The sequence below is a fragment of the Esox lucius genome, chromosome 8, assembly GCF_011004845.1.
Source record: "Esox lucius isolate fEsoLuc1 chromosome 8, fEsoLuc1.pri, whole genome shotgun sequence".
NCBI lineage: Eukaryota > Metazoa > Chordata > Actinopteri > Esociformes > Esocidae > Esox > Esox lucius.
The window spans coordinates 15,817,974-16,106,331 of record NC_047576.1 but is presented as its reverse complement, the minus strand read 5'-3'; the positions used below and the strand labels follow the sequence as shown (position 1 = coordinate 16,106,331).

General features: G+C 40.4%; 9 protein-coding genes across 28 annotated transcripts in view; 4 read left to right on the top strand and 5 right to left on the bottom strand.

Annotated features, from left to right (window-relative positions):
• The window catches only part of LOC105011678 (importin-13), a 40,058-nt gene extending 4,483 nt beyond the window's left edge, over nucleotides 1-35,575 (bottom strand). The window contains exons 1-18 of one of the 2 annotated variants that reach the window (XR_004576046.1): nucleotides 35,430-35,575; nucleotides 35,021-35,104; nucleotides 19,992-20,117; nucleotides 19,771-19,914; nucleotides 19,430-19,642; nucleotides 18,949-19,202; nucleotides 14,101-14,241; nucleotides 13,240-13,381; nucleotides 12,701-12,867; nucleotides 11,719-11,839; nucleotides 11,494-11,641; nucleotides 9,137-9,318; nucleotides 9,006-9,032; nucleotides 8,479-8,613; nucleotides 2,208-2,360; nucleotides 1,268-1,348; nucleotides 957-1,094; nucleotides 710-806 (exon numbers count right to left, since the gene is read on the bottom strand). Coding sequence is in view for 1 of the 2 variants with exons in the window: in XM_010871891.4 (XP_010870193.1) it covers nucleotides 710-806; nucleotides 957-1,094; nucleotides 1,268-1,348; nucleotides 2,208-2,360; nucleotides 8,479-8,613; nucleotides 9,006-9,032; nucleotides 9,137-9,318; nucleotides 11,494-11,641; nucleotides 11,719-11,839; nucleotides 12,701-12,867; nucleotides 13,240-13,381; nucleotides 14,101-14,241; nucleotides 18,949-19,202; nucleotides 19,430-19,642; nucleotides 19,771-19,914; nucleotides 19,992-20,117; nucleotides 35,021-35,104; nucleotides 35,430-35,450 (2,374 nt within the window). In the remaining variant the exon portion in view is untranslated. The remainder of the gene's footprint in view (nucleotides 1-709; nucleotides 807-956; nucleotides 1,095-1,267; nucleotides 1,349-2,207; nucleotides 2,361-8,478; nucleotides 8,614-9,005; nucleotides 9,033-9,136; nucleotides 9,319-11,493; nucleotides 11,642-11,718; nucleotides 11,840-12,700; nucleotides 12,868-13,239; nucleotides 13,382-14,100; nucleotides 14,242-18,948; nucleotides 19,203-19,429; nucleotides 19,643-19,770; nucleotides 19,915-19,991; nucleotides 20,118-35,020; nucleotides 35,105-35,429) is intronic. The other variant, XM_010871891.4, reaches the window with a different exon arrangement.
• A 1,182-nt stretch (nucleotides 35,576-36,757) lies between these two features.
• On the top strand, nucleotides 36,758-51,783 carry LOC105011681 (integumentary mucin A.1). 2 transcript variants are annotated; one of them, XM_010871897.4, is made up of 5 exons: nucleotides 36,758-37,206; nucleotides 43,684-43,851; nucleotides 45,792-46,322; nucleotides 49,191-49,357; nucleotides 49,917-51,783. In XM_010871897.4, the coding sequence occupies exons 1-5, from the start codon at nucleotides 37,140-37,142 to the stop codon at nucleotides 49,959-49,961; spliced, it is 978 nt and encodes a 325-aa protein (XP_010870199.2). In that variant the 5' UTR covers nucleotides 36,758-37,139; the 3' UTR covers nucleotides 49,962-51,783. The 2 variants fall into 2 exon arrangements, with proteins under 2 accessions (XP_010870199.2, XP_010870200.2); XM_010871898.4 differs by having other exon boundaries at nucleotides 36,762-37,206; nucleotides 49,194-49,357.
• On the bottom strand, nucleotides 41,908-59,383 carry LOC105011680. Of its 4 annotated transcripts, none has more exons than XM_010871896.3 (12): nucleotides 59,301-59,383; nucleotides 57,642-57,717; nucleotides 57,382-57,424; nucleotides 57,115-57,281; nucleotides 55,383-55,464; nucleotides 55,108-55,273; nucleotides 54,910-54,983; nucleotides 54,674-54,750; nucleotides 54,496-54,596; nucleotides 54,186-54,274; nucleotides 53,134-53,274; nucleotides 41,908-42,424 (listed from the first exon to the last, which is right to left on the bottom strand). In XM_010871896.3, the coding sequence occupies exons 2-12, from the start codon at nucleotides 57,705-57,707 to the stop codon at nucleotides 42,417-42,419; spliced, it is 1,014 nt and encodes a 337-aa protein (XP_010870198.2). In that variant the 5' UTR covers nucleotides 57,708-57,717; nucleotides 59,301-59,383; the 3' UTR covers nucleotides 41,908-42,416. The 4 variants fall into 4 exon arrangements, with proteins under 4 accessions (XP_010870198.2, XP_010870196.2, XP_019904746.2 ...); XM_010871894.3 differs by lacking the exon at nucleotides 41,908-42,424 and adding an exon at nucleotides 51,856-52,750; XM_020049187.2 differs by lacking the exon at nucleotides 41,908-42,424 and adding an exon at nucleotides 51,856-52,750 and having other exon boundaries at nucleotides 57,115-57,278.
• Nucleotides 59,384-59,465: 82 nt separating this feature from the next.
• Nucleotides 59,466-67,245, top strand: mmachc (metabolism of cobalamin associated C). 2 transcript variants are annotated; one of them, XM_020049189.2, is made up of 5 exons: nucleotides 59,466-59,573; nucleotides 60,223-60,363; nucleotides 61,423-61,575; nucleotides 62,539-62,715; nucleotides 65,180-67,245. In XM_020049189.2, exons 1-5 carry the CDS (start codon nucleotides 59,484-59,486, stop codon nucleotides 65,342-65,344), a joined length of 726 nt encoding a protein of 241 aa, XP_019904748.2. In that variant the 5' UTR covers nucleotides 59,466-59,483; the 3' UTR covers nucleotides 65,345-67,245. The 2 variants fall into 2 exon arrangements, with proteins under 2 accessions (XP_019904748.2, XP_010870195.2); XM_010871893.4 differs by having other exon boundaries at nucleotides 60,223-60,423.
• Nucleotides 67,246-68,083: 838 nt separating this feature from the next.
• On the top strand, nucleotides 68,084-79,057 carry si:ch211-198n5.11 (methylcrotonoyl-coenzyme A carboxylase 2). 2 transcript variants are annotated; one of them, XM_010871902.4, is made up of 13 exons: nucleotides 68,128-68,307; nucleotides 68,484-68,792; nucleotides 68,908-69,104; nucleotides 69,283-69,461; nucleotides 69,563-69,643; nucleotides 69,924-70,102; nucleotides 70,223-70,412; nucleotides 72,241-72,332; nucleotides 72,896-73,052; nucleotides 73,533-73,655; nucleotides 73,785-73,909; nucleotides 76,861-76,942; nucleotides 78,813-79,057. In XM_010871902.4, exons 1-13 carry the CDS (start codon nucleotides 68,288-68,290, stop codon nucleotides 78,897-78,899), a joined length of 1,821 nt encoding a protein of 606 aa, XP_010870204.1. In that variant the 5' UTR covers nucleotides 68,128-68,287; the 3' UTR covers nucleotides 78,900-79,057. The 2 variants fall into 2 exon arrangements, with proteins under 2 accessions (XP_019904264.1, XP_010870204.1); XM_020048705.3 differs by lacking the exons at nucleotides 76,861-76,942; nucleotides 78,813-79,057 and having other exon boundaries at nucleotides 68,084-68,307; nucleotides 73,837-73,915.
• A 2,509-nt stretch (nucleotides 79,058-81,566) lies between these two features.
• Nucleotides 81,567-94,588, bottom strand: LOC105011682 (retinoid isomerohydrolase RPE65). 2 transcript variants are annotated; one of them, XM_020048706.2, is made up of 14 exons: nucleotides 94,501-94,588; nucleotides 94,065-94,147; nucleotides 93,816-93,966; nucleotides 90,860-90,967; nucleotides 90,613-90,754; nucleotides 90,378-90,525; nucleotides 87,383-87,464; nucleotides 86,986-87,118; nucleotides 84,842-84,981; nucleotides 84,617-84,746; nucleotides 84,410-84,524; nucleotides 84,018-84,112; nucleotides 83,436-83,547; nucleotides 81,567-83,302 (listed from the first exon to the last, which is right to left on the bottom strand). In XM_020048706.2, exons 3-14 carry the CDS (start codon nucleotides 93,914-93,916, stop codon nucleotides 83,154-83,156), a joined length of 1,455 nt encoding a protein of 484 aa, XP_019904265.1. In that variant the 5' UTR covers nucleotides 93,917-93,966; nucleotides 94,065-94,147; nucleotides 94,501-94,588; the 3' UTR covers nucleotides 81,567-83,153. The 2 variants fall into 2 exon arrangements, with proteins under 2 accessions (XP_019904265.1, XP_010870202.1); XM_010871900.4 differs by having other exon boundaries at nucleotides 94,493-94,584.
• Nucleotides 94,589-98,805: 4,217 nt separating this feature from the next.
• Nucleotides 98,806-110,506, bottom strand: depdc1a (DEP domain containing 1a). Its single transcript, XM_010871903.4, has 12 exons — nucleotides 110,301-110,506; nucleotides 108,842-109,107; nucleotides 108,501-108,642; nucleotides 108,293-108,411; nucleotides 107,930-108,060; nucleotides 107,795-107,842; nucleotides 106,685-106,822; nucleotides 104,436-105,422; nucleotides 103,914-104,086; nucleotides 103,535-103,711; nucleotides 102,366-102,554; nucleotides 98,806-99,761 (listed from the first exon to the last, which is right to left on the bottom strand). The coding sequence occupies exons 1-12, from the start codon at nucleotides 110,346-110,348 to the stop codon at nucleotides 99,618-99,620; spliced, it is 2,562 nt and encodes an 853-aa protein (XP_010870205.2). The 5' UTR covers nucleotides 110,349-110,506; the 3' UTR covers nucleotides 98,806-99,617.
• Nucleotides 110,507-164,238: 53,732 nt separating this feature from the next.
• On the top strand, nucleotides 164,239-265,114 carry lrrc7 (leucine rich repeat containing 7). 12 transcript variants are annotated; one of them, XM_020049317.2, is made up of 28 exons: nucleotides 164,239-164,424; nucleotides 219,017-219,219; nucleotides 224,332-224,449; nucleotides 224,847-224,925; nucleotides 225,738-225,827; nucleotides 226,530-226,586; nucleotides 228,362-228,425; nucleotides 235,699-235,773; nucleotides 236,131-236,275; nucleotides 236,880-236,952; nucleotides 237,886-237,903; nucleotides 240,568-240,697; nucleotides 240,850-240,965; nucleotides 243,280-243,349; nucleotides 243,479-243,578; nucleotides 244,796-244,920; nucleotides 245,035-245,223; nucleotides 245,583-245,717; nucleotides 247,044-247,130; nucleotides 248,446-248,557; nucleotides 249,771-249,954; nucleotides 250,995-252,798; nucleotides 256,163-256,315; nucleotides 257,316-257,435; nucleotides 258,098-258,373; nucleotides 258,535-258,627; nucleotides 261,261-261,335; nucleotides 262,721-265,114. In XM_020049317.2, the coding sequence occupies exons 2-28, from the start codon at nucleotides 219,031-219,033 to the stop codon at nucleotides 262,826-262,828; spliced, it is 4,785 nt and encodes a 1,594-aa protein (XP_019904876.1). In that variant the 5' UTR covers nucleotides 164,239-164,424; nucleotides 219,017-219,030; the 3' UTR covers nucleotides 262,829-265,114. The 12 variants fall into 12 exon arrangements, with proteins under 12 accessions (XP_019904876.1, XP_019904872.1, XP_019904870.1 ...); XM_020049313.2 differs by lacking the exon at nucleotides 164,239-164,424 and adding an exon at nucleotides 182,860-183,595 and having other exon boundaries at nucleotides 258,137-258,373; XM_020049311.2 differs by lacking the exon at nucleotides 164,239-164,424 and adding an exon at nucleotides 182,860-183,595.
• A 931-nt stretch (nucleotides 265,115-266,045) lies between these two features.
• Nucleotides 266,046-280,012, bottom strand: lrrc40 (leucine rich repeat containing 40). The gene is made up of 15 exons (XM_010871915.3): nucleotides 279,721-280,012; nucleotides 273,905-274,086; nucleotides 273,728-273,801; nucleotides 272,008-272,137; nucleotides 271,794-271,917; nucleotides 271,549-271,688; nucleotides 271,250-271,422; nucleotides 270,920-271,010; nucleotides 269,783-269,828; nucleotides 269,508-269,613; nucleotides 269,046-269,153; nucleotides 268,758-268,868; nucleotides 267,403-267,480; nucleotides 267,138-267,323; nucleotides 266,046-266,836 (listed from the first exon to the last, which is right to left on the bottom strand). Exons 1-15 carry the CDS (start codon nucleotides 279,863-279,865, stop codon nucleotides 266,731-266,733), a joined length of 1,800 nt encoding a protein of 599 aa, XP_010870217.1. The 5' UTR covers nucleotides 279,866-280,012; the 3' UTR covers nucleotides 266,046-266,730.
• Nucleotides 280,013-288,358: the final 8,346 nt, after the last annotated feature.

Genomic DNA, 288,358 nt, shown 5'->3' with positions numbered 1-288,358 from the left:
GGCAATGTTCTGAACTGTTTCGCAACGCAGCACTGTACTGCGTGTCATAGAAGGACACCTGCTCAGAAAGAAAGGGTTAAAAAGGAGAGGAGAGGCAGCCATTATCAAACACGGTCAAAGCAGGGGAGGAGGGGATGAGGGGAAAACGTAAAGGGGGGAGGGAGAGAGACAGAGAGAGACAGACAAACAGTATTCAGACCCACTGAAAATGGTGAGTCTGAAAACGTCCTTCTGAGTCTTTTCCAGCCCAGTTCTCCATGGCAGCAGGGGAATGACGGAGGATGCCACCCCAATAAGATAACGTGTTTTCCACTCATATTCTGCCCGTCACTGGGGGGGCGGATACATTCTGCCAGACAACATTTTGAAATCACATTTCTCCTTTGACGAATTCCCTACCCACTCTGTTGGACAAGGCTTTTTGGCAGCTTTCATGAAATGCAATGCATTAGTTGTTTTAAACTAACGATTAGGTGTTAGGTGCTCCCGTCCAGGACTTTTATTTAGACTATTAAGATGCAGCGGTCTTGCATTCCCCTCCTGCTATGCAGAGATCAGACAACACAGCATTTGTCACTCCACCTCGGAGAACTCACTCCACCTTGCACGTTGATTCTCCTCAAAGCTGGAGTGTGTGTAAGAATGCCTGTCAATCGAAATGACCAAACAAACTACAACAGCCACCCCCCTCCCGTGCTGGACCCCCTACCTTGCTGGAAGATGGAGAGTGTTACCGAGGTAACCAGCTCGAACAGTGCCTTGATGGGAGGGAAGTGTTCCGTCTCGCTGGCAAATATATGGACCATCTGTTGAACACAACCGCAGAGGGTTTCACATTCAGGCCAAGCGGTTGTGTGTGAGTGTGAGCACCTCCGGATGTATTTGTAGAAGCGCGTACCGAGTAGGTACGTTGAGGGGCGTGCGTACCGAGTAGGTACGTTCAGGGGCGTGCGTACCTGTCGTGTGAGGTCCAGGGCAGAGGCCTGTGGTATGGTGCTGTACATCTGACCTAGCATCTCGCTGAGCTGAGAGACCATGGGGGCAAAGTCATGGAGCAGAGTCTTTACCGACTTCTCAAAGATAGCACACACTGCCTGGGAGGAGAAAGGAAGGGAGACAGAAAGACAAAGTGAGAGATGGAGAGAAGAGAAGGGGGAGGGCAGTGCAATTTGGAACTCTTTTTTTTGTCAGTTGAGCTCTGAATTTGTGTATTAAAACGGCGGCGTCAGTGCCTCACTATAAAGGCGGTTAAGTGCTTGTTTCTCACCTCCACCACCTGTGAGTCGTTGAGCCATTTACTGAGGACCGTCTGAATAAGAGCAAACACCTGCTGCAGGACCACAACCACCTAGAAAACATACAGTTTATTTAAAAGTAATAGACAATGCTAAACAGTCACTTTGAAAGTGCTGGGGCCACTCGACCAAGACTATTCGCCTCTATGTAGCAGAAGCTCTTTGCAATGCCCTAGTGTCGCCTCTGTCCTCAACCTCCTAGATCTAACCACTGCCTTCAACACTGACCCATCAGATCCAACTCCACCCATGTTGTGGCATATCTTTGCATGCCGTATCTGCTTGGATGTCAGCCCACCACCTCAAGCTTAACCTAGACTAGTTGGAGCTGCTCTTCTAGTACACTTCTAGCGTAAATGTCAGGCACAGGTACTAATCCAGGCAACTGTCATCTCAAGGGTAGATTACTGTTACTCACCATTGGTAGGGTTTTGCAGTGTGTGCCACCAAACATCTGCAACTTATACAGAACGACACAGCCGACCATTTATTCAACCTCCCCAAGTGCTCGTATGTCACACGCTCCTCTGCTCACTCCACTGACTTCCAGGGTGCATCCACTACAAGACCATGTTCCCTATGTAGCTGGGCTTATAAATGATAGACTTCCCATCCCTACATGAAGGGAGCTCAAGGTACACCCAGTGTCTGTCCTTGCTTCCTTTGAACCCCGCCTTTTCAAATAGTACATCAAATAATTTACATTTGTGAACTGACACTTGCCATGCTGTATTAGCTGATAACCAATTCACTGAATAGAATGCACCTGCTATTACTAAGTTGAGTGGTTGTCCAGGTTTGCTGTCTTAAACTCTAAATGAAAGTCACTCTGGATAAAAGCATCTGCTAAATTACTAAAATGCAAAAAATAAATAAAGGAGCTGGTGTGTGTGACTGATTAAGGTGACTAACCGGATTGGGCCCAGGCGGGGGCGGCGCTGTTTTGATGGGCGGCGCCGTGCTCTCTCCTGATTCGTCCTCCTGCTTGCTGATGTCCAGCGTAGTGAAAAGATTGGACAGCAGTCCCAGGATGTGGATGATCGCTAGTTTATTGGACGGGTTGGGCTGGAGAGATGGATGGATGGAAAAAAGGAAACAAAGAATAAAAAGAGAAAAAGGAGAGTTAATCAACAACTTCATCAGAAAATATGAGATGGAAAATCATGTTACAATATTTATCTTGTTTATTTGTCAATAACATTAGATTTTTTTTTTTTAAGAATATAAGGGTGAGGAAAATAAGAGAGCGACAGAAACAGAGACAAACAGAAAGACAATAGAGAGAGATGAAGTGAAAAGAAGTGAAATGCATTTATTAATTATTATAATTGTACTCTTAATATTACACCCGGCACAGCCAGAAGAGGACTGGTCACCCCTCTGAGCCTGGGTCCTCTCTAGGTTTCTTCCTACATTTCAGCCTTCTTAGGGAGTTTTACCTAGCCACTGAATTTCAACGCAACTGTTGTTTGCTCATTGGGTTTAAGGCCAGGTGTTTTGTAAAAGCACTTTGCGACAACTGCTGATGTAAAAAGGGCTTTATAAAATAAATTAGACTGATTGATAGAAATACTCAGAGCCAAGGAGAGATAACATGTATTGGGATTTTGGATGTGTTGGTCATTTGATGGTTTCATCTCTTTGCAGATCTTATAACACTCACACAAACACACACACACACACATACTCCCGAGAGTGACAACACTAATTAAAGCTTAGTTAGTAACCATTTAATCACTGTTCTGTATCCATGACAACGGAACTATGGTGTACAGGGGAGGAGTAATGAGACTTGGCGGAGAACCCATCTGTTAAAGAGCAATACGTTACAATGCTACTAAACAAGGTGGGTAAGGGTTAAGGTTGTAGTGTCAAAGTGAAGACCAGCAATTTAGCCATAGCTATACATAGAACAATATACTAATAATATTAATATAAAAATAAAATACCCTTGAATGATTAGGCGCCTCCAAACTTGTGACTGGTACTGCATACACACTACCAATCAAATGTTTAAGAACACCCAAAAGCCAAGGTGTCAGTGAGTACAGCTTCCTACACCATCAAACGACACCTGGAAACAGGAGGAAACTCTGACGGTCTGGCAGACCCAAAGCCACAACACTTTGCCTGATAGCCCTCACCCGACAACAGCTTCAAGCACAGCTTAACACTGGTCGAAGTAAGCTTCAGGTCTGACAGGTTTCCTGGCAGTAAGAAATCCACTGCTAAGATGGAAGGAGGTCTTATGGATAGTTCTTCATGCAGGATATGTTGTACACCATCAAGTAGGCTAAAGAACAGTTCCTGAATGTTACACCAACTGTGAAACATGGAGAAGGAAGCATGATGGGTCTGGGGCTCTTTTGCTGGATCCAGGGTCGGCGACTTTCACAGAACAAGTGGCTCCCAGAACCAAAACAGCTACCACAGCATTTGGCAGCGCTATGCAATACCCTCTAGTGTACACCTAGTTGTTCACGGGTGCAACCTACAGCAAGGATGACCCAACAGAACAAGATTAGAAGAAAATATAACAGTAGGCTTCAAATCATGGAACAGCCAGCACATTCTCCAGAACCCACTGAGCAATTCTGGGATGAACTGGGCATACTGCTTTAATTTCAGAGCAAATTAAGACATGAAACTCTTATCTTTTCAATTAAAACTAGAAAAATTGAAGTGTTGTAAAACTGTTGACTGGTAGTATAAAGATATAAAAACATTCAATAACCCTAAATCTAACCTCAATAAACTAACCCTTTATGCCTTAAACTAACCCTTAATGTCAAAACGTACCTCTAACCCAAAGTATAACTTCAGCACGAAACTCAACACACCTAAAAAAGCTTCTTTCAAAAGTGAGGACCAGCCACATGACTTCACATTGCAGGATTTAATTGTGCCTCATTCATCAATATCAAAGCAGTTTCAATGGGTGAAGAGTCAGCTGATGAAAACCAGTCAAAATTAATCTTACCTAAAGGCATACAGACAATGGATGCACAGTCATGTGAAAATGTACACACTTCCAAAAAAAAGTATTTGGACACATATCTAAATGTACTCTGGGTAAATAAGCCAAAAGGTGGAGTTGTTTGGCCGCAATTCCAGAGGCCAGGCAAAATTAAACACTACCTTTCAACAGGAGAACCTCATACCATGTAAGGAGTGGTATTACGGTTTGGGGCTGCTTTGCTGGTTGACCTATTTGCCATCAGAGTCAACCATGAATTCCATGAATATGGATCTTGTAACTAGACAACAATCCAAACACAATAAAATGGAAGATTATGGAATTGCTGATTCAAAGCCAAGATCTCAATCCTATCGAAAAGCTGTTGGTGGACTTGAAGTGGACCATGCATGCAAGAAACCCTCAAACATGTTAGAGTTGAGGCAGTATTTTAAAGAGCGTTCAAAAATTCCTCCCAGGCGATACTGAGACAAACAGAAGTAACTGCTACATGACATTATCAAAAAAGGTGTCAACATCAGCTATTGAAAAGTATTTACTTTTTCCACTCCATTGCATTTCTGTTGATATTTGAGAAATACATTATCATGGAGTATAATCCTTTAGTGTCATTTGTTATATTAGGTTATCTTAATCTATTAATATTTCGGACAAAAAGGTAAAACCAAAAATATCTTTCATGGGGACGTACTTTCTTTTTCACTAACAAATTGTGTAGTGTAGGGGCAGTTCTAGGCCTTACCTTACCAGTATTTGTAAGCCTGAAAACAGTCCATAGGTTCCCAACCATTTTTCCCTAGGAGCACTTTTTTCACATAAAAACCTTGGCTCATTCCTAATTTCTTCTTTTACAGTTTACCATCAAATGTAACAATTTTTGGTAGGCTATTAAATAATGATAAACCTGCTTTCTAAAAATGTAATTATTGTACAAAATATGTTAGGGTAATGTATATGACACCTCAATTAATTCAATTTTAGTGAAAGTAATTTGATCAATTGTTAGGAAATCACCCACTGTATAAAAAAAACAAGTGACATCCAAAACAGTGATATTTTCTATCTTCAGTTTTGCTTCTGAATGTCATATAAACAAACTAAATAATATTGTCTGCTGTCTTTTCAAGGCTTATTCATAGCCCAAATTATTGTAGATTTGTGCCAGTATAGGTTGGTAGAATATACAGAAAAGGTAATAATTTGGGGCACGACCACTAGGTCGTAAAACCAAAAGAGAGCAAAAGATGCACAGAGATAGAGAAAAGGCAGAGAAAGAGGCAGAAATAGAAAGTGCATGAGAGAGGTGAAAGTATGCATCTAAACTGACATCTTAACTGTTTCTAGAACAGAATAGATGAGGAAATGGACTTTATTTTTCGATACTGACAATGTCACATTTATTTTTAGAAAATAACAACTAGTATTTTTAGCTGCAGTATGAAGGCCCAGATTCCTTAGAACTGTCTTTTAATGAAGTAAGAATCGTCTCTGTTTCTCTACTGTCAGGTGATGTGTAAGTACAGCGCCATTGTAACCTTTTGTACATTATCCAGAGCCAGAATTATTTTTCCTCAATTCCTCCCCACCTAATGCAAGGCTTTGATGGCCTCGCCTGTCACAACAACTCCAAAGCAGGTGCGACAGAGTTGAAGACGGAGACATTCTCTGATGCACATCTCAGCAAGTCATTCTTCTTATCCCAATACTCACACAACAAGGAGTTCTCAGGCTTACGTGTTGCAGACAAATGCATTCCATGGCCAAAAACCTAATCTACAGCAAGGAGTTTCTAGAAGACAGCCTGAATTTTAAATTGAGATTGTGTTTTAATTTACAAGCTATATCCTATAAAGTCCAAAATGTATATTTTAGCACTACAAATTAATTAATGCAATAATTAATAAATAAATATTCAACTGTTATGGCAAGCCTAAACATGTTCAACTGCAAGCACTTGTTTAACAAATAATTGCTGTTTCATGTACAATGTGCAATGATAAGTGGTTGACATTATTATTTTTTATGACTATCCAATCTCTGTTCCTTAGTGCTAAACCTTGCAAAATAATAATTCACTGAATGGTAGATACAGTGGGGAGAGTATTTAATACACTGCTGATTTGGCAGGTTTTCCCACTTACAAAGCATGTAGAAGTCTGTAATTTTTATCAGAGGTACTCTTCAACTGTGAGAGACGGAATCAAAAACAAAAATCCAGAAAATCACATTGTATGATTTTGAAGTAATTAATTTGCAGTTTATTGCATGACATAAGTATTTGATACATCAGAAAAGCAGAACTTAATATTTGGTACAGAAACCTTTGTTTGCAATTACAGAGATCATACGTTTCCTGTAGTTCTTGACCAGGTTTGCACACACTGCAGCAGGGATTTTGGTCCACTCCTCCATACAGACCTTCTCCAGATCCTTCAGGTTTCGGGGCTGTCGCTGGGCAATACGGACTTTCAGCTCCCTCCAAAGATTTTCTATTGGGTTCAGGTCTGGAGACTGGCTAGGCCACTCCAGGACCTTGAGATGCTTCTTACGGAGCCACTCCTTAGTTGCCCTGGCTGTGGGTTTCGGGTCATTGTCATGCTGGAAGACCCAGCCACGACCCATCTTCAATGCTCTTACTGAGGGAAGGAGGTTGTTGGCCAAGATCTCGCGATACATGGCCCCATCCATCCTCCCCTCAATACAATGCAGTCGTCCTGTCCCCTTTACAGAAAAGCATCCCCGAAGATGGGGGACCTTGCGTGCACTGCAGGATTTTAATCCACGACGGCGTGGTGTGTTACTAATGGTTTTCTTTGAGACTGTGGTATCAGCTCTATTCATGTCATTGACCAGGTCCTGCCGTGTAGTTCTGGGCTGATCCCTCACCTTCCTTGATTATTGATGCCCCACGAGGTGAGATCTTGCATGGAGCCCTAGATCGAGGGAGATTGACCGTCATCTTGAACTTCTTCCATTTTCTAATAAATGCGCCAACATTTGTTGCCTTCTCACCAAGCTGCTTGCCTATTGTCCTGTAGCCCATCCCAGCCTTGTGCAGGTCTACAATTTTATACCTTATGTCCTTACACAGCTCTCTGGTCTTGGCCATTGAGGAGAGGTTGGAGTCGTTTTGATTGAGTGTGTGGACAGGTGACTTTTATACAGGTAACAAGTTCAAACAGGTGCAGTTAATACAGGTAATGAGTGGAGAACAGGAGGGCTTCTTAAAGACAAATTAACAGGTCTGTGAGAGCTGGAATTCTTACTGGTTGGTAGGTGATCAAATACTTATGTCATGCAATAAAATGCAAATTAATTATTTAAAAATCATACAATGTGATTTTCTGGATTTTTGTTTTAGATTCCGTATAAAATAATATTAGGGAGCTTTAGAGTGGACCTCCTCTCTAATCTCCTTAGCTAGCCAAATTTAAAAAAATGGTGTTTTGGTCAAATTATGAGTTCTCTTTTCAGACCAGCCTACTGTGTCTGGCATATTTTTGATATGTTGTTTGATAAGTTGTTTTAAAACACCAACATATATATCAACATATATATCTCCTTATAATAACAGATTTTTTGTGTCAGTTTTATGATAAAATATCAAAAACCACCAAATGAATTTGTAATTCAGTAAAATAAGAGAATTGGTTAGGGGTTTGGCAAGGCGATGTATTTCTGGCACACCCTACAACTTTTCACTGTATCTGGCTTATTAAAATAGAGCCTACAGATTGTAATGAGAGAACTGAAGACAGCAAAAACATCTTAGTGACCGCACAATACAGACCTAATTTGTAAGGTAAGATCATAGACCAATTCAATCCACCTTTTTCAATGCAATAAAATATGGAAAAACAACAACATTCAGAACATGTAAATTACTTGTTCTGAAGGCACTGTGTCTTTGTGTTTTGTCTTTGTGTGCATGTTACGGTCCTATGATTCAGTAACCCATGGCGTAATGATGAAGCCAATCTGGTCCCACAGAGAAATGTTCAAGTAAATTGGAGCCAAAGAGATACAAAGCCTGTTCATTTGGACACAGTCCAATGTGTGAGCCTGTGTGTGTGGTTTGAAACGTTAGTGTGTGTTGTGCATCCATGCAGACCCACGATCTGTTCAGATGGCTCAAGTCCAACGGGGAAAGGACAGCATGACTCAAAAACTGTAAAATGTTGTGTGTGTGTGAGTGTGTGTGCGTACCGTTTCATCGGCTAGTTTTTCCAGTTGCTGTATGTACGGTGTAATCAGAGAGTGCAGGTTCCTCAGTATTTCCTCCACAGGCAGTGCTGACAGCAGGAAGCCCAGAGCCTGCATCAGCCACATACACTGACTGGTCTAAAGGGACAGTAAAGAACATTGTTACTTAAAATCTACTTTTTCATACATACAAGATATACTTCACGTATAAGCGAGGTTTTTAATTTGACTGTCTGTGTCTCAGTGCTTTTTCCAAGAGACCATCCCTGTCACATGATTGACCCTTGACTGTTGTTTTCAAGACTGACGCCGATTAATTCTGTGGTCTGATGTCCTCCCCGTGCTTCATTTCAATTAACTGAATAGGCTCATTGTTGCATTTCACGAATGCCATGGACAAAGCCATTTGAATTCTAACTCCCTGACTTTCACTAAAATGAAAGGATGTTGAACATAGCAAGTCCACTGAGTGAGGACATTGGGGTAATAGGCTATGGCTTGCATTTTATGCAAATGGGACTGGTACAAACCTTGTGGATCTGCTTGATCAGCACCTCCTGTGACAAAAAGAGAGGATAGTACAGTCATCAGCAAAATAATATTTTGACTCAAATATAATGAAGTTACAAAAAAAACATCTCCAACATGAATACAAACAAACCTGCGAAACGGCCACTATATTGGAAGCGTAGGGCGGCAGGTCGTATTTACACTCTCTGCAGATCTTCTTAAGAGTGGAGACTGAAGAGACAGAAAGGTCTGGGTTCCCTAATGCCTGGAGTACCAGAGGTAGAACACTACTCAGCATAACCGGGTGGTCGGCCAACCACTCTGCTAGCGCTCCTTTAGAGAAAGAACAAAGAATATGGTGAAGGACTTAAAGGACAATGAAGGAAGACGTCACTGTACCCCCACGCAGTGGCGTCGTTAGCCCTGGGCATCCGGGGCTATAGCCCTGGATCTTTTATGAATAGCCCCGGATCTCAAACTGATCACAAAAAACTGATCTATTCATCTGTAATTCCGATCGCGTATGACAATGTAGACACGTAGGCTGCTAGCATGTACATTGAAATGTTCAGCATGTACATTCAAAACCCTGCACTTTCTGTCCCGGGAGGGGCGGGAGGGTGTGCTAAGCTCCGAATGTACTGTTCTCCTAGCGACGCCTCTGCCCCCAAGAAATAAAAATCACATCAAATTGATACCCATAGTGAACAGGACGGTGCTGACACCTACAGTGAACAGGACGGTGCTGACACCTACAGTGAACAGGACGGTGCTGACACCTACAGTGAACAGGACGGTGCTGACACCTACAGTGAACAGGACGGTGCTGACACCTACAGTGAACAGGACGGTGCTGACACCTACAGTGAACAGGACGGTGCTGACACCTACAGTGAACTTTAATTTGAGGGTATTCAATTCCAAATTGAAGGAAGGGTTTAGGAATTACAGCTTTTTAATATGTAGCCACCTCTTTTCAATTGACCAAAAGTAATTGGACAATTGACTCAAATGATGTTTCAATGATAGGTGTGGGCTATTTATTTATTCATTAATCAATTAAGCAGGTTAAAGGTCTGGAGATTCCAGGTGTGGCATTCAGATAGCAGGAACATTAGGAGTGGCCAAATCAACAGTTCAAAAAGAATGCACTGGTGAGCTCTGCAACAACAGAAAGGCCTGGACGACCACAGAAGACAACAGTGGTGGATGATCATAGGATCCTCTCCATGGTAGAAAGAAAATCCCCTTGACAACATCCAGCCAAGTGAACACTCTCCAGGAGGTAGGCATCTCATTATCCAAGTCTACCATAAATAGACTTCATAAGAGCAAATACAGAGGGGTCACCACAAGGATGCAAACCATTCATAAGCCTCAAGAATTGAAAGGCCAGAATAGACTTTGCCAAAAAACATATAAAAAAAAGCCAGCCCAGTTCTGGAACAGCATTCTTTGGACTGACGAAACTGAGATTAGCCTGTACAAGAATGATGGGAAGAAAAAAGTATGGAGAAAGCTTAGAACAGCTCATGATTCGAAGCATACCACATCATCTGTAAAACATGGTGGAGGCAGTGTGATGGAATGGGCATGCATGGCTTCCAATGGCACTGGGTCACTAGTGTTTATTGATGATGTGACAGAAGACAGAAGTAGCCAGATTAATTCTGAAGTGTACAGGGATATATTGTGTTCTCAGATTCAGCCAAATTCAGCGAAGTTGATTGGATGGCGCTTCACTTTACAGATGGACAATGACCCAAAACACACTGCAAAAGCAACCCATGAGTTTTTTCAGGCAAAGAAGTGCAATTTTCTGCAATGGCAGAGTCAATCATCTGATCTCAACCCGATCAAGCATGGATTTCACTTGCTGAAGACAAAACCTAAGGTAAAAAGACCCCCGAACAAACAACTGAAGACAGCTGCAGTAAAGACCTGGCAAAGTATCACAGGTGTTGACACCTATAGCAAACATGACGGCGTTGACATCTATAGCAAACATGACGGCGTTGACACCTATAGCAAACATGACGGCGTTGACACCTATAGCAAACATGACGGCGTTGACACCTATAGCAAACATGACGGCGTTGACACCTATAGTAAACACGACGGTACTGACTCCTATAGCAAACACGACGGTACTGACTCCTATAGCAAACATGACGGCGTTGACACCTATAGCAAACATGACGGCGTTGACATCTATAGCAAACATGACGGCGTTGACACCTATAGCAAACATGACGGTGTTGACACCTATAGCAAACATGACGGTGTTGACACCTATAGCAAACATGACGGTACTGACTCCTATAGTAAACACGACGGTACTGACTCCAATAGCAAACATGACGGTACTGACTCCTATAGCAAACATGACGGTGTCGACACCTATAGTAAACATGACGGTGTCGACACCTATAGTAAACATGACGGTGTCGATACCTATAGTAAACATGACGGTGTTGATACCTATAGTAAACATGACGGTGTTGATACCTATAGTAAACATGACGGTGTCTGCCAGCTGGACGTTGTTAATGTTGATTCTGGGGATTAGTCCGATCAAACCTGGGATGACATCAGAGTAGTTTACGTCTATCGTCTCTGCTATCGACTGGAACCCATACAGCAATGCTTCTGTATGCTGGAGAAGAGAATAAACAGCAGTGTTGAGTATGCCTGGAAAGGTCCGGTACATGTTTGTGTGAGTCTGGACCATACCTGCCACGACGAGGCTGGTTCTGTGTTGGTGAGTATCCGTCCAAGTTTCTCATACAGGTTACTAAGTAGCTCGGCTCCTAACATCTCATATACATACATCAGAGTGTCGGAGATGTCCACCCTGGAACAAACGTGTTAACATTTATTAGACAGACATCAATGTGATGACATCTGATGTGGAGCTGTAACTATATTATAATAATAATGATTGACACTGACCACTTAACGCAGGCTTTTTGCTGATATTTTGTGATTTGATAAGTAGCCTATACTAAAGAGTTAAAAGGAAATCAGTTTGATAATATAGGTAACTGTCAATTGATGGCAACAACAGTTTATCAAGTAGATGTAGATGTTTAAGGTTATTCATCTAGCCAATGAATTCAGGCAGTTAAACACAATAAGGATTTTTGTCTCTCAGTCAGCTTTAGTTTGACACAAAAACAACAACAGTGTTGGTTGTTTGCAGTGATATTTTTGTTGTTGTAATTTTGCAAAAAAGCAGCTTTCATTTGTGAAAACAGTTTGTTTATGTTTAAAATCAAGTGAAGTAGAAGGCATCATTCAACTGTGCCAAGAAAAACAACAGGACCTCATTTTAAGCAGTTATTAATGTGCTTCTGGGCATCTGATGATCCATGACTCAACACTGTCATGACAAACGTTGTCATCAATCTGAGATTTGTGCCCCATCAGCTGCACCTTCCCAGCCTGTTACAATATCACACACACACTCAAACATACACACTCAAACACACACACACACACACTCAAACACACCAAGACCAATAGATCTGTCAGCAAATCACTCTCCCACACAACTCACACACGTTTTCACATTTGAATAATTTAACAAATGCTGTCATCCCAAGCGACATAAAGAGTGGCGAGCGTATACACATTCACACTAAACTCCGAACCAACACACACAGTCCATTACAAACGCATCAAGAAACCCATGTACACATCCACCCTCTCCTACCTATAGATCCTAAACTGTTCCTTCTCGTCTGAAGACCATGTTGCATACTCCTGGTCGGAGGGGAACTGGGCTTTATGCAGCAGAACGTCCACCAGCTGGAAATACACTGGCCGATACACCTGCAGATACACTGCCTGTCTCTCAGAGTCAAACGACATGATGTCATCCTGGAGAGAAAGAGAGGGAGCGGGAGAAAGGAATGTGTGCTGTTAAGTCCTGGCTACCATAACAGTCACTAGAACATGATGACCCTGTGAAGGCCCTGAGCTTGCAGGAACCCTACATACCATAACAGTCACTAGAACGTGATGACACTGTGAAGGCCCTGAGCTTGCAGGAACCCTACATACCATAACAGTCACTAGAACGTGATGACACTGTGAAGGCCCTGAGCTTGCAGGAACCCTAAATACCATAACAGTCACTAGAACGTGATGACACTGTGAAGGCCCTGACAGCCTTGGTCTATGGTGCCCCTCGGGAGGCCCGGCTTTCTGAACATGGTGTTGGGCTTCCAGCCTAGGGCTCAGGGGGCATACCTGTAGTGTGTACCAGAAGGTGAGCGTGAGGGAGCTGGTGGTCTCGTTGACTGGGTAGTGTCCGGGTATCCCAGTGCAGAACATGATCATGTTGACCAGCGCCAGGAAACCCTGCCAGTGTTCAACCTGCTCCAACAGAGCCCTGACAGACAGACAGAGAGGGTTGCAGCCTGAACACTCTTTTAACAGAAATAAGAAAAACTCAGAGACAGAGCATTAAACTCTATTAAACTGTGACAAGAGAAATAAGCTTTCTTTCCCAAAATGATCAGTCATTACAAAGAATTGGGAACCATAAAAAGAAAAATGTATTGAAAAAATAAATAACTCAATATAAATGCAATAAAAACGAGAAAAGCTATTTGCCATTTTCTTTTCATGCTGCACCTTCACAGTCATGTCCAGACTGGCGTATCAGTATTACCATATCATTCACACTGTCTTTATGGCCGGGCCACTGTTACCCCGTCAACATATACATAAAGTAAGCAACCTAACTTTCCATTAGAATTTAAAGAGAGGAAGAGAGATAGACAAAAGATCCAATAGAGGAAGAGAGCGAAAGACAGGTGACACCATGTGAAACAGAGGACAGCTAGAGGAAGAAGTCCCCACAGAGCAAGGTAAACTAGGTCAGTAGTCAGGGAGAGGCCTGAGCCGGGACAGGCAGAACAGTCTAACTGGAGAGGGACAGCCTCAGGACAAACACTTACAACAGGGAAACATTACACCAGCGGTGGACAGAAACAATAGAAAACTGCAGTGTGAACAGGGCGGGACTGCAAAACAACACATCATCTGATTGGATCTTGATTACTTTGAAGGGAGAATGAACACACACACACACACACACACACACACCTGGAGTGGTTCTCTCCTAGTGCCACAGCGATACGACAGATGCCATGTGACGTCTCCATGTCCCCGCTCTGGACCGCCTCTCTCAGCTGGTCTTGCAGGGACAGGACCTGGGGAACCAACTTCAGCAGCGTGTTCACATACCTACACACACAGGCAGGGCGGGGCGGGCAGAGACAGATATGGGAGACATACAAAAGGAGAGAGATTGACAAGACCATCAGAGAGGTTCGTTCAGTTGATATACTAGAGAAAAAGCTTGAAGGAACATTTTATTTTGAACCACAAATCTCCTCCAGGATTGCCAGAGCACACACACAGACATGCACAGAAACACACATCTCAGTCACTCTGTGGCGTTGCTCCATTTTCTCCAGTTATGTTGGAAGGCATTTCCATTGGGTTCTTCCTGCTGTCTCAGCCCTTTCTAACACACCACCATCTCCCTATGGCTCACACACACATTAAATACACCCACTTCTATAGACACAGGCACATATATGCAGTCTCCTAAACAACATTGAGACATAAGACCCATGCAATGGTAGTGGACCCAAGGCTGAGAGACATTAGAAAGCCTGATGGCAATTTGCCCAAAACAAATACAAACATAGCACAGTCCATTTGGGACAATCTCCTGTGGACAGATAAGATCAAATGACAGCAGGATCACTGGAGAGGCAACATTAAGACAACCCCAAAAAGGGAATGGTTTTGCAGGTGGTGGCTACAGATAATTGCTCCCCCCTTATGCTTCCCGACTGATTCTTCTCTAGTTTTGCGTTTTGCTAGTGTCCTTGTCACTACTGGTAGCATGAGGCTGTACCTGCAGCCCATTCAGGTGGCACAGGTAGTCCAGCTCCTCCAAGAAGGCACATCCATACGTGCTGTCACAAGGTTTGCTGTGTCTCCCAGGACAGTCTCAAGAGCATGGAGGAGATACCTGGAAACGGGCTGTTACACAAGGAGAGCTGGACAGGGCTGTAGAACAGCATCAACCCAGCAGCAGGACCGGTATCTGCTCCGTTGTGCAAGGAGGAACAGGAGGAATACTGCCAGAGCCCTACAAAATTACCTCCAGTGGGCTACGCATATGCATGTTTCTGACCAAACAGACTCCATGAGGGTGGCATGAGGGTCCTCTGGTGGGACCTGTGCTCACAGCCCAGCACTGTGCAGCCCAATTGGCATTTGCCAGAGAACACCAGAATTGGCAGGTCCATCAATGGTGCCCCGTTCTCTTCACAGATGAGAGCAGGTTCACACTGAGCATGTGACAGACGTGAAAGAGTCTGGAGACGCCGTGGTGAACGTTACGCTGCCTGCAACATCATCCAGCATGACTGGTTTGACTGTGGGTCAGTGATGGTCTGGGGAGGCATATGCTTGGAGGGTCACACAGAGCTCCATGTGTTATCAAATGGTACCCTGACTGGTCTTAGGTACCGGGATGAAATCCTCAGACCCATGGTCAGACCTTACGCTGGTGCAGTGGGCCCAGGGTTCCACCTCGTGCAGGACAATGCCCGGCCTCATGTGGCCAGAGTGTGTAGGCAGTTCATGGATGACGAAGACATTCATGCCATTGAATGGCCCTCACTTTCCCCAGACCTGAATCCAGTTGAGGACCTCTGAGACGTTATGTACCGGTGCATCCAACGCCACCAAGAAACGCCACAATCTGATGCTCTGATCCAGGTCTGGGAGGAGATTCCCCAGGACACCATCCGCCGTACCATCAGGAGCATGCCCAGATGTTGTCGAGAGTGCAAACAGGCACATGGGGGCCAGACACACTACTGAGTCACATTATGAGTTGCCATGATAAAATTCACACAAGTTGGAACAGTCTGTGATTTCAATTGTTTACTTTGATTTTCGGTGTGAGTTTGAATCCAGCCCTCAACTGGTTGGGGACTTTGACTTCCACTGACCGTTGTTAAGTCATTTTGTTTTCAGTGAATTACACAATGTACAGTAAAGATTTTGATCTTTAATATAATTCCTTCATCGAGACCCGATGCGTGATTTAAATGTTTGCTCAAAGAAATGAAGGGCTGTATGTAGGGGAGGACTGGAAGAGTTGGCACCAGAAAAGTAGGCCAATCTGCCAGTATAGAATTCCAGGACACTCATTCATGTCTAAAGGCACTTGATTTTAGTTATTTTGGCAAAGGCAGTGCTACAAAATATTGAGTCAAGGGTGTCAATAACTTTGCCAATGCCATTTCTGTTCATTTTCTGATTTGATATTCATAATTTTAGAGATCATTGTAAGTAATCTGAAATAAGATCAAGAGTGCCATTTCTTCTGACTACAACTGTATTTGTTTAAAACTGTTTGTCCGTTTTCTTTTCATCTTCATTACTTATGTTCACACTACTAATCATTTAATTTATTGGCCTTTTTGTCCTTCTGAAGTATTTTCCAAGGTGTTTCAGCAGGAAATTGGAATAGTGAGTTCCATAAAAATATTGTGTGTATATTTTCACCCTGTAAGTGGGGAATAAATCAGCTCCAGGCTGGACACAAAGTGAACAGATATGTCCCTCCATGTGCGCCCAAGCACACACACAGAAACACACACACAACCTGTTCTGCTGCTCTCATTAAGCTTAAACAACCCACTGTCATCTGCACTTACAACAACCTCTATGAGTGGTGTGTGTGTGTGTGTGTGTGTGGAGTTCACAGATCTCGACAACATTGCAATGTCATTAGTTCAGGTTTCTGTGAACGTACCAACAAATCATCAAGGCTGCTGTACCACCTGCATGACAACACACAGACAGACACAGACAGAAACACGCAAAGACAGACAGAAACACGCAAAGACAGACAGAAACACGCAAAGACAGACAGAAACACGCAAAGACAGACAGAAACACGCAAAGACAGACAGAAACACGCAAAGACAGACAGAAACACGCAAAGACACAAGCATAGACAGAAACACAGACAGAAAAGGTGCCTTCCCCCCCAGACCATCATCTTCCAAACCCCCTAACCCTTATCAGACACACACACGAAGCCCTCCCCCGGCCAAGGGTGCACCACCAGCATTTCCAAAGGGCTCCATTAAAAATGAATGAACACTGAGTTTAGTCTGCCCCTGCTGTGTACATACCAAGACACACTCAACTGAGTGCCATCTCCTATTATGAGATCTTATTGAGCAACACAGACAGACAGAACACCCAGCAGGAACAGAGAGAGAGGGAGATAGGGAGAGCGCAAGATGGGGGCAAAGAAAGAGTGTGCAAGATCTGGGGAGAGAGAGCGAGCGAGTGAGACGGAGGGAGAGAGAGAGCGACCGAGACGTGGGGAGAGAGAGAGCGACCGAGACGTGGGGAGAGAGCGAGCGAGATGGGGGGAGAGAGTGACCGAGACGGGGGGAGAGAGCGAGCGAGATGGGGGGAGAGAGCGAGCGAGATGGGGGGAGAGAGCGAGCTGGGGGGAGAGAGCGAGATGGGGGGAGAGAGCGAGATGGGGGGAGAGAGCGAGATGGGGGGAAAGAGGGAGCGAGTGAGATGGGGAGAGATAAAGGTAGAAACAAAGAGACTCCTATGTCTGTTTGACATCTGCCTAGTTAAAGTGACTAAACCACCCCGGGTGGATTGGGATTTAATACATTAGTCTGTCTGCGACTGTACATTCTCCTGTACATGCATGTTATTCAAAGGACAGTATTTTGCTTTGACTGAGACTGTGTACAAATGTCCATGGTATGAAATCTGGCATGGCACAGATCCCACAGAGATGGTCTGCCGCAGCACCTCCCTTTTCCCATCTCCCACTCTCTCCCATCTCCTTTCCTCCCTGTAATTAATCTTAAAGGCCACTCTCTTCATTTCCCCTCCTTCCAACACTGTTTAACCACATTACAGTCAAGTCATCCGGGAGGACGCTATTGGTCCAACTGCATCCTGTTGCCAGGCAACTCATTTCCCCTGTCTCAGAGTGTCACTGTAATTAAAGTGAGAGGAAAGGGGAGAAAAGGGGAAGAGTGGGGAAAAACGGAGACCAGGGAGAGAAGAAAAGAACTGTGTGAAAGAAAAGGGAGGAGGAAAGACACACACACACACACGCACGCACGCACGCCCACCAGAGGAATCACACACCCAGCAGGGACTTGGGAAGTTGAACAGAGCAGTAGGTAAATCAGGGTGTCTGTGTTAGTGTGAACAGGCATGTCTGCAATGTTATCACAACTCCAAACTGCTGCCTTTAGGTGGATGTTACAACCATCTCCCCCGCTCCCCACTTCCTTCCCTCTCCCCCCGCTTCCCTGGGTGTCTGCCATCAGAGCCAATCGGAGCATGATGACATCACTCCCCAGCCTTGTAACCACGGTAACGCCAGCCAGCCGATGAATCCCCCCCCCACATCTGATTTGATCTCTCCTTACCAGTCCCTCTCTCTCCTCCACGTTATCTTTCTTGTCAAAATGTGTTGCTCTACTGGGCCCCCACCCCCTTCTCCTCCATAATGGACAGTGACTCCCTGCACCACCTCCTCCATACTGGACAGTGACTCCCTGCACCACCTCCTCCATACTGGACAGTGACTCCCTGCACCACCTCCTCCATACTGGACAGTGACTCCCTGTACCACCATCACCATACTGAACACAATTACTCCCCAAACCACCTCCTCTGTAATGCTGAAAATGACTGTCCCCACCTCCTCCAGAAGGGACACGGTGATTGTCCCCACCTCCCCCATAACGTATACAGTGCCTGTGCCCACCCCTTCCCCCATAATGATAACAGTGAATCCCGACACCTCCTCCGAACTGTGTGTCAGTCTAGGGTGCCGTCGCTGGGCTGACACAGACACTCCACACCCACCTCTGGGAGTCAGGCTGGGATATTGCATTGACGATGGCCTCCACGGCAGTGTCAAACAGCTCGGGGTCGGGCAGAGCGGTGAAGCAGTCCTCCACCAGGCCTTCGCTCTCACTGAGCGGGACGTCTAGCAGCACCCAGGACGACAGGCAGCGCAGGACCCGAGCCTTCACCGCCCCGGGACTGTCCCCACGGCGGAGCAGCTGCTGGAGGAGTGGGCACACTGACCCCCACTCACGTCCCAGGGCCCCGCGGACCTGCAGCCAGAGAGACCTTACAGTCAATCAATCAGATATTTTTATAAAGCCCTTTTCACATCAGCAGTTGTCACACAGTGCTTTAAGAGATATATCAATGCCTGTCTCTCTCCCTCTGCCTGCCTCCCCTTCTCTCTCCCTCTGCCTGCCTCCCCCTCTCTCTCCCTCCCTGCCTGCCTGCCTGCCCCCCCCCCCCTGCCTCTTTCCGTCTGCTCGTCAGCTCTCACCTGTCCCTTGCGGTACTGCGGCAGGCGGCTGGTCTGGAACTCCTCTGGCAGGACGGTGAGCAGCTCCAACAGGGCCAGACACCTGGCCCGGCCGTCCACCCCTCCGCCCTCCTCCTGAAACACGCGCACCATCTCTGGCACAGCCCCCGGCCACGCCTCTGGCATGGTGTTTAGAGCCAGGGAGGCCAGCGCTACACACAGACGTGTCAGCACCTTGGAAACAAGCCACAATGAGAGTCATCCATGATGCTGCAATTCAGTCTACGCTTGTTACACATATCACCTGGTAAATCTATTTGAAATAATCATTTACCACAACAAATAATCCTTCATCTACCCACCATCTTGGACCCAGAGGAGAAGCAGGCGATCTGGGAGAAGAGTTGGGTCTTCAGGGTCTCATACTGGTCTGAGGGGATGTCTGACCAGTAGCGGGATATCTTAGTGTGGAGGGCACTGGCCCCAAAGTACTGGATCTCAGGAACCTCAGAAGAGAGAGTAGGGTAAGGTGTGTGTGTGTGTGTGAAATTCATTTACACATCTGCATGTGTGAGTATAATACCTTGTCTGGGCTGAGCAGAGCCCAGCTGAACTGCCAGGCCTGAGGAGAAACCTGAGCCTGCATCAGCCACTTTTGTGCCAGGTTCTTATTCTCTATGTTAGGGTCATAGTACAACTGGTGGAGTGCCTGGAGAAAGAGAGACAAGGGAGGGTGGGAGACAGGGAGGGAGACAGGGAGGGAGGGAGAGAGACAGGGAGGGAGACAGGGAGGGAGAGAGGGAGGGAGACAGGGAGGGAGAGAGGAAGGGAGGGAGGGAGCGAGGGAGGGAGAGAGGAAGGGAGGGAGGGAGCGAGGAAGGGAGATTGGGGAGGGAGAGAGTCAGTACAAACACAATGCAATTTAAGTAAGTTAAATAAGGATTAAGGGTCATTAGAGCGTTTCCAGTTGTTTAGCCACATTAGAGTTCAGCCACTACAGGAAACACTGAGGATCAGACTGCTGGTTTTCTTCCACCATCAATTCTTTCCTTCCTCTCTGTCCCTGCACCCTCCCCCTTACTCACTCACCCTTCTAGCCTCCTCCCCCACATTCATCCTTCAAGCATCCTACTCCATACTCACTCATCTCCCTCACTTCCAACTCCAGGATCACTCATCCTTGTATCCTCCCCAAGGCTCGCTCATCCTTCTATCCTCCCCTAGGCTCACTCATCCTTGTATCCTCCCCAAGGCTCACTCATCCTTCAATCCTCCACTAGGTACACTCATCCTTCTATCCTCACCCAGGCTCAATCATCATTCTAATGTAGAATCATGAATATTGCACATCGTCAATGAAAGTATGGCAGCCTGTAGCCTGCTGAACGCCTAACCTTCAAGAGTATGAATGTATTTCTATGCATCTCAATAACACACTATGCTTGTTTCTTGAGTGCAGAGCACCTGTTCAGGCAGTGTGACTGGCAAAACAATATGCTAATCGGTATCGTGAGTAGCGGAAAATACAAAGCTAAAGGTGACTTTCAGAATCTCATCGGGGGTACTGACTGAGACTATAAAAGAGAAGGCTGAAGAAACCTCTCCTCCCGTGACTAGGGGCTCTTTCACAGGTGCAGTTTGGTTCCAAAGGTTCACACCAAGGGGCCATTCCAAAAGACTGCCATTTGTGAAAGACCTGCCATTACCTGCTGTCATGAGAGCTTTAATAAAAAGTTTCGGTAATAGCCATTATATTCTTAAAGATGATGCAACAATGATAAATCATCTAGGCTAAACAACTGAGAATATGCTTTTACAATATAATGAAATTAAAGCACAACCTGGGGTTATTATTGAGTCTAGATATGCAGGCTATTGCAGGAAACTCCCTGAATAGGTAAACCCACACACAGCCCTATAATCATTAGACAGTTAATCAGAGACTAGTCAGCTCCAATAGGAAATATTTACCCATTCCTTAAAATATGCAACCCCATTTCCCAAAAATGTGCGACGCTGTGTAAAATGTAAAGAAAAACAGTATGCAATGATGTGCAGATCATTTAAACCCTATATTCAGTAGAAAATAGTACCAAGACAACATGTAGAAATGTTATGGTTTCGTGAAAACAATATACCCACTTTGAATATGATGCCAGCAACACATTTCAAAAAACAGCTGCATTCCTATATCAAGCAAGGATGGGAGTACATTTCACTCCCAAAACTACAGTAACTGGTCATCTCAGTTTCCAAACGCTTACAGAGTAATGTTAAAAGAAGAGGTGATGTAACACAGTGGTAAACATGCCCCTGTCCCAACTTTTTAGCAACGTCCCAACTTTTTAGCAACATATAACATAGAGAATGTATTTTTCCAAAAACAATAACATTTCTCAGTTTCAAAATTTGATATGTTGTCTGTATACTATTTCAATGAAATATAGAGAAATTATTTGCACATCTCTGCATTCTGTTTATATTTGCATTTTACACAGCATCTCAACTTTTTGGGAATTGTGGTTGCATAAATATACAACAAAAATGCAATCTTTTATTTTATATTTTTAAATAGACTACATTGCAAGATAGACTTGATACAGATGACGGGAAAGACAATTAAGTTGGAATTGATAACTACTTCAATATAAATAAATACATGCAGCTTGTTCATATTATATAGATCCGGGTTGATTAGTGTATTAAAAAGGAAATATCCATGACAGGTTGGAGGATTACAAGGCACTTTTATCTATTTGACATGATCAACCTCAACGTGTGTCAATTACATTTGAGTAATTAACAAATAGGCAGCAACGGAAATCTTTTAAAAAGAATACCTAGAGTATTTATTTAGGACTACAAGGACTGAGAGCAAGCAAGCAGGGAATTAATTGAACTCAGTTGACCTGCTTCAAAGATTCTGGCTTCTTCCTCTGTGTACTTCTGCCCACCTTAGTGCTGCAAATCAAAGCCAGTTCAGAAGAATAGAAGACAGTTTGTAAAGCAGTAATAAGCAAAAAAAAGTGTTATAGCCAATACTAAAACTCCTATATTTCATATCTATGTAAAAAGGTTTCTTTGGGGGAAAAAATGTCAACGGTTTTGGCAGTTAATTATGTTCATGACGGTCTAATTGCCACCATAGCCCTAGCTGTAAGCAGCTGTGCTGTAATACATTGCATTACGGCCTGTCCCAGCCTATATAACTGAACAATATGCAGTTGTGGACCAGATTTCATCTGGCTGAAGGTTTAGTTGGTAGCAGTTGTCTGTCCGAAGGTTTAGTTGGTAGCAGTTGTCTGTCTACCTGTCTGAAGGTTTAGTTGGTAGCAGTTGTCTGTCTGAAGGTTTAGTTGGTAGCAGTTGTCTGTCTGAAGGTTTACTTGGTAGCAGTTGTCTGTCTACCTGTCTGAAGGTTTAGTAGGTAGCAGTTGTCGGTCTACCTGTCTGAAGGTTTAGTTGGTAGCTGTTGTCGGTCTACCTGTCTGAAGGTTTAGTAGGTAGCAGTTGTCGCTCTACCTGTCTGAAGGTTTAGTAGGTAGCAGTTGTCGGTCTACCGGTCTGAAGGTTTAGTAGGTAGCAGTTGTCGGTCTACCTGTCTGAAGGTTTAGTAGGTAGCAGTTGTCGGTCTACCTGTCTGAAGGTTTAGTAGGTAGCAGTTGTCGGTCTACCTGTCTGAAGGTTTAGTAGGTAGCAGTTGTCGGTCTACCTGTCTGAAGGTTTAGTTGGTAGCAGTTTTCTGTCTACCTGTCTGAAGGTTTAGTTGGTAGCAGTTGTCTGTCTGAAGGTTTAGTAGGTAGCAGTTGTCTGTCTACCTGTCTGAAGGTTTAGTTGGTAGCAGTTGTCTGTCTACCTGTCTGAAGGTTTAGTTGGTAGCAGTTGTCTGTCTGAAGGTTTAGTTGGTAGCAGTTGTCTGTCTACCTGTCTGAAGGTTTAGATGGTAGCAGTTGTCGGTCTGAAGGTTTATTTGGTAGCAGTTGTCTGTCTACCTGTCTGAAGGTTTAGTAGGTAGCAGTTGTCGCTCTACCTGTCTGAAGGTTTAGTAGGTAGCAGTTGTCGCTCTACCTGTCTGAAGGTTTAGTAGGTAGCAGTTGTCGGTCTACCTGTCTGAAGGTTTAGTAGGTAGCAGTTGTCGGTCTACCTGTCTGAAGGTTTAGTAGGTAGCAGTTGTCGGTCTACCTGTCTGAAGGTTTAGTTGGTAGCAGTTGTCGGTCTACCTGTCTGAAGGTTTAGTTGGTAGCAGTTGTCGGTCTACCTGTCTGAAGGTTTAGTAGGTAGCAGTTGTCGGTCTACCGGTCTGAAGGTTTAGTTGGTAGCAGTTGTCGGTCTACCTGTCTGAAGGTTTAGTTAAAAGCAGCTTTTTGCAAGTTAGAACGTGAAGCAGCTTCAAAAGAACAATGACTACAAGTTGTTCCTGTCTAGAAAGCTTGAAACCTCAACTGCAGTATGAAACGTATCTATTAAAAATTAAACAATTACGTTTTCAATAACTAATACTGATTGCTGGGTCTGGCCCTGAGGTCTCTTTTTTAGTGACTCAAGCCTAAGCAGTGAAAATAAAAATGACACCAGTGTTGAGGGTGCCATAATAATCCAGGAATACACAGTGCAGTCTGTAGACATTAGGGATTCATCACTGATAATCAAGGGTAATTGCTATTGATTAATAAGTGTTATTTTGTATAGTGTGACTTAAAGGCTAATGCAAATTCTTGTACTCTCAATTATTCTTGGGGAGACTTTACACTGTAGACTCATAAATATGTGTAAAATACACCAGAGTAGAGCAATTTGTTGCTTAATTATTCATGTCCCCCCTGGACTCACATACCTCCTCCACCATGTGCTATGTGGTTATTCACATGGATGTGTGCTGCTCTACCGCATTTCGACACCAAAACTGATGACTGGTTATTATAGGGGCAACTATCAAAATTAAATAAAGAAATTACAGCAAAAGTGCTGATTGTTCAATAAGTATCATTATTTTTTTTTATAAATAAGATAATTAATAAGTTATCAGCTTTTTTGGAGTGCATATAATCGGTATTGGCCTTGATAAATCATAACCCGTCAATCTCTAGTTTGGTTGACAGCAGCCTGCCTGTCTGTCTGAAGTCCTCGTTCACAGCAGGTGTCTGTCTAAAGGCTTGTTGGATACCAGCTGTCTGTCTGAAATATTGGTTGACAGCAGCAGTCTGTCTACCTGTCTGAAGGGATGCTTAATATCAGCCTTCAGCCTAATAGCAGCTGCAGTCAGGGATCTGATCATCCCCTTCTCAAGCAGAAACAGAGAGGGTAGGCAGGAGGTGACAAGCAGCCCTGTCTGTTTGCAGCAGATAGCACCCTCCCTCACTACTTTGGCTCCAAAAGAACTAGCAACCAGACTATTACTTCCACTCAGTTGACGGTGTGTGTTGAATTGGAGTGAGAGGGAACATTCATAGCAGAGTGTGGAATGGGCCAGGAGGCCTCCAGGCAGCACAGGTAGAATAACATCTGCGCTGCAGTAAATCGGTAAATATGCTCCTCCTCAGCCATCAGTCAAAGAAGTAACGGGCCTTTAGACGGGAGGAGGGTAATAGCAACCCTACAGACACCAAACACATTACACTTAAAAAATACAAGGGCTATCAAAAAGCATAGTAAATAGAATCTAGCAAAAACTGTCTTCAATGTACCCAAGCCCAGGTGGTTGGCCCTATAACAGAGACAACACCTGCTATTTTCAGAGTAATAAAATAAACATGAGCCTGTCTCCTTCAGGACTGTACATGCAGGCTGACCTCTACTTAACTATTCCTTCCTGGAAGCCTACCTTCTTCATGTATTCCCTATTAGAAGTGAATGATGGTGTTAACAAGCATGTTAAGAATAAAACAATCCTTATTTCTGGGGTGACAAGGCTTTGGTGCAGTTTATTCAGCATCTGCTGTAACACACTACACCACAATGAAACACCTAGGTCAGTGTTTCTCGACCCTGCTCCTGGACGTCCCCCTGCCCTGCATGTTTTAGATCTCTCCCTGCCCCAACATACCTGATGTAGCTCATGAAGGACTTGATAACGAACTGATCATTTGAATCATGTGTGACAGAGCAGGAAGAGATCTAAAACATGCAGGGTAGGGGGACGCCCAGGAGCAGGGTCTAGAAACACTGGTGTAGCTGTATCTCCCGGATCAGGCAATCAGGCCTTAACTCAGCGGGCCTCGTGGTTTTGATTGGCCAGAAGAGATGGGTTTGATGTCCAGTCAAGATACTGTAACAAAATGTCAGTGTCCTTTTGTCCTTGGAGACAGACGTGCACACATACCCTCCTCAAGGCAGAAGCTATTGATCCACATCCGAATGAACATTAGAATTACAGATGAGATCAATTTAACATGACCATCATCATCATATACATTGTCATAATTAGAACTGGTTGTTAATATTCATGATGTGAAATGGCAATCAATTAGCCTGCAGAACGAGGAAGAGAATTGATGAATGAAGGGAGCAGGGACAGTATGTGTCTGTGTTGGGCCGTGGGCGGTTGTTGACGGTGTCTGCTGTCTGTGCATAACAATTCAAATAAGCAACAAAATGTATTCCTTTTGCGAAAAATTATTAAGAGAAATGTAGTGACGCTTCACACTTGGTTCAGCAAGACTAAGACAAATCAGACGTGATTGGAACAGAGCCAACTGACGAGATTTATTTCAGATCCTAGATCTGGAACTGTCATGATGGGGGGTGAAGAGGACCACAGGCCGCCATGCTTCATTCAGTCAACTGGAAGTGATCCACCTCGCTCATATCAGTCATGCATTAAAATAGCCTCTAGGATCTCAACCCAGTACCCATCCCTCCCCTAAAAGCACTGTCGTCTCAGTGTCATTGTTCACCCCCTCTAGCTCCCCCCATCCCTCCCTGGCATGGTGTGTCATTTGGAAGTCAGTACCTCAGCCTCTCTGTGTGAGTATCCCACTCTGTCTTCATTGTTCTCAGAGAGTTAGCTTTATAGCTGGCATAAGATCCACCTAGCCAGCCATCCAACAGGATCTAGACCAGACCAGACCCAGGGTAAGCTTAACTATTAAGCCAACCAAAACGTTTTGACATTTCAAATATGTATATTAGAAAACCTTTTTAAAACAAAGTGGAGAAAAAAATAAAAGTTTTCAGCTAAACATGTTCTTATAAAATACATGAAAAGTCTTGCCTTGGCTAAATGGATAGCAAATGTACCCTTTAAGCCCATGTGTGTCCTAAATATGCCCATTTCCAGATTTGTTTGTTAGAAATGTGCTCAAATGGTTATTCAAATGATGAAATCACATTTTATTTTTAAGTTAACAATCTAAATACATTAATTGTTAGCGCAAATTCTTTTTTTTAATGTAATTTGTTTTACTTTTTCAATATAATCTATTCTCATACTTTAGACAACTTGGGTTGTACACAACTATCCACAGGTGTAGTAGCATCACCTAATAAAACGTTTTATAATCATTGCAATTAAATAGTTGTTGCAGCCTTTAAACAAACTGAAGGTTACGTTAACACCAAAACGTTAAGATAAGTGATTTGGCAGTGGGCCTCCAACGAAAAATAATTACATTATGTGGTAAGTTAACATTTAGCTCACTAAACAGATGAGTTGCAATTATGCTTAGCCACAGATTATGTAGTGCACTAGATTTTATTTATTTTAAGTTATAATTATATCGCTAATTTGTTATAAAATCTGAAAAACCAGAAAAGAAACCAGGCAAGCCTAGCTCTGCCAGCCGGCAATTTAGAAGGGATTGGGATTGTTGCCAGAGTTGGAGTCGATCTGTGGTTTACTATGTGACAGACTGCGTTCTTTAACCTCTACGCCATTTAAACAGTGGGAATGGGTGCACGTGTACGTGCGTAGAGATGTGGTGTCTGTTTACTTGTACCTGTCAAATCAATTAGTCTAAACGCCACGGTTCCCTACATTAGTTAACATCCAAACCAACAACAGGTATTACAGGATCGCTACACTACATTCAACATATTAAATTAGATAAAAGATGACTGTATGTGGCTACCTGATATCTATACAGTACCTAGAATGAAAACAATAATTCAAAACACTCCATAGCTGGTTTGTTTCTTTAGAAAACAAATAGAAAGTTGAATAGCTAACCCCTACACCATGTGAACTATGCTATGTAAATCGAACACGAAAGCAATATAAATAATTTATACTGTTTTTGCAATGGATTGAAGGGGGTAGCGAGAAATTTTATTACTCAAAGAGTACCCTTTACTATTCCAAAACTATTCAGTTACTCTGTTGTATTGTGGTGTTCTGTGTGTAGATTTATGTCATTATGTAATTTGTTATACATTTAGTCTATAACACAACATGTGGAGAAAGTAAAGGGGTCTGAATACTTTCCACCACTCTGTGTTTCTGTCTGTGGGTATACTCTCGGCACAGTACCCAACTAACGATTATCATCTCACACACAGCTGGGACAAAGGCTAAATTGTACTGCTGGAACCGAGACAGAGCCAGGAACCAACATCTCCAACACATGCGCAAGCAGACACGCACATACTCTTATCAGATTGCAAAATTCCAGAAATGTATAATGAATGGCTCACATTTCATAAAAAATTCCAGAATCAGGAAGGATATTCAAAGAAAGTTCATAAGATTTTAGAAATCTAGAGAACATATTGAAAGATCCCCCAATTATTTCTGATCCCACTCCTGCATCTGTTTTGGTCTCTTTTTTGGTTCCAGTTTTAGAAAGCATAATTCAGCTTTGCCGATTTGCTGAAGTACAGTACCGTGTGCTGAACACTACCATTCAAGTTACCTATGGGACTAACTCTGTATATTACAATAATCTAATGGGGTCTCTTCTCACTCCTCTTTTCAACTAATCGATCGGAAATTAGCAGGACATATGGTTGGACTCGTTCCAGCTAACCACTTTACGTTCCCCGGACTAGCAGAGGAGTTTTCACTGTTCAGCAGAGAGGAAGATACACTAGCTAGGTAGACTCCGCAAAATAATTCAGCTCTGGAAAAAATTAAGAGACCACACCAAATTAAGAGACAGAACAACAACAGCAAAATCCTGAAAAATGCATGTCAAAAATGATAAAGTTATAAATTGATTTGCATTTTAAATGAGTTAAATATGTATTTGACCCCTCTGCAAAACAAGACTTAGTACTTGCTGGCAAAATCCTTGTTGTCAACCATAGGTCAGATGTTTCTTGTAGTTGGCCACCAAGTCTGCACACATCTCAGGAGGGATGTTGTCCCACTGCTCTTTCCAGATCTTCTCCAAGTCCTCTCCAAGTCAAGGTTGAGGCTGACGTTTTGGCAACTCAAACCTTCAGCTCCCTCCACAGATTTTCTATGGGATAAAGGTCAGGAGACTGGCTAGGCCACTCCAGGACCTTCATGTGCTTTTTCTTGAGCCACTCCTTTGTTGCCTTGGCTGTGTGTTTTGGGTCATTGTCATGCTGGAATACACATCCACAACCCATTTTCAATGCCCTGGCTGAGGGAAGGAGGTTCTCACCCAAGATTTGATGGTACATGGCCCCCGTCCATTGTCCCTTTGATACAGTGAAGTTGTCCTGTCCCCTTAGCAGAAAAACACCCCCAAAGCATAATGTTTCCACCTCCAGGTTTGACAGTGGGGATGGTGTTCTTGGGGTCATAGGCAGAATTCCTCCTCCTCCAAACACGGCGAGTTGAGTTGAGCTCAATTTTGGTCTCATCTGACCACAACACTTTCATCCAGTTCTCCTGAATCATTCAGATGTTCATTGGCAAACTTCAGACGGGCCTGTACATGTGCTTTCTTGAGCAGGGGGAAATTGCGGGGGCGGCTGGATTTCAGTACTTCACAGCATAGTGTGTTACCAATTGTTTTCTTGGCGACTATGCTCCCAGCTGCCTTGAGATCATTGACAAGATCCTCCTGTGTAGTTCTGGGATGATTCCGCACCATTCTCATGATCATTGCAACTCCACAAGGTGAGATCTTGCATGGAGCCCCAGACTGAGGGAGATTGACAGTTCTTTTGTGTTTCTTCCAATCGCGAAATAATCGCACCAACTGTTGTCACCTTCTCACCAAGCTGCTTGGCGATGGTCTTGTAGCCCATTCCAGCCTTGTGTAGGTCGACAATCTTATCCCTGACATCCTTGGACAGCTCTTTGGTCTTGGCCATGGTGGAGAGTTTGGAATCTGATTGATTGATTGTTTCTGTAGACAGGTGTCTTTTATACAGGTAACAAGCTGAGATTAGGAGCACTCCCTTTAAGAGTGAGCTCCTAATCTCAGCTCGTTACCTGTATAAAAGACACCTGGGAGCCAGAAATCTCTCTGATTGAGAGGGGATCAAATACTTATTTCACTCATTAAAATGCAAATCAAATTTATAACATTTTTGACATGCATTTTTCTGGATTTTATTGTTGTTATTCTGTCTCTTACTGTTCAAATAAACCTACCATTAAAATTATAGATTGATAATTCCTTTGTCAGTGGGCAAACTCAGCAGGGGATCAAATACATTTTTCCCTAACTAAGGATTGGACCGTAGAGGAATCGAGTGAAGTTATCTTCTCTGATGAGTCAAATCTTCAGCTTTGCCCAACACCTGGTCGTCTAGTGGTAAGACGGAGACCTGGAGAGGCCTATAAACCAGTGTCTCGCACCCACTGTGAAATTTGGTGGAGAATCGGTGATGATCTGGGGACACTTCAGCAAGGCTGGAATCGGGGCAGATTTTACTTTGCGAAGGACGCATGAATCAAGCCAAGTACAAGGTTATCCTGGAAGAACAACTGTTTCCTTCTGCTCTGACAATGTTCCCCAACTCTGAGAATTGTCTTTGCCAGCAGGACAACGTTCCATGCCACACAGCCAGGTCAATCAAGGTGTGAATGGAGGACCACCAGATCAAGACCCTGTCAAGGCCAGCCCAATCTCCTGACTTGAACCCCATTGAAAACCTCTAGAATTTTTATCAAGAGGAAGGTGGATGGTCAAAAGCCATCAAACAAAGCCGAGCTTCTTGAATTTTTGTGCCAGGAGTGGCATAAAGTCACCCAACAGCATTGTGACAGACTGGTGTAGAGTATGCCAAGATGCATGAAAGCTGTGTTTAGAAATCTGGGTATTACACCCAATATTGATTTCTGAACTCTTCCTAAGTTAAAACAGTAGTATTTTGTTGTTGAAAAATGTATATGTTTTTTTTATATGCATTATTAGAGGTCTGAACACAATTCATCTTTATGGGGGGCATTTTGACCAGTTGTTATTTTCTACAAATAAATACTCTAAATGACAATATTTGTATTTGGAATTAGGGAGTAATGTTGTCAGCAGTTTAAAGAATAAAACAAAAATTTTCATTTTACTCAAACACATACCTATCAAAAGTAAAACCAGAGAAACTGAATTTTGCAGTGGTCTCTTCATTTTTCCCAGAGCAGTATTTCCATGAGCAGGACTCAAGTCAGAAATAAGCAAGATCAAACTGTGTCTGGGCAGAGATTTGACTTATGTTTTCGCATCTACTTCATATCACTAAGTCTACCTTTAAATTGTATAATAAACATTGTTTTAAAAATGTTAACAGTTAATTTAATGAATCCTAGCACTACAGCACGTTTGGTCTGTTTAGGTGGACAATGGATCAGCCATTAGCAGCTCAGACAGCTTGAGTAAGGGCTGATAAGTGTCAAGGTTGAGAGTTTTTGCAGTTCATTCCAGTCATTGGCAGTAGACAACTGAAAGAATGAAGGCTGAAGGTGGTGTTGTCCAGAGTGAGGTATTTACCAGAATGCAGCATGTTGGTAGGTAGAGTGACATTGAAGAGTGAACTGAGGTACGGCACAGATTTTTCTAAGAGGAACTTATATATCAGCGATTCTGGCGTTCTGTGTGCAGCTGGAAACAATTTACCAGAGTTTAAACATCACAATGATGGGTGTTGATGGGGGGCATTTGTGTCCAATGGATAGTATTGTGACAAACTATGTTTACGTTCTTAAAACAAATGCTAGCGCGAACCTGTAAACAGCATCGCCCAAGTCCAGGACTGAATAGGGCTGGCCAATATGGCCCAAAACTTACCTCATGATATATTCAAGATTTTTCATCAATACAGTATTAATGACAATATTAATTTCTATGTCGTCATTATGATCTTAAAATATGCTGCTTAAGCTTTAAATTAAAGGCAAGAGATCAACAAAAAAAAGTTTGTTTTGTACAACTTTTAATAACAGTATTCTCGAAAACAAGATACACATTTTAATAGTACAAATAAAATAATACTGGTGTGGAGAATTATAACTACTGTACATCCCAAATTAAATTTCCTTGCTTATTCTGAATCAATTAGAAAATTGCGATAAACATTTTCATTATTTAAAATACATAACAATATGTATTGAATTATGGCCCCACCCAAGAACTAAAAGGATGGTAATATATTTATATACTCATGTTTTGCAGTGTGGGTAAAGGATGATTTATTGTGGAATAAGAGACAATAAGAGAAATAAAATTCTGTATTTGATTTCAGAATGGAGATGGCTAGTGTGAGTCTGGAAAAGGACTGAACAATATATACAGAGGCACATATAGGTATCAACCAAATCTAACAGCATGCATTTTATTTCACTGGAGTTGAGGGGTAGTTGGAGATCAAGAAAAGTGTTGATGCTAAGGTGAAGGATGGTCAAAGCAGAGTTCAATGTAAGGCTCGATTCATAAACAATAGCGTTACCTGCATAGAGTTGAAAAAGCAGCAGCAAATGAGACATTAGTTCTTCATCCCCCTCCCCCATATACATCACAGTGCAAAATGTAAGGGCTTGTTTACATTATGCTACATTTTCCAAGACATATCAAAGAATACTTGTGACGCTATATGCGGATGCATACTTCGAAAATCCATCAGAAATAGTCGCAATAAAACAGTGAAAAGTTTTATTTTAGGCTTACTATAACGCAGCTACTGAAGGTTGTAGCCAGCAAAGATTTTATCTAACCGGAAACAAATCCTAATGTATAATTTGCTTTGACGGTGACCAGATTCGAACATGGGACCTATTGGTTGCAGGTCTGAGTCTCTGACCACTACGCTATTTAACAAGGGGTAGTCACTCACTCAGTAAGAGACATTCGCACTTCTTGGCCGGCTACGCTTACGCTGTCCGGCAAAAAGAAGTGAAGAAAAAGAGAAGAAAGGAAGAGAAGATCAGGAAGAACTTAAACTGGGCAACCTTGTTTCGCATGCCCCAATAATTACAAAAATTGTTGATTGTAACTTAATTGGCGGAACACCAAATACTGTATGTCTGTGGTCGCTTGTCCAATGTCTAGCTGTTGGGAATGCTATTGAGAATGATAGATGGAAAAGATCCAGAAGTTCTCCATTTTATGTTAACCACATCAGTCTATACATTTTTTGTTGTACAGATTTTATAAACATGCACCTGTAAATACTGAAACACAGGCAGCCACACCCTACTCTAACTCCCACTACATCGTCATCTGTGTTCTATAGGGACAAAGCCATGTCCTTAGCACTCTTACTCCCCAGCTCTACCTATCGTGCTCAATCCCACAATATTGACTGTTGCACCAGCCTCTTTTCCCCTCCCTCACTCATCCTTTCTTTGTACTCTCTGACCCTCCCAAAGGCTTTAATCAAGGCGGTCACATCGGCCCTCTCACTTCCCACCCTTGCTTCTTTCATTACAGCACCCCCCCCCCCCTCACTCCTCTGAGCTTTTATGCAGTAACATATTTTGCTTCTCTGCTCCTCTCTGCACCCCCACTCTCTCCATGGACACAGACCACCCAGCAACAAGGAGTGTTATCGCAGAAATGCACAAGCCTGCCAACACACACACTTTAGACAGAGATGGAGAGCGTTAGCTCGTGGCTATAATGACCTCCAGAACCTGAACTTGCCTCTCCCTCAGACAGCTTCACACTCAGCCGATGGGTCATTAGCTGAGAGCTCCACTGCGCGACAGTATGGGGACCCAATTAGCCAGACCGGTTCAAAGACTAATAGACTAATGCGCGCGCACTCTCTCACACACATATACACACACACCTTCAGACTTTCGCTTTAGTAGTTTAAACCAGACATACTGAGATACAGACAACCCGACAGAAGTGCAGACAAGGTCAGACAGGCATACTGGGGATAGAATTGGGTTCAGCAACAGGAAAATGCCCTTAGGCCAGGCGTTGCAAAAATACAGTCTGAGTAAAAAAAAATGTATACAGTATTTTTACTAAAGCAAAAAATGTCATCTTGCAAAAATGATCCAACCAGACAGTGGAAGTACAGCAATTCAGATTCTCTCTCAACTTTAGCTTTTCCCTCTGTTTTGGTAGCCAGACAAACGTTTCAGCTACCTACCTAGCTATGATAATGTTGCTACTTGTATATATAGAATGCAGCTACATGGTCAATGATAGATTGCCATCCATCAATACAGCCAAGAAACAATAAGTCACTATCCCTGATCTTAAATTAGGTAAAAGGGTAGCGTGTCATTCACTAACATAGGCTAGCACAATATGGTTATACGTAAGCAATAATACACAAGGATATATATTGTATATAGCCAGTATACCACATCTAAGAGCTGTGCATAGGCGCAACGCATCGTGGCTCACAGACAGAAAGACGAGCCCTTTAGTTGGAAGGGTGTGCGCACACTTAATCAAAGTCTGTATTCTCCATATTAAAAGTACATCTGCAGTTACAGTATGCACCTTAACAGGGACGCTTTTAATGGCAATATGCAAAGTTAAATCATTAAACACGTTTAGATGTTTTATTCTGATGATAAACCCTAACACTTGACATTTGACATAATGGCAGCATTTGCCATTAACTGTTTGCCGTAATTGGGGGTTAATAGTTTTGTACAGGGTCAAAACAAGGGATTTTGCACCTAGTCGGTTCAGGTCAACAGCTAGGTTGAAGTACATTAAACCCAGTGATAGTTTCCCATGATACACAAAGAAAGAACCTGACAAAACACCTAATGTCACAAAAATATAGGCATTTAAAACTCTGATATGCACTGATATGAAGTGCGCCTTGCCATGATAGTACTCTAAACAAAAAAAAAAAGTAATAGTACTTTTCTTTTAATATTCTGTCATGTATCTACAAAGCAAGCACATTCTAGCCAGTTCCTTTTCAAATGTATATTCGTTCACAACCATTTTTATTTGACTAACTCGTTTGGATGATTGTGTGTTGGCTTGCATACAGGGTGATATGAGGACAGATCCACCAAGTCCATGATATAGCCAGAAAGCCCTTCAGTCATACTGGTTACGAAAAATACACTGACAACGGACAGACTTGGAAACTTACTAATAACTTACTCTCATTAAATACAACAAAAACGCAAAAGTTATCCAATTTATGTTGCCCCCACCAACCCACAGAAAAAACATTGGTCATTATTTCAGAAACCCACATGGGCGACACACATCTGATAACTAGTGTTTTTTGTATGGTTCTAGATGTCTAAATTGTGAATTGTATCCATACTAACAATCTTACCTTCTCAACGTTGTCCACTGTGAAGTCGAGGGCGTCTGGCGTGGTTGCTATTCTCCCCGATGTTTCCATGTTAGCCCAACCGGCCTGTTTGTCAATAAATGGTGATGGAGCAGTTTCTTTACAAGTTAGCTTACTGGCTAGCTAGCTAATATTAGAGAATTCGGCACTAGTTACTTTTCTGTAACCACGACGTGGAAGATTGTCTCTTCTATGGTGGCTAACTAATGTTAGCTTCAGTAGCTAAACCCTAGCTGACCGACCTCTTTGGGCCCCGATTTTTTAGTCCGGGGACGGGGTCACAATGTATGGTTTAATGACATTAGCTAGCTAGTTGGCTAAAACGCTAGCTAACATCTCGCTATCCTAATAACAATTTGCCTGTAAAGACAATCTAGCTAGCTAAACCTACCGTTAACTGACTGATTACCATCCAAAATGCGTTGGTATTAGAAACTGGTTGTATATGTGGCTTAATATCCAGTACTGTATATTGTAGCTGTATCTCTGCTACGACGGTCGAAATGATGCTGCCAGCAGCCAACTACCAACTACCGCCTCTTCAGCGTCTGAAACGTCACTACACCCACAACCAATCCCAATCGGTTATACCGCATGTCTTTCCAGAGATAATTTTATAAGGACCAATTTAAAATGTCAAGACATACATGTTTTACGTAGGTAACAGGCTTGGATTTGAAGGCATATGGTGGTGAAAAAAACGAAATGTTTTGAACGTCATGGGTATTTTGTGCTCATTTCCACAAATTACCATAAGCAAACTAGTCAACCACAATGATTAAAATGTGACAGCAATTCAGTCTATCCTGACAAAGCTACTAAGGGCTGTTTGGATTAGTCGTCCTAGGAAGACTAGTTGCCTCTTACAATGTATCAATCCAAAGGAAAACGACACTGTAAAAGTGAATGCATTCTCATGATGGGATTGTTGTCGGTTTGTAGATTGGTGTACAGCGCAAAAGTGCCTCCATGTGGTTGTTTAAAAGATTGCATACACGTATCATAGTAACGCCCTGTTTTATCATACTGTGGCTATTGATGACAAGACATGACAAGACAAGACCGTGAAGACATGCCTTTCTTGGGATAAACCATTAAGTTGATCCATTCATACCGTTCACCATAAATGTCATTTATATGTCTGTATTTATTGTCAGGCAGAGAAGGATACACTATGACTTGTCGTCTGTCATGTTCTCCCAATTCATGTACCTCTCAGCAACGCGATAGGATATAACTGCATAAATCTGAATTATGAGTTTAATTTTACACCTCCCTGCTTCTCATACAGCACGTCTCTGTCGATCACGCCCCTTCTAATGTCAATGTCACTGGCATTAATAAGGGAGTTATTTTATCTGATCCTCGCGCCCATTGTAAACAGGTTTTGCACCGGGTAAATTTGTTTTGAATTGGTTTTCTGGCGTGAGACGGGTTTTCTTTTGTGGCCGAATGGCGGAAGAAAATGCACGTAATTAGCACGTGGAGTAATGAGTAATCTATATTTTAACACGACTAACTTATTGCATTTAATGAAAACACGTCACCTGCGTACCTAAATGAAAATAAAAATAGAAAAATAATATTTCTGGACGACACATACACATTGCTTTGTGGACAACATGATTAGGCGAAGCAAATCACTGTTCGGTTTGAGAAGGGCGCTCCTCCCAACCCCCATAACCCGGTTCATCCTGGGCTAGCCTATACAGCTGTGATCGTTCATCAATGACAGCCCTCTTTCCGACCGAATACATATAGGAAAACCCGTCTACTTGACTCTGTATCTTTTTGCGTTGGTGTTAGTCAGTCTGCTGTCGCACTATAGCTATAACTATTGAGTCAGCTGGGAAGAAGACCCACCAAAAACGGGTTAAACACGTGGCACTGTATTTGCTAGGAGGAGAGAGACAGCGCACTTCGGAGAATCATCACGCTCCTCCTCCCTCCGCTGGTCGGCGGCGCATACAGTTATTTATAGTTGATAGGGCACATCGAACTAAGTAAAACAGACCCCTGTTGCTGCAAGGAACAGTGGAGAGAACAGAGACTGCGACAGTATTTCAATAGTTATTGATAGGCTATAGCATAGGAGAGAGCCATGGAAACTAAAATCTACGTCTCCGTATTCGCTCTAGTCTCCATGAGCCTGTGTTTGAATGTAAAAGGTAAGACATCCCATGATTCGCACTTCTGTGTTTTCTTTCGCAGTTTGAAATGATGTTAGAATAGGCGACATATCATAATGATTTAGAGTTTTGTTTGATCCTATTTTTCTGGGTTAAAGAGGAACTGAACATAAGACCGCGATATAAACATTTGTGCACTGTTTGGATAACACGGAAAGATGTGTGATTTATATTGATCGAAGTGTTGTTGTGTCTTTCAGATGATATTTTCGGCCTTTTGTTTTTCTTCCCACTACCCCATTAGCACCCTGGCTCCTGCTGCTTACCTGTTCAGTGGAAATACTCAAATGTTAAATCTACCGTTATATGTTATTTGTCATTCTCTTTTTCCATGTCTTCATCTGTCTCTAAATATCGGTGTTTTTTTTCTGGCATCTCTGCTAATCTAATTCTGTTCGGGTTGTGTTTAGTCTGTTTGTCTGCCTTGTCGCTCTCTGTCGGTGAACATTTCACAGACCTGATAGATTTAGTGTTTGCGATACGCAGATAGTATATGACTATGTTATGACATTGTGGTAAGCCTACAGGGCCACAGTAGCATATACCAAGGCTGACTTGTTGGTCTACTGAAATTACCATTATATTTATATTCATAGAAAGCCCACCATATAGTTTACAAACACATGCACACACACAAACATACAGATTACTGATCAATTTTAACAGTCTGAATAACTGACTTTTTGTTATCAGTCTAACGTTTCTCTCATGCACACACATTTATACACATGCAAACACGTTGACACTAACATATTTGTCTTTTCATTGTTTTGGGACCTGAGCCCTAACCCTGACCCAGAAATCCATAATGCGTACACTCTTGCTAACCTTATTTTGCAGTACACCCCCTGGAAAGTTGTATTTTTTTCCAATTTGGACCTATTTGGAAAGAATAAGTACAGCCATAGCTTCAATAGTTGGTGTTGCATTTTTTGTTTAAAATAACTTAATTTAGCTGTTTCTAGTCACTGTCTATACATTTTTTACACCTCCCACAGCATATAGATATTATTTAACTTTTATTCTGTCATTCCATAACTCCCTGTTTTTTCTTTTTGAGCCATTCTGTTGTAGCTTTGTTTGTGTGTTTTGGATCATTGTCCTGTTGCAATATCCCTGTTCGGTTCAGCTTCAGCTATTTGACAGATGGCCTCACATTCTCTTCAAAAATGATCTGGTATACTATGGAATTCATTGTTGTCTCAGTGACGGCATGTTGGCCAGGGCCTGAGACAACAAAGCAGTCCCAAACCATAAGGCCACCACCTCCATCATTTATAGTTGGTATGAGGTTATTCTGTTCAAAGGCAGTGTTTAATTTTCGCCTAATTTGGTGTCTCGTATTGCAGCCAAGCAACTTCATGTTTGACCCATCTGGTAAGAGTACATTGTTCCAGTAGTTATGGTCTTTTCCCAGGTGTTGTGTGGCAAATGTCAGTCATGTCTGACATTTCTTCCAGATAGCAGAGGTTTCTTCTTTCCTGACCTCGCTCTTAAGCCAAGTTTGTGCTGTCTCTTTCTGACAGTTGACTCATGCACTTCGACATAAATTGTGGCAAGAGAGGACTTTAAATCCATGTATGTTACCCTGGGGTTCTTGGAGACATTCCTCCCAGACCCATGGGCATCAATAATCTTTCTTCTGAGGGCCTCATGGCCTCTAATAGGTATTTTGATCTTGGCATGATGTTACCACACATCCAAATGGTTAAAACCAACCAGACCAAGTTTCTAACCTTCATGGAAGGCTGGACCCTCCCAAGTGCAATACTTGCATTACATTACATTTCAATTACAAGTCGTTTTTTGTGAGTTGTTATATTGGGTTACCTTTATCAATGAATGTGATTGGAATTTACCTCAAATATCCATGTGTCTCAGTATATAAAAATTTATTAACATACACACATACTCATATTCTGGACACAAGCATTAGGGTGAGGCCTTGGTTACCCTGGTGATATAATATATAAATGTGTGCACATCATGGATAAGGTAACAGTTGTGCTATCTTTAGTGTGCAGATGAAGGAAAGGAACACCCACAGGGTTGACCGTTTCTCTTCTAGCTCAGCAATTCAACAGATCAAGGGCAATCCATTGTTCTAGTGCTTGGATAGAACAAAAGTGAGTGATCACTGTCGATTCTAATCATAACTGCACAGCAGGACAAATCCCAGTGAAAAAAGATTGTGAATTCTGGCCCTAATCAGAGCTTGACCACAGCGCAAATCCAGTTACCATATTGTTCAATAGGTTTTGTGGACTGGGATACTACCTGGTTGGTTTAATGCCATGAAGGAGAAATCTAAGCTATGTACAGTTTGGATTTAGGGGTGATGATGAGAACCGACAGCACTTTTATTGTGCTTGACACAATGATGTAAGATTAAGCATGGTTTAAATAAAGCAAGAACAGAGCCCAGAACTACTCTGGAGTAAAGACAACGGTACCCCACAATGGCCATTCAGAAAATAGTGTTCTGGGCTGCAGAAATAGTCTCTAAAAGCTTTGACAAGATACATTGCCCTTCAGTTATTGGTACACAGGTAAATATAGACAAAACATGCTGTGAACATTTTTCATTAAGAAATAATTATTTCAGTCAAAAACATATGTTCCATAATCATTGGCACCCCTAGAGGACCATAATCAAGCCTGTACATAGTTGTCGGAAGTATGTTTCTGAGCCAAGTTTAGATGAATTGTGTCAAGAGATGACATTTTTTTATTGTGTGTGTGTTTTAGTGTGCGTGTCCTCAGCAGTAGTGTGACTGAGTGGGCTTTTGAACAATCGGTTACTTATAGTTCATTTATGTCACTGCCACACTCTTAGCAGTGTTTTGTTCAGCATCCATACTGTCTTTCTCTCCTTCCTTTCTTCTCTTTTTATTTACATTTGACTAATTTAGCATCTCTTCATCCAGAGTAACTTAGTAATACCCCTCTGCTAAAAAAAGGCCAGCCCAGAGTTACCTGCGTATTTCTCATCATCACAGCGACAGCATGTGCCTTAGTGTTTTGTGATGCTGCAGATCTGTTTGAGAAGTCATATGCTCCTTCTCCATTTCCTCTTCTGTCGACGGCTTGTTGTTTCTCTGTCACTCCCATCACCTCTCTGAGATCTCACCTCAGTCACATTCCATTTCCTCTTTCAGATCCCCTTCTCTCACGCCCCTCTTTCAGATCCCCTTCTCTCACACCCCTCTTTCACCTAAAACACTCCTCACTGTCCGTCACATTTCCCATCTCTCCCTTCCTCAGCCTTCCATCCTTCCTCTTACCATCTGGCATTATATCGCAGTTCATTTTCTCGTTGACTTCTCCATCTCTCTCTCTGAACTCGACTTGGCCGAGGGTGTTATCCTTCGGTGGTAAGAACACGGGACCCAAGTTTGACATTTAAATATGTTTTTATTGGAGCCCAATGCCGTCAGAGGCTCTTAAAGCTGCAATCCAAATGATGTAGGAAGTAGTGCAGTCCGGTGGTGGCATTTGCTGCTCTTAACGGAGTGAGGAAACCATGGGATTTGAATGGCAATGCCTTGGGCTGCAAATACTCTCAAAAAGGTTTAGCCACAGTCACTGAAGTTACCTCCAGTTGTTTTCTATGTATGGTGATCTTGTCAACTGAAATGTTTCTTCCAGGAGGACACCTCAAATGAAAAGCTCTGAAAAGGCCACGGTTGCACAATATTTTTCTTTTGATATTTTCTAGCTTATCTTTTTTATATTATAATGTGCAGATATACAGCAAAACAATATTTTTATATTATAATCTGCAGATATAGAACAAAACAATCGTTTTCAGATTCTTAGGAGTGTTTGGAAAAGCGGTGTCTTATTTTAGTGAGCAGCAAATTAGTATTATTGTTATTGTCGCAAGCTTAGACTAAATATGGGTCTAAAACCAGCTTTAACATTGCTTACACACTGACAGTCAATCCTATGCTGAAATGAATACAGTCCAGCTGCTTGCAGAGAAATGGCAGGCTGTTCTTTCAGACATAAGGGTCAAGTTATTTCCCCAGGTAAATACAGTATCACCCTGAGTGCGTGTGTTAGACCTGCAACATGGACATAGAGGAAAGTGTTTCTTGATGGTAAACAGTGATTCCTTTTATAACTCCCTAGCTCATTACACACACACACACACACACACACACACGCACGCACACACACGCACACACACGCACACACAGCATGACCTTAGGAGCACTAACAGAGCTAAGGCAAAGGAACAGGTCCAGTATTGTACGCCAACTCACTTTCTACATACTTGTGTGTGTGTTTCTCTGTGCATGCAGTTTTATGTATATAACTATGTAAAATATTTGCAACATGGGCTGTACTACTATCCCCCTGTTTTCTTTCTGTCTGTGTGTGTGTTGATAAGCTGTGTGAGTAATGGAGGGAGGAATGAGAGGGTCAATGACACTATGTCACTGACTAGTAACAACATTAAACTGGTACTCTGGACTCCATCAAATAGAGAAGGGGAGAGGAGAGGCTGGAGAGAGATGAGATTGATAAAGGGTAAGGAGAAGAGGAATAGATAGACACATTGAGTAGATAGACCCAGCAGATTAGATAGATAGATAGATACATAGATACATAGATGGGTGGGTGTGGATGAATGAGGTACCGACAGAGGAGAAGCAGTCAGACCAATGGCACATGTGACCTTTCTGGCAGCAATAAAACTCTTTTAACCATTTACACAGTATGAAACAGGCGTCACAAAGCTACACACATCTACGTTAGCACCAGACTACAGTTCCTGAGGAACTAATTGCATGGGCATGTTGTTAGAGTCAGGCAGGACAAGATCAGTCCAACAAGAACAGATTCTTGAATAAAAAAATATCTAACTTAAGAAGTGTCAGCTCACTTTGGATGACAGTTTCTTTAATTAAAGGAGGACTTGTGTTGTTTAACTTCAGATGTCCAGTCAATCTCCAGTCAATTTAAGGTGTTTGATGATGCATATTTTCTGTGATAATCCTCCATTTAAAGTCCGATGTAATCTGATTCACAGCAGGTCCTCTTTAGCAGACATAGACTAGTGTTGAATATTGCATGTTCCATCTGCATTCTCCCTCACCAGTTACGACAGTAGACCATCCATCGTCTTCGTTTTCTTTAAAAATAGAGCAGTCTCCTCAGCACGAGTTGGAGGAAATGATCTCTCAGTCTTCTGGGAAATGAGGACCAATTGACATTAGAAATAGGACTTTCTGACATTCAGAAATGCATAATTCACAGGGCTCATTTTAGAGATAATAAAAAGAAAATTCACATCTTGTTTTACATTGAACACAGAGATAAAACATTACACATGGAATGCTAGATAAATGAGATGTGTGCTTTATTTAATTACCTTTTTAAAAAATTTGAATACAAATATTCTCTGAAAACCAGTTAGAGATTTTTCTGAAAAAACTAATGTAAAGGAAACTTGTGTTTGCCAATTGGTGAATCTTTCTTTGTTACAGGAACTTTATTATGGTATATATGTACTTAAAATCAAACTATATATAACTAGTTGTTGTTGGACCTTGTTCGACATTCAAAAAGTTTCCAAAATTATCAGAATATCAGTAGCAAGTCCGGGTCTATCGGAAAAGTAGTTGTGCAGGTTATAATATAATAATTAGGTGGGTCCTTATTTATTTTCTATTTCAAACATTGGGTATTATACACATATGTGAATTGGAAATGTGATTTCTTTTTATGTATCCCTCAGCCAGGGGATCAGCCTACCACAAAGACCTTGGAGCAATTGCAGAATGAGGACAGAATGAAAGATTGTTCCCTTATCGGCTCAGGGATTTGATCTAGTGACCTTTGTTTATGGTGCAGTACGTAGGACAAAGCTGTGCAGTAAAATGTCTGCAGTTTGACATTTGCTGCACATGGGAGAGGTATCAGGGAAAATTGTACAACCCCATTTCCAAAAAAGTTGGGACGCTGCGTAAAATGTAAATAAAAACAGCAATGATGTGCAAATAATTTAACCCTGTATTCAACAGAAAATAGTACAAAAACAACATATTAAATGATGAAACTTGGACATTATTGTTTCTTGAGAAATATATGTCAACATTTTTTAAACGTGTTGCTGACATCAAATTCAAAATAGACATGTATTTTTCCAAAAGTCATAACATTTCTCAGTTTCAACATTTGATATGTCTTTGCATTATTTTCAATAAATATAAATACATGATTTGCACATCATTGCATTTTATTTTTATTAGCATTTTACACAGCGTCCCAACTTCTTTGCAAATGGTGTTGTAGTTTGGTTTTTGATTAGGGTCTACATAAAAAAATATATAACATTTTATTGTTTTCACATCTTTAATGGGTAGCGTTTGATCCTTTGATCAAGAACACTCTTTCTCATACTATAACAAAAAGGAAAACATCACCCTGATTGTCTTTTTCTTCTAGGCCTGGACATGAAGCAGACCCTCCCCAGCCAGGCCTCACCCAAGCCAATCAGAGGTGATGTCCCCAACAACAGCAGCAGCATCAGAGACATCATCGGAACAGAGGCGGTGATGGACCCAACCATTAGCCAAACTCCACCCTCTCACACAGAAACACCTGCTCCCTTAAGTAAATTTACTATTGATGAAAATACAGTGAATCAAATTCTATTGCACTCTTAGACCCAAGTGTTCATTTGAAAAAATGACTTGTTCTTATGACAATCTGTAAAGGCTTGTTGTTTTAGGTCACCGTACAAGAGCGCTGTTTTTGTGTGGTAGGCTTTTACCATATACTGTTTTTTCCCCTCTCTTGGTTTTTACATGAGCAGCAACTTTCACTTTTCGGTTTCACAGTGCTTCACGTCAGGTGCGGAAAGTGTTTTTTTAGAAGCCACCTCTCTTCAACAGTGCAACATGTGCAAGAACACATGCATGCACACACACGCAGACAGACAGACACACACACACACAGACACACACACACGCACTACAACAACACAAAACATAGCCCTCAAAGGGAAGTAACTCTTAGGTTTCCTATTGCACAGAGAGGCAGACACACTTGGAAAAAATGGAGGGGAGCACAAACAAGATTACCATGAGAGAATTCACAGCATGGAAAGTGTTGCCACAGGAAAGGAAAGAATATAGTATAGAAAGAAAGATGGGGGATGGGAGAAGAGAAGCGTGGTGATTAAATGCAGTAGAGAGGTGAGAACTTTTGGAGCACACACACACACACAAGCAAGCCTTGTAGTGGATTCCCAATTAAGACATTATGGGGCGTAGAAATTGTGTGATCTTGAAAATCCAATTTCACCCAACCCTTAACCCTGAAATCCCTAACCCTGAGCTTGAATTTAACGTAAACTCATACACATAATGGTAAGAAGTGAGGACTTCTGAGGAAGGCCGGTCCTGGCATTATTAGTAATAGTCTTAGTCATGTATTACAAAGATACACATAAACAAACAGACAGACTTACATACAGACCAGGACACACGCAGCTGAGATCAGAGGCATCATGCATCCAAAAACAAGAGGGAGCACAATCCAAGTGAATGTGGACAGAGTAGGTCCCGACCACAGGATGTATCAATCAGGGCCCATAATGACCGTGCCTAATTCCAAGTCAACCTTACAAATGAGATAAAACATTTTCTGTAGGAAATGTTATGCTTTTAGTTAGGTTCAACCACCACACTGGTATGTAGTATCCGACAGCTAAGGGATATGCAGAAACATATCATTTAATCTTTGGCATCTCTGATAATACCTCTTTCCTGTATCCTCCTGACTGGTTGATGTTTGTGTTGAAAACACTAAGTATGCTTATCTGCATCTTTGCTAAAATCTGGGTGTTTGAAAAATATGCATTACCATTTAGAAAGATAGACAGCCTAGCTCAAACAACATTAGTATTTTGTTGCATTCATTAATTTAGGACTCAATAGGCTACAGAACCAAGTCCTGCCTGTTGCATAAACCAGGAGCTAAAATAAAATCAATGAATCTTACAAAGTACACGTGTCACTAAACTACCCCAAAGATGGTAAAACTCTGTAACGATAGTCAACCTAGTTTCAATCCAGTTACTTAGCTAATTGACGTTCTATGAAACAGAATAAATGAAGGACCTGGAGGTCTCGTATCCTCTTCTGTCTCTGCTCTACGCTCCTTCTTTGCCTTTTCCATTCAGTGTGCCCCCTCAAAGTATTGCTGACAGATCCTCTTATAAACAATTATAATAAAACACAGGCCTAAATTGTGTTTGTTCATTTAATGTTTTTAAAACAAGAAGACTAAGGGGGTGCACAATGCTCTCTCACACTCTCCATCTCCAATAGGGTTTTCCAGGTGTTTATTGCCTCTAGCTGGGATTTTAGAAGTAACACATTTGATTGGTGTGTGTCTATTTTTGGTTAATGAGTTTGTTTTAACGACATGGTAACTTTTGTTTTTGTTGTGTTATCATAGAGACATCTACACTGTACTGAACTATATTTGTATCTTCCTGTAGTCCATTTCAATGAAAACCTCCCAACATCACCCTGTCTGTCTTCTAGCCAGCAGTGTTCGGGTCTCCACACAATATGTCCCTGAGAAGAACTCCACCCAAGGGAACGACACTGAAAAGACCCCCGAAAACGTTTCCGTCCACCACATGAACCCTTCTAACACCACCGCTGGCCCTACCACACCACACACGCCTGTCTCTCCGAGCACTCTGCCCAGCCATGTCTCCAGTCCCTCCACCCATCAACCGAAACTCAATACCACCAAAACCAACACCACCTCCCCAGACAAATCATCCCCCCTTAGGCCTGAGACCATCCCGACCACCTCCTCAACCACCCAGCCCCACTCAAATGAAAGCAGTAACCTAGAGAACTCTACCCTTACCCAGCCTACACAGACCCCCAGTCCCAAATCTACCACCACGACCAGCATCACTCCCTCAGCTGTACCTCAGTCTGTCCCCCAGCCACGGACTTCCAGCAGTACCCAGTCTCCCCTGGCCACCACCCTAACCAGCAGCCCTCCACCCCAGGCTAAAACACACACGAACACCCCCTCTCAGCTCAACGTGGTGGATGGTGAGTAGATGCTTTCTTTGTGTGTGCCCATGTGTGTGTTTTGTTGTTACGGGGAGTGTTTTGTCACGTGTTATCAAACAGCAGAAAGCCCAGCCCTGGTCTAATAAAACCCCACATGGTCTAGTAGTCAGTCCCATGACTGTCTCTGTCTCTTACCGGACAGAGAGCAGATTGTGGGGTAGGGGTGCTGATTGTACCTATAGCTGTTCAGGAGAGCAATTTAGTGTGTGTGTGTGTGTGTGTCTCTGTTTGTGTAGGAGCAGGGACAGACTTGTGCAGGGGAACAAAGAACAGCATAGCTTTTGTTGGGATGCCAGTTCAGTACTGGGCATGTCAATATAGTCCTCTGCCCAGAAAGCCTCAGGCTTGATCGCTTTCACTAACCTACAGTCAACTATGTCTGAGCATTTTTTGCTTGTTCCTTTTGTAATGCATTTTTTAAAAAGGTTGTTTTCAATAATTGTCATATGCAAAGTTGTATTCAGTGTTAATATGTATAGGGTATACAAATCTGAACCTCAAAGCCAGTTCCATTCCATTTTGTTCATTTCAACCTTCTAATCAGGGACCTATTTAGTCCTGGGACTAGGGCTGTCCCAATAATTACAGAATTGCCGGATCGAGATTATTTGAGCAAGATCGTAGTTATTTTTATGACGTCGAACATTTAAATTCCCAAATCATGTTTTCAATCTGCATAAGGGGCTTTTAAGCCGATGTTAGAAACATCTCAACAAATAGCATGCGGATTATGTCCTTTTCACTCGGTTAGGATGTCAAGACCAAGGTTGCAGCAGAGAAGTTGTTTGCGCAGATTATTTCTTCTTAATTTCAGTATAGTTAAATCCAGTTTAGAATTGTTTTGCAATGCAATTTTAATTTTGCAACATTTGTTAATGGAAAAACACGTTTCAGTCGCCTATTTGTCTTATCAACTCGATAAAAGAAAAAGAAAAAACAAGCTTGTGTAAAATATTTGTACTAATATTGTAAGTAGAATTTTCCATCCATGCTTTCTAATTAGATAATGTGCATAAAAATGCATATATAGAAATACACTCACCTAAAGGATTATTAGGAACACCTGTTCAATTTCTCATTAATGCAATTATCTAATCAACCAATCACATGGCAGTTGCTTCAATGCATTTAAGGGTGTGGTCCTGGTCAAGACAATCTCCTGAACTCCAAACTGAATGTCAGAATGGGAAAGAAAGCAATTTTGAGCGTGGCATGGTTGTCGGTGCCAGACGGGCCGATCTGAGTATTTCACAATCTGCTCAGTTACTGGGATTTTCATGCACAACCATTTCTAGGGTTTACAAAGAATGGTGTGAAAAGGGAAAAACATCCAGTATGCGGCAGTCCTGTGGGCGAAAATGCCTTGTTGATGCTAGAGGTCAGAGGAGAATGGGCCGACTGATTCAAGCTGATAGAAGAGCAACTTTGACTGAAATAACCACTCGTTACAACCAAGGTATGCAGCAAGCATTTGTGAAGCCACAACACGCACAACCTTGAGGCGGATGGGCTACAACAGCAGAAGACCCCACTGGGTACCACTTATCTCCACTACAAATAGGAAAAAGAGGCTACAATTTGCACGAGCTCACCAAAATTGGACAGTTGAAGACTGGAAGAATGTTGCCTGGTCTGATGAGTCTCGATTTCTGTTGAGACATTCAGATGGTAGAGTCAGAATTTGGCGTAAACAGAATGAGAACATGGATCCATCATGCCTTGTTACCACTGTGCAGGCTGCTGGTGGTGGTGTAATGGTGTGGGGGATGTTTTCTTGGCACACTTTAGGCCCCTTAGTGCCAATTGGGCATCGTTTAAATGCCACGGCCTACCTGAGCATTGTTTCTGACCATGTCCATCCCTTTATGACCACCATGGACTCATCCTCTGATGGCTACTTCCAGCAGGATAATGCACCATGTCACAAAGCTTGAATCATTTCAAATTGGTTTCTTGAACATGACAATGAGTTCACTGTACTGAAATGGCCCCCACAGTCACCAGATCTCAACCCAATAGAGCATCTTTGGGATGTGGTGGAACGGGAGCTTCGTGCCCTGGATGTGCATCCCACAAATCTCCATCAACTGCAAGATGCTATCCTATCAATATGGGCCAACATTTCTAAAGAATGCTGTCAGCACCTTGTTGAATCAATGCCACGTAGAATTAAGGCAGTTCTGAAGGCGAAAGGGGGTCAAACACAGTATTAGTATGGTGTTCCTAATAATCCTTTAGGTGAGTGTATGTTGTCCCATTGTATATTTACGGTTGCGTTTGAAAATAAAATGAATTGTCATTGTACGTGTTTAACTGAATTAATCAACGTGAGCGTTGAAAAATGTTCAGTTGAAGGCCTACACAATAGTTTTAGAATTAGCTATTGCAAATAACTAGCATAATAATGTGCAGCAGAGAGGTGAAATGCTACGATGTGATTCCGTTACGATGCTTTGCGGTTGCATTTTGTGAACCGTTAACACTGATTTAGTAGTAGTTCAAAGCCGAACACAACTGCACCGCTTTTGGCGCATTTTGGATTTAAGCCAAATTAAGCAATTATTTGATGGAGCCGAATAGTTGGATTACGGTCAAAAGCGCGAAAATCACAAAGAACCATCTCCGGTTACACCATGTGTATTCTGAGAACATTATTACGCTTACACTATAATTATTGTGTAAGCCTTATAATTATCTCAATTATGTGTGACAATTAGTCGTCAACTAAAACTGGACACCAGGTTGGCGCAAATAATGATGTAGTAAAACAGAAAGCGGGCTCCGGGCCTTGTAGGGTAAGAGTTGAATCTCCCTGATGTGTAGTGTAATATGTTCCATTCATCCAAGCAGGGCAGCCGGTGTTCCACAGTGGCACTCCCGCCTTAGACCCACTCCTGGCTGGACTGGTGTCAGCCTTCATTGTCACTGCAGCGCTCATTACCCTCCTGCTTTTCATCAAAATGCGAAGACAGAACCAGCGGCCTGAGTTTCGCAGGCTCCAAGACCTGCCTATGGTAAGAGAGAGGCACACCAGTGGTTACCTCAAAAGACAGCGTAATGCTTAAAGAGACTGAACCTGATTTGAAGCACAGAAATATGTTTTTTTTTAAATGTATTTTACATTTATTAATTGTAAGTATTGCAGAATATGCAGCAATATCCCTTCGGGTCAGGGATATTAAATTACGGTCCTTGAGGGCTGAAACATTACTGTCTTTATGCTCTACTAATAATATGGGAATGATTCAGACCGGAGATGCCAGGTGAAGGCAATCTACTAGCAAGTAGAACCAAAAACCAGAAGTGTTTCGGCCCTCTGGGACTGGATTTGAATAGCCCTGCCTTAGGTTTTTGCTGGACCTAACATGTGCAGAATGTTTGGCTATACTACCACGTTTGTACTAAACTCCTGGCAGACATTATACAAAAACCTTTCTAACTAATTTCTTAACAGTAACAAGACGATAAAGACTGATAGGTTGTGCATTTACTTCACCCATAGCTTGTCATTCGGACCACTCACTGCCAACTGGTGTTCCTGCTGACATCCTGTTGTCTTTCTCCCCTGCTTAGGATGACATGATGGAGGATACTCCCCTGTCTATGTACAGCTACTGATGGAGACAGAGGGGAGACAGACTGGCCTAATGGAACAGCCCCCCCTCCCCAGACCCTCTGTCTCTGACCAGGTGGAACAGCCCAACCAGCATTCGAACTGGGGTGGCATCTCTATAGTCTAACCTGGCCTACAGTCCTAGTCTCGTCTCCTTCATCTGAACTAACATGAGACTTGGACTAGGGAATGCCCTAAATAGGCGTCTCTACATTACTTTCATTGAGCACATTGTTTTTCTTGGCAGTTTAGATTGGGGAGATATGACAGTGAGCCATGTTTGACTGTTGAGAAGAACCCCCCAGGGTTCCCTCACTACATTGCTGTCTCTGTGAGCACCAGTGGGGTTTTGAGTGTGAACAGCTCTCCTCCTGGTCTGTGTGGAGGTCCATAGGTTGCTTTGGCTGCATTCCCACTTCACTGTACATTCTAGTGATCACTCTGTCAGATGTTTTGGTTGAGTCGTGGGCAGTGAGGGATCCTCTCCTTTCATCAACAGTTTGAGCCTGGTAGGCTCCGGTTCCTGGCTACAGTGGGATACAGTACAGTTGCACTTTACATTAAAGAGAGGCTGTTTGTGTGTGTGTGTGTGCAGGAATGGGAGTTCAAGGTGAGTGTGGTTTTGAGTATTTAAGTTGTGTTTTATGGAAACTAGTTCCTCTCTAAAAGTTTGTGCTTATCATTGTTCTCTTCTTCTGTTTCTTCCTTGGCAAGCTTGTCTGGTGGCTTGATTCAGCCTCGCAGCAAGCGAGCAACCTGGATTCAAACTTGATTGGGGGGGTCTTTTATAGTTATCTCAACTACCGTTTATAGACTCTTCATCCCCTTCCAGAGCTATAGACAGTTTACTCTGCATTTTACTCCATCTTCTATTTCAGCTAAGTACATTCCATGTCTTCTGAACTCTGAGGCTGGTTTGTCTGCCAATCTAGTTCTCTCCGCCAGACAGACAGGCTCTGATCTTTGCTGTAACATGTTTGAGTTTAACCCTGGGGCAGATTTCAGCAGCAGAGATGTGAGTGGACATGACCATTTCCAGCTGAAATCGCCCAGTCTTTTAATACAACTGACTCATTGTTCCAATCGTGTTACAGCACAACTTGTTGCCAGTCAGTGCTTGTGCCATTAGAAGTCCATCAACTGTCACACAGGAAGGGAACTTGGAGATATCAGCCACGGTCACATACATGGTAAATGTATAGCACAAGACCATAGAGAAACTGTTGAATGAGCTTGATGCTGTATTGATGCAAGGTGAATTCAGGCTGTGAGCCGTATGTGGGTGTTTCAAATGACCTTTGCCTCCCCCGTTCCTAGCCCACATCTTCCGGGCAAGGCTTGTCAATAAGCCATGTTTGAATTAGTATTTATGGTTATTGTTCTAACCCAGGGATAGAAACAGACCATTGTCCAGCAGAGTGAGCTGCTTCCTGCTATGCACCTGACACCACCGCGGGGAGGGGGGTACTTGAAGTCAATGGACATTGTATCACTGACTCAACACTGCATGTTCAGGTTTAGAAAAAGCAATAGTTTCTCTTTCTATTCGAAAGATTGCCATCTTAGTGTTACTGCTTGGGATGTCCCCCTCTGGTTGCCGGATTTGTTTGTTGCTGAAACTTCAGATGTTTGTTGCCATGCCATTTGTGGTTCTACTTGACTCCATATGGAGGGGGATGGTAATTTATCTCCACCTCGGTTTAAGTAGTTTCTTAAATGAAGTGCCACAAAATAAACAGGTTGTATTAAAGGTTACAATGTTTCACTGTTTGATGTGCAGTCTGGATTGATGTTGATGTTTTTTTTATTAAAGAAATTAAAACCAGCCATCATTGGTTCTGTCGCATTACAGATCTCTGTTGTTTGGCCTCGTACTAGGCCAACACAAACCAACACTTATTACAGCTTTTTATAAAGACTTTTATTGCAAAAGCCTAAACACAGCACATTTGTTTCACAAGCTGTACAGTGACCTAAACAAGTAGAGATCTGGTACTCGGCTGTGTGATAGAACTGTGACAGAAAGACCTGATTCATCCAGAATAAAATGGGGTTATCACTATGGCCAGCCCTCTTTCCCAGCTTCCCCCTCTCCCCAGCCCATTTGCATGGACCATGGCTAAACGGTCTCTAACCCGTGGTGGCATTGAATGGGCTGGCTCCTGTTAGATAGCAGGACATGTCTTGCGGCCCGAGAGGGGAGGGATAAGAGGTCTTAGAGCTGAATCTTAATGACGTGACAGGAAAGAGAAGTTATCAGTACCAAAGAAAAAAGATTCCATCTGACCGACTTGCATAATAAGCCTTTAGGTTTGTCAAAGTAAACATTACCATATTCAGTTATTATGGTTGTGCTCATGGTCTCTACACTTAAAAGCATCTGTGATTGTCATCGCTGTGAAACAAGTCAAAACGTCCTACGGATGGAACTGCTTAAGGAGAAAACAAAACAGACAATTATATAGTGTATAGAATATAGTGTTTTCCTCAAGTGGAGTTCAGATTTACCGTCTACTCGAGAGTTTGATAAAGTTTTTGGACATAAACATCAGTCTCCACTACTCAGTAACCACTGTCCTTTCAAAAAGAAAATGCTTGTCATCGAATGGACCGGTCAGCGTGCCAGAGCCTGTGAAAGGTCAAAGGTCATTTAGGCTCAGACCAGAGGGGCTGTCTGATCCCAACCCAAGGTTATCTTCGTCAAGACCATCGTCGTCGTCGTCATCGTCCAGACCACTTCCTGATTCTTTGAGATCATTTACTTTGGAGCTGGTGTTCTGGCGTACCCGGGATACTGGGAGACGAGGAACAGAGAGAACAGTCCACGTGTGTGTGGGCGTGTATACCAGTCCCAGGGGCTAGAGCAGTAGGCTACAGTTTCCGTAAGAGAGATTAGGATCAAACTTTGAAATGTTTCCCAGAGACATGCAGCCAGGATAAGTAAATGATACACACACACACACACACATATACACATGCATTTCGCAAACTGCTGACCAGCGATCCTTGTGGAAAGGAAATTAGGGATTCTCTGTCCTAAGGAAAGCACAGCTATAGTCAGATACCATACTCGCAGTGGGAGTCACTGGTGTGTGCGTGTCTTGTATGACAAGTCCAGTACAAATAAATCCATTTTTCATCACATTTCCGAAAATGTGTGGTATTGTGTGAGCGTACCTCTGTCTTTGTCGTCCAGCCAGGATAGGTCATCAGAGCTGATCTCAGCCAGACTAGGGGTGGGGCTAAAGTCATCAGAGTCTGATTCTGGCTTCTCCCTTTGACCCTTGAACTCTCTATGGAGGGAGATGGCAGCTAACTCTGGAAATGGATGACAGAACTAATAATGAAATATGTTAGCGGTGTGGCTGTTTAGCCATATTCCTATCAAAGTGACCACCAGTTTGAGTTTGCCACTATTTCAGTACAAGGACATTTTGTGCAAGCGATGACGTTTTGACCAGACCTTACAAAATAAGTTTATTTTTATGCTTGGGTTTTGGGAATATCCTGAATATTCTCCCACCTAGTGGACACTCGCTGAATTACAGTAATAACTGTCTTGCTTTACTTTCACTTTTGGTAAGCAGTTTACAAAAGTTTTGAAAAAATATTTTGGGATATATAAAAAAGAAAAAAGATTTAGATGGCACAATGATTCACAATACTATTCAGTACTTGTTTTTTCACTGTGCAGAATGCTGCACCTAACATTTGCAAGACAGAAATGTAAAGACTTTTTCTTAATGAAAGAGACCGGCATATTAGCAACTCCACATGGAAAATGAGTGAGTTTAGTGTGGGTGGACTGTACTGGGAGTGTCTTTAACAAGTATGAGGAGACTACAAGTCAATGCAAATTGACAGACGGACCAACGAGAAAGTTTAAATGGGGAATATCTCAGGCATTTGAGATTATTTTGTAGAAAACAATATTCAAAACATTAGCTCAAAGCATACCCTCCAGATGTCTTCTGGTCATTAATGCCAGTAGTAGAATTAAAATCAAACAAATGGCCCCTTTTACAGAAATAGAGTGAACTGTGTCGAATTTTAGCAACCAGGAAATGACGGAGTGATTTCGCTTGCGGCTGTCTGCCCATGCTTGTTGGAGAAGTGGGTGGGGATTCATTTTAGGGTTAGGGGAAAACTTTTTTATCTGCCGAAACTTGATAGGATTGGAAGGACTATCTTATGATAGCAATTTGAGCTTGTTTGTGTGTTCATCCTACCTGCCATGCATGGTGTGACTGTAGGTGTGTGTTGTCTCTGCCTCAGAATCAGACTCCTGACCTCATCCTTCAGCTCTGAAACAGTTGCCCTACGGGACACAGAAAAAGCATCACACACACACACACACACACACACACACACACACACACACACACACACACACACACACACACACACACACACACACACACACACACACACACACACACACACACACACACACACACACACACACACACACACACACACACACACACACACACACACACACACACACACACACACACACACACACACACACACACCTACCTAATATGTCGTATCTCCTGCACTGTGTGTGAGTATTGAGAAACGGTCTTAGCTAGTTCAAAGCTGTGGTTTCTGTAGCTTTCTGTTAGTTCTTCTAGGGTCTGGGGAATCAAAAAGTCTAAGAAGTCAGGAGTCAAAACAAGCCTGGAAGCAGTTCTATGGTTCATTAATACTGTACCTTACAGCTGCGCTCATACTGTCTCCTTGTCTCTCTGGCCTCTGACTGCTGCAGAAACATGTTCTCCTCCTGCCTCCCTGTCACAAACACACACAATGAAAGAAAAGGAGCAAGCGAGACGGTGCTTGCCCGTCAATAGAGACCAGTTCTGAGTATAAGACATGCACAGTCCTGCATAATCTATATGACAATAGTATGCATGTACTGTATGCAGGTTGTGTGTGTGTGTCACTCACTGAACTGGGTTTTGAGCGTGTCCACCTCTCTCCTCAGATGATCCAACTCCTCCCTTCTCAGCTTTGAGCTGAAACTGAAAAAGACAAAGCTCTTCTAAAAAATTTAAAACAACAGTTGACTTGGCAGTGACCATAACGTATATGAGATGAAGGGCACCCAAAGCCCACAAGCGAGGTAAGTACACCCCGCCCCCTCACCCCTCCTCTAGGTTGCCTAGCGATGTGGCCTTGGTGACGTGGCCCCTCAGAGAGGTGAGCTCACGGCCCACCTCCCTCCTCCACTGCTCCAACCTTCTCTCCGCTCCGGGGCTTGCCGCCCCCAACCTCTGCTCCGCCTCCCGCTCACGCAGCCGGCGAACCTCATCTTTGAGGAATGGAAGAATAACTGTGATGTTCGGTCAAACCAACGGATGCTGTCATGTCTCCAAGAGCAATGGATGTTAATATTGTGCGTTACCGACGGGTGTAGGTACCTTGTAGGGCCTCTACGTGACGCTGCTGAGTGTGTCGCTCTCTGTCCATTTCACAGAGACTCCGGGTCAGGGACTCTATGGCCTGACAACCATTAGAAAATGTAGAGGAAAAATTCAAATGGAGGTCTATTTATGTAACAAAAAGGATTATTATACAGTATCTCACAAAAGTGAGTACACCCCTAAATATATTTGATTATATCTGTTCATGTGACAACATTGAAGAAATGACACTTTGCTACAATGTAAAGTAGTGAGTGTACAGCTTGCATAACAGTGTAAATTTGCTGTCCCCTCAAAATTACTCAACACACAGCCATTAATGTCTAAACCGCTGGCAACAAATGTACACCCCTAAGTGAAAATGTCCAAATTGGGCCCAAAGTGTCAATATTTTGTGTGGCCACCATCATTTTCCAGCAATGCCTTAACCATTTTGGGCATGTAGTACACCAGAGCTTCACAGGTTGCCACTGGAGTCCTCGTCCACTCCTCCATGATGACATCATGGAGCTGGTGGATGTTAGAGACCTTGCGCTCCTCCACCTTCCGTTTGAGGATGCCCCATAGATGCTCAATAGGGTTTAGGTCTGGAGACATGCTTGGCCAGTCCATCAACTTTACCCTCAGCTTCTTCAGCAAGGTCGTCTTGGAGGTGTGTTTGGGGTCGTTATGATGTTGGAATACTGCCCTGCGGCCCAGTCTCAGAAGGGAGGGGATCATGCTCTGCTTCAGTATGTCACAGTACATGTTGGCATTCATGGTTCCCTCAATAAACTGTAGCTCCCCAGTGCCGGCAGCACTCATGCAGCCCCAGACCATGTCACTCCCACCACCATGCTTGACTGTAGTCAAGACAACTCCTCACCTGGTTGCTGTCACACACGCTTGGTTCCAGTAATCCATGTCCTTAGTCTGCTTGTCTTCAGCAAACTGTTTGCGGTCTTTCTTGTGCATCATCTTTAGGACAGGCTTCCTTCTGGGACGACAGCCATGCAGACCAATTTAATGCAGTGTGCTGCGTATGGTCTGAGCACTGACAGGCTGACCTCCCATCCCTTCAACCTCTGCAGCAATGCTGGCAGCACTCATACGTCTATTTCCCAAAGACAACCTCTTGATATGGCGCTGAGCACATGCACTCAACTTCTTTGGTCGACTATGGCGAGGCCTGTTCTGAGTGGAACCTGTCCTGTTAAACTGCTGTATGGTCTTGGCCACCATGCTGCAGCTTAGTTTCAGGGTCTTGGAAATCTTCTTATTGCCTAGCCCATCTTTATGTAGAGCAACAATTCTTTTTTTCAGATCCTCAGACTTCTTTGCCATGAGGTGCCATGTAGAACTTCCAGTGACCAGTACAAAGGAGTGTGAGAGCGATGACACCCAATTTAACACACCTTCTCCCCATTCACACCTGAGACCTTATAACACTAACTAGTCACATGACACCGGGGAGGGAAAATGGCTAATTGGGCCCAATTTGGACATTTTCACTTAGGGGTATATTCACTTTTGTTGCCAGCGGTTTAGACATTAATGGCTGTGTGTAGTTATTTTGAGGGACAGCAAATGTACTCTGTTATACAAGCTGTACACTAACTACTTTCCATTGTAGCAAAGTGTCATTTCTTCAGTGTTGTCACATGAAAAGATATACTCAAATATTTACAGAAATGTGAGGGGTGTACTCACTTTTGTGAGATACTGTACATGAACACTCACGCACACAGACCTGACTCTGAATCTGCAGTTGTGATTGGACAGCTGCCAGGTCTGCCCACTGCACAGCAGAGGAGGATGGAGGTGGGAGGAGAGAGCTGAAGGGATGGGTCAGAGCAGGGAGGCAAGGTGGTTCCAAACCTGACACACCAGCCACCTCCCTCATCAGGTAGAGATCTACTGATAGAGTAAACCAGAGAGGAGAAAATGAGAGGGAAATCACAAAAACACAAGTTGATTCCAGTCTGACATCTTATAGACCACCAAGATCTCCTCTCACCTTCTCTACCTTTAGGGTACTTTCCTGGCGTGGTCAGTCTTTCCTGGGAAAACACAAACACTGTCACAAATCACACACACACAGTAGGAAAGTGCATACCAAGCAGGGAATGTATGAACTTCAAGGCTTCAATCATATACCATAAAATGATCTGGGCTGAATGCAAAGAATGAGAATGGTCTTTGGATGTAGCCTTTGGTAATGCACTGCCACATACTGTAAGTGTAACAATTTTACAGAGCCATCTAGTGGCTACTCACCTTCATCTTGGCAACACTGCCATCAGCTGCTGACAGGATGGAGCTCAGCTGGTTTTCCCAGTTCATCTCAGGACTGCTATACACAAACCATAGAACAGGGATACCATGAGGTCTGAACCTGTATGGCACTGACTTAAGTTAGTACAAAAATCCTCTAGCTTCAGGATCTCTGATTCATGTTCTGTTCAAACTATTCCTCTATTGTACTATGCAGTGTGCATTCCTGAATTTGTTTCTCAGACTCTTCAACACATGCCCCATACACATAGATGGAGCTGAAGTGGAGTGTCTCTGAATTCAGGTTTCTCAGTGTGTTCATCAAGGATGACCTCATGTGGTCCAGGCAAGCGAACTCGGCAGTGAAAACTGCCCAAAAACCTGAGGAGACTCAAGATTTTTGGCATGTCTGCATAAACTCTCACCAACTTCTACAGATGCACCATTGAAAAGCATCCTCTCAGGCTGCATTACTGCCTGGTACAGCAGCTGCTCCGCTGCAGATAGCAAGTCCCTCCAGAAAACTCTCCTCCGTGCAAGGCATCTACCATACATAATGCCTGAGGAAAGCACAGAGTATCATGGCATATTTGCCCTTTCTACAATACTACTACCAAAATTGCTGCTAATCTACAGTACTCTTTTTAAACTGCTATGTAGTGTTATACATATGATCACATTATCCTCTTGATATATTTTAAGATATATTTTCTTCTTCTTAATTCTCACTATGTAGTTGTAGTGTGCAATGCCACCATACATAAGCTTACTGCACTCATAGGTAACTAATATTTAAATAACTAGGTATTGCTGCTAGGTCACACTGTTATGTATATTATTGCCATACTGGCCATATCTAAATGTTCAATAGTACTACCCAGACTGCTGCTAGTTTACAGTACTCTTGTTTTAAATTGCTGCTAGTGTACAGTGTTTATGTATAATGTTGCTTTATTTTATTATTATTTTGTGTCTAGATACATTTTTGCTTATATACTCTTTCTCTTAACTCTAACTACATAGGTTGTCGGGTCCCACGTCATAAGAATTTCATGGTACAGGATCACGCTATCTTGCATTGCAAAACGAAAAAGTTAGCTTCATTAGTGATGCTGTAACTTTAGATACTTAATGCACGTTGGTGGCTGGCTGATGAATACACTACCACAGATCAGTGACACTTCATGACAGATGGAAGTTACACAGCCACTAGCTCCTGTTACACGTACAGTACAGTTGTGTTTGGGATTGTTAGCACCACTGACCCAGAATGTGGCATAAACACGGATACGATCAGGACTAGCAAGCAAGTTAGCTAGCTAGCTAATATTCACACCCAAGTGATGTTTGAAAATGTAACGCATTACTGTTTTTACCCTGGCGCCCATTATCAGTCAAAAGTCTAAATCAAAATATATAGTTGTCAGGCAGTCAACTGTAATGTCTAATGTCAACAAAGCCTGGGATAAAACAACGAACTATAAACAATCACTGGCTAACGCGTTGAAATAATTGCAGGTACAGAAAAGTAAATGGTCGAATCGTTGGATGAAACAATAACCTTCTTGGTTAACATTACATACATTCACCTCGTCGTATGTAAATGAATATGAAACTTAGCTAGTCGTAACAATTGGAAAATGAATACGATAAGCTACTTACAGGGTGTTCTGCCCCAATTTTAAATCCTGGAGCCCATAACAACGACGTGATTGCGTCAGAGACGTAACCGTAAGGACTTGTGCATGTTGTAGTTGATTACAACAATTCCCCACAAGTACTTCCGATAATCACGTCATATAGAACTTCATATCCCATACGCCAACACAATTTGGAAATTCAGTAATGGCGCTGCCCAGGGTCAGTGTTGATGATGTGAGAGGAGCTCTGAGTAGTTCGCTATCAAAGTTGGGATTTGAAGTTTATCCATTAAAGGTAACATTAGGCCACTTTTCCTTTCGAACCTTTTGTCTAAAGGTGTTTGAGTCGAAAAAGTTTCTGTTCCGTTTTGCTGGCCTAGAGTCTACTCAAACTCATTGGCCAAATGCTACGCCCACGCAACGGACACGGATTGAGCCTAGTCATGTTCAATAGAAAACTCCATTGAGCTTGTTTTTTTTTTTTTGTCCTAGGCTTAAGTTGTGTCTGCAAAACAAGCCCTAAATCCACAAGGAGTCTGGATTGTGATATTTCCATAGAAATTGGGATGTTGAATGAAATACTAAATGTCTACAGAAAAACGTATTGTTGACCGACTCTTTAGAGTCCCAGAAGTCTTTACACTCCGTAGGGAAAACTCTCTTGTCTTATACCTAGTTTGAACTCACAGATGTGAAGTAGTTACAAGGAGTTGAGTGGGACTAGGCAAGGCAATCTTATTCATTTACTAATACCCCAAACCAGGATAGCGCTGGTTTTCTTTCTGATTTCCTTGATATACTTATTCAACCCAACAAAACATTTGAGGAAATTCATTGCAGATAATCAGATGGGTATTTTTTATGGCACTGAGACTATACCTATCCTGTAAACTCATGGTTGCTGAAATGTGCGTGTATGTGCGTGCGCGCATGCTCCCTTTCAGATTGGCTGGTACAATGCAGTCCTGTCTCCCCCTCTCCACCTATCCTACCCTGATGACACCCTGGCAGCTGTGGTGCTTAGCACGCCAACCATGTTTGAACAGGCCTTCCTGCCCTTCTTGGAGAACAGGGGCTGGAAGGAGGTGATTACAGACCCCATAGACCAGTGTGTCCGACACTACGTCAACTACATTGTCTCTGAGGTACTTCGTGTGTGTTGTTCCAGACTGGTCTCAGGGGGCTTGTGTGAATCTTTGACAGTTAGATAACATTAGAGTACAGACTGGTCTCTAGTGGCAGTGGATTTTTTGAAAGGGAGTTGTGGATGGTGGATGGGCAGAAACATTCCACCCGACCATCACTACAGTGGTACAGAGTTCAAATCCAATCATAGGTGATCTGTTTTTATTCTGACCATAACCCAAACCTTAACTCTAACCTTAACCCCAGTACTGTGATATATAACCTTCTTCCTAAACTTAAATTACATTGTACCATAAAGTGAGGGAAAAAAATTATTTGATCCCCTGCTGATTTTGTAAGTTTGCCCACAGACAAAGAAATGATCAGTCTATAATTTTAATGGTAGGTTTATTTGAACGGTGAAAGACAGAATAACAAAAAGAATCCTGAAAAACGCATGTCAAAGATGTTATAAATTGATTTGCATTTTAATGAGTGAAATAAGCATTTGATCCCCTCTCAATCAGAAAGATTTTTGGCTCCTAGGTGTCTTTTATACATGTGGGGTTGAATACTTATTTCACTCATTAAAATGCAAATCAATTTCTAACATTTTTGACATGCATTTTTCTGTTTTTTTTTGTTGTTATTCTGTCTCTCACTGTTCAAATACAATTATAGACTGATCATTTCTTTGTCAGTGGGCAAATGTACAAAATCAGCAGGGGATCAAATACTTTTTCCCCCTCACTGTCTAATTCTTTTAAATTCATAAGCTATGATACATGTACACATACAGTAGCTTTTTGTAACATGTGATATGTTTTAACAAAGTTGTGACTTACTATTTGTTTTGTAATGTCACCTAATGTAACAAACACAACCATTAGGTGTCAAAGAGGTACGCATGTTACATACTCCCCTGAGACAGCGTTGGTTAGTCTGAGTGCATCTGTCTGTGTCAAATGCGTCGATACCTGTGCCATACAGACTCTGTCCATATACCTCTGTCCCTGTAGTGTTTTCCTGGTGTCAAGGTAGACGTGAGTTATGACTATGAGATGCTGCCCAGCAGGAAGCCCAAGTTCCTGGCCCAGACTGCCGCCCATGTAGCAGGAGCGGTGTACTACTACCAGCACGCTGATGTACCTGACCAGCCCTGGGGGAACAAGGTGTGGGACTGGACCACAGAGATTTATTTAATTGATTTTTTAATATAAAATGTATATACACTAACGTTCAAAAGTTTGGGCTCACTTTGAAATGTCCTTGTTTTTGAAAGAAAAGTAGATTTTTTTTCTCTATGTCAACAGCAAAGAGGTGACTCTGGGATGCTGGTCTACAAGGCAGAGTTCTTCCTCTGTCCAGTGTCTGTGTTCCTGGATATGGCCTTTTCTTTGCAACTCTGCCTAGAAAGCCAGCATCCTGGAGACGTCTCTTATGTTTAGACTGGTGTTTGCGGGTACTATTTAATAAAACTGGCAGTTGAGTACCAGTTAGACATCTGTTTCTCAAACTACACACTCTAATGTTGTATGAGCTCTTGAGTTTCTTGGCAATTTCTCACATGGCATAGCTTTCGTTTCTCAGAATAAGAATAGACTGACTAGTTTCAGAACAAAGTTCATAGTTTCTGGACATTTTGAGCCTGTAATCGAATCCACAAACACTGACGCTGAAGATACTGAACTAGTCTAAAGGCCAGTTTTATTGCTTCTTTAATCAGCACAACAGTTTTCAGTGGTGTTAACATAATTGCAAAAGGGTTTTATAATGATCAATTAGCCTTTTAAAATGATAAACTTAGCAAACACAATGTGCCATTGGAACACAGGAGTGATGGTTGCTGATAATAGGCATCTGTACGCCAACAGTATGTACATATTCCATTGAAAATCAGCCGTTTCCAGCTACAATAGTAATTTACAACATTAACATTGTCTACAATGTATTTCTGATCAATTTGATGTAATTTAAATGGACAAAAACAAGGACATTTCTAACTAACACCAAAACAGTAGTTTTGAACAGTAGTGTATATGCTGTATGTTCTTCTCTTCACAGATTTATTGCTGCTAAAATTCACTACTTACTCTTTTCCATGCCCCCCCACCACCTGTTTTTGTATTTTACAGAAGATGTTTGGCGTGTGCATACACCCACAACTTGGGGGCTGGTTTGCCATCCGAGCTCTGTTAGTGTTTGTTGGGACAGAAGTAGGCTCTGAACTGCAGCAGACTGCTCCTCCAGACTCTGTTCCAAGAAGGGAGGACAGGATTCAGCTGCTGGAGAACTTCAACTTTCGATGGCGGGTAGGACTCACACAATGTATTATGGTAATATTAATAGATCAATAACATGCATGGCAGGTACTGTAGGCCCTTTCTGAATCTAAGACTCCAACACTTTAATTCTTGGCACAGACTAAGTGTCTTCACCTGTTGTCCATTGTAGAATTTTTTCCAAATTCTGTGAAATCCATTTAATTTTTTGTGATTACATTTTTCATATCACATTCATATAAACACCTGAGGCAGTAGTCAAATCAGTTGTTCATTTTTGTTGTAGCATACAGTTTGTGTAGCAAACCAATCGGCTGACCGAGTGTGGTCTAGACATTCTATGAAAAGAACGTATTTTTCTCTATCCAGAGCAACTTACAATAGTAAGGGTATACATTTCCGCCCTGGTCTCCGGTGGGAATTGGTCCCACTCCCTCTGCCATTGCAAGCGCTATGCCCACCAACTCTGCTAAACAGGACCCATGTGTAATCATTTGCTTTTTCCATTAATAACTTCACACGCTACATTTTGATTGGGGGCTGGTGTAGTTGCAAGCTAATGTCAGTGGACCTCTTTGATGTTGTGCCTTGACTATCATTTGCACCCAACCTTGCGTTCCGTGCAGTTCTTGAAGGATGTGCGTTCTAACCCCACACTTTTTGTTTGGGAGATTACCATATTCTAATAGTTTTTTTCATTTTGAAATGTAATAGGCTTATTCTAAAATAGATTTTAAATACACAGTTCCCCATAATGACAAACATTATTTGATATACTGCCAATTTTGCAGAGTTTCCCACTTACAAAGCATGTAGAAGTCTGTAATTTTTATCATAGGTACTCTTCAACTGTGAGTGACTCTAAAACAAAAATCCAGAGAACTATAGTATGATTTGAGTAATTAATTTGCATTTTCTGGCATGACATACGTATTTGATACATCAGAAAAGCAGAATTTAATATTTGGTACAGAAACCTTTGTTTGCAATTACAGAGATCATACGTTTCCTGTAGTTCTTGACCAGGTTTGCACACACTGCAACAGGGATTTTGGCCCACTCCTCCATACAGACCTTCTCCAGATCCTTCAGGTTTTGGGGCTGTCGCTGGGCAATACGGACTTTCAGCTCCCTCCAAAGATTTTTTATTGGGTTCAGGTCTGGAGACTGGCTAGGCCACTCCAGGACCTTGAGATGTTTCTTACGGAGCCACTCCTTAGTTGCCCTGGCTGTGTGTTTCGGGTCGTTGTCATGCTGGAAGACCCAGCCACGACCCATCTTCAATGCTCTTACTGAGGGAAGGAGGTTGTTGGCAAAGATCTTGTGATACATGGCCCCATCCATCCTCCCCTCAATGCGGTGCAGTCGTCCTGTCCCCTTTGCAGAAAAGCATCCCCAAATAATGATCTTTCCACATCCATGCTTCACGGTTGGGATGGTGTTCTTGGGGTTGTTCTCATCTTTCTTCTTCCTCCAAACACGGCGAGTGGAGTTTAGACCAAAAAGCTCTATTTTTGTCTCATCAGACCACATGACCTTCTCCCATTCCTCCTCTGGATCATCCAGATGGTTATTGGCAAACTTCAGACGGGCCTGGACATGCGCTGGCTTGAGCAGGGGCACCTTGCGTGCGTGGCAGGATTTTAATCCATGATGGCATAGTGTGTTATTAATGGTTTTCTTTGAGACTGTGGTCCCAGCTCTCTTCAGGTCATTGACCAGGTCCTGCCATGTAGTTCTGGGCTGATCCCTCACCTTCCTCATGATCATTGATGCCCCACGAGGTGAGATCTTGCATGGAGCCCCAGACCGAGGGACATTGACTGTCATCTTGAACTTCTTCCATTTTCTAATAATTGCGCCAATAGTTGTTGCTTTCTCACCAAGCTGCTTGCCTATTGTCCTGTAGCCCATCCCAGCTTTGTGCAGGTCTACAATTTTATCCCTGATGTCCTTACACAGCTCTCTGGTCTTGGCCACTGTGGGGTGGTTGGAGTCTGTTTGATTGAATGTGGGGACAGGTGTCTTTTATACTGGTAACGAGTTCAAACAGGTGCAGTTAATACAGGTAATGAGTGGAGAACAGGAGGGCTTCTTAAAGAAAAATGAACAGATCTGTGAGAAATGGAATTCTTACTGGTTGGTAGGTGATCAAATACTTATGTCATGCAATAAAATGCTTATTTATATTTATTAAAAATCATACAATGTGATTTTTCTCTCACAGTTGAAGTGTACCTATGATAAAAATTACAGACTTCTACATGCTTTGTAAGTAGGAAAACCTGCAAAATCGGCAGTGTATCAAATACTTGTTCTCCCCACCGTATCCATGTCCAAATAGTATGTTTAAAAAAAAAAAGATCTGTGTGTACTTTTTCACATGACTGTACTTGTAGTTCTGGATGATTCCTTCATTAATAATAAAGACAATGTTTGTACAGTACTGTACCTTCTCTAATTGTACCTTCTCTAACCTTCTCTGCGTTGTCAGGACTGGAGTTACAGAGATATCATCCCTGTGGCCCAGACATACTCTCAGAGACAGAGAGAATACTTCTCCACCTCACCTGGTCAGCGACAATACCTGCTACGAGACTGGGGCTATCTGACAAGGGGAGAGGAAGAGGACAAGCAGGAGAGCTTGCACAGAAAATAACAGTGAGAAGAGACAATGGAGTTTGACTTGAGCGGCTCTGTGGCCAATGGACAATTGGAGGCCATTTTAGACATTCAACACTATATGGTTATTTGCACTTTGCATCTTTCTGCATTATCATACATTCCTACACTTTGACAGATACTGTACTTCATCTGCCTTTATCTTTGGCCTAATGCAGCTGTCATTTTTAGAGTTGGAGGGTAGAGTGGAAAGTTATGTCTTTCATGGAAAAGCAACCATAGTATGTTTCCATTTGGTAAAGAAGTTATGAATTGGGGAAAAAAGTGTTATTGAAACAATCCATGGTGAAGATGTGGAAAGCACATTTAGTGGGTTTAAATGCATATTATTCATTATTCATGAAAAGACACCATATGAATTCTACACACCCTAGTGAGTATTTCTCTATGCCTATGTTGTGGCAGTGGTCATCGTCTTGTGGCTACGGTCTTCTCATGGCAGATGCCCGGAATTCTCTTTATCAACAAGAAGCAGGAGACTAATGCCATGGCCTGCTGACTGTCGGGATGGCCAACGGTATTGTGCAGATGCACTGCATGACAGGCTGTGATGCCAACTCAGGTTCTACGGCAAGCGGTAAGGAGTTGGTGTATGACCAAGTGGTGAAGAGCCCTGTAGCTCGATGGCAGCTCTCGCGGTGCGGAGATAGCCTTGACCTTTAGAAAGAGATGTTAGAGGAGCTCTTCCAGATCACATGACTTGTCATCTATGGCGTAGGACCATGGCTGAGGCCCTTGCAGCGGAGTGGAAGACATGGAATAACAAATGATTAATTCGACTCCCTCCAGATGCAGATAGCATATGCTAACACTGCCTCCATGCAAACTACTTGCCGTATCGTGTATGTGACTGGGAACTGGTGGGTGGTCGCTGTCTCCCATTCTGCCACAGTCGACCTGCTGTCCCGACACACCTACCTGCACTAAGACCAGCTGAAGAGAGGAAGGACGATGATAGCAAAGAGGGGGGCGAGGAAGGAGATGATGGATTCATTGGAATCTGATGATTCAGAATCTAGTGAGGCAGTATGCTCTGATTCGGAATGATCATATCTATCAAGGTCATATTAATTCATCAGTTACAATGTCATAACAATGTGAAGTATGACACAAAAGCATACTTGGTGACATCTGAATGTCTATCATATGTGTTGTGGTGACCTTCGTCTACAGAAAATAACCAAAAGGTTAGTCTCCCACTTTTTAATGGCGGCTCCCGTTACGCCTACAAATTATAAACAATATCCCGGAAATCTTTTTTTTTTTTTTTTTTGAGAGTGAGAGAGAGTTATGGGCCGAATCTCAAATCGCATACTGCATACTACAAGTACGTTCTTCATGGGTGATGGTGAGCATGAAGGGCAGTAGCCTGCGAAGCCACCTCCCTGAAAATAATTTTAGCTTTTTGAAAATCGTGTTGCTTTGTTCCTCATTTGAGCATTTAAGCAATACGCAAATCAGTACCTCATTGGTTTTGTAATTATTTTCCTCAGAAGTTGTAGCTATACCAGAAAAATAAGTAAAAAAAATTTGGTTTACTAGTTGCAGACTCCCTTACTAAACTTGAAGATTGTCAGCGTATTCACTGCTCATAACTCTCAAAGGTTGTGTTTCCAATCATCTGAGGTGTTGTGAAATCATTTACGCATGCTGCTTACTGTGGAGGAGCTGTCTTATTCTGCTCTGGGGAAGAAAGTTGGGATCAACTAGCTGCACAGTGTTTCCCAACCAGGGGTACTATGACCCCTGGGGAACTTGGCCTGTCAACAGGGGATACTTGAGAACACTCATGACGCCGTAGGCGTAAAGGAAAATTACAACGAGGGGGTATTTGCGGAAGAGGATTAGTGCCAAGCAATAATAAAATAAATAAAACCATCACGACATTAAAGTCATTATAATGCGAGATTAAACTCGTTACATTTCGAGAAAGAAAGTCGAAATACAATCTTAAGAATAAACTCATTAAATATCGAGAATAAATTCGTTGTGTTTCGAGAAAAAACTCGTTATAATTTGAAATAAAACGACTCCCTTGAGAAAACACCACCAATACAACTCAAAAGCTCCATTCCCTCACCTTAATGAGTTTATTCTCAAGATTGTATTTCGACTTTTTTCTCAAAATGTAACGAGTTTAATCTCGCATTATAATGACTTTAATCTCGAGATGGTTTAATTATTTTTTATTATTGCTTGGCACTAATCCTTTTCCGTAGGTATTTCAGGGATACAGAGCAAAGCAAAATTATATTGGTGGTATAGTAACTGAAAAATGTTGGTATGAGCTAGCACAGAGACGAAAGGTTCAGTTTAATCTATAAGATATCCAGTGATTTTTTTTGTGTTTTTGTTTCACATCATTGAAAAAAAATTTACTAAATAAATGTTAAAAATAGTTGTAGGTCATGTAATAAGCATATTAACGAAATGAGGTATTCTAAAACTAAGAACTATAAGACCTATTCTGTTGTTTGAAATACGCACGTTTGTTGGGAAGACTTTTTCTGAATAAAATGTATCCATTTATTTCGTTGAAATAATTAGAATATAAAACCCTTGATTAGTTGTGATGAAAAGGTACTGTGGATGATTGGTTTGCAATCCCCACCCCTCCTCAAACATGCACAAAATTCATGAAGATTACTGTTGAATGAAAACTTCGAAAATATGCATTTATTGCGGAATATGACACGCTTTTAAAGCCGGTTCTGCTATTGCGTGACATGGATCATCTTTTTTCTGTTAGCATATAGTGCCCTCAAGTGGTGTACATGGGATTTGGTCCAACTAGGGAATTAAAAGCTCACTTTTGTTTCCGTCCAGACGTCAATACATGTAACACCTACCTAGAACCAGTGTGAACGAATGTAAATGAGTGAAGTTTATTTAGTAAAATATATTACAAATCTAAACCGTCATGTACGGTTGCCTTTTAAGGTAAGTACTTTAGTGCATTTTGCCCGCGGTAGTTCAGTTACTTTGAGATTCTGTTAATGTGTATGTAAATGTCTGGTATAAAACCGGGGTGCTGTGACCTATATATTCAAGAAACGTTGAGTGGAAGATTGATATTGCCTTTAAACAACTATAAAATATGTACTTTGGATTTTCAGGGGTTTGCGGACCAAAGGCAGACTATGTCCTGGTGGTTATGACGTTGACCCTTGCACACCAACCACGTACAGGTTTCTAAAACGCTGTTTACACTCAATAATATTAGGCGTCAACACATGCAGGCGACCTTTGATACACATTCTCTCAGACGGAGTTTGGCAGCAGCCGGTGTCAGCCTGTTTGATGAGCACCAGATCGCAGAGAAAGCGATTACCAAGTGCCTTTCCAGTTTTAGATGAATCCCTCAAGCCTATTCACAACAGTGTTTTCGAGGCTAACCTAAAAAACAGCCAGGCATGCCAACAGAGGTAAATAGAAATGTAATACACATAATCAATGTCAGTTGATCAATCATGTTTACATTTCTGATAAATACGAAGTTGCCGGACCTATATAGTATTCTAATTGTGGTGGCCCTTCCAGGTATTCTGAGTTAATGAAAAAAGTAAAAATGGGAGGTGGAGAGAATGCAGTAAAGAGGCACACCCAGAGAAACAAGAAGATGTTGGTGACTGACCGTCTGTGCATGCTGTTTGATGATGGCTACTACCTTGAGCTCTCTCCTTTTGCTGGAATGGGCCTTCCCTATGGAGACATTCCCTCAGCAGGCTGTATAACTGGTAGGAAATGGTGCTAGATTCTGTTGTGACGAATACTTCTACAATTTTAATACACAACTATGTGACTTTAGTTTTTGTCTGCAACTCTCACTCTAAAGCGACTTACATGCTATTAATTTATTTTCACTACAATAAGAGGAAAATAAAAACCTTATTTGGGTAATCTGCACTGTTGCAGGCATAGGTCAAATCAATGGGCTATGGTGTGTGTTTATTGCTAATGATGCCACTGTGAGTGCTGGTACTGCCTACCCCATCACTGTGAAGAAGCAGCTCAGAGCCCAGGATGTGGCCATCCAGAACAGGCTGCCTTGTGTTTATCTGGTGGATAGTGGAGGTGCTTTTCTTCCTCTCCAGGTACGAAATCAACTCTGTAATCATTGGGAAACCTGCGAAAGTGCAATCAAACAAAAATAGATTTAACCAAATAAATACTTTCATGTTTACTCAACTCACAGTCTGAGATCTTTCCTGATAAAAACCAAGGTGGACGTACTTTCTACAATGAAGCCATCATGTCGGCCTTGAAGATCCCCCAAGTGAGAAAATATGTGCAAAGCTTACATAATCTTTAGGCAACATATTTGTGACATTAAAATTAAGTTTTTGCTACAGCCAATTGAAATGATTGACATAGTTTTCATTTACTTATTGAAATGCCATTGGTTTGAAACCATCCACCGTGTATCATTTTAACACCTAACACTTCAAGAATTTTAGTTGCCTGATGCTTAACTTAAAATTCAAATGAACATTTACTAGTATGGCCCCAGTAAATTCAACCCATTCAACACATGTTATAATATTTATTTCCTCTAGGTGTCAGTGGTATGTGGTTCGTGTACAGCTGGTGGTGCATACATCCCCACCATGGCAGAAGAGACCGTGATGGTGCACCGGATAGGGACAATTTTTCTGGGAGGACCGCCACTAGTGAAAGCTGCCACAGGGGAAGAAGTCTCCCCAGAGAATCTGGGTGGGGCCACACTCCATGCAGAGTGAGTGAATGGAAAGCCTGAGAAGCTTCTGGTCCAAGTTCTCACTAAAGAAACGTCTGTTTTAGTGAAGTTTCTCAGCTGCTTCACGAACAGCCTCAATCCTCCCCTCTGTTGTTTCAGAGTCAGTGGCTGTGTGGACCACTTCGCCTTGTTGGAAAAGGAGGCCTATGAAACCACCCGCAACATTATCTCCACCCTCAACTTTGAGTTGCCAGAGGAGGTGGAAGAGGTGGAGGAGCCTTTACACAGTGTTGAGGAGTTGATGGGCCTGGCCCCCTGTGACTACGACCACAGCCTGGATGTTAAACTGGTCAGCTCAACACACACGCACTGACTTAAAGTTGCATTGTGGTCACGTGATCAACGCAGTTGAAATTGTCATGAAATTGGTTACACCTAAAAGTCCTTCTAAACGTTTCAAGCACAAAAATATGCCTCCATAACTCCTATGACTTTGTTGGATCTTTTTCTGTTGTCCTAGTCAGGGAAGTGCTGTAATTAGAGAGGAAACTGTTTCCTGAAAGGTGAGATTTTGAGGATTATAGTTGTTGAAGATTGTAACTGAAAGAGTGGTAGATCAAATCCTTGAACAAAAAAGATGAGACATCTGTTCTGTTTCTGAGCAAGGCGGTTAACTCTTATTGCTCCCAGGTTGTTGCTGAAAATGCTAATGTGTTCACAGTCAACCTACCTGATAAAAATAAATTGATCTCATAGAAACATATGCCAGTGTAAAATGCACTTCACATTCCAAGATTTAAAACTGTACCTTATTTACATTACATTTACATTCATAGTTTGGAATCACTAAGTTTGATAAACAGTAACAACATGATGATAAGCTGTCTCACTGGCGCAATGTGTCCTTGCCGTATGACTGCTTCTTGTAGCCATCCATTAAGACCTTGTAGAATGGGATGCTGTTGGTTTTGCATCTATCCACTTACTCAGGATAATGATGGCAGGCCACTCATAACTTTCAGTAAGCCTAATGAAATTATGGAATCTGAACATGGAAATGCCAAAAGAACAAATAATTGGCTGTTTTAACATTGCTTGCTGGCAATCTTCAAATGCTGATTAACCATGAATTCTGGGCTGAAAACAAATACTTATCTTCTGGACTAATCTATACACCATTGGCAACTGAAAATGTAATGTAAAAAGATTAAAAGAAAGATGCTTTTAAATGATTAATCCTGTACAATATTTATAGAGCTCTCTGCCTAGGCAGCCTTACGGCGCTATGGCTACCCCAGAACAATGGCGCCATTGTCCTTAACAGGATGAGCCTCTGTTTGTCATGTAATGAACAAAGTATATTGCTACAATCTGTTCATCTTAAGTGTATTGTGCACAACATTTTTAACTTAGCTAGTTGTGTTGGCAAATGTTGCTCATTTGAACGAGATTGTCTTTTATAGTACGATTTTGCATAGTCAACACAGCAACATTTTGTGTGGGTGGGAAGGCAGGGCAATGCTGCATACAGAATGTAGAATTGTGCTTGATTCGGTTCTTCAAAAGCACTTTTTAAAGTTGACCAACCAAGCTCAAAAAGTGCCTGAGAAATCAGATGATTATGAGGATATACAGTTGGACTGGATGTCACATTCAATTTAGACTAAGTCAACTATTTACATGTACTACATTTTCTATAGATCTTGAGTAGGACCCTTATAAAATGGCCTTACATTTCTAGTGCAACTGTAACATCAAATTCATTTCAATGAAGCAAGTATGACAGCCTTTAACAAATACATTTTTAATGCTCTTTCCAGGCAGACTGGACTACTTTATTAATAGTTTCCTATCGTAAATGTGCATTTCGAGAGCAAAATATGAACTGTCACTCAAAGCATTCTATTTGTTTTTTCCTTCTGTTGTAGTTCCCCCTAAACATGTTACTAAACCAGAGGAAATTCTTACTCATATTCTAATGTCTAGTACAGTATAATGCACATGAAACCAATACATTTTTTTTTGTTGTTGGTCTTTTCAGGTGAACTGTTGTCTTCATCTTTTGGAGATTGAGGAAATGATCAGACCAAAGTGTTAAAATGTCTACCATCATATCTAAATGTGATTTTCTTTGGGCTAATTTCCATAAAAGAAAGTTGTAATTTCTTCCGTTACAGATACTGAGTCGGTTGACTGATGGGAGTAAGTTCCAGGAATTCAAGGCTCGATATGGAACAACCCTTGTTACTGGTTTTGCCAGAATTTATGGGTAACAGTCATTAATTCTGAACTATTTACTCATCATCTTACAATGTTTAGATTAAGATTCAAGCTAACCGTTTTACAATTTATTTATGCATACAAGTTTAAATGTTTTCTTGCTTCAAACAATTGCTTCATCAAATACAAGTGTATTGAAACCTCTTAAAATCTCGATGTTCATATAACAGTAATTGCCTGAAATATTTCTGAAGGAGACATTTAAACCAAAGAGCCCCATGAGATTAACAGTTAACCCTGTTAATTCGCATATCAGATTAGTGTGATTCTCTGTTCTCACTATTCATATCTTTCCCTAAAAAAGAGCTGGATTAAGATGGGCAACCCATTTGAATGAGAATAGAGAACACAAGGCAAAATAAATCTCTTCAGCCAGCTTTCATTTGCTTTACAAAAGCTTCTATGAGAGCATTTCGTTGCCATGGCAGCAAAATGTTGTAGATGCAGAGGGTACTGTGATCTTCATCAAGTGATGGCCATCAAACAATTGGACAGGGCAACAAATAATTTAATGGAAAAACTTGAATGCCTGTTTTGTAAATTTTTCTTCAGGCATCAGGTTGGCATCGTGGCGAGCAATGGGGAGCTTACGCACAACGCGTCACTAAAAGGCAGCCATTTTGTCCAACTCTGTGATCAGCGAGATATTCCTCTGATATTTCTACAGAACACCGTCCCAGCACCAGAGCAGACCCTCTCCCATTCACAGGTAAGGCACTGCAGGCAACTCTTAGCGATCAACCCAGAATACAAGAACCCTTTTTTATGAAGCACAAAGACTGGTGCCGAAGAGCATGGAGAGGCCCCTTCTTTTGTAAAGAAACACTCCTCAGGAATTTAGCCAGCTTTGGATACAATACATGTCATCAGTGTTTCATCAGCTATTATACTCCCAGTTCTCAGACTCAATTCCGAACATGGTTGTGGAATTTACTGCCAGTGTCAACAAGGTTAGGCAGGTGTTACACTTGGGCAAGAGATGGCTAGATAGCCAGTGGTCAGACCATTGTGCCAGTAATTGAAAGGTTGCTGGTTTGAATTGCCAAGCTCATAAGGTGAAACATCTGTGTCATTGAGCAAGTCCCTCTAACCCTATGTCCTCCATCATGTTAGTTGCTCTGGATAAATGCACCATGGAAATGTAACAGAACCGTTAACTGTGAGCGTGCATCCTTTCTCGTTTCTGTAGTCCGAGCTCAACGCCAACAGACTGAAGGCTCAGGCTTCCATGATGACTGCGGTGGCATGCGCCTCTGTTCCTAAAATCACTCTTGTGATTGGGGGATGCCATGGCTCTGATAGTTATGCTATGGTTTGTACAATTGTCTAATCTGCATAGTGCATACACATTCTCATAATATATTGAAATAAACGCATTCTCATAATATATTGAAACATACTGAAAATACTAAAACTCTGCTCTATGGTTTACTTAATGTAGTGTGGTAGGTCCTTTGACCCAAACTTTCTATTCTTATGGCCTAATGCCAAAGTGTCCCTGATGGCCCCTGGTCACTCTGCAGCTTTGGCACAAGAGGACGATGATGTTGAAAAAATCAATAAGAGGTAAGATATCTAAAGCATCAGGGTTGGGGAGTTGCTGAATGAAAAACCCTTTTCATATTTGATCTGGTTTTGAACGTAGGCCTATGTTATGACAGTAAAATATTCTTAAAGATATGTCTGTACATTTGGTGGTTGTGCATATCGTAATTAGTGACTAAAAAGCATCAGCCTATTTGTGAACATTTTCATAAAAAAAAGAAATGTACTAATCGACTACAGACACATATTTGCCTGAAGAATATTATACTATACCTGGAGTTTTCATCGTTCATGGCCATGTGCAACGTGTCTTAAGATGGCTGTAATATTGCAGTGTTTGATATTACGGGATGAATTTATTTGGGTTTTTGAGGAGAGGAAGGTCTTGGCAAAGGTCTTGGACTATATTATTCCATCCTGGACCTCGAAGATGCTGACCAGACTGCCTGAAGGGTGCATCTTTAAAGTAATTGACTCACAGTTACCTACGACATTGTGACCAGGGTTTGAATCCTGCTTGCGGGTTAGTCCAAAGATTCTGTAAATCGACGCACAAGGAGATTGGGGGTTCGTAATCAAATATGGCTGACTTGCCTTGTTGTGCTCTAGTAAGTCCTTGTGGTGGCTTAGGCACTTGTGAGCTCAGTTAAGGTTGAGGGCTGGATAGCATGTTCCTGTCTGCAGGTTTAGATTCCGAACAACACTTCCTGGTTGAAAGAGCAGCATGATAAGAATGAAAACAGCATCGGATGTGCTTCAGAAGGCATACCCCCCAAAAGGTACACACTTTCCAGCATCGACTGTCCCTGGTTCGCTGGTAGTTGCTGCAATGAAGCAGGCCTTAATCATGAATTGAGGTGTAAAACCGTTTGTGCCCTCTGAAAGTATTCAGACTCCTTACCTTTCTCTACATTTTGTGTTTTTGAGTTAATTTATAATTGATTAAACATTTTTTGCAACCAATCTACTTATTACCCCATAATAGAAATGTGCCAATTTATTGACAATAAAAACTTAAATATCTCATGTACATAAGTATTCACACCCTTTGCCATACCACTCTATGTTGAGATGTGATGCATCTGGTGTCCTTTAATCATCCTGGATGTCTTTAAAACCTGTAGCTGATTGAACATGATTTCGAAAAGTTCACACCCACACTTCATAGTGCAAGTCAGAGTAAAAACAAATCATGAAGTCTAAGGAACTCACCATTGACCTCCAAGATGAAATCTTTGAGGCATAGATCTGGGGAAAGTGACAAATAAAATTGGTGAAGCGAAATTTCCGAGGACCACAGGGAGATCCGTTATTGTGAAATGGAAGAAGTTTGGAACCACCTAGACTTTTCCCAGAGCTGATTGTCCAGCAAACTAAGAAACTGGGGGAGAAGGCCTTGGTCAGGGAGGTGACCAAGATCTCAGTGTCCACTCTAACAGAGCTTCAGAGTTAATCTGCAGATGGGTAGACCCGTCTCTGCAGCACTCCATCAATCAGGCCTTTATGGTAGAGTGGCTAGTCTGAAGCCAGTCCTGAGGTAAAGGCATATGACATGCCACCTGAAGGACTGAAGGAAAAAGGTTCTTTATGTTCACCACCACTGTATGATTGACTGGGGGTCCCCAGGAAAGTTTTGAGAACCACTGGTTTGGGTGACACTAAGAATTTCACTTGGCCTGTTATATATTACATTAGTGATTCTGAATGGCTGTGCACAGATGTGTAAATGTAGCTTATTTACTGGTTAAACAGAAGAAGTAGTCAGAGATCACTATACTGATCATTCTTTTTGCAACCTGCGGACAACTTGTAGCAAAATATAGCAAGAGCACATTTTTCATCCCAGTCCAAATGGCATATAAGTTTGAGCTAATCGCTACTGTCTAAAATCTCCAGGATCCAAAACATTTGTAACTTTTGAGGACCACAAATGGTTATTAGTATAGTCCCGTATAGCTGACTAGGCGTCTCTTAGTTGTGGGTTGGATTGCAGAGGCCAGTACAGGAAAGTACACTGAACAAAATTATAAACTCAACACACTTGTTTTTGCTCCCATTTATCATGAGCTGAACTCAAAGAATGTCCACCAGAGCTGTTGCCTGTGAATTGAATGTTCATTTCTCTACCATAAGCTGTCTCCAAAGGCGTTTCAGAGAATTTGGCAGTACATCCAACCAGCCTCACAACCGTTGATCAAGTTGTTGATTGTAGCCTGTGGAATGTTGGTCCACTCTCTTCAATGGCTGTGCAAAGTTGCTGCATATTGGCAGGACCTGGAACATGCTGTTGTATACGCAGATCCAGAGCATCCAAAACATGCTCAATGCTGGCCATGCAAGATTTATGAACGATATTTGAGAGAGATAGGCCTTTTGTGTACATAGAGAAAGTCTTAGACCTCTGAGTTCAGCTCATGATAAATGGGGGCAAAAACAAAAGTGTTGCGTTTATAATTTTGTTCAGTGTATGAACTCATTAATGTATGTCACTCTGGATGAGTGCATCTGCTGAATTAGTTGTATGTAACAAGAATAAATTATCTGTCCTATGTGACATTAAAAAACGAATCACAACATAGGCTAATATGCCCTTAGTTTTGTGTTTAGGAAAAGTCTTTTTGTGCAAGACAGTGTTGAAGATCAAGGAGGAATTTAATTGGAATTCTGTATAATGTATGGATATAGCCCAACTGACTTATCTATATGGAAGAAAGCAATGGGTTATAAACATATTTAAGTCTCAAAGTAAAATGCAATATCCATTTATGGCGAACTATGTCATTGATTGTTCATGCTTTATTTTTTGTGTTCTTTTAAAGCCTTTTTTTTAATGAATGTCATCATATTACCTTAAAAAAATCATCATCCCAATCTTGCATAACTGTCATTCACACAGGAATGTTATTAATATGTTGTTTGTCATAGTAGACCATCTGAGGATTTTTGTTAACAACAGGATTTCATCCTTTTAGGTTAGAGAAGGAGAGCTCTGCATTTTTCTCATCTGGCAGGCTGTGGGATGATGGGGTAATTCTTCCTCAGGACACAAGGAAGGTAAATCTCTTTGAGCATCACAGCAGCCCGCCACTTACAGTATCTCACAAAAGTGAGTACACCCCTCACATTTTTGTAAATATTTTATCTTTTCATGTGAAAACACTGAAGAAATGACACTTTGCTACAATGTAAAGTAGTGAGTGTACAGCTTGTATAACAGTGTGCATTTGCTGTCCCCTCAAAATAACATAACACAGCCATTACTGTCTAAACCGAAAGTGAGTAAACCCCTAAGTGAAAATGTCCAAATTGGGCCCAATTAGCCATTTTCCCTCCCCGGTGTCATGTGACTCGTTAGTGTTACAAGGTCTCTGGTGTGAATGGGGAGCAGGTGTGTTAAATTTGGTGTTATCGCTCTCACACTCCCTCATACTGGTCACTGGAAGTTCCACATGGAACCTCATGGCAAAGAACTCTTTGAGGATCTGAAAAAAAGAATTGTTGCTCTACATAAAGATGGCCTAGGCTTTAAGAACATTGCCAAGATCCTGAAACTGAGCTGCAGCATGGTGGCCAATACCATACAGCGGTTTAACAGGACAGGTTCCACTCAGAACAGGCCTCGCTATAGTCGACCAAAGAAGTGGAGTGCACGTGCTCAGCGTCATATCCAGAGGGTGTCTTTGGGAAATAGACGTATGAGTGCTGCCAGTGTCACTGCAGAGGTTTAAGAGGTGGGGGGTCAGCCTGTCAGTGCTCAGACCATACGCCACACACTGCATCAAATTGGTCTGCGTGGCTGTCGTCCCAGAAGGAAGCGTCTTCTAAAGATGATGCACAAGAAAGCCTGCAAAAAGTTTGCTGAAGACAAGCAGACTAAGGACATGAATTACTTGAACCATGTCCTGTGGTCTGATGAGACCAAGATAAACGTATTTGGTTCAGATGGTGTCAAGCGTGTGGCGGCAACCAGGTGAGGAGTACAAAGACAAGTGTGTCTGGTCTACAGTCAAGCATGGTGATGGGAGTGTCATGGTCTGGGGCCGCATGAGTGCTGCAGGCACTGGGGAGCTACATTTCATTGAGGGAACCATGAATGCCAACATGTACTGTGACATACTGAATCAGAGCATGATTTCCTCCCTTCGGAGACTGGGCAGTATTCCAACATGATAACGACCCCAAACGCACCTCCAAAACGACCACTGCCTTGCTAAAGAAGCTGATGAGGTTATGGACTGGCCAACCATGTCTCCAGACCTAAACACTATTGAGCATCTATGGGGCATCCTCAAACGGAAGGTGGAGGAGCGCAGGGTCTCTAACATCCACCAGCTCTGTGATCTCGTCATGGAAGAGGACTCCAGTGGCAACCTGTGAAGCTCTGGTGAACTCCATGCCCAAGAGAGTTAAGGCAGTGCTGGAAAATATTGACACTGGGCCCAATTTCGAAATTTTCACTTAGGGGTATACTCACTTTTGTTGCCAGCGGTAGACATGAATGGCTGTGTGTTGTGTTATTTTGAGGGGACAGCAAATTTACACTTATACAAGCTGTACACTCACTACTTTACATTGTAGCAAAGTGTCATTTCTTCAGTGTTGTCACAATAAAAGATATTATCAAATATTTACAAAAATGTGAGGGGTGTACTCACTTTTGTGAGATACTGTATGTATAGGTCAGAGTTTTTGCTGTTACTCATTGAATGGAAGCAGCTGCTGAGGTTTCCATGGAAAATGTGAATCCCTGAAAGGCTTATGCAACTGAACATTTTAGTTATGTTTTGTGGTTTTCTTGGAAATTTTTAAAGGATACGGGTTTAATGAACACTGTAAAGTGTTGCACCTTATTTTATTGTGACAATATTAGTGAGTTTACACATATGTTCCTACTTATATGTATATTTGTTTGATATTTCATTAGGTTTTAAGTGATTGTCTGAAAATCATGAAGCAACAAGAATACCAACTCTCCAAAAAGAGACTAAGGACTCCATTACTTCGATTCTAACACTGCCTCACTGTTTGTTTTTTAAATGGATTCATCTCAATACTTTTTTTAAATGCTGATCACAGAAAATTTGCAGTATCTCACAAACAACATTTTTGTAAATATTTGATTATATTTTTTCATGTGACAACACTGAAGAAAGGACACTTTGCCTCAATGTAAAGTATTGAGTGTACAGCTTGTATAACAGTGTAAATTTGCTGTCCCCTCAAAATAAAACAACCCACAGCCATTAATGTCTAAACCGCTTGCAACAAAAGTGAGTTTATCCCTAAGGGGTGTACTCACTTTTGTGAGATACTGTATATAATAGTATAATCCGGTTGCCAGGAAAATAAAATGTCCTAAGTTGATAATTATTGAAATGTAAATTCTAAAAGATTTAATTAAGAGCATGTGTGATTAACCTTAAAAACACAAACATATGGTAAAAGAAATGGCTTTATATGCATTTTGAACACTAATTGTGTATGTAGGTTATTTTACTAACCAACTTCTCTGAGAAGTCTAAGGAATTGATTATTAACTAATTATTTTGTAGTACTAGTTAAAATCTCTCATCAAAAATGGTTTTCCCATGAATATTGTATTTTTTTATTATTTTTCACCGGTTTGATTGTTCTTCCTGTCCTTCAATTAACAAACCCCTTGCTACAATGACAACAGTTGAGAGGGGAAAGCGACAACGTTTCATGATGTTAATCCATATGTCTAACTCACTCCACCTTGTTAGGCAAAATTTCTTGCAGAAATTCAACAATTCTAAAATATGTTTTATAGAGAAGTTCCTGTGTGTACGTGTGTACATACAGGTGCTGGTCATAAAATTTGAATATCATCAAAAAGTTGATTTATTTCCGTAATTCCATTAAAAAAGGAAAACTTGTATAATTTATACATTCATTCCACACAGACTGATATATTTCAAGTGTTTATTTCTTTTAATTTTGATGATTATAACTGACAACTAATGAACCCCAAATTCAGTATCTCCAAACATTTGAATATTGTGAAAAGGTTCAATATTGATGACACCTGCTGCCACACTCTAATCAGCTAATTAACCCAAAACACCTGCAAACGCATTTAAATGGTCTCTCAGTCTAGTTCTGTAGGCAACACAATCATGGGGAAGACTGCTGACTTGACAGCTGTCCAAAAGACGACCATTGACCCCTTGCACAAGGAGGGCAAGACACGCAAGGTCATAGCTAAAGAGGATGGCTGTTCACAGAGCTCTGTGTCCAAGCACATTAATAGAGAGGCGAAGGGAAGGAAAAGATGTGGTAGAAAAAAGTGTACAAGCAATAGGGATAACCAGACCCTGGAGAGGATTGTGAAACAAAACCCATTGAAAAATGTGGGGGAGATTCACAAAGAGTGGACTGCAGCTGGAGTCAGTGCTTCAAGAACCACCACGCAAAGACGTATGCAAGACATGGGTTTCAGCTGTCGCATTCCTTGTGTCAAGACACTCTTGAACAAGACACAGTGTCAAAAGCTTCTCGCCTTGGCTAAAGACAAAAAGAACTGGACTGCTGCTGAGTTATGTTCTCTGATGAAAGTAAATTTAGCATTTCCTTTGGAAATCAAGGTCCCAGAGTCTGGAGGAAGAGAGGTGAGACACAGAATCCACGTTGCTTGAAGTCCAGTGTAAAGTGTCCACCGTCAGGGATGGTTTGGGATGCCATGTCATCTGCTGGCATTGGTCCACTGTGTTTTCTGAGGTCCAAGGTCAATGCAGTCGTCTACCAGAAAGTTTTGGAGCACTTCTTGCTTTCTGCTGCTGACCAACTTTATGGAGATGAAGATTTCATTTTCCAACAGGACTTGGCACCTGCACACAGTGCCAAAGTTACCAGTACCTGGTTTAAGGACCATGGTATCCCTGTTCTTAATTGGCCAGCAAACTCGCCTGTCCTTAACCCTATAGAAAATCTATGCGGTATTGTGAAAAGGAAGATGCGATACTCCAGACCCAACAATGCAGAAGAGCTGAAGGCCACTATCAGAGCAATCTGGGCTCTCATAACACCTGAGCAGTGCAACAGACTGATCGTCTCCATGCCACGCCACATTGCTGCAGTAATTCGGGCGAAAGGAGCCCCAACTAAGTATAGAGTGCTGTACATGCTCATACTTTTCAGTTGGCCAACATTTAAAAAATTGTATTGGTCTTAAGTAATATTCAAATTTTCAGAGATACTGAATTTGGGATTTTCATTAGTTGTCAGTTATAATCATCACAATTAAATGAAATAAACATTTGAAATATATCAGTCTGTATGTAATGAATGAATATAATATACAAGTTTCAAATTTTGAATGGAATTACTGACATAAATCAACTTTTTGATGATATTCTAATTTTATGACCAGTACCTGTATATATGAATGAATGACAACTGTCAGCATGTATTGCTTTTCACCTTGTTATGCTTCATTCCACCCTGTTAGGTTGAACATATTTTAATTATAATTTAATGCATTGCATTTATATTTTTGTTAACTTATAGTTTGAATGGTTCAACTAAACATGTAAAAATGTTGACCGAATTTTGTCATTCACACTTATTTGGAAAATATGATGGAAATGAAGTGCTGGTTCTAATATTCTAAATAGCACACATTTTGCTCATAGTTATTTGAAAATAAAAAGATAAAACAGAAAGAATGACATTGTATTTTTACAGTACATTGTTAACGCTTTCAGATTGTTCAGGGGGCATTCATTACTTTAACATGACTTGCTGATAACAAGAATAGCAGCATTTGGGATTTCTAATATATAAGTAAAACTAAATGCAATTAATGTTTTTATTATTTGTACAAAAGTAACAGAATACATTTGTTCAATAAGTCTAAAATGAAAAATTAGATTCTAACTAAGTAATCTTTCAATTGCTGTTTAGCTAATGAGTGCTAGGCATCTATTTTAGAGAATGCAGTATAGTTTGAGGGTCAATGTTTAGACATGCAGTACCACATGGATTTAGAAATTATGCACACAAACAGACAAATGTCATGATCACCTAGTTCATATACATGCAACACCAACAAATACATACAGTAGCAGTCAAAAGTGTGGAAACGCCTTCTCATTCTTTAGTATTTTCCACAGTTTAAAATAAAAGGAAAGACATCAAAACTATGAAATAACACACAGAATCATGTAGTAACCAGTAAGTGTTAAACAAATCAAAATACATTTCATATTGTAGATTCTTCAAAGAAGCTTTGCACACTTTGCATTCTCTCAACCATCGTAATGAGGTAGTCACCAGGAATATATTTCAGTTAACAGGTGTGCCTTGTTAAAAGTTAATTTGTAGAATTTCTTTCCTTTTTAATGTGTTTGGGCAAATTAGTTATGTCAAATATGCAAAGAGAAACAACAGTCCATCATTACTTTAAGACATGAAGGTCAGCCAATCCTGAAAATTTCAAGAAATGTAAATGTTTCTTCAAGTGCAGTTGCAAAAACCATCATGTGCTATGTTGAAACTAGCTCTCATGAGGACCACCAGAGGAAACACCAGTACGAAGACTTGCGTGGGCCAAGACACACAATAAATGGACATTAGACTGGTGGGAATCAGTCATTTGGTCTGATCATTGGTCTGAGTCCAAATTAGATTTATGTTCCAACCACTGTCAAAGTTGGTGAACGGATGATCTCTACATGTGTGGTTCCCACTGTGAAGCATGGAGGAGGAGGTGTGATGGTTTCGGGGTGCTTTGCTGGTGACACCTGATTTATTTAGAATTCAAGGCACACTCAACAAGCATGGCTACCACAGTATTCTGCAATGATATGCCATCCCATTTGTTTTGTGCTTAGTGGGACTATCATTTTCTTTCAACAGGACAATAATCCAAAACACACCTACATGCTGTGTAACAACTATTTGACCAAGAAGGAACATGATGATTCTGCATCAGATGACATGTCCTCCACAACCACCCTACCTCAATCAAATTGAGATGGTTTGGGATGAGCTGGAACGTAAAATTAAGGAAAAGCAGCCAACAGCATTCATGGGAACTCCTTCAAGACATCCACTTTTGGTTGCTACTGGATTCCATATGTGCTATTTCAAAGTTTGGTTGTCTTCAGTATTCTAACAATGTGGAAAATATAAAAAATATCATTAAAATTACATCACAAGATATCTAAATAAAATATATTCCTAACAAAATTATTATTGTTCCTTTCGCTGTGTGAAGTGGTACTGTGATGCTATAAATATAGCCTTAAGGCTTGTACATCCCATGAAAGGTGACTGGGATGATGACCTCCACCTCAGCACGTGCGACCTCTGTCAGGTCCCTGGCGTTGAGGATAAGGAGGAACCCAGGCCTCTGGTCGGCCCCGGGGTTCACCACGATGCTGAGCAACACCCCTAGCAGGATGTAAAATAAGCTGGATCAAAACCACAAAAAACCTGACGGTATGGAAAGGAATGCTCCAAACGGTCATATCACATCGCAACTCGTATGCTGTGGGTTTGTCATGATGTTGAAATCACTGATTACCGTCATCTTCCTCCACAGAATTTGGGGTCTGCACAAAGATTGGTTCTGAGGGATAAGAGTCCTGCTCCTGCCACACCCACGTCTCCTTGGTCTTCACGTTCAGTTTGCAGATCTGGAGATGAACAGTTAACACACTCCCTGAAGGACAGTCCCAGCAGGTTTTTGCCAGTCAAATCAAAAACACATTTTGTCACGTTTAGTTAAAAACAGGTAATTCTCCAAAAATAAACATAGGAGCAATACACAAAATATGTACCCAGTTCTGTGAATAACAAGGAACATAAAAATAAAAAAAAACACAACCTGGCTATTTAAAGATACTAATAGTAGATTGATGTCCCGGGGTATGAGGTAATTTAGGTTTGTTTGTGTGTGTGCGTGCAGATAATACCAACACTGGATAGCTGGGAAGCGCTTTGGTAATTACTTACCAGTTGAGTTTGAGTCTCATGGCTTACAGGTAGAAGCTGTGTAGGGTCTTGTTGGTTATATACTTGAGACTCTGATACCACGTGCCACGCCTGCACTCATCCCCACAATCAGACATGGGTAGTGTACCATTAGTGTCTGCACACTACTCACCCTATCAGGGATGAAATGGTTCAGGCCCAGTCCATAGGCATAGCTGTAGTTCTTTCCAGAGAATTTACTGTAGTTGATCTGAGGAAACTCAAAAGCTGCAATGGTAAAGGAGTTTAAATGGCTGATTTAATCAGGAAAAACATTACACATGAAAAGATTGAATATGACTGGTTTGAAGCCCTGAACCAGCAGTGTTCTGTCGTTAGGCAAGGAGATTAACCCTAACTACTCCCAGGTCATTGTTGAAAAAGCTTCAAATGTGTCTTTAACATTTTAGAATAACATTTTGACCTTTAAAGTTTGAAAATACTATGCTTTTAGTGTTTATCTGCACTGCACTAAAGTTTGAAAATACTATGCTTATAGTGTTTATCTGCACCGCTGATTCTCACCTTGTCGTGGTCCAGAGAAAAGAACCTCAGGCTCAAGCCAGATTGTTCCATCACTTCGCATCACGGCAGTGGCTGTGGTATACTGAAGGGAAATCAGATTTTTCCCCTGTGCTTCCTGTAAGTACCAAAGGGAAACACCACTCACTGATATGGTCCTATATTTTCATATGACAGCAGGACTTACTATGTTGACAGCACCAAGCTTACCCTGTGGACGTCCATGGGAAGAACATATCTCCTCACCTCTGGCTGAGGTGCCCTCATAGCTGCTGCCTTTACTTCCTCCCAGTTCTCCCGCAAGTTGGCCAGATAAAGGTAGTTGTATACAAATTCGTGACTGTACCAAAACAACATATACACTGGACTATTATCTTGGACACACGTTTAATGCTAAATTCACTAAACTATTACACTAACCAGGACAGTACCTACCCTTTCCAAGTGCACAGGTCAACCACGATGAAACCATCATCCTCATAGCTGTTGATGTGATGGAAAAGATTGAAAGCGGATGTCCTAAATTTGTGCTCGATGTATACTGCAGGGTCCTTGGTAGCCAGATGGAACCATGTCTAGCCAAAAAAAAAAAATGGTGATGAAGACATTTGTAATAGCAAGATGACTATAATAATAATCATTAATATAAAATGTAATTACAATTGTATAGTGTTTATTATAGAATCCCAAAGCAAACTAGCAATATATCATGATAGGTGAGCCAACTAATGCCAAATCTTGCTGCATCCACGAGAGTGTAGAAGCGTCAAGTTACATTGTTAAGGCAATTCCTCTAATAATGTTCTTAAAACATCAGGAACTGACAGTTAGTTGAAACAAAACTGGCACTGATGTATTCTTCTTCTTAAAAAAATAAATCTATATAAGAGACAGACAGAACGAGCCACGCAACCGTTTAAGTGCTCAGCCAATCTGTAAAATCTGTCTCAGAAACCCCAGAAATACAACTTAATCTTGAACTTAGAAACAAGTTTATAAAAGAAAAGATGGCATCACTGCGACTATACAGTATAGTACTATTATAAATATACACTCAGTAGCCACTTCAATAGATACACGTGAAGCAAATTGGTTACTCCTACAGTGTCATGTGGCAGTGGATTGCTATATACAACAGGCATACCAGCAAGTTTGGACAAAACTTGTGACCTTAGACCCTTTCAGTGTAGTATGATAGTCAGTGTTACGCACACCAGTTTCAGGATCTCAGAATCTACTGAGGAAAATAATTAGCCTCTTGGTTCCATTGGAAAGCGGTGCAATTATCCAACTCTGTCCAGTTTTAGGAGGTTAGTAATACATTTTGGTGGCCTTGCATCGTCGGCAACTCCTTGTGGTGATGTGGCATCTGTGAGCTTAATCAAGGTAGAAGGCAGAGTGCGTTCCTTCCAGCACATAAGGATTCTGGTGGGACTTCTTGGTTGCGTGAGAAGCGTGTTAGAAGCAGAATGGCATGGCATGTGCTTTGAAAGTCATAGTGTACCTCAACATTTACTGTCCCGTCTGCAGGGAGTTACAATGAAGCAGGCCCTTAATCATGAATTGGATATCAAATAATTAGGAAAATAAAAAAGTATATTTTCAGTTACTTTTCAACCAAAACGATTTATTTTAACCAGACATCAACCATGACAGTCTGGGGTTTATCAAGAATCTGTTAATACTGTGGATTAACAAACCACTTGTTGACCCTTGGAAGTGAATGGAAGTGGTATTTCAGCACACAACCATCCTGAATTACACTGATTGGCAAAAAAACTATTCCCAACACACAATCCCCTGCACAATTGAGGACTGGAACAACATTGCTAGGCCAGAGGTTAGTTGAGTAGCCTGTGTTGTCCCTAGACCCTCAATCCTACAGATCATGTTTGGGTTGAGATGGAACAAGCTGTTCACAGCATAAACATACTGCTGCCCAATCTACTGCAACATTATGATGCCATTGTGTCCGCATGGAATAACAGCCATGTAGAACGTTTCTGAATTAAGGCTGTTCTTGAGGCAAAGGGGTTGACCCAGTACTAGATAGATGTCCCTATTAAACTGGCCATTAAGTGTATATTTAAGCAGTGGTGAATAAGGGGGTGTGGCATATGGCCATTATACCATAGCTGAGGGCTGTTCTTTGGCACAGGTTGCTATTATAAAGTGGTAGTAAGATTAATTAAAATGAATTATTTGTAATGCCCATGGTATATAGCAGAGGTCTCAAACCGGTTCCACGGAGGGCCGAGTGTCTGCAGATTTTCGCTCTCACCTTGTACTTAACTGACTAATTAGGTCACTAACTGGTTCGTTTCTACCCTCACCTGGTTGTTTAGGTCTGAACTGGGAACCAATTTAAAGGAAAACCCAAAAACCTGCAGACACATGGCCTTCCGTGGAACCGGTTTGAGACCTCTGGTATATATGGTCATATACCACAGCTTTGCCAAACAACATTCAGAGCATAACTTGTTTGTAATATAAATACAAAATGTATTCAATATTATCATTGAAATAATTGCCAGCCTTGAATACAGTTTGAGAAAAGTAATTGAGTTTCATTCACTTACACCTATGGTTTCATTTGACTGAAAACAATCCATGTAATTTGTGCCCCAGATGCTCCAAGCAGTCAAGAATTTTAGAAGGTTGATCTTCACCGGAGTCTCAACAAAGACAAAGTAGTTTTCCGTCATTCCAAAGCTAATTGAGGACACAGAAAACATATTTAAATAAATGTAAAGGAGAACTTCACTTTGTTTCAATTTGATGTAAAAGGGTTCCTATTGCTTGAAGTAGAAGATAGTCCAAGAGAAACCATAATCCATGGTTCAGTTTTCTTTGACAATCATAACTAGCTCCAGGGTAAGGACCCATCTAACATGAACTTAATGAAAAGTGAAATTCTCCTTTAATGTGAATGTTCAAAGCAAGAATGTGCAGACAATCATCAATATTGTCACTAACCTGTGAACATAGGAGGGCTTGAATCTCTCGCTGCTGGGGAGCTGCACAAGAACCTCAGACTTTGCAATAGGATCTGACTTGTCTGAAAACAAAAACATTCCTTGAGCAAGATGCTGAGCCCCAACTGTTCATGTAAGTCACTCTGAAAGAGTGCATCTGCTAAATAACTAAGAAGGAAATAACAGAATTGTTAACTGTGTCCTCTCAATAGACATTTGGTTCAGGGTCTGCGATTTGACTTACACTGATGAGCCAAACCATTATGGCCACCTGCCTAATATGCTGTTGGTCCTCCGCATGCCGCCAAAACAGCGCCGACCGGCTGAGGCATGGACTCTACAAGACCCATGAAGTTGTCCTGTGGTATCTGGCACCAAGACATTAACATCAGATCCTCCAAGTCCTGTAAGTTGCAAGGTGGAGCCACTGTGGATCGGACTTGTTGGTCCAGCATATCCCACAGATCCACTATCGGATTGAGATCTGGGGAATTTGGAGGCCTCTTCATGTTCCTCAAACCATTCCTGAAGAATGTGTGGCAGGGTGCATTATCCTGCTGAATGGGGACACTGCCATTAGGGAATACCGTTGCCATGAAGGGGTGTACCTGTTTCACAACAATGTTTAGGTAGGTTGCATGTGTCAAACTGACGTCCACATCAATGCCCGGACCCAGGGTTTCCAAGCAGAATATTGGCCAGAGCATCACAGTCCCTTCACCGGCTTGTCTTCCCAGAGGACGTCCTGGTGCCATCACCTCCCCAGGTAAATGGCGCACATGTACATGGCCCATGTGATGTAAAAGGAAACGAGACTCATTGGGTCAGGCAACCTTTTACCATTCCAATGTCCAGTTCTGATGCTCGTGTGCGCATCGTAGGTGCTTTGAACAGTGGACCGGGTCATCATGGGCACTCCGACCGGGCTGCGTCTACACAGCTCCATACGCAGGGTGTGATGTATTGTGTTTTGTGACACCTTCCTCCCATGACCATTAATAACATTTTCTGTGACTTTTGCCTCAGTAGACCTGTCGTTTCTGACCAGACGGGATAGCCTTCGTTGCCCTTGCACATCCATGAGCCTTGGGCGCCCAACACCCTGTAGCCTGTTTGTGGTTTGTCCCTCCTCGGACCACTGTCGGTAGGTACTCACGTCTGCTGAACAGAAGCACCCCACAAGCCTTGTCATTTCAAAGGTACCCTGACCCAGTCGTCGGGCCGCAACCACTCGGCCTGTGTCAAATTCACTCAGGTCTTTACTCCCAATGTCTCCTGCAACCAATACGTTATCAACGAGAAATGATTGATTGCATACCATCTAAATCTACCTAGACCTTGACGTGTGCCCTTGTTAGATGATCAATGTTATTTGCTTTACCTGTAAGTTGTCATAATGTTTTGGCTCATCGGTGTACACTCACCTAAAGTATTATTAGGAACACCATACTAATACTGTGTTTGACCCCCTTTCGCCTTCAGAACTGCCTTAATTCTACATGGCATTGATTCAACAAGGTGCTGAAAGCATTCTTTAGAAATGTTGGCCCATATTGATAGGATAGCATCTTGCAGTTGATGGAGATTTGTGGGATGCACATCCAGGGCACGAAGCTCCCGTTCCATCACATCCTAAAGATGCTCTATTGGGTTGAGATCTGGTGACTGTGGGGGCTATTTCAGTACAGTGAACTCATTGTCATGTTCAAGAAACCAATTTGAAATGATTCGAGCTTTGTGACATGGTGCATTATTCTGCTGGAAGTAGCCATCAGAGGATGGGTACATGGTGGTCATAAAGGGATGGTCAGAAACAATGCTCAGGTAGGCCGTGGCATTTAAACGATGCCCAATTGGCACTAAGGGGCCTAAAGTGTGCCAAGAAAACATCCCCCACACCATTACACCACCACCAGCAGCCTGCACAGTGGTACCAAGGCATGATGGATCCATGTTCTCATTCTGTTTACGCCAAATTCTGACTCTACCATCTGAATGTCTCAACAGAAATCGAGACTCATCAGACCAGGCAACATTCTTCCAGTCTTCAACTGTCCAATTTTGGTGAGCTTGTGCAAATTGTAGCCTCTTTTTCCTATTTGTAGTGGAGATGAGTGGTACCCAGTGGGGTCTTCTGCTGTTGTAGCCCATCCGCCTCAAGGTTGTGCGTGTTGTGGCTTCACAAATGCTTTGCTACATACCTCGGTTGTAACGAGTGGTTATTTCAGTCAAAGTTGCTCTTCTATCAGCTTGAATCAGTCGGCCCATTCTTCTCTGACCTCTAGCATCAACAAGGCATTTCCGCCCACAGGACTGCCACATACTGGATGTTTTTCCCTTTTCACACCATTCTTTGTAAACCCTAGAAATGGTTGTGCATGAAAATCCCAGTAACTGAGCAGATTGTGAAATACTCAGACCGGCCCGTCTGGCATCAACAACCATGCCACGCTCAAAATTGCTTAAATCACCTTTCTTTCCCATTCTGACATTCAGTTTGGAGTTCAGGAGATTGTCTTGACCAGGACCACACCCCTAAATGCATTGAAGCAACTGCCATGTGATTGGTTGATTAGATAATTGCATTAATGAGAAATTGAACAGGTGTTCCTAATAATCCTTTAGGTGAGTGTATATTGTGCCGTGTCAGACCAACGCCCCAGAGAGAACCACCTGAATGTAGCCCAGTTGCTGTAAGTAAATGCAGCTCAGCTGCCCCCCCTTAACAAGGCACACCTGCCCCAATCAGGCCTGGTCAGGAGGAGCTAAAAGAGCCCCTAAGAAAGCAGCTCCGGGTATCAGAAAGTGGAAGTAGTAAGGAGCGGGATGCTGGTCCCCACACCTGGGTTTTTAAGCTCACTTCTGTTTTTGATTTCATCCACTTTGAGTTAATAAATGCCCTCCAGGGCCCAGAACACTGTGTCTCGCCCCATTACAATATGTACAACTGTAAATTACTTTGAGAACATATTTTCAGCACATAATCCAGAACCAACCTTTCTGTGTGGAGGGAATTTTAACAATGTTGTAGGCTAGTGACATGTTCTTCCCAAAACAGTTCCCAATGTTGTACACTGTTCCATCACTTTCAATGTGTGGATGAGCTGTCACTCCATTGATTGAAAGATAGTCACAAAGATCCACCTGGAGAAACAACATTCTCTTAGACTTTATGTTTGTGATCATTCTTATTTTCAATACATTTGAAATAGTACATCATGCTACACATACCCTTTTCACAGTCTCCAGTGTGTCTGGGTCCACTTTGGTAATGTAGTTGGTTTCTGTGCAGGCATAGAAATCCTCACCAACTGGGTACACGTTCACTAAGCAATTATCTGTCACCTCAATCCCTTTAAAGTAGGTGAAAAACCTTCAAAGAAAACAATGTAGAAAACAAATATTATTGAATGATGACATTTTCATCAGACAATTCATCATGGTGACTTGATTATCGTAAAATTAGAAGAAATCAGACCGTGAGAAGATATTTTTGCAGGGGTCTGGGTAGGCTGCTGTTCCAAACTCAGTTATGACCACCCTTTTCTCTGTCATTGCTCTCACATAGGCATCTGTTTTGATAAATCTGCAGAGGAGAATGTTAAAACCAATATAATTGAAACAACATGTAGCTTGGAACATTCCGGATAAGGAATGCCTTAACCCTCTTCAGTCTGAGTTATTTTAGAACCGGGCTACCCAAACCTGTTCCTGGAGATCTACTGTCCTCTAGGTTCTCTCCAACTCTAATTTAGCACACCTCATTCTAATAATTAGCTGGATGAAAAGCTTAATCATGTTAGTCACAAATGGGGTTGAAGAGAGAACCTACAGGACAGAAGATCTCCAGGAACAGGGCTGGGCAGCCCTGTTTTATAAGCTTTTGAAAACAACAGCAGCAGGATCAGACACTTCGTTTTGGTAGCTACTGACTGTTTTAATGAGAAACATCCCTCCCTGAGGTTATCAAAACATTCCGGTGAAAGTTTTGAGCCAAGGGAACCATTTTGTTTTAAGCATGGAATTATTTTTCATGGCAAGTTAGACTGTCTGTTTTAATTTGAGTTTGAACCATACATAGTCCCCCTCCATTAAAGGGTACTAAATGTTTTTGGAAAGATTATGTACATTTGTCATGTCTAATACTAGGCTGCATATCATGTGCATGCAATAAATGCCTGAAGTCTGCCACCCAAACACATCACCAGACACTGGATATATTGACTGACGAAGTACTGAAGCCTTCAGTTCCTGCTTGTTTTTCTTTCAGTCTTGTTTTCAGCATTTGAAAAGCATGCTTAATTGGATTTAGATCGGGTGATTGATTTGGCCAGCCAACAACTTTTCCTTGCAGTGTGTTTGGGCCGTCCAGTGGGTTTAGGGCACAGGTGTCAAACTGGTTCCATGGAGGGCCGAGTGTCATCAGGATTGCGCTTTTACCTTGTGCTTGACTGACCAATAAGGTCACTAATTAGTTGGGATTTACCCCTGATCTGGTTGCTAAGGTCTGAACGGGGCACCAATCTAAAGGGGAAAAAAAACTAAAACCAGCATACACTAGGCCCTCTGTGGAATTGGTTTGAGACCTGTGGTGACCATGTGTTTCTGTATACTTCAGAATTCATTCTGCTGCCGCAATCATCAATAAAGACAAGTGAGCCATTTCCTCTGGCAACCAAAATTCTGCCTTTGGAAAATGTGTATTCAACCCCCTTCACTTTCTCCACATTTTGTTGCATTACAGACTTAATTTATAATTGATTACTTTTTTTGTTTGTATATTTCTGCCAATTTATTGAAAATAAGTGTAACTCATGTTCATAAGTATTCTGACATGTTGACATCCTTAATGTCTTTATAACTTGACTAGAGTCCACCTGTGGCAATCTGAATTGATTGGACATGATTTGGAAAGGTACATGTGTTTGTATAAGGTACCAAACTTCATTGCATGTCAGAGTGAAATCCAAGGAACTCTCTGTAGACCTCCAGTAGAATTGTCAAAGCAAAAATCTTGGGAAGGTTACAAAAATATTGATAAAGCATTACATGGAACTCAGTGGGCTCTGTCATTTTTAAATTGAAGTGTTTGAATCACCAAGACTCTTCCTAGAGCAAGCTGTCCGGACAAACTAACTACTCGTGCGAAAAGTCAGGTCTGCTGCACTCTGTCAATCAGGGCTTTGTGGTAGAGTGGCTAAATCTGAGTAAAAGGCCTATTACATGCCACCTGAAGGTCTCTGGGAGCATGAGGAAAAAGGAAGGGAAGAATGAACTAACAAAATACAGAGCGCACAAGACCTCAGACTGAAGATTAATCTCTAAGTACAAAGCCAAGACTTGTCTCAAAGCTACTGGAGTGGCTTTGAGACAAGTCTGTGAATGTCTTTGAGTGGCCCGGCCAAAGCTTGGACTTGAATCCCATTAAACATCTGTAGGGAGACCTGAAGATACCAGTTTATTCAATCTGGCAGACCCTAAGAGGATCTACAGTACCAGGAATAATGGGAGAAACTGCCCAAATCCGGGAATGCAAAGGTGGTAGAGGCATACAGAAGAAGTCTTGAAGCCGTGGTCATTGCCAAAGGTACTTCCACCAAGCACTGAATAATGGGTCTGAATACCTATGTACATTTATTTATTTTTGAATAAATTGGTAGAAAAACATGTTTTTGCTTCGGCATTATGGCACAGTGTGATGGCTAAAACATTTAATCAATTATAAATTAAGTATATAACACAACGTGTTAACAATTAAGGGTTCTGAATACTATCTGAAAGCAGTGTACAACACCCCCTCTGCCATATTTCATAGACGAGGTGCAATGTCAGTTCTTGTTTTTTCTCTACACTTTTCTCTTGCCATCACTCTGGTATGTGTTCATGTTTGTCTCATCTGTCTGCATGACCTTTTTCCAGTGCACAATAGTCCCTTTTGGTCTATTTGTAGTTTGGCTTAGAGGAATGTTGTGCAGATGGTAGTGTATGTCCAAAACATTCAAGTGGCTAATCCGATATGGATAAAACCACCCTCAAATTAAAGCCGGCAGTCTGCAATGCCATGGAATCCTTTTAAATCAGAAGTGTAGGAACGTGTCACTGTCAGTATATTCACTGTATGTTCAGCCATCTGGGATAAAGTACAGTTCACAAATTGAAGCTTTGGCAAATGAACCAAATAGTAAATAAAGTCCAGCTCCGGAAATAAAATTTGACCACTGCACCTTTTTCTTTTCTTTACAAAAATGTTGAAAAGGAAAGTTTTGAGTGAGGAACTGAAGCGTTCAATTTGCGGTGGTCTCTTAATTTGAAGATTGATGACAGTGGTCATTGTGTTCGGGGGATCACTGGTTCGAGCCCCGTGTTCAGCCGTTGAAGCAAGAATGTTACAGTTAGCATCACCTAAGTCAACATAAACATGCAGACGAACTTACTTGCGATGGTAGGTCACATGGCCATTCTTTAGGTCAAACTTGTGCATCAGGGCCTGGCCATCAAAAAGGTGGTAGAAAGGTTCAGCCCCCACCTCGAACATGCCGGGTCCCAGACGCAACAAACTACCACTTAGCCATGCTGGTATCACACCTGAAAATGCAATGTGATGATCCTTAGCCTTAGCCTTCATAAAACCCCAAACCCTTATAAACCAAATAGGAGTCGTTTAACATCCGTTCCTCACATACCTACAACCACAGCAGAAATGGGTTCATTCAATTCTTCACATGTCTCAAATAGTTTCTTGTAACCACCAGCCGGATGCTCAATTCTGAAAATAAAACAAAGACATTTCTCTATCATAAATGCATTTTGATAGAAATATATATTCAAATAAAAGAATAGGCTGCTGATCTAATATCCGTTCAGCCCTGAATGAAAAGCACTATTAGGTAACTTATTATTCATGGCAAAAATTAAGTTATACAATAAAAACTCAAATACAATCTGAGACACCAGTATGTAAAAAAAAGCTTAACAAATTTGAACAAGGATACAGTTACTAAAGAGTTGAATTGCTCTCAACGTCTTGTAACACAAAGTCTGCAAAATAAGGATGTTGAATAGGTAAAATGCGAAGCTACAGCAAGTAAACTTTAGAAAAGACGTTACTCACCTACTAACCATTTTACTGTAGATTATGAAAACATCGCTTGTGTGCAGGAAGCCTATGAATCAGCAGCCTTTATAGACACAGTTGAAATACTCAGGCAGAGCGCAGTCTCCACCCCCAAACCAATCACTAGTCTCTGAAACAAGAATCCCTTTGTATTCAAACCATTCACATTTCCCATTGACGTTTAGCCCACCGCAGCCACACAATATCCCCCTTCTAGGAATTTCCCAGCCTAATTAAGACTAGAACCAGCACCATAATTGCCAACCTGTGAGACAAAAAGATTATGAAAGGTTTTTGATATATATTTTTTAAATGAACTAAAAGTTCAATTGAAGACTCCAATGAGTGTTTTTTAGTCCTAGACTAGGCTTAATCTGTGTCTACGAAACCTGTCCAATATGTTTTAAGTGTTCCTTTTGTTTTATGTTTATTCTACATCACTAGTGTCAAATTAATCTGTCTCTGAGGCCACTTTTGGTTTTACAGTTTTTCTGAATAAAACACTAAACCCCATTCTCTGAACCAAATTCTCAGTGGCCTAAACCCATTTCTTGAAACATTCACTCTTTTGGCAATACCTAAAACAAATTTAGGTAGTTTGCAAATTGCATTCAGTCTATTCGCAAATCTCTAAAAACATTCTCATTCACTAAATCGCATTTCGCACTCTGAGGCTACAAAATGGTAAACACGGGCGGCAAAAGTTAAACACAACTACCACACAGTTGTCATCGTTTACATACACTGACTCAAAATAGTTCACACTTGTTTCTAATGATGTGATCAAACCAGTTGTTCAGAATATAACTCAGTTCAGTGTACACAGGTGGCATAGGTCTGAGGCAGAGGAGAAGAGTATGTCTGAGGTGGTGGATGAGGAGGAAGAGTAGGTGTAAAAGGTGGTGGATGAGGAGGAAGAGTAGGTGTAAAAGGTGGTGGATGAGGAGGAAGAGTAGGTGTAAAAGGTGGTGGATGAGGAGGAAGAGTAGGTGTAAAAGGTGGTGGATGAGGAGGAAGAGTAGGTGTAAAAGGTGGTGGATGAGGAGGAAGAGTAGGTGTAAAAGGTGGTGGATGAGGAGGAAGAGTAGGTGTAAAAGGTGGTGGATGAGGAGGAAGAGTAGGTGTAAAAGGTGGTGGATGAGGAGGAAGAGTAGGTGTAAAAGGTGGTGGATGAGGAAGAATAGGTGTAAAAGGTGGTGGATGAGGAGGAAGAGTAGGTGTAAAAGGTGGTGGATGAGGAGGAAGAGTAGGTGTAAAAGGTGGTGGATGAGGAGGAAGAGTAGGTGTAAAAGGTGGTGGATGAGGAGGAAGAGTAGGTGTAAAAGGTGGTGGACGAGTATGTGTAAGAAGTAGTGGACGAGAACTCAGCACACTCCTCTGGCCGGATTCGGCACGAACACATGATGCTGAGGCAGAATGAATCTCTCACTGAATTTGATTTAGCAGTTGCACAACATTTGTGAGTTTACTGAAATGTGCTTTTCATTTAGAGAATTAAAATATATATATATAATTGGGCTTTTACAGTGGACTACTGTATTCTCATGCCACTGCTGAATATACAGACATTCAATACTGTATTAATTGCAGTACTTACAGTATTAAGTATATTCCCTGAAATTAGTTGTGATTATTATAGCTTTTTACCGCAAAGTATTTTATTTAAATCTGTAACAATATGCCCTGGATGCTGTTTTCAGTTTTTTATGTAGTGTCTAATTAATGCTCTGTAGTATTTATATATTGACTGTCTGCAAGTATGATCTGAAAGCATTGTTTGATTTTGACAGAAGAGTCAGGGGTTTCGTGAATCTAGTTAGAAGATTTGGATCGGTGTTTACAATTTTTAGAAAATGGGTGAAGTTTTCAAGAAGTCTTAGCAATTGTGAAAAACTGTAAAAAGAGTATTATTTCCTCTCCGTCAAAAAATAGTAATATTTCCATTGTGATTTTGTTACATTTTGTCACATTCCCTGATTCTATAGCTTTTGTTTTATTTCTACATAGTTTTGGATTTGTTTTAGTAATTCTATATTTGGGGGTTCTTACATTAACCTTAAACATTTCTTGTTTTTTCATGTACTCAACACATCTTTTTCACATGTTAATTTGTCAGAGAAAGATGTTCCATGCTAGTTATAACTCATTTGATGGACATAATGATTAAATATTAAACATTTAAAATAATCTTTATAACAGAGATTTCTATAGTCTCTGTGGTCACCAACAGTTTGTTTTGGAAATAAATGATTAAAGGTGTCTTCCTTTTCTTCATGCTGATTTAGATAAATGCAATTGTCAGTTGAGGTCAGACTCAGAGGACGTGATTCATCATCTTTGGTCACAAGGCATCTTTAACAGCCAATTACTCTTTCACATCCACCGGGGAAGTGCAATGGTACATGGAATGAGTACCTTAAAACAAGACGTATGGCAGTGGTTCTGTCTCGGGTGGCTTGCGCTTAGCTCCCCCTTCTGGTGCAAAATAGTGTAAGGACACTTAATAAATCTAGATGGCCCTGTATTGCAAGGTCAAAATGTTTTACACTGGAGTGTAACAGATGTGCCAGTTCAAGTACAAAACTAACCCTGTTTAAGTGTATGGCTGGAATTCACTCAAACTTGCCATAACAATAGCAGTGTCTATATGTATCTAATGCTGTCTTTTAGTGAATTTTAACATAATTAAAGAGACTTGAAACATGTTTTGTGATCTGAACCCTTACAATAAATAACTATTTAATGCAGTGACCTAAATAAAGGAAATACTTAATTAAATGAGGGACATACTGTATATTCAAAGTATTATCCTGGCAACCCTCTTAAGGCAGGATAAATTACACAGCCATTTTGAGTGACCACCTTTAAAATATGACTAAGTATAATGTATCTTCCAGAATGACAAGGCACTCATCCACAGGTAACTTGCAGTCAGGAACTGGTTTGATGAAAAAATGCAAACCATATGCAATTGCCTTTTCAGGCACCATGTTGATCCAATTGATCACTTGCGCAAGCTTCTGGAACAGTGTCTAAAAAAACCCACAATTAACAAAGCAACAGTTGGTTTAACTGTTGGAAAACATCTTTATCTACTAGATACATTTACATTTTTATTGTATTACATGATTTTTGTTCCTCATGGCACATTGAATAATTTGGTTGTTTTTGTGATGTGATGAACCTGCAATTTGGGCACATACTATTTAGCCTCTTTGGAACTTTTTTTTTGTTGCCTCATGTCACTTTGAAAATCTATAATATCAAAGTGCTAATTACAAAACCTCTTTTGTAGCTGACATACACTACCTGCTGTCACTCAACATCTCCTTTCCTCAAGTTCAGATTTGTGTTTGTAACCTGCAATTCCATTAAATGCCTATGACTAATTCATCCTACTTCTGAATACACTCCCGTTCAAAAGTTTGGGGTCACTTAGAAATGTCCTTTAAAATAACATCAAATTGATCAGAAATAGTGTAGACATTGTTAATGTTGGAAATAATTGTAGCTGGAAATGGCTGATTCTTTATGGAATACAGAGACCCATTATCAGCAACCATCAGTCCTGTATTTCAATGGCTCCTTGTTTGCTAATCCAAGGTAATCATTTTAAAAGTCTAATTAAGCATTAGAAAAACCTTTTGCAATTATGTGAGCATAGCTGAAAACACTTGTGTTGATTAAAGAAGCAATAAACTGGCCTTTAGACTAGAGCATCAGAAATTGGGGATTCGATTACAGGCCGAAAATGGCCAGAAACAAAAAAACGTGTCCATTCTTCCAAATGTAGCTGTGGTGGGCCTAGACACGCAGGAATTTAGGGCTCACCCATTCAGTTCAGACCATCACAGAGGTTTTCAGACTCATCTGGAAAATCAAACAGGACCTTTTCATTACCATGGGTCAATCGCAGCTTGGTGAGGTAGAGGAGGAAGGCCTTCCTGGTGTTTGAAGTTCTGCCGGCGTCATCTGAAAACACCAGTAGTATCTAGCTTCAATGTGTCAAAGGAACTGGCCACTCTGTAGGCATGAAAACCAAGAGGGTATAGCATTCCGGTTTTAAGGTGGAGAAGGTCCAATGAGTCGGCTAAATATTACTCCTGACTTCTTATCAATTTTGATTATACACATTCCATGCATCATCAAATATTGTATCTCAAGAGTGACAAGACATTTGTCTTGGACTAGCAAAATTACTTCCACTTCTGTTGCAAGACAAAATGACTATGGGATAAACTATTTATTTGACTTTAAACCCATTGAAAACTTAAGGCAAGATTTGTATAAAAATGTCTGCATTATTAAGCTCATTTTACATTTTGACTTTATTTTCCAGGTTGTTGCATAGCAAACAGATTTTGCATAGACATAACACATCCAAAGGTCATAACATGTTATAGGTAGCTCTTTAGAGGTCAGAAAATCTAAAAAAGGTATCGAGAAAACCGCATCAAACTGAATCAAAAAGTCCCCAATAAAGAAGGTTAAATGCTTTAAAGATCACAGTAGATGTATATTTTTCAAGCATGTATTGCTCCTTGTACTGACAGGTGCAGCTGCAGGTTGATGTAAAATGACAGAAAAAAAAAAAAATCCTTTACCTAACTGTTTGAGCTCAACATTCAAAGAATGTTATTGTAATAATAATTAAAAAAAATAAAAATAAAAAAATAAAAGGACTACAGAAAAGTGCAATACCAAAACACAGACAAATTACATGAACCATTGACATCACACAAAGAAATTACAAGCACTTCATATACTCCTACAAGGTACTGTACTTTGTAAATGTGGATCCATATAAAAATGTATTTCACTCCCAAATAGTAAGTAACCCTAACCCTTATCCAGTATACACCCATAATGGTTATGAATACTAATACAAAACGTTTCATTTACCAAAGACAATTATTGAAGTATTTAAAAATGACAAACTAAAACTTTAATGACAAAAACAAATATATATATATTGCATAATTTAAACAAAGACATGTTACATAGTCTAAACAGAGGTCGTCTCCCATGTCGTTCTCCCATCTTCCTTCATTGATCTGCCACGCCTAGTTTGAGGCAGTAACACAACATTCGACACACAAACAGTTGCATCCCAATTGTACCTTCAGTTTCTAATACCAAACGCTTTTGGTTTCTTCATACTAATCATCATTGGTGGCTTGATCTTTGGTTTACCTTCAAAAAGCTGTGCCTCACTCTCCGTGGTTGGAAACCGGCGAGCATAAATGTTGGGATAGAGCTTCTGAAACTGAGCAAAGAAAAGAAATTGCTTTTAATTACACTTTCAAATAATACTGCATTTCTGAAATTGTGCATTGGGATGATTTGAGAAAGTTAATAATAAAAAATAATTATATTAAAAGTAATCCACACAATAAACAGCTTAACCCTTTAATACATTTAAGTTTGATTGTCAAAATTAATAAATTTTCATTATTGAAGAACATGCATAAACACTATGGTTATGACAACATTATAAATTGCCCATTAAAGGTAAACTTGTCATAATAACATCATGGCATGTGTTCTACAGTTTGCTGTAGTTAAGCTTTGGGGTTTGCAAGCAGTGAAGTTAAATAAAGGAAAAACATACGTTGTTTTTTGATTTGTCAATCTGGCAATTCTATGCTCACAACAGCTAACACAACCCAATTATTCAATGAATGGAAGATCTTGAAAGGGGATAAAACATTTAGCCATATCTGACACCTCGAGCTGCTTTGTGCTCTCCACCCTTTCCATAATCCACACATTCGCTTGAACTACATTAATAGTCAAACTACCAAGTGTTAAATGTAGGCTATTGCAAATAGAGAAAAGGCTGTTTTAATTGTTGGCTCACAGCACGAGGCAAGTTCTAAAATGACCAAAGAATTGCATTTGACATTGTAAAAATATTTTTAAAAGGGTTGTGTAATATCTCCACTCTACTTATATTTTAACAACAAAGTGGTGAAATAAAGACTACATGCAGTATACCCACTTGTTTTCGGTGGGCATTGTGCATACTTCACTTCATCACTACTAATCCTACATATTAAAGTAATTTATATATTTAAATATTAGTTCAGTATGCTGAAGATGCAACAACTATCATGGGTTGTTAATATGACTAGGATTAATGAGTTTGGCTGCTAGACAAATAGTTACTTTGAAAATCATTAGAATAAGTGTGCACATGATGTACTAACTACCTTCAACATTTATGGCAGGATTAAGGTTTGGCTACTTGGTCAAGTAAAATGTCTAGTTAATAGTTACAAAGTAGCATATGTCCGCCTGTCAGAACAAATATTTTGGACAAACCAGTTGCCTTTTGTTCATCCAACAGATTTTGCTATGTATTTTTACCAAAACCACCAGATGCAAGGAACTGCTATGATAAGTTTGCATACCCTGGCCGAAATTGCTACATTTTGGCATTGATTTTTGAATCCAAAAAAATTAAGGATAGTGATCATATGAAGCCATTAATTCACAATTGTTTGGCTCCTTTTTTTTTATAACAACAAATCAACCAAATTGCCCGGATCAAAAGTGTACATACCCTTAAATGGTTGGCCGTGTTACAGACAAGGTGACGCAGGTGAAAATGGCAATTAAAGGTGAATTTCCCACATCTGTGGCTTTTTAAATTGCAACTAGTGTGTGTATAAATAGTCAATGAGTTTGTTACTGAGCCATAGGGAGCAGAACAAGGTACCTCTATAAAGATGGAATAGGATATAAGATATCCAAAGCCTTGCAAATGCCAGTCAGTACTGTTCAATCAAGTGGAAAATTCAGGGATCTCTTGATACCAAGCCAAGGTCAAGTAGACCAAGAAAGATTTCAGCCAAAATTACCAGAAGAATTATTCAGGATACAAAGAAAAAAAACACACAGGTTACCTTAGGAGAAATACAGGCTGCTCTGGAAGACTGTGTGGTTATTTCAAGGAGCAAAATATGACGACAAAAAAGAGCTGCATGGTTGAGTTGCCAGAGAGAAGCCTTTACTGTGCCAATGCCACAAAAAGCCTGGTTACAATATGCTCAACAACACCTTGACACGCCTCACAGCTTCTGGCACACTAATTTGGAGTGACGAGACCAAAATAGAGCTTTATGGTCACAACTATAAGCACAACTACAGGCACTATGTTTGGAGAGGGGTCAACAAAGCCAATAGTGAACAGAATACCATCCCCACTGTGAAGTAATGGTGGTGGCTCACTGATGTTTTTTGGGGGGGGGCGGCATGAGCTCTAAAGGCACGGGGAATCTTGTGAAAATGTATGGCAAGATGAATGCAGCATGTTATCAGAAAATACTGGCAGACAATTTGCATTCTACTGCATGAAAGCTGGGCATGGGATGATCTTGGACTTTCCAGCACGATAATGACCCTAAGCACAAGGCCACGTTGACCCTCCAGTGGTTACAGCAGAAAAAGGTGAAGGTTCTGGAGTGGCCATCACAGTCTCCTGACCTTAATATCAATCGAGACACTCTGGAGAGATCTCAAATGTGCGGTTCATGCAAGATGACCAAAGAATTTGCATGACCTGGAGGCATTTTGCCAAGACGAATGGGCAACTATATCACCTGCAAGAATTCAGGGCCTCGTTGACAACTACTAGAAAAGACTGCACGCTGTCATTGACGCTAAAGGGGCAACACAGGATTAAGAACTATGGGTATGCTGACTCCAGGTTTATCAGGTATTTGAGCACAACTGTAACTTCCTGACATGGCCAGCTCTCAATCCAGTAACCCTTCAGTTCCTGGTAAGATGCTTTAACTGCTTCATCATAAGAACTACCCCCCGGCCACAGCATTTTTCCAGAAGAAACACTGATCTAACTCCTTACCTGCTTAAGCTTCTTCTTTCTATCCTTCACAGACATGTTCTTGTCTTTCACCAGGTTCTCCAGCAGGTCAGCGATGGCAGCCTGGGACACTGTCATCTTCTGCTCCTCAAACTCCTTGGTGCTGACCTGTCTGCAGTAGGAATAGATGGGCATTGGTACTCCTGCACCACCACTACCTGGATAGTTAATCTAGAGAAAAGTACAAAAAAATTTGAGATTTCAGGAAAGTTAGACAAACTGAAGGAAACCATTTTGATGTCTTTGCATGCAGTTTGAAGAAAGTTCAGGTGTAGCATATAATTAGCTTAGTGCAATTGCTAGTCATTAATGAGTAAATATTCCAATTATGAACATCTGGGAAATTCCTCAGTACACAACTCGGACAACTTTCCAAGTTGGGTTTACAAAAAACTAGCTTGCTCACAATGAGAAATAATTATCTTACTTTACCCATAGTTCGGTATACAAATCCACAAAAACATTTTGCATGAAGAGAATGCAGACAATCAAAAGTAACCCACAGTCCCTAAATGAGGTTTATGGAATGTATTTGTTACAATTATCAATTTTCATTTTGACTTGAAGAGTTACTATGCATTAGGAATGCATAGATACCGATTCTCTATTGATTCCTGAGCTAGCTCAGCCGGGCCTTAGCTAGCTCAAGCGACTCTACGGTTATCCCTTGAAAAACTTGTTTTGCAAAGTTTGCTACTGCTAGTTTAACTAGTGGTACTAAGACATAACCTGCATGTTTCTGGTCTGCCTATTATCAAGAACTTGTGTTCACAGCACATTGGTATGAGAATCTGTTTTGTGGCATTAGCTCATTACATAGACACACTGTTGCCAAAACCCAATCCCACATTTTTCAGACACATTCCTGATGCCAGTATTGGATCAGTGCATCCCTACTACATATAGCCATGTAATAACTAACAAGCCAGCTTTGGGGTGGTTAAGTAGATTTCCTGCTTTTGAGAAGAGCTGGCTAGAACTTACTTGACCAGCAGCAACCTCAACATTCTTCGAAGTGTAAGAAGAGAAAAAAAATATCGGTCTAACCCAACCCCAAATATCACATTCCCAAAGGATACCTTTATTTTCAAACCTGCCAGAATTTAAAAGTATGCCATACTAGAAAAAAAAAAAGGAATTACATACTACACCTGTACTTTCCTGAGGTAGGCAATGTGGTCCTGGACAGCAGCCTGCAAATAGACAGGCACTTGAAGAATCTCATTGTGATGGTCAATTAGGAATGAGACCAGTCTGGTGGCCAGCAGCTCATCCAGGTCCATCTCCTCTTCACAGCCCAGCACACAACGAGAAAATGTATGTACCATCTGGAAACAATGGGATTGAAGTGTAATTATTACAGTCGGTTTTCATAATCGCCCCCATTCAGCAAGTACATTTACATATACTCACAATTTTACTTGACGTCAAGGTGCAATATACACAATATTTTGTCAAGAATTTTGTACTTCATTAAATATTTTGTCAAGTTTGTTGTATAGAACAGCAAAAACCTGCATTTCTCCTCACCAGTGTGCGTGTTCCTATTGCATCATGAAGCCGAGGCATATCCACGTTTTGACTCATCCGGGATATCATCCTCATCAACAGCTGGAGCTTCCTCCTGCTGGCAGGGGGCAGAAGGAGGGTGCAGAGCTGCAGCGCCTCGATGGCCACCCGCTCCAACTCAGGCTGGAGGAGACCTTTACAGACACACACGCACAACACTATACTACTGGAAGTGGAAGGCTGTGTATTAAGCACGCTTTGGGCTATTGGATATTAAAAGCATTGAAGCAAGTTAAGAGTGTGATTTCAACTAGATTAAATCAATGTCATATCCCAATGGTAAAATAAATTCACTACAGCTAGAACTCCATTACTAATATTACATCATACTGGAAGTGCATAATACAATTGTACATAGCAATACACTTAAGACAAATTCAATTTTCACCTTATATTAGTGCAAGTTCAGTAAGTAATGTTTGATCAGGTGTTACACATGCAGCATAACCACAAAACAACACAAGCATGCAGACGTAGGCTTACTTTGCTCAGGACTCAGATGGCGTGCATAAGTGGAGACAAACGGCAAAGCAAGGGTTGGCCTGTACAGGTCCAGAGAGCTTTGACAGCGCCTGCTAACAGAGGGCCCTGCTCTCAGGTCTGTGCTGCTGGCCCTCAGGTTGCACAAACTGGGGCCTCTCAGGTCAATAACAGAGGAGAAGTCTGGCTTCATGGTGATCTCTGCCACCGGAGTGTTAATACTAAGACAACTAGCAGACATCTCTCTGCACTCAATTAGATCCAAATAGGTACCAATACTCCTTGGGCGCATGGGCCTGAGTTTCTGACTGACTGAAAGGTTGTCCATTGGTAGTGAGATGTTACTTCTGGCACTTTCACTTTTGGAGCGGTGATGAATGTCCTTTTGAGAAATGATACCTGAAATGGTTTCAGAACTAGAAGTTTCTGTGACAAAGACTTGGGGTGCAGGATTAGGGCAGACATCTGGCAGAGAGTCTGTTGTATTCTGAGGCGGGGTACTGTACATCCTGCTATTGTTACTAGATGCCAGACTCTCGGCAGACTGGAAAAACTTGGACTGGGAGCATGAGTCAGACTCTGACTCGTCGAGGATTCTCGAGAGAGAGCAGCTCCTGGGTCTTCCGAGCCTGACTGTCGCAGCTCCACTGCTCTCTGACTTGGTTAGGTTCAGACTGCTGCCTTCCAGGATGTCCCCAGAACTTGCCCGTCGGCCTGGCAAGTTCATCTGGGGGATTTTCCTGGCACAATCTGAATTCGGAGCAGTAAACGTAGACTGGACCCTTGAGCTGAACACATCCCTCATTGGCGAATCACCCTCTTCAAAAGCCTCTTTCCGAATTAAGCTTAACAGCAGGCATTCAGTAGATTTGAACTGGTTAACGGAACCATTCATATGCGGATTTTTTGCAGGCTGGGGATAGGTTGGCTCCTCTTGGTTTTTCCGCTTTCCTCTCTGGGTTTTAGGAACCACAATGTAGCCACATAAAACTAGCAAGGAATAAGATAAAACAATGCAACGGTAAACATGTAATCCCCACGAATGACGCCACCCTGGGCCAGTGCAATTGTGCCAAATATCTGTAACAAGACATTTCTAACAAAGGTTTATCACATATTGCTTGTGGTATCACATGGGTTAACAAGATGAATATCCCTGAGCATGCTTGCCCAATTTCAACATGGGGAGCCAATTTGACTAAGATGTTATAGCAATACCATGTACTTGATGTGAATGTTCTAGCATACATTCAGTCTTGACAGATGTGCCGGACCCCACACACACCTGTTAATATTTATTGGTCAATAGCAGCCATTAATCTAACATTGCGTCAAGCTACCCTTGTCCATAGATCTGGCATATCAAGTTGTGCAGATAGTAATTCAGTGCCAGAATAAATGTACAAACATTTCTCACAAAAAGGAGTGGAGCAAATTAGGTCTTCCTCCACTCACACGTCAAGGGCAAATGCCATTTACAGGGGTGGATCCCAATACAAAGTAATCAAAACAAGTTAGCTTAGGGCAAAAACTAATATTGCACCATCATACCACTAAATAAAAATATTGAGATATAGGCTATGAAAACAATTTCTTACAGAGTTCTACAGCTTTCACCTAAATAAATTATCCTGTAAAAATGACTGCCAGATCACGTAAGCAAAGCCTGCCATGGAGGCAGCATATTCACCAAAATCATTGCGGGGGACTACAACTTGTGATGCCAGCAGGACATAAACAAGCAAGTGGGCACATTGAGGGTGAAAGAGGAAGTGCTAATTAGACAAACTTGAGTTAGTTACAACAGTCACAGCCACATAGAGCAGTGGAGGTCACATCATCTCATATAAAACATAACCAGTAGCAGTTTCATGCCTGCTTGTATAAAGTCTTATGCATCTTAATAAATTAGAGAAGTCAGTGAAGATATGTCTCAAAGAAAGTGTCATTCACAATCTGAATATGTGTTGATAATGTATAACCCCCTTCACAATAGTCAATGTAAATACAGCAAACTTCAAAAGATTTGCCTGAGTCCAATAAACATAAGAGTTGAGCTCGCAACTTGAACATTTACAAATGAATGCAACGTTCATTAAGTTTTAACAGAGGACAAATGGTATGAAAGGTCAAATGAATCCTGGTTTTAAAAACACCTCAGGTTAGGGTTGAAAAGAGAATGCATTAAAACCATTCCTTCAAACCATTTAACAACACTATTCAGTTAAATAGTTTGTTAAAAACATACATACCCAAGACGTTGACAAACAACTCATAGTATTGAAATGTGAGAAGAGGCTGAGGGAGGCTGTAGAAGTAGTCAGAGACTGTTTTAAACACATCCCGCTCAAAACCAGGATAGGATGGATGACTGGAGTCATACTTTGGCCCTAGAAGTGGATGAGTGGCTGAGTGAATGGTCAAATCTTTCCAGCAAAAGTTCACACATACTGAGAGCCTGTTTTTTTTTTTTTAAATAAGGTAACATCTACTGATGGGTGACAAATTAAAAGGAAAAACCTGAATAAACGAGTAGAGAAACGTTCATACAGGTGTACTGCATGACACAAAGCAACACTCTGTGGCGTATATAAAAAAGCCCAATTGACCACAATTATGGACCAAGACTGCAAGAGGCAAGGATAGCAGAAGCTTCAGTAAAAAGGACTGCTGAGTTGACAAGTGTTTTAACAGGAACATTAACTAGTTACACTTGCATTTAGATCTATAGGAAAGACATCAGTAAATGGGGTCAGAAACTGCGGTCAGAGGCGCACATCCTATGACCATGATACGCATGTATTAATGGGAAATGTAAGGAAAAACAGAAGAGCAGCTCTTTCCCAGGTGACAGAATGCCAATGCAGGAAGTGATCAGGCGGTCAGCAACAACAGTCTGTTGAGAACTACACAGAGAGGGATATTTTAGTAGGGTTGCAGTACATAAACCCTCATTATAAAGACAAATGTACATTTGAGAATTAAAAACTATAGGCACTGGTCTACAGAAATGTGGAAAAAGTAATTTGGTCACTGCGCCATTCTCGACAAGTGGGCGAATGCATGGGTCGAATACACCAACAGAACAGTTTGGACCAATGTGTTAGACCAGGCTCACCACCACCACCATCAATACCAAATGAGAGAACATCTTTTGGAAGAACGGTGTTCCAGCCTTGCAGCAGAGTATAAGAGACTTGTTGAATCTATGCTAAGGCACACTGAAGCCGTTCTGGCAGCTTGTGGTGGCCCATTACCTTACTGAGACTTTGTTGATTTTTCCTTTAATGTGTCACCGATCAGTATATCTCGATACAGAAATGCCATAAAAAACAGTTACAATAAATACTGTAAAAGCTTACAGTTTGCAAGGCATTTCATTGCAGACAAAACCCAGTGTGGGAGATCATCTGTGGAGACAAGGCTAACAAATTAGAATAAGTCTTACATAGTGCACATTTATACAGAAGGACAAATAAAGCAGAGAAAGAATATACCAGTCTTGTCATCAAGCGTAACAACACCATGCTTGTTCACTTTGGTCATGTTGTTCACAATATTTTGAGGATTGACGAGTCTTGGGTCCAAAACATCCTCAAGTGCGGTCAATCCCAATGTTTTCTGTAAGCTAAAAACAGAAAATGGCTTAAGAATGGAGTAATTCTACCTACATTTAATTAGATGTCATTTAGCAGATATTCTTGTACACAGCAACTCTCGTCATACCATTCTACCCTATACTGGCCACCCGTGGGAATTGAACCTACAATCCTGCCATTGTAAACAGCATGCTTTTCCAGCTGAGCGATACAAGAACAACTTCAGAGAATGATTTAAATTAAGTAAGTGGGGATCCTTACTGTGTGAGAGTGATGCTTCGCCACACATTCTGGATATCTTCCTCTGTTAGTTCTTTGGGCTGGATCACTTCAATCAAAGGCTCCGTCTCAATATCTTGTACTGAAGGATCAACATTTTCCTGTAAAAAACAATGGATTTCTGTCAATTATGTAGCAAAGTTATACCATAGGCATAATAAAGGTACATGTTGAACATAAAGTCACTTACTAAAGTCTCTCTGTCAGGTTTTTTGGAATTCCTGAATTTTAAGAAGCCTTCCTTTTCTTTCAACGAGAACTTATTTATTGATCCTGGCCTTGATGCAGGAGGATGGTGGGGAATGGGCTTCAAAGGAGAGGTTGAAGCAAACCTAGGACATTCAAGTAAGTACAAAGATTTTAATGAAAAACAATTCAACAACACACACAGCAGGCAATAAGTAGTTAACAGATACAAATGTTAAGTCTACGTTTTGCTTTGATCTTATTTGTTTAGAAGTTCATTGGATCTGTAGCAACCACTTCAAATAAAATTAATAAATAAATTAGTAAATAAAGATAAATATTTACTTGAAGAGATGGCTGTTGTCCTCTAAATCTTCTGTACCCCATCTACCCTTCACATCCTCGATCACATGATTCTTCAGGAACTTCTTCAGCAGCTGGACAGTCTGTTGCCTAGTGACATCTGGCCCGAAGTTACTATTGCTTTTGAGCAGTTCATGCAACCAGTCGACAGCTGCCACGGCAGTAAAACAGTTCCCATACACTCTGAAGTGTTGCCGATGTTTCCGCAGAGGCATCCCGGCTCGAAATAGCTTTGTGACTTCATTCCACTGCAAAGGTTAATTAATCAACGTTAGTTTCAGCAGATACGACGGTATAAAGCAGTGATCCTCAACGATTTTCCTCCAAGTGTATTTGTAAAGCTTAAAATATATGTTTATAATCCTAGAGCAATAATGTTGTAAAATGTTAGTTTGCAATACTGTTGCGAGGTACTAGCTAACATTCTTTCATGCAAACTAAACTCGCCGTGCACGTGGATCCGCGAGCGCAAATCATTGTTGTCATCCCCACCCGACATGCCGGCCAAATAGCGAAATCAAATGGTAATCAGATATAAAATGTAGGGAATGGTCGAAACAGTCACAGACATTGGGGTTGATCGCTCTTTAGCACATTTGACTGCGCCGCGTTTTGTTTGAAATACATATTAGAACGCTAACTCCGAGTCATACAAAATCATGCATTTCCCTACTCCAAGGATAAACCAGGTTCTTTGATAAATCCTCATATCAATCCAATAACATTAAGTGTTTAAAAATGTCGGTCAACAAGCGTTTTAGTATTTACTAACATTTTAGTATTTTAATGATATATCTAACAATTACATTACAAATAATTCGGTAACAGAATAATTTGTCAGTGGTTTTTGGTATGTGGATTATGTATTTAGTACAATAGTTGCAGCTATGAGGCCCCTTACATTTCCAGTTGCTTGTCAGTTTTATTATTGTTAGTTTAAGTACAGTACATTCCGTGTAGCAGTGCTACAGTGTACATCCCCTGGTTGCTCCAATAGAAACGTAATATTTTGTCTCGTACCCAACTGTATTTTCACAATATAACGTTCGTAAACAGACTAAATTCGGAATGGAGTGGTAGTTATAGTAGCGCTGACCCACAGCAACAAGTCATAAAACTTCTCTCATCTACCCGAGTTACAGTAGGTCGTTACGTTGTTCCTATTACTACTACTACTGTACAAGACAGCGTTTGTTCGCGTTTCATGACTGATCTGCAAAGAAAACAAACATCAAATATTTCTCTACATAGCCAGCCAACGTGCGTAAGAGGCTGCACATTGGTAACATGAATTAATTAGATACGTTATTTTACCAAATTGTATTGTAACGTTATTAAGCTGCCAAGTTAGCCAACGTCACAATAGCATGCAGTGTACTAGCTCCACAACAAGAAATCGAGTACTGCTAACTTATCCACAAAAAAAAACGTTAATGCTTACCAGTTTGGTTGCCCTGTATGGACCGGGAGTGACAATCTGAGAACTCATCTTCTTGAGTTAAAAACGAGGAAAACCAACTTTTAAAAATAGCACAATGTTCAAAGCTTTTTGTTTTCAAAGCAGTGACATAAATTAGACATTTTCTACGGCTAAACAGCCACTAGCCCCTACTTGCATTCCACTCCGTTTAAAAATTACGTGCCTTGTTTCCGAGGCAGCTCATTGGACACCCATTCTTTCACGTGACTGTAAGTGGGCTGGTGAATAAAAGACGTCCGTACGTCTTTAAACGAATTAAACATATCTTCCGCGAAACACTCGATGAACCCAGGCCACCATGTGTCAGATCTTATAAGGAATAATCAAGTTTATCCTTAAACTGAAATTGTAATTTCGAGAAGCATAACCTTTTCATTAAATGATCACTGCCACGTGGGGCACGCTGTATGATCACTCTGACCAGTTGGCTACATTTTGTTCTGTTAATTACTGTACAGGCTTGTTTTATTAAAAACCAGTGTTGGGGGACGCTATACTGAAACATAGCTTACCAATTTTTTCCCACTAGAGGAACTTTAACTACACTAATGTTCCTAGTTTTTTGATATTCCTAGTACTTCATTAAAGTTAGTTAAAAAGCAGTATGTTACATTCAAACCACATTCAACAATAAAACAAAACCAAAAACTAACAACGATTTCAGGACCGTAAAAATACGTTCCCTTAAGACTCTCATAACTAAAATGTTAATTAGCTATACAATTAAATACAATTCTAGCCATTAAATTCCATTAGCCATTCACGATGACAGTTGAGAGTTTCTGTGTTTATGTGATTGGCATTCATTTTGGGACAAAATAAAATGCTAATTAAATTGTTAAAAAGGCACTGTGTAGAATCCTGCCTTCATCAAGACTGAATTTAAACATAACACAAATGTTCTCCTTCTCTTCCCTTATGGAAGAGCCCTGAATATTATTAACTAGTCCTGGGTGATTAAAGGTTGGGTGGTTTGTACCTTGAGTGTCTAAAGTTAGTATGAGGAGATGTCAATGCAAACAGATAAATGGGAATATCTCCAGCACTGAAACAATATTTGGAACTTTAACTGTAGATGTTTTCCAGTCATTTATGCTTGTATTTATTCTAGTAGTAAGGTATAAATCTTACATATGGCCCCTTTAAATTGTGCAGAGGGTCAAACATAAAAGTCATATAGACTTCATTTTGAAAGAAGGGGGAAAATGTTTTGCCAAGAACATGTTTTTGCGTTTTTGAGTAGAGATCGTTTGAGTTGGCTTAACGGAGCAAAATACTGCGTAGTTATCTCTGATCAGAACTTCAGAATAAGCAGTGCCAGCAATTGTCTTTCCCATTGAGCAATGCAGCACAGGAAGCTCCAACACTTGTTTCTTCACCTCAACTATCCAGGGCCTTTCGTGAATGCCTAGGCCAGTACCATTTCTCCACATACACTCATCCAATGAATCCATCAAGAAGATGAACCATTTCCATGAGTTGTAGATACTGAACCTTTCCTCATTCACCAATGGTAATATTATTCTATAACAGAACTCTGGATCCTGATATGAAGTATTCAGCAATATTACATTATTTATACAACTTTCCACTGAACATGGGATAGGTGCTTCTGTAGCAGGAAGCTGTCTCGTTAGAAAATTTTATTAATATTATTATCACATTTTCAGGTGGCAGGTAGAAAAGCGATGTTATTAATATTATTATCACATTTTCAGGTGGCAGGTAGAAAAGCAATGTTATTAATATTATTATCACATTTTCAGGTGGTAGGTAGAAAAACTGATAGAAAAGCGTTTTGAGCTACTGACCAAGACCTGAAAGTTGCAAGATCGGTATGGTAGATCCCTAAATTGGCAAGGTTAAGAGTCTGTTTATCTGTCCTAAGCAAAGCAGTTTATTTACCTGGCAAAATAAAAATAGAATATCCATACCAATGTGCCATATTAAGGATGTAATTAGGGTATTATGGTAATGTTTTGTTGCAGCATAGAGTTTTGAAAACCTTAGAAAACAAATATACTGTAAACATAACCATAGCACCTGCCTGCTGATGCCCCAGGAATGTCCTAATGACTCCTTTTTGCTTGCTGGGTATGATGAAGGTTCATGTTGAGGATGGGTAGGGTTTGACAGATGTGTGTGAAAGCAAAGCAAGGGGCTCAACTTTGTATGACAAAAGGCTTTGCTGTGTTGAATTACAATGGAACACAGCTGGATAGCAGCGTGCTGTGTATATCATCTTATAAAGCCTTCTACTTTTGTCTATTTTATTGGTTTCAGACAGGGCTTGTGTTTTTTTTGTTCTGAAAATTCCTGTAAAAGACAATTAGGATAATTTTGTGAAGGTTTCCTGCTCTTTACTCATTCACCATTTTGATAAACTGACAATGTATATAACCATTTTGTACTCAATAGCAGAGAGAAGTAGGATGAAGAAAACAATGATATTATTCTCTGAGCTCTTAACACCACCTGCTGTGTGTTATCCAGTTAGACATTGCTGTGAAACAAAAGATTAAACCGAAAAGGAAGGAGCTATAATACACATAATCAGAAAAGGTTTAGGGTATTGCTTTTTGATATGCTAAAGTCTGGACTGATTGATGGGATTGCAAATGAGGGTTGTATTGTCTGACAGTAGTAAGAAAACAAAAAACGGCCCCTAGTTCCCGTGTCTTATACTTCAAATCTCAAAACTTCTAAGATTTGCAGTACTTCAGACATTTATATCTAAAAGCTACACTGTCCCAGATGCAAAGACCTACTGCTTTCTATTGGTGTATAATTAATGGAAAACCCTCAGGATGCTTTATGCTTTGGTTTCCTACCCATGTGTTTGTTGTTCTGCTATGCTCTGCAGCTAATATTTTAGAATATATTACTCACTGCAACCATCCCCCACAAGCCAATGATTTAGATATTGCAGAGAACCGCCTATTGCAATAAAGAGGTAAATGTCATACATGAACACCGACATTAAGGTGATATAAAGGGAGAGAAGCAAAAGTGTTGAGGCTGTGATAAAGATACTTTGAATGAGGATCACTTCTCAATTGCTCTTGGCCAGCAGTGAATAATTCCTGTCTCATAACCTGGAAATTTGACCAAAAGGTGTTGGATTGAAGGCGTCACAGTTTTTTGGGTCTGTGATGAGTGAATAGAAGCATGTGAAGTACAAGCACACATATGATACAGTAGTATAACTGACTTCACTCTGTAGCTACTCCATGCAGCTTTCCTTAACAGTTAATATAGATGTTAGAGCTAGTCCATATTCTGATTAGGATAAAAAACATTTCTGAGGTTTAAAACATTCCAAACCAACCTGGAGTCAAGGACTTGATAACTAAAGACCATCAGCTCTTAACAGCTACTGTATTTTCACATCCCTTCGCTGCTGCACTTTCCACAGATCAGTCTGTTGCTAAGCAACTGTAAAATAAAGCAGAAAACCTCTGAAGTCAGATAACCTCCTACCAATCACCCTCCACTTCATATTCACAGCATAGATGTGGGCCTTCTCGATTATTACATAGGAGAGGGACTGATTGTGATTTTTTTAATGACAAATGACATACATTTTAATTCAGAAGAACCATACACACTTGATGGAATTCTTTGAATAAAAGTTTGATCAATTTCTAACTGTGTCACCGGTCTTGTCTTTGTATGTCAATGAGATTCCTAGCCAGCTGATCTCATGTTTGTGGAATGAAAAGATGTCACGTTATCTTATGTAACTATGCAAAAACGATATTTATATTACATTTATGTGACATGGTACTGTTATGAATAGTAGTTAATTATAATTAGGTGAGTGCTAATATTTCTCCCATTTCACACGTGTTGCTGTGAACAACCTATACAGTTAAGCATTCAGCCCTTAGTTTTGGTATATTGTCCATTTACCACAAACCCCTGAGGTACCTTACTGCTATTATATACTGGTTACCAATGTAACCTGTCATACCTGTTATATACTGTTTTATGTATACTTTTAGTATGCTGTCGACATTTCTGACACAGTGGGTTGCTGTAAGACGTCAGCAATCATTTTGCCTGCACGCTTCCTTACCCTGTAGTCATGTATAACCATGATTTAGGGCAAGTGGCAACCTTACTGCTTACCATAGAATGAGCCACAGTTAACCTGTTCAGCGGGCAGACCCAAACCAGAAGGTCATGTAGGAGGTGAAGACAAGCTCTTCAACTGAATCCAGATCTGAACTGACAGGGAGATTGTTTTTGGCTGCCGCAAGTTGCACATTCGCTGGTGTGCTTTTTTAGTAATGACTAATCGCCATCAGTGATGAAACTGGCCAGAGTTTTATAATCTGCAAACTTAAGTTGTTTGATAGATGTATTGTTGGCGGTACAGCTGTTAATGTAAAGTCAGTAGACGAGGCATTTATTGTTTAGGGATAATGAGTCAGAAATGTGCAGGCCTATCTTTATATGTTGAATCCTGTTGGTTCGGAAGTCACTGATCCACTGACAATGGACTTGGACCCACTCAGCTGGTAGAGTGTGTCTTGTAGTAGTTCCGAAATGACAGTGTTGAATGCAGAGGTAAAGTCCACAAACTGTATCCTTGCACAGGTCTTTAGGTTGTCAAGGTGTGGGTGGATGTAGTGGAGGCCCGAGTAAATATCGTCATCCACAGACCTGTTGGCTAAGTCGGCCAACTGCAGTTGGTTGACGGAGGCGTCAGTGATGGTTTTGAAAATGGGACACGTAAGTGCTAAAACATTTTCATGCTGACCAAAGTGAGTACCAAAGGCCTGGAGTCCTTCAGGCAAGGACACCTGTTTTTTTAGACCACGGATGGAGGATTCAAGAATGGCTTATCCTAACTCAGTGTTTAATTGACAATACAATAAAAACAAAGAAATAATACCCAATGTAAATACATTTAATTAGAATGCACAATGAAGACTGTGATTAACTCACAACAGACATATGTAAATCCGGAGTACTGTATATTGAACTCAATCAATTTATATTTGTAAGCTTGAATCGCACAAAAAATTCCGATGTGCATTGCTCAGAAATGTCTGCATTAATTGAGAATAGATTTCATAAATAGAGAATGTAACCATCTGTATCAACAGACTGCACCATGTGAGTTCACAATCTGGCTTCCAGTTTGGGAGCATTGGTGCAGTTATGTGAAAATGTACGTCAATCAACCATAACGAGCCAATCTACGCTGCACAGGAGGGTGGGATCTCCATTTGTCAACTAAACCGGTGTGATTGACGTTGAAAGTCTGTAGCGCAGCGCACTAGGTGCCTATCGCAGCAAGTAGGCTATTTCACAGCAGAGTATGTAGATAGATAAATGATTCAGAATTCTAGAAATCATGCGAGGAAGTATCTATAGCACATTTCAACATTTACTACGACGGGCAGCGTCTGAAAGGAGACGTTTAGTCAAACTGATTAATTCTTAAAATAGAGAATTTGACTGAAGGAAAAGTACTGCATTTATTGTCAGCATCTAATGACCTTGTGAGGTTTTATTGAAATGTATGACTTCAATACGGTAGGTATTTTTTTTTAAACACAAGTGTTTATGCATGTGCATGTTGTATGCTGTGCTGCAGGCGTTACATCATGTAACCGTGCGGGTCGCGTGTGCGTGCTAGTCTTTACTTTATCTGCATTGTGGAGGAGAAACTACGCCTACCGAGTTAGGCAGATAATGTATATTTAGTGTGTACTAAAGAGAGCCCCTTGGCTCTGTTATTTATAAAAAACGTCCATTTGCTGTTCAGTACAAGGATATCCAACTTTCAAGGAATAGCACTAGCTTTATTAAAAGCTCGAGCAACTTAAGTTGCCAATGAGGGCTGTTATCTATCGGGACAGTTTATGCAAATTGTTGCGTGTCAACATTCCACCAGCAGCTCCTAAACAGCTTTGGTTGTTTAATGAGCTGTGAATCATATATAAATTGGCTAACACTGGACTCTCTCTGGCGAGATGCATTCACTCATGTTTTTGTCAGAATCTGACATTTCTTGTGTAAGCAAGATTCGCTTCCCTAAGCATGTCTGCCAAATTCAGTTAAACAGATAAAAAGTAAACATGCTCGTTATAGCACTATCATGTGGTTATGAATGTTTTTGCTTTTGTTGAGTCTTTAATGTATGTTAGTCAATAGTGGACATGTTAAATTGTTTTATAAAAAAAAAATGTGGGGAGATATTTTTCCAAAATTGCAGTAAAGTTTTGTGTACCATTGTATGTGTTTTTCACAAAATTCCAGATGGGGAGATTATTTGGGAGTAGAGGGACCTGTACTGAATTGCATGACTTTCAGTCAAACATGTTGAGCGGCATCACCTTGCAAAGTTTACACGTTCAATCACTTGTTATAGCGATACTGTGTGGCCATTAAGTCTGTCTTGTATGAGATTACGTTATTTGGTTTGTTCTCAATTAATGATGACAGTCCACAAAAAGCATTGGAGTCAGACTGAATGATGAACTAATTAAGATACTACCAGCTCACCATCAATTGCTGTCTTCCTGTTTAGACCGCAAGTTAAATCACCAAATATATGAACAAGGTGGTGTAGCTATGCTGTCCAAATCAAAACACGCTAACTGTTAGTGTAAGCTTACTAACATTGTTAGCTATAGTGTCTCTCAAATGTATTCACCCCCTTTTGACTGTGTTACAATATAAGTTTTTACCATTGATAAAAAAGAAAAAATACAATAATGTCAAAATGAAATAGAACATTTGCAAAGTGTTCTAAATTAGTTACAAATATGAAACCGAAAATAATTGATTGCATAAGTATTGACTTCCTTTGCTATGACACACCTGAATGAGCGGTGATGCAACCAGTTACATCATGAAGATGAAGGAACATCCAAAGCAAATCCGCAATAAAGTTCTTCAACAGCAACAATCAGGGGTAGGATATAAAAAAATTGCCAAGGCACTGAATATCTCTCAGAGCACAGTAAAGTACAGTATTCAAAAATTTAGAGAATATGGCACAACTGTGCCATCCTAAAAACTGAGTATCCGGGCGAGAAGGGCACTAGTTAGAGAGGGCATGAAGAGGCCTATTCCAACTCTAAAGGAGTTAAAGTCTTTCACAGCTGAGCTGGGAGACTGTCCATTCTGCAATTATAGCCCGGATGCTTCATGGAAATGGCCTTAATGGGAGAGTGGCAACAAGAAAGAAAACCCATATCAAATCTTGGCTATCGTTTGCCAGAAGGCATGTGGGAGACACTGAGACCAATTGTAAGAAGATTCTTCTGGTCTGATGAGACCAATATAGAGGTTTTTGGCCTCAACACTATCCTGGAAGAAAACCGTTTGAAGTCTGCAAGAGACCAGATACTTGGGAGCAGATTTCTCTTTCAGCAGGACAATGACCTCAAACATACAGCCAAAGGCACACTGGAGTGGCTTCAAAACAAAAAGGCACTGAATATCCCTCAGAGCACAGTAAAGTACAGTATTCAAAAATTGAGAGAATATGGCACAACTGTGCCGTCATAAAACCTGAGTATCTGGGCGAGAAGGGCACTAGTTAGAGAGGGCATGAAGAGGCCTATGGCAACTCTAAAGGAGTTAAAGTCTTTCACAGCTGAGCTGGGAGACTGTCCATTCTGCAATTATAGCCCGGATGCTTCATGGAAGTGGCCATAATGGGAGAGTGGCAACAAGAAAGAAAACCCATATCAAATCTTGGCTATCGTTTGCCAGAAGGCATGTGGGAGACTCTGAGACCAATTGTAAGAAGATTCTTCTGGTCTGATGAGACCAAAATAGAGCTTTTTGGCCTCAACACTATCCTGGAAGAAAACCGTTTGAAGTCTGCAAGAGACCAGATACTTGGGAGCAGATTTCTCTTCCAGCAGTCGAAGCCCGAACTTCAATTCAATTGAGAATATGCAGAAAGAGTTTAGAATTGCTGTTCACCAAAGGTTCCCATCTAACTTGACAGTGCATGAGCAATAAGGAAAGAAGAATGAACAAAAATCCCTATGTCCAGATGTGCCGAGCTGGTAGAGACCTAACACATGACAAATTAACTCATGGCTTTAATTGCCCCCAGGTGTCTCTCCAAATATTGAATGAGGGTGTGTATACTTATGCAATCAAGTATTTCTGTTTTATATTTGTAATTGATTTAGAAGAATTTGTAGATATTATTTTTGACTTGGACATTATATGGACTTGTTTGCATTGATCAATAGAAAAAACTCCTTAATTAAATAAATGTTGTTGTAACACAATAAAATGTGGAAAGGTCCAAAGGGGTGAATGCTTTTGAGAGCTAATGTGTTAGAACAGGTGATTTAACAGACTAGCAGGAAGAAAATTACATAGAATTGACATTTTTCAGTTCCTTCAGAAACAATTAGTAATCCGGACCTAATCTATACTCATGTAGCTATTCAAAGCCAAAAATAAAATAAAAAAGCATAAGCCAATAAAAACAAGAAAAAAATTAAATATTTACAAAATCATGGTCTCTCTGCCTAGGCTGCATCATGGTGCCATGGCAACTATAGAACTATATGCCAGCTCTGTAGCACGATGTATCATATACCAGCCCTGAGTGAAAATCTGGCTAGTAGTGCCTGACATCAAATGACGCATGCATGGAAACCAATTTCATTGTGTGGATCAGATTGCTGAAATCGCTGAATGCTGACTCTCTAAAACACTATTCACAGTGCTGTGTAAAGTTGCTGATGCCTTACATCAAAGAGACTGTCTAATAATGAAGTTTCAAAAGCAGGGAGTAACCAAAAATTATTCATCAGGCTGTGTTCAAGGACTGATTTCAAATATCGAGGACTGATTTGATCGTACCAAATATCAGTTTTGTTTTGTGTAGAGTCACTTTTGAATGCCGCTATTTCTTTGATACTTGTATAATCAGAGCATATCATACTGTACTTTTTGGACTTCATGCCTCATAAACTCACATTGATGAGCTTTCGTTTAACACTCTATTATGTTGATTACTAACAAAATATTTGGTATGGAATACCCAGGCCAAGCTCCCAGCCAAATACCAAATATAATGATCCTGTCAACAGTTTTCTGTAGCTTCTTTTACCATTGTAAGAAATAAATGTTTCACAGAACAGAATTACCATGTCTTGCTTGCTTTTTAGGGAGGAGAGTGGCCTTTCGTGTCCTTGCCAACTCAGCTGATTTCTATCAGTTATTAACAGAGACTGATACATCACTTTCAGGTAAGAGAAGACATCAACAGGTAATAGATAAAATGGTTACCAGTGAAACAATATCCATTAATACAGGTTGCTTTCCTTATTCATTTGGCAGTACTTGGTCGCAAGACCTGAAATGGAATCTCCTTAGAGCATAGAAACAGGACTTTATTCGGAAAATATAGCTTGTATATCAGATTGCACTTCATGCCTCTCAGGTAGAGTAAGTAAGGTGTTGAGACCATAGGTGTTCTTCTCAGAGGGGTGTAAAATATCATCAGACATGAAATCAGATACAACATTTTCATGTGCTTTAGGTGAGCAGGATCCAAGAGTTGGTACATAACATCAATTAACACTGACAGAACCCTGGATCTTCCAAATAACTCATATCCATCTAAATAGCCAATTCACTGAAACTACAATTATGTAATTGGGTTTCATAAATAGTCTTAAGATTTCCTTGTGCATCTAACTTTAGCAGAGACATCAAACTACATGCCACCTGAGTACATTCTGAAAGATGTCGGCTGAACTGGCAAGTTTGCTTTAATGTTCGCAGTGTTGCGTGAGAGTTCATACTATTTGTTCCTCAGCAGCTTTTGAGGTACTTTTGCTCTTTTAAAACAATGCCCCGACGAAAAGCTCATGCAACACAAACCAGTTCAAAATGCACCTAGAAATGTATTTCTTAAATTTATGTTAATATCTCAAAGTATTGAATTATTTAAATGTAAATGCCTGTTGGCTAGGGGAGTCCAGAGGTCTGAGCTGCTGCTTCTGGTTCACTTGTACTGCTGCAGTGTGGGTTTGAAAATAACCAAACTCTTCTGCATTTTATTCCACATTCCTTTTATAAAAAAGCATGAGAAATCTCTGAGAAAAATGTATCTTTATATCCATGACATGTACACAACACATTATGTACATTTCAAATTACTTGTATCAGGACAACAAATAGAGACATTTTCAAAACACCCCTCAATGTAAAACATTGTAATTGCTGACTTCTCTAACTCAACTGAATACACAGTGTTGAGTAGTCCTGCAGGTTGGTGATGCTGTATAGCCTAACTTTAAACAATGTTAACATAGTTACTTGCACATATATTGTAATAAGAATACAATGCTTGGGGACAGTGCTTGGGGTCCCATGTAGCTCATTAGGTTCTTGTGTAACTCAGTTGGTATGGCACTTACACCGCCAGGGTTGTGTTTGATTCCCATTGTGAGTCTGGATTTTTTTGAAATCACTCACGACTGTAAGTGGTTCTGGGTAAGAGCAGTTACAAACTTATTAATTAATTAAAATCTATTAATTTCATGCAAAGATAACGCTTCAGTAACAGGAATAATTTTGTAATCGTAAACTTTTTTGGGTGCAATTTGTGAAAAGAACAGGGATTTATGTCAAGAGTCTCATGTGATCTATGGCGAGACAGGCCCTCTCCAGTGTGCATGACTTTTGGAAGAGGAAAGACTGGCTTCAAATCCTTCCTTTTCATAAAAGAACCCGAAGCTTCTGCCCATGTGCAGATCACATTCTGTGCATTTGTTTTTTTCATAGAGTCTTTATTGAGTAGGCTAATAACCCCTGAACCTTCAGGCCAGCTGTTCAAAGAAGTGTTCTTACACAGTCAATACAGTAGGCTACTGTCATTTCTAGCATCAATATGCTAGATGGGGAGTAAAAAGATGCATAAAACCACCCTAAATGCATAAACTGCTTCAGGTGGGAGAAGATATTTGAATGGGAATGTGCATTGTCAAAGTCATTGTCAAAGTCAACTGGCTATGGAGTGGCTGGCACTGTCTGCCCAAAGGTGGAACTCAAATTCCATGTCAAACATCCGTCCACCCCACATGGGCTTTAGATTATATTCTTAATTTCTTTAATGTTTGCTTAAATAGCCGTAAATGTGTTTTTTTTTTTGGCCATTTTATTTTGGATATTTCTGCTGTTCTGAAATGTGTAGCAGAGAGATGGGGTGCATTAGAAAATTGAACAAATTTGAGCAGCGTCAAATAAACATGAAGCGATTCTGAAATTCAGAAGATAAGTAGGACTGCGTAACGTGTATTGGAAAAATATGGACAAAAAGCTATCCGCACATGCGCAGAAGCTACCATACCTTTGGGGAATTTGAGACTTGTTTTCTATACAGGTCAGAAAAAAGACTGCTGCCATTGCCTTTGTTATATTCAGACTGTTGTAATAGGTTTGGGATGTATTACCCATGCAAAATCGGTAATGACATTCCTAATTACATTGCAAAGCCTGTTCAGCTACTTCCAATCAAATCAAATGAACCTTTCTCTAATGCACTGACAAATCATGTTATAAAATAGGGCCAATTATTCTGTGTGGTTACAAAACCAATATAATCTTCAATAGGCAAGCAGTGCAGGTCAATGATATGACACATCTACTAGTAATGGATGTCCATTCTTAATTTCATATATTAAACATGTTTTGATATTAGCCTTATGAAATGTACAATTATTAATGTTCCTCAGTGCCGCAAGGATTGTACAGTTTTAGAAAGGCCTGTTGAGGTCTCTGTGGTCCAAATTATTTGAAATCCATTGATGCGGTTACGCTTGTTATGCTCATTGCTGTCACATTACTGCCTTGTCGTTAATGACTTGATGACAGGGAGCTCCTGCCCTTGAACATTTCGTCTTATGGCACTATTAGTTTACACTGCTTGTTACCCAACCACAATATTGGGATCAAACAAAAAGACAACAACATAATAATTATGTTTGTGTCTTGGAAAAGGGTATTTACACAGTTTTTCATGAGAAACTACATTCTCTGGTTTCTGCTTTGATCCAATTGGCTTGGGTTCTATAGAAATGAAGCTACGTTCTCTTGTTCAGAAATATACGGTTACTCTTCCTGCTGACATTTCCTCCAATGTTGGTTGGAATTAGAGTTTATTGCTGAGGAGATGGGGAGTAAATCAAAGATTTGTTCTAGCGAGACCCAGTGTTAAATTTGCTATCCCTCTTAGAACTATGCATTTCTGTTTGATTAGTGTAATACAGTAAGAGCTGTTAGTTATCTGTGATGTTTATCAATCAATTACATTTATTTTTATAAAGCCCTTTTTACATACAGATACTGTACCTAGCCTCAAACACAAAGAGTATGTTTATGCTTTTATCTTCACCATGAAGAAATGAACAGTGAGCCCCAAATGTATTTGTTTTAGTTTTGTTTCTTGGCTCCAGCGCTTTTTGAAATGATACCAGCAGACATTTTAGGTGACGAAAGTATCGGGACACATGAATGTAATGGATTTGTATTTTAGCTGATCCCATATATGCAGCCCAAATGGATGCATGAAGCTAATGACTACCTACTGGATTTGCTGTTTGTTTTGTATTTGTTTCAGATTATTTTGCTGTAATATTCTTCTACCCACACAGAAAACTGGACACATGATTTGTCTTTCAAGGTCCCAGAATGTTAATATGTAATATTCTGACCACATCTTTTGAGTGTGCCAGTAACATTTAGTTTTTCTTTGAATTAATGTCTGTTGTCTAAAAAGTGAATTACTTCTGAAGGCACATAATGTGATGCTTTACTTGCTGAAAAAAATCTGCATTATTATTGTTTGTTTTATTTACTACTTTTTCAATTTGGTCATTTTCCAAACCTCATTAAAATCACAGTTTGTCATTGAGTGGGTGTGTGTGTGTCATCATTATTCATTTTAGGCCTTTGTATCTTGCCATCTTTGTTTGCACAAGACAGTAAATATATGAAATTCTATTTCCTAGGAAAGGCCAATTAGCCTAAGTGCTGTTACTGTATATTGTATAGCTGTTGTAACCAATGTCAGAGTTGCCTTATTGTGGAAATTGGAGTGGAACTAGCTGGAAAATGAATAATTTCAAGCAAACAAGCAGATTAAATTAGGTTTTAACTATGATAATTGATTATAATAATTTTTTTGTGTAATATTTTCCTTGGATCCTGCTGTACTGGAAGTAACTGAATGTGGGTATTACTGCGTATTATTGTATGGCTCTTGTGGGTTTAGTTCTGTCAACTAGTTTGAGGGTACAAGATTATTTCTTATAATCAAATAACAATCTTTTCATACTAAAGCAGTTATAAAAGCATAATACAACACAAATTAAGTTATTACACAAATGGATTAGTAATCACATCTCTATGGGCCTACCTTTTGGGGTAGAACAAAAAGGTCACAACAAAATCCCTTCATGAGTACAGCAAATCCTACATAATGCAAAATACTTTTGATTTAACCCAAAATAATTTCCAATATACCTTTGAGTATAAACCCAGTATTAGCTATTCAGATAACACAACCAGATAAGTTTTAGCTAAGTTTGCTAAAATATATAATATTTATACAACATTGTAAAAATATGTGCCAAAAGCCATTCATGCTGTATTTTGGTCAGTATTTGCATTCTTAATTTCTTTATCTTATTTGCAAACAATTGTAAATGTGCTGTATCCACACCATGTCATCTTTGAAGTGATCATAATGTAGTGAATAAAACACAGGTTTTGGAGTGGGGTGTCAAGTTAGAGTATCTGAAAAAATATATATATCACTTGACGTGGTAACACTTGACACGGTAACAATGAGAGAAATCAACTAATCTACTGGTTAATCCTTGTAGCTTTACATTGCAATTAAGCTTAGTTTTTCCTGCGGGTACATGTAGAAATCCAGTGGTAGGCATAACTTAATTCACACTATACTCACTGAAAAAGAAGCAGTATAAATTCTGGTTGTTTACCAAATTAAGTTCAGTGAGTGGACAATTAATACCAACTTTTCTGATTGAACCTACAGTAAGTTTGCAGTACACATTGTGGTACTCCTTCCTGACCCCTGCATTATTCAGTTTGGATATCTCTTAACCATGAGGTGGATGACAACAACTATTAAGTCACTCTCTTTATGTTGTGTGATTATTACACACAATACTTCTACAGAGATTAATAAAGTGATGACATGCATTCCTTAGAAATCAAATCATAAAGCAAGAGTGAAGGAATCTGATATATTTCTATTTAATTTAAATGTTTTTTACAGTGCATTCAGGAAGAATTTCGAGCCCTTCACTTTTTCCGTGTTTTGTTACATTACAGCCCAATTCTAAACTGGATTACATAAATGTATTTCCTCACCACAATACCCAAAGAGGAATAAGCATTTTTTTTGAAATTGTTGTTTATGTATTAAAGCTCCAGGGAATCTTTTTGCATTGATCATCTTTGAGATATTTCTTCAACCTGGATTGAGTCCATCTGTGGTAAATTGAAGTTAATGGACATGATTTGGAAAGGCAAACATCTGTCTATATCATGTCCCACAGTTGACAGTGCATATCAGAGCAAAAACCAAGCCAGGTTGGAATTAGGTTGAAGGAATTGTCCATAGAGCTCCAAGAGAGGGTTGTATCGAGGCACTGATCTGAGGAAGGGTACCAGCATTTCTGCAGTGTTGAATGCACCCAGGGCCATAGCTAACGTGGGGAGAGGTGGATATGATTCATGGGGTCCATGGCATGGCAGGGCCCACTGGTCACAATAATGTACATTTCTGGGGACCCAGACATCTTTTCAGGGGGCCCATGTCTCCTGACCACAGACCTGAATACACCCAAGAGCACAATTGCCTCCATCATTCTTAAATGGAGGAAGTTTGGAATCACCAACATTTATCCTAGAGCTGCCTGGCAAGCCAAACTGAGCAATAGGAGAGAAGGGCCTGGATTATGGATGTGTCCAAGAACACAGTGCTCCAGAGTTCCTGTATGAATATGTGAGAACCTTTCAGAAGGTTAACCATCTCTGAAGCACTGCAAAAATGAGGCCTTTATTGGTAGACACCCCAACAACCTAAATGTCAGTACACTTGGAGCTTGCCAAAAGGCACATGAATGCCTCTCAGACCATGAGAAAGAAGATTGTTTGGTCTAACGTAACCAAGAAATCTTTGGCCTGAATGCCAAGCAGGGAAACTAGTCACCACTCATCGTCTGGCCAATACTATCCCAATGTTGAAGCATGGCGGAGGCACATAATCCGGTGGGGAGGTTTTTCAGAGGCAGGAACTGGAATACCAGTCAGGATCGAGGAAAAGATCAATGGAGTGAAGTACAGATACAATGAAAACCTACTCCAGAGCACTCAGGACTTCAGACTGTAGCAAAGCTTCACCTTCTAACAGGAAAACTACTCAAACACATCCAAGACAATGGAGGAGTGTCTTTGTGTCTGTGAATTTCCTTGAGTTGCCCAGACTTGAATTTAACCTCTCTGGAGAGACCTCAAAATGGCTGTGTAGTAACATTCCTCAAACAACCTGACAGAGATTGAGTGGCAGTGCAGAGAAAAATGTTACACTCCCCAGATACGTGTGCCAAGCTTATAGCATCGTATCAAAGAGAACTCACTGCTGTAATAGTTACCTTTTACAAAGTACTGATGTAATTGGTCTGAATATTTATGTAAGAGATATTTCTGTTATTTCTTTTTTAATATATTTGCTACATTAAAAAAACAAAACTGTCTTTACTTAGTTACTGTAGGGTATTGTGTGCACATTGGACAGAAAAGTAGTGAGTGAGGAGAGTTTTTGCTGAAATAGCAACATGTCAGATTCAAACCCACAGCGCATGCAGCATTACTTGTACCGGATACAGCTACTTAGACCGCTGGACGACTCTAGACTACCAAATCTCATTTTCAATGATAACCTGGCCAAAGGCATTGAATTGCAAGCACAATACATACAAAATGAACAAACAAAAAACCCACCATATTCATATGCTTAAACAAATAAACATTGAAGATGTCATGTACTAATTCATTATGTTTAAGGGCATTCTATTCTGTGACATGCCTACTCTGTGACATGTCACATTCAAGCTGTGTTATTCAGGGAATCAGGAGGATCAGGCTGTGTGATAGGGCTGGTTTGGATCAGGCCAGAACACCTTGGGTGGTTTGCTTTGATAAAGGCAATCAGATGAAACTAGGTCCTGTGTCATCCAGGTCACTATGGCCTACATTTACTTGTTCATGGAAAAGGTATGATTTTCACATTCTTTTTATCTGAAAGTCATGTGTAAGGCTTTTGAATTCAGTGTTTGTTTAATTATTTACATGCTGTAATACGGTCAATCTTTGCCAATAATTCCACTGTCACATTTTCAGAACTGCATCTTTGATTGTTTAGCTAGTTTGGAAATTGCTTCATGTCTTCTCTTAGTTTTGGCTGAAGATTTTAAGAATTACAAAGACCGTTCTCGTAATATTTTTATGAACATGGTCATATACATTTCTTATTCTGATTATACCCATATGGAGCCAGGTGTCAGCCAATTAATGGCACCCGGTTGACTAATTTAAAATAGTGCTGCCTGTCTTCTCACAGATGCAATAATTGGAAATATATAGGGATGTGTCATGTATTCTCTATGGTCTCTCCTCGTCTTGTCTTTTTTGTCCTGGTTACTTACAACAAGCACCACCTGCTGGTTACAGCAGTGAACAACAGAAAAACACATGTACATGAGTAGATAAAAAGCTACAAACGTCAGGGAAGCAGAAATAATCTTTACATGAACTTGTGCACAATTGTTTATTGTGCGACTATTGTATTTAAAACAAATACATCCGGAAAGCTGCATATACACTTCCGTTCAAAAGTTTGGGGCAGACACACATTTCCTTGTAAAAAATAAATAAAATAATTCCCATTAAAATAACATCAAATTGATCAGAAATACAGTGTGGACATTGTTGATGTTGTAAATTAATATTGTACCTGGAAATGGTTGATTTGTAAAGGAATATCTACATAGGCGTACAGAGGCCCATTATCAGCAACCATCAATCCTGTGTTTCAATGGGACGTTGTGTTTGCTCATCCAGGTTTATAATTTTAAAAGGCTAATTGATCATTGGAAAATGCTTTTGCAGTTATTTTAGTACTGCTGAAAATGGTTGTGCTGATTAAAGAAGCAATACAATTGGCCTTTGTTAGACTAGTGGAGTATCAGCAATTGTAGGTTCGATTACAGTCTCAAAATGGCCAGTTTTAGATACTCTAATGGGCTTCATTAAATAGTCCCAGCAAAACACCAGTCTCAACATCAACAGTGACAAGGCGACTCCGGGATGATGGCCTTCTAGGCAGAGTTGCAACAAAAAGACGTATCTCAGAATGGACAATTAAAAGAAAAGATTAAGATGGGCAAAAGAACACAGACACTGGACAGAGGAAGATTGGAAAAAAGTGTTATGGAAGAACATTTGTGAGACGCAGACCAAATGAAGAGATGCTGGAGGAGTGCTTGACGTGATCTGTCAAGCATGGTGGAGGCAATGTGATAGTCTGGGGGTGCTTTGGTGGTGGTAAAGTAGGAGATTTGTACAGGCAAAAAGGGATTTTGACTATTACTTATTTTGAAACACCATGCCATACCCTGTGGATGGTGCTTGACTGGAGCCAATTTCCTTCTACAACAGGCAATGACCCAAAGCACACTTCCAGCAGTCTGTTTCTGTCACTGAAGATACATATTTAAAAGATTCAGTTCATTAAGTAGGCTATACAGTGTTCGTACATGTTTATTGTTCTCTATGGTCCAATATTCAACAAGCTATTTAACCATAGAAACATTTCTTAGAACAATAGCAGTTGTCAAACCCTCTTGCATCTTGTATTGAAGATTCTTTCCACTCAAGAGTAATGATATTAAAAGTTGACTGACATAGAAGTGTCTCTATTCTTGGGAAATATCTATTTTGAGCTTCCGTTCATTGTAAAGCTATTGGCAAGGCCCAATAAACACTATGTGAATTCAAGCCAGTAAATCACTTCCCTTCAGAAAGGGCTTTGCACAACTAACTTACCAGTGAGCTGGCCACCTCTTCCTGTCACCATAGCAACAATGTACCGGATGAACACTGCATAAAAGTGTAAATCCCTCAAATTGTATTTTAGCATGTATGTACTCTGAGCATTTTTCATTGCATTGAAGGTATTTACAATAAGGAAACAGGTTTTACAAGTTGACACATGCCTTGTTGTACTCTACTGTCAGAGATTAAGAAGACAATTGGAGAGAGGGAAGCAATGGAAAGGAGCCCTAGGCTGACTGAGCTGGCATCTTAATACCATAGTACTTTTTCAGTCTCATATCTGTCGGCTGGTTGCATAATTAGCTGCAGATATCTGCACAGGTTTCCATGGTGCTGCATCATCAGTTAGAGCGAGAGAGAGAGAGAGAGAGAAAGAGAGAGGAGAAGCCAGCCCACACAGCCCATCTCAGAGAGAGAGAAAAATCCACTCCCGTAGTGCTCTTCAACACCTTGTCATCATTACCCTTTTGTTCTATGTCGTCACACAGTTTCGTCCCAGCATCCACACTGGCTCACTGAGCTATACAGCATTTCATGCAGACTGTATACCCACTCACCCCTAGTGTATGGATGATGCTGATATCTGTGCATATTTCAATGGAGAGGGAAGGCCACAAGCATTTTATTTATTCCAGAGAACAGGCTGAGAAAACATGCCCTGTTATGGTGGGATCTGCCGTTTTGCAGTAGTGAGGGCAGTGTGGAATGTGTAGTTGGTCTTGTGGGCTCATTAACGTCCATGTGGATGTGTCATGCTGGGGTTCCCGTGCCTTGACTGGCTTCGACTGGGGAGGTCATGAATATGCATAGCCCATCTCCGATCCGCTCCGCCAGAACATGGCTATAGCTCGGCAGCTCTTACGGCTTGTCCACCCACAGCTTCTGCTTGTAACAGAGCGTGGGTGTCTGAACTCTGAACAGTTACTAACGCAGCAGCCGAGCAGGGGCCCCAAGTGGCAACTAGTGTGTGTGTGTGTGTGTGTGTGTATGTGTGTGTGTGATTGGAAAGTGTACTTGCATGTGTGTGTGTATGTGTAAGAGAGAGAGGTGACTTGGCTGCGTACAAGTGAGTGTTTCTGTGAGAGAAGTATTCTTTACTGCCGACAAGTTGTGTGTTTGTGTGTGTGTGTGTGTAAAAGAGGAAAAGAGAGGGAGTGAGGGAGAGAGAGAAAGAAGGAGAATGAGGTATTCTGAATATAGCATCAGTTCCTGTTCCACTGTGCTCTGGGCTTGTGGTGCAACCAACCACTGCAGAGGGCACATAGTTGCAGTCTCCCACAGCACGAGGCTCGCTCTCCCAGTCTCCCAGTGTCTCTCTCCCAGGCTCTCTCTCCCAGTCTCTCTCTCCCAGTGTCTCTCTCCCAGGCTCTCTCTCCCAGTCTCTCTCTCCCAGGCTCTCTCTCCCAGTGTCTCTCTCCCAGGCTCTCTCTCCCAGGCTTTCTCTCCCAGTCTCTCTCTCCCAGTCTCTCTCCCAGTCTCTCTCTCCCAGGCTCTCTCTCCCAGGCTCTCTCTCCCAGTCTCTCTCTCCCAGTGTCTCTCTCCCAGTGTCTCTCTCCCAGGCTCTCTCTCCCAGTCTCTCTCTCCCAGGCTCTCTCTCCCAGTGTCTCTCTCCCAGTCTCTCTCCCAGGCTATCTCTCCCAGGCTCTCTCTCCCAGTGTCTCTCTCCCAGTGTCTCTCTCCCAGGCTCTCTCTCCCAGGCTCTCTCTCCCAGTGTATCTCTCCCAGGCTCTCTCTCCCAGGCTTGTGCCTGAAAGCTGCATTTAGGAGAATTGGAAATAACACCAAAGATAGAAAGCAGTGTTATCTATGAAGTATACTTTGTATGGTTTCTGAAACGTGACATAACCAGATAACGGTCTGGGTTAATCCTTATGATGAGTCTTTATCGTTTTGATTTGTACTTAATATAAACTGTTGTTTTACATTCATAATTATGGATATTTTTGCAATTTTAATTGGTATTTGAAAATAACTGAAGATATGAAGTGTATCATAATTATCAAGGCGGTGAAGGGGGTTATATACATCAGAGGTATTAAAAAAAGAAGTACTTCTTGAACCATATTTGATAATTTTCCTATTTCCATGCATTTATCAGTAAAACCCCTTATTCATTGAAAAATGAACAAGACATGATTACCTTCAAAAAGTGCCTGTGAAGCTTGTGTGCATCACAGAGGATAAGTGCCTCTGTGTTCCTAAGAGTCACTGAGTGTAACAATATGTTTGTAGCCCAGGTGGTTACGTCGTTACAGCCAGATTTGTAAGACAATATATTTGGAAGGACATTCCTTGGATTTAATCTGATCTCATGAAAAGAGGGGAATCTTGTAGCCTCGACATCCTCCTTTCATTTGTTGAGTCACACCTGTTTCAAACATGCATGTTTGGGGTATAACAAACAATTTAGTTAGACTGTCAAACTTTTCTCTTAAGTTCTTAACGGAACTTCTCACTCAAATATAAAACTTCTATTCCATCGCAGATTTAATCACCCTTCAATGCAATATGCAAATGTCTTACATCAGCAGATTATTTTGTGTGAGATGGCCTGTGCAAAAACTGGAAGTCTCATCAACATGTAGTCTAGAAGGGCCCGCTTGATGGTGCAGTGGTTAAGCAACTGCCTCAAAGGGTTTGAATCCTGCTCACGGATTATTCCAGGGGTCCCATGCAATTCGCCAGCACCATCCTAGTTAATTATTGAATTTGGTCTTGCTGTGTTGCACTCTAATGATTCCTTGTGATATATATTTTTGTCAGGGTGGTTTTTGGCTCAAATCCACCCAAGTCGAAAAAATGATACATTTTTAATTCCTAAATTGATAGTGCAGTTTGTTTAAATGATTTCTTCAAAGTAACCACCCTTTGCCTTGATGACAGCTTTGCACACTCTTGTCATTCTCTCAACCAACATTCACTGTTCTCATATGCAGCTGCAGAGGTTAAACGCAGATGCAGAGGTCACATTACTTTGATTACCAATTAGTACTACATATCTGCCAGCTATAAAAGAGGTCTGAAAATGAACATTTTGATATCTGCATTTCCAAACAACGAGGCATCTAACAGAGTTTCATAGATCCAAAATGGTCAGTACTCGAATTGCTGATGCATGACACAAAAACTATGAAATAATTGTCAATGGAAACAGTCTCCAAAATCACAAAATATCCCAAACATCAAGAAATTACATAGGCAAAGAGGAACAGTGGTTGAAGCTGACCGACAGGGTTAGATGGACAGTAGGGCTGGATGCTCAATGCCCTAAATGCACAGCATAAAAAATTACCACATAATTTAATCATTTAATCAAACTGGACGTTGTATGCTTCCCAAAGCTGGAATTTATGTCAGGGCTGCCATTCTGAAACCGCTTGTATCCAGGGTCAACGCACGTGGTGTAAGGAGCATAAAACCTGGACCCTGAGCAATGGAAACAAGTAATACTGTAGGATGAGTCATCTTTTCCCCTATTTCCAACATCCAGACAGGTTTACATTTGGAGAAAGCCAAAGGATTCCTTCAGCCCACAATGTCTGCTGCCAAGTGTTTAATGCAGTGGGGGATCTGTAATGGTATGGGCCATCTCGTGGGAGTCATTGGGTGCGAGATAGATTTCCACCTCTCCCATCCCTTAAAGAACTAGCAGATTTTCTTCTTGAAGAATAGTGCAATGTCCGACTAAACACAGTTCAGGATTCCATTAAGGATTGTTGCTGTTCTGAATGCGAAGGGTGGCTCTACTCATTATTAGGTCCTCTATATTAATATATAGTTAGCTGTTTCCATAGTTTCTTTCCACCCCTTATATGTATAATGAATGTGTCGATTGTGTGATTGTGTACCCCTTTAACACAACTTCTTAATGTTCCAGGGATGTCCTATCGACTCATTTGTTTTTGCAGGGAAATACCCAAATTTGTCACATCACCCTCATATCCTTCAAGGTTGAACAGGTTTAACTGAGGAGCTGAAGGCATTAATACAATCCATAGTAATTATTTTGTTGCCTTTTTGGAGGTTTTCGGATTGGTGTATACCTACCTGCCATAACTAAGTGATGGTCTCATGTAGGCCATTGTACCTTGTAGCTGTAGATTTATATACTGCATGTCAAGCCTCAATGATACTCAGCAGAGTAAAGCAGGACTCCATCTTCCACTTTCACAGTGCCTGGCCTGCTATGTGTGGTGATGAGAGGAATGACACTAGAATAATACACACCAGAGCTCAAGTCCCTTGTTTTATCCTCTCCTTTTCCTTCTATTACACTCTTTGTGTATCTTTCCCAACAGCCTTTCTCTCACTCTTTCTCTCCATTTCCACTCTCTGTTCCTCTCATTCTTTCTGTCATTTTCTTTCATTGATATGCAGACTGAGTATCATTGCCTCCATCGCAAAGTTGCTGAAACAACTGGACTGGTGTAAATTCCTTATCAGAGGCTCAGTACTTAGAGGTCCTTCAAATATTCACACTACAGCAGAATGTGCATGGATCACTGCAAGCTCAGACTGCCCTACAGTGTCTTTCAATATATATATATATATATATATATATATTTTATTGTTGGAATATGTGAGCATATCTTTTTTGTGTAACCTTGTTTTTAACTAATGGATATTTTAAATTGATGTCACAATTGGGTATCAAACCTTTACAGACCCATATACTGTATTTCATATTTGCAAGGTCACAACAATAAGTTGTTTTGTGCATTTACTAATACTGGGAAAAGTTAACAAAAATGTGCTTTTATTAAAAGACATGTTGCCTGTAATTCTGCATTGCTGTATCATGTGAAGCTAGAATTATATAATTATTAAGTGGGTGCTTACTCGTCCCAGGGTGTGTTATCACTGTGTGAATTGTTACTGTGTTGTTTTCCTATCCCACACCTTCCAAGAGTGGGGTCACTGTTAAAGCCTTTGTTGACACAATCATTGGTTGATTTTGGTAGAGATTACATTCTGAGTTTTGGTCAATTGTTTATGATAACCACTTTTTAAAATACCTGATCTGTGCTGTAACCACATCCCTTCAGTATTCATACCACCTTGTCAGGTTCATAAGGTGTTTATTGTGTATAATCCCAATAGAGCAGGGCCATATGATGTGCTCCTTATCACAGATCACTTGGGGTGAACCATTCCTGGTAAAGGTCACATTGTAACCTACAGACTCTCAGACGCTTTCTAATCAACAGCAGGCATTTCATGTAATTGTCTCCTGGGGACCAGTGCTGCTGTTTTGCCATGAATGCAGTCACTGATCAGCTCAACTGTTGCTCCACTCATCTGAAAGTGATACAGTGCCTATTTGTGTGAAGGATGCTAAAGGAATTTGCTTGTTTATTTTCCATACCATTAAACAATCTGACTGCAAAGTATATGTTTTGTACCTATGAATGTTCCCTTGACAAAATATGAGATGCATAATAGCAATTTCATCCAAATGCAAGTAGACACACAAAAATGGTATACACAAATTAATCTGCCTCTTTAAAAATAGATAAAGGGCCTCATTGCTAAAATCCAAAAATATCCCTTTATATCTGGTTTTAATGAAATACAGTCCTGGTGTATAGGGTTATTGGTCCTGTTTTCTTGCAACTTGGTCCTGGAATAACATTTATAATTTAATATAATCATATTCTGTTAGAATATGTGACAATTGAGACTTGAAAACATGCTGCAGGGGGTGTAGCGGCTTAATAAATGGATAGATGATGCAAGCTGAATCTCCACCTCTTCAAAAGTTATGATAATGTTGTGAATGCCTAGCAGGATAAGGCCCGTTTAAATTTAGTTATGGAAACATTCATTCTCAAAACCGTAAAGTCTACTCCTTGCTGAGGGGCCATATCCAGGAGTTCCCTGCAGATAGGGGCAGTGTAATGATGAATGCCCCTCCTTCTAATACCCAGGAAAGAAAGAGCATTCATGTAATTGATACTCTCATAATGAATATATTAGTTATAGAGATATTAGATCTTGCTAAAGTGATAACAATTGATGTTTTAAATGTCAGTGCTGTAATATACAGTACATTGTACTTAATGAGTTAGTTATCAGCAAAGCTTAGTGCTGGAGACACAACGTTCTAAATAATAGACCTAAAACATAGCAAAGGTTCATGGAGGCCCCAGAGTTGTTTTAGGGACTCCTTGAAAAGGTAGATTTCCAGATGGTTCCACCATTAGGCTGCAAATACAGACCAGGACGGCCAAGAGTACAGAAGTGACAGAAAAAACTGCCTGTGTGGGGATGAAGGGTTTGAGAATTGTCTGAACTTATGGAGGGGAAGGTCCCCTTGCTGCTCCATAGGCAAGAACTATGGTCTTGAAGCAGATGCAAGCTTTATCTGGAAGCCAGTAGAGTGAACAAAAGAGTGGTGTCCAGGGGTTTGGTGGCCCTTCCAACAGTGAAAAGACTTGTGAAACAGGGACAAACTGCTTGTATTTTAGATGTGCGGACATTTTGGTTAATAATTTTTGCTACTTATCATCATTTAAGTTAGAAATAACACTAGCCTACCGCTATCTGTTGCATTTGAGTTAAAGAACTCCAAACGACCGTCTCCTTCAGCAGAAAAAGCTGGATATTTTTGTAATGGTTCTCAAATGACCACAGAAATTTTTATTTATCATTTTAGTCTCAGATATTTGGAAATATAATGCAGAGATTTGAGCTAGATTACTAGGGAACGAGCCATATCTAGTCTACTCCAGTAAAAGCGGATTAAAAATAAATATATGTGCAGTATGTGATCCACACACAAAAAAAGCTTTTTCATTGGCTATATTATTACAAATAAATAGTTGTGCAGCATGTGATCCACACAACAAAAAAGCTTTTTCTAGGCTATATTATTAAAAATAAATAGATGTGCAGCATGTGATCCACATAACAAAAAAATTGCTTTTTCATTGGCTATATTGCAGTCCTGTCTTCCTTCCTTTGATATTCTTTCTTGTTTATATATATATATATATATATATATATATATATATATTCATTAGCATATATAATTCTGACCTTATCTCAATGCACAACATAATTTAGGACATTTACTTTATTTTTAATATAAGCTGTATACATACACAGATACAACCTTCAATTCCCAAGTCACATGTCCCTGTTGAAACTCTTCCTGAATAATACCGGGAGCCATAGAATGGTGCAGTACTACGCAAATAAATTACAAGGCTCACTTCAGACTGATCTGTCGTCTATGATTTTATGAATATTCTAAATACAATGTCTATGGTGAGTCAGCACACTGGCTAAGGAATGCCAAACAATGTCCCACAATGCCCAAACCATATTGGCCAAACTATTTAGCAGTCTTAAGGCTTGGGGGTAGAAGCTGTTGAGAGAGAACAGTCCATGTATTTGGTGGCTGGAGCCTTTTAAAATATTTTGGACCTTCTACTGACATTGCCTGGTATTGAGACCCTGAATGGCTGGGAGCTCTGCCCAGTAATTACTGGGCCACACACACTGCCCTCCATAGCGCCTTGCTGTTGCAAGCCTTTCGCAGCAGCCTTACCATGCAGAGCAAAAGTCTTCTGTTTCTGTTGTGGGATTTACAAGTACTCCTGGACAGGACGCATTTATATCAAAGTGTGGATCACACCAACAGCGACGGTACATTGATTTCCTATGGCACACAGTGTTTGCCTTGCAGCATTGCAGCAGTTGCAGTGTGGTGCATACGGTATGTTGGATTCCTCCTACATATGCTTGTAATTATTTCCGCAGACTGCTAGGCAGAGATTTTCTCTAAGGGTGATCTTTAAAGTTTTGTTGCATACATATCTGGTTTTGGTTTCTTAAACTTTTTTGTGCCAGGGATTGGCAAAGCATGGGCTTCTCACTCCGTGGATCGCATACTGACCAACACATTGAATTGTTTAACATAGTCACGATATGGCCCAACAAGCAACTTAATTCTCTATTTAAGGACACATTTGAGCTATTGAAAACAACTATGTAATAAAACAAAAAAACAACAACACTGTCCTCAACAAAATGCCATTGCATTGGCTCCTGGTACCTGGCTCTGTTACACAACGAATGGACATGGGTTAACTTTTCGTTGTCATCAGTCCAGGCAATGTTGGTCTGTAACAGGAAGTTACAAACCACAGTATGAGGTAATAAATAGTAATGTTGAATAATACGACATTGGATGTCAAGAGATATTCTATTACTTTATTGTTTTTTGGCTCTATGTACACTCAGTTGCCAGATTTTTGGTTTCACCAATCTAGTCCAGGGTTGGACCCCTTTGCCACCAGAAAAGCCTGAGTTCTCCCTACAGCCTGTAGGGATGTTGGTTCATGCTGATTGTATCATGGAGTTTCGGAGACGGTCAAGTCTGAATACAGGCAATGTGTGGTTGACTGCGATGTTGTCGGCTGCAATAGCCCATCTATGGCAAGGGCCAATGGGGTCTGCACTCCGTGATGCTGGTCTACACCCAACTGATGCAATTTGCCGTTACTTGTATGAGCCCCGCCTTTTTGCTTGCACGTTGCTTCGCATTCTACTTCGACCTCTCTGACCAATGTGCTGTTTCACCCACAGAACTGCTGCTGACTGGATGTGGTTTTGTTTGCTTGATTCTTAAACAGCCTTAGGCACAGTGAAAATTCCCAGGTGTGTGGTTGTTTCGGACATCATTGGAATCAGAACGTGTAACTAATTGCTCCAACCGCCCTTCGCAGGGCTCGAACCAGTGAACCTCTGAACCAAAAGAAGACTAGTGGCCACTAAGTGTAGTTCCCATCGCACCACAAAAAAAAAGACCATTGCAGAGCCAGGGAAAAATAACTACTTTAACAGTGAGTGACTTAACTGACTATCTGACTAGCCATTTCACACCTGTTTCACACACAAAGCACCGTCAATAATTCCATGCTAAATGCTGCTTAGGTCACTTGAATGCCTCAATGTCTATCTTCCTGTTTTATATAGAAAGCCACAGAGTAATCTATTTTACAGTGATGTAACTAATATACTGACCAGTAAGAGTATGTCTAAATGTTTGATTAGTGGTTCAAAAATCCTGTAAGTCTTATAAAAATATAAATGGTATGAATTAACCTCTAATTGTAATTCTAAAAATGAACTTGAAATTGTGGTGACGGTTGTGAATTTACGGTCCAGAATCTCCAACCAGTATCGATATTAAAGACCTGCCTAAAATGACACACAGACTATGGAATCTATTGCTATTGTTTACTGATTTATTGATGAACAATATGTAAAAACTAATTTTCTTTGTCAATTACACTGTTTTCAGTTTCTGCTGAGGTTAATACTCTTTAAAACATTCCTGAATTGAAATAAGCAATTACTTTAACCTATTATTCCTCTTGATGGTTCTTCATTTAACCGCAGGACAAGTACAGTCTCTGCATTCCCTGCATGACATGGAGACAGCTCCAAACTTTCATACAGGCCACAAGATAAGAACTTTGAACTGTATCACATGGGTTGTAGGGAAAATAGGGCAGCACTGTGCTTTTAAAAAAAAGTCTATTAACAGGAAATATCATATTAAATTAAAGCATTACCAATGCCTTTCTGAAACAACTAGAGCAGAGTGCCTCAGAACTAAAAACAACATCTTATAGTTATAGTACTTTGAAATCTTGTAATAAAACTTTTCGAAAGTTCTAGTTGACATTCAAGAAGTTTAGTCAGCCACGTTACATATATAAAGAGTAAAAGGATATTACTCTTAACTCTGGTTGACTGTACTTCTTTTGTACGGGCCATGGCTAATCCTTTTAAGTTGGGAAAAAAACTGCTTTTAATTGAAGTAGAAGCTACTCTGATCGGGCAAACGAATCCAATTTCCAATTAATGAGTCATGGGGAAGGAAGGACTTGTGGAAAGACTTTGTGTACTGCATGAAGGTGTTCTCTGTATCTCACCCTAAAATATAGTGCTTCATTTAATAATACCAATGAAATCCCTATCCTATCCCTTCCCTCTGGTATGACCTACTTTCTCGTATGGCTGGCAGATAAAACACTGGATGTATACAACAGATTGACACTGATAGAGTTTCTAAAGGTCCTTTTTGCTGCTTCTCTCTGTTCAGCAGGTGGAGCCCTGGTGCAGCTTTGGAACGGCTGGAAAAAGAATATGCTAATTGTGCTCTTAAATCATCAATATTTGGTGTTGGCTTCAGGCCATGTGATAACCTGCCAGGCACCTCATGATTAGGCAAAAAGAATAGTACAATCAGAACAATGTTTCATGTGAAAATCAGACAAACTACTCTGTAGCACACCACACTGGTTCAGGAAAGAGCTAAAGAAGAAATTTACCTCAGGCTACACAGAGGTCAGACGTCGCACAGTTGACATTCTAGGTGAAAATGACAGAACTTCCACTCTCATCCCCTGTCTTCCACTTTTCTCCTTGCCTTTCCGGCAGTTTCCATGGCAACTCCGTGTTGCATGACTGGTTGTCAGCCCACTCAAGCAGTGCAGTACTGCGCAGCCTTCTCTGTGTGAAGTCACAAATAAAACATTCTCTCTCATAATTTCATCATCTCACCATCTCACCAACACCAGCACAGCAAGACAGGCCCAGGCAACTTCTACCAGCCCTTTTTGCCCCCTTTCACTGCTAGGACCACCATTTACTTTGGTAGTTTGAGCGTTGGGCTTGACACTACCCGAAAACTTGCTAGTTTGAATCCCCTCACGTAAGAAATCGGTAGTTGCTTTGAACGATGGCTGAGCTGCTGGCCTTGACCCCGCTTTTCATCATACACCCTGTGCATGTGTGAGATAGGAATGGTACCCACCCTGTGATTAGAGCAAATGTGGCCTTATTTTTAGAAATAATTTCTGTATAGATGGTTTGAGGGTGGGAGCTTAACCTAAATTAAAAGGATAACACAAAGGTTTTAGAGCATGTCATGCACCAGGGCTACTGTAAAAAGACCCAATAGAGGGTGGTTGAGTTTAAAACAATGGATGGATAAAGGACTTGGCAGTAACATGGTCTTCAGTGGCACTTCCTGTGCTATCACTGATGCAGTAATGACACAGCCACAGAGTTGTGATGTCTATTCCGTTCTATGGTGTGACCCTATATTTGAGGTTTATGGAGCGTCTTGTCTCCTTAGCCATGATAATCGAAAAAGACTACACTAGTGTTACCCTGTTACCGTAGGAACATAAAGTTTTACAAGGGTAGGATCACTCAGCCAGTCAGTGCACTGGAATTTAGAGCCTCCCATTTGACAAAGCAAGAAATATCACAAGCCCTCGCTTGGCAATAAGACACTGGGTAGATGAGACGACGTGTCTCAGCTGTTTCCCCTCAGACCTAGACCTGATGCAAACGTGTGTTCAGCACATTGATTCAGTATTATAAAGCCATTCACACGCTGTGAGGCGAGATTAATGGTCTCAATAATAGTGAAACACACTGGCAATAAAAGCAATTGAGGCTCTCTGCTTTGATGGGATGTTGCCCCTAAACCCATATCACATGACAAATTAGCATTCGGGGAGGGGGGGCGAAGAGAACAATGCCTTACTACTCAGCAGAGAGATGAAATTTACTTGGTTCACAATGTTCTAATTGCTCTTCTATTGTAGATGTATTATCAGACATTAAATGCTTAGTTTTTTATCTCCATATAGGGCAGATCACATAGTATATACTTACAGATTTAGTGAAAGAGCTTTATTGCTCACTATGATGCAGTGACAAAATGCAGGAACAGAAATACCAAAGTAGGCCAGTGTGAAGCATTCTGGGATGCCAGGACACCCCCTGGGCATCTACAAAAGAAGACAGCCATTTAATATAGAGTAGCTTCCCCACCTTCCTCAAAAGGGAAGTTCTCTAAATGAAGGCTTGTTTAAGTTCTGCCAGTGCTTCAGTTTCATTTTGTGATGGTATCTTAGAAGAGAGATGATGCATTTCCAATTTAATAAATGTTGTGCTTTGATAAAATGTAAGCGCCTTTTAAGATTTCTTTGTCAAATGCTTCCTTGGCTGTAATCTCTAAGACCGGTATGCTTTAGATACCAAATTGTAATCTATGAGGCATAATATCCCTATCCTTTTACCCTAATGATGGAGAGACATGATACATGTGTGTGACAGTTAGCCTAGTGGTTAGAGCGTCTGATCAGTAACCCACAGGTTGCTAGATTGAATCCATGTACACAAAAGCTGCAGCTTTATGGGTCAGATGACCACATGTGATATGTTACAGTAGGAATTTTTTCTCACTGACAGAAATAGATACACACTTGTTTTCTCTACGATAAAGGTGGTTCATACTCTGATGATTATCTGAAGCTATTCTTAGGCACAGATATACCAGAGTGCCAGAACACAGAGCTTAGTTACGTATATTGACAATATATTACAAACCCCTGAAATGCCTTATTGCTCTTATAAACCCGTTAGATGAGATCCCAAACCATGGGTATGAAATAGAAATCTTACTGTTCTAATTGATTTTTTAACAAGTTGATAATAACCATAAGGAACCTCAGGGTTTTATGTTATATTGCCAATACAAGATGATACATTTCCTATTTAATCATCTGTATGTTTCCAATATACCAGGCTAAGGGTTATATCCAGGACCAGGGTGTTATGTCATGCCTATAGCTGTTGTTTCAACCCTAATGCCTTGATGCTTAAATGTAGCATAGCCTTGAATGTATTGCAAATACATAATTATCCATACAGTAGAAAGTACTTTAAGGTACTTTAGGGCAGGGTTTTGTAGGTCCACTACCTGTGTGTTTTACCTCAGAAGCCAGAGACACTACAGGCCGGTGAAGGAATGAGTGGCCATACGCTTTGCAGGAAATGCCTGCAGGTGCACTTGTTTACAACACACTGTGATCTTCACTCTCACGTGGCAACAACTCTATATCCCTCCATTCATCCTCCGCTTTTGTTCCCTCCACCTTGGGGCTGACTGTGACGAACAGAGGCTGTATGAATGGGATATATGGATTGCACTCTGCCTTGCTCTCCCTCTAATCTCTGTTATAATAGGTGCGGAGCAGGGGTCTGTCCATTTGCAGCCCTTCCATATGAATGACGTTGATGCTCTTCAGAAATTAGAGACATACTAGATTTCTGCTCCACTTCCCCCTCCCTCCCTCCGTTTATTAATTTAGCACTCTTCTATCTGTGCCATGCCTGTCTGGACTTAAAGATGCACGGCAGGGTCTTAAGCATACCAAATCTGTATAACATGTTTCAAATTGTTTGCGTAAAATGCAAATTGTACACTAACAAAAGGTTGTGAAATGAGAACACAATTGGATATCATAGTATTAAAAACTTCAGACCAGTTTGATGAGCACCACTTTCAAGGCAAGGCAAGTTTATTTCTATAGCACATTTCAAACACAAGGGCAATTCAAAAAAGAAGAAAAAAACATCTGTCATTCCAGAAATAAATTCAGCATAAAAGACAAAGCACAATTAAAAACAACGCATGCAAATAAAACATCACATTTAAAAGGACTAAAAGATTATTAAAAGATTCTGGGATGCTAAGAGGCGACTCTGGGATGCTGGCCTTCTAGGCAGAGTTGCAGAGAAAAAGACATATCTCAGACTGGCCAATATAAAGAAAAGATTAAGATGGGCAAAAGAACACAGACACTGGACCAAGTAAGACAGGAAAAAAGGCCAGCATCCCAGAGTTGGCTCTTCACTGTTGATGTTGAGACTGGTGTTTTGTGGGTACTATTTAATGAATCTGCCAGTTGATGTATCAGGCTTCTGTTTCTTAAACTAGATGCTCTAATCTATTCATCCTCTTGCTCAATTGTGTACTGGGGCCTCCCACTCCTTGTTCTATTCTGGTTAGAGCTAGTTTGCGCTGTTCTGTGAATGGAGTAGTACTCATCGTTGTACAAGATCTTCTGCTTCTTGGCAATTTCTTGCATGGAATAACCTTCATTTCTCAGAACAAGAATAGACTGATGAGTTTCGGAAGAAAGTTATTTGTTTCTGGACAATTTGACCATGTAATTGAACCCAGAATTGCTGATGCTGAAGATACTCAACTAGTCTAAAGAAGCCCAATTTTATTGCTTCTTTAATCAGCACAACAGTTTTTAGCGGTGCTAACATAACTGCAAATAGCCTTTTAACATGATAAACATGAATTAGCAAACGCAGCGTGCCACTGGAACACAGGATTGATGGTCGCTGATAATGGGCCTCTGTACACCTATGTAAATATTCCATTAAAAACTGCTTTTTCCACCTACAATAGTAATTTACAACATTAACAATGTCTACAGTGTATTTCCGATCAATTTGATGTTATTTTAATGGACAGAAAATTAGATTTCAGTGGTGTATTTCCCCACTAACAACACTTCTTGAACTAATGCTTTTTGTATGAAATGTAATATTCTTTTCAAAGTCTTATATCCTTTTCAATTTAGTTTTTTACCTGCATAATACAATATATTTTTTGGGGGTGGCAGGTAGAGATAAAGCATCTGACAAGTTACCAAAAGATGGTTAAAAAAAATCCCCTGGCTGGCAATGTGAAAAATCTGTAATTCTTTCCCCCAAGCAATGCAGTTTATCCTAGGCTGTTCCAGTGGATGAGAATGTGTTGTTAGTCTACCCTGTAAAATAAGAGTAAAAAACAGAATAAAAATGTGCCATATGATATACAGTTCCAGGAATCAAATTCAGCGTTGGTTGCAGTTGGGATGTTTTTCAGTTTACACACAAGGTCCAAACAGTTTCCACATTTAACATACCCAATCCAAAGTGAACTGGAGTGGGGAGCTTCCACAATGAGTGTCCTCTGAGCAATTTTGGTTAAGTGTCATGCTCATGAACAGAACAACATATTTTTTATTAAAGGATTCAATCCAGCTACCTTCGTTTACATTTGTAATGCTCTGATCGCTAGGCAAAATTCCACCACACTTTTAATAGAATATATTTTTCAGTATTGTTTATATAACTCATAAGACCATTGAAACAAAGGTAGCTTGTTAGCGGCATGTTCAACAAGGTTCTCTCAAATTTGGGATGAAAATATTCCCTTGCTGATACTGAATGGTTTCTCACTGAGATATAATTAATGACCTCATACTGTGTTAAGTCAATGAAAGTATTGCTGTTCTTCCAAAATCATCCCGGCTCACTGTTCATTTGAGCTTATAAACAGAGAATAATTCCTTGGCCTGACGCCTGATGCCCTACCGTGAGACAGTGAGACGTCTCATTCTGGGGCACCCCTCCGCATGATTGGGACAACAAGCAGACCATAGAAAAAATGTCAGACACACAAATGTCCTCAAAAGCACCTCTGTTCCTGGCAACTCGCCAGTCGCCACTTGCAACTCTGTTCTAGAGAGATAAACTCCTAAACAAACAAGTACTTAAAAAACAATATGCTTCAAACAGATATGATCAATCCCCTTGTATTTAATGTGGCGCAGGATGTAAATCACCAAACCAAACATAAAAGTCTATAGGGGCTCACTGGCTGAACTGACCATGCTTGCAATACAATGAGTCTTTCTTAGGTGTCAGGTAGGAAAGATGGCTAGATTGAATCTCAAAGGCACCAAGGTAAAAATCTTCTATCCCAGTGCAAGGCAGTTAACCCAAATTGCTCCCATGTTGTTGTAAATGAGAATGTGTTCTCACTCAACTTATCTGATTAAGTGTAAATATACAAACCCGATTCCAAAACAGTTGTGACACTGTACAAATTGTGAGTAAAAAAGGAATGGAATAATTTATAAATCTCATAAACTTATATTTAATTCACAATAGAATGTAGATAACATATCGAATGTTGAAAGTGAGACATTTTGTAATGTCATGCCAAATATTGGCTCATTTTGGATTTCATGAGAGCTACACATTCTAAAAAAGTTGGGACAGGTAGCAATAAGAGGCCGGAAAAGTTAAATGTACAGATAAGGAACAGCTGGAGGACCAATTTGCAACTTATCATGTCAATTGGCAACATGATTGGGTATAAAAAGAGCCTCTCAGAGTGGCAGTGTCTCTCAGAAGTCAAGATGGGCAGAGGATCACCAATTCCCCCAACGCTGCGGCGAAAAATAGTGGAGCAATATCAGAAAGGAGTTTCTCAGAGAAAAATTGCAAAGAGTTTAAAGTCATCATCATCTACAGTGCATAATATCACCCAAAGATTCAGAGTATCTGGAACAATCTCTGTGCGTAAGGGTCAAGGCCGGAAAACCATACTGGATGCCTGTGATCTTCGGGCCCTCAGAAGGCACTGCATCACATACAGGAATGATACTGTAATGGAAATCACAACATGGGCTCAGGAATACTTCTAGAAAACATTGTCGGTGAACACAATCCACCGTGCCATTCGCCGTTGCCGACTAAAACTCTATAGGCCAAAAAAGAAGCCGTATCTAAACAGGATCCAGAAGCGCAGGCGTTTTCTCTGGGCCAAGGACCATTTAAAATGGACTGTGGCAAAGTGGAAAAGTGTTCTGTGGTCAGACGAATCAAAATTTTAAGTTCATTTTGGAAAACTTGGACCCAATGTCATCCGGACTAAAGAGGACAAGGACAACCAAGGACAGTTATATCCAAGTTCTAGAACAACATATGCTCCCATCCAGACGTCGTCTCTCTGCATTTTCCAACATGACAATGCCAGACCACATACTGCATCAATTACAATGTCATGGCTGCATAGAAGAAGGATCCGGGTACTGAAATGGCCAGCCTGCAGTCCAGATCTTTCACCCATAGAAAACATTTGGCGCATCATAAAGAGGAAGGTGCGACAAAGAAGACCTAAGAAAGTTGAGCAACTAGAAGCCTGTATTAGACTAGAATGGGACAACATTCCTATTCATAAACTTGAGCAACTTGTCTCCTCAGTCCCCAGACGTTTGCAGTCTGTTATAAAAAGAAGAGGGGATGCCACACAGTGGTAAATATGGCCTTGTGTTGATGCCATGAAATTTAAAATCAACAAATTTTTCCCTTAAAGTGATACATTTTCTCAGTTTAAACATTTGATATGTCATCTATGTTGTATTCTGAATAAAATATTGAAATTTGAAACTTCCACATCATTGCATTCTGTTTTAATTCACAATTGTACAGTGTCCCAACTTTTTTGGAATCGGTTTGTATACTGTTAAGCCCAGAAATATTATAAGTTTATATAAGTTTGTCTGTGCACTACCACAATGGATTTGAAAAGAAACAACCAAGATCCAATTCAAATTCAAGGGGTTGAACAAATACATTGTATGAAACGTTTATGAATTGCAAAAATTTTCATACACAGTCCCCTTATTTCAGGGGCTCAAATGTAATTGGACAACTTAACACAATCATAAATAAAATTTTCTTTTTTAACACTCGAGAATCCTTTGCAGGCAATGACTAAAACACATGGACATCACCAAACGCTGGGTTTCCTCCTTTGAAATGCTTTGCCAGGCCTTTACTGCAGCTGTCTTCAGCTGTTGTTTGTTCGTGGGTCTTTCTGCCTTAAGTTTTGTCTTCAGCAAGTGAAATGCATGCTCGATCGGATTTAGATCAGGTGATGGACTCGACCATTGCAGAATATTCCACTTCTTTGTCTTAAAAAACTCCTGGGTTGCTTTCGCAGTATGTTTTGTGTCATTGTCCATCTGTAAAGTGAAGTGCCGTCCAATCAACTTCGCTGAATTTGGCTGAATCTGAGCAGACAATATATCCCTATACACTTCAGAACTAATCCGGCTGCTTCTGTCTTCTGTCACATCATCTATAAATGCTAGTGACCCAGTGCCATTGGAAGCCATGCATAGCCATGCCATCACACTGCCTCCACTGTGTTTTACAGATGATGTGGTATGCTTCAGATCATGAGCCGTTCCAAGTCTTCGCCATACTTTTTCTTCCCATCATTCTGGTGCAAGTTGATCTTAGTTTAATCTGTCCAAAGAATGCTGTTCCAGAACTGGGCTGGCTTTTTTAGATGTTTTTTTGGCAAAGTCTATTCTGGCCTTTCTATTTTCGAGGCTTATGAATGGTTTGCACCTTGTGGTGAACCCTCTGTATTTGCTCTCGTGAAGTCTTCTCTTCATGGTCGACTTAGATAATGATATGCCTAACTCCTGGAGAGTGTTCTTCACTTGGCTGGATGTTGTAAAGCGGTTTTTCTTTACCATGGAAAGGATTCTATGACCATCCACCGCTGTTGTCTTCCATGGACGTCCAGGCCTTTTTGTGTTACAGTGCTCACCAGTGCATTCTTTTTTTCTCAGAATGTACTAAACTGTTGATTTGGCCACTCCTAATGTTCCTGCTATCTCTCTGATGGATTTTGTTTTGCAGCCTAAGGATGGCCTGTAGTTGGGTAGGATAGTAGGGTAACTTCGGGGAAACCGCTCCCATTAAGGGAATCTGTATTTTCTGTCTCAAATAAGCAATGATTGGTCAGATTTCTATATGAATATATTGACTATAGTCAGACAAATACATTTAGAAAAGAAATATTGGGCAGATTTATTCTATTTGATTGCAACTTAGTCAAATGCCAAGCTATGTTTGGTGTTTCCCACCAAATTAAGAGTTATTCCCTACTGAGGTGTCAAAATCATTCTATCAATGTAATCCTTACCATTGAAAATAATTCAATCTTTATAGCAATAGTTAAATGAGTTAACAAAACCAATTTTAACCGTGATATTGCACATTCCAATATCCAAAGGCATAAAGCTATGTAGAACATTTATTACAATTTCAAATAACTTTTTGATGTTAACCCTGTGAAAGTATTAAGTTAAAAACATTAAATCAATAATATTGAGCAATTCATTCAATATCCATGCCAATTGATAGGCCTTTTATAATAGATGTTAACTGACTTTAATGCGTGACAAAGTGATCTAATGAGACAATTTCATGACAAGATAGTGTGTCACAATCGGTCCCACTACTCACTAGATTTCTATATACTAAACAGTACGTACTTCACCAGCACCCATGAAGTATGTACTTGCAGTATGTAGAATGTGATTTGTGATTGAGCCACAACCTATTGGATTGATGAAAAATATTCTTTCCTGGGAAATCAGTGTTTTAAAATTTGAAAATCAAGAAAGCATCTCCAGGTTGCTGAACAATTCCAGTGATTTTGTCATTTATACAATGCTGGTAGTCGTCTCTATAAAAACCAAGACATGGGGAATTCACGGGATGAAATTGCTGCAAAGCTGGGATTGAAAGTTAAACTTAATATCGAGTTTTACAAACTCTTGTTTGTAAAACAAAAGTCTTGCCAGTTCAATCTCTTTGTGTACAAGCTGGTACAAGCAACTAGTTCTTTCCCTATTCCTGGTTTTGGTTGCCATCATTTCCACATTTTGGCCTGAGATTATGGCACTCATTATGGATACTTGCCACCTTCTAATGTCCCGGGGTAGTAGAAACATACTTTTCCCATCCCCCCTTCTCTTTTTTTCAACTGGAGAAATTTGGAGCACACACTCATAACGTTGGCATGTGAATGAGAAATTGTTCATTATATTCCAGCCGTTAAGTATATTACATTCATAAGAAGAAAAGGTGCTACTATCTTTCTTTCCTGCGGTTCCTGCATCTGATTGGAGGTAACATTTTAGGGTAAGCTATTGGTCAAATCTCAGAGCTGGAAAACAAACAAGTCAGAGGTTATAAATAGAGCAACGATTCAATTGCTCTTTCTCTTTTGCTCCTATCCTGCTGGGTTGAGGTATATCTTCAGTCTTCTCTCATTAGCTAATAGGACCATGGCCTTTCCGGCTATGGATTTTTTTCTCTCTCTCACTTTTATCATGTCTGGATTAAGAATGCTTGGCATTGTCAGAACTATCTTGTAATTTTAACTATGCGTTGTATAATGTAATAATTTATTTAAAAATATAATGACATCTCAGTTCATTTCTTACCGCAATTACATTTTTGTCATTTTGACTGGTAGTTATTTGTAGTATATGTAAATCTGATGAGGTTTCTGGTCTCTGATCCCATAGCATTTCCTTACCATTTTGCTCTTGAGGCACCAAGTACAATAACTGTTACATTAAGCTACTGTATAAAACACATATCAGCCCCTCTTACCTGGAGTGCGGCTGGGTGGGCAGGCATTTGATCCAACACTGAATCATTCCTAAACTTTTCCTTTGATGTTTTGGGTGAAAGGTTTTTAGAATGGGTCTCATTAAGGGTCCTGTAAACAGTAGCTCTCCACAACCAAACACTATGTATACCCAAATTCAACAAGATGCATTTGGCGGGCTACTTGAATAGGCAAAAGCATAAGGTGTGTATAGACCACATTGCATGTGTATAGAGATTGTTATCAAAAAAGAGTAATCAGAGGAGATGATGTTTGTTGATTCCACTATTAGAATATGTTTTGGGGGAAATACAACATGCGACGATATGCCCGGTACAAGGTTGTGTCTCCTGGGGGGGGCGCAGTGGTTAGACATGCCACCTCATTTAAACAAAATGCTCCCACACTCATTTCATCCTGGTGCCGGCCCTGGACGATATTAATGCTTAACTTAGGCTAGAATAAATGTGTAATAATGGGAAATATACATGTTCCAAATAAAAATGACATCCAAATGAACGGCTGAAGTCCTGCCTTTGGGAAACTACTCTGGTTCTTACGACAAACATACAAGCATCTCATCAGTAGGACTATATAAAGACAGATCTGTTTCCCAGCCTGCCCCTTTACAGAGCGAGTGTGTGTAGTTAGCTACTTACAGTTACTTTATACACTCACCTAAAGGATTATTAGGAACACCATACTTATACTGTGTTTGACCCCCTTTCGCCTTCAGAACTGCCTTAATTCTACATGGCATTGATTCAACAAGGTGCTGAAAGCATTCTTTAGAAATGTTGGCCCATATTGATAGGATAGCATCTTGCAGTTGATGGAGATTTGTGGGATACACATCCAGGGCACGAAGCTCCCGTTCCACCACATCCCAAAGAGGCTCTATTGGGTTGAGATCTGGTGACTGTGGGGGCCATTTCAGTACAGTGAACTCATTGTCATGTTCAAGAAACCAATTTGAAATGATTCGAGCTTTGTGACATGGTGCATTATCCTGCTGGAAGTAGCCATCAGAGGATGGGTACATGGTGGTCATAAAGGGATGGACATGGTCAGAAACAATGCTCAGGTAGGCCGTGGCATTTAAACGATGCCCAATTGGCACTAAGGGGCCTAAAGTGTGCCAAGAAAACATCCCCCACACCATTACACCACCACCAGCAGCCTGCACAGTGGTACCAAGGCATGATGGATCCATGTTCTCATTCTGTTTACGCCAAATTCTGACTCTACCATCTGAATGTCTCAACAGAAATCGAGACTCATCAGACCAGGCAACATTCTTCCAGTCTTCAACTGTCCAATTTTGGTGAGCTTGTGCAAATTGTAGCCTCTTTTTCCTATTTGTAGTGGAGATGAGTGGTACCTGGTGGGGTCTTCTGCTGTTGTAGCCCATCCGCCTGAAGGTTGTGCGTGTTGTGGCTTCACAAATGCTTTGCTGCATACCTCGGTTGTAAAGAGTGGTTATTTCAGTCAAAGTTGCTCTTCTATCAGCTTGAATCAGTCGGCCCATTCTCCTCTGACCTCTAGCATCAACAAGGCATTTTCGCCCACAGGACTGCCGCATACTGGATGTTTTTCCCTTTTCACACCATTCTTTGTAAACCCTAGAAATGGTTGTGCGTGAAAATCCCAGTAACTGAGCAGATTGTGAAATACTCAGACCGGCCCGTCTGGCACCAACAACCATGCCACGCTCAAAATTGCTTAAATCACCTTTCTTTCCCATTCTGACATTCAGTTTGGAGTTCAGGAGATAGTCTTGACCAGGACCACACCCCTAAATGCATTGAAGCAACTGCCATGTGATTGGTTGATTAGATAATTGCATTAATGAGAAATTGAACATGTGTTCCTAATAATCCTTTAGGTGAGTGTATATCAACGTGCTAAACAAATCAAAAAAGACAAAAGTGGAACTAAGTCCCTTTGTCTACTGGGTTTTGTAGCTAATTGTTGAATGCAATGCAGACAAGGACTCTGTAGTGATTATTAATCTTGGACAAAACTCTCAAGTGTGGCTGTGTATAGCGATTATAGCGCAATGATGGCAACTTATCTACACTAACATGTTATGTAACAGAATTTAAATGAATAATCACTTGATAGCTTCGTGGAGTTATTCATCATTGGGAAAGACCATAACCAGCATGTTTTTGTCTAATGTTAATGTCTAATGCTACAGAAATCATTGGCGTGCGATGTCTGTGAACCAATTTTCGTGAAATGAGAGTAAATGCTTGTTGATTCTCACACATCAGCACACATCATTGTTCTCTCTATCAGAAAGTAGTCTGGCTGTCTTTAAAGTCACGTAGAACTATGCATTTCACTCTTTTTGTTTATAAAGCACTCCTGGATAAATTAACACCATACATTAGTTCTCTGCTGACATTCAGAAGTATAAATTGTCATTCTACTCTGAGTTATAAAATAAATTAATTTGGATTGTGTTTAGCCCAGCTTTTTTTTGAGTGCCCAAATATCTTTGAGTGTCAAAGACTAGACAGGTTCTACCCCAAAGTCATAAGGCTGCTAAAAAACAAGTCAAAAGGCTACCTCTACCCACAGTTTTTTGTTTTACCTTTTAGCACTTACTCTGTTCACACACACTAACCAACACTCTTATTCAATTCACACACACTAACCCACACTCTTACTCTATTCACACACACACACTAACCCACACTCTTAATCCATTCACACACACACACACCAACCCACACTCTTACTCTGTTCACACACACTAACCAACACTCTTATTCAATTCACACACACTAACCCATACTCTTACTCTATTCACACACACACACACTAACCCACACTCTTACTCTATTCACACACACACACTAACCCACACTCTTACTCTATTCACACACACACACTAACCCACACTCTTACTCTATTCACATGCACACACTAACCAACACTCTTACTCATGTCATTGTTGTTATTGTTTGTGTCAGTGTATTGTCATTTATTGTGTATCCGTGTGAAATATTTTGTAATGGAATGTTTCTGAAAAGCTGTTGATCTCGGATTTACATTTTGAGTTCTCTACTGTTCATTGTATGTAACCCCTTGGTAGTATTATTCAGAACATGTGTACATTTTCACAGCTAACTTGATGATAAATGGCTCTATACCTTTCTAACCCAAAATCATTTTACACCCTGAATTTTTTAGTTTGTATTTGGGCCAGGATTCTAACAAGAGCTACTGTACAGTACTTTAATCTGGGTACCATCGTGACTGAGTTAGTCTGTGAGGGGTGTAATTCAATCAGACTGATTTCTGAGTCACATGTGTTATGTGGGAAAGACACAGTAGATGTGGATGCTCACTAAATCAACCATTTAAACCATCTATGTGGGTTATAAATTGCTCAGTGACCATGCTTGTGATTTTGACTCACTCAAAGGGGAAACATTTAGCAACAGTTGGCATGCATTTAAAAAATAACATTGAAACATACCATGTCTGCTGCGTTGTAATTGTCATAAACACTAAAGAATATGATACACATTGTCTTCTTTACTATACCGTCTGAGAAGTACATTACCATTTTATAATTTCTAAAATATATTGCTAAATGACACTCATTAGACAGTGGCACAGACAAAGCCCCGACCTTGAATTTGGTGGACAACTCGGCACAACACTGTTTTGTGATGAGGCTTTCCATTTCTCCCCTGGCTCCTGTTTATACGTCCCTAAAATGAATCAGTCCCATAAAGTAGTGATTTAGTCTGAGCTGGACGTGTTTAAATGCTGCCCACTGGGAAACTAAGGGAGATTCTTTCTTTCCATTGATCCACCAGCATGGTGCTTCTCAGGAGCTGTGACTTAAACACATTTAATCTGTGCATGACTCCCTAACCAGCAGCCTTATTTCAACAGGTCACCCCCTGGTCTGCCATGGAATCCACTAACCCCACTCCCAGTACCAAAGCTGCCCCAGCCCGAGAATGGAAGGCATCTAAATTAGTATCATAAACCCAACACTTGGGTTTATTTCATGGTTCTGGTTTAACAAATTGTTCCAAGGTGGGCCATCTTCAGACAACTCTCCCCAAAAATCATCTTGCACGAAAGGTTGATTCGAAGTGCGGGTATAACTGTTGCAGTGGTTTAGTGAAGGTAGTTGATGCAAACTAGCCACTTGTGAAATTCAAGTATTCAAAAAAGCGGTAGAGATGGGGGTGAAAGGTGACATATTACTCACCAGGGCAAAGTGGTGGGTATGAGCGGTAGTCTTGTGCTTACCTGGCTTGTGTACAGCTACAAAGGAGATTACTCATCCTCATTGTTACCTGATGAACACGTGGGAGGGTTACACATGGTATGTAATACAGTGGGGTATGGTTGATTAACATATTGTATGGTTGCTTTAGGTCATTGATGCATCATAGAAAAAGTTTTTCGTTAAGATGACATTCCTTCTGTGCTTGTTTGTTTGCATTCCCCTGTTCAGACACTGCATGCAAGAAGTTACCTTCCAATGAAACATCTGTAAAGTCAAAACAAGTTGATTTACAAACTAATGTGACAAAATGGAAATAATGCTCTTATAAACGTGACATTTTTGCTGTTTTGCTGTGCCTTGTGCCATTCACAAGCCACAAGGTTGTAAAAATAGGGGGTATGCCAAAAGCTGTAAAATGATTTAGGTATTTACATATTATCGCTTCTTTTAAAAACAAAAAAAGTTCAGTATGTTTTGCTATGTAATTCATGCAACTGTGTTACCGAATACGTTTCTATAGGCTAAGTCAAATGTGATGGTTTTAGAGGCGTTAGTATCACCCATTCATTTTCATGTTAGGAACACCAGAGCTCATTGATTTTCAGTGAAGGGAGGTGAAGTGGATTGTGAACAGGGTGGGACCAACGTTGGGGAAACCTAATCTTTATGCATATACTCTCTAAAATTGTTTCCCCATTGACAAATTAAAGCTCACAATAGTTTTCCCCCTATACCAATGGATTATGATACGTAGCTCTATCTAGCATGCTTGCTAGCTGCAAGACCAACATCGGGGAAATCAGAACTCTATGAGAATATTCTGCAACATCAATCACTATTGATTAATAAAGGTCACTTTAACTTTTAGAGCCCGTTCAAAATTAACCATGCATACAATCAATTTTTGACTACTGTTTCCAAAGAAGTTGGGACGCTATGTAAAATGTAAAGAATAACATAATGTAATATTCATTTGAACCCTATATTCAATAGAAAATAGTATAAAGACAACCTATCAAATGTTGAAACTGAGAAATGTTATTGTTTCTTGAAAAATATATGCCCACTTTGAATTTGATGCCAGCAACACATTTCAAAAAACCTGGGACAGGGGCATGTTTACCACAAAAGACTGGAAAAGTTGTGTAATGAAAACAAAAACCTGGTGGAACATCTCACAGCTAATTAGATTAATTGTCAACAGGTCAGTCAGTCTTAAGAAGTAAAGATGGGGAGGGGTTCACCACTCTAAAAGACTGCTTAGGCAAATGGTGCAACAATTTAAGAATAAAGTTTCTTCAACATAAAATTGCAGAGTTTGGGGATCTCATCCCCAAAACTAATATCATTAAAAGATTCAGAGAATCCGGAGAAATCACTGTACGCAAGGGACAAGGCTGAACACCAATGTTGGATGGCCGTGATCTTTGGGCCCTCAGATGACACTGCATTAAAAACAGACATGATTCTGTCGTGGAAATCACTGCATGGGCTCAGGAACACTTCTGAAAACTATTGTTTGTGAACAGAGTGCGTCGCTGCATTCACAAATGCAAGTTAAATCTCTACCATGCAAAGAACAAACCATAAACAAGATTCAGAAACGCTGCCACTTTCTCTGGGCCCATGCACATTTAAGACAGATTGAGGTGAAGTAAAAAACGATCCTGTGGTCTGACAAGCAGGGAGACACTTAACTCTTCTAGGTTTTTGGAAAAATATTTCCTATAGTTCATCTCATTGATTGGGGGGGGGGGGCAGTTGAGGGAGAGGCACATGCAGGTAGCTAGAAGCCCCCTCCTTTTGCTTCATCTCTTTTTCCTTTCTTCCTATTCCCTCCTCTCCATCTCTTCTTTTACTTTCTTCCTCTCTCCTCTATTCTTCTTCCATTCTCTCCATATCTTTTCCCTATTTTCTCCCCTCCTCTCTGCTCTCTCTTCTCTGTTCCACTCTGTTTTACTCTGCTCTTCCATGTGCCCTGCTGGCTTTCACCTCTGTACCATTGTCTCTTAATTTCAAGACTCCTGTCTCCAAGACTCTTGTCTCCTCTTGTCTCCTCCCTGCCTAATAAAGTACACTTCTTATGAAAAACCAGAGCATAACCTTTAAAAGATGGTACTAATAATTTTCTCCTAATTAATAAGGTTCTTTAGGTTCAAGTAAATACATCATTTCATTTATACTTTCATCAGACTGGCTAGTTACCTGACATTATTGTTCCTGCTCCCCCTTCCTGTTCTGCCTCAACGGATTAAAAATATACTTAAAAAAGAAAAATCGCATCAAATCCACTGACGTCGCATGTTGGATGAACAACTAGCTAGCATTGCAAAACAGTACGGTTAGCTAGCGTTGAGAAACAACGTATTTGGTCACGGTAAAATGAATGCGATGGCATCACTGACCATCCAAAACGTTTGTTCTAGCGCCTGCTTTACCTGTTTTGAGGCAGATGTTAATCTATCTGCCTCGCCTGTAAAACACTTTGTGTCAACTACTGTTGTTTAAATGTGCTATATAAATAAAAGTGACTTTACTTTCCACCAAGTGGGATATTGGTTACATTTCTCTCACACATAGACACACAGCTAGTGCGTGCGGAGGGTCGTATCTTCTTCTTACAGAACTGTCAATTTATCTGGGAGAACCCCACTGCTGATGTTACCGTGCGTCTGAGTCTCCGTAACCAGGGCAACGATGACGTTCAGTGACAGACAACTCGCCTGTCATTCTGATTAAATACTTCTCCGCTATGTTTCATGTAACTATTTTGGTTTTATAATTTTTCGTGGCTATCTAAGCTTAACGTAGAAAAAAATCACACCCCGTATTGATTCTGTAAGGACAGCGCATTATTTTTCAATTCGGGACGGTGTCAGGGAAATTTCTTACAATGATGTATTCTTACTGATTAAAGGACTGAGTTTCCATGTTTAGATAAGTAAAGGAATGTAGGTAGAGTGGGGTCTGGTGTTTGTCTGGGGAGGCATCCTTGACCAGCACCAGTGGATTAGTTACTCGTAAATTAGTATATCTGTATAACCCTTTTAGGGTCTATCCTTGGGTGTCCAGACATTGTGGCTCCTAAAAGGTTGAAAAGGTTTACCATGTGAATGTGTTTTATTGACACACATCTTACCACATCCCTTTTGTCCTTCCTTTAAATGATGATGGTTGTCCTGTGAGATTATTCATTGTTACTTTGTAACCTGTGTATTCTCTCCTTGCAAGAGTAAACTGTTTATTGTGCATTTGAGTTTTCCTCTGTCTTACCTACCATTTTAGTAAATTGTTTGGATTTTAGAAATTGCCATCACAACGGGTGGCAACCCTAGGTTAGATACCTTCATTACTTTAGTAGCCTACTAGCTGGCTAGCTAGCCAACCAGATGAAGGCTGACATAACTGTGCTTAAGTTAGCTGCCTGAAAGTCGAAAACACGTTCGGCGTTGTATTACCCATTGGTGATGCAGTCAAATAATGTCACACAAACGTTATACTCACATTTCAGGAAAAATTTGTCCTAACTACCAATGGACTTCAATCTAATAGGATGCAGTCCAGATTTTTTAAGTCCCACCAAGCGAGCCCTCTGAAACCACGCACACGAGAACTTGTCGACCGAAGGAAAATGGCTCTCAAAAATGTGTAAATATAAAATCTGTAAATAACACACATCTAACTCAATAGACAACCTCTTTACTACAGTTCAGATTAATGTTTGCTGCCTGCGATTCCATTTAATTCCTATGACTCAATCATCCTCCTTCTGAATATCCAACCTGGTCTCAGGAACCTACGTAGACTATTTTACGAAAATCCATGGCACCCGATTTCGTATGATATGTGACGTTACGTTAGGTTACATTACAATGCGCCACCAAAACGTATTATACATTACGAAATTATTCAAACGTAACATATCTTACGAACGCTATTACAACGTATCAAATGTTACGACCACTATTAAAACGTAAAATAGAATACGAACGTCAGACAAACGTATGATATTTTACGAACGCTATGAAAGAGGATTTTTTGACAAAATGTTAGACCTGCATTTCGAATAGGCAACGTTTGGATTACAAGGTAGTTGCCTTACAACTCTGACGTTATATTACTGCACGTAATATATCTTACAAAATCTCCTGCCTAAAAAGTACGTAAAGTAGTCTACGTCATCATTCTGAGACCAAGTTGCAACCTCTGAGTATGGTTAGTTCTTCTCCCCCGTAGTTTAAAAACTGGGATGTGCTATTTTAGTTGCCCCTTAGTCAAGTTTAGCTCTGACTAAACACAACCACTTCAATGGAATATGCTAGCTTGTTGAAATATTTAGTCAGCTGCTAAACTGAAGGTACTAATAAAACATATTTCCCTTCACACTACGCCAGAAAAAATATATAGAAATAATTTACAAATTGTAGTTTTGAAGATGGAAAAGTAGGTCTTGTTTAGTTTTACAAGGATTATACTGTTTGCATTCAGGTTGTTCTACTAACTATAAAAGGTCTCAGTCTAGTGAACATTTTGACTCATGCTCACCATGGCTACAGATTTAAAATACTGTATAGCTTTTAGTATTGACACAATATGAACAGAGGGTTGATTTGAGCACCATGACAGGTGACCATGCTACATCACAGAAATAACCTTCAGAATTTACATAAACCCAATCTATCTCCAGGTGCATTCTCCCCTTGAGGGGTGATGATGTAAGGTCTACTTTGTTCTGATCTGGGAGAAACAAAGAGATTTTGCCTTTGAAGTGTATTGATGGGAACATTGAATGCTGTATTTGTACTTGCTTTTTGAAGGGCTAAAAGATTATTAATAAAACTGGTGGGGACGGGACGGGATCCAAAATAGGAGAGTATGGATTTGTATTGGTCACAGGGGATGGTCCTGCCCCCCCCAGTTTATATTAATGCGTTCTTCCATCCTAGCCAATTGTACCTGTCCGCTTGGATGTGCCTGCATTCTCTAAATGTTTAGTTACTTTCTAGCCAAAGTCGCATGTAATCGATTGGCTCCCTGCTCCTCATTACCTCTCTAAGAGAAACAAAACTGTTATTTTTTGCCAAAAATTAGCCCCATAGTAATTCAGATTTAAATAATTTACATCAAGTTACTTGTATTGCTGAAATATAAAGCGACTTCTGAAATTAATTATTTCAATAATGCAATATTGTATCCTAAAAAAGAAACAACACAATTATAAAATTGCTTAGCTTAACACCTGGCAGTCATTTTTCTAGAGCACCTTGGAATCACCTTGGGAGTGATGGCAGACCATTTCTAGAACACCTTGGAAACACCTTGGGAGTGATGGTAGACCATTTCTAGAACACCTTGGGAGTGATGGCAGACCATTTCTAGAACACCTTGGAAACACCTTGGGAGTGATGGCAGACCATTTCTAGAACACCTTGGGAGTGATGGCAGACCATTTCTAGAACACCTTGGAAACACCTTGGGAGTGATGGCAGACCATTTCTAGAACACCTTGGAATCACCTTGGGAGTGATGGCAGACCATTTCTAGAACACCTTGGAATCACCTTGGGAGTGATGGCAGACCATTTCTAGAACACCTTGGAAACACCTTGGGAGTGATGGCAGACCATTTCTAGAACACCTTGGAAACACCTTGGGAGTGATTGTAGACCATTTCTCCATACAAACAGAGAACCTTATTTTTATTGGTCCACACTTATTGACCACAGTTTTCAGTGTCTTTTTTACAGAAGTCTGGTGATTGATTATGGCAACTGAAACAGTTTCGGTTTTGTGGAAAATTAACAGTTTTGTTGTGAATTATGGACATTTTCTGGTTTATTGTTTTACTGGAGTGTTGACCCTATGACCAGTGGAAGCAAAAGTTCAAATGTAGGGGTGTCAGTGTCGCCTAGTGGTTAGAAGACCTTATCAGACCTAAACAAAAGGTGGCTAGATCAAGCTGGCAAGTCAGTTCCTGACCAAGGCAGATAACCTGACCTTTCACAGGCTGTCACTGAAAATAAGAATGTGTATGCAGTTATACTTACTGGTAAAATAAGGGTAAAATTATTTACTTTATGCTGATAACACTTTGCTGTTTACAACTGGCTTCTCATTGAATATTGTGCTGTCCTCCCTACATCATAGCTTTACAAACATCCGCCTTACCTTATTTTACCTCCATTGACTCTTTAATATCGAAAATACAAAATGTATGCTCTGCAACTGGAGCTAATCTCAACCTACTTGCTCCTAAAACATCTCTTTCCTGAATGGGTTGGACTTAAAAGTATGTGAACACCTACACACTCATTCAATATCCATATCATCCACCTTCAGTCCAAAGTTAAGTCCAGTGTTTCCTGTTCTGCAAAAAGGCATCCTTTATCCATGCCACCAAAAATACCTTTGTATAAACTATTATCATGCCAATACTCAACTATTGCAACATAAAATACAAGCTTGCTTCTGAAATGCTCCTCAATAAATGTTATGTAATTGTCACTGTAAGGTGAGCAGCAGCGCCACCGTTCCGTGCACCTTCAGTTCCAATCATCACACGAACGCATCCCAAACTTGTTTTGTGTCGCGTCTTAATCATGCACACCAGGTCCCCATCATCTCATTTGTATGTGTTTAAATGTTTCCCCTCTGCTCCCCACATTCATTGATCATTGTTGTTCCATGTCTTCTTGTGTTCTGCAGGTGGTGAGTGCTGTGTTGCTGCATTGCCAGCCCTTTTGTTTCATTTTCATGCATTAAGTGCTCAATGTTGCTTTTGAGTAAAGTTAGAACATTGACTGCCATACTGCCTGCAAGTGGTTCCTTTGTCTTCACCACACACACTTGTGACTGTAATTTACCACTTTTGGAACCAGTGCCTCTCTTTAACACTCATCTCTGTAACCTTAAAATTTTGGTGAACAGCCCCATGCTACATAAACAATGCCAGACTCACTGGTACAAACATATTTAAGTTATTTTTAGGCAAATCCTCAGCATCTGCTATTCTAATAGTAAGCTGAACTGTGGTAGATATCTCACACTGGACACTTTACAGTTTTTGAAAGTTGGTCCACCAGAAGTGAAAGTGCTAGTGCCAGATTTGGTTTAAATGCCAACTGTTGTTAGTGTAAATTCCACATGGTTGTAGCAAATTAGGGATATCTCTTTAATAATATCCGGTTTTATATCCACTCATCCATGGTAATTTCCCCAATGGTGTACATTGCCACATATGTCTATTTTCATAAAACAATGCTTGTTGTAGTCCAATGAAATTCATTATAAACATTATTATTGTATATTTTCATTTTAAAACATTAATTTCAGTGTATTCTGAGAATAAACACAAATTCCAAAGCAGTGCAGGTCCTCTTTTTGATGTGGAGACAAGATTTCCCCCCCCAAAAAAGGTTTTATAGAATCTCTGAGTTACTTGAACATATCGGTCACCGAGCGTTTTCAGCTTTTCTCACTCTGTTGTGTAATTCAGTTTTAAGAAGTGAAGAGTCAACATGATAACTACAAACAGCCTGATAACAAACCTTTTTTTCTCTCTTTTTGTGGAGACCTAAAAACAAGCCACTCTGAATGTACCAGACTTTCACTCATGTGTATACCTTCTCCATTTTCTCATTTGCGTTGTAATGTGCTTTCATGTTACTAAATTTGTTTTTAAGGTCTTGTCCTGCAACAACCCCTTCATTTAAGTGCCTCAAAAGGACCTCTGACATGATGTCCAAAGCTCATTCACAATGAAATCTAAAGAATCATGAACAAAATATCTTCCTGCAAAGAGCACAATGCATTCCCTCCCATCCCAGTATTTTCCGTATCAAGGCAAAAGGCTTTCCACCTTTAAAGATTGATGGGATTTCTAAAGAGCGTCATGACACTCTGGATTCTGTGAACAAGATGGCAAATGTAACTTGCCATTACATTTTAAACAAGGGGCTTTAACATTAAGTAAGGTACCAAAGTATTGTTTTAACCAAGGTATTGTTGACCCAATGTCTTTTTGATCCGCATTATTATTATGTGCTAAAATCTCTTGTCTCATGTCTTTCTATGACTGGAACAGTAATTAGTGAATGGCCAGCCACCTGGACCTAAAGTGGTTTAGGAACAAGATTTCTGCATCAGAACACCATCTTTTTGCACTTAATCCACTCAAACCTCACCAAACTCACCTGCATATACAATATTGGATCTTAGTTTCTTTACAATATAGTGTCAATTGTAGAGGCCACATTTTGTTGCAAAAGCTATAAAAACTCACTGTTTTTGGGATTCCCAATGAAGTATAATTTAATGTGGTTTACTGTAATTTGGTCCAGACATAAACATCTCAGACAGATCAAACAGTGTGACAAACAATGAACAGGAGATCCTTAACACTAGAGTTTCTACAGTTTTCTGTTTCAAATATTGCTCATTAGACATTTAGAATGTTGCCATATTGTCAAAATAAGTAAGTTTTAAATACAGATTATTCATTTTACCGAATTCTGTAGGAATATAGAATATTTCCCTATTTGTTTCATGATTGTTCTTAATGTAAGGGAATCTTTTTCTGACTATTAGGTTAAGAGATAATTGTCAGTCAGTCTTCTCCAAGGCTCTAAGACCCCAAGATTATTCTAGACCAGAAGCTGCACAGTTTGGATTGTAGGACAAAGCTGTAGAGTTATGTGCCCTCAGAAGCTTTGTCACTCACAGAAGAGTTGTCAGGAAATACAATATTGAACACAATCATTGTGTAGTGAATCTTAAATTGTAACAAACTGCTTTCCAGTGCTTTCCAAGCTATCATCCCTATCTGACATAGGTATCCAACAAATGTAATATGTTAGATTATATTTCCAATCCTATAAATAGGATTTGACCCATCTTTAAAACCCTTGAACATTTTCTTAGTAAAAACTCAAATATTTGGGAAGAGTAGCTTGTGTAATTGTGTAATTAGGGCGACTACAAAACTCATGGGAAACATGAAGTTTGAAAATATCCTGGATGAGCACCCATTCTGTTGCATTGCCAATAACTAACCAAACATTTCACAATTTAAAGGGAAATAATCACTGACAACCAAATGGGGTTGGGTTCATGTGCAGAGAGGATTCTGTGAGGCATCCACTGAAAGTTTACTTGCAACTAGTAGATGTGTCTAAAATATACTCACCATGAATGCCCACAAGTGTTGCCTTTGGAAAGTCAAACCAAAAATAAATCCCTCTTTGATAGGGAGAATTTAGTCTGAAAAGAAGTGGGTAGATCTCAAACACCACTATGCTGTGGATCATGTGCACAGGAGGCAGAGTGACAGACCGTCCTTGGTCACGAAACTGTATATTTTAAATAATAATATTAATTCCTCGACTAAGAACCCCATTTAAAAGGGATGTTTAGTGCTTGGAGTGGAAATGCTCTTTGAGCGAGACAGATTTCTGACCGCACTGTACTGGTCACGTACTCTGGTTACGGCTTGTCACTAAGGGGTACAAGCTGCTCTGTTAGCCAAGTCATTACAGTTTAATCACAAATTCAATATGGACAGCTTGATACATTTCTAACCATGAGCTTCAGTTTTGAAATAATAAATGTATTTTAGGCTTGGTTACGGCTAGCTGTAACACCCATTATTGAAAGAATCACACCTTACTGAACCCTGTTAAAAAATACCTGTTTTGGTTACATAAATTGAGGAAAGTGTAGCTAAAACATGGACAAAGATATTATTCATTTGTTTGTTGTGAAATGCTGAAGCATACAGCAATTCTAATAAATTATTGTTAGGTTAACATAATCTGGTTTGTAATGGCTTGTGTGCATTAAGTGTCTGTAGCATGAACATATGTTGATATGTATAATTTCTGCCCACCCAAATTTCTGCAGCCCCAACCACCAACAAATGTCTGACTGTCTCTAGGATGTACCTTCTGTGGCTACCTTCTGTTGCTAAAATAGCTACAGTCCAATTTCTGACTCTGTCAGTCATCCTGATGGGCTCTAGACCCAATCTTCCTCAAGTCGAACTCCATTGCCCTCACCAATTTCCTGATATCCAATTACCAATTATGGTCTGGCTTTGTCTAAATACCTTTACAGCCATTAAAGATGACGATGGATAAATTTTTCCTCCAAAAACATCTTGCCACCCAAAACCATCACAGTGCTCACTCAGGTTTTTGCTGGTTACCACGAGCTGAGAAGACGCATCCCCCAACAAACAAGGTCGATTTGGTTTAGAGGCCTACAACACAGAGTCGCTAGAACGCGACATGACAAGGCGGCTCTGTCCAACATCTGAGCCAAATTGTGCAATCCATTACTGGTATGCTGTAACCAGGATCCAAACACCTGGCAGCAATGACAGTGACATAGCTTTACCTCAAGGCAGAACTTTGACTACTATGCCACTCGGAGGACTGGCTTCCAGCTTATTTTCACAGCACCAGGGCACCACAGGTTAATATCTCCATGGAGTCATCGTCACTAGGGTTGAGACCAACCAGATTACAGTCACCTGCCAAGTTGAAACACATGACCGATGCATTGTTGACGGTACAGTTGTTGGTATATGTTGAGAGCTCACATCCTGACGGTCTGGGAATCTTTAATTGATGAGTAAATTAAGTCAGTGATAGACTGACAAATGGAGCTTGACACATTTTGAGCTTGGAAAGTTTGTCTTGTAGTAGATCTGGGAAGATGGTGTTTATGATGACCGTGGTTAGTACTACAGGTCTGTAGTCAATCAGGCAAGAGAGCTTCTATTTTTTTGGCCCTGGAACCATGTTAGACGATTTGGAAAATGCTGTGAATATATAAGTATATAAACATTAAAATGGGAAGATTAAACATTATTTAGATACCACCACCATACTGTCACAGCACTTTCATGTCCACTCCTAGTATTTCAAGGCTTAATTATTCTCCACAGCTTTTTAAGTTTTCAAACATTCTTACCTGAAAACATGAATAGGGTGGTCCACCCACTCCTCACTAAAATGCTCTGGGCGTTTTGTAATAATTGTGTGGTATATAAAGTTCAAAATGGGGTTTCTCTCGTGCTGCAACCGACTGTGATTCAAGATTAAAATAAAACCATTTTAATGTGTATATGCTTGGAAATTGGTAACAAATTAAAAGGCAATAATATAGCAAACTGTGAAAAAGATCTAAAGTTATTTTCTTTCCCTTCATTTTTTTTTTAGGAATCATTGCTGCTTAAGAAGTAACAAGCATTCGTCATCACATTGGATGTAAAAGCAGGAGAGAAAGTGGCAGGAGTGCCCACTGAATATAACATGGATGATGTAACGAGAGACTTCCCCGGAGCCTAGTGCCCTGCAGGAACTGCATGGACAGGGAGGCAAAGATGCAACAGGACAACAAGAACAAATGCAGGTCAATGCAATGGGCAAGTGTGTCCTTCCACCACCAGTGATATCCAGGGGACTTCCACTATCCCTGGCCAAAACATCTCCGACATAGGCAACACAAACCCAAAGCCATCCCCCGTCTGCCCAGGTGAGAAATCCGTTTGACCTTTTATGATGTAATCAATGAATATGCTGTTCTTCAGATTTTTCCTGCTATGCATTCGGGTATTCCTCCAGTCAGTGTTTGTTATGGAAATTGTTTCAGTTTTGCAGCTTCTTTTGGGAGGGATGTAACTTCCCGGCATTCTAGACGGACTGGCTCGATAGCTGGGTTTGGAAGGCTCTCTCAATATGAGTGATGACCAAGTTCTTGTGAAAGGGTGAAAGAACTGATGTAATGGACTCACTGAGGTGCCCTTCAGACAGTATGTAGGTCCAATTATACAGTCATTTAACTTCTGGCCTTCTATTCCAGGAAAAAGATTGGCAACAGCTGGATAAAAAGGGCAGCGATTAATGATCCGTGGACACTTTTCTGAGGGCCTTTCCGAATATGGCAGATTGGATTTTTGACTCACTCATTCTGCCAAAAGGTTGTAACATTAAAAGTCTCAAATTGTAACATTTTTATTTATTTATATTTCACTAGACTAAAATGCCACTCTTTATGCTAAATAAATTCACATCTTAATGCTGCTTTGTTGAAATGGTGAAAGAGAAGAGTTGAGTCATTAGGAGAAAAGAGTGGTGTCATCAGGCTGTGTGAGGATATGCTTATACCTCTTCATGCTCCACATTCAGCAATGGAAACAGAACAATTTTAAGTGGAACAAATGATTGTTATAGCGAAAATGTGATTTTTACCAGTCAGTGTTACTTGAGGTCAATAATAAGCATGGATCTCAGAAGAGATCAGTTCAAGGTTCTTGATATTTATGAAATAATAGTGATAGCCAAAAAAAAATCTGTATCTCAAGTTTTATACATTTTGGTTGGAGAGAACATTATTAGATTTCATTGAATTTGTTAAATCTGTGGTTTCTGAGTTTGCTCATTTTTAATACAGATAATATAGCTGGATCTATCTTAATTCAAGTGAGATGTTCTTCCTTGTGATTAGAAATTGGAAATTTCACTAATTGATGCTGTAAACATAATTTACTCAGGCTTTACTCTGCTGTTCAGGCTTTACAGCAAAATGAGGAAGACAGACTGACGGAGTCCTGCAGAGCATCTTGCAGAGTGTCTCAGGAACATTTCTCGCCTTCGGCAGTTTGACCAGGTGTTCTCATTAGCACCTTCTCCTCGACCCTCAGGGAGCGATGAGGGTGGCACATTTATTGTCCTCTCGCTTTGCTGCCATTAAACTATAAGAACCTGGGTGATTCGGCCCTGTAATCCGCCCTGTGAGTTTCTGCCCTATTTCAGCCACTATAATACAGGGCCATTCAATGTAATCAACACGTAAATTCATTAACTGAATAACAAGCCTCAAAGAATGACACTAACCACATGATCAAAATAGGGCTAGATTTTGACTCTGTAAATATTTGTAATTATTTATTTATTAATTGATACAGTGTTTGATGAGATGGGTGCTATAATAATAAACATGATACAACAAATGGAATGTCATGAATAGAGGAGAAAGATTTGTTTAATCATGAGATTAAGTAATGATTGGGTTGGTGGTGCATACATTGCATACAGGAGGTCAACTCATCCCTCTATTTTATTGGGTTCTTCTTGGTGCTTTGTCTTTAGCATACCATCATATCAGGGCCCAGTTTTTACATTCGGAATAGACAAAACACAGAGAAATAGAATATATAGGACATAGGCTGATTGACTAAAATTAGGATTATGGTACTTCTATGCATTTAAAGTGCTTAGCTGAAAATCTGGATAGATCCCTTGAAAATAATAAGGTCCTGCAGAACAGGTTTTAACTGTCAGACATTTTAACTGTCACGGTGAGCCTATCTCCACTTTACAGTAAGATATAAAAGAGAGATTGACAGCCACTAGGGAGCCATAGTAATACTGGATGCCATTCACTACTCCGTAGGCAGGACTCAGTATTGCTGAATGCAGGAATGTTCAGCTTTAATCACCACAGGGATTTCATCTCTGGCTGGATTTGATTTCAAGAAAAAATAAGGTTCTGATTGAAGAGCTTATAGAGGTTCAGGATCACTTCAACAGATCTATTAGCTTAATCAGGAGATTAACCACTACCTCCCAGAACTGGATAAAAAAAAAATCAGGAACCACAATTACTACCTAGATTCTGTTGGTAGAGTAATAGGGCGCCTTTTGTCCTGTCTGTATATAGTGATATTCACAACACATAAAGACACTGGCAAGTGTTACACTGTTGCTCAGGAGTGCTTTCTTGTATTCTTTAAGAACTCCCACATACAGCATGCTTTGGAAAAGTGTGTTTGTCTCAGTGGCCATGCTTCATGCTACAACAGGGACAGAGCTTCTGGGAATGCTTTTGTGCTTTCAACAGCCCTGTTGGGCTGTGATGGTCAGCACAGTCAACCAGCCGTGAATATTATGACATTTGAAAAATGCCAGTTAGGTTTTATTTCCATGCCTATTGCTAAAGCTCCTTTAAAAAGTTAATGCTACAAATTTGAAATGAGGACATAGCCTCTATCTCTCATATTAAACCTCAGTGTGGCTGCAAATACTTTTTATAGTTAGTTGAAAATGTATTCTCAATGTATACAGCATGATCCACTATACACACATCTTGCAATACTTACATTTACTGGTACATGTGATTTGGATAGTGGTTTTTCGATCGTAAGTTATTTAATCAATATGGAAACCTATGAAAGATGTATCTGTCGTACACAATCATGAGATCAATATTTCACAACATGTTCTTAATCTGTTTAAATTGCAGTGGTGAATCATCGTCTCTGCCCCATTTTTCTCCTTGATATAATATCCTAAGGTCACTGAACCATGATGAGAACACTAAGAATGATGTGATTTCCCATTTACAATATCCACTAAACAAAATAGAAAAAATAATGAGCACTAATCATGTCTTGTGACCAAGCAGAATAAAATTCAAGGGAAAAAATATAGGTACATCTGCCAAACATACTCACAGTATGCAGTGCACTCCCCTAAGTATTCGGACACCAAAGATGTATTTCTTCTTTTGGTTTGACACTCCAAAGTTTGGATTTGACATCTCACAAAGTATAGATAAAGTACATATTCTCAGCTTTTATTTGAAGATTTTGTGTACATACAGTGGGGAGAACATGTTTGATACACTGCTGATTTTGCAGGTTTTCCCACTTACAAAGCATGTAGAAGTCTGTAATTTTTATCATAGGTACTCTTCAACTGTGAGTGGAATCTAAAAACAAAAATCCAGAAAATCCCATTGTATGAAATAATTTGCAAGTATTTGATACATAAGAAAAGCAGAACTTAATATTTCGGTACAGAAACTTTTGTTTCCAATTACAGAGATCATACGTTTCCTGTAGTTCTTGACCAGGTTTGCACACACTACAGCAGGGATTTTAGCCCACTCCTCCATACAGACCTTCTCCAGATCCTTCAGGTTTCGGGGCTGTCGCTGGGCAATACGGACTCCCTCCAAAGATTTTCTATTGGGTTCAGGTCTGGAGACTGGCTAGGCCACTCCAGGACCTTAAGATGCTTCTTACGGAGCCATTCCTTAGTTGCCCTGGCTGTGTGTTTCGGGTCGTTGTCATGCTGGAAGACCCTGCCACGACCCATCTTCAATGCTCTTACTGAGGGAAGGAGGTTGTTGGCCGAGATCTCGTGATACATGGCCCCATCCATCCTCCCCTCAATACGGTGCAGTCGTCCTGTCCCCTTTGCAGAAAAGCATCCCCAAAGAATGATGTGTCCACATCCATGCTTCACGGTTGGGATGGTGTTCTTGGGGTTGTTCTCATCCTTCTTCTTCCTCCAAACATGGCGAGTGGAGTTTAGACCAAAAAGCTCTTTTTTTTTCTCATCAGACCACATGACCTTCTCTCATTCCTCCTCTGGATCATCCAGATGGTCACTGGCAAACTTCAGACTGGCCTGGACATGCGCTGGCTTGAGCAGGGGGACCTTGCGTGCGCTGCAGGACTTTAATCCATGACGGTGTAGTGTGTTACTAATGGTTTTCTTTGAGACTGTTGTCCCAGCTCTCTTCAGGTCATTGACCAGGTCCTGCCGTGTAGTTCTGGGCTGATCCCTCACCTTCCTCATGATCATTGATGCCCCACGAGGTGAGATCTTGCATGGAGCCCCAGACCGAGGGAGATTGACCGTCATCTTGAACTTCTTCCATTTTCTAATAAATGCGCCAACAGTTGTTGCCTTCTCACCAAGCTGCTTGCCTATTGTCCTGTAGCCCATCCCAGCCTTGAGCAGGTCTACAATTTTATCCCTGATGTCCTTACACAGCTCTCTGGTCTTGGCCATTGTGGAGAGGTTTGAGTGTGTGGACAGGTGTCTTTTATACAGGTAACGAGTTCAAACAGGTGCAGTTAATACAGGTAATGAGTGGAGAACAGGAGGGCTTCTTAAAGAAAAACTAACAGGTCTGTGAGAGCCGGAATTCTTACTGGTTGGTAGGTGATCAAATACTTATGTCATGCAATAAAATTAAAATTAATTATTTAAAAATCATACAATGTGATTTTCTGGATTTTTGTTTTAGATTCCGTCTCTCACAGTTGATGTGTACCTATGATAAAAAGAACCCAGACCTCTACATGCTTTGTAAGTAGGAAAACCTGCAAAATCGGCAGTGTATCAAATACTTGTTCTCCCCACTCTGTCACCATTTACAAATGAAAACACTTTTTATACAACACTTTTTGATCCACTATTTCTGGGCTCTAAAATTATTGGGACAACTAGCTTGACAGATGTTTTGGGTTAGTCAGGTGTGTTTTGTCACTTGTGTCCAGGTATGAGTCCGCTGTCTATGTATAGTTTTGATTCTAGGCTTTGCGTTTGCCTTTGGTGTCAACAAGATAATCAAAGCTATGTCAATGGTTGTCAAGGAAGCCTACAGGAGGCTGACAAAGAAAATCTAAAAAATTATGCAAAACATAGCCAAGTCCTTAAGCTTCCCAAAAACAACTGTTTGGAAAGATTGAAGGCACTGGCTAGGTCAGCAATTGCAAACGGCCTGGTAGGCCAAGTTAACCTTTACAATGGATGACTGAAGAAGGTTTACCATAATAAAAAAACATTATCAGGAAAACTGTTCAGGAAGTAGGTGTAGGTGTGTCAGCCAAAATCTCAGGTTGGAACTCAAACTGACTAATACTAATTTACCTGCCTTATGAAATGAGACACATGAATATGGAGAAATCCACAATTCTCTCCAATAACATACTGAAAATGATACCTCCGATGTAGAATGTGAAGTGTTTGATAATTGTTATTGTCTTGCATATGTATTTACAAAACCTAAATTCTAAAGTCCCATATCCAGTACTGCCATGCATCAACATTATTCTGTGACATCATTGGCGGTCTTACCAAGGTGTGCGGGCTGACTCGGGAGATAGTTGGCTGGTTGGCAGAGCCTATGATGCTGCTTGCGGTTGAGTCATGCTAATAGGAACAGCCCTAGCAGATTTTCCCCAACAGCCTCCTATTTAGATCAGTGGGACTGGTCTCCATGGCAACATCGGCTGATGGAACCATACCTATACCCTTAGCAGAGAGCAGAGAGCGGCTGGGGTCCTTAGTAAAGTGAGTGGATGTGCTCGCTGCTGTTTGCTTTCCGTGTCTCTTCTCTACCACCACCCACACTGGAGGCAGGCAAGCCAAACAGGGCCACTATTTTATTCATCTTGCTCTCAGGAATTTAAGGAGATAGATACTGCTCTCTGTGCACAGTTGTGCTCTGGTTTTGCTTAAGATTAAGGAAGCTGACAGCTGCCATATGATACTTTACACTGTAGTAAACCATGAATCAAGGGGAAAATAAGTTAACTAAAAAACAAGCTCTCTTCTGGGATCTGGATTGGTCTTTGGTGGGAATAAATCTAGCTTGGTGTCTGCTTGAAAGATGTACTCACCATGGTAGTAATCTGTGTCTTGCTTGTTCGTTTACCTCTGGGCTTTGGTATAATAAAACAATGAAACCTGAACAGAATAGTGCTGAAACACTAGGCTCATAGACGGCCATATGGAAACTGACTGACTTTGAAGACTCCATGGCCTCTCCTCCAGTGTATGGACATTAAGTAATGCTGAACGCCCAGGACTGGGGACTATAACTTCCTGTCAAAACCCAGCCAAGGCATGTCACTCAAACTCTGGCATGAGCTGACACGCAAGTGGAATTCAGACACAGGCAGCTCACGCAGAAAAATGCCGTTCTCAATCGTCTTAATGCTCATGTTTTGGACTTCATGAGATTTTCCCGCTGTATGACATACAAACCTTTATAAATACTGTATCCAGTCCTTTACTTGCAAAGAATTAAGATACAGGAAACAAAACACACTATAGTGAAATAAGTGATAGAATGGATGCAGTCATGAGTCATGACCGTTTCACAAAACTGTAAGTTGCCTCATTAACCGTGTCCTGGTAACACCGCCAGAGTTGGATCTGGCTTCATATTGCACCATTCCCTCATTGTCTTAACATGTTCCCTAGTTGTGTGCCAGACCTGTCCAACTGGTAGTGCGGTAGCAGGCACACTGAGTGCCACTGAGACCCTTTCCCTATCAGTCGGGCCTGGTTTAACGATGCCAGAATGGCATGCTCCGATGCATCCTGTGCCCAGTATCACGCTGCGTCCGAAAGGAGGGCACCTCTAAGACCCATTTCCAGCATCATGCATACTAAGTGCGTAACCAATTCTATCCTTTTGGAAACCAACCTGACGTGTTTTGGTCTTCTCTTCAGTGATGCTAGTCACTGTGTTTTCAGTCAAAGAGGAAACATGGTGTTTGACGGCTGTGTAGCCTGGTATCCTCTATCATCTAAAGTGATGTTCTTCAGGCGGCATGGCTTTCTGCTATAAAGCCACCCACACATCCTGTCATAGGCTGCCTGAGTTATTGTATGAGGCTCTGGGGGCGGACACAGACACACACACATGCACGCGCACAAGCACACGCATTCCTGTTGAAAATGACTAAAATCCTCTGCATACACAAACAGACATATAGGTGACTGAGGGGGGAGGGAAGTGGGGTCGGGAAGAGGTAGTTTTCTTCCTTTTTTTTTTTGCAATATTTTATATTTTCATTTATTTCAATCTTGACCATCTTAGTTGAAATTCCCTTGTCTTAGCAGTAGGTGCAAAAGTTTCTCACAATATGTAACAAAAACTTTAATTTGGATTTATGGTTTCCAATAAAACACATGAAAGCAAACAGATATTACAAAGGAGTGGACTGTGACTATTTTGAGGGGCAAAGGCTGGTTTGGGAATTAACGTGAGAGCTTCTGGTAGACACTCTAGGTGGGTAGTGACAGTAAGCTCAACCAACATGTTCTAGCCTGTCATTTATTCCTTCCTTCCCAGAATTGCTCACTGAATGTTGTATGTCCTTTCCATGTAATTCTCAATTACTTTACATTCTTAGGAAAAATGGGCTTATCCCCTTAAGAAAACCTGTTATGGTTCCCTGAAAATGTTTGTGCAGAGGACAACCCTTTTGGATTACACGTAGAATCCTTTGTAGAAAGGGTTGTATATTGAACCAAAAAGGGTTATAAATAAAAGCAAAAAAATTGTATTTCAGAGTTCTCATTCACGGACAATCGAAGAACAGTTTCAGGTTCTAGTTTGCTCCATAAATAATATTACTGAGACCCTCACATGCCATTAGATAGCTGTTTGCGCACGTCTGTAATGTACTATTTCTGTAGATGTCATAATAAAGTTACTATTCCAGCATGTGTCTGTTCTTCCCTGAGTGATGATCATAAAACATTGCTGCTGCTATTCATTTCAGTTCTGTTTTATTCCTTGTGAATGAGAAAGTGGAATAAACTATAACTGCCCATTCCGATATAAATACTTTACATGGCACACACACTGAGCCTTAATCATGGTAAATGTTGCACTTAGCAGACTCTGCTATCCAGATTAATTTACAGGAGCAATTACGGCAGAGTGCCTTGGTCTAGGGCACATGAAATGGGGGCAGCCCAGAAATTCAAATCATCAACCTTTTGGTAACTGTCCCAACACTTTAACCACTAGGCTATCTGCCACAATTGTATTTGAACAGAATGAATCATGCCTGAGCATTAAACAATAGCGACAGTCCACTAAGAGTGGGACTGAATACTCCAGAGATGGATTTGGAATACTTAAAAGGTTTGCTTGCCAAAAGGAATTGTTATGCCAGACAGACAATGAGATTAATAAGAAAACTGTCTCAAACAACAGAGATTAGTGAAAAAGAGGCATGCTAATATATGACCATTTATTCACAACCATTTAGCCCTGGGATTTCAAGAGCTGCCAGGAATTAATAATGAGCACCATAGAATCAAATTGTCCTTCCAAAACATAAAACCTCACCTATTACCCAAAAGGCATAAAGTATATTCTTGTTAATATTTACGATTTTAGGGAATATCTTTCTACTTTCTAGCTCCTTGTTTCGCTTTCCTGCCCATAATAAATCTGTTCTAACTAGTTTAGACAGAGGAGAAACCTTTATACCATGAAAATTATCTGCTATTATTTGTCTTACATGGGCCATCCAGCCAGGCCTGTCTGCTAATCCACTTCCACTTCAGGTATTTTATCCATTTCCACTTCTCTTAGATGGAAAAGAATTGGCTTGCTATAGGACAGGGTTTCCATGGAAACAGAGAGCCCAAAGGGAAGCCAGTTGGTGAGCATGTGCAAGCTGAGATTTCTCTAGTGCAGATGTAAAATTGATGTGCAGTACCGGAAAGAATAATCATTATTGCGAAGTGTGGAAGATTATGAAGTGGGTTGTTTTGTTGATTTAATATCATATTTTACTTCCCACAGACACCTATACCATCTTACTATGTAGAAGCTGATGTGTATTTGTGTGTTACATGATATTTACTCATTCATTTGTAATCAAGGTTGCCCTGTATAGTACACATTTACTTTTAATGGACTCACTTTGTTTTCCTTATCTTCCAAATAAAAAGCCTCTTTCCTATGTGGCAAGTACAGTAGGCAACACTGACCTGGTCAATAATGTATTTTATTTCAATGGAACCAGCTAGCAAATTACATGCCTTACCAGGGCTGCAACTACTACACATTCACTTGTTCCAGACAGTGTGGCTGATTCCAGTCCCCATCGTTTGCGCTGTATGGAATCTTTAAGTCCAGGCAGGGGGACTTGGTGGAAGTTGTGTTTAAGGTTAGGGAACCCAATGATGAGGGATCATGTGTGATAGGTGGCCTCAGGCCTTTCCACACTCTCTGTCCTGCTCATTTCATCCCTGGCCCTGTTTATGTCTTAGCTTCATCCAAATGTACCTTATGAAACATGTTTATCTGCCTTCTGATCCACTAAACTACCTGACCGAAGGCACAATTAAAGATTTAGATCTTAGGAACTCATTATGTTAGCCTGTCATTGCACACACCCCTAGGGGGCACAGGGGTGTGTTCGTGTTGTAGTAGTTGTAGTCGTTGTAGTAGTAGTAGTAGTTGTAGTAGTAGTAGTAGTGATGTGTTGCTTAGAGCAAGATTCCCCCAGTACCATTGCAATTAGGATTCTATAAAGCTGAATACTACTGTATACTGCACAGAAAATATTAGTAGATTAGTTGATAGCGAGAACAATAACTAGGCTAGTTGAGATTCTGATTCACACAACTTGTTTGGAGAAATGAGAGAGAATATTTTTAAACACAAGTAACCATAAACATATGGAGGTTATTAAAATGTTAATCTAACAATCCCTCATTCAACATTGTTGCCAAGGTTAGCATGCTAGTTAGATGACTGTAGTATTTCTATTCATATTTTAGAAAACTGATGGCTGAAGCTAAACATGAGCCAGCTGGTTAGTCAAGCTAATTATGATTACACATTTGAAAACAATTAATGACTAGTTAATTTTCAGACATTATGTTCATGGCTTGAACTGACCACCATATGATGAACTGTAAATGAAACAAGTGTTGAACTAACATTTGGGAGCATCATTCTAGCATTATGACCATAGTACAGAAAAGGATAATAATCAATTGAGTTATTACTTTGCATTATGGTGAAATTGCAGTACAGCTTGCACTTTTTCAAAGTGGTCTTTCATTGATTGCACAGTCCAAAATCCAAAGTCCCCTAAATAAATTATTTGCTTTTTTGTCTCCTAACTGCCAGCTAAACAGTTCAAGTTGATAATCAATTTGCTTCAACGATCTTCCAGCCCAGTGTTGCTGTATTCTATGTTACAGTAGGTTTGGCTAAATATTTTGCTAATAGTTAACATTTACAGTTTTCCCAAGTATATTTTTGTGATTGTTATGGGCATATTGCTTTCCTCATGTCCTCTGTAATGTGATGCTTTGACTTTTTCATGTACATATAGTGTTGATCTTGTCAAATTTCTCTTTCTAGCCCTGTGGCACCACCATGATGACAGTGATCATGTGTCTATATTTCTTGCTATTTGTGTCCTTTACGCAATACCTGATATAGAGAAATATGTTCAAGAATACACAGAGACCCAGTGGTTCATTTGAATGCCCCAAAGTGGTCCATTAACACTGTGCTGTGCAATTCTTTTGATGAAATCCCTGGTATCTCATTGGTGCAGCCCTCCCACATAGGCAAGCAACCAATGAGCAATCCGAGTGCTGGGGGTTTCCAATCAGAGTGCTAGGGGTTTCCAATTCGAATGCTAGGGGTTTCTAATCCGAGTGCTAGTGCTATTTTCTTTTCAATCTGATGCCAAGTAATACCACGACTAGTAACTGATACTTTTCTTGCTGTTTCATGTTGCTGATTTTCAAGTGTTTTAGCCAGTTTGCGACATTATATATTTTTTCCATCATTCAGCATCTGATGTTCATTCAATTTTATACAAAATAAATATAACAATAAATGGTTAAAGGAAGTACCTTGTATCGATATTTTTGTGTGAGGATTGATTCTCAAAAAGGAAAGTGAGGAACAAACGTTTCAATACTTATTGATCAGCTATCCCTACTGGGGCGACTGGCTCAATGAGCAGAACTGCTGTTAACAGAGTTGTATGTAATTAAAATGCTTGTTTATTACAATATATATTGTCTAAAGTTCAATGTAGCCATATCTACCCCACGTTTATGAGAATTTGTAACATAATCCCTAATTATAACATATATATATAACAAAATATATTTAAAAAAATTGTAGGGCACCGTTCAACATGCCTAATGGGAGGACAACCACAGCTTCTATGTATCCTCACGCATCTAAAGCATAAAACATATTTGGAGTCCTTTTACAGGGAATGCTTTGTAAGTCTATAAACTGAAGCTCCACGATTTACCTTATAGCTTTACTATACAGTATATTTGAACCCCATAAGATAATTCCCATCAATAGGGTAATTTTCTTAAACTGAAAATAAAGAACAGGCTTTTACACATTTACACATTTATGTGTCTCATGGCAAAACATTTGGTCTTGTTACTTTTTAAATAGTCTTGTCATCAGGCACTCATTTACCAGTAGAACGCAATACATATACAATCAAATTAAACATTGGAGAATTCATGTTCATTCATTTATGGGACCCATGTAAAAAGTCAAAACAACAATCTAATTAAACCAACCTGCAATTTAATTATGTTCTTTGTTGATTTGTCTTCACACAGGCATTTGCTCCATTACATTCTGAGCAGGTTGGGCTACATTGACCCCTCACCTTGCATATCTGCTCCACTGAGGAAGGGGCAGACGGTTCAATGATGTTTGTGAATATAATACACATTACAGGCCTGGTTCGATGTACCAGAACCCTCTTCACACTCACATCTCTATTCCATTACAAGAACAATCTCTATGATATTATTTTATGGTTTTATTAAGGAGGGGCAAATGTGGCAACCTAATGATTTACTTTGTTTAAATGCCGCTAAACATTTCATGGATGAGTGATTTCGTCATTGTTGAAAATGTGTGCACTAGAAATATAGAAACCCTGTATTGATGACATTGATTTGCAAAGGCAGACTTTCAGAGGTTGTTGTGAAATGATCATAATTAATGAGGGTATTAGCATCAGAGCCTCTGCATTTTGTTTTGTATTAATGGTCCTTGGGAGTGTTTCTTGACTGAGCATTGACAAGATTGCACCAATGTTAATTAGATGGGCTTGGGGAGCCTTCATGGGCTGCTGCAGCCATACCATAGTGAGCTGAAAAGACACACATTGACTTCTCCTTCCCCAAGGTGAAGGGCTGAAATGCTGATGAAAGGGCCTGTGGAAAATAATCTCATTCATTTATTCATCTCCAAGCAGAAGTGCTGACACTTGCACTGAACCACAGAGAAAGTTTGGGACTTTTGAGAGATGGGAAGGAATGTAAGGGGCAGTACGAGAAATATTTGTATGTGTCTAGCAATAGTGTGTCCATATTGATATTTTTTATGTTGAGGTTGATTCATAATTTCAAGTATGTATTCCATTAACTTTTACCTCAAATGCAGAAAACATTTCATTTCAGCTGCAGTATATTTGTATTGCGTAGTATATGGACCTTCATCTAAATGTTTACATTTGTGGTAGGATTACAAGCATTCAGGTCAATTTTTCTTGAGGTTATATACAGACAATCTAATTTGTATTACTTTCACAGATTGAAAATGAATGACAAAGAATCATTCAGTCATTCATTTTAATGGTCTCTAAAGCCTGGGGTAGCCAATAACAATGCTGTCAGTAAGATGGAAGGAATGATTTCAAAGTTATAGGTGAGTTCTGAGTAATTCAGAGTATGCAGTCCCAGTGCAATTTGATACTTTTAAATGAATGGTTGTAGGTGGAAAATGTACTGTATTATCTGTTTATTTAAGGATTGTGTGCATGTTAATATTAACAATGAGATAATGGTGGGACCAATGAGACTAATTGTAGGCTGCTCTTTAAAGAAAGAATCAATGATATACTGCTAACGGTACAGTTTACACCAACTCTTATCTGGTACATCACTGTTTGTCCAGGCATAAATCATCTGTTCCACTGTCAACTCTCATAGATGTACCTCTGCTAGAAGCAGCCAGAGGAGGATTTTCATAAAACCGTGAAAACGATGAACTGGTTTCCTGACATTGACAGTGTTGCTAATTTTCCATAATCGATTATGGGCATGACAAAGATACTGAGTGCCGTTAGAACGGAAAGCAATATTAAAATAAAGTCTATGTTATACTTTTAAGCTCTTTGATGTTCTAGAGTGTAGTTCCTGCATAGGGATATTACATCATAATTAAGTTATGATGTAATAATGAGTGGCATAACTGCTGCATGAACCCTTTGTAATGAGATGCTCTAAAATGCCTTGTCTTAGAAACCAAATCTCTTCATCACAGACCGAATTCCCCAGGTGGAACCCCAGGTGGAACCCCAGGTGGAGCTCCAAAATGCACTGCGGTAGGAGTGGGTTGGTTTCAGCCCCAGCTTCAGAAGTTTCGCATTCAATTAGTCAGGCTGACAGTGAGCGCAGCATAACTGGAGAGATCCTCTTAGTTGGGACTCAGAGAGAGAGTTAACATTTGAAAATGTGGTCCACCATCAGCCCCTGCTCTCAACATCAAAGACCAGACCTGGACATATCTTTAACAAAACAGGCAGGGCCTGACCAAACACACTGAGATGGTTGCTAACGAACCAAGCAAATGAAGTCAGTCTGAACATTCTTTGTTTCCAAGGCCCAAAAAATTTGTTTATACCATGTGTACTACCTGGGTGTTTTCAATAAGAGCGTAAAGCTTTTAGCAAGACCTGGATAACAGTATCTGAGCGTTTTCTTGATTAGATCATCAATGATTTAACGTTGGGGTAATTTGTTTTTATTCTTGTTTTAACAGCCAACTGTGCAATGACTGTCTGTCTCCTGCTGACTGCGCAGCATTGTGGGCATCTTGCATGGAGTAGACCGCTGTCAGAGTGGGAGTGTAATGGTGATAAATGAGGATCTGGGGAAGTATTGAATCCATCTGTGAAGTCCACTGCACTATAGACGTCTCTAGGACTTCAATGGATGGTACCATACAAAGGCTTTTAGGTCCACATGCTAATTACCAATGTTGTGTTGACCTAATCTTTGAGGTCTACACATTATGAGATGAGATAAATACTAGTGAATGGGGCCAGTCCACCCACCGTAAAAAAGCAAACTTAACCAATTGATTAATCAGCATTACTCTGTCAGATGGGTGGCCAAGGCCAACAGATTGAGTTTGTGTGTTAGTTTGCCCACTCAGCCTTTGGTCATAATGAGCTGAATGTATGACATTTTTTGAGTTTAAATACTAATTCATGTTCGTCTACCCTAAATCTGCTTCCCTGTTTCTTAATAATCAGCATTATTCTGAACTCAGTGGATTTCAGAAGGTTTTGATGTGTGACAGTCATTGTTGAATGTTTGTGAATGTTTATTCCCACAAAATACTCTGCATGAAGTGAGCTGGATGTATAATTTTATTTTATTTTAAGCAATTCAAATAATTAATCGTGATTAATCGCTAAGCATTTTGTAAGAAAGCAGCAATATTAATGGCATTAAGCATTTTAAATTAACTACACATGTTAACGTGTAAAGTTTGACAGCCATAATTGAAAAAGTGTCAAATCAAAATTGTAATTTATTTGGACCCTGAATGTCACAGTGGTAATTTTACTGCCCTACAGTTAGCTGCATCACTGCGCAACTTGGATTCAAAGCCTGCTCGCACATTAGCCCCAGGGTCCCACTGAAGGTGGTGCAATTGGCCAGAAATGTCTGGGATTGGGGGGTTAGTCATCAAATAGGGTTGCCTTGCTTTGTCCAGCTCTAGCGACTCCTTGTGGTGACTGTATCTAGTGAGCTTAATCAAAGTAGAAGACCAGGGAATATGTTCCCTCCGACACAAAAAAATGGCTAGTCTTGACTTCCTGGTTAGGTGAGAAGCATGGAAAATAACTAAAATGACAGCAGATAAGCTTTAAAGGACACATAACGTATCTCATCATTGACTGTCTCGAGTCCCCTGGGAGTAGCTGAATCAAAATTGGATATAACAAAATTGGTAAGAAAAACAGGGTAAAAATGAATCACTCCCACAACCCTGGCATTGCAGTTGTCGTTATAAGTTCAAATTGTTTGATTTGTTCACTCTGGCTACATTCCAATAGAAATTCCATAATTGGCAATCCAGCATTTAAGGTTGATTCAGTGTAAAACTGAAGAATCCACAAACCTTGTGGTTTGCTCGACCAAATGTCATGATGAGCTTGATCAAATCCACAACCCTTACAAAGCCTAGTACAAGTGGCACCCTGATCTTTTTCTTATGCATTATCATCAAGCATAATCAATCAATACTATCATTCTATAATGATGATAATGGTCCAATTGATTAAATTGCTATATTTATATGTATACACAAATGTTCAAAACTTGTCCATGTTTTCTAAAGTAAAGCACCATTTTTTGTTTATTAAAATAAGATCAAATTGATCAGAAATACAGTGTAGACATTGTTGTAAATTACTATTATTATTATTTTTTTAAGATGGAAACAGCTGATTTTAAATGGAATGTCTACATATATTGGCATACAGAGGCTCATTATCAGCAATAATCAGTCCTGTGTTCCAATGGTACCTTGTGTTTGCTAATCCAAGTTTATCATTTTAAAAGGCTAATTGATCATTAGAAAACCCTTTCACAATTATTCTAGATAGCTGTAAACTGTTGTGCTGATTGAAGAAGCAATACAACTGGACTTCTTTAGGCTAGTTGAGTATCTGGAACATCAGCAATTGTGGATTAGATTTCTGGCTCAAAATGTCCCGAAACAAAGAACTTTCTTCTGTAACTCGTCAGACTATTCTTGTTCTGAAAAATGAAAGCGATTTTATGTAAGAAATTGCCATGAAACTGAAGAGCTTGTACAACGCTGTGTACTACCCTCTTCACGGAACAGCGCAAACTGGCTCTGGGGGTGCTTTGGTGGTGGTAAAGTGGGAGATTCTGTACAGGGGAAAAGGGATCTTGAAGAAGGAAGGCTATCACTCCATTTCGCAACATTATGCCATACCCTGTGGACAGCGCTTGATTGGAGCCAATTTCCTCCTACAGCAGGACAATGACACAAAATGCAGCTCAAAACTATGCAAGAAAATTTTTGGGAAGAAGGAGTCAGGAGAAATACAGGCTGCTCTGGAAAAAGACGGTGTGGTTGTTTCAAGGAGCACAATACAACGATACTTGAACAAAAATGTGTTGTATGGTCGAGTTGCCAGAAAGAAGCCTTTACTGTGCTAATGCCACAAAAAAGCATGGTTATAATATGCCCGACAACACCATGACACGCCTCACAGCTTCTGGCACAATTTAATTTGGAGTGGCAAGACCAAAATAGAGCTTTATGGTCACAACCATAAGCGCTATGTTTGAAGAGGGGTCAACAAGGGCTATTGTGAACAGAATACCATCCCCACTGTGAAGCATAGTGGCTCACTGATGTTTACCACCTGCAAGAACTTGGGGCCTTATAGACAAATATTACAAACAACTTCACGCTGTCATTGATGCTAAAGGGAGCAATACACTTTATTAAGAACTAAGGGTATGCAGACTTTTGAACAGGGGTAATTTTTTTCTTTGTTTCTATGTTTTGTGTTATGATTGTGTCATTATGTTTTGACCTACAGTTGAATGTGAATCCCATAAAAAATAAAAGACATGTGTTTTGCCTGCTCACACATGTTTTCTTTACAAATGGTAAATATAATACCAATTCAAGTGTATGCAAACTTTTGAGCACAACTGTATACACACATATATACATACACTACCATATATATGGTAGTGATTGAATAAGTGGATTTTGCTGCAGATATCCCATTCCCCTTCAATTAGGCCATATGGATTTTGTGAATCAATGTTGCTAGGTTACGATTGTTTCCAACTGACATTTTGTACTCTCAGAGAGTCTTAGATTAAACTAGTGTAGCTGTGTGTTGATTGAACAATATTTTGAACTGACTAAATTGTGACTTAGTTTGTAATATGATTCATATTCACACACTGCCATAAATAATAATACAAACTGTGTCACAAATTAGGTGTGTAGGACAACATTTAGTGAAAAATTTTGCATAATCAGATATTTTGAGGTGAAAAAAGGTGGGTCAACTAGGATTGCATGATATAACATTTCATGAGGAAACTCAGTGCTGATAAACTAGAAAAGGCATTTGCCCTAATTCCTTGGATTACCAGGATGCTTTTCAGAATGTTTCCATAGTGACCAAGGAAAGCAGGAATTCATATTTGAATGCAACCCTATAATATTTGTTGTGTCTACATGAGTCTCAGACACAGAGAGCATAAAAATGACTTGAAATGTCTTGGCAGTATGTATTTTTTATCACAAAATGGCAGTGTATAAATGGATTTGATTCTGTCGTCTAAAAAGAACAACACATACATGTCAAGCATTCTCCTTTGGTTGAGAAAAACTGTTCTTACACCATGGCCAATGTTAATGTGGACTGCCTGAAGGTAGAAATGAAGTCATGTAGCCATTTAGATGTCTAGTATTCGGAAGCCAATAATAGCGTAATATGGGCTACTATTACTGGAACATATCCTGTATATCCTGAAACATCCCAATATCCATCTGAGGGTGTAATCCATTTAGTAATTCCATGCCACTGTCCCCATTCCAGCACTTTATCCCATATACCGTGGCCTTCTAGCTGGTCAACCTCGGAAGGGAGTAACTCAAATAATTGTCCTTCAAATGTATGGAGGGAGATCTAATTAAAAGTCTAAAGAGATTTAGTCATCTTTGGAGAGTGCCTTATAGGAAACACCCACGTGGGCATGTAGCCATGTGTAGTTTGGGCTATCAGTTTCAAATGAAGCCTATGGCTTTGCATTTTTGTATTTTCCTTGAGTAACCTCAGCAACGTTTTCTGCCTTCTTAGTAATATAACATAATGCCTAAAGATGCAGCCGCTTTCCAAGGAAGCCGAACATGCTGTCATCATTCAGATCTGCCTGACTGCTACACAGTGCTAAGATTGTACGCTCGTATTTCTTCTAGGAAGATGAATGATGTAAACAACATGTAATAGAAGGTTGATGAACACTATAAAAATACTGGACGTTTACTTAATTGAAAGTGGGCAATAGTTTTGATTCACACAGACATTGAAAGGTTTTATTCAAATTGAATACTGGGGGCTCTAGGGATCTATGGAAGGCAATTTCTAGAGATTTTAGGTGGCGGCAGAGTCTTGAATCAGTCAGAGTGGAGTGCTGTTTCTACTTTTATGAACGATTTTAGCAGGTCTTATCTGATCTCTGTTTTCCCTGCCGCACACTTTGTTCACGCGCTCCTATGCATTCAGACCACTCCTTTTGCGTCCCTGTTGGTTCCATCTTCATCCGTTTCTCATTTTCTCCCCACCTCTCTTCTGCCTACGCGCTCGTATTGATGCGAGGGGAGGAAAGTCAGGAAACGCTTTATTTGATTTCATTCGTAAGAAGGACATCGAATTTTTCGTGGAGAACAGAGGAACTGGTGGCTGCCGCGAAATTTGATGACGGAATCACTCAATGAGAGCAATCTAACAAACCCTATGTAATCGCGTTTATTTATTTTTTCTGGTGTAACACGTCCGTGACACATCCGTAACCGGCATTGTATGCGTAAGGAAGATAACGGTCTGATAGCATTTTAAACTTGAACACCCTGATAAAAGTATGGGAAGCAATGGCTCGGTGTTCATCTTTCAGCTTACAATGACATGAAGCGGACACCCGCATCATTGCTCAATATCCTCTTACCGCCTGAAATGTACTCTTAGAAAAGGAATACCGTTTATGATTTGCTTACAGTCTAGCCTAGGCCTACATGGTCAGCATGTGGATGCTAATTTGTTCTGTATTGAAAAAGACCCGTTTATTCCAAACCACTGGAAGGCAAACCACACCATGGTTTGATACTCCTTGAATAGCCTACTCATCCCTGCACAGACCTGCTACAGAAGGATACGGCCTGGTGTTGGAATTAATTGGATTGATAGAAAATTGACAGAACAACCCAATGGACAATTATTCACATCTACAATGTAAGTGGCAATGATATTTTAAATACTATATTCAACTGAATTGTGTCTAACACAGTGAGCAAGTGCATAATTAACAAATGATTGCAGGTCATCTCAAATGATCTCAATGGATACCAGTTAGGTGATTTTTATGTTTTCTAAACATTATGTACATATACATATGCTGGCTGTGGGTTCTGCATCCACTTCTGCATCCAATGTGATACATTGAGTAAAATAATGTCTTTACATTGTGCAGTATCCTAGTATCCTACGCTGATGTCGCCTGTCTTCATTTCAAACCAGGGCTCATTAAGTCCTGGTTTCTAATACCTCCCACAGAGCACTGGAATGTATTAGAAATTATCATAGTATAATTTAGTTGGGAGGGTGGGACTGAAGTTCTATTTATGTTATACTAAATTATCGTCCATTCGTCTTTCCGTAGCATACAATAGGCTTACAGGCTTGTTGCTGATGTTGAAACATGAGTCCGTTTGTGTTTGCACTTGACACTAATATAAATTATGAACATGATTAATAGTGTCATGGTATGAGGATGGTATGATAGCTTATTTTTTTTTACTGTTATAGTCTTTTAATATCTTGTTATTTTACAAGACATTATTTGAGAGGTGAAATACAAGCATTTCAGTACACCCATAATAACTTTAAGGTGTGAAATTTAAGGTGAACCTTTCTCAATGTTGACCAGTGTGTGGGTCTGTCAAAACTCTATGTAAAGACTTAATTGCAGGCAATCCATGCTTAATTCAGTTTCTTTACATGATCAATTTATTAGGTAATGAATTGCCTGCAATTTATACCTTATGACTGATCTGGTAAGTGGGTACTGGAGTGCCTTGATACATGTTAGCTTTATGTAATTTTGCAACCTGAAATAATATATAGGTCCATTAATGGAGACATCTTTTTTTTGGCATTGACAGGTCTCTGTTTTCTTAAGTTATTTAATTTTTCATTTGGTTTATATTTGTTTTGCCTGCTCTTTTAAGCAGATACTGTTAACATTTGATGGAAGCAAATGAAAGCCTGAACCTGTCAGTGAGGGGTCAGCCAACTGTAAGGAGAGGCTGAAATTAGCTAGCCATCAAAGTTGGCAACAGGTCTTCCATGGTATTTGTCTCTTGCCATTATAGTAGGTTTTTAGTGACTTAAGGTTCAAAATGGTACCTTTGGCTGTTCATCAAATTTAAACTGTTAAACCTTAAATAAAAAAATGTGGAAACCCTAAAAATACATAAATGTACCAAAAGTTTCTTAGAGAAATCGTTACAATTTTTTGTTTGGAAAACCCTTTTAAATAGCCTAACATAAGAGGGTGTTTCCTGTACAACACACACACACACACACACTCTCAACAGTCCCACCAAATGAGTCAAGGAACTACCTTCCGAGGATGCCTTCCTCACTCTGGGCGATGTTTATTTCTTGGCTACAAATTTGCCCTTTCAGTGTTCCTAAAACAACTTCTGTAGAAATTATCTTCAACTTGGTTGCTGGTTTAATCAGTTAACATGAATGCTTTTTACTTGTAGGTATTCACAAATTGTGATTTGGGACTGTTGCTGTTTGTTTAACAACTGCTAATGCATTTCAGTTTTTTAAGTCGGAATAATGTCCTGAATATTAGAGGACTATAAACTATTCTAATATTTGGATGGGAATTTTGTCTGACCCCTCACTGATCTGTAAACACAGTGGAAAATGTGTTCTGTGTTGTGGCATCTTCCCAAAGCACTGTTGTATGTGCTTCCTTACATATCATATTCATCACATTTCAATGATTAGTCCATCTATCAGCCTGAACATTTTAGTCATCTCTTTTTACAAATAAATATTTCTTTACTAATAGCATTCTTATCAGGTATTGTGTGTGAAATATCTAAATACAAATTTAGCAGAAGAACAAACAAGGCATGACAAAAGAAAATGCAGCTCTGAAGTCAAATTGATGAGAAAATCCATATGATAGAAAGTATGTAGGTTTAGGCCTATTGTGCCTTTAGTATCACATCTCAATTAGTAATCATTTGCTACTTTACCATTATCTTGGTGAGGCCAGTAGGAGTAACTTTTGTCACTTGGTGTATAGTGTCCACACTGCAGTAGATTTTTTTGGTTTACTGATGGAAGTGGCTAAGCCTAAACTGGAGTCTGTAAGTCATATGGGTTGTGGTGGTTGTGCAGGGAGGAGATAACCTGAAAGTTCTAAGGCGATTTGGTTTGGCTTTGGTGGTGTCTCCCATAAGCACTGCCATGGGAATGTATCAGACGTGACTGCGGTACCTATACAGAGTGACAGTGTGACGTTTGAATGATGGGCCACGGTGCTGTCAGAGTAATGGGCCTCTCTCTGGTAGCAGAGAGGAGAGGAGCCAGGCAGGGCTGGCCGGCTTGATTCCCCTGGATCCCTGCCAGGCGCTCTGGGAGGGACATGGAGCCTGTCGCCAGGGGCGTCCCATCCACATGGCCCCAATCTATAGGACCCGGACAGCATGTTATCTGAAAGTTTTGAGAAGTCTTCCTAAAAATGTCTTTTTAGCCACTCCCACTAACCCTTAAAGACAAATGGCAGATTCTGCAAAACGTGCTGCTCCTTCCAAATTACCTTATGGTGTTGTCTGCTTGGAAATGCCAAGGGGACCCCACATTTGGCTTGAAGACGTTGCCGTGCAGAATTCATGCCAAATCCTTATCTCCCTTAACCCAATGTTGAGCTCATCAGATGTTCTCTGGAAATAAAGCTTCCTGTGTCTGGCTTGCAATGGAGGGGTTTACCAGGGGGTATAACTAATGCATTACAGATCTACCACAGCAATAAGCTTGAGCTAATATCTTTCCTGCTGATGATTTTAGTGTCACCATTAGGAAGAGTGGAACCATGTATGTTTTAGTTGTTTCTTTCATATACAGTAGAATAATATATTGCTAATTCCATTTAATCAACTCGGGTTTGTTTTGTAACTAAGACACATGTAGTAAGTTGCATTAAGTTGCCATGTAAGTTTGATTCAGACATTTCAATGACAATATTCTGACTGAGATGTCTATATGCTATAATTACTTGAATAAATAGCCTATATGTACTCATTGTGAGTGGAATAGCTCCTTTGTTTTAATTTATTACTGCATGCCTATCACAGTTGTTCACACAATTATGTTGAATAATATGGAGGCGTTTTGATATTAGTCACCAGGGACGATTAGTGCCAGCAAGTGACAAAATGCACGTCATGGGCTTTACAAGCCTTGTGCCAGATTCTACCACAACTTCCTTATATCCACTGACAGCAAACCACTATTAAAGCCCTCTATTAACGTATTTCTACCTGCTGAGTATTCTAAGGGGTGTTAATTCTGTTAGAAGACTTATATGGATAACTTAGAGGTTGTAAGAGAAGAGAGTCAGTGATTACAATGTGAATCCCTTTGCCACCTGTGCTGGCTGCAGCAGTACTGCATATTTCTCACAGCATAATCTCAATTAATTATCCAAGTGCCTTTTCTTGCTTAAAGTGGTGAGGAGCTGTTGTTAGCATGATAAACAGCCCTGTCAGCCAGCGTTGTGGATCATGGTACCAGCCAGCCATGTCTAATTGCATTCGTTCATATGCAGTGTGTGTGAAAGAGTTTGAGAAAAAGGGGGGAGGGGGGAGAGAGGTGTAGAATGATAGACAGAAAGAGAAAGAAGTGAGAGAAGTGGGTAAATCGTTGCAGTGAGCAGTATTAAATGTACCTTCATTGCAAGGTGTCACCTCACATTTGCGTTACCTGTACAGTATCTCACAGAAGTGAGTACACCCCTCACATTTTTGCAAATATTTGATTATATCTTTTCATGTGACAATACTGAAGAAATGATACTTTGCTACAATGTACAGCTTGTATAACAGTGTAAATTTGCTGTCCCCTCAAAATAACTCAACACACAGCCATTAATGTCTAAACCGCTGGCAACAAAAGTGAGTACACCCCTAAGTGAAAATGTCCAAATTGGGCCTAATTAGCCATTTTCCCTCCCCAGTGGCATGTGACTCATTAGTGTTACAATGTCTCAGGTGTGAATGGGGAGCAGGTGTGTTAGATTTGGTGTTATCGCTATCACAAACCCTCATACCGGTCACTGGAAGTTCAACATGGCACCTCATGGCAAAGAACTCTCTGAGGATCTGAGAAACAGAATTATTGCTCTACATAAAGATGGCCCAGGCTATAAGAAGATTGCCAAGACCCTGAAAATGAGCTGCAGCACAGTGGCCAAGACCATACAGCGGTTTAACAGGACAGGTTCCACTCAGAACCTGCCTCGCCATGGTCAACCAAAGAAGTTGAAGGCACATGCTCAGCGTCATATCCAGAGGTTGTCTTTGGGAAATAGACGTATGAGTGCTGCCAGCATTGCTGCAGAGGTTGAAGGGGTGGGTGTCAGCCTGTCAGTGCTCAGACCATACGCAGCACACTGCATCAAATTGGTCTGTATGGCTGTCGTCCCAGAAGGAAGTCTCTTCTAAAGATGATGCACAAGAAAGCCTGCAAACAGTTTGCTGAAGACAAAGAGACTAAGGACATGGATTACTGGAACCATGTCATGTTGTCTGATGAGACCAAGATAAACTTATTTGGTGCAGATGGTGTCAAGCGTGTGTGGCGGCAACCAGGTGAGGAGTACAAAGACAAGTGTGTCTTGCCTACAGTCAAGCATGGTGGTCATGGAGTGTCATGGTCTGGGGCTGCATGAGTGCTGCTGGCACTGGGGAGCTACAGTTAATTGAGGGAACCATGAATGCCAACATGTACTGTGACATACTGAAGCAGAGCATGATCCCCTCCCTTCGGAGACTGGGCCGCAGGGCAGTATTCCAATATGATACTGACCGCAAACACAACTCCAAGATGACCACTGCTTTGCTAAAGAAGCTGAGGGTAAAACTGATGGACTGGCCAAGCATGTTTCCAGACCTAAACCCTATTGAGCATCTGTGGGGCATCCTCAAACGGAAGGTGGAGGAGCGCATGGTCTCTTATATACACCAGCTCCGTGATATCGTCATGGAGGAGTGGAAGAGGACTCCAGTGGCAACCTGTGAAGCTCTGGTGAACTCCATGCCCAAGTGGGTTAAGGCAGTGCTGGAAAATAATGGTAGCTAGACAAATTATTGACACTTTGGGCCCAATTTGGATACCAAAAATATTTATACAACATAATAAAGTAGACATATTTAGTACACTGTCACCAGACGGTGGCCATCTTCCTTGCTCTGCCAGGCCTGAATTTTGCAGCCATCTAAAAAAAATTCTGGGCCTTTCCGCCTTCATTGCTGTCTTTTGGAATGTGGATGGTATGCACATTTGGATTCAGATCAGGTGATTAACTTGAACAGTCAAGAACCTTTCACTAGTTGGCGCTGAAAACCTCCTTTAGGTATGGATGTGTTTGGTGCTATTGTCCTGCTGCCTGATTAGGCACCTTCCAGTGAGTTTAGAGGCATTTAGTTTTATCTGAGCAGACAAGATGTATCAGCACACTTCACAATTCATCCTTTTGCTGCTGTCAGCTGTCATATCATGAACAAAGACAATGGAGCCAGTTCTGGTGGCAGCCATACTGTACGTACCCAAAACATAACCTCTTCCACAATAATTCCCAGTTTTGGTGGTATGCCAGTTCCTATTTTCTTGCCATCACTCTAGTACATGTTCGTCTCTTGCTCATATGTCCACAAGGCCTGTTCTGCGAATGGTAGGCGCTAAAACAAGCTGGAGACTGTTTCTGATCTTTTGGAGCATTTTGGTCATTCTTGAGCATTCTTTGGTCACCCTTTCTTGGTTTAGCAGGTAATTGCCCATTGCTAAGCTCACTAGTTTTTTTTTCTCCTTAATGTTTCGAACAGTTGATTCTGACACACTAATGTTTTGGCAAAGTCTTTGTTATCTTCCTAATAATCTACCTCAGCATGACTTGCATTGGTGCGCCTTTGATCCTCATGTTGTCAGACACCAGCAAATGTAAATGAAAATCCTAGAATCAAGAGTTTGACTGCAGCCTTGTGCGTGTACTTACCATGCAAACACACACACCAGCCTATCAAAAAACTGCTTGAAACCCAACTGTCCATATCAACTCTACTTTCATCGAGACAAGTGACTGTATGTACAGTACCATTCAAAAGTTTGGACACACCTAGTCATTCAAGGGTATTTTTTATTTTTACTATTTACATCAAAACTGTGAAAATTACACATATAGAATCATGTATCAACCAAAAATACATCTCATGTTATAGATTGTTCAAAGCATCCTCCCTTTGTCATGATGACAGCTTTGCACACTCTTTGCATTCTCTCAACCACCTTCATGAGGTAGTCACCTGGAATGCATTTCAGTTTAGAGGTGTGCCTTGTTAAAGGTTTTATTGTTAAAGTCGTATCTGACCATGTACTGGCTGATAAAGAATGAGTGCTCACAATGAAGAGTAAAGGTTCTATAATATATTATTTAGAAATTAAGTATAAGCAACATAAGTGGTTGCTTAGGGCACCCAGATAATTTTTTAGGTAACTGTAAGTAAGAATAGTAGTATCCAGCTGGAGCCATGTACTTTTTTATTAGTAGGGAATCTAGCCAACTATCTAAACTGGTAGTAATCATGGCTGAAGTATGACCAGGCATGCAGGACAAGTGCTCTGACCTCCAATGAACCCCAATTGATTTTGAGTCATTCTCAGTGAGGTATCATATTAACACAGTACTGTCTATGGGAAAATCTGTCTATGAGTCTATGGGAAAATCTGTACAGCAGTAGCTGTAAAACTGCAAATTTATCTCCTAGCCCCAATTACAAAATAGTTAGAATTGCGCTGCATTTGTAACAGAACTTGTATTAAATATTATTTTTTTTAAAGTCTGGTCCATGGCAAAAAGTGTGGAATAAAAAATAAACTTTTAAACTGCAAACATTTTCCTTTTAAACTGCAAAAATGTTCCACTCATGACAAAATGGGAAGAATTGTCAGATATTAGCTGTAAAACTGAGAAAGGAAATATATTTCTTCCCCATACAAGTGTTTGTAGGACTGTATGAAATGTACTGTATGTTCTAGGAAGCTGACTGGAGTGTATACTCTGACAGAGTGTATGAGCGGGCAGACAGGGAAATCTGTCTTTTTTCTGAGCAGCAGTCGGCTTAGCACTTAATGCTTCATTTCTGGAATATACTGTCTGGTTGAGCCAGCAATGTGATAAGAAAACAGAATGGTTTGCTTATCACTGGTCATATAATTAGAATATCATCAAAAAGTTGATTTATGTCAGTAATTCCATTCCAATAGTGAAACCTGTATATTATATTCATTCATTACACACAGACTGATATATTTAAAATATTTATTTATTTTAATTGTGATGATAATAACTGACAACTAATAAAAACCCAAAATTCAGTATCTCAGAAAATTAGAATATTACTTAAGACCAATACAAAAAAAAATATTTTTAGAAATGTTGGCCAACTGAAAAGTATGAACATGAAAAGTATGAGCATGTATAGCACTCAATACTTAGTTGGGGCTCCTTTTGCCTGAATTACTGCAGCATTGCGGCGTGGCATGGAGTCGATCAGTCTGTGGCACTGCTCAGGTGTTATGAGAGCCCAGGTTGCTCTGATAGTGGCCTTCAGCTCTTCTGCATTGTTGGGTCTGGAGTATAGCATCTTCGTCTTCACAATACCGCATAGATTTTCTATAGGGTTAAGGTCAGGCAAGTTTGCTGGCCAATTAAGAACAGGGATACAATGGTCCTTAAACCAGGTACTGGTAGCTTTGGCACAGTGTGCAGGTGCCAAGTCCTGTTGGAAAATGAAATCTTCATCTCCATAAAGTTGGTCAGCAGCAGGAAGCATGAAGTGCTCTAAAACTTCCTGGTAGACGGCTGCGTTGACCTTGGACCTCACAAAACACAGTGGACCAACACCAGCAGATGAGACGGCACCCCAAACCATCATTGACTTGTGGAAATTTTACACTGGACTTCAAGCAACGTGGATTATGTGCCTCTCCTCTCTTCCTCTAGACTCTGGGACCTTGATTTCCAAAGGAAATGCTAAATTTACTTTTATCAGAGAACATAACTTTGGACCACTTAGCAGCAGTCCAGTCCTTTTTGTCTTTAGCCCAGGCGAGACGCTTCTGACGCTGTGTCTTGTTCAGGAGTGGCTTGACACAAGGAATGCGACAGCTGAAACCCATGTCTTGCATACGTCTGTGCGTGGTGGTTCTTGAAGCACTGACTCCAGCTGCAGTCCACTCTTTGTGAATCTCCCCCACATTTTTGAATGGGTTTTGTTTCACAATCCTCTCCAGGGTGCGGTTATCCCTATTTCTTGTACACTTTTTTCTACCACATCTTTTCCTTCCCATCACCTCTCTATTAATGTGCTTGGACACAGAGCTCTGTGAACAGCCAGCCTCTTTAGCTATGACCTTTTGTGTCTTGCCCTCCTTGTGCAAGGTGTCAATGGTCGTCTTTTGGACAGCTGTCAAGTCAGCAGTCTTCCCCATGATTGTGTAGCCTACAGAACTAGACTGAGAGACCATTTAAAGGCATTTGCAGGTGTTTTGAGTTAATTAGCTGATTAGAGTGTGGCACCAGGTGTCTTCAATATTGAACATTTTCACAATATTCAAATTTTCTGAGATACTGAATTTGGGGTTTTCATTAGTTGTGAGTTTTAATCATCAAAATGAAAAGAAATAAACACTTGAAATATGTTAGTCTGTGTGGAATGAAAGAATACATTATACAAGTTTCACTTTTTGATTGGAATTACTGAAATCAATCAACTTTTTGATGATATTCTAATTATATGACTAGCACCTGTATCTATGAGGACACATATCTTGATCTTGGAATCTCCCAAATCCACTGGGTGTTTCCATTATGAGGAAGACCATGATTGCAAACTGGACATCATGAAACTGGGATTGATGAAACAGGTAGAATAACTTTAAAAACGTTACATTAGACCAGGGATGGGCAACTTGGATGGTGGTGGGGGTCACAGAATTGATGTACTGCTCATCAGGGGGCTGCAGAGAACTTGTAACACACACACGTCCATGTACTTTATGTAATAAAAATAATGCATTAAAAGTACACTAGGTCTGATGCTTGTTAATGTATATCTCAGCAATTTTTTAATATTGATCAATGTGCTTTTTCCCCATAATGGTACTGTCTCTATTAAACTAATAAATATATTAAAATATGTTATTCTGTCCCTGAAACAGTAAAGTCAAATAAATACATCAAAATAATGTATATACCAATACCATCCCAAATTCAGCATTTATCAATATAATTGGTTTGAAACCTGCCTAATTAAATAATAACAGGCATATTTAAATAGACTGTTCAAGTGGTGCAATTGGTTGCACTATAAGGCGTGGTGAGACTGAAATGCTCCTGCATGGTAACTATAGGGCAAACAACTTTAGGTTTCTGGCTCTTTTTCACTTATTTTTAAGAACTAGTTACAATACTGCATTAGAAACCAAATCTAAGTTCTATAATGTACCCTTTTAGAGAGATAGAACTAATTTAATTGAATTCCAGCTGATAGAGGTTCATAGAAAATTAACTGCTCATGTCACAAAGGAATGGGCTAATGCAATATTGACAGAGCTCACAATTGAATCTGGTCCTATTGTGCACGTTTCATTGACCTTTATTGCCAGCTGTTCTTTTTTTTTCCAAAGTATGGAATAGTTATGAACTCCACTCTGAGATAATACTATATACACCCCTTACAACCCAATCTGTCCTATACTCCGTAATGCTGCTGTATCATACCATAACACCAATTAAAATAACCTAGGAATGGTATACTGCATGTGTTATCTACTTCTTTACTATACATAGATACATACCTTGGAATTAAGAGTAGTTGCTTCTCTATGTTGGTTTTAGAATGTTTGTAGGGTTTTAAGTGTATGTTGATAGTCTTTCTGTTTGATTCCATGTGTGGTATATCCCAATGGTTGCATGAATGGTTCTATTATTTGAAGAAATTACTTTTATTCACATGCCATCATGTGCAGCTAAAGTACTTTGTGTTCCAAGTATTGAGATGTTTCTCTGACGGCAGTGCAACCTCGATGCCCTTTGGAAGGTTCTGTTCAGCTCTGTATGTGTTTGGCTTACCAATGGTGGCGAAGGTTATTAATTGCTCTCTCTCTCTCTCGCACTCTAATTTTCCTCCTCTTTCTTTCTCTCTCCTCACTCAAAGTGACACACAGGACTGTGGATTTATTTAGTAATATGTGAATAGGAGGGGTGAAAAAGTATGACCGAGGTTGGTGTTGAGTAAGCAAAATTTGAAATTTGTGTTATTATCTGAAAATACACCATGGGTATGAAACCAAAATGATTATTACTGTTGTAATTATGTTGATAACCAGTTTATAATGGCAAATATTGCCAATATACCACAGCTACGGATGGTATCCTAGAACTCCACGTTGGCTCAGAACAACCCTTAGCCTGGGTATAGTGGCTTTACACCCCCTCATGACAAATATGATAAATTCCTTTTCGCCATTCAATATCTTTTCCACATGAATGCATAGCCGATGACCTTCAACATACAGGGTTGTAATAATCTCCTGTTTCTGGTTAACAGTTCTCTGGCTGGTTGGTGCTCTAGTTTGTGTGTGTTTGTGGGTAGGGTTGGACCGGCAGACTGCAGTAATGGTCCTTGACCAGGCTGGATTTGTAAAGAATGCTGACAGGGCGGATCCATTCAGAGAACGTTTTACATTCCTGCTGTGGAATTCCACTATTCTCCCAGATGACAGCGCACCTTTGGCCATGCCTGTACTCATCAGCAGGGCCATCAGAACGAAGATTTCACGCTCCACCCAGACCTTAGGGAATGGAGTAACATGCTGGAATAACTACTGATATGAAAAGGTTAGAGAAATACAGTGGATAAGCTTAGTAGAACCAGCATGATTTGAACATGGAATTGGCTCTTTCTAACCTCTTTTAGTTAATGCAACAAACCATGACATAGAAAAATGTCTCTAATGTTTTGAGTCACGGCCAATGAGTCATTTCTGTTCATAAGATGTAATATTCGGGGGGATAACTTCATAATACCCCCTTTAATCGGTTCTCTTCTGAGAAATTAATGGAGCAGAATGAAGGAAAGAACCAACAAATAATATTGACATTGTAAAAAACAAATTTAAAGTCAATTTCAAGTTTTTTGAAGAAATTCCTAGGGTGCCAATACTTTTGTAATAAAAAAAATATATATTTTGGACCTCTTATACTTCTTTTTAGTTTCCAAAGTCTGCCAGCGTGTTATTACTAAGTGCTCAATTAGAAGTAGTACAATACTAGTAGCACTGCATGCTAAAAGCCGACAATTCCTAAGGACAGGCTGGCATAAATATTGAAACAGCAAACTATTAAAGAAACACATGGATGTGCACTTGGCCTACAGCAGAGCCTGGATGGAACAGTACTGCCTGGCTTCAAACCTGGAGACAAACATTTAGATTTTCCAGAGAAATTCCAAATTTCATGATATCACTCAGTGGACCAAGCACCCCACTGAAACGCTACATGTACGGTTGTGTAGGTTTTACTGTTTGAGTAAAAGTGCCTTTAGTTGGTTATTAAGGAATGCAACAAAAAGGAGACTCATTTAGGATGTTGCCTTCTATGAATATGATAGATGCTGGGATAGTGTTATGAAGTAGAGTTTGATTATTTCAATCATTGTAGGTGTCATAGTCATCACAATTTGTAAGGTTTGTTATTGAATTTTAGCTTCTAATAAAGCCTCCCACTTTCCTTGCCCACCTGAACATTTTAATAATTTGATGAAATTAATGCTTTTGTCTACATCTACATGTTGCTAATTGACATATACTATGCCTTAATTCAACTATGATGAAGCAAAGACGTTTAGGAACTGTTGCAATAAAGGGAATTATCTGACAGTAAATATGAAGGCTGTATGTAAGCATCAACAATCAACATCACAAACAGCTTCAGGATATATTTGTTTTTATTTGATTAGCCTCATGAACATTATAATTATCTTGTTTCAATTTGTATAGCCTACCAACTTAGATGGGCGCGGCCACCCTAATTTACTGGTGTGATGAGTACATTGTTTTGGTGACGGAATCAAGTCCGGCTATTCAAAACCATCAATACATTTTCATCTTCCTTGGAATAATCAGTTTGCATCTTTTTTTAAGGAAAAGCAGGTGGACGTTTAGAGTAGCTCACAGTAGTTTTCATCCCCCTTGGACTTCTACACATTTTAGTGTTCAATATGGATTTAATCAAGTGCTTTTGCCAATGATCAAAACCATAATGTCAAAGTTTATAATAAAACCTGAAAATTGTTCTAAATGAATTACAAATACATATAAAAAAAGTATTTACGCCCTTTGCTATGACAAGTTGTGGTGAAAGTCACATAATTAGTTGAATTTGCACAGTTAAGATGTTTCATGTTTTAATGAACCTGTCTCTGAAAATTGTTCTAAATGAATTACAAATACATATAAAAAAGTATTTACGCCCTTTGCTATGACAAGTTGTGGTGAAAGTCACATAATTAGTTGAATTTGCACAGTTAAGATGTTTCATGTTTTAATGAACCTGTCTCTGAAAATTGTTCTAAATGAATTACAAATACATATAAAAAAGTATTTACGCCCTTTGCTATGACAAGTTGTGGTGAAAGTCACATAATTAGTTGAATTTGCACAGTTAAGATGTTTCATGTTTTAATGAACCTGTCTCTGAGAGGTTCCACTATTGTTATTAATAACAACTACACCATAAAGACGAAGGAACATTCAAAGCTTCTTTAAAAGCAGCAATCAGGGCTACCCCTGATATAAGAACATTTCCAAAGCATTGAAAATCCCCCAGAGCACAGTAAAGTCCATTATTAAGAAATGGAGTGAATACGGCCCAATTGTGAATCTGTCTAGAACAGGCCGTACTCAAAAACAGTGTATCCAGGCAAGAAGGGGATTTGTCAGGGAGGCCACCAGGAGGCCTGTGACAACTGTAATGGAGTTCCAGTCTTCCACAGCTGAGCTGGGAAACACTGTGCATACTGCAAGAACAGCCTGGGTGCTTCAGAAAAGTGACATTAATGGGAGAGTGGGCAAATAGAAAGCATTGTTGAAAAAAGAACATGTCAAATCTTAGCTAGTGTTTGCCAGAAGGCATGTGGGAGAAGATTCTATTGTCACCATTCTGAACACCATTTCTACTGTGAAGCGTGGTGGTGGGAGAATCATGCTATCTGGATGCTTCTGTGTCAGGGCCTGGAAAGCTTGTGAATATAGAGGGCAAAGTGGATGCAGCAAAGTACAGATAAATCCTGGAAGAAAACCTGCTGATGTCTACAAAAGATCTGGGACTTGGGGGAATATTCATATTCCAGCAGGACAATGATGCCAAACAGAGCCAAAACCACACAGGGGTGGCTTAAAAACAAAAAGGACAATGTCGTGGAATGGCCCAGTTGAAGCCCAGACCTCAATCCAATTGAGAAAATACAGAAAGAGTTGCACATTTCTGTTAACCAAAAGTCCCCATCCAACTTCAGGGAACTTGCAGTTTTGCAAAGAATGGGTTAAAATCGCTGTGTCCAGATAAGCAAAGCTGGTAGAGACTGTTGTTGTTGCCAAAGTACCAGATATTGACTAAAGAATGTGAATACTGTGAATGCTTTTTATATTTAATTTAGATTAATTAGCAGATTAAATCAGCAGATTTAATGCTTTGTGCTGTTAAATTGCAGAAAAATGTATTTCATGTTGATACACAAAATCTGGAAAAGTCCAAAGGGGTGAATACATTTGAGAGCCCCTGTATTTTACTCAGAGTGGATTGCCCTGTCCCAAAAATAGTTGGCCAAAATCTGGTTACTGCTCTCCCGGAAGTGTTATATAGGGCAAAGTGTATATGTTTACAACACTTTATCTTATCAGAGTTCCAATAATGAAACAGTTGAAGTTGAAGCAAGCTTACAAGTTGGTCTCACAGGTACACAGGAAAAACTTCTGAAAATGTTTAAGACAGTTTAAGAACTCCCTTCATTGAAGGGTTTCTACCATTGTTAGTGAACAAGATCTCCCTATAAATAAAGCTTAAATCCTTGCAAATGAGTTTGTGTTAACACATACACTTTACAAAGTACTAATGCCTACACAATATATATATATATATTTTTTATCTTCCTAATCAAAAGACACTCAGAAAAACTGGTTCATCATTACTCCTGTAAGAAACTTTGTTTCTTTGTGTCTGACCTTAAAAGAGGAACATGAGAGACATTTGTTAGGTTGAGAGTGATTTATGTCCCAAACAGGAGTTTGGATCACATCTTAGATGGGTTTGTGTCCCAGAATATTGATGTTGCTAAACAGCCTGTGAATACATTGTGTGACACTGATGCAGTCCTGCATGAAGGGGTTTTTGGCATTTTCTGACACTTCAGCAACAGGTGACAGCATGTTAGTGCAACACATGGCACTGTTTGAAGTCAGCAGCTTGTGAGTCACCTGTATTAGTGCCCTTGTAGTCAGGATGTCTGTCACCTGTGCTGGGACATCTAATATTGAAGGGCCCCTACCACAGAGTACTTCAGTTGGAGTGAGACATGAAATAAATGCAACTCTTGAATATGTGTCTCTTATTAAGATTACACAAGCCTGAGATTTGCAACTGAGAATTCCCTTGTGGATGCCTTTTCAGAACGTTTATTTGTTGGGGTCTGTCTGTGGGGGTTGGCAAATACGTTTTTGTTGGTTCCATTTTTGTGTTGGTCATTAAGGGCCTAACAAAATAAAACTACAAACAATTAATATAAGACAGAATTAAGTGAATATCCACAGTCTTGCTATTATGCATTTACATTTGGAAACATCTAAAACAGTGGCCTCCTCTCATATCACTTCAAAGCCCTGGAATACTAACAGCTGAGCAATGACAATAGTTCCTTGATTCAGTTGGTTCTCAAGCTGACCTCCCAAACTTTGTCTACTATGGCAAGGAATTCTTAAGGACCAGGAAATCCAATTAATCAGAATAAACCAAATTACAACACAGTCAACATAAAATGCCATTAATTGCAGGGAAATTCTAACACACACGCAGAGCTAAATTATCTTGCTCACTGGATGAGCACAACTTTGCTATTGAGAATGGTAGAAAGGCTTGACAGTACCTGTACTACAATAGAACCTTAGATGGAGCAGAATTTTCTGACAAAATAACAATTACTAATTTCCTCAAACTTAAAACAGGAATTGACATTTCAAATACCTCTTTAATCAGAATAGACTACCCATTTTTTTGGACAGAGGAATCAGATCTGTGGTTTGGAAGCAATTTACGTTGTTGCCTGCCATAAAATGAGGGACAGTGTCTGACAGGCCAAATAACCAGGACTTTGTTTTGTCATGCCAATAAGCTGAATTGAATAAAACTGATTGAGAGTGAGAAAGTGTGAAAGAGAAACTTTAAAAAAAATGTATCTAGTCTTTGTGGCCTACCCATTTCCACTTCCATTCTGGTGGAACTTGATGCTGGCTTCTGGTTGGTTCTCGGTCTGCTCAGGCTACCAATTGCACAATATTTGAAATCTAACCTATTTAGACATTTAGTAAAAAAATAAATAATATTTTCATGAAATGTTTAAATGTTTGTCAGTAACGGCCAGAGCACGTTAGATCTCCTACGGGCGAACGATAAATTGTTCATCCTTCAAATAAACGATTAAATTCAACGGCTCAATTTAAGCGTAAAGCTGTGTCTATCATATAATTAATAATCAAAACGTGGGACTAACTACATCCTGCGTCCATTTATCAGTCCTAAACCCGTTATTGTCTTCTATATTTATTCTCTACAAAATTATAAAAATTTTCTCAGCCCAAGCGAGGCAAAGTTGTTGGTTGATAAGGAGCTGAGGTGGAGGACGCCGAATGAATCATGTTAGTGAAATCGTCTAAAACTCACATTCCAATTAGCAAAAACATTGAACGAGTCAGTCATCATCGAGTCAAAAATATCTTGGTGTATATTTTTATTCTATCAATCTGTGTCTATCATGACTATTAATAATGAACGACCTACATTGATTGTTGTACTTTGTGTCCGATTAACAGTTGTCAAAAGGTATTTATAACGCTGCTACTGCTTGATCTATTTTTCTCTGTGAAAGTATAGCCATTGGTTGAATCATTGAGCTGGAAGAGCGCGTATGAAACCAGTGATCATGTCGTGGAAATCCGGTACTGTTCACTTAACAAGGACTCAATACTCTCGAGTCAGTAAAAGGCATTTTCCAAAAATAATGAATTGTTTGCGGACTGAACATCACTGGAATCCTGCTAGTGATGTAGAATTCTTCTGCCAGCAGGACAGCGTATCAATTCTACGCTGTAGAACTGCAGCTAGAGGCTCAAACTAACGGAACAGTCGTTCAAATGAATGATAAAATTGAACGAGTCAGTCGTTCTCAGTCTTTTTAACTTAGCCAAAGCTTCTGTATGTTCGAAGTGTCATATTCAGGGGGAAAGTGATTTTGTGGGGGTTGGAGAAAGACTTGTCCTCCCTGCTCCTACGTCCTTTATCACATCTCTATCATGCATGGTAGGGGAACAAAGTGGAGTACCTGTGTCTGGCTGATGATTGGTTGGTTCTGTTTTTGTATAGTCTCTAAATGTAGTTTGCAGTCAATCTTTGTGCGACATCCTAAATATATTTTGGAGACGGTTGTGTCAAGTACAGTTCAAATAGTATTCTGATCGTAGCAGGGCCTTGCTACTTGGAAAACAGCTTGCTCCTTTTGTAACCTGGAGTTACAGTGGCTTTAATTAGTTGGTGCATTTACCAAACAGAATTATTGACACTGTAGGTGTCCAAAAAAGGCTGCAAGTCATTGATGTTCAATTCAATGTCATTTTTGTTTATCGGCTTGTTAAAAAAAAAAATGCCAGTAGTTTTCATCCAAAATTCCATGGCTGTCACATCTTTACATCTTAATCATTTCAGTCAACCTGGGGAATACCTTGCAATGTAAGGTTAGGGAATTAACCTCAAGTTCTGCCCATCACCCTTTTTAAGGTAGCTTTTGGTATACTTTCCTCCATTTATTCTTCAGCTTATTCCTCACTTTCTCATATTTTGTTAAAGAGGTCAGACATTGTATAGGCTTCTGCGCTGCCTTCACAGCGTCCACTGGGATGTTGTCTGGACTAGAAGCTTTCTCATTCTTGGCTTGTCTGGTGGTATATACCTTAATGGGTTATTGTAGGTGGATATCTATTTATGGTTTGTCCTGCATTGTGGGTGTGATCTTGACCTGTGAAAAGGCAGCTGAAATGGTTATTCCTTCTTACTGATCTACTGGTTTTCCTAGGATTTTCCAGTGTATTGCCTGTTTGTAGGGGAATCACCCGCCCAAAAATTGGAGAGGCATGAAGTACAAACTAACGGGATTGTTAGCATCTCTAACATGATTGATAGCATTAAATTGTTACTTTGTAAGAAGTTGTTTGATTGGGAAACAGTCTGGTCTAGCTAATGCCAACTTGTTTAAACTGCCATTTTATATCTTTGTTTCATTTATTCATCAAGAAAGAAACACTACTGTAGGTTTCATCAACTGCCTTCCTTGTATTATGTAGGAGGATGATATTCCAAATACAAATCCATGAAACAATGTGTCGTGGGATTGAGGATCTCACCCTGATTGTTGCCTCTCATCCATTTGTTGCATTCTGTAGTGTAGGTAACAACCTAATCTGCCTTCTACCCTTTCACAGCTCCAACTTGGTTGCTCCTAGGCACCCTCTGGCTTAGCTCTTATGATCATTGGAGTAAGCACGTTTCTACTTCATTAGAGTTGGTAGTCCAGGAAAGCTTTGCATTTAGCTTAATGAAATAATTATGTCATGATGTATACAAAATTTGAAAACACATGCTCTTATGGATATGGTGGGATGCACAGATGTGGTGGACAATGAACTTTAGTTAATATACTTGATAATACAAGACTTAACTTCAACAAGACACATCACATGAAACATTGATTGACAAAAAAACAGGGAAACAAAACAGACATGATTAGGGGCAAACGAGACACAGCTGAAATCAATACATTTGAGGGCTTGAAACAGAACACTGACTAGACCAGAGGTGTCAAACCGGTTCCACGGAGGGCCGAGTGTCTGCAGGTTTTTGCTCTCTCCTTGTACTTGATTGGTTAATTAGGTCACTGATTGGTTAGTTTCTACCCTCACCTGGTTGTGTAGGTATGAACTAGGAACCAATTTATAGGAAAAACCAAAGACCTGCAGACACTCGGCCCTTTGTGGAACCGGTTTGACACCTGTGGACTAGACCTAAACTACATTGGCTGTGTCTGGCCATTGCAGGTATCAAGGACTTGGGTTTCCTGAATTACTAATAAAATGATTTTTTAAATAGTTTGCACATTGTTACTGTCGAAATGATTTTAGGGCAGCCAATTGGTTCGCACTTCTGGTAGAGTGGGATCAAAAACATTTTTGGGATACCTTTTAGAGTGAAATTTAAAGATATAGTTAATAAATTCTTGGGCATTTGTAAAAAGTGTTTTAATGCTTCATATACATTTTTAAATGCATTTGGCATAAGTCAATTTCTACAATAAATGTTTTTTGACATCAATTGCTGTATTTTTTGCAACATTGTTTTGAGTGCTGCATACTGAACTGGGTCTGTAAAACCTGGTGAACATATTTTTCCACCCTCTACACAAATCTAACACCACATGTGTGGACGACTGCAAGCCACATCCCACCAGGTGGAAGAGTCTCCTCTAACTTTACTGAGAGATTTTTCTAATTTAATCCTTTCCCCGCCTTATTTGACAGCCTGTTGTGGCACCACTGGAATCCTAATTAGACCATTCTGGATGATTATTATTTGCATCATTACCCAGAATGCTCACTAGTGACCATCATAGTCTTTCATCACTTTAGGTTCACTCAAGGGGAAACATGAAATCACCACAATTTTCTGATGTAAGGCAAGAAAGAAAACATTGTCTTTATTCCAGCCAATTCAAGCTGTCGAATCGCTCCTCTGTTGGACGTGGTGATTTAAGGACTGTAATTCAGCAGGAGTTTACTCAAGTCAGTCCCAAACCATGGAGGCATCAGTGGAAAACTTCCTTGATTTGAGTAGGACAAGATTCCGTCTATTTTGTGAATAACCAGTCAATCTCTGGTTGAAGTTGATGAGAAGAGGTTATGTTCTCCAACCGTGCCCTTTTTAACTTAATTCATTATCTCCTAAAATGTTTAAAGCCACAAAGGAGAAGGAACTTTCATGTGGTGCAGCCTGAGTTTGCAGGCTCTACCACATTACTGAAAAGTAGTTGATAAACAACATTATCTGTTTCATTCTTTGTAACTGAGGCTTTTAAGACTTAAGTTTTGATGTTTGTGAAGTAATTCATTATTTCTTCTTAACTGCTGCTGGATAGCAAATAAGTCCGAGTGTGGCAGCTGTGTTGGTTCCAGCCATATCTTGCACCGGCATAGATCACTGTGCTGGTAAAACCGATTTACAGAGTCTTGTTGACAACATGTTCTGAAGCCTCAAGCGGCAGCTACTGTTGTGTCGCTTATCAGGCCTGGGCCTGTGGTACAGCGACTCAGTCTGGTGCCAGGCCTTTCAGACCTGTTGTTGGTCTAATTACTGCTGCCTGACTAAGATTACAGGAGGCTGTTTCAGCCTGCTCCATCAACTTCATCATGTCTCCTCACAACCCACCCACATGGGGAAAGGCTTTGGCTCTCAGACAGACCAGGATGTAAGGGATAAAAGCTTACTACTTTAAGATATGACATAAGACCAACTCTTTTCTATTATATTCTCTATACTCTGCAGTTATTGAGATGACATTTGATAAACATGCCTTAATTGTTATTTCATATTTTAAGTGGTAGTTTAGCGCAGTTGACACGCTTCATGTGCTAAGACTAAATGCTTAATTAGCCCCCAATTTAGTGATGTACTGGAGTGTTGAAAAAGGGAGGGAAAGGGGCTTGAGTTTGGCCAGAGAACTTAATGGTGTCTTTCCAGAGGAGGCTAATTTAGAAGTGAAGTACTGTGAGCAGGCGTGAGAGACATATTTGTAAATTATTGGGGTTGTATTACTCATAAAGGGACACAGAAGATGGAGTTGGAGATGCTCACAGAGCAATTGCTTGCCAGAGACTACAAAGAGATTAAATTAGTGCTAGTAAAGGCAAGGGGAGTCCGTCCCAGAATAATACATCAATGGAGAAATCCAGAAACGTAGCCGTTCTGTTTGAAGGTAAAATGCGTTCTGCATGTGAAGGTCACTGGTCACTCGCCAGTGTTCATTAACCTTGGACCTTAATGGGATAACAATGGGTGGAGTGGACAGTCCTGTGGTATGACTACCGCTATTATCAAGAGGAATGGCATGGAAAGGAATACCTTGAATAGGATGAGAAGTTCATCTTTAAAAAACCTTTAATTTAATTTTTCCATTTTAAATTTTGTTATAAATACGTTATCATAAATCAACCAACATCTTTGGCAAAAGAAGAGTCTTGGCCTACACAAAAAGACCAATGAAAATGCTTGTATGGAATAAGTGGAAAGGGATCCTCTTCCTTTTGGGGAAATTGTTCAATTGGCACTGCGGACAGATTTTCTTACATCAGACTATAGAGGCATAAGTTCAGGGTCAAACAGTGTTTCATGGGCCAAGTGTCGGATCACACAGAGGTGTACGTGTTGCAGAGGCATCCGGTTTAAGAAGATTCATTGCATCAAATGGATTGTTACCGATAATAGAAGTGCCATTTTAGGTATTTACCGGTTAAGCTCAGCTAGCGGCCTTTTTCCTCTTAATGAAGACATATAATTCTCCTTATCCTTCTCGTCCTTAATGTGACCAGGACCGTTTTTTTTTTGTTGTGAAAGGGTCACATGATTCAATTACTCTGCTGCAGTTGTTTGTCGCCCCTGTGGTTGCCTTACGCTGTTCACAAATCCAGGGAGCAGATGTGGAACTGGGGACAAGGGCTCGTCACCATCACTGACTGTAAAAGACAGCCACAAAGGGCTCTTTGCAACCACATTTGACTCACCCAGCACAAATTCCCGGTGCCAGGTGTTTGCTTCGTGAGGGGTCATGAAAAGACAATGGCTAAGTAAACATACATATGTGTATCAAGGGCAAGCCCACTGGTTATAGTAACTGAGCAGTAACTCCGTTTTGAATTATGGATCTGTAAATGTACCCCCCTAAAAACTGTCAATGTGTCCTTGAGCAAGGCGCTTAACTCTAACTGTCCCTCTAGATTACAACATTTCTACGTCATGAGGGATTTTGGGTAAGAAATGCTGAAACATAATATACCAGTGGTAGCATGACAGACAGTCCTAAAACTCAGGGCCGTGCCCAGATTTTGGCAAGGTGAGTTACCAGTTTTAGTTCTCCTTCGCCTTCTCTAAAAAGGCCTGTTCCGCTTTGTGTCCTGGATCTGTCTCCATTATCTTGAGCGCCCCCGGCTCCCCTGGCCCTGAGGACCAGCTCCTTACAGCTGGGAGTCCCTTCTGTCAAGGTGACCTAAAACACAGCACCAATCACCACCATCCTCAGTCCTAACTTTAACACTCAGCATTGCACTCACAGAGATTTAGGGCTTTATTCAATCAAACCCCGCATTGCAGTATTTGCGCAGTAGCTCTTTCTCCATCGGACAAATTGACTTGGGTACCGTATAAAAACATACAGCTACTATTACAAGTTTGTGTGTAATGGGGTGGGATGTTGATTTAGTTTTTAATGAATCCCTGCTGTATTTGTATTAAGCAGTATTACAGTTGTCCAAACACAAGCTTCTTTTTTAAAAGGCACTATTTGTCGAAGGGGGAAAGGGTTCTATCAATATGCATTTGCGGTGCCAGGCCGGGGCAAGACGGGGCTAATGGACCCTTGAGAATATACATAGAACCCCCATTGGCACCCCCCAACAGTGTTTCAGGAACGCGCCATTGCGCATCAGTTGAGCCGATGGTTATCCGTTTAGCAACTGCCAGTGAAGGAGACGCCATGCGTCAAGTGATAGGTCACTCGAGTCCTGACCCGGAAATGAAGGCTTTTTCTGTTGTAGGTAATACACTTCCTGGAAACAAAGAGTGACACATCATTGTGCTCCTGTTCCCGCCCACTCTCATACTCCAGAAGGACCTGTGACAGCCAGAACTGGGCCATGGATCACAGGCTTTTTTATTTTTTTATTTTTTTAAGAGAAAAAACTAAACAGTGGAGAGATTGGCCTCAAAAGAGGCATGCTAAAACTAAACTAAATCTCTCAAAGTACTTTTGTACCAGGCTTTGCAGTGTTGACTATTTTACCCCTTACTGAATTCAGGAAGATTCAAAGAAAATAGTAACAGATCTTTTTTTTTTTTCTTGGAACCACCTAGAGCTAAAAAAGAGAGTGGGCGGGCAGGCGGGCACGGACAAGAGAACTAGTGGAACATGAGGTTGTGCATACATCTGTTCAGTGTGGCAGTTAAGCTAAAACTATGACGTATTTACTGAGGCTAATTACAAAACGTAATGTTTGAAATGAAATAATTGAATATAATGAAAACACACAGTTATTTAGTTAGTAATATCTTCAGCAGTGCTGTGCTTCTGTCAGTTCCAATGAATGGAAGCCAAGGGCCATCGGCCAACCTGTCCAACACATAAGAGCATTTTGTTTCCAAACCAATCCAGCCTCTATGTGTGAATCTTGCTTTTGCCGTTCTGCATCCCTTGCCTTCCTCTATAATAGAGGGGCAAGTTGCGGCAGAACAAGATGTTTATTGCTTTAACCTCCTATGCGCTCTTCGACGTGCTTCCACTATGAGCCTGATTGGAATGTGGAGCAGAGGAGATGGAAAAAATAATCCACCATTTTCCTTGCTTCCATGACAAGAACAACTGCTGTTCAGCTGAAGAGGCCTGTTGTTAAGTGTTAACTTTAACTTTCCGTGGGATTTATCCAACATGCCTGTATGATTAATTGAGCAGGTGTTACTTTGTTAAGAAAACAATGACTCACTGTAAACAATATTGCAGGATTTCCCTGGTTCAATCCAGACAATTGTTAAATCATTGCATTATAACACCCAACAAAGAAGTTATTCTACTCAGAGTAATTTGAAAGTAAGGTCAAACGTTTTAGAAATAAACTGCCTTTGAGGTTGACCTGGATTCTAGGATTAGAATAGCTCAGTCAGAAACCCCAGTTCTGTTATGCAGCGTATGTCGTTATTATCTAGCTTCTAGATCTACTCTAGTTTGAATTACCTTTCAATACCCCAGTCAAAACTTTCTGGCCGTGCCTTCCCGCCCCTTCATCTACAACACAGGCCTTTATTTTTGTATCAGGGGTGTAGTCTGTTTTTCAGGAAGGCTCCATGAAGGAATTGTTAGATATTATCCATTTTGATTTTGGAAAAAAATAACCTGAAAATCAGATGAGACATTTTTTAATAGCATGAGCACTTACTTTATGTAGATTTTATAGTATTCTTCTCATTGAGAGAACACTGTCTTTTCTGCCAGAATAGAGAGGAGGTGGTCAGGACATTCGCCATGACCCAACAACAGGGCAAATGTGTGTGTGTGTGTGTTTGTGTGTGTGTGTGTGTGTGTGTATGTGTCAACACCTCACACGCCCCTGAGAGGAGTCTTTTGTGTCCCACTACAGGACTGTTTTCAAATTACCTCCACTGTGTAACCTCCTAACTTTGGGATTAGCTGATCTCTTAGGCCTTCTCTCAGACTCTGTAGGTTTCAGTTAGTACTCTTATGCATTTGATGATGGTAATATCACAGAATGGAAAGGAAAGGTGCATATAGAAAATTCTCTGTAAACCGTTCAACTTTTCTACACAGATGTTCTCTCCACACTTGTTCAGGAAACTGTAGGCAGGTTTTGATTTTGATCTTGCTATCAATGTTCTACATGGACAGATGCCATCAGGTATTTGCTCCAGAACAATGAAGTATCTCTGTATCTCTATCTCTATGTATACTAACAGTGGGGAGAACAAGATACACTGCAGATTTTGCAGGTTTTCCCACTTATAAAGCATGTAAAAGTCTGTAATTTTCATCATAGGTACTCTTCAACTGTGAGTGGCGGAATCTAAAACAAAAATCCAGAAAATCACATTGTATGATTTTTAAGTAATTAATTTGCATTTTATTGCATGATATAAGTATTTGATACATCAGAAAAGCAAAACTTAATATTTGGTACAGAAACCTTTGTTTGCAATTACAGAGATCACACGTTTCCTGTAGTTCTTAACCAGGTTTGCACATACTGCAGCAGGGATTTTGGCCCACTCCTCCATACAGACCTTCTCCAGATCCTTCAGGTTTCGGTGCTGTCGCTGGGCAAAACGGGCTTTCAACTCCCTCCAAAGATTTTCTATTGGGTTCAGGTCTGGAGACTGGCTAGGCCACTCCAGGACCTTGAGATGCTTCTAACGGAGCCACTCCTTAGTTGCCCTGGCTGTATGTTTTGGGTCGTTGTCATGCTGGAAGACCCTGCCATGACCCATCTTCAATGCTCTTACTGAGGGAAGGAGGTTGTTGGCCAAGATCACGCGATACATGGCCCCATCCATCCTCCCCTCAATACGGTGCAGTCGTCCTGTCCCCTTTGCAGAAAAGCATCCCCAAAGAATGATGTGTCCACATCCATGCTTCATGGTTGGGATGGTGTTCTTGGGGTTGTACTCATCCTTCTTCTTCCTCCAAACACGGCAAGTGGAGTTTAGACCAGAAAGCTCTATTTTTGTCTCATCAGACCACATGACCTTCTCCCATTCCTCCTCTGGATCATCCAGATGGTCATTGGCAAACTTCAGACAGGCCTGGACATGTGCTAGCTTGAGCAGGGGGACCATACTTATGTCATGCAATAAAATGCAAATTAATTATTGAAAAATCATCCAATGTGCTTTTCTGGATTTTTGATTCTGTCTCTCATAGTTGAAGTGTACCTATGATTAAAATGACAGACCTCTACTTGCTTTGTTAGTAGGAAAACCTGCAAAATCGGCAGGGTGTCAAATACTTGTTCTCCCCACTGTACTTGTAGTATAGTGTGTTTGAATCAACATTCCACAATCCACATTGTGATGATGGTGTTGTGATGATGGTGTTGTGATGATGGTGTTATGATGATGGTGCTGTGATGATGGTGTTATGATGATGGGGTTGTGATGATGGTGTTATGATGATGGTGCTGTGATGATGGTGTTATGATGATAGTGTTATGATGATAGTGTTATGATGATGGGGTTGTGATGATGTTGTTATGACTGACCCATGATGGGAATTGGTGCTGCTGTGATGATCTCATTCTGAAGACATCTAGTCCCGCTCCTCTGTCTGTATGTGTGTGTGTGTGTGTGTGTGTGTGTGTAAGTGAGTGAATTTGTGTGTGTGGCGTGTGTGATTATTTTCAGTGATAGACTAGACCCCTGGGCCCCTTGTTTCAATGGAGAGTCTCCGTTCTCATGATCTATGGCTCTCTAAGGCTGTTGTGTTGAGTCATTTCACCAATTATGGGCTTATGTGCCTGAGTCTGAATTAGAACTGCACAATATGGGCAAAACAATAAAAGAAAATCTCCAAATATTGAAATTTTTGTCAAATTGTTTGGATGAGTGGCGGGAATCATAGAACAACTTGGTTGACTCCATTTGACCTAGTTGAACAGTATGCGAGCATATAGTAAAACTAACAGCAAGGAGGAGCAGAGCTTCTTGAGTGACAGTAGGCAGGGCTGGTTGTTTGCTGGAAGGAGATGCAAGAGGAGAAACTATTCTCCCCTCTGGAAGAAAGTAATCGGGCATTGTGTATTTCAAGTTGCTTCACTCTAAGTGGACTGTAATTTGAAAGATCATTTTACAACTGTTGGATACACATTTAACCTAAACGTTAATCCTTTTTGAGGGTGTTTATCAAGTAGATAATGTTGTTAGATGATTTTACTCCATTTCCTTTTGAAGACATCCTGGGGTGAATAAGACCTGTCACAGCTTATCCAAAAATCAAAGTTAAAGTCAAAGATAGAAGGTTAAATCAAAGTCCTGTTTTCGATTAGTACCTGTCTGATATAATTTGCCTCTCCTTTAATTAATCTGTGTCCTTACCAGCTCTGTCTAACTTCTGGAACTGCAGAGACCTCAGGCTTTGTAACTTTACCTGAGTCTGCTTCCATTCATCTGCTCTCTCCCTCCTATGGCCAGTAAGAGGTATATTCACTTGCTCTGTCGTCTGACACATCCTCTTTCTCAACCTTGTGACGTGCCCTTGCCTTCACATCCTGGCCTTGTTAACTTTTTGGCTGTGTAGAATTCTTTCTATCACCCTAGGCTTGCTGTATGTAGCGTGCCTTTGCACCAGCCTCAAAGTACCAAGACTATTGAAGCTGCGTTCTGACAAACTGTGTTAGTGGGAATGACTGGGGTCTGCACCCGGGTCTTCCACTCGCCACAAGAGTTGTTATGCCCTTCTCGCTAAAGCTGAAACTTTGTGTGTCATTTTTACATTTTGGACTGAAAGTAGTAGATATTAGTAGTGATATACTTAGAGAAATAGTGTGTCTCAAACGCGTGGGTGATTCATTCACGCCCATTGTATTCGTTTTTTTTTTTTCGAACAACAGAAAATCAAACAAGACTGTTTCGAGTGACTTTGTGTGCCCTTCATTGCATCATAGGGTATGAAAGCTTTTGTAATCCTCTGTTGGCGGATGTCCAGCTGGATGTCCAGACTTTTTGTGTTGTGTGAGGGGCCGCACATTGTGACAGTCGTGCAGACCTGACTCTTGCTGGGCTGGTTGTTACCTTCTCAGCCCAACACAGGGGCCTCGGAGGAGGTAGAGGACCAGTCTTATGACTCAAATAGGCCAAAGCTGATTCAGAGCAATGTCCTGCTCACTGTTAAAAAGTGTCATTTCCTCTGACATGGCATCAGGCACTGGGAGGGGGGACTACAAATGTAGTAGTGCAGATGGATCAGAGTTGCTTTGTCTGTAGTTACAAATTGCGGTGTTTATACCCTGGATGCTGATTTGCTCAAATACGGGTATCCTGGGATAGAGCACTAAGCTTTAAGAGACCACTGCACCTTTTTCTTTCCTTCCCAAAAAAGTTGGAAAGGAAGGTTTTGAGTGAGGAACAAAAGCGTTCAATTTGCAGTGATCTCTTAATTTTACTCAAAACCTTTCTTTCTAACTTTTTTAGAAAGGAAAGAAAAAGGTGCTGTGATGTGATGTCAAACTTGTGGTTGATGGTCTCAGCTAATCAGCATTTAGGATTTTAATCAGCCTGTTTTATGATTAACAAATAACCACGAGGGGGTGGGGCATATGGCCAGTATACCACGGCAAACCTTTGTTCTTGGGCCCAACACATTGTGAAGTGTATAAACATTTATATTGAACCTTTATTTAAATAGAGAACTCAAACTTAGACCACGTTCTTTCTTACAGTTGAGCCCTGTATCCTGGAAAGAAAAAAAAGAAAACAAGGAAACACATGGATAGGAAGCACACAAATTAAGCAGTTGATGGCACAATGCTGTGATAAGAGCTGTCTGCTAAATGTCAGTCTATTTGTATTGAGTATTATGTGTACTGAGTATTATTGTAATGAGCCCGAAACAATGCCAGTGACAATACCTAATTTGCTTTGCAGTAGTCAATTTTCACACATTGTAGCCGCTTAACAGGTGCTTTTTTCAGTGTCAGTACATTCAAGAATGTAGGTAAACAATAACATACAAAATAACAGTCATAGAAAGGAAGATGCTGAGATTGTTGGCAGTGCGGCTGGCTACTTGCAAATATTGATTTGTAATTTAAAATACAAAACATATTTTATTTAAATACAGTACTTTCCAAAATTATCTTTAGGGTATTTTGTAATCATATTTTGAATCTATGTTCATCCCTGGCTATGTGAAAAGTTTAAATCCAAGCATCTGCCAAAGAAAATACCTTCCTCATGATAGCCCTATGCTAACATTAACAGATGGCAGTGATTATTTCCTGTAAAAATGTCTCATTGTTAAAAATCTAAAATTTTCTCCACAAACCAATGGCATTTCCTTTAAATTGGTGTACTTTGTCAGCAGAGGGCTAAATGCAAATCTGCAAATGTGAAATGTCACTATATTTCTCTGTGTCCTAGTGTTTCTGTGTCCTGTGTCCTAGGCTGGTCCAGCAATCTACCCAGCGGCCTCTGGTACACATGTACTGCTCCACCAGTCTCTTTCAGCAAAAAAAGATCTTTAATCTTTCTCCATTACAGCATAAAATACCTCAGAAAAATCATCTTAAAATGTATGTATTTCTCTGCCGGCCAATAAATCTTAATAATAAGACGTTGGTTTTTGGATGTGTTGGACAGTGCTGCTAGAAACCGTGACACAAACAAGTTAGTGTGCCCAACCCATCCACAACTTAGTATCCCCCCACACCACTCTTGCTGACCTCCATTGGTCTACTGTCTCAAAAAGCATTGACTTGTCATCTACAAATTCCTAAATGGCGTTGGACCTGTCTACCTGTCTGATCTACTGTCCAGTCTCCACCATGAATTTCCACGAACCCTACAGTCGAGCTCCAACAAAGTGCATCATGGACCAAGGACTTGCCTCCAAACAATAAGGGACTATGTCTTTCCCTCCCATACCTCTATCTCCCTTCCTGACAATCTCAGGGCTGTTTACATGGTTAGCGTTTTTTTAAAGCCCTTAAGACTTAACTGGATAAACCAGCGTACCTCACAGGTTTAAATTATAGTCTGTTTTTATATACAGTGGTTTAGATTAACATTGTGTATACAAAAAGTTGGCATGCTTAGGACTTGTTCGCTTGCTTTCAATGATTGCTTAAGGTCTCCAACCCATTGACATCACCAGTCGTTAGGTATTGCTCTGCCAGAGCTGTACTGCAGCCATCTTCAGTTCCTGCTTGTTCGAGTGCCTTTCTGCTTCCTGTCATTCCACTATGAATAAGAGAACCTTTTATGGCCACAATATAAATGTGAATATATGTGTAAAGGAACAACCTCAAAGCACAACACATAGTATCATTCTCAGCCCAAACTTTAGTATTTTACATATAAATCTACAGTACATTTAGTAAATTAACAGATGCTGATTTCACAATTTAGTGCCACTGGATTACACATTTAATACAAATGTAGAGTAAAAGGGGGCCAGAACACATTTTAATCACAGCATCAACAACCCACCCTGCTCTGTCAATGGGTTGTTTAGTGACCCAGCTGTTCTGTCCATTAGCTAGTCAAATGTAGTTGATATTAAACCAGCATTTCTACTTGTACCTTCTTAAGATGTATCGTAGGCAGTACGTCTTCATACTGCTGTGACACATTGACTGCTTTGGGACTTAACTTAAATTAGCCAGTTGAAAAGTTTTCAACCTTCAACTTAGGCTCAGCCAGCTGTTGCAAATTCTCTTCCCTGCTCCATGTAATATACAATCACGACAGTACATGCTAATTGACTGATGTCTACATTTTAGATGGCAAACAGCACACTTTGTCTACATGTGCTGCTAACATGTTTATAGTAGGCTTTGAGTTGAAAACTAGAGATCCTTTTCTCTTAATGCTCTGGTGTTTCATTGCAATGTTTCATCCTTTGTTGCTTGCTTTAGTTTCATTTTTTTCTCCATGCTGGTCCTACAGTAGCCGCAAACATAGTCGTTATGCACAGCATAATTCACTGACACCTTTCTCGCATTTTATGGACGAAGATGTGATGTAACATAGGGCTTATCAGAAATTGCCATTAGATATTATGTCAGTGTCTCTAAAGTATGCTTATGATGACATTATGTAAGCATAATTACCGAACATCAAATGTTACAGGTCACTGATTGGGATTTGTATGCATGGGAAATGCCGTAAGCAGAGGGATTGTTTCAACCCTGGTTTTCTTATCAGCTCAGTCACCGTTTCCCTTGCTAGGCCCTGTCTGAGTGTCTTTGAATGGCTTCGGCACGGCCCATACTCTCTGAATAAGCTCCAGTGCTCCGATGACCTTTTACAGATTACTTGATTTATTTCCCCTAAACCTGGTTTCCTTCATGTCCACTGTAATCTTCCATTATTTACAGCCAGGAAAGGCATAGCTTTCTATTCTTCTCACAGTATAAAGTATATCCTTATTACTGTGTTGCTTACTGAGGAAAACACATTTATTTTCATCTCTTTTCCTCTAAACCAATCATATGCTGGTAACATTGGAGTGGGTGTAATCGCAACAATCTCTGGATATCTTAATCAACACTAATTTGCCTTGGCTCCTGAACGTGTGCAGTATCGACTGAGATTACAAAATTTTTTAACTCTCTATGAAAGTGCGTTTGTACCACCATGGAAGTGGTTACCTTGGCAACAGATTGGAGCTGTGAGGAGCTGCACGTGTCATGTTGGCTGCGTACTGACCCTGAGGAATTCAGCTGTTGGATATGCATGCATCTTTTATGCATACAGTGTTCTGCTGCTCCACATTTCCTGGAATTGAAGCTTTGCCGCAACAAAAATCATTGACAGGAACTACAACTTTCATTTCAAGAAATTAAACATTTGGCTGTTTAATAAAATCCTCAACTGCAAATGAACCCCCCTCTACAGGCAATATCTTCAGTGTTGAGTACATTCTCTGCCGTGTTCTTGAAAGTCAGCAACGGGGCCCATCTTTTCTTCTCCCCAGATTGAGGTCTCACTTTAGACTCAGTTGCTATGACTTGCCTAGCGAATTAAATCTAATCAGCAGAGATGTTCTAACATAGTCAGAATGGCTGAGAACAAGAGATAGAGATGGAGCTGGTGTCCTCGCTCCTCGCCCCTGCAGTATCTGCTCCTGCGTCATACAGTTTCCATAGCACCATGAGCAGAACTCTCTGATGTTAACACATCATACCAACGAGTGTTTTTGTATCTTCCTCATTTTCTCTCTGACACTTGACAAGGTTAGATAGGAAAAATAAACCTTGTTGTGCTGTACACAATGATATTTGAAATAGCTGCTTAATATAAATTAATATAAGAGATGTTGCTTCTAACACTACATTTCCAAATTTGAATTAGGCTATGTTACTTTATTTTGTATATAACTTGATCGGTAGGCTACTTCTTAATTCGCATGAAAATTACACCTGTTTATTGATTTTCCCTGGTGAATTCAGTTTTATGCAATCTTTGTGTTCTACTCATTAGATTATGGCTGGAAAGCTTATTGGTTGTGTAATGTTGCTAATATTGGTCATGAATTTAAAGGTGTTGTAAATAGTTTAGGAATGAAATGTAAGATATCTTAGAAAAAACGGGCCCTAAAACAAATCAATACACTTCAAGCACTTGGGATCAACTGTGAAAAATCTTGCTGTGGCTTTTAGTCAACATACTTTATTTACTAGTGTAGAGATAAAAGAGCAAGACCTTATCTTATCAAGTGGATACTTCTCCCCTGTCATCTCTTTCTCTCTCTCTGTCTCACACACATACACGCACACACACACATCCACACACACCCACACACACCCACACAAACACACACAAACCCACGATTCACAAAAGGCTTATTGTAAGGTGACCAGATTGAAATAGATTCCCCCACCAAATGTTCAAAGCTTACCTAGTAATTTCACCCAGGAGTCGATGCTGTCTGTTGCTGTAGAAATCATTGATCAAAATCAGTTTTGCTGGAGCTTAAGTTTGGTACAGACACATTTTGTACATGCAATTCTGATTAAAGCATCTGATTATAAAAATGTTCCTTCTGTGGGCTAACCTTGAGACAGCCAGGAAGTGCAGACGAAAATAGGGGTACCATCCTTGGAAAATGGGGATGTCTGGTGAAATTAGAAGGGAGAAACTACATATGAGAGAAATATACTGCCAAAGTGAAATGACAAAAAAAAGACAAAAATAGTAGTTAACGGTAACCTTTCTACACAATATGTTTCAAGACAATGATGACTTTTTAAAGATCATATAGTTAATGGTTAAAATGTAATCTAAAATGTAAAGCTTTTTTTTGTGTTAGGGTTCTTCTGACCATGTGCACATACACTGTTAAAACAAAGAGCTTTAAAACACCAAAACCTGTGGCAACTGAGCTGCCACAAACTTTGAGACAAACCTCCAATTTTGCTGGTGTAGTGATACCACACAGTTTGTTGTTACCACGTAAACAGGAACTGGGAAAAGGTTTAAAACACCTTTTTGGGGGTGCTGTGAGACCTTAGTTTGGATTTTTAGTATAGATTTGATTTATGTACTGGATCTCTATGACAAAGAAGCGTCATTCACAAGTTTTGGGGGGAGTATCCAACCCGTGGTGTGGCTAATGTGTGATGGACGATCGGATGCATGCATGAATTGTCCCTTCCTTGGTTTCGTAGTGGGGTACAATGATTCATTTATGGATGCTCAGTTTGACCGTCATGTACAGTTGCCCCTATTTAATCAAACGCATGTTAGATGACTATACAGCTATAGTCATCAGAGCAGGGATACTGGTCAAAGGCTCTGATTAGGAGACACAAACCTTTGTATTTTTTGAAAGCTGTTTTTTGCAATTTCATTGGCTTCATGGGTTAGCTGCTAAGACAGCCTCTTTGCTGTGTTTTGATTGGCTGCACTGACACCTCTCTGTGGGTGTGACCCCTGATGCTGTTTGGAGGAAGAGAGGAAGAGAGGAGCTGGAACTGGCAGCAGCTGCTGTGTTCCTGGAAGAAGGAGTGGGGAGATGATTGAGGGATTTCACTGTGACCTTGTGTGATATACTCCTGTCTCCTGAGAGTCTGACTCCATACCAGCTTTATGTCTCCCTAGTTGAAATGTCATTCATCTCCCCTGCTCTGCTCTGCCCTACAGCATCTGGTGGAGAAGCTATTTGCAAGGCATTCTGATTGAAATGGGACAACACAAAGACTAATACATGGAAAATATGGCTTCTGGGAAGAAGGCTGCCAGTGCCATGTCCATTGTTGCTGTTGTGTGTGTGTCACAAAATGTAGGCAACAGCTGTGTCCTAGCCTGTTGGATCTGGGGTGGCTGCTGACCGCCAGGGTCTGTGATTACTGCCCTGTTGCCCCATCTCTCTCCACCTGCCCAGCTGCCCCATCTCTCTCCACCTGCCCAGCTGCCCCTTCTCTCCATCTGCCCAGCTGCCCCTTCTCTCCATCTGCCCTGTTGCCCCTTGTTTGACTCTCAGAACATGTGTAACTGCACCTTCAGTAGCAGTTACAGTATACGCTTGATTAGAACAGAGTTTCATTCACAGACTGCTTGTAGTTACATCGAGTAGCCCATGTATTGGGACAACAGAGGTGTTTATTGTTGTATTTTTAATGTAGTATCTCCAAGGAATAAATATGGAAATACCAAAAGGGGGCACTTTCAATTTAGACTACACACATGACCTGGGATCTTCCTTTATAAAGAAATCTCAGGTACATCTAAACTCCCAAAACCCCTATTTATGGTAGCAAAGAAAGATATTCATTAGTAAACTCATTAGTAAAGGACTTCACATTAATCAGGCGCATTATATAAAGTTAACGCTGTACTCAACGATATTTGGATAGAGATTTGTTTGGCTGTGTATTCCTTTGAGGTGCAAGGGTAGTGAGTGTGTATGTTAGGACAAAATGACACCAACACTTCTGAACTTCATATAACAAAAGGCAAGGACCGCAACGCACGGCCTCTACACAATAACCCTTGAGGTTCAGGTGGCAAACAAGAAACTCAAATAGACAACATAATTAGTGATGAGGAGCTGGTGTCAGTGGGGCGCCCTGCTGCCATCATCTCCTGCTGGCGGTTAGTACGCTGGCGAGGCGGAGCACCGGAGAAGCAGAGGGCATGCAGCAACACGCAGCCCACTCCAAATTGAATGCATATAATCAGGAGTAGATATTGACGGTTGTCTTGTGCATGCACTAATGCTGTATAAAAACATACTTTCCTAATAAGAAACACCAGCAAAGCCAAATGTCCAAATACATAAGAGAGAAAAAGGGGCTGAACATTATTTTTTTTATTACATGAATTTGCATTTGTGATGATGTCACTTCTGTGGAGCACAGTAAGTCAGCACAGTCTGAACAATGGCTGTATTGATTTTGCTTCAAAGGCTTTACTGTTATAGCAAAAACGTTTTAACTACCATTAATCATTAATGATCATTTGTACCACTGCTTTCCTATTAGGAATTTCATTTTATTGGGGAAGAGCTTTGTTATTTAAACTTTCATTTTATTTGGGCAATTTCTACTGTGTCTTCCTTTCCAAATACCCATCCTATACAACCTCCGAGAGAGGAATATAGCCTTGCAGACGCTATGAACACTGATTTTACTGCATTCTTACCTGCAAATAAAACACACATTCAATCTACTGTAATTGTCTTAGATCATTTTGAATGCAGATCTTGTAATTGCAAATTCTTCACACAAACATTTCCCTCATACTGTTAGTTAGTCCAGTGGGGAGTCTGTGAGAAACTGTATTTTATAGCTGACCTAGCATTAACTCATAATGAATCATGACCAGACTTTGGATCAGTGCCTATTTATTGTAAGTCCAATGTAGGCTGGATGATACCAAATAGGTAATGTGTTAGTCCCATTTGGAATATAGAATATATTGAAGATGAGGATTATTATAATATGAATACAAATGTATTAAATTTTTTTAGATAAAAATAATCTGGTTATATTTTAATGTCTTAACATATTTTCCAAAAGTACTGTTTGTTTTTGTTCTGTTTAAAAAACAACAAAAAAATCCTATGCTTTCCTTGTTAGTTGATAGTAACTGATTTGGAATGTGTTGGACTGGCGGTGAGGTGTGCTATAACTGTGCCGTGTAACAGAAGAGATGGGGGTTTTTAGTTGGTCGGCTAATTGCACTTAACTTTGTCAGAAACAATTTAGAGCCTGCCTGACAAGCGTGGTTCAGCCTGGTTGTTTCTAATTTCATCTTCTGCAGTGCTGTCCTGACCTAATCAGTAGGCTGGCAAGTCTAAGGCCAAGCAGTGTGGAGATTATTTAAAGAGGACTGGGTCGAAGGAGCGCTCCGCTTGGTTTATGAAGTCAATAACTCAGGATGCGCTAGCCTGGAGTCAGCTGGCATTAATGTAGGATTAAATGCATTATATTGACACAGTCTTTCTTTTCCCGATGACCCCTCCCCAACCTCTACTCCCTACACAGTGCAGTGTCTGGAGATGACAACTAAAAGGAAGATCATCGGGCGCCTGGTGCCGTGCCGGTGCTTCCGGGGTGAGGAGGAGGTCATCTCAGTGCTGGACTACTCCCACTGCAGCCTTCAGCAGGTGCCCAAGGAGATCTTCAGCTTTGAGCGCACGCTGGAGGAGCTCTACCTCGATGCCAACCAGATTGAGGAGCTGCCGAAGGTTGGTTCTGCTGGGGCTGCGGGCACTATGACAGGGTTTTGGGCAAAGTCTGGAGCCAGAACTAAACTGGGGCTTGGGGATAAAAGTGGGTGAACTGAAATTAGGCTCCAGCCTCATTTTCACAAAGCCAAGTCATATTTCACAGCCATTCCCTTGAATTTCCCTGAGCTTTACAAAGCATGGCATAATGATCAATGGTAACATTCCCTCAGCTCTCTGGGCTCTCCATGTGGCGCTCGGTGATGATTAGGTAAACAGGTTGCTAAGACAACCTGACCCGCACAGACTACCAGTGACATAATGTCCTTCCTGTCTCTGAATGAGTTCCAGAGAAGCAGAACACACACACACACACACACAAAGAAACACACACAAATACTAATAAACACAGACACAAACACACACACAGAACAGTGCGGAGGGGTGGCAAATATGGTTAGAAGAGAAAGAGGTTGGGTGTAAAGCCGCACCATGTATGTCCCCAGTCATTGGCAGATTAAATTAATCTATGGGACACACACACTGTGCCTGTTCTTTCCACTCAGTAGATTTGCCGACTCTTATCTAACCTTCATGCTGAATAGAAAACAATAATCAGTGCATGTTGCTTTCATTAACATTTTAAACAAAATCTATTACAATCTTGATTGATATTCTGTTTTCCGAAAATAGTCTTTGTTTGAAACTCCAAGCTGCTCATCCAGCATAGAATAGTGTCACGCTGTTATGCAGTTCAGTTATGCTCAGTACAACATTGATGAAGATTAACAATGAATTGACTGAATGTGTACGGTGAAATTAGTAATGACAAGTTTATGATTGGTTCTGTTGAGTTTCTTTAACACTGTTTAAGTGCAGCCAACCCCCAATTAGAGGCCTACAGGAGAATCATGAACAAGTCACAGTTCTCTGTGACGTTCGTTTGGTCAACGGTTTTTGTGAAGAGCCACTGTTTGGCTCCTCGTGGTGTTGTGTAAGAACATGGCATTGATAGAGCCAAAGTGTGTGTTCCTTTATGTAAGTGAGGCTCGTGTATATCAGAGTAAGTCCTCGGGGGAAGACTGGACAACGCTGTCTCTCCTCTCATCTCCAATCTCCCATTGATGTTCAGTAGATACTGCCCCTTTGGCTCTTACCGCTCTTAACAAGTAATGGCTTCTCATAATGGTCATGTTACAGTAATGTCCTGACTGGATGTGAGTTCCAAATGGCTCCCTCTTTTGTAGTGCCTTATTTTGGACCAGAGCCCTATGATCCTGGTCATAGGTAGTGGGTTAAGTAGGGAATAAAGGGCCATTTGGGACAAAGACCCTTACAACATCTCCCTCTGTGATCTCTCCTTGACATAGACAAAGTAATGGACTGCAGCCAAAGATAAGATACATTGTATACATTAGTATATTTTATATATAGTTAGATCCGGAAATATTTGGACACTGACACAATTTTCATATTTTTGTCTTTGCACGCCACCGCTATGGATTAGAAATGAAACTACTGAGATGCAATTGAAGTGCAGAATTTCAGCTTTAGTTAAAGGGGTTCAACAAAAATATTGCATGAAACCAGGTGCGAAAATCCAATATCAACTTTGGAGGGGACAATTACATGACATTTTCTCAAGTGCACTTCTTGAGTGTGACACCAAACGTATTGCTGTAATACTGTTTTAGTTTGCGCCATCGTTTTGCTCGCTACTGTAGCTCTGCAAATTCAGCTATTGTGTGTGATCCTTACCAAAAACTTAAAACAAACTTACTCGATTAATCTCACGTTAACTATGTGCATTGAGTGCCTTTCAGACGGTAGACACGAACACTGCCACCTTGCCAGCTAAGGAACTCTACATACACTGCACTGCAAGCTTCTCTCATCGACTCAAAATTAAACAGCTGCAAACACTGGTTGATGTTACTCTAGCTTGCTAGCTAACGTCAGCTAACCGCTAGCTATCCTAAATGGTTTGTTCATGGGTCTTTCTGCCTTAAGTTTTGTCTCCAACAAGTGAAATCCTTGCTCGATCGGGTTTAAATGTGAAAACTCTCAAATTAAAGCTGAGAGACTGCACTTTAAGTCAAAATCCATTATTTTACTGTAACTTGAATATATTTTGGTAAAGAGACAAAATATATCAGCTGATGCAGGTCTGCTCCTATCATCATGTCAGATTGTATACCTGTCTATTTATTCATCAGTTTACTCACTCAGTCAGATGTTGTTGATTGTACTAGCATGCAGGTGCATGCTCACCCACCACCCCTGCGTCCACCTGTTTGGTTCTGTGTTCCTTGTGGGGGGATTGGTACTGCGTACCTTCATCATTGCCATGGGAATTGCATTAATAATGTCAAGGTTATGCTATTGTTGATACCATCATTTACACGATCATGTGAGGTCAATGTATTACCTTAGAGGAGAAGATCGTAATGCTTTCATGTACTGGGCTGAGCATACGTTCTCCAATAAATGATTCAACTAATATGTGGTGTTTTCTGTCTGAACTTTTACCCAGACACACCTATTATTTGAAGTGCAATCCAGATGACTACTTCATAAAGTTGGTTGAGAGAATGCCAACAGTGTGCAAAGCTGGCATCGAGGCGAAGGGTGGCTAGTTTGTTAGCTCTCACGTGGATGCACTGAGCAGGCTAGATACTGAGCCATGGGGAGCAGAAAAGAACTGTCAAAAGACCTGCGTAAAAAGGCAATGGAACTTTATAAAGATGGAAAAGGATATCCAAAGCCTTGCAAAAGGCCAGTCAGTACTGTTCAATCACTTATTAAGAAGTGGAAGATTCGGGGATCTCTTGATAACAAGCCAAGGTCTGGTAGACCAAGAAAGATTTCAGCAAAAACTGCCAGAAGAATTGTTCGGGATACAAAGAAAAACCCACAAGCAACCTCAGAAGAAATACAGGCTGCTCTCGAAAAAGACAGGCTGCTCTCAAGGAGCACAATATGACTATACTTGTACAAAAATTTGCTACATGGTTGATTTGGCACAAAGAAGCCTTTACTGTGCCAATGCCATAAAAAAGCCTGGTTACAATATGCTCAACAACACCTTGCCTCGCCTCATAGCATCTGGCACACTGTAATTTGGAGTGACGATACCCAAATAGAGCTTTATGGTCAAATGTGTGAAGAGGGGTCAACAAGGCCTATAGTGAACAGTGATAACAGAATAGTATCCCCAATGTAAAGCATAGTGATGTTTTGGTAGTGTGTGAGCTCTAAAGGCACTGGGAATCTTGTGAAAATGTATGACAAGATGAATGCAGCATGTTATCAGAAAATACTGGCAGACAATTTGCATTCTTTTGCACGAAAGCTGCGCATGGGACGGTCTTGAACTTTCCAGCACGACAATGACCCTAAGCACAAGGCCAAGTTGACCCTCCAGCGGTTACAGCAGAAAATGGGGAAGGTTCTGGAGTGGCCATTGCTGTCTCCTGACCTTAATATCATTGAGCCACTCTGGGGAGATCTCAATCGTGTGGTTCATGCAAGACGACCAAAGAGTTTCCATGACCTGGAGGCATTTTGCCAAGACTAATGGGCAGCTATACTACCTGCAAGAATTTGGGGCCTCATAGACAACTATTACAAAAGACTGCACGCGGTCATTGATGCTAAAGGGGGCAATACACAGTATTAAGAACTTAGGGTATGCAGACTTTTGAACGGTTCATTTTTTTCTTTGTTGCCATGTTTTGTTTTTTGATTGTGCAATTCTGTTATGACCTACAGTTGAATGTGAATCCCATAAGAAATAAATGACATTTGTTTTGCCTGCTCACTCCTGTTTTCTTTACAAATGGTACATATATTACCAATTGTCCAAGGGCATGCAAACTTCTGAGCACAATTGTATATTATGTTTCTGAGACACAATATATTGAGACATCATATATTTGTTTTTCACTGAAATATTATTGGTTACAAGACATTATTAAAGGATGCAAAATGTCTGACATAATTTGTCTTGGTTTCAGCCTTTATATATAAAAAAGCTGAATTTCTGGTAATATATACACTACAGGCCAAAAGTTTGGACACCTTCTCATTCAATGCATTTTCTTTATTTTCATGACTATTTATATTGTAAATTCTCACTGAAGTCATCAAAACTATGAAGCACACCTGTGTAGTGAAAACCATTTCAGGTGACTACCTCATGAAGCTCATTGAGAGAACACCAAGGGTTTGCAGCGGTATCAAAAAAGCAAAGGGTGGTTACTTTGAGGAATCTATGTTTTCAGTTCTTTCACACTTTTTGTTAAGTACATAATTCCTCATGTGTTCATTCATAGTTTTGATGCCTTCAGTGAGAATCTACACTGTAAATAGACATGAAAATAAAGGAAACGCATTGAATGAGAAGGTGTGTCCAAACTTTTGGCCTGTACTGTAAATATATTTGTGTCTAATAAATACACATTTTTACATAGATAAATAAACAATACATAGACATCTGAATACGTTACATGTATCCATGGTGGTACTTGTTGGTACTGTAGTGGCTGGCGTTTTCTGTATGTTTGTGCATGTAAAAGTTGATCTATTCATTATTTCATGTTACACAGCAGTTAGAATGGTAATTGTTCACCTGTTATCTCAAACATTGCATATCGCTTTGATGATGCATGTGCACTCTATAACCATTCATAGCACCCTTTTCAACTCCTTTTCTACTGTTTCTCTCTCTCTGTTCCATCTCTCTTGCTTTTTTTCTGTCTCCCTCCATTCTCTATCTCTTTTTCCCTTTCCCTCTAAATTATCTGTCTCTGTTTCTTTTTCTTTCTCTCTAAGGAGGGCTGATCTGGCTCTGGCTGCCTCAATATAGAACTAATGTTGTCCCACCAGGTTACTCAACTGAGAGAGTGGCTGCTCTTGCAGTGATCAAGGGGAAATCCATCTGAACACTGAGAGAGGCGTTGCCTCAGCATTTCTCACATAAAACAGCACATCATCATTAGAGACCAGTCTCACTGAAACTCAGGGCACCGAGTCTTTCCAAGTCTATGCTCTTTCAACTGACAGGGCTAAGAGGCAAATAAACATGTACCACCAGTATAACTTTTTGGTTTTCTGTTGTGCCTCTCTTCAAAGCAACTATTTAACTGTCAGGCTCTCCGGAAACTGAGCCTGCCTGACAATGACCTCTCAACCCTACCAACCTCCATAGCCAGCCTTGTAAACCTGAAGGAGTTAGACATCAGTAAAAACGGTAAGCAAGTGACATCTATCCATTAATATCTGCTAATTTCTACTCAGATCCATCCACGTTGTACTGTCTGCTGATAGTCATTTCAGAAAAGGATGCCCCCAAGTGTAGCGTTGTCTCATACACACAGTAGTACATACAGGGTCCTAGGTTGATCCAGTGGTCTAAGCCACCGCCTCCATGGCACAGAAATATTTGGAAATAATATCTATAACACCCACATGTTGCACATTATGGTAGCAATGCACACCGGAAACACACATAGCCATTAGCAATGCACACAATGCATTGCACACTCCCTTATAGTATGATGTGATATAATATTATTTGACATGTGTGTTAAAAATTGGCAGGGGGGTTCATTTGTTTTGAATGACGCACGTTTCCATTCCACCTTCAGGTATTCAAGAGTTCCCAGACAACATTAAATGCTGTAAATGCCTATCTGTTGTGGAGGCCAGTGTAAATCCCATTGCCAAGTAAGTGAAGAGGGGAGTCAGCGTATCGTCGTGGCGGAGTGGTTGTGTAGTCACTTGGGACGTTGCATTATCATCGCCAACAGCCTTGTCAGTTTCTATGTGCCAAGCAACTGTGGATTACCTCAGTAACAAAAAAACATGAATATGTTCTCAGTGAATTGGCTGTATAAATTATGGGTGTACTTTTTAATAATGAAGTCACCCCATAGCAACTTCAAAATGAACAGATAAACAGAATGTGGAAACAAAAACATTTGGTGGAATTGAGGATTTTGTGGGAATTTAAATGATTAGCAGAAAAACATTACAAAAAATTCCATCATGCGTCACTGCCTTGCCTTGCTTAATTCTCTTAATGTGCAGTACATCATGTAAATACAGCATTTGTTAAAATATTAAATAGTTTCCTGTCCTTGCAGAAGTTAATGCAGGTCTTCTTGATAGTGCTTGACATAATATGCCTTCTGCTGTTAAATACATTGGAAAACCATAAGGGAGTTGCACTGTTGCTGAGCAATATTTACGCCATAAATGTTGCATTTGTTGGTGGGAAATCATAGTTTGACATACAAATGGGTCCTTGTAGACCAGAGAAAGACAGTACTGCTGCTCAGCTCAGGTATATGAGTCATTCTTTAGTGCTGTTGTGCACTAGCTCCACTGACAGGGCTGAGTGCAGCTGGTTCAAGGGAGTTGTCTGGGGAATGAGGATCCCTTGTAAATCCTGCAACCTAACAGGACCCCTGACCTCTCTCTCCCTCTTTTTTCTCTCTCCCCTTCCCCTTCTCCCCTTGTCCATCTCTCCACTTCAGGCTCCCAGACGGCTTCACCCAGCTCCTAAACCTGACCCAGCTTTTCTTAAACGATGCCTTTCTGGAATACCTCCCTGCCAACTTTGGGAGGTGATTTAAGCCTGTAGAAAATGGTTGAGGCCAACAAATTGTTTCTGCATGGACATCTACATTTAGGGCATCTGCCATTTGATTTTATTTGGCTAGATTTCCAATTGGCTTATTCTTGATGACCTGGTTAGAGTTAAATGTCCAGGAGAGATCAATCAATGAATTATACTTGTGAAGCAGGACATTGATCGCATCATAACGGAGGTTTCCCAATGGTGCTCACAGAAGTTATGTGTGGAAAAATACAAGGATACATCCTCTATCTCTGTAATTCAGCATCAATACAGAGTCCCTGGTTCTGGGGTTGTTGGGCCTGGAGCCACTGGCGGAAATGCAAGGGTCTCTCCTCTGTGTATGGATGGGGTTTGGATTGGAGCTTTTATTCCATTCTAGGTTACAAGTATGCCCGTGTGGGTTCTCTGCACACAACCCCTGTTAAACGTCACTTGCCTGGGGCTTGCATAAATAAAGCAATGCGTTCAGCAACATCGTGTATCTGGTTTTGTGATGAATGGAGAATTATTCATCAAAACGGCTGTGGTATTGCTCCTGGGCTTGGAGTAATGGAATTTGTTGGTTGGGGCATTATTTTATAATCTTCAATAAGTTACAGTACGCTCCTATGCATTAGATTACAATTTATTTACAATGAGAAGGGAAAATATGTTTTCTATCTTGTTTGTATCATCCACTATCTTTCAGACTTTCCAAGTTACGGATCCTGGAGCTGCGAGAGAACCACCTGAAAACGATGCCAAAGTGAGTGAATCACCATGCTGTGACCTCTCCTTGCATGACATCACAGAGGCAGTTGGAGTTAGCTAAAGAGACAAGTTTCAAAGTAGGATTGAAAGGTCATAGGGAAAGACAGCCCAGGCTCAAACTAATCTATGGTCTTTGCCAACACCAAAAATTATAAATAACTTGCAGCCAACACTGAGAATTAATATATATATAAAAATATGTATATGTAAAAATAATATAATAAAATAAGTATTTCATTGCTATGTTTGCCCCAAGCACAACAAATACATACTACCCATTCTCCTATCTTAATGTATCCAGGGCACTCATCTCAGGAAGGTAACAAGACAGCCGGTTCACAGTTAATTTACCTGGTCTAATAACGAAATCAAAACCAAAAGATCCCTCTCCTTCTGTGGAGGAGTCACGGATGTAGCCATGAAAGGTGGCAGTTAATGCACGTCCTGACAGAATTTGCTGCTAGCATGCAAACACTGGCCCATCCAACCCTGCCCAATATAGTAGTCCATACGGCAGGCCTAGGTTTTATCAGTCCCAGTTGCACCCCACAGCTCTGGAGGCCAATAAAACCAGAGAAACATTCTCACCAGGAATTTTAATGGGCAGATTAGAGTGAAAGCATGGTAAATAGCAGCTTCTAAAAGCAAATGCCATCCGTCTCTCTTTGGAAAGGGTAGCATGTGTGAGAGGAGGAGCCGGTCCTTGTAGCACAGGCCTTGGTATTTGATGTCTAAAAGGCCCCACGTTGGAGTGTGTGCACCGGTGTGCAGCCAGTGGAGCACAGCCAATAAGGCTGCAATTTATCATAGTTGAAATGAGATGCGCACACACACACACACACACACACACACACAACCACACAAACACACCCACAGACACAAACACACACAAACACACATATACACACTGCTCACATTATTTGGTGCATGTTGGCTTACTCAGGTGTCCTGATTGAAAACTATTTTTATCCCACCACAAAGTAAAACTATCCCTCATCCCGTACCCTAGAAACAAAGTCAACTGAAGTACATTTATCCTCTGCCAAGACAAATTCAGCACAGCAAAGGATTAATAAAAATTTATTCATCATTTTTATTTTTATTTTTCCTTAATGTATTCATGTATTGATTTATTGATTTATTAATTCATTTTATTCCTGTATTAATTTACGGAATCATATTTATGGATTCATTTATGCATGTATTTATCTATGTTAACCAACGCAAACATGTTTCCCCTTGAAGATAAGTGTTATGTCTTTATCCAGTCGATTAGTTGATCATGTTATGAGGCAAAGTGATTCCTAGAGGAAGGGTGCAGAATACAAATGCGCTATGATATCTTATGAAGGATGGAGAGACATTCTGCTATAAGCCATTTCATCCTCCTTTTATGCTTACATCCTAATTGGAATTGACTAATTGCCTATTTGGCCTAGCTGCTGTATGTCATGACATGAAACGTACATGGGATAGGATCTGCTTTAATGAAAAACGCATGAATGAGTTTCATTTAAACGGTTGCATTGCATAGCGTAGAAATCTTTTTCCTTTTATATTAATTTAAGTTACTGTATTGATTTGATTAGAACTACTTACCATACCTGCGTTGAATATTAAATGGACATGTAAGGATGGCAGACTCCCATGCAGTCCCCTCTGCGATGGCAGAGTTGCATGAGGTTTGTTTTTTGGGAGCGAGCCTGGTAATTGACCTTTCTATACGGTGATTTTGTTTCTGAGGTTTCTCTTCCCTCCATTTCGCTGCAGGTCTATACACCGACTGTCACAGCTGGAGCGATTAGACTTGGGAAGTAATGAATTCACTGAACTGGTAAGAAAAGAGGCCCTTTAAAGACGCCAGTCACATGGACAACAGCTGTCATCACACAGGCAGCCCTGTTACCCAGCGGACCTGGGGGACGAGCCAGAGACGGGCCCTCCCTCCCTCCCTCTGCTCGGCACCCTCTTAGGTCTCCAGCACTGCTTCCTCTGCCCACTGAGCCTCTTTCCGTCTCTCTGTGTGTGCATGTCCCTCTAGGATTTTACATGAAATGCTTGCTAGTAATTAGAAACATATAGGGTTCTTCATGTTTTCCCAATAAGGGCACCCTTTTTGGGTAAGGTAGAACTGTATGAAGGTTTTATCCTCTATGATTCTTCTATGGAGATTTTACCGATAGTATTTACAATCTAAATGTTCTTTATAAACTGCCCTATAAAGAAAGAAGAATGCTTTCTATGAAAAACCCAATTCTAAATTAAGTTGTGGCTGTGGACGGGTGTGCATTTGTAGGCCTGTGTGTGTGTGTGTATGGGTGTGTTTGTGTGTGTACACTTGATGCATTATTCACTAGTGTGGATCAAATGTGCACGACTTGGCACCTCAGGGCACCCACCAGATTTTAATTGGCTGTTGGAGTCAACAATGACTGTGAATTTATCAAACAATCCAGTCTAGTCCGTTTGCAGTGTGCCTAATGCTGGCAACATCACATTAATTTAGTGGTCATCCAAAGCAATTGCCTGGTCCATAAGCTGTAAATGGCTATTGAGATTGAAACCCAAGAGTAGGCAATTATTGATTTTGTGGCTAATGGTTTGACTAGTTAACCCTTCCTGTAGGTCTCCCTTTGATTCTATTGGCTGTGGTCTCTTGTCTCACAGGCTACCGGGCGTAAGTCTAGAGCAGAGTATTACACTTTTATAATTAGTGGTGACTCAAAAGAACCCTGGAGATCATTAAGATACAAATCAATGATTCGTATATGCACCTTTGTTTAGCTCATGGGTTATTGGAGAAACCTTTAGCGACAGGTTGCAGGAGGAACTCTAGTGTGGTATTGGATATTTATTTATTTGACCTCATCTTAATGTTATTCCTGTGCATCTGTTATTTTGTATGGTGCTAATGTGGGTTTACACAAGTTTTGTAAAGAACCAATGCAAATTCCAATGTTGGAATGGTTACAACTTTATCATACAGTATGTATTCAGCAAAGATGATATTATGAATATATTTTATTTTATATACACCGATCAGTCATAACATTATGACCACTGACAGGTGAAGTGAATAAAACTGATAATCTCATTATCATGGCACCTGTCAGTGGGTGGGATATATTAGGCAGCAATTGAACATTCTGCCCTCAAAGTTGTGTGTTAGAAAATTGGCAAGCATAAGGATCTGAGCGACTTTGACAAGGCCCAAATTGTGATGGTTAGACAACTGGGTCAGAGCATCTCTAAAAGTGCAGTGTGAGGTTTTCCTGGTCTACAGTAGTCAGTATCTATCAAAAGTGGTCCAAGGAAAGAAAAGCGGTGGACCGGCAACAGGGTCATGGGTGGCCAAGGCTCACTGATGCATGTGGGGACCGAAGGCTTGCTTGTGTGGTCCAATCCAACAGACGAGCTACTGTAGCTCAAACTGCTGATAAAGTTAATGCTGGTACTGATAGAATGGTGTCAGAACACACAGTGCATTGCAGTTTGTAGTGTATGGGGCTGTGTAGTCGCAGACCAGTCAGGGTGCCCATACTGACCCCATCCAAAAGCACCTACAATGGGCATGTGAGCATCAGAACTGGACCACGAAGCAATGGAAGTAGGTGGCCTGGTCTCATGATTTACGTTTTCTTTTACATCACATAGATGGCCAGGTGCGTATGTGTCGTTTCCCTGGAAAACACATGGCACTAGGATGCACTAGGGGAAGGAGGCCAGTGTGATGCTTTGGGCAATGTTCTGCTGGGAAACTTTGGGTCCTGCCATTCATGTGGATTTTACTTTGACACGTGCCACCTTCCTGAGCATTGTTGCAGACCATGTGGACCCTTTCATGGTAACGGTATTCCCTGATGGCAATGGCCTCTTTCAGCAGGATAATGCACCCTGCCGCAAAGCAAAAATGGTTTCAGGAAAACAACAAGTTCTACACAATATTGGGCAGATGGTCATAATGTTATGGCTGATCTGTGTATAATGTTCATTAATATTGAGACTACATTGTAGTAGTTTGTACTCGCTTATACAGATGAACAGGAAGGACATTTCACGGCCACAGGAAAGTCTTAAAAAGGTCTGTTGATCAACAGCCTCTGGGCTATCTAATAAGGAGCAATATGAAGTGTGACAAAGATTTGTTCATGGAGGGAAGGTTATCCAAGGGCGTCTCATCTCCAAGTCATCCTTGGTTAACATGATCCCACACTGGGCTGGGGGCTGGGGACTGGGGACTAGGGGCTGGCGACAGGGGACTGGGGGCTGGGGCCTGGGGGACTGGGAGACTGGGTAGCCCAAGGGACAACTGCTGGGTGAGTCCAGGCTTTGTGCCAAAGGTCCCACTGGAGCCTCGTGTGTTACTGTGATGTCAGTGTGAGGGTGGGCTGCCTACACAGACCCCTCTGGGACTGACTTTGATACTGGAAGACACTCACGATGTACACAGCCCCACTCGGCTCCTCCTCCTCATTCGCGTTTTATACATTTAAGTTATTGAGCAAACATTCTTCTCCAGTGAGACGTAGGGTGAATATGCAAACATTTGAATAATTTTTCAGTCAGGAACCAAACACACAACATGCTCATACTTTTAATGCTACATGAGACCCAGAAAGGCAAACACCTTCAGCACAGAATAATTCCTGTTCTTCAGTAGGTCTTTAATTTGTGTCAAAGTCTGTGGCTGGTTTCACTGTTTCCTGGACTTTATCCTTGGGTAGTAAGAAAAAGGCGTGTTTGCCGGACTCATTCCAAGGGAGCAGATGGTTTGGCATTGTTATAAGCGAGCTTTGCTGTTTGAAGCCCCCGAGTTACTACAGAGAGAGCGCCCATCGACTTTCCCCGGTGCTAGTATGAGATCCCAATCTGTGCGTCCTACTTAAAAGCCTTTCTCCCTCTGCTGATGACCTCTCGTCCTTAACCCTATTCCCATTTGAAGGTGCTGGTTGCTTTTTGTTGTTAGTATGAGGAACATTCCCAATTTCTGATTCTTCTTGAATAGAGCAGTGTAGTGTTTATTGTCTGGGTCTGGCGATTTTGAAGTCCAGCCCAATGCATTTTCAATCAGCTGTTAGAACAATAACAAAGCACCACCCCAACCGTTTCGGCAATGGTTTCTTCCTGTTTTTTTCCTAAACATTAAGCTAGAAGGCCTAATGCATTTTCCTCAACTGAATATTTTTGTGGTAAATTGCTTAATTCTATCAATGTTTTTCAGTCCTGAGAATTCATAGACTTTAGCCATTCTCTGTTTCTGGTATTGCTTTGAGGAAAAAAACTACTTTTCTTCATAACTGACCTGAGCTATGGAATAAAATGTAGTCTGGCTGAACCAAAGGCCCTATGAAAGCTCTTTCTGATTTCAACTCATTGCCATTTTGGTGACAATCAATGCTCAGCTGAGATACTCTGTTATGTCTGAGAACAGGATTCAGACTGCCTTTTTGACATGAGAAGATATTTAGCACAAGAAGCTGGTTGATATGACTGAATATGTTTTTAAACTAATACAATGCACAAGGTGCAGATGTTCACCACTGACAGAACAATTAGGAAGCTCAACATCAGAGGCTTTGTAATATGTCTGAACCGAACAATGACCTCAGCTAATGATGGCCCAGTTGAGCCAAGAGCAGATCCTGTGTCACAGAGGCAACTGGAAGGTGGGGACACATAGTGGTGCCAGAATACAGAGAAAAGGACATTGCAGAACTTCAAAATGTGACATGACTGTGTCTACACTGGAGTCTCCCCAGCACTGAATGGCAGCAGACTGTTTCATCTCCATGCGGAGAGAACAGGAGGCTGGTCAAGGTGCCTACCAAAAAAACGAACTTAGGAGCGAAACAGTGTGGCATTACTGTACAGACTCCTGTGTTGTTGTAGTTTGTAAGTTGTGGGTAGCGACTCATACTTCACTAAACGTGGTTATTTAGGGTTTTGAAGATTGTATTCAAAGTGTGTGAAGCATGGGGGACAGGTAGAGGACACAACAATTAAGCAGAACTATTTGGGGTCAATACCAACAATTGTAATTGAAATAGATTGTGTCTAAACATACATGAAACATCAATACAACATGTAAATAGCGATACATAACTGACATTGGTCACTCACAGTTTGTTTTTTTCCACTCCGGTTGTATATAAACCTAAAATAGTGGAACCTAATAGGGTGGACATTTCAAAGTGAAGCCATAGCTCTGCAAGTGAACAAGATCGAGTTTTCCTGCTTAGAATATCTCTGGTCTCTCCCTTCTGCAAAATCTTTTGCTGGTTAGATGGGTCCTATTTCCTTTAAGGACACCTGTCCTCATAATTAAAATTTACATTTTCACAATTTTACACAAAATAAGAATGTCCATTCTACTGAGGACAGAAATGGCACTGAATAGAACAATGACCCTTTGCACTTACATTACCAAATCTTGGACAACCTTGTTTAAACTCTAAAGGAAGGAAAATAAATTAGTTTTTTGTTTTGTTTTCTTAAGAAGGTAATTGAATGAGTCATGAATCTCTCAGATTTTCAATGTTGTTAAAGCTGTGTTGTTTCTATAGGAATTTCACTTATTTTTGCCAGACCGTGTAAGCGGAGCAGGCCTAGAAGAGTGAATGTCTCTTACGGAGTCTGTCCCTGACTGCCTGCCTGACTGACTGAGTGACTGACTACCCCTTGTTAAATAGCATAGTTAGGGACACTGGCTACGGAACCACAGGTCCCGCGTTCGACTCCTGTAGCAGTCAACACATGATACCTGAAGTTCAGGACAGACAAAAACATCGCTGGCTATAACTTTATGTAGCTACGTAATAGGTAGCCTAAAATAAAACAATTCTGGTGGATTTTAGGATTTGTTCAGGAAAGACAAACAGTTCGCTGCCTACACAATGCTCTCGTCTTTTCACTTGACAAAAAACTCAGTTATAAATATATTGTCACCTATATTGATAGATATTCAATGTCATTCATGAATGGCTAATTAGCTGTTAAAACGGCCAGTGGTAAAAGAGGATTTGTTCAGGATAGAGAAAAACTTGACTGGCTACAACCTTCTGTAGCTACGGGAAGCCTAAAAGGAAACTCTTTACTGTAGTGATGGCCAAACGAGGCTTCATTGGCCTTATTTTAGCAGCAGGATATTATGCTGGCAGCACTCAGATTTTCATTATCACAATAAAAGCCATCATTGACATTTGTAAGGCCATATAGTTAAGAATATCTGAGTTAGCGCTGCTAGCATAATATCCTGCTGCCAGAAGAACGGCCATCACTAGTTTACTGTTATATTGCAACTATTTCTGGCTATTTTTTAATTATGTCTTAGCATTTCTTCAGGCTAGTCAAACACTTCGCTGGCTACACAATTCTCTGGTCTTTTCACTTGACGTAAAAGTCAGTTATCCTATATTGATACAGTAGTTATTGTTTCAATGCCATTCGTGAATGGCAAATAAGCTGTTAAAACGCCCAGTGGCAAAAGTCATACAGTTTATAGATACTATTTGTGGTGAAGGTGAACTTAATAAGAAACATTACTCAGTTTAACACGATGGTTAATGGTGTCTAACGAAATATTCAAACTTGACATGATGTTAATGCATGAAAACATTATATTATGTTATTATGCTATACTGACACCCAGCAAACGGTTAGCTCTGTGGTGTTGTGGTTAAAGACACAGACTTTCACGTGGGCGACCTAGGTTAGAATCTTGACATGGCAGCCATGATCAACACTTTCTATTGCCGGCCGGCTGAACTAGGCTTGCCTGGTTTCTTGTTTTGAGTTGTTTGTGTACCTCTTTGTTGTTGTTGGGTTGTGCCTGCTTCCATGCTGCTGTTGCAATCACCGAAAATGGATCTCTCTCAAACGTAATACAGGCACTGTACCTACACAAACAACTCTGTTAATGGTAGAAAAATGTTACATGTTCAATATCATTTTTTACTCAGTAGTATTTTTCCACCCACCAGTTCAAAACCACAACTCGAAATAGAAAATTGTCCAGAATCCCATTTGGAGTCCTTATCGACTTGCCACACGAGTGATGCTGCACCATGCTGTGAAAAGAAATGCATGAAACACCTGAGATTGGAATTGATTAGGGCAGCATGAAGGACTGTGAGGTTTGTCACTTAGTCTCCCAGGCTGGCCTAATGGAGTCATTTGCACATAGGCAGGTAGAGCCTTTTTGCGCAATAAACAGCATGGCCAAGCCTCTCTACACACACCTGGACTGAACACACTCCCTCGCAGGGCTCTAGTCATTCATTACTCCACTTTGGCCCGTGCAGAGTTTCAAAGACACCATTTCCGTTATAGGAACGTGAGATGATTCTGAAAAACACCCGGGGTGACTGAGTGTTAAACTTTTCACTATTCTGTCTAATGGAATAATTTTGTTACCTACAGTACTTCATTTTGTAAGTATGCCCTTTGGTTAGGGGAGATTGCCAGGGACCTTATAATAAAATGTTATCTAGATACTTAGGTGCATCATGGTATGTTGTGATTATCACAATTAAACACATATTGCGATATAATTGTATAATTTTATTGCAATTTGATATGTAATACAATGTTCGTAATTTCTCTGATGCATAGGGGTAAAAGAAAGCCTTGAGCAAAGATCTTTTGAAACTACAAGTGCTGAAATAAAACTGGAGAGAAGCTGGGAAGGAACAATACTGGACAATATGGTGCATTTACATAAACCAGTATGGAAATTATTTTGTGATATTGACAAAACAATACTATATATCATAAAAACTCTAGTCTAATATGCAACTGTATCCACCCCTCCCCATCACTGCACTTTACTATAGTGGCATGAGATTATTCACTTTTTTATTGATTGGTATTAAAAGCCCACTTCCCTTACCTTTAAGATAGATGACATGCCACTCCACGACATGTCCTGAATCCAATAAGACACAGTGGCCAGGGCTTTCTTATTGCCCAATCCTAGATACTGGGTTATTTTCTGTGGTACAGCTAAAAACAGAAAACTAAAATATAAGTTATGTTCAATTGACAAATAAAGGTATTAGTAGTCAACGATTCTCCAAAACTACAGTATGTTTGGTGTGTTGGTGTTTCAGCCTGAAGTCCTGGAGCAGATCCACAACCTGAAAGAGCTGTGGATGGACAACAACTCACTGCAGACAATACCTGGGGTAGGCTTTCTATACCACCTCTAGTTTGTGTCTGTCTGTGTCTTTTTCTGTCCTTGCCGTCCCACTTGTGGGCAAGCATACACTTGTCAGGGCATGTTGGTCAGTCAGTGCTTGGGCCTAGTGATGCACTGCCATTGGGCAACTGGAAAGAAAGTCACCTCAAACTCTTGTTTTCATTTACATTTGTACAATCAAGCAGACAGTCTTATCCAGACCGAATTACGGTAGTACATGTTTTTCATACCCCACACTTTCACACAACCCTAGTGTTTCAAGCGCCATGCTCTTACCAGGTGAGCTACAGAAGGCTTCTACCTCCTCTAACATCCTCTGTGTCTCCCTGCCCTGCTGCTGAAGTCTATAGGGAAGCTAAGGCAGCTACGCTACCTGGATCTGGCTAAAAACAGGATTGAGAGCCTGGACACTGACATTTCTGGCTGCGAGTCCCTGGAGGACCTCCTGCTCTCCTCCAACATGCTGCAGCATCTGCCTGACTCTATAGGTGAGGCAACAGGGTCCCAGCTCTCCTCACACAATAATAATAATACCTCCTGGTTAGATTATTTCTGCTTTTCCCATTTGCAGCAGGATCTGTTCCTGGGTCTCTCCCTTCTGCAAAACATTTATTTTCTTGTTAGACTGGTCTTATTTCTCCTCTTTAATACATGGTAGGTGCTATTAAAAAGGAGTAATGAATTAAGAAACTATAATTAGGAGACAAGGAGAGAGGGTGATTAATTGAGTGCATTCATTGAATGCATTCATCATGGCCACTTTTTTCCAAGGTTGTTATCTGTGAGCGCATATCCTTGAGTTGTCAATATCAATCATACAGCGTGCGTCATTAAATTGGAATTCTTATTTAGTGAGATAATTTTTTTTCTGGAATTTAATATGCACAAACTTGCATGAAATATTTGTACATAATATGTATATACATATAGATTCCTGGCTGTAAATTAATTAACCGGCCAGAGGAATATATGTGAAATGTTGAATTGTGTTGTTCAATTCGAAACTTTGAGTACTGTATAATTTATATTTTTTTATGGTTTATTTTACATGAATACATTATGTAATATTAAAGCTGGTTGTATCTATTATAGGAATGTTGAAAAAGCTCACAACACTCAAAGTCGATGACAACCAGCTCACCTCACTGCCTAACACCATTGGAAGGTAAGTACCTTGGAAAGGAGACCTATTGTACTATTATTTTTGTTTACAAAATACACAAAAATCAGACCTGAACTTCCCTCAAGTCAAATAAAAATGTATGTTTTTAAATAATGTCGCTGAAAGCTAAAATGCATTCCAAGCCTTTGTTTGTTCACATCTGCCATTAAATTCAAAGTCAGACAGTTTTAGGGCGTCTGTTGCATAACCAAATTAAAAGGCGTTAGAGACAGCAGTGTTGATGGTAAAACCAGTTGACAATTTGAATGTTAATCTTCGGTCTGTTGCCGAGCAGAGCTGTATTCAACACAGCCTGTGTATCGAATGAATCTGAAACTCTGCTGTCTGTGTCTGGCACCTTCTCTTTCGCGGATCTTTCTCATCTCACATTGACTAACGATGATTAGTTTCATCACTGTTCACACCAAGTAGAGTGATGCAGTACATTGTGTCTTAGTGAGAGAGAGAGAGAGAGAGAGAGAGAGAGAGAGAGAGAGAGAGCGATAGAGAGGAGAGAGCTGGGCGTGTTCCATTAATTTGTTGTGAAATGGTGGCTGCCTCAGAGGACTACTATTTCTACAATTCTACTATTCAAAAGCTTCCTGCAACAGTACTAGAGCATCAAACACATCAACCAGACAATTAAATTACTTTTGGATGCTTTACATACAGAATGTACATACAATGTATATTGTATCTGGAAAAAAGAATCAGTCAGAGGGATTTTCTTTTTACTATGAACACGCCTGTCCTTGAGATGTTGATGTCACAGGTCAGGGGTCACCACCTTACATTATGTCATTTTCATCCTTAACCCCCCCACACTGCTCTGCAATCCTGTTATACTGTTTCCAGTGCACCTTTTTTTCTTGGTTTGTCATTGGTCGGTTTTGTGTGTTGTGGTTATTTCCCATGCATCTAAAATGGGCTACTTAGTGGACGCGGCAAATTTGGGTAAGTAGACGGTGAATCCCTGTCTCCTGTACACGTTCATCCTAGCCACATCATGTTTATTCAGGCAAGTGCTCACCTTAACGTCCTCTGACTGTATGTTACGAACGGGGAGGTGGACCCAGTTAAAGGCCTGCATATGGAAGGCCAGCTGGGCTAGCCTGCTTGAACAAATGTTGAGCTAATTACACTGCTGTGTGTACATTAAATACAAATGAACAGTGTCTATTTATGGGAGGCAACTCTTTCCATTGTTCTCTCCTGGTCTTTACGTTATACAATAAACGCCTTGTTGGAGATTGGATTGTGAATGATTTGAGGCGGTTGAGGACTTCTCAACCACTATTGTGGTTGATTTTCATCCTTTCAAAAGATTTTGAAATTCAAGAGGCAAGAGTATTTGACTGAATAAACACAGTGGCTTTAATTTAAGATGTATTGTAAGATACAGATTTAAGTTCGCTCTTCAGTTAGTGTACAGTAGTACCAGACTTTCTCAAAAGTTTTTTTTACTAAGCAGTTGATTATATTTTGATTGGAAAAGAAGATACAGCACCCACCAGCTACTTAGAGTAAAAAGGAGTCAGCAACATTCATTATTATTAATGTGAATACAATTGGTAAATTTAATGAATGGTTGTTTTCATTCTTTCACAGTCATGGTTTTTGAATCTTGTCATGATCCATTTGATTAATCATTTTCATCTCTATGTATGTGTCTTAGATGCATCTGTTTTATAGGGAACCAGAAGATAATCTACTTGTTATTTATTTCCATGATAACGTTAATGTTCCCACTCCAGAGGGGATCAGACATGTTAAATTGCATTAGTCTACAACAAATAATGCCTGTGGCTGAAATAAATGTGCATGTGGCTTTTACATAACATGTTTGAGTGAAATAATGCTTATGGTATGGAAAGTCACCACCACCTTGCCTTACAGCCTGAAAGGAAAACACCTGAAATCAGACTTTTCTGGCTTTATTTTCTCAGAGTAAACCCTTATAGTCCAAATTCAAATAAAATTTAAAAAACTCAGAAAACGCATCAAAATTAAAACAGTAATATACCCTATGTGAACACCCCCCTTGTAAACCTGCTGAGATATAACCAACCACTTTCCAGATCACAAATCAAGCTAATTGGCTTCCATCTGTGATAAATTGTAGTGATTTTGATTACTTCAGTATAAAAGCAGTTGTTCATAGAGGATTTCACTGCTTAATAGTGCAATTCAAAGCAAATAATCCACTATGGGCGCAAAGGTACTTTGAAAATATCTACGAGGTTATGTTGTGGAAAGGCACAAGTCGGGATGGATATGAAAGGATGTCAAAGGCTTTGTATATCCCTTGGAGCACAGTTAAGTCCATTATTAATAAGTGGAAGGCGTATGGCACCACCCAGACCTGACATAGATCATACAGTCCCTCAAAACTGGATGACTGGGTAACAAGGAGACTGATCAACGGCAACCTTGCAGGAGCTTCAGGCCTTTATAGCATAGACTGATCAGTGAGTGCATGTGACCACAATATCATAAGCACTTCACATATCTCACTTCTATGGGAGGGTGGCAAGAAAAAAAACTCACATTGTAGACTCCGTGGCCAAGTAACAAAAGGAGCTGTGGTCAGATGAGACCCAAATTGAACTTTTTGGCAAAACGATATGTGTGGCAAAAACCCAATACAAAAACCCAAAACATCTTTCCACCCATAGAAAACCATGCCTACAGTAATGCACGGTGGTGGCAGCATCCTGTTCTGGGGGTGTTTCTGTTCAGATAGGACTGGAGCACTTCTCATGATAGAAGGGAAATTGGACAGTGCAAAATACCAACAGATTATTGAGGAGAACATGCAGCCCTCTGCCAGGAACTTGAATGTGGGAAGACTGTTCTCGTTACAATATGACAATGACCTAAAGCACACCACCAAAGCAACTGTACAGAAGCTGATGGACAAGAAGTTGAATGTCTTTGAGTGGCCTATTCAGAGCCCCAACCTAAATCCCATTTAGAATTTGTGGAATGACTTGAAGACTGCAGTCCATAAGCAGTCACCATGCAATGTGAATGAGCTTGAACAATTCTGCAATGAAGAATGGGGAAATACTGCACAATCTACAGTATGTGTCCCAAATTACAAAGAGACTCATGGCTGTAATTGAAGCAAAAGATGGTTCCACCAAATATTAACTCTGGGGGGTGTTCATTTATCCAAATAGGGTATTTTACTGGTTTTAATTTTAAGACATTTCTGAGTTTTTAGAAATGTATTTTAATCTTTTATGGTTTAATCCTTTATGGTCAGATTGTATGTGTTTTAATTTCAGGCTGTAAGGCAACAAATTGTCAACATTTTGAAAGTGGTGGTGACTTTCTATACCCACTGTATGTACAGGTAAATGTTCCTTTTCCAGAATTCACAGCCAATTTTAAGTAGACAGATTTAGTAGGTCTGTACTTTGCAAGTTATTAACAAAATCATATGCACATAATCTAATGGTACATCAAAGACATCTATGCAGAACACTGGTTGTTCCGTCTTTGTGTTTATAGTTTTTAGCATATTACCTTTGCAAATGGTAATTTCACAGCAATAACTAACCGAGAGAAAGGCACAATGGCACAAAGGATTCTTCTCTCTTTTCCTTCTCCCAGTTTATCGCTTTTAGAGGAGTTTGACTGCAGCTGTAATGAGTTGGAGTCCCTGCCGCCCACCATTGGTTACCTACACAACCTCCGCACGTTTTCTGCTGATGAGAACTTCCTTGTTGAACTACCCAGGGAGGTACGTCTTGCTGTCTCGCACCAATTTCATAATTTCACACTGACCCATGAACACCCATACTAACAGACATAGCTAATGCATTTGGTTATAGTATTGCTATGTTGGGAGGAAAATGATTATTCAAATGTATGTTTTTGTGTCAATTGTTCCAGATTGGGAACTGTAAGAATGTGACTGTCATGTCGTTGCGCTCGAATAAGCTGGAGTTTCTACCTGATGAGATTGGACAGATGACCAAGCTACATGTTCTCAACTTAAGCGACAATAGGTACAATGTTTCGCAGACCCTCTTATATGGAATGACGTACAGGACCATGGAGTTCCTTGCTCAGGGGCATAAAACAGATGTGTTTTTTTAGCTGAGGGATTTGAACCAGCTACCTTTTGGTTACTGGACTTATGCTCTACCACTAGGCACCTGCTGCCATGCACACACATACATGGTCACACACACATATATGGTCTCACACACATACACACACACACACAATGGCCCTCATTTATCAAAAGTGCGTGCACCACATTTCCAGCGTACACCTGGCGTACACCCAAAACCACGGTGACTTTGAGATTTATCAATATGGACGTTGGCGTACGGCACTCTCAAATCCTACGCCAGCTCAGGAGGTGGTGTACGCACGTTCTGAGTTAGTGCGGAAATGCGCTGAAAAAAAAATCCTAACGCACTGACAAACTAAAAGATATGATATATTATGACCCACTGTAAATAAAACAACAACATAATAATTACAAACTTCAGTGTTTATTTTTGTGCAACATGGACTTCAATGTTTAATTTGTGTGACTTTACCAAAGCATTTGATTTATGTGTATTCCTTCAGATGCGAGCCTGTGCGCTTTACATGACGTTTCAGGGTTAGGCCCGGCAGTTGCGCACGGACTGGGTTCAGTAATAAAAGGCTTTTAATGACCAAAATATAATTCAGACTGACAAAATAATAAAAATGACATTCTTCTTCTTTTAAATAATAATAATAATAATAGAAATAATAATAATAACGACATTCTTCTTCTAAATAACAAAAAACGTCATTAATAATAAATATCATAAAATAATAAGACGAATATTACAAATTGTCATGCAATTATTAATGTGAATGAATAGTACTCCACATCACATCATCATCTTTTATTCCGCTTTTTAAACTGCCAAATAAAACAATTTTATTTCTTTCTACCTCCCTGGTGATCGTCTCAATCTCCACATCAGAGAAGTTTCTCTTTTTTGCCGTCTTCCGTGTGTCCATGGCGTAAAATGAGGGTGTGGGGGAAGCGGAGACTTGAATATATAGGGGGGTGTTATTCTAATGACGATCATTTTCAGCTGCGGCATTTATCAAGGGCAGGTATTGCGTACACCTGGATTTTAAAGGTACACACAGCTTCATAAATCAGGCGGTGAGAGGAGTGTAAGCAAAATCTTACGCCAACATATACGTCCGTTTCTACGCAAGAATGATAAATGAGGGCCAATGAATCTATATGTTCACGTAGTCATTGATAAGGAGACAGCTTCATATGCTTGTGTTATGCCTATTTATTCACACAGAGGATAGGTGGAGTGGAGACATTTTTCTGAACAGTTTTTATATAAACTACGTAGGATAGTGTTTATTTTTGCTAATATTGCATTAAGATAGCTGCACAGCATTATAAAGCCCTTATCCTGCCCCCTGGCTAATTAAGAAAGCTCTTTATGAGATGTTTGGTTGCTCTGCCAGTGATAAACTGGATCCAAGGTAATTAAACCTTACTATCGCTTAACATACAATACCCATTAGGCACACCTGCTTCCACATGGAGCACGACACACCCGAGCAGTGAGCACTCAACCAGATAGGTTGCTTCAGGCCTGGGATGGAATCATCCTAACCCTGCTTCCTTCGCTGTGGTAGCCCATGACACTCCTGGCATTAACAGATGCCTGTTGTCAGATCTAAGTTTGTGGAACATGGTGACACGGTTTCTACTCCTATGTGTATGAGTTAACCTCTTCTGCGCAGTGACTGTCAGTCAGGCATGCTGTGATTGTTCTTCAGCTGAGAAGTAGAAATGGCTTTTCACAGGGGACTGATTTTACAATGATCTGCATTTCTGAGCAAATCATAACACAAAGTGTCTCTCGCTTATGGAGAGTGTGTAGTATGGTGTGACGTTAAGCTCAAAGCAAATGAAAAAACACACGTTACAGAACAGTACAATAACCCTTACAGATGTTTTTTCTTCTTTCTGTTAAAGATGCATTCTGGGATTTTTGGCCACTGGATGCAAAAATTGTCTTGTTGTGCCAAAGTGGGTTCTCGAAATTGTGTACTGTTGCTGATATATGCCCCATAAAAAAACACTCACTTTTGAGTTTGTAATTTATAGATTATGCACATATAAATAAAATATTACACATACAGCCCAAACGAGGGGTTTGAAAGAATTTCTTGTTAGTTGCAAAAGTCCCAGACTTCATCTTTAGTTTATGAAAGTAAAATGAAATAATAGACAACTATCTGTATGTAGTCAAGGAGATGACATGCCTTCTTACTCTTTTTATCTTTTTCCATACACAGATTAAAGAACTTGCCATTTACTTTCACAAAACTAAAAGATCTTGCTGCTCTTTGGCTTTCAGACAATCAGGTAAATAAGAGTGTTATTTATTTATATTTATTATTTTATTTTATTATGCAATTCTACTGATGTTTTGCCAGTATATTAACTGCACTTGAAGGGATAATCCATAATAATGGGTGCCTGTTTGCTGTGCAGTCCAAGGCCCTGATCCCTCTCCAGACAGAGGCCCATCCGGAGACCAAGCAGAGGGTCCTGACCAACTACATGTTCCCTCAGCAACCACGGCATGACGAGGGTGAGCTGACCAGGCACCGTGGCTGGAAATGAGAACAAGTATTTGATACCCTGCCGATTTTGCAGGTTTTCCCACTTACAAAGCATGTAGAGGTCAGTCATTTTTATCATAGGTACTCTTCAACTGTGAGTGACGGAATCTAAAACGAAATTCCAGAAAATCACATTGTATGATTTTTAAGTAATTAATTTGCATTTTATTGCATGACATAAGTATTTGATACATCAGAAAAGCAGAAACCTTTGTTTGCAATTACAGCGATCATACGTTTCCTGTAGTTCTTGACCAGGTTTGCACACACTGCAGCAGGGATTTTGGCCCACTCCTCCATACAGACCTTCTCCAGATCCTTCAGGTTTCGGGGCTGTCGCTGGGCAATATGGACTTTCAGCTCCCTCCAAAGATTTTCTATTGGGTTCAGGTCTGGAGACTGGCTAGGCCACTCCAGGACCTTGAGATGCTTCTTACGGAGCCACTCCTTAGTTGCCCTGGCTGTGTGTTTCGGGTCGTTGTGATTGCTGGAAGACCCAGCCACGACCCATCTTCAATGCTCTTACTGAGGGAAGGAGTTTGTTGGCCAAGATCTCGTGATACATGGCCCCATCCAACCTCCCCTCAATACGATGCAGTCGTCCTGTCCCCTTTGCAGAAAAGCATCCCCAAAGAATGATGTTTCCACCTCCATGCTTCACAGTTGGGATGGTGTTCTTGGGGTTGTACTCATCCTTCTTCCTCCAAACACGGCAATAAAATGCAAATTCATTATTTAATGTGATTTTCTGGATTATTTTTTAGATTCCGTCTCTCACAGTTGAAGTGTACCTATGATCAAAATTACAGACCTCTACATGCTTTGTAAGTAGGAAAACCTGCAAAATCGGCAGTACATCATAGTACTCCCCACTGTACATCATAGTGTTGGCTAAGGTGCAATGAATATCAACTCACGATTGATTTAGTGCCCTGTTATCCAATCTGGTGGAGTCATACGTGTGCACTACAGAGAACACGTGTCATTTACCAAACCTCCCTTTAAGGCTCAGATGGGACTGAATTTATTATGTGGTTCCACTCGAGCAAGTTTGACAGACGGTTAGGCTAGGTGCCAATGCCCTCCGTGCTGCCGGTGAAGTGAGCAATGTCAGAGCAGTGCCAGTGTGAGACCAGTTCACAGTAAGTCAGTTAAACCTCCTTGTCTCTCCGGCCGTCCTCTTCAGACTACCAGTCGGACAGTGACAGCTTCAACCCGACTTTATGGGAGGAGCAGCGTCAGCAGAGGATGACCGTTGCCTTCGAGTTTGAGGAAAAGAAGGAAGAGGAGGACAATTCTGGAAAAGTCAAGGTTTTTCACTTTCCCCCGTTTCCCCCAGTCATTTTCAGTTTTCACCGTTTTGCCTGCCCTTTTTGTCCAGGTTTTATGCTTATTTTGTTTATTTCACCTGTCTTCCCTTTCCAGGTTGAGATTAATCTGAAGCGCTACCCTACACCATACCCAGAAGATCTGAAGAACATGGTGAAGTCAGTGCAAAACATGGTGGGCAAAAACCAGCATCCCCTCAGCACCGGCACTAACTCCTCTGGTACCAACATGGAATCTCGGAAACAAGAGCAGTATGATCCTCCGTGGCCGATGCCCCCCAAAGAGGTACTGGTGCTGGTCACAAATACCATCGTATCTTGCTCTCCCACTGTTCCCTGTTAGGGGTTGTTGAGTGATTGGTTAGTAAGGATGTACATGTTAAGCATGTTTGGCCACAGGTTTAATCTTTTTTTTTTTTTGTTCTAACTCGCTCACGGACACACACATACAGTACCAGTCAAATGTTTGGACACATCCATTCGTGAATGGGTAAGTACAAAACATGCATTAATGCTGTTTTGTGTCCAAACTTTTGACTGGTACTGTATATATTCGTAGCATATGCAGAAATGTATGTATCACCTTATACAAAGTCCTCTTTGGCTAAATGGGACAGATATGTCATATAAAAATGTCTGTTTTAGGTGCTGGAGAGAGAAATGAAGGAGAGAGAAAGAGAGTTCAACAAGACTCAAATGGCAGAGCAGAGCGCCATCCACAACTCTGCCATTGACATCCCAAAGCGCTCTGACAAGGAGGATCTGACCGAGAGCTCAGAGGTACATGAGCAATCCCTGAATCTCTCTGAGGACATGCAGCGTCTCTCACGCCTTTGAAACGCCCTGAACACCGAAAAACAGCTTGTGCACCCATTTGGGCATCATGGAGGATGTCAGATTATTTTGTCCTTAGTTGCCTCCGGGCATCTCGGCGTGGCTGTATCAGGTACAGGTGAGACGAGCAGAGTAGGTGTGGGCCGTAGATGAGTGTAGTCTAAGCTCTCAGCATTTCATCAGGTGTGACAGAGTTTGAGTGTCACAGAACTGTAGCCCAGCAGCTTTTCAGAGGTGATGCAATTGAAATCTGCAGAGATCATAGACTCCTTTTATCTGGAAGCCTCAAAGCTTCCATGATGGCCTCACGTGGGTATCTCTCTCTGGATATGAGCAAGTCAGTGTAAGAAGGTACTCTGTTGAGGTGCTGTTCCTACTGTTTTGGCATGCGTATCTTGAAACAATCTTATTTTTGCTGGAATTGTGGTTAACTTGGCTCTAACCAAATGTGAAGTATTAGCGCATTTGTAAGTTGCCACTGTCTGACCTAGCATGGACGTTGTAGCCTGTGATAAGGCTTGAAATACTGCATGAATGAACAGCAGAAGCTGTTTAACAAAATGAGCAAAGGTCAGTGTTGAATGTCAATTGTATTCAGTCAACTCCAACAGGCTGGATCTGAATAGTTGATCTCAGAACACCTTTTTCCAGAGTCAAGTGGCCAGGAGATGAATTAGGCAGGTCATACAATACTTATCTTGTATCTTTTTACAGGAATTTCTTTGTAAACTGTATATTGGAGCCTTGGGTTCTGGAAATCTACATCGGGTTATATATGCATTAATGCTGTTTTTTTCTCCCTTAAAATTACATTTATACATTTATGTTTAGATGAGATGTAGATCTCCTTTTAGTTTTTTTTACTACAAAATACATCAAGAATCACATTCCTGGTACAAGTAGGTTCCAAGTCAACTAGCAACCACTTATTTTCATCAGAGCTGGAAGGTCCTTCTGTGCATGGCAAAATCTGTTACTGTACATTTTTATCTCTCTGTAACATGCTTTGACAGAGCTGCAAATGTCCTGTGTACTTGTGTCCATTACTGCTTTGGATTGCCTCATGCTTTCTCCTCCCGCGAAGCTCCAGGGAGAAAGACTCCTGGGTGCTGCTGTGAAAAAAACAAGAACTGGGGCACTTGGCGGGGTGGAGGGGTAGGGAGCTGATGTCATGCTTCTTTACCTTACACAATTTTTTTTTAGAACCATGAAAACTTCCTCTCCATTTTTTATTTGTTTGTATGTGTTTGTGTGTTTGTTTGTTTTGCTTAGATTTCTTTACATCGCGTGGTTCCCAAGCTGCCACAGCCAGAGAGTACGTCCTCGGCCGTTACAGCTTCTTCCTGTTTCTGCCTCATAGTAAGTGGCCGTGAGATCAGACATTAGACAGTCTGCTCAACCACGGCTGGCGTGACTTTCCACTGCCTCTTTGCACCCTGACAAAAACTGTAAAACATCTGGTGAAACTAGATCTGATTATCATGAAAAGGTGGACAGCACTGTATCGCAAAGATAAATTAGAAATGCCGGTGTAGCTATTCAATGTATATAATGCACATAATAATACAGTACATTCTTATTCATGAAGGAATTGGACATTAGCTGGCCTTGAATTGTTTCCTGTATAGTTTGTGCATCAGGAATGATAAAACTCAGCTTGTAGTTTACCATAGTGTGCAAATGGGTAGTTGACTGGCAATGCCAAGGCCAACTCCAGCACTTACTGGCATGACACATTGCAGCCGCTTCACAGCTGTTTTTGTTTTGAAATATAAGATGAATGAAGCATTCCCCTGAGACGTGACCGTAGCATCAAGCCCGCCATATCAATTACTTCCAGCCACAGAGAACGTGCTGGTTAATTATGGAGAACATAACCTTGGTACTGATTGATAGTGGTATTTTTACTGAAAGCAGAGTAAAGTGCATGCCGAATCACTTTAAACGGTTATTGCAGAGTTCACAATGAAATCAAAGACCAAAACTAACTTTAAATGCAACAATTAAACAACATCAACACTGCGTGTTGAACATGCTAAATCGTCATAGTAGCTCCACTATGTATTCGGATTATGTCTTTCATAAATTATATATACGTCATACAGCAAATAATAGAAAATTGTGGCAGTCTTTTTTTTACACTAAATAGTAAAAACTGGGACTGGAGGCCCCAAAAAACAGGAGGAGTTTGAAGAAGATATAAATATGCGCCAGTATGTTCTGTGTGTTCCCGGGATGTGCTTCCTGGAGGTCTGCAGGGAAGCAGGGTTGGTGGTTGTCTCCCTTTGCTCGGCTGCCTCGGCTTCCCCCGTGGGGGGGCAGTGAACAAAGCTACACATGGGGGACAAACAAAAAACAAACAAGGTGTAGGCTGCTGAGTCCTAAGAGAGCTGGAAGTCACAGATAGAACATGTTCCAGTGGGCCATACATCACTAGGAACCAGAGAAAGCGATCTCATTTACTGCTGATGCTATCACCCCAAGCAGTGCAATGATGGTCAGATATGTTCTATATTTGTGTCTTTTTGTTAGTTCCTGTAATAGCAACTTCATTAAGGTTGTGGAGGGAAGTCATTGAAGCTGTTAACAAAACTGTGTATGTACGTTTTGTTCTCATGTTTCAGTCTTTTCTTTGGTAAAAACTATAGTTTGGTAACACATTATATTTTTTCAGGATTCCATGAGCGGTTCTCCGAATGATATCCGTATCTCTGATATGAGGCCTACCCTGGTGGAGCCGCCCATGTACAAACCAAAGGTTGTATTACTGGGGAAAGACAAGAAAGGTAGGCACTGACATTTAGTATGTGGTATTCTAATTCAATACAAACACAACATAACTGACAACCTCCATTATGAACTTCAGCTAACTTAAGAAATGTGCATGTCGACATGCAAAAAACGAATTACCTACAGTCATTTGGTTTGTGTTACTTAAAGGTGATTTGACCGATACAAGAGAAAAGTGGCTAAACTTTTGCAAAAGCTGTTTAAAGAAAACTGAAACATGGTTTACAGATTTATTGGCCCTGTGTGAAGAATCATCTAACACAAATCTCTTCTAAGGATTCACTAAATAATCCCCAGTCTGTTTACTATCGGAATGCTGTAATTTCACTAATTAGTGATTTTTGTTAGAACAGTCAACTACAACAGTCGAAAAAGGCTGTTAGGATGATTATTCTTCATTTTAAAAACTAGATTTTACAACATTTGCCGTAGTGCTTCGAGGCCATTATGTATATTCAGAGATGTTTTTTTTGTTGTTGATGTTTTGGGGAATTTCTATGCTTTTATTCATGATATTAACTGTAGAGAAAGATAAAGGGGAGAGCTCCTGCTGAAAGAGCAACGGGCCGGACTCAAACCAACACTGCACCAGCACACATGTGCCAGAGGGAGCAGATGAGACCACCCCCGGCTACAGAGACCATACTTTCAAACAGCATTTTTTATCTCCTACTCTAATAAACCAGAGAATAAGCTGATTGGTTAGTTTCTGCAAGTCATTTGGGCTGATATTGCAATTGGTGGGAGGCTGACCCTCTTGTCAGTAAAAACACTAACTCCGCTCTAATCCAGTCCTGACGTGAAAAAGCCTCAAGCTTTCAAAGCTCTCCAGTGAAAATCCCTGTGTTTGCTATTGTTATTTCTAATAGCATGTATGTTTCCTCCTGTAAGATTATAAAACAGAGTCCTGCAATGTACAGTTGTTATATAATGTCCTCAGGGAGTGTTGTAGCCTAATTAGATAGGGTACAAAGGATATTAATTGGAATTCATTACATAATAACTCACTGATGGATTTAGGAGGAAAGGCATCCAGTGCTGTCCAGTAGGATTTGTCCCCCCCTGCCGACCTGGATCGACCATCATTTTAGGTGGAAACATGAGCAGTGACCTGAACCGGATTTTTCCCCTTAATTGATATTGATATAGATGAATTTCACAGGGGGTAGTTATCATAACACTGTTTTCCTCCCTCCTCTGCCCCGACAGAATCTACTGATGAGTCCGACCCAGATAAGATGCATTGCCTGAACAACAGTGGCTCGTCTGCCACCTACTCGGACTACTCTCCGTCCCAGGGTTCCTCTGGCTCCTCCAACCCCCCTGGGAACGTGGCTGCACTGCAGGCTGCTGGGAAGGATGGAGGAGTGCCACAGCAGCACTGGACAAACAGGTGGGGTGGCTCACTCACTTTCAACCCACAGTCCGTCAAAAGACCGGCCACAGACACACGGATGAAAAGCCAACTCGTATGATCGGAGGCTCTGCATGGCCTCATATTTTCAGAATTCATTGGCCAGCCAGGGTTTGCCTACCGTGGTGTGCTGCTTCACGTCCACCTGTGGGCTGATATGTGCTTGCTTGATGGGTCACATTCAGCGCTGCACTGTGTCAATATGTCGTCCACCAGGCGTCGATTCCACTTGTCTGTTTCCTGAGACAGAGGGGTTTTTGTGTAGAGCACCTGGGTGAACAGGAGGTGGACTTCCAGCTGTCAAGTGGCTATGTGAGGGAAGAGAGTGGTGGAACCAATGCTCTTCGGCATCTCCCATTATCATATATCTCCATAAGACTGACAGGGCAACACAGTGCAGAACATCTTGCTAGCAGTCCTGTCGCTATCTTTCTTTCTTCCTCTCTCTCTTTCTGTCAGCCCAGCCAAGGTCAGAGGGACTGTTCTTCTTCACTTAGATCTTTATTGAAATGCACGGCTGAAACAGTACCATTGGGGCTGAAGAGAAAATTCAGTCAGTCCATGCCAGAACTTCAAAGAACATTGTTATTTTTTTATCCTGGCTGAAATTCTACAGATGGAGCGCTCACTAGAAAAGCCTTTTTTCATCTGTGGATAAAGTTTGTGTTGACTATTTGATATTTCTACTGTTACATTCAGACCTCTACTGAATACAGGACATATTTCGACTGGACATATTTCCCTTTTATGATATATTGTTGTAAAAAAAAGAAATACGTTCAGATAAAATTCCCTTTGAAATGCCAGCAATACAGCCCAAGGCAAGCATGACTTTAAAATACACAGAATCATATTCAAATGTAGCCTTTGAAATGAACTATCAAAAGTTGTAAATGGAAATTTGTGTTTCAGAGCATATTTTCAGGTCCATTAAACACATTGCATTAATTCATTATAGTACATAAACCTTCATAAAATGACATGCTGTCATAGCTGTTCCCACCTTCCTGTCATTCCAGACTCGCTCAGCAGTTCCCCAAGCCCATCGAGACCAAGCCCCTTCTGAGTCAGAGAGACCCCAGAGAGACCCCTCCCTCTAACACTTTGCAGCAGCGGAGCGAGCGACGCCCCCTCAGCGACACCTTTGACAACTGGAATGACACCTCCCACTACGACAACACCGGCTTTGTGTCTGAAGAAGCTCCCCTGGAGACCCCCGGCGGTAGTAGCGGTGGTAACCCCATGCTAGGCTCCAAGCCCCGCAGCACCTCCACCTCCCACGGGGGCCGTCGGCCCCTCATAAGGCAGGAGCGCATCGTGGGCGTCCCCCTGGAGCTGCAGGACACCCCTCACCAACACCCTTCCCACCAATTCCACAACGTCCGCACCACCCCCGAAACTGAAGTGCCTCAGCCTCCCCCTGCCAATCCGTGGCAGAACTGGACTAGGACGCCTAGCCCCTTCGAGGACCGCACAGCTTTCCCCTCCAAACTGAGCTCCCCAGGCAACAGCCCCAACCCCGATCACAAGGACTTTGAACAGGAGATGCCTCACGGGGAGCTGCCGGGCACTTTCCCCTCCACAGGGACGTGGAGTTACCTAGACTCCAGGAACTCAGGACAGGGGCAGGGACGCAGTAGTCAGCAGGCCAACATGTCTAATCTGTACCAACATGTCCAGCCCAAGCCCACTAGACCAAGCTCAGGGGCAATGGTGATGAGCAAGAGCTCAGAGCGCCTCTCTCCCATGATGAAGGAGGTCAAGGCTAAGTTCAAGAAGTCCCAAAGCATCGATGAGATAGACATGGGCTCCTACAAGGTATACAGCATTCCCGTGGACAGCTACAGCTCTAGCATTGAGAACCAGGGGAGTGTTGACCGTCCAGACATGCCGGGCCCGATGGAGCAGAGCATGTCCCGAAGCCAGTCCGCCCCAATGCTGGACGATGACGATGCCTATGGCAATAACAAGAACAGCCAGCAGCAGCCTCCCGTCCCCAAGAAGGTCTACCACTTCGACCAGAGCTTCAACCCTCAGGGGGCTATGGAAATGAGGAATCAGCAGCAGGAGAGGAGGGCCCCTCCACCCTTCCCCAACACCCCCGAGTATGTGAACCAGCCAGGGAAGACCCTGCCCAAGGAGCTGGTGAGCCCAAGGGGCTACCGGGGTTACCCTCCCGTGGATCAGATGTTCTCCTACTCTCAGCCCTCGGTCAATGAGGAGAACCAGCCTGCCCAGCAGCAACAACCCTTCCCCATCCCCAGTCAGCGATCCCGGCCTGGGTTTTTGAGACGGGCGGACTCCCTGGTGAGCTCCACAGAGCTGGCCCTGTTCCGCAGGGTTCAGGAGGCCCAGGAGATGCAGCAGATGTCGGATCACTATGGCAGGCAGCACTTCAAAGGCATGCTGGAGCACCAGAACAGCCTGGCCACCATGACCCAGCAGGACCAACAGTACAACAAGAGGAATGGCAGGTACGAGGAAGACTACTCCTCCTACCAGGAGCCCAAGAAGCCCATCATGTGCTATCCCACCAAGAGCCTGACACAGCGGCGCCCCCTGTCTGCCAGAAGCTACAGCACGGAGACGTATGGCGCGTCTCAGGCCAGGCCCGTGTCTGCCAGACCCACCATGGCTGCCTTGTTGGAAAAGATGCCCCCAGATTATAACCTGAGCACGTGCACTGAGAACACAAAGAGCCCTGATGAGATCAAAATGCGCACAATGCAGCTGCAGCATAAGCCTGACGATATGTCCTCTAAGATGCCAGTAGATTGGAGGCAGCAGCTGCTTAGACACATAGAGGCCAAACGATTAGACCGGGTAAGTTTGACAAATGCACTCACCTCTGTGAGTGCACCGATTGGTTTACACGTTTATACACCATCTATATGTGAGCTTCTGTTGTTTTGACACCCACGGCACATGACCGCAAGATTATCAGCACAAATGTGTTCAGTCGCAGTAATGTGCTCCAGGAAAGGCACCAATTTCACATGATATTTCACTATGTATGTATGACGTCTGGTGATGGTGATTAAAAAGCACAAACACTTTTGACATGGTAAGTTTTCCTCTAATTTGTGTTGCTCTTACGTTGTCCTCCATAAATTGTCGGACCCATTAGTAAAGATGAGCAAAAATGGCTAGGAAAGCAGCTTGATCTTCCCCCAAAAATGTGAGAGAAATCTAACATATAATTTAGGTACAATTGTTCAAAGAGAAAACACATTTTTACCAGACTTGCTGGACCCCGTAAGCGGAGCGAATGTCTCTTACTGAGTGCCTGACTGACTACCCCTTGTTAAATAGCATAGTGGTTAGAGACACAGACTGTCACACAAAGGGCTTGGGTTCAATCTTCGCCGCTTACCAAATAAAGTAGTTGTTAGGATTTGTCCAGAATAGACTAAAATGTTGCTGGCTACAAACTTCAGTAGCCACGATATAGTAAGCCTAAATTTAAACTGTTTACGGTTATATGTGCATGCATGTGCATGCCTTTTGGGGTAATATAGACCACATACCCATGCACAGTAAAAGAGGAGGGGTTTCCACGATTCTCTTGTCTTTTTACAAGATGAAAAAGTAATTTATCGTCACCTATACGGATAGTTATCAATGGCATTCACAAATGAAAGAAAAACAAATGTTGTTGTGCCATGAAATGAAATAGCTTTGACAGTAAAAAAGTTTGTCTTCAGTCTGGCTAGCAATTGCTCAATTCTTCAAAACAAAGTATGCATTAGGATTTGTTCAGGATAGACAAAAACCTTGCTGGCTGTTTTTTTTTTTACCACTTTTTCTGGTGGATTTGTGTACTTCACAACCCCTTGCGCAGTAAAAGAGGAAAAAGTCAGTCACCTATATTGATATTTATTTTAACAAGGTCTTTCACAAATTAAAGAAAAATTTACGGTGTTGTGCCATGAAAGGAAATAGCTTTGTCAGTGTAAAGTCTCATCTTCAGTATCGCTAGGTATTGCTAAATTCTTGTCACTATTCCAAGTAGTAAGTAGACACTAGTAGGCCTATTACTGGCTAATAAACTGTTAAAACGGCCAGTGGCAAAAGCCATACAGTTCATAGATGCTATTTGTGGTGGAAGTAAACTTAATAAGTCAGTCAGTCTAACACAATGATTAATGGTGTTTTAGCTAAATATTCAAACTTGGCGTGATGCTAATTCATGACAAAATGATCTAATGTTGAGATCCAATTTCATGATGAGGTATGTCCCAATCTATGGGGTTCAAATAGAACATGGATGACCACTTAAAGGTTCTTTATTAACTCTGAACCTGCTAAATTAACCTACTGTAAATATTTTGCCTGGAGAAAGGATTAAGACCCTTGATCAATTCGTATTACTGAGTTGCAAATGGTACTTACAAATGTTGTTCTGTTTGATATTTTTGAAACAAGTGAAAATCTATTTTTGTAAGGTGACTTTGATATTGTGTTATGTCAAAACCCAGATACATTATTATTTCGGGAAAGAAGGAGCTTTCAACACAGTGTTGGAGTCATTTTGGTCCATTCTTCATATCAAATTTGCTCTAGGTTGTTAAGATCTGATGGACAAAGCTTGTGGACTAAAATGTTCAAATAGTGCAACAGATTCTCAATGGAATTCAGAGGAAGACTTTAACAGGGCCACTGTAGGAATTCACCTTTGAGACACTATGCTTGGCCGTGTGCTTGGAATCATTGTTCTGCTGAAAGGTACATTTCAGTTTTTTAGCAAACTGAAGCAGGTTTCTTGTAGTACTTTCAGTTCTTTTTCTCCCTCCATACTTTCTACAATGACAAGCTATATGATTCTTTGCTTTCAAGTTTTTTAGCTACAGTATGGGGAAACCATTTCCTGTTTCAGCATGACCTTGTGCACAAGGTGATGTCCATAGGAATGGTTTGCCAAGAACTTGACTGGCCTGCACAGAGCCCTAATCTAAACCATCAAACACCTTTGGGATGAATTGGAACGCAGGCTGTGAGCCAGGCATAATCGCCCAACATCAGTGCCTAACCTCACTAATGCTCTTGTGGCTGAATGGAAGCAAATCCCTGCAGCAATATTCCCGCATCTAGTGGAAATTCTTTCCAGAAGAGCAGGGGCTGTTATAGCCGGAAATGGGTGACTAATTCCTTATTAATGCCATGAATTTGGAACGACAATCCAAATTTATGGCATTCGACAATCAAGTAGCTATATAGGATCCTTGAATTAGATTTGGATCACATACATTTCTGGAGGTGATATCAATTTTTGAGAAAAAACATAATTCATTGTATTTTTTCTTTGAACAATTTTACCTGAATCAAAGGTTGTATTTTCTCATTATATGTAATCAAGCTGATAACAAGTACATGTTTTATACTTTTTTTGGTTATCTATAACAAGGGGTCCAATAATTCTTGAAGGCACTGTATTTTTTTTTCTACCATTAATAATTGAATGAAACTTTAACAAGATAAGTATATATGTTTGTTTGTACCACTACAATTTGGGATGGTTTCCTATATACTTAAGCCTAGCTCTGCACTTAAAGTGCCTGTAAACCTGACATCAAATCATAGCGGAGTATAATCTTAATCACCTTGGGTTTCAATATATGAACCCCAATAACTATGGGAAATTTCAGACGTTTTAGCTTTATTGCCTGTTCAGATAGGTCAGCCGATGCTACAGGCGTGCACTTAATCTTCATTTATATACATAACACTTCAGAGTCATACATTTAATCAAAGTTGTATTAAAGTTACATTTGTATTTAAGGGGAAAAATGCTTGGAGCAACATTTATCAAAATAGCACATTTGTGTAAAAACCTTTGTGACTATTAATTCACCTATCGAAGCAATTCAAGTTTTAAAAGAATTGCAAAATTTAAAAAGCACTCGATTTGTCGGCTTAATCTTGGTCTGGGAAACAAGTCCTTGATAATATAGGCAAGTTCTATACATCTCTTAAAGTCTGTGCTGTTGCTTGTATGATATACCTAGTCATATTGTATCCATGAGTGTATTCAATGTGTTTGTGCTGCTACTGTAGTAACACTGTACTGTTGTTCTGTTTGTCAAGCTCACTTTATCTGTTGCAGCTACGCAATGTGTGTTGGTGCAATCCCGTTTACCCAGTGGCTCATCCATTTACTCATGTCACGTGATTGTTTCCCTCCAATCAGAGTGCTGTCCTTAAGCACAACACAGTAAACTTCGGCATGCTGTACTCTGGAGGCTATACTGCACCGCATGCAGGCAGAAGCATGACAATAAACTTTTACAATAACACGAATAAGCATGAAAACCAAACAACACAGTGGCTACCTCTACCCAATGTGAGTATGAACCAGGAAACACCAAAACAGTTCTGGGCACAATTAAACCCTTTAACATTCATGTGATTAAGAGTGAACAGTGTTTATTCAAATCTGTCCTAAAAGTTTCAAAACATTCATCATAATAATCCTGAATCCTTCCAATGAAAAATGTGAATATACCTCTATCATATGCGTTAAAGACTGACAGATATGCATCTAGATAGAACAACACAGAGAAATGAATCTAGACCCAGACATCTGACCGACACAACCTTAATGTACGACGCCTGCTGTGTCGGTGTGAAACAAGCCTTAAGATGACTGACATGGCGATCCCTCCCATTTCAACGTTAGCCAAAGCGCTGTCTTCTATTTCTGTTGTCTGAAATATGACAGTGTCTGCAGTGTGCTGCATGTCTGCGATCAATGTGTCTGCTCAGCTCTATGGGCTACAGCTGTTCTCTGTGCTATTTTTGCAATGTAAGGCTATTGTACACTCTCTTACTTGACAGCCTCTATTGAATTGTTGAGCCTAGGGAATAAAGAAACTGTGCATTTTAGGGCAAAGACAAGCACATTGAAATGAAAAGCAAAGATTGTATCTGAGTTTCTCGCTCGCTTATCTTTCTCCTGTAGATGTTGTAGTGCTTAGGTAGTATATTATTTTGATAGCCAGCCTGTAAATTCTTGCCTGTCACAATATCTCTATACCTGTCCCTGTCCATTCTAAGCAAAAAACTATAATATGAGTACATGATGACAGGAGGTGAATTACCCCTACCTCAGTATTCATTCCTAACTTTAAACTTCTCGTTATAAAGAAGTTACAGTCAAAATATTTATTTGAGGTACCCATTTGGTTTCAAGTTTTATTTTTATCAATGGCTACCTCTTTATAATCAGCAGAGTAAATTAACTGCACCTTTGCTAAACAGCAGTCATGTTTGCAAATGACAAAGGTTAGCCTTATTGATACTCTGAAGCCTGTTTTTTTTCTTTTACCCCATTCTCTCGTCAGACGCCCTCTCAACAGAGCAATATGTTAGGCAATGGACAGGAGATGGTCTCTCCCACCACTCAGTGGGCTCCTTACTCACTGGGAAGGAGAGACGTGCCCCCGGAAAACATAATGAAAAAGGTTTGTTCTGGAATGTGGAGTTGTTACTGTGCTAATAACCCTCATTATCACTCATCTTGCTGACTGAAATATTGGACTTGTACTTTATTAATAGCTTCATATGACACACCAGTACATTTCATGTAAAATCTCAGATCAACGCCCACACATCCATTGTTTTTTACAATCTTACATTACAACCGTATAACCTTATATGCTTCGTGAAATGTCCTGTCTTATTCATACTACACCTCTGGTGGTTGCTCAACCTGTTGTTTTAGGATGGGCTGCTTTAGCGGTGATTGCTATGTCAGTGTTTTTTTAAATGTCAGGAGAAATTATCAAGGCCCGTGATTCATTCCACCAGCGCCCCGTTCTTGGTTGGTCTCCCTGGCAACCTCTGTTTGCCACTGCCTTAGTTTGACTGTCATTTTATTGTGGGCACATTCTTCTCATCAGTGTCTGAGCAGGAATAATGAAACGCTAGACCAGGGAATTCTGATATAACATGAATGCAAAGAAAACTGTGGTTTGTGTATTCTGTTGTATTAATCACATCATTTAGGATGACCGGATTTGTAGGAAAGTCCCTGTATGGCCGTTGGGCTTTGAAGAAGCATGCTGGACCTCATCTTGTCTGTTGATCTGGCATTTTGTAAGACGTGACGTTTGCGTCTTTGCAGCTTCCTGACTCTTTGCCTAACGGGTTGAATTACCCACAGGCAGGCGGCCACCACCCCCACCAGTCACAGACCATGATTGTGACGTCCGCGTCGGCCACACCCCCACACCGTTCGGTGCGGGACCAGCAGTACGAGGGAGCCATCAACAAGATCTCCATCCAGCAGTACCAGTCTCCTCTGCCCATGGCCGCCACCACCACCAGCCCCCGGCCCCAGAGCGCACGCTGCCTCATCCAGACCAAAGGCCAGAAGAGCATGGATGGTTTCCAGGAGCAGGTTGGCCGTCACGCCTCTTCTCTCCATCGCTTCGCTTTGGTTTTTCCGTTTCCCTCTCCCCCTTCCGGTCGTTCTGTCACTCCGTCTCCCTCTTTCTTTCCCTCAGATCTGTTGCCCACTTATGTGATACCAAAATGTATATTTATGATGTCGTTTCACAGTTCTGTGTACGGATAGAGAAGAATCCTGGCTTAGGGTTCAGCATCTCAGGGGGAATCAGTGGCCAAGGGAACCCCTTCAAGCCTTCTGACATGGTAAGAATGCTGCAGCGGAATGTTCTGTGAGGGTCCGATGCTGTGTAGCCTGTGCCTTAGGAGCCTGTTCCAGTTTCCACTGCTGTAGCTCGTCCCTTAAGCTGTTTGAATAACCACTGCACAAAACTGTATGTCTCCCTTCAGAGTATCCATGGTAACAGGTGCTGCTGCAGTACTGAATGTGGCGCTGCAGTTGACTTGGTTAACTTTGAACCGTTTTATTATGCGACAGCGACGAGCGTGTTTTTTTTTTATCGATTTGTATTTGACTTCTCACTTCTGTGGCAAAGATGCGTGATGTAGTTGTAAGGTTGGCAAATGTCCAAGAGTTTAATACTGTCTGTGTACCATTTAAAAGCAGAGAAAGGATGCAGTGAGAAAGAGTTGTTCAGAATCAGTTGTTGGATTGGGAGGGTTGGGGACATATAGTTAAGGGTAAATGTAGACATTGTTGTAGCCATTGAATGTGCTGTATATTTTGTATGCATATCATCCCCGATCTTAACAACCCACTGAAAGGTGTTACATGCTGATTACTGAGGGAATCTTCTATGGGCCTGCTTTCCTGTGACGCCTCCAGATGTACCTGATGTAACGCATGAGTCATTAGATGCTTGTAATGTTATTCGGTATCAAATTAACAGTTATTGTTTAACTGTGTTAAATAAGCATCTTCGTAAGGTTTGTTGAACATCTTTTAAATGCATGCAAAGATTGGTGTATTTATTATCTCTGCCTTTAATAGTTATTTCTGTGAGGAAACAAGCAATGAAAAAGGAAACATCTTTCAAAGTGTTTTTTCATAGGAAATGCTGTAGGTTTTTTAATTCAAAGGTACAGTTGTGCTCAAAATTTTGCAGTCCCTTGGAGAATTGGTAATATGTGTAAAATGTTTAAAGAAAACATGAGTGAGCAGGCAAAACAAATGTATTTTATTTCTTATGGGATTCACATTCAACTGTAGGTCATAACAGAATGGCATAATCATAACACAAAACATGGCAACAAACTGATCCCTGTTCAAAAGTCTGCATACCCTTAGTTCTTAATACTGTGTATTGCCTCCTTTAGCATCAATGACAGCGTGCAGTCTTTTGTAATAGTTGCTTATGATGCCCCAAATTCTTGTGATATAGCAAGTGATATAGCTGCCCATTCATCTTGGCAAAATGCTTTGGTCGTCCTGCATGAGATCTCCCCAGAGTGGCTCGATGATATTAAGGTCAGGAGACTGTGATGGCCACTCCAGAACCTTCACCTTTTTCTGCTGTAACCACTGGAGAGTCAACTTGGCCTTGTGCTTAGGGCCAAATTGTCAAGCTGGAAGGTCCAAGAGTGTCGCATGCGCCGCTTTCGTGCACAAGAATGAAAATTGTCTGCAAGTATTTTCTGATAACATGCTGCATTCATCTTGCCATACATTTTCACGAGATTCTTTGTGCCTTGAGAGCTCACACCCCCCCCCCAAAACATCAGTGAGCCACTACCATACTTCACAGTGGGGATGGTATTCTTTTCACTATAGGCCTTGTTGACCCTTCTCCAAACACAGGGCCAGAAGCTGTGAGGCATGTCAAGGTGTTGTCGGGCATATTGTAACTGGGCTTTTTTGTGGCATTGGTGCAGTAAAGGCTTCTTTCTGGCAACTCGACCATGTAGCTAATTTTCAATACTACAATAAAGTATTGTAGTATTGTGCTTCTTGAAACAACCACACCGTCTTTTTCCAGAGCAGCCTATATTTCTCCTGAGGTTGCCTGTGGGTATCTTCTTTGTATTCTTTTGGCAGTTTTGGCGGAAATCTGTCTTGGTCTACCTGACCTTGGCTTGATATCAAGAGATCCTCGAATTTTCTGCTTCTTAATAAGTGATTGAACAGTACTGACTGGCATTTGCAAGGCTTTGGATATATTTTTATATACTTTTCCATCTATATGAAGTTCCATTACCTTGTTACGCAGATCTTTTGACTTTTTTTCTGCTCCCCATGGCTCAGTATCTACCCTGCTCAGTGCATCCACGTGAGAGCTGACAAACTCATTGACTATTTATACACAAACACTAATTGCAATTTAAAAAGCCACAGGTTTGGGAAATTCACCTTTAATTGCCATTTTCATCTGTGTGTCTCACCTTGTGTGTCTGTAAAAAGGCCAAACATTCAAGGGTATGTAAACTTTTGATCAGGGCCATTTGGGTGATTACTGTTATCATTATGATTTAAAAAGGAGCCATATAAATGAAAATAAGTGATAATAAATGGCTTCATATGATCACTCTCCTTAAATAAAATATATTTTTTTTGCCTCATCAGTCATATTTTCTAAATCCATGCCAAAATGTTAAAATTTCTGCCAGGGCATACAAACTTATGAGCATAACTATAAATCTAAATGCCACGTCACGGCATCTAGTTCTTCCATTTAAAATTATGGTAGATGCATGTTTTCTACAGACCAGCTAAACTAACCCTGTTAATTCAGGCAATAGTTTACCAATCAAAATTGTGCACAGAACTTGAGTTCGAGGAAAAAACACAAACCAAAAAGCGACAAACACCCAGTTTGAAAGGCAAAGATTCTAAACCATCTTCACCATGTGGTTCCTAACCTCATATCGCTTTTGACTTATAGGGTATCTTTGTTACTAGGGTACAGCCTGACGGACCGGCCTCCGACCTGCTACAGCCTGGGGACAAAATACTGAAGGTAACTGTGTTCTTCATCACCGCATCGATCACCATTGTCCCTTGAGTCTGTGAGTGCATCCTCCCTCCGCCACATTGCCAGTAGAGGCTTTGCATGTGGCATTTTGTTCTAGATGCACGAGTGTCTACCAAGTCAGCATGGTCCTCTTATTCCTGTCTCTCAGTTAGTCAAGTATCCCAAAGGTACATTTAAGCAGATCCAAGTTGATAACATTCAGTCAATTTGTCTAGTGCCATGTTTTAGATGCATGGGAACCGAGTGACAACCAGCAATGTAATGAGCTGGCTGAATGGGGTTTTTGTTGTTGCTGAAATGCTAGTAAATGTAGAAGTATGGATCTCAATTCTTTATAACCTTGAAAGCCTTGGAGCCTTTTGTTCTCTTTTTTTTATTTTTTTATCTGTAATCTTTTCTATCTTTCTGACTTTGCATTTTGCTGCAAAGATTGAATCTGGTCTATCTTTCTAGTTCAGTGTTAAAAGATGCTAGCTCAGGTCTCTTGTAAATACTTCAGGAGTCATCATTGAGGATTAGAACCGCCCCCCTTACGTGACTAGAAACTAGAAATGCACACAATAATTGCTATTGTAAAGCAGTGTTATACAAAGATAGGGTTCAAATAAAAGAGAGACTATGATAATGAACATAAGGTTATTATCTGAATGTTGGTATAAATTATTATTTATTGATTTCCAGGCTGTTTTATTAGCTTTGCGGTGAGTTTGTCCCCCTTCAAACGCCAGGTCCGCAGAAAACTCTGATACAGTTGTTCCCGCTGAAGAAGTTAGAATACTACTTTCGCATATGGGGAGAAGTGGTTGGGGTAAGTGTCTACCACAGTGTAGAGAGGGCCTTGTATCCATGTAGATTGTCAGATTCCTGGTCCATGTAAAGCTACTGTTCAGGCCATGTTTGTCAATCAAAAATCCAGACAAACGCCAGACAGAGAAGCCTACATGAACAACCCAGGCTCTCTGTGCCAATACAACTTAATGGGATTAGAACAGTCCCTACATTTATTGGCTTGTCTATTGTATCTGTGTGGCTTTAAATGTGTGCTAGTAGAAGCCCTCGCCTCTCGCCCCCCACCCCATAACCTGCAGAAGCAGGCACGTCTCTACTCTCTCCACAGATGCAAGTGTTAGCCGAAGGACAAACCTCTAAAGACCAGCTTCTCTCCTCTTTCTCTCCTTTACAGCATGACCTCCTCTTCCTGTGTGCATCTCTCTGCTCTTTCTTTCCTCTACTCCTTGACAGTGTTGTTTCTTTATCTTCTCTGAGCTAGGGCTGTTCCCAGTCCTCCCTGTGCCGTCCTGCCCTAACCTGCCGCGCCCCTTTTCACGCCTGTCACCATGTTCACCCTATGCTTCATTTTTGCATTGCAGGCCAATGGACATAGTTTTTTACACATGGAACATGAAACTGCTGTGTCTCTTCTGAAGAATTTCCAGAAAACTGTGGACTTGGTAATCTTGAGAGAGAGCACAATTTAAATATTTTTTATAACACCATTGCTTCTCGCCCAAACGGGTTGGTACAACCAGTTTTTATCTAGGAACAGAGACATTTGCCAATTGCTGGACCAATGGCAAATACTACTGCCAAATGTATATAGGATACATATCTTAACCTATCTATGAACTTTATGTAAACAGGAAATGTATAACTTGAGTTGATGTGAAAGAAAGTCTTGTTTGGGCCAAGGCTCGAGGTTGGTGCAATTTTCATTTCTTTTTATTTGATATTTGTTTTTTATTTCAGGTTTCTATTTTGGTTATTTATACTGCCTTTGATTTTGTAAATTTTTCATAGCTAGTCATTTTACTCTCCGAGCATGAAAGCACACAAGCTGTTTTAGGTATTACATTCAACATAACCACTGCCTCAACTTTGTACATGCCTTGTGTAAATATTTTTATTTACAATTAAGACATGTAGAGAGATGAATGGTACTGAAAACACATTTTACAATGTTCTTAAATTGTTGAAATCAATGTTGAATAGATTCATACTTGTCTCCTACCATAATACAGGGCCAAATTATCAAGATTAACAATAAATACATGATATAGTCTTTCCCACACAAGTTTATTTTATATGATCATATATTGTGATGAACCCAGTCATTGCATTCTGTGAGCTAGATTGTTTAGTTGTTGCTCAATAATGGATTTGTTTAAATGAATGAGCAAAATTAAAAATGTTCAAACAATGCTCTATGCCCCCACTGGAAATATTTTTTCAACTTTGCAAGATTACCCTAGACCGCCATCTGCTGGCTACATTTTGGTACCTGTATGTAAAAGAACCAAGGAATATACATATACATCCCTCGCACATACAGAAAAATGCTTTGTAGTATGTGTACTTTACACACAGTTTTCACATTGTTTCTGATTTGTTTGTCTGAATGTCTTAAAAATATATAATAATTGAATTGTTTTGTTCTCAAGTGGTGTGATTCATATTGCTTAGCTTTTCAGCTGCACCCTGTAGAACACCAGTTACTTTTGATATCTTAATTTCAAAATCAGTTTATTATGAGAATGGATTATTGGAAAAGTGTTCATGTGAAAATGACTGTACGTGTTATTTAAACAATGCTACTGACCTGAAAAGGCATCTCAACTTGTTCCATTAATAGATGGTTTTCATTTGAAGCTCTGATGTACAGAATGCTTTCCTGTCTTCTTAATGGTCAGTGTAATAGATCTCATACAAAGGTATCTCTTTAAATGCAAACCGGTGAGGTTTACAAAAAACAGATGTTTTAAATAATTGGTGCCACATTATCTCAATCCAAAACATTCTTTATGAGCCCTGACAATGTTCCATAACTATTGTTTGTCAAATGTAGCATTAAATGTGACATTTTGTTTTTTGTAAAAGGAAGCACCCTATGAAGGGACCCTGGTTGAATTCACGCCATGCAAAGCTGGCACATGGAACTTTAATATCCAGTCAATGATATTGTGACAGAAAGTTTCATAATATAATTATTTTTACTAAATGTTTTCAGGTAATTATTTCAAATATATTGATATACCTTAGCTTTGATCAAATTGGGAGATTTTATAAGGACAATGAAAATGTATGGATGAAGTACATGGAGAAGAAAAGCTGTACTATGAATTGTATAAAATTTATTTCTACAGTAATTGTGAATTTGTGTTATACAAATATATTATATATATGTATATGATTATAAAAATTGTCATTTTTGTATGTGTTTAAAATACAATTAAATATAAAAAGCAAATATATGGTACATTTCAGTCTAATTGCAGTATTGATGTAAATACTTGTGAATGAAAACACATTGAGAATTTATTCATATGGATTGTGAATGTACTCCAAGCTTCTGCAGTACGAAGACTTACTGGACTTGAATGCTGCTTAATTTTTTGTGCAAAAGGTAATTTTAACTATTAAAAAATAACTTCTGTTTAGTTGGACAAATTTAGTGACAATTTATTAAACAATTTATTTATTTGCACATGCAAGTTTAATCCTTCCAGTTTTATTTATGTATTAACACAAATAAATGTAATTGGTAAAGTATATACATATATTATGTGTAGAATGCATTTTGCAGATGCTCTCTGTACATATTTAAGATACTTTTTTATAAAACAAATAAAAACAACGTTTAACGAAAAGTGAGTGCAGCAAATAACAGAGCCATTTTCGGCTTTCAAAGTACCATTTTTCAGTATTTAAGAGGTGTTTTGAATAATGTATGAAAGTCTATTGTACAAATAAAAACATGTCACTTGTTATTCTCATGGTCCTCTGTGGTCTTTATACTGTACACAATGATCTCATCACAACCGGTATTTCCATCATCTACATTATTAAATTAATTTGAACAATATAGGATAGACCAATTCCTATATTCCCTACCATGGGATTTTCTGGTACAGGGGCAGCACCATTGTCGCAATCATCTTTTTAATATAATCTATTTTGTTTGATTAATTCATGTATTTTAGATTTGATTTTCTACAACCTACTATGGTGGCACCCTCAACCAAATGTCATTATTCGCATTTAATAATTAATAAAAGTATGGAGTCTAAAAGAGCAAATCACTAACTGTAATGCTTGTTTGGAAAGAATAGGGAGATGTCCAAAGTGGAAAACCACTGCTGTTGTTGTGGACTCAGCCATGCAAAACCAGTTTCACAAGTTTCGTTTTTGACAATATTAATAAATTGACTCTCAAATAGAAAAATATTTTGTTAGTATATGTTTTAGCTATGCAGTCATGCCAAATCATCCCCTGGTATAGTGTTACAAAAGTATATATTTTGTTTAAATTCCATCAAAGTACACCCTGCACTTTGTTTTACATGCTGATAGTAGATTTGTTTTGTTGTGTTCACCACTATGGTAAAATAGTAAAATTAACATTGTATTCTTTGTCATATTTGCATTATTTAACAATGTATACCCAAACTATGTAACCCCTTCATGTAATCCTGTTGTATCCGTTTTTCACCTTTTAATTAGAGTAATAAAATATGGGAAGTTTTATAAAAATTACTGACATGTTTTCATTATAAATAAGATGTGGCAGAATATTGTTGATGTTTAAGTAATTTGTCCTTTACAATGCAGTTGTATGAATGAGATGTTCACATTTACATTTTCCACCATTTGGTGCTTTACCACATGCTAACTGCTACAAAAGAAATATGACACAAAAGATAATTATCAATGTCTTGTGCACATTTAATGTGGTTGGATTTGAACTCATATACAGTAGTTGTTTGATTCATTGAAACAAACATGTTTCATCAGACTCACTACTTTAGTTTTTCATGAATACAATTACAGAGTGCATACAGAGAATAAGTAATTTAGAAAAAAGTGGTGTCATGCATAAACAGGGACTGAAGACTGATTTTTTGTAATATATAAAAGGTACTGTAAACAGTGACATATTTACCCATTCAGTGTCATTACAAAGAATATATTGAATTTTGAAGAATGATAAAACATCTAAAAAATTTTGGAATCAGGTTAAGATCTTGCTAAATTAAACCCATACATTCCAGTTTGATGTTTTTTTTTTTTACAACATTTTGGAAAAGAATACAGCATTGTTCATTATGTAATAAAATAACCAACATTTTGGAATGACTGAAATCTAGAAATTGGCAGATCATGTAAACACTGTTACAGTAGGGCCTTCTGGTAATGACGTTGTGGGTATAAGGTCAAACGCCAGAAGTTACATTTCAAATCACCACGTTCAAACATCTAGCTACACTTCTAATCGTCAGGCATGAATGAACTTGACAGAGTAATGTCAGTTTCAAGGCAAACATAACCCACTGACTAATCATCAAATTTTCTTTTCACCTATTGAAGTAGGTTTTAATGCAGTTGACTATGTAGGGATTCTGCTTCGTAGGTACTCCAGGACAGCGTCAGTTCCTCTGGCTACAATGGCAGCTCTTGGACTGCGGAAAGGATTTCCATCCAGCATAAGGGCCCTGCGGGGAGAATGAGTGAGATATGAGGAAGGAAACCATTTCCAGACAGCTTAAAAGAATGAGATAAATGTAGTTCATACACCTCTAGACTAAAACAGCTTGGGGCAAAACCAAAACATGTGGATCACTTGGCATTGCATGTCCTTAAGCCCAGGAATTACCTTTATGAATTGCTATTCAACAGCATCTGTGACCCAAATACAAGTTTCAGCTTTTTCTTACCCTGTCTAAATAAAACCAGATAATATGATTTCACTAGCTGTGATAGTAAGTTATATATTTGTCACAACCCCTACTCTACCTTAGGCTGGAACAGAGGCCAAGTTCCGGTGGCACATGCATGATGTCATTGTTCTGTAGGTCCAGGGTGGATAGCTTATTCAGAGCTTTGAGCTGCAGTGGGTCAATGGCTACCACTTGGTTGTTACTGATCAGAATGGTCTCCAGTGTAGGAACATGGTACAGCACTTCTGGGAACAACTTGAACCTATCAAAAGATTAATAATTGACAGTGTTGCCAAACTGACAGAATTACTTTCACATCCTATTACCATCTGAGCACATACCTGTTAAATGACAGTGTGATGCTCTGCAGTTTCGTTAGGGACTTAAATTCCATGGGCAGCGATGTCAAAAGATTGTTTCTTTGAAGAAAAAGAAAAATTGCACTTTAGAAAGGTTTCACATTCACCTACTGTACCCATTCTCCATAAGTACTGGTATGATTGGTAAAGATGAGCATTCCAGGCTAGGTAAAAATGGCACTGATGTTTATAAGATTGATCTTAGCCTTAACTGTGAAACCTAACCTATACCTGTGGTTGAGGAAAAAACATATTTATCAAGAAATAGATATTTTCTTCTTCCCTGCAAGTAGTGCTTTGTGCACTCTCCCAATATAAAAAACAGCACTGATTTCACTTCTTCCTTCTAACATTTGATGAAGTACGAAATAATATCAAGATCTGAGAACATTGCATTATCTAGAATCTCTCCAGATTCTTCACAGTCCTTGGTCCTCAATTGTGGGCAATCCTTTCTGTTCACCCTGCAGGTCTGTAATGGGATTTACATCAAAAGACTAGGATGGCAATTGCAAAGGCATGTTTGTGTAGTCAGTGAAACATTTTGTGTGGATCTGGAGATGCTTGGAATTTTGTTCTGCTTGAAGACCCAACAATGACCAAGTTTTAACCTTCGGCCAAAGGCATAGACATTTTGCTCTAAAATCCATGATTTCCATAAAACCCAGTTCAAATCAAAGTTCCAATGATGTTCAGCATACTCTGGTTGCTGACATTTATGTCCCAATAGTATTTTTTCTGGCAAGACATCCAAGCCGCTTGTTGGCAGAGGTGTCTTTCTAATTGTAGTTTCTTGAGTTGGGGACCACAAGACTTAACCAACTTTTTAAATTTTCCAACTGTCATCCTTGGAGAATTTTGATTTACTTTTTTAAATTCTCAAACCATCCACCTCACTGTGCGTAGAGGTGGAAAGTACACTAATGCCCTCTTCGACAGCACCATTACATCCCTAGATAATTGAAACTTCTTAATAATTGCTCTAATAATGGAGATGGGTATTTTTATGCATGTACACATTTTTTTGCTAAGAGTTTAGGGGCCAATAATTATGAAATGTTTTAGAGGAAAATAAATATTTCATGATTAGAGTATTTTTTTTCTATTAAAACATTTTCAGTTAAAGGATAGATTTCTATAGAGTAAGATCAATCTTAAACGAACTACAATGGGATCAAGAGAACCAATAATCCTGGGAGGCACTGTATTAGTGTTCTACGGCAGGGCCTCCACTAGAAATCTCCACCTCTGGGTCTATAAAATAGCTTCACTAACCTCCACTCCGGCTAAAAAACATTTTATTTGGAACCTTGGGGAGGTTTTCAGTATTCATTTACCTGAAGTCAATATGTAACAGCTGGTGCAACATGCAGACCTCCAGGGAACAACTGGTCAGCTTGTTGAATCCCAGGTTGATGTCAGAGACAGAGCCCTTCAGCTCCACAATCCTGAGGACCAAGCCTGAGGCTCACTCAAACACATCCTCACAACATTGCTAGCTGACATTCACAATGGACAACAGGTTTTTCAACTGTGGCGAGTTTGATGACTGCTCTCACACAAGGCATTTTTTTCTGCAGAGGCTTAGAGAGTGATGTGTGTTGTCATTGATATAAGCAGGATACCTGGGAGGGACTGCAGCCAGCTGATTCTTGCTGAAGTTGACACTGGCGACAGGCTCACTGCCCACAGCATCAAATATGTCATCAGGAACACACACCACCTGCTTTTCACTGGGACAAGGGCCACATACACACAAAACAACCACACTTAAAGAGCTAATCTGTATGGAAGGCTGGACCCTTCCAAGTTACTCTCTATTCATTTTCAAATCATTTGAACCTGTTTTGGTGCACCTGATTCTAAGTTTAACCATTTTGTGATGGCAGAGGTAGGGTTGGACTAAACTTCTGCATTAGAAAATAACATTTGTGTTTATTTTAATAACATAAATGACTTCAAGTTTTACTGTATTTTGTGTGATTTAAGTTGGATTACCTTAATTAATATGTAATTTAGGTCAAATATCCACGTTTACAAATATCCAGGGGGTGTACACATTTGTTCATATGACTAAGTTCACACACCTGTAGTCCAATGTCTTCAGGGTTTTAATGGCATGCACGTTGACCTTTGCTTGACTAGGCAGGGTCATGGCAGTATCAGGCTCATCTCTTTTGCAATCTGTATCCTCTTCAGAACAAAATAAATACAGCAACATTTTAACTTCAGTTTAATGATATGAGACATTCTGGTTTATCAACCAAGGCCCTCATACAACACCTTTAAAAGTAAATGAAACTTATTTTCACAGAATCCTTGTACTGGTCATTCCAAAAAAAGCAGTAAAAAACTAATTAACCTTTTATTCGTCCCCTCAGGTATTTCAGCAGTTCATTGGTCCCTTTCTGTGGAGGAAACAACAGTAACCACACTTCAGCCTGCAATTGGCTACAATGAAGCTAAAAATGTAGGCCCTGATGTAGTGTTGAAACAGGCAGGACATTGAATGTAAGTCGACATTGATGAGTAGTAGCCAGCGGTGTTATAATCAAATCAATTGGCATAGGTAGTTTCATAGCTTGGGCATGTATGGCTATCACTGGAACTGACTGAATCGTCTTTACCGACTGCAGCATTAGAAGAATTCTGAAGTGAACAGAAACATCTAATCTCCTCAGGACCCACAAAAAAGACTAATTTGCATGGCACTTCACCTTGCAGCTTGGCAACCAAACAGCTGGGCCAAAAAGTGGAATGTTCTTGACCGGTAAAGTCAAACACTCTAATCCAATTGAGCATGTGTATCATTTGCGTAAGACAAGAATGAAGGCAAAAAATTGCACAAAAAACAGGAACTGAAGATTGCGGCAGGCTTGGGAGAGCATCATCAGGGAAGATAGTGGTGTGGTGATGTGGTGTAGTGGATAGTGGAGTGTGGTGATGCAGACCTCCAGCAGTCATCGAAAGCAAAGATCTTCAACCGAGCACTAAATATGGCAACTTTACTTCTGATTGTTCCTTTGTCAAATTACTTTTGGTTCCCAAACATAAGGGGAATATGGATAAAAAAAAGGCTGTAATTCCTAAACGGTATGCATGTTAACACCCTAGTTGACAGTCTGCACATTAACTTATTCGTTTATTTTTTATCCGCTTGCTGGAATAAAGGGCTAAAACAACAAAACTTGTGTCTCATTGTATTTTACTTTGACACTACTGACACTATTTGCTGATAGATAATTGAGTAGAATGTACTTACTACTACTGAGGTATGGTTGTTCCACTTAGTTTCTTAAAATGTATTCAATAACTGTATGTCACTCTGTCTAACAGTATCTGGTAAATGGCCAAATGTTAATTTTAATGTCACTGCCCAAATACTTATGGGCAGAAGAGGTGCATCAGCCCCAGATCGTGTGGCCCAACCAGCCTCGCAGGGTTGTCTGCTATGACAGTAGTGGTAGTGCATGGGTAGATGTCATCCTATCAAACTCACAGTCAGGAGGTCTCTGCGGATGCCTCTCAAAGGATTACCCTCCAAGGTCAGAATCTTCAACTTGGGCAGAAGGGCAAGGGAAGCTGGCAGACTGGCTCAAACATACAAACAAGGGAAAGAAGTCCAGGCAGCAAGAATGAAAAGTCCAGGCAGTTTACCACAACATAGGACATTTTGGGTGTGTTTTGACTTGGTGTTAGTACATTACTTGTTGTTTGTGATGCATGTACAGGTAAATACTCGAAATGCGTGATAATTACAGCACAAGATCTGCGAAATGGTGTACGTTAATAACTGAAAAAGGACCAGGGGTGATTATGCAAAACCTACCTGCTGATGTCATTGTTGACTAGGTCTAGGCGTTCTAGGCCTTGGAGTAGTGTAATTTCCTCAGGGAGAATCTTCACCTTGTTGTCCCTCAGCTCCAACACACTCAGAGTGTTCAGGTGTTTCAAGTGCTCTGCCTGCAGCACCTCAATCAGGTTATTACCAACGTGCAGCTCCTACGAGGCAGTTCGAAGACAGTTTACTTAGTCACTCATGCATTTCTGTATTTAAAAATAATTAGCTAATCTTATTGGTATTCAAAAGCTCTTCATGCAAGCAAACCTGACCATCTGTATCTTTACCTTGAGCCTTGATGAGGGCAGTTCGGGAAGAAATTGAAGTTTGTTGTGCCTCAAATAGAGCTGCTCTAAAGACGCCATTTGAGACAAGATGGGGGGTATGATCTCCAGCTGATTGTGCGTGCAGTCCAGCAGTCTCAAATCTGCAGAGACAGCATGTTATGTTTCTCTCCTGTTGCACAAAATATTCAAGTGGAGGCACCCAGATCTAACAGGTGGGGAAAAAGATGCTTCTAACATCATCTTACTCTTCATGACGCTGATTCCTAAGGGGAGACTTCTCAGCTTGTTATGGGAAAGGTTTAGCTTCACCAGACGGTTCAAGTTGCCCAGACTGTCAGGGACGGCAGTTAACTGGTTGTTTGACAGATCCTTTAACCGACAATACAAAAACCAGCAAGTGAGCATAACCCACACATTTTGTATAAGAAAAACACATTGTTACATCAATTACAGACGTACAATGTCATCCAGGCCAGTGAGCTGTCCTACTCCCTCTGGAAGCTCCTCCAGTAGATTCTGCTGCAGTTGGAGGCAGGTGAGGTTCTTCAAGCTCCATAACTCCTCTGGTAACTCTTTCAGTTTATTGTGACTGGGCCAGAAATAGACAATGAAAAAATTAAGCATATGGATGAAAGAACAGATGTGAGCCTGAGGCTAGGGTTAAAAAATTAATTATATATATATATATATATATATATATATATATATATATATATATATATATATATATATATATATATATATATATATATATATATATATACACACAGTATCTCACATTTTTGCATGAATTTGATTATATCTTTTCATATGACAACACTGAGGAAATGACACTTTGCTACAATGTAAAGTAGTGGGTGTACAGCTTGTATAACAGTGTAAATTGAATGTCCCCTCAAAATAACTCAACAGACAGCCATTAACGTCTAAACCGCTGGCAACAAAAATGAGTACAACCCTAAGTGAAAATGTCCAAATTGGGCCCAATTAGCCATTTTCCCTCCCCGGTGTCATGTGACTCATTAGTGTTACAAGGTCTCAGGTGTGAATGGGGAGCAGGTGTGCTAAATTTGGTGTTATCGCTCTCACACTCCCTCATACTGGTCACTAGAAGTTCAACATAGCACCTCATGGCAAAGAAATCTCTGAGGATCTGAAAAAATGAATTGTTCTACATAAAGATGGCCCAGGCTATAAGAAGATTGGCAAGACCCTGAAAATGAGCTGCAGCACGGTGGCCAAGACCATACAGCAGTTTAACAGGACAAGTTCCACTCAGAACAGGCCTCACCATGGTCGACCAAAGAAGTTGAGTGCACGTGCTCAGCGTCATATCCAGAGGTTGTCTTTGGGAAATAGACGTGTGCTGCCAGCATTGCTGCAGAGGTTGAAGGGGTTGGGGGGGTCAGCCTGTCAGTGCTCAGACCATACGCCGCACACTGCATCAAATTGGTCTGATGCAGTGTCTAAAGATGATGCACAACAAAGCCTGCAAACTGTTTGCTGAAGACAAGCAGACTTAGGATATATATTACTGGAACCACGTCCTGTGGTCTGATGAGACCAAGATAAAATTATTTGGTTCAGATGGGTGTCAAGTATGTGTGGTGGCAACCAGGTGAGGAGTACAAAGACAAGTGTGTCTTGCCTACAGTCAAGCATGGTGGTGGGAATGTCATGGTCTGGGGCTGCATGAGTGCTGCCGGCACTGGGGAACTACAGTTCATTGAAGAAACCATGAATGCCAACATGCCAACCAGCTCTGTGATGTCATCATGGTGGAGAGGAAGAGGACTCCAGTGGCAACCTGTGAAGCTCTGGTGAACTCCATGCCCTAGAGGGTTAAGGCAGTGCTGGAAAATAATGGTGGCCACACAAAATATTAACACTTTGGGCCCAATTTGGACATTTTCACTTAGGGTTGTACTCACTTTTGTTGTTTTTGAGGGGACAGCAAATTTACACTGTTATACAAGCTGTACACTCACTACTTTACATTGTAGCAAAGTGTCATTTCTTCAATGTATAATCAAATATTTGGAAAGAAATGATATAATCAAATATTTGGAAAAATGTGAGGGGTGTACTCACTTTTGTGAAATACTGTGTATATATTTGAATGATCTGTTTAATAACTTAGTTTCCATTAAAGGGTGGGATGTGCAAAATTCACCAATACCTCAGACAGAGTTTCTGAAGATGTTCCAAATCTCCAATAGACTTGGGTAAAGAGGTAAGCTGATTATCATGGACCTTGGAAAAGAGTACAGAAGGATAGTATAAGTACAACAGTTCTTACATAAGATGACACAAACACTTTCCTTCATCAGTCAACGCAAGAAAGAACAATACCCACATCCAAAACAGTAAGGGCTGGCAACAGATTGACATCCTCTGACAGAACTTCCAGCTTGTTTGAAGAGAGGAGTAGTTTAGTGAGATCTGTCTGGTCCCACCAGCGATCATCTGCACCAAAGGACAGGTTCTGCTTAGCCTCCTCAGGTGTGTCTAAGTTCAGCCTCCACACACTTTGAGGGACTTGAAAAGACAGAAGTGTTAGAATAGTTGCTATTAGCAAGCATACACACATTCTAAGCAATCAACCAACTAAAACCATAGTTAGCCTCCTTATCATCTGTCTTGACAATAAGCCACAGAATGATAAAGGCTTTCAATAATATCCACAGAAAACGTAAAACCCATGAAACAGTGCATATTTATGCTTAGTTCGGTAACAACATATATTTTCTGTTTGTGCCATCATTTTGCTGCCCATACAGTAGCAAACCGCATATTCTACATGTTTTATTAACTACAATATTTGCTGTACAGAACAAAGAAATATAGTGTCCTGTCTACTTAAATGAAAATAACTTTTTATTTTGTAGTAGTTCAGTCATTTAGCAGTACCTACAAGAAAAGCTGTAGCATTATAGGATGCTAAAAGTCTCTGAGATTTACATTACTTGATTGGAAAACTTGGTTTGTCTTATTGTAGAACATCAACTTGCCAAGTCATTTTGATATACACTCACCTAAATGATTATTAGGAACACCACACTAATACTGTGTTTGACCCCCTTTCGCCTTCAGAACTGCCTTAATTCTACGTGGCATTGATTCAACAAGTTGCTGAAAGCATTCTTTAGAAATGTTGGCCCATATTGATAGGATAGCATATTGCAGTTAATGGAGTTTTGTGGGATGCACATCCACGGAACGAAGCTCCCGTTCCACCACATCCCAAAGATGCTCTATTGGGTTGAGATCTGGTAACTGTGGGGGCCATTTCAGTACAGTGAACTCATTGTCATGTTCAAGAAACCAATTTGAAATGATTCGAGCTTTGTGACATGGTGCATTATCCTGCTGGAAGTAGCCATCAAAGGATGGGTACATGGTGGTCATAAAGGGATGGACATGGTCAGAAACAATGCTCAGGTAGGCCGTGGCATTTAAACAATGCCCAATTGGCACTAAGGGGCCTAAAGTGTGCCAAGAAAACATCCCCCACACCATTACACCACCACCACCAGCCTGCACAGTGGTAACAAGGCATGATGGATCCATGTTCTCATTCTGTTTACGCCAAATTCTGACTCTACCATCTGAATGTCTCAACAGAGACTCATCAGACCAAGCAACATTCTTCCAGTCTTCAACTGTCCAATTTTGGTGAGCTTGTGCAAATTGTAGCCTCTTTTTCCTATTTGTAGTGGAGATGAGTAGTACCCGGTGGGGTCTTCTGCTGTTGTAGCCCATCCGCCTCAAGGTTGTGCGTGTTGTGGCTTCACAAATGCTTTGCTGCATACCTCGGTTGTAACGAGTGGTTATTTCAGTCAAAGTTGCTCTTCTATCAGCTTGAATCAGTCGGCCCATTCTCCTCTGACCTCTAGCATCAACAAGGCATTTTTGCCAACAGGACTGCCTCATACTGGATGTTTTTCCCTTTTCACACCATTCTTTGTAAACCCTAGAAATGGTTGTGCGTGAAAATCCCAGTAACTGAGCAGATTGTGAAATACTCAGACCGGCCCGTCTGGCACCAACAACCATGCCACGCTCAAAATTGCTTAAATCACCTTTCTTTCCCATTCTGACATTCAGTTTGGAGTTCAGGAGATTGTCTTGACCAGGACCACACCCCTAAATGCATTGAAGCAACTGCCATGTGATTGGTTGATTAGATAATTGCATTAATGAGTAATTTAAAAGGTGTTCCTAATAATCCTTTAGGTGAGTGTACATTCATATATTTTCAGCAAAGATATTATCACTGCTAAATCACTGAAAGTTCCAAGGAACGTGGGATCCATGTGAAATGGAAGCAGTTTCATTCTCGTAAGACTCTTCATAGAGCTGGCCATCCAGGCCAACTAAGCAACCTGAAGTCACTCCTCAATAAAAGGCACATGACAGCCTGCTTAGAGTCCTTTGGATGCATTTTCTGTCTGGCCACTCTGCCATCAAGCCCTGATTGGTGGAGTGCTGCAGAGATGGGAGACTTTCCAGAAGGACTACCATCTCCACACAAGAACTTTGGAGCTCTGTAAGAAAGACCATCTGGCTCTTAGTCATCTGCCTGCACAAGGACCTTCTCCAATGATTGCTCAGTTTGGCCAGGCAGCCAGCTCTAGGAAAGATTGTTGGTGGTATCAAACTTCTTGCATTTAAGAATAATGAAGGCCACTGTTCTTGGGGAACTTCAATCCGGCAGATCGTTTTTGACACCCTTCCCCAGATCTGTGCCTCGACACAATCCAGTCTTGGAGTTCTACAGAAAACTCCTTCAACCTCAAGTTCGTAAAACCATCAAGGATTATCAATGAAAAAAAGACGAGGCTAAACTGAATGTAAAAGCAAAGCGTTGGAGTACCTCTGTACATGTTTTTCATAAAACAAGAAATATATATATCAAATGTTTTCCTTGTTGTGATTGGGTATTGTGTCTAGTCTGAGAAAAGAAAAATGATTTAAAAATTGGAGGAGTCTGAATACTCTCTGAAATGCACGGTAGTTGTGGCTGATGTTATGGATTTTTACAGAAAACAGAACACTGAGAGTAGGCCAATTCCTGCGACACTGGTTAATATATTTATTTTTACAATCGGAGATATAACTTTACGTTTCAGAAATGTCAACATTTTACTTAACCAAAGATATTAAATGGGATGTCCCCAATATTCTCCCACCATGTGGAAAATTACAGCAACAACGCATTCAAACCAACTCTCCACTCCTCTCGAAAATGACTACTTTTACTTTTGGCGGACCAGCTGAGAAAAGCTTTGAAACAATATTTTGGGATATTTAAAACATTTAAAAGGCACAATGGTTACCTATATTATGCAATTAAAGGTGAATTTCTTACACCTTTGGCTTATTAAATTGCAATTAGTGTCTTTGTATAAATAGTCAATGAGTTTCTTAGCTCTCACGTGGATGCACTGAGCAGGCTAGATACTGAGCCATGGGGAGCAGAAAAGAACTGTCAAAAGACCTGCATAACAAGGTAATGGAACTTAATATAGATGGAAAAGGACATAAAAAGATATCCAAAGCCTTGCAAATGCCAGTCAGTACTATTCAATCACTTATTAAGAAGTGAAAAATTCAGGGATCTCTTGACACCAAGCCAAGGTCAGGTTGAGTAAGAAAGATTTCACCCAAAAGAGCCAGAATAATTGTTTGGGATACAAAGAAAAAACCACAGGTAACCTCAGGAGAAATACAGGCTGCTCTGGAAAAAGACGGTGTGGTTGTTTTAAGGAGCACAATACAACGATACCTGAACAAATATGAGCAGCATGGTCAAGTTGCCAGAAAGAAGCCTTTACTGTGCTAATGCCACAAAAAAGCCCAGTTACAATATGCCTGACAACATCTTGACACGCCTCACAGCTTCTAGCACAGTGTACTTTGGAGTGAAGAGACCAAAATAGAGCTTTACGGTCACAACCATAAGCGCTATGTTTGGAGAGGGGTCAACAAGGCCTATATGGAACAGAATACCATCCCCACTGTGAAGCATAGTGGTAGCTCACTAATGTTTTAGGGATGTGTGAGCTCTAAAGGCACAGGGAATCTTGTGAAAATTGATGGCAAGATGAATGCAGCATGTTATCAGAAAATACTGGAAGACAATTTGCATTCATCTGCACGAAAGCTGCGCATGGGACACTTGGACCTTCCAGCTTGACAATTTGCTATACCACCTGCAATAATTCAGGGCCTCATTGGCAACTATTACAAAAGACTGCATGCTGTCATTGATGCTAAAGGGGGCAATACACAGTATTAAGAACTAAGGGTGTGCAGAATTTTGAACAAGGGTCAGTTCGTAACAGTTGCCATGTTTTGTTTTATGATTGTGCCACTCTGTTATGTCCTACAGTGAATTCCATAAGAAATAAAAGACATGTGTTTTGCCTGCTCACTCATGTTGTTTTCTTTACAAATGGTACATTGTACAATGGTATATTGCCAATTCTCCAAGGGTATGCCATTTTTTTTGCACAACTGTATATTGTGGACATTTGCTTATATTACCATGCAAAATGTGAATGCTCATTTCAGCAATTTTATAGCAAATGCAAAAAATGTGTTTGTCCAAACACCAGAATGATTGGCTGACATGCTCCTCTCTTTGGATGGGTGGATACATCATGTACTGTAATACTTTACCTTTCATAAATGTTATTGTATTTACAGCCCTGTCCAATTCCAACTTACAATTGATTGGAAGATTATAGCAATCTGTTCCTGATAATAAATGCCAAGCCATTCTGCTTTGTTCTACACTGCTCTTCCAACAAAAATGACAACTGAGTTGACACATGATGAGCACTCACTCAACTGACATTCATATGGGAGTTATCTTGCACATGAACACATCAGCCAAGAATATTGTCACTGTTTAAAATTGTCAAAAAATGTGCACATACTGTCAGTGTTATCAGTAAAATTCTAAAACGAGAGAAAACGTCTTGAAGTTAAAACCTTTTGTGCATGTATTGCAAACTAGCACAAAAATATTGTGTTATTGTACAAAAGATACAATAAGTCAAGAAGTAACTTCATCAATAGTGTACATTCTCATAAATGATTTGGGAATAGTTACAGGAGAGGAGGGGTGTAAATGACCCTGTTGGAATCTATTGATAATTAGATGGCCAGATATAACCTTAAAGCACCAAGTTCAAAGGGCATTGCACAGAATCTGTTAAAACTTTTGGGTTGTCAAGAATAGTTTTGTGAAAACATGTTGCTCAATGCCTATAGTTCCAGACCAAAGCAAACGTTCAAGCAAACTGAATTTGAATTGAAGTTATGGCATCAAACAACTGGATTTCATTGTTTCTACTTCGTGATAACGTAAAATTTAGCAAAGGAACACATGGTTCTGGTACTGAGCCGGAATCTGTACTGAGATGGATTCTTGAGTCCAGGACAACTATGAAACTCACACCAAAAATCTAAGAAAACAAATGAAATACACCGAAACATAATGTCCTCAATTGGATTAGGGTCTGGGGAACGTCAGTGCCATCAATGCCTTTGTCATCCAGGAACTGCCTACACACTCTGACCACATGAGGCCGGGCATTGTCCTGCACCAGGAGGAACCCAGGGCACACTTCACCGGCGTACGGATTTCATCCCGGTACCTAACAGTAGTCAGGGTACAGTTGCCTAGCAGGCGGAGCTCTCTGTGACCCTGCAAGGATATGCCTCCCAATCACTGACCCACCGCCAAACTGGTCATGCTGGATGATGTTGCAGGCAGCATAACATTCACCACTGCGTCCTGTCACATGCTCAGTGTGAACCTGCTCTCATCTGTGAAGAGAACGGGGTGCCAATGGCGGATCTGCCAATTATTTAGTAGGGGTAGGTAGGGGAGGGTCCAACCTTTTAAACTTTGCTTTTTGTATTTTAATAGAAATAAATGACATGTAGGCTGCTACTATTACTGTGTCGTTTTTGTTGTTATTATTTGACTGTGCATAATTACAGTAGTTAATCAATAAACGTACACTGCGAAACTGTAAAATGTGGGGGGAATAACAATCATACTGACATTATAATGTGCATACAGAGCTATGCTAGCAGACTAACTGAAGAATGTTGACCGTCAGAGAACTCGCCATCCATTCTCAACATTGAAGTTACCTTCAACCAGCCCTCTTCCAGATAAATTAAGTTGACCGCTTTTTCTGGCTGTTTTCAATAGTCCATATGGAACAGCCGGTTCCTCTTTTTCCGTTCTAAATCCTGCTCTAGAATCTAATTTAGCGCCTCTTTTAAAGCGTGACATTGTTTACACGAGGTATGACTATATCCAGCAGCTGTTTAGCTGTCTTGTCAGTCAAGACAAATTATGTCAGCTATCTACTGTTATTTACAAATAGCCGTTCAAAAACATAATTCGAACGCCTATGTTTTGTGAGCAACATAAAAAACACTTCCGGGTCATGATAATGTGGAAAGTTCCAAAATAAGAGAGATCAACGTATTTGTTCAAAACCGACGTGCATTGAATTTATAAATGTTTTAGAAAATAGTATTCTATGAACATTAACAATAACTAATATATGTTAATATTTTAGAGACATTGCAACAACAATTGGGTTTTAAAACATGCTCCAAGGTAAGAATTCAGCAAATCCGAATAACTGAATATGGAATAGTGCCTCCTAGCTCAAAGACTACTCTATGTGCCACCGTGAATGCATTGTAGGACATGTTCAGGAGTGTGTGTAGAAGAAGAATAAAGCTGTCTAATTGTGGGGAACGGTGTGCTAGATCTAGGAACACAATATTTTCCACACCCTCTTTTGCCCCCAATGCAATACACTATATTGTATTGTATATGAGATACATATTGCCTTATACAGCAAAAATTATTCTATATGCCACAGTGAATGTATTGCAGGAAATGCACAGGAATGTTTATAGAGAGAGAATATGCTGGAAAATCAATTGGCACACGTGTTGCTGACAGCATATTTTGACCACACACTCTCTTGAACCATTCCTTCAATACATTCAATGCAGTTTGTAGAAGAGTTTTTGCACTATGATGCAATATGTATCCTTAAGCAAAGTGTATTACATTGTATTGCATTGGGGGCTAAGGAGGAAATGGAAAATATAGTGTTGCTGGATTTTGCACACAGAGCTCATTTAAAACTAACGAGCACCAGAAAATTTACAAAAATGATATTTAAAGGATTAAAAAAATATATTAAATATGTTTTCAACAATAATCTCAATTTCTCAATGGGTTCCACCTTATAATATTATGTATCTTATGTAAAGTATCATTTAAACTGTTTTTTATTTAGTTTATAGATTTTAATATGTAGATATTCACTGTATCATGTGTTTGTATCATATCTTTACAATATACAATAAGCAAAGCTGCAAAATAGATTTATTTTTATATCATAATTATCGCGTTTTACCGCGGACTTTTAATTTGAAGGCATTTTGTTGCTGCTGAAACTTTAATGTTGACGACAGGACGCTAATTTATTTCGGCGCTACCAGCAACATTGAAAAATACTTCCGAGTCACTACAGCTCATATAAAAAGTACACCACAAAATAAAATATATGTACATTATATGAAACGAATACATTAACAAATTGCTAATATTGAAGTGATGTTCAAATTTTATTTGGGAAAAAAAACTTAAGTTATGGCTTCCTATTGTACTTCACTAAACTGTATCACACCAATGAGATGCACAGTATGAAATTGATGATGGACTGTAGAGTAAAAAAAATACTACCTGCCTACGTACTTTTGAGCACCTGTTTGGTTAGTTATGGATAGTTATGGGTGATTGTAGGATCTTTGCTGAGTCTTTTCTCTACAGTCCAATATTCCATATACAAAGAATTGCATCAACAGCTATGTGTGTCTGAAGTAAACCCGACAGCAACCTGAGCTACGCTGAACTTAATTTCAACATGAACTAAGCCACAGGTGTCAAACAGGTGGCTTAGTTTGACAATATATGAATTATAAATATTTAACCTGGAAATGGTTCAGTCCTTGAAGATTTACCTTAAACCACCGGGGCAAAAACTGAGAAAACGGGAGAGCTCTTCACAAGATGTCGTTTCACAATAGGCTCTTCTACTGTGGTACAGATGTAAAATAAAATAATACATTTTGGCACCCATTCAAATTACCCCCTAAATAACTATGGAATTACTATCAAAGTACTCAACCCACTTTATATACAGATTAACAATCATTAAGTTAAAGACAAATTTCACAACTGCTCTATTTTCCTATTGTCATGTATATACATGTAGGTACCTGGAGTGCGAGAGGGTGGCATTGTTACCAATCACCATATGTGAATAACAATTATTTTATGACCTATGACATCTCCAATGAAGAGCGTTTTTCCAATCAGCAACCCTGAGTGTACTATATATTACACCTATATATGGTAGTTAACATATGTGCCATCAAAATATTATTTCCTCACATGATGCAAATACAAACATTTCTGGATTTCACTGGTAAAAACAGGCCATCTACATTTCTTGGTTGTACGCAAACCACCAATATCCAAAGCGATATCCATCTCTTCTTGTAATGAGTAATCATCAGAAGCAGAAATTGTTTTGCAAGCTCAAAAAGACTAGCTAGCTAACAAGCTCCTGAGAATCAGTAAAAATGAGAAAAGCCTACTTTTAAGGGTGGGTACAGGGCTCCTGTCAGGTTTTAGTTTTTACAAAGCCGGAGAAAAGAGCAGAGTTGCAACAAAAGGTGTTTATTTTTGCATAGACTTCTGTTTGGTATTTTTTAAAACATGTCATGAGATACCATCATTGCAGTGGGGAATACAACAGAGTGAGTTTTGCAATGGAACTCCTGCTTCAAGCTCTTATTGGTTGGTGTGCATCTCTGAACTATGATTTTTGGGTCTTCCCGCAGATGTTCAAGGGGATTCAAGTTGCAGCTTTAGCTGGGCCACTCAAATTACCTTATATTTGCCAGATGAAGCGCTTGCCATTTAGGGATAATCGTTTTTGATTTTGGTCTCATCAGACTGACTACATAATCTTTTTCCTCATGCTCTCAGAGCCCTTAAACACGTCATATGCATTTTGCTAATGAGTGGCTTCCTTCTAGGCACTCTACCATAAAGGCCTGGTTGATGGAGTACTGAGAAGATGGTTGTCCTTCTGGCAGGTTCTCCCAACTCGGCTCCAAACGGTTTCCATTTCAGTACAATGGAGCCCACATTCTGGGGACTTTCAATCCTATAGAATTTTTTATAACCTTTCCCAGATCTTTGAGGTATACAGAAACCTAGATTTCTGCATATGCCAGAAGGAACACACTCTCCGCCCTTCTATCTTGACTGAGCTCACAGGTATTCAATCTGCCATAATCAGTCGCTAGAGCAGGATGAGGCAAGCCAACCATATTTAATTAAATTTCCCCCAAACCCGGATGCATTATATTCAAAGTGAAGTGACAAATAAATCTATAAAGAAAAATATAAATCCAAATGATTGAACTGTCCCTTTAATCACTTTAATTACTGTATAAAAAACACAGACTGAAGGACTTTCTTAAAAAGTCAAACGAAAAGGTTTTACTCAGACACTTACAAACCACAAAGTCAGGCTACAAGTGAATCTGGCTTACAGTTGTTTGTTTGCACTATTTTTTTATAACATATTATAATAGTTACGCTATATTTAGCTTATTAATATAACATTTAAAATGTTAATGATCACTATTTTAATTGAATTCATAAATAATTCGTAAACGCCACCAGTATTATATATTATAGCAATACAATTAAGTGAATGATAAAGAGAAAGAAAAAAATCTAACTAAAATATTAAGCATATGAGTTCCTCGTCTTAATTGTTATTTAATCAAACAATTTCACTTGGCCTTTGGCAGATGTCCGTGTAAATATTGTACCTGAAGATTGGTCTTTCAATTAATAATTTTCTGTCAGGAAACTCATGAAAGGTTTTCCTCACAACAACAATGCCAACCATATTTTTGGTACATTTCTTAATATAGTAGTTGGGATTAATACTGCTTTTTTATTTATTTTTTATCTGTATTTAAGACCGATTGGATATATTTTCAAGTCTCTTAATGCTAAAATTCTAAACGTTTCTGTCATAGGACCTAGCTGTAACATTTGATGAGGCATTGACACAAGCGCAGGGAGAACAGGGGACGTCAAATAAACCAACTCACCTTATAACAAAAGAAACATTACACAGGACAGTACAACAGAAATCGAAGGCATACACCAGACAAAGACTGACAAGATACATTGGAAAAGGAGGAACTGAAATAGGGACAGTGATTAGGGAAACAGGTGAGGGCGATAAACAACAAAACAAGTGTCCATGATCCAATCGAGGGAGAGAGGGCACTGAATCTTACTGGCAGGACATGACACTAACGAGCCAATGCTTGTCTGCCTTCAAAGTCTTAGGCAACATTTGTTTTATTGCTTGTAAATATATTTTTTATGATATATTCAATTCCTGTTTAATAGGAGATGCATGTAATTGTGCTCTTAACTTCAAAGGGCCTGGTTTCTGTTGGTCTTGCTTGGTTTCTCCTATGCCATTTATTTTTTTCTGACTGCATAAGGTATTGAGTTTCTTAAAGGACAAATACTTTACCCCACACCATAACCTTGCAATCATCCAGAGTGCAAGGCGATGCTGCTCAGTTGTAATTTGGTCTACAGTATGTGTGTGTTTGTGTTCCTGTGTATTAACTTGTGTATTGGGCACTGCATTTAGATCTGTCAATTAACAGGATGAACACTGGTACAACAATTTTTTGGGTCCATAACTACCTATTCATATCAATTTCACTATAAAGAAATACCAGTTATTATGTCACAAATTCCTTCTAATAAAATGGGAAACAGGCTGGTTTAGCTTTGCCATTCTTTTAAATGACAATTTCTCCAGGCCAGTAAGCTACTGGGTCTACATTGGCAGTAAAAATGACACAGGGATTTCTTTCTATTAAAACAAATACTAGGTAAACAACGTCAATGAAATAACAAATACATTGATAGATTGAGTGGAAAAAGTATTAATTTATTTTTGTAACATTTTTGGCCCTTTTACCCATTGATCCATTGGGCAAATTCTTTTTTCAGGCCTAACTTTGTGTGCAACCCTATCATTGTTTATCAATGTCTGCCATCTAGCATAGAAAACAGCTGTCAATTCTGCTTTTTAGTGTGCAATTTTGTTCCCGGTTGGTTGCTCTGAGTCTGCAAGACTTCGCCAGAAATTTCCCAACTTGGCACTGTAAAGCAGGAGGATTCAGCTATTAGGAAACATGATATTATCACACCTGTATAAATGGACCCTAGTGGCCTATTCTGTGGTCATCATATAGAGCATTGTGTAAAAGCACCTGAAAGTCAAACTAAAGTCAGTTATTTGGATAGTACCCAAATAAATGTCCATAGTTCGACTTTCAGGTGCCCAAGAATTTTGCACAGCTACTGTACATATGTAAGGGAATGGGTAATAATGATAGAATAATGCAACGCAGCAGACAAGGCAGATAGATGGCTAACAAACATTGCCAAGGGAGGGATATCCAGTGATGATGAGGAATTTAGCAGTTTTAAAAACACACTTTTTGGATGTGCATCATTTCCAAAGGGACAGGTCACTGCTTGAAGAAAGGCTTGGGGGAAGGGTACCCTGCTGACAGCCTCTAAAATCCCGTTGAGACGACACAGCACACTAATGGCAGATAAGGGGAAGTGAAGTGATTGTGGGGTTAGCCTAGCAGACTGTGACACATTTGCTCTCTTCTAATGGTGTAAGATCGAGTGTGGTCTCAAACTCATTACTCAGATGGTGTTGGTGGTTTCAAAGTGCTCGTCACGCTGGTCTAAAACCAACCTCTGGTAACTAAAAAGCGCTGCCCACACTCAATACCGTGACTCTCGTGCCATAAAGGCCCAAAAATATTTTGGGTATCAAATTCTGGCAATTTAGAGTTTCAATAACTGTACATTTATTATCTTAACAAAAACATTTTGGGAAAATACAAGTATTGAGTTGGTGGTCTGTTGTAATAGGTTAGGGTAATGAACATGGCAGATCAAATAAATGAGCGTAGCAGGATAGGAGAACGAATGCAACAGGTTATTTGAATGGATGTAGCAGGTTTAGAGAATAAGGTTAAGTTTAGGAAAGGTTGAAGGTTAAGCCTAACTCAACACTGCTAGTTGTCAACAACTCAACCAGTAGATGGAGCTGCAGGACCTTGTCATCTAGCCACAACGATAGAAACGCAAAGTCCCTGAATACTGTCACTATTCTAACACTGCCAATCTTTGACAGATTTTTGGGTGAGGGTTAGGGTGAAGGTGCTGAGGGACAAGATTGCTAGATTTGCCCAGTACCTTAACTTCATGACCCTGCATTATTTGTTTGCTAAGGAAAGCCAAATTTGACACTTTGGCGCACCAGCTAAAAAATGTGTCTGGGAACTATTAATTCAAGTTTAAGAAAAATTATTTCCATTCATACACCTGGGTCTATCATCTGATTTCCCCCTAGATTAATGCTACTGTACATCAGGAGTTATGTTGGAGGTTGACTCACATTTTCATGATGGACTGATGACACAGAAATGAACTGATTGTATGCATACTGCATGATTTAAAATGGTTATGATTACAAAGTAGACAGGAAACACACATTCAGAATGATATTGAGTAGACATTGTGAAATATCTTACGTTGCAATAACTGACCCGCTATAATCAGAACCATACCTTGCTGGTAGTGGAATTTGTTTGGTTTATGATAGGTATTTGCAGTGGAGAGGGGAACTCGCTTGATTACAAAACTATTTGAACTTCACTGGGTTTGTGGTTGACTAAGAGCGGAACAGAGTTTGCTTGTATATTCAGAGTGGTGGTATCTGACACCTTAAAACATTGCCCAGGTGCTTTTTGTGAATGTTATCATGGAGCCTCTGACTGAACCCCCTGCTCACACTGACTGCTTGTCTGGATCAAACTGTGTCAAGTCTTTTGTTGTCAGAGATAAACTTTGTCAAGTTCAATGCAATAAATCATTCAGATTGAGAACATGGCCTACCTTTCATATTTGAACAGTGAACATTGTTGAGTTTTCATTATTATAAAAAAGCAGCAAATCAAATTGTATGATAGAATACTAAAGAAAAAAGATGTACTATTAATCTATCAGATGAGATTCTAAATTGTTATAGATCAAAAGCGTCAAGCTGTAGTCCCTGTAAAAGATATGAAAGATAATTGGTGTATTTTACAGCCTTTCATGTTTCCTAAGCTTCCCCCCTCTAAAACATGTCTTTAATTGCCATGACATCATGTAAGCTCCACCTGTCTCGTAGAAGTTGGAAGTGCCTTGTCAAATACCTTCATGGGGCTGTTAGTACCTGCATGTGTCTTAATCCACTCAATTTCTGTTGTTTTTTCTGCTTAAGCGACAGAGAAGAATGCACTGACTTTTTAAGGACACACCTGCGGCCCAGGCTGCTCTCTAAGCACCTCTCCTGCCATTCCTGACCCCCAACGATGCACCCTCTCTCTTCCACAATCAGAGAAAGAAGTTAACTAGACGCTATGAGAGAATCCAAAGCAAATAGATCTGTTTATATGTTCATATCTACAGCAACAGACTCAACCACCAGGAGTGTCTGTGCTGGACCTGGGCCAACGTGCCACAGTACAAGACCGGGCTGTGGTAAAGCTGTGAGAAATGCCACTGAGTCATTTCTTATCCCCCCCACCCGACATTGTTTTCACTGCAGTTGGCTAGATAAAAGCCATGTTTTCTCTCCAGCCTGACTAAATCAATATTGAGCTGTGACTTTTACAGGCTTTCAGTAATTGCCCCTGACTGTACTTTAAAGCTAGGTCTGCTTCAAGATTCTGTGGCTGAGGTTTAGTGCACCTGTAGAGTGTATGCATGTAAACGGCTGGAAGCGAAGAGGTACATACCTGTCAATCGTTAACTAATCCGATGCTGTCTGTCTCTCAAGAGCAATGAATCACTTCCTGAAGCAAAACCGTGGCCGGAGCTAGAGACCACCAGAGTTGATAGCGAAAATGATGTTTTATTTGCACTAGTTATTTCATTACCATTATCACTCGCTTTCAACTGAAAATGAAAGGGGAAAGATGAAAACATTTGTCATTCTCTTATCTCCCCCAAAATCTTGTAATGTCATATTACTGCGCGTTCTTTGCCTGTTGTATTTGATAAGTGTTTGAATCTGAGCTCCCCATATATCAAATGCAGAGAGGGCATAAGAGGCCCTCATGTTTTGAAGAGCTCACTGTCCCTGTGAGGATGGCCGACCAAGCTGCGCTGCGAGTGGAATATCACATAGATCTAATCACACTTTTCAACCACATTTTAGGTCCTTCTCCCTTCTCTTTTCTTGAGAGGGGACTAGCCTCTACTAAACACTGGAATCAAAGGCAAGCAGGAGGGGACACAGGCTTTGAACATCACACATTTATGGCAGTCTCCCAAAAGCCGCCCTTTCAAGATTGCCATATAGAAGGTAAATGTTTTTGTCTGACATATGTAGTGGCTGCACAGAGCAAGCCATCCACCTCTCTCTCTTTTCTTTTTTGTTAAGAGGATTTTTTTTTAAAAGTAGTTTTAATCCTCTTCAGGTGACCTAGGCCTTACTCTTTCAAAGCAAAACCAAATATTTTTGACTTTAATTCCGGTTAGAAACTTACATGATCTAGTTTTTTTATC

Coding starts and splice junctions, on each gene's coding strand:
- LOC105011681 (XM_010871897.4), top strand. CDS start 37,140: ATGGAAACTAAAATCTACGTCTCCGTATTCGCTCTAGTCTCCATGAGC. Junction 43,852..45,791: donor AGAAACACCTGCTCCCTTAA/GTAAATTTACTA, acceptor TCTGTCTTCTAG/CCAGCAGTGTTCGGGTCTCC. Junction 49,358..49,916: donor GGCTCCAAGACCTGCCTATG/GTAAGAGAGAGG, acceptor TCCCCTGCTTAG/GATGACATGATGGAGGATAC.
- lrrc40 (XM_010871915.3), bottom strand. CDS start 279,865: ATGTCACGCTTTAAAAGAGGCGCTAAATTAGATTCTAGAGCAGGATTT. Junction 273,802..273,904: donor CAGCCCTTACTGTTTTGGAT/GTGGGTATTGTT, acceptor CTCTTTTCCAAG/GTCCATGATAATCAGCTTAC. Junction 269,154..269,507: donor CTGAAGACATTGGACTACAG/GTGTGTGAACTT, acceptor CCCTTGTCCCAG/TGAAAAGCAGGTGGTGTGTG.
- LOC105011680 (XM_010871894.3), bottom strand. CDS start 57,707: ATGAACTGGGAAAACCAGCTGAGCTCCATCCTGTCAGCAGCTGATGGC. Junction 54,751..54,909: donor CACGCTCAAAACCCAGTTCA/GTGAGTGACACA, acceptor TGTTTGTGACAG/GGAGGCAGGAGGAGAACATG. Junction 53,275..54,185: donor AGTCACACCATGCATGGCAG/GTAGGATGAACA, acceptor ATCCATTTCCAG/AGTTAGCTGCCATCTCCCTC.
- lrrc7 (XM_020049311.2), top strand. CDS start 183,571: ATGGACAATTATTCACATCTACAAT. Junction 240,698..240,849: donor TTGTTGAACTACCCAGGGAG/GTACGTCTTGCT, acceptor CAATTGTTCCAG/ATTGGGAACTGTAAGAATGT. Junction 256,316..257,315: donor AGTGGCTACCTCTACCCAAT/GTGAGTATGAAC, acceptor TTCTCTCGTCAG/ACGCCCTCTCAACAGAGCAA.
- LOC105011682 (XM_010871900.4), bottom strand. Junction 90,968..93,815: donor CATGTGACCTACCATCGCAA/GTAAGTTCGTCT, acceptor TCTCCTCTGCAG/ATTTATCAAAACAGATGCCT. Junction 87,465..90,377: donor AATTCCCTCCACACAGAAAG/GTTGGTTCTGGA, acceptor TTTTGTTTTCAG/ACAAGTCAGATCCTATTGCA.
- si:ch211-198n5.11 (XM_010871902.4), top strand. CDS start 68,288: ATGTACGGTTGCCTTTTAAG. Junction 69,105..69,282: donor CTCAGCAGGCTGTATAACTG/GTAGGAAATGGT, acceptor GCACTGTTGCAG/GCATAGGTCAAATCAATGGG. Junction 70,103..70,222: donor GGGGCCACACTCCATGCAGA/GTGAGTGAATGG, acceptor CTGTTGTTTCAG/AGTCAGTGGCTGTGTGGACC.
- mmachc (XM_010871893.4), top strand. CDS start 59,484: ATGGCGCTGCCCAGGGTCAGTGTTGATGATGTGAGAGGAGCTCTGAGT. Junction 61,576..62,538: donor ACCAGCCCTGGGGGAACAAG/GTGTGGGACTGG, acceptor TGTATTTTACAG/AAGATGTTTGGCGTGTGCAT. Junction 62,716..65,179: donor ACTTCAACTTTCGATGGCGG/GTAGGACTCACA, acceptor CTGCGTTGTCAG/GACTGGAGTTACAGAGATAT.
- depdc1a (XM_010871903.4), bottom strand. CDS start 110,348: ATGAGTTCTCAGATTGTCACTCCCGGTCCATACAGGGCAACCAAACTG. Junction 105,423..106,684: donor GTTGTTTGTCAACGTCTTGG/GTATGTATGTTT, acceptor ATTCCTTGCTAG/TTTTATGTGGCTACATTGTG. Junction 99,762..102,365: donor GAAAGAAGAAGCTTAAGCAG/GTAAGGAGTTAG, acceptor TTCTTTGCTCAG/TTTCAGAAGCTCTATCCCAA.